Source organism: Poecilia mexicana, unplaced genomic scaffold (assembly GCF_051168715.1).
Source record: "Poecilia mexicana isolate PSO_F unplaced genomic scaffold, ASM5116871v1 scaffold_15, whole genome shotgun sequence".
Lineage (NCBI taxonomy): Eukaryota > Metazoa > Chordata > Actinopteri > Cyprinodontiformes > Poeciliidae > Poecilia > Poecilia mexicana.
In genome coordinates, this window is record NW_028263384.1 from 12,249,928 (window position 1) to 12,466,677 (window position 216,750).

General features: G+C 38.2%; 5 protein-coding genes across 10 annotated transcripts; 3 read left to right on the forward strand and 2 right to left on the reverse strand.

Moving 5' to 3' along the window:
* The first annotated feature begins 6,952 nt into the window (after nt 1–6,952).
* Nucleotides 6,953–92,374, forward strand: chrm3a (cholinergic receptor, muscarinic 3a). Of its 3 annotated transcripts, none has more exons than XM_014980611.2 (3): nt 6,953–7,455; nt 37,783–37,897; nt 88,829–92,374. In XM_014980611.2, the coding sequence occupies exon 3, from the start codon at nt 88,848–88,850 to the stop codon at nt 90,702–90,704; it is 1,857 nt and encodes a 618-aa protein (XP_014836097.2). In that variant the 5' UTR covers nt 6,953–7,455; nt 37,783–37,897; nt 88,829–88,847; the 3' UTR covers nt 90,705–92,374. The 3 variants fall into 3 exon arrangements, with proteins under 3 accessions (XP_014836097.2, XP_014836098.2, XP_014836100.2); XM_014980612.2 differs by lacking the exon at nt 6,953–7,455 and adding an exon at nt 10,374–11,653; XM_014980614.2 differs by lacking the exons at nt 6,953–7,455; nt 37,783–37,897 and adding an exon at nt 81,476–82,000.
* A 165-nt stretch (nt 92,375–92,539) lies between these two features.
* Nucleotides 92,540–136,526, forward strand: fmn2a (formin 2a). Of its 3 annotated transcripts, XM_088012866.1 has the most exons (18): nt 92,540–93,453; nt 97,249–99,457; nt 101,703–101,860; nt 103,827–103,958; nt 105,983–106,815; nt 107,270–107,411; nt 110,678–110,765; nt 115,127–115,188; nt 119,795–119,886; nt 119,965–120,094; nt 121,702–121,848; nt 122,404–122,463; nt 123,143–123,263; nt 127,099–127,191; nt 133,818–133,869; nt 134,753–134,902; nt 136,154–136,235; nt 136,386–136,526. In XM_088012866.1, exons 1-18 carry the CDS (start codon nt 93,310–93,312, stop codon nt 136,410–136,412), a joined length of 4,722 nt encoding a protein of 1,573 aa, XP_087868992.1. In that variant the 5' UTR covers nt 92,540–93,309; the 3' UTR covers nt 136,413–136,526. The 3 variants fall into 3 exon arrangements, with proteins under 3 accessions (XP_087868992.1, XP_014836092.2, XP_087868991.1); XM_014980606.2 differs by lacking the exon at nt 92,540–93,453 and having other exon boundaries at nt 97,205–99,457; XM_088012865.1 differs by lacking the exon at nt 92,540–93,453 and having other exon boundaries at nt 97,221–99,457; nt 121,702–121,854.
* grem2a (gremlin 2, DAN family BMP antagonist a) lies at nt 136,008–149,115 on the reverse strand. Of its 2 annotated transcripts, XM_088012868.1 has the most exons (3): nt 148,338–149,115; nt 144,104–144,108; nt 136,008–138,537 (listed from the first exon to the last, which is right to left on the reverse strand). In XM_088012868.1, the coding sequence occupies exons 1-3, from the start codon at nt 148,371–148,373 to the stop codon at nt 137,958–137,960; spliced, it is 621 nt and encodes a 206-aa protein (XP_087868994.1). In that variant the 5' UTR covers nt 148,374–149,115; the 3' UTR covers nt 136,008–137,957. The 2 variants fall into 2 exon arrangements, with proteins under 2 accessions (XP_087868994.1, XP_014836096.1); XM_014980610.2 differs by lacking the exon at nt 144,104–144,108 and having other exon boundaries at nt 148,331–149,106.
* A 4,014-nt stretch (nt 149,116–153,129) lies between these two features.
* On the reverse strand, nt 153,130–203,617 carry rgs7a (regulator of G protein signaling 7a). Its single transcript, XM_014980608.2, has 16 exons — nt 202,395–203,617; nt 171,536–171,632; nt 168,425–168,475; nt 162,355–162,461; nt 161,229–161,280; nt 159,941–160,005; nt 159,590–159,666; nt 159,356–159,437; nt 156,899–156,973; nt 156,697–156,795; nt 156,390–156,451; nt 155,865–155,975; nt 155,577–155,702; nt 153,947–154,133; nt 153,611–153,700; nt 153,130–153,150 (listed from the first exon to the last, which is right to left on the reverse strand). Exons 1-16 carry the CDS (start codon nt 202,470–202,472, stop codon nt 153,130–153,132), a joined length of 1,380 nt encoding a protein of 459 aa, XP_014836094.1. The 5' UTR covers nt 202,473–203,617.
* Nucleotides 203,618–209,658: 6,041 nt separating this feature from the next.
* Nucleotides 209,659–213,617, forward strand: LOC106914054 (ubiquitin-conjugating enzyme E2 D2). The gene is made up of 7 exons (XM_014980605.2): nt 209,659–209,833; nt 210,370–210,433; nt 210,602–210,633; nt 210,862–210,939; nt 211,090–211,195; nt 213,125–213,218; nt 213,291–213,617. Exons 1-7 carry the CDS (start codon nt 209,810–209,812, stop codon nt 213,334–213,336), a joined length of 444 nt encoding a protein of 147 aa, XP_014836091.1. The 5' UTR covers nt 209,659–209,809; the 3' UTR covers nt 213,337–213,617.
* Nucleotides 213,618–216,750: the final 3,133 nt, after the last annotated feature.

Sequence of the window (216,750 nt, forward strand, 5' to 3'; positions counted from 1 at the left end):
AAGCCCAGCTGGGATAGCTATGATTAGCACCACACGAGGAGATAAAATGAGTCCAACAATTCAGACCAGATGTGGGCTTTATTCAGATGGCCGAGGAGCAGGAGGAGGAAGAGGAGGAGGGTACATTTACCAGCACTTAATATGATGAAGTGCAGCCAGATAAGCAGAGGAAAAGCAGGTGCACAGAGGTGGACATGCATACGTGCTCGTTCTGTGCGCTGAAGCCAAGAATCTGTTCTGGAGGCAAAAGGGATAAATATCTTTATTTTGATCTTTAAAGTTCAGCTTTTATCCAGCACATATAAGGTTTGAAGATGCAGAATGTGGGCTCCGTTTCACTCCATCCATTCACTTCTTGTTCTGACGTCGCTTCTTTTTCTTTTTCTCCTTTTCACCGTCGCACACTTATTCTTTATCACGCGCACTTCAAAAGTTAGCATTTTTGAGTTGCGCTCTTTAAAAATATCATCAGGCCGGTTTCGTTTTGAGAGCGTTTCGCGGGGAGAGTTTTTGAGTAGCCAGGTGTACAACTGGGAAATCATTTGGTGAAGAATAGAGCAGGGGGGACTTGGGGAAGAGAGACAAAGCAACATATGGTGAGCAAGTGGTCGCTCTATGACACGCCGATATAAATAGGTGATTTATACAGTTTGGCTTTGTGTTGCTGGTTGTTGTGGCTCGTGGCAGACATGGTTCATCCGAGTCTGTCAACGCTCTGAGCCGTGCTTCCAAGTTATCCGAAGTATGAAAAAGCCTCGGTCCGTCCCCATGTGAGCTTGTAAGGTGGAGAAATGCCAGTGGATGTGATTTGGTGAAGAATCCTGGCAGCAAAAATTTTCGGATTAATTATTGACTTTCGAGCTCATGCATGATGTGCGTTGATAGCAGACTTGTTGAGGAGCTTACTGACGGAAGAGAGAGAGGTCAAAAGATAATTAGATGCATGTTCTCTATCTGAAGGGGATGTTCCATACCATTGATAGTGATAATTAGCTTATTCCTCTGGCTTTAATTAAAACCCACGATAATCTGACTTTTGTTCTATAGGAATGACACACAGAAGAACTGACCCGATTTAAATGATTCAGAGCGATACGCTGCTTACACAATCAGCTGCTACATTGGTGCATTTAGAACAAGAGTTCATATTAACAGTCATTTAGTTTTATCTGACCGTATTCACAGTAGCTTGGGGTTTTCTGGAGGACACATTATGCAACATGCCTTAAAGTGTGAGGTAACTCTGAATCATGTTCTATTTAACAAATACAACCCTACGGTGGCTTTTACTTTAACCCTTTAACTGTCAAAGTGACACCAGTGTCCTCATCTTCCTTCTGTGTCGCAGCTTTGATTTCTCACATTGAGTCTGATTTCTCCAGTTGAGTGTCAACTGGGCCAGACAGCAAACAGGACGAGGAGTTGTGAACAACAATGTTTTCTGTGCTGTTTTTAAATGCACTAAAGCTAAATCAGCTTTAGTGCATTCACTAAAGCTGATTTAGTGAATGGGCGAAATGTAAAACTTCAGCGGAGTCTACAGGATGGGGAGACAGAGGTAAACACAGCGCAGTATGATGGAAGACATGTTAACTGAAATAAAATTGAAGGTTTCGCTTTTGTGCAACACAAAGACACTAAACATAGCCACGGTTATAATAGTTTGAATCAAAGTATAAGTTAGTGTGGCTTAGACCTAAATCTAAAGGGAAATACTGGTAAGACTTAAAATCTATTGTTCAGACATTCTCATCCCAATCTGCGATGTTTACACAGAAGATGACATTTTAATTTCTGCATGTGCAAAGCTCGTATAAATATGCATCAAAAGACGGCAGATGTTACTGGAATGAAAGGATTTTATGTAAAGCTCTAAGAGGAGTTCTGAATACAAATGAGTATAACATCCTTTCGATTTTTATTTGTCAAAAATGTGGAAAAAGAACATTGTTTGTCCATCACACGAACATTTTAATGAAATGCATTCAACTTAGTTGCATTACTCATCATTTATATCAAACAAATATGCAGCAAACAGCCACTGCTTACACCAGTAAACTTTGGGACAAAGATAATGCTCCAAATCAACAAGGCTCCTTCACTTTTTAAGATATACTGTGTGGCATTAGGCATAAGGATGTTGGCAGCAGTCGGATGTATTGCTGTAACTGCTATTTGATCACGTTGTGCAACGTTGCCTTTATACGTTCGACTTGTACATCTTTATGCATAAATGACAACTGAGCCTCGCCACTTCCATCCATCTTTGCCGCACAGGCATCGATGAAGACAAACTGTAAATTTTGTCTCTCGCTCTGCTTTTCCGCTTGAAACAAACACAACACTGAATGGAGGCCGAGCTGAAAGCTTATTGAATTCAACCATTACGCTGCGCCTCTCGAGACGACGGAGCGCTTTCTCTGTGTTCAGCTCCGTTTGATTGTGATTAATCTTTGTCACGATGAGGCGCAACGTCTGAAAGCGGGCTGTTGACCTCTCAGGTGTGACAGACTGATTGTCCTCCTCATGGTTTCCTTATAAAATGAGCTGCTGTGACTCAGGCGAGCAACAGCATTCGGATGCAGTGCAATCCCGTGGTTCGGTTTGGCCAAGATTTCCACATCATGTGAGCAATTCTCTGTCATACGTTGTACATTTCTGAGAAAAATGTTGCCAAATGTTTCATGCAACAAGATTCACTTTGAAGAGCTTTTATGGTGATAAGCCCAGAGTCTGACTGACAGACTGTGTGGCAAATAAGCTCTACAAGGCAATCGAGGGAGACTGGGCTCACTTGTATATTCTTTTAACAACTTCGAAAAGGAATGGGATGACAGTGGCAATGATAAATCAGGCTATGATCAATGTCAGTGAAGAAATGTCAAAAAAAAATAATTATATATATATATATATATATATATATATATATGAAGCTCTTTGGGAATAGACACAGGATTTACTTATTTATGGTATGAGAAAGCTGAAAGGTTGCTTGTAAAAGAAGAGAAGAAAAACATTGGACATGATATAAGCAGCGTGGGTCTAAAAACCAAACAAAATTAGAGAATAATAGAGGAGCAGCAAAACAGAGTGGGGATTGCCTCAGAATTTTCCCCATTATTGGTATTCATATGCAAATATTGCTTCTGTCAAAAAGAGTCGCATGCAGACAAAAACAACACACACAGACGCGGTGAAATTGCTCCTGGGATGACGACTTCTAATTTTTCCAGCACAAACATTCACAAATGCGGTTCTATGAAAACGTGCATTTGATACTTATTTGTCTTCCTCTCTAGACATTCAAAGAGAGATTGTTTTTTATTGTGCCGTCACCGCTGGAGGTCAAAACCAAGACATGTATGGCAGCGTTTACTTTTCATTTTGTGAATGCCGCTTCTGTTAATACTAAAGGTCTAGTAAAAATGTGATTCTTTACTTTTAGTGGTTTCAATTTGCCACTCCGTGCAAAGGTTTGAGCAGAATGATTGGATATTACTCACACTGTGAAATCACATCTACCACTCTGTATTTGAGGCTATAATTTCTAAGCAAAAAGAAAATCCTTTAAGGTTAAAGCAGTGACGCAAGAAGTTTTCATGTTGATTTTATTATTCCAAAATTGCAAATAAAATTGTTTTTTTTTTCTATTTGATGTTTCATTGTCGTCAAATATTCACTCTTACTTCAGTCAACCAATGTATAAACTCTGCATTAATGCAGCACAGTAGACGCCGTCTTACCACTACACTTGTGTCTCACAAAATGAGACAAATGGAACAGGGAAAATAAGATAACGACAAATAAGTAAATGAAATATTACGTAAGCCGCCACAGGAAAACCCTTCACGTTTTAACTTACAGCCACTGCACCCCTCTGTTTATTAGTTCTTATGGTCTACTGAAAATAAACTGATGCAACACAGTGGTAAATGTGCCGTATCCTACATTTTAGAAAACCACAATAAAAATAAAATGAGTCTGTCTTTGTTTCCTAATATTGTCCTCTGAAAGCCCTGGAAGCCCTTAAAATATCCACATGTGGCACTGAGGAAATTATAAGTGCAAAAAGTTATGAAATAATTATTTGTCTTCTTAATAAACTAATCTTAAAAGTTTCTATTCATGGGGGTTCTAATTCAATTGTGTGTTTTTTTTAAATATATTTTCAGTTATCATTCATGGTGTGTCCTTAGTATTGACAAAGGAAACTTCCCTGTGAAGGAAAATGCTTCTCAGGAGAGTGTCCCTTTTTTTTATAAGAAAGAGGAAAAAAAATCTCACAAATAATTTCTCTGTAGTGAAAATGTGTATATATATATATATATATATATATATATATATATATATATATATATATATATATATATATATATATATATTTTATCACCTGTGTGTAAAATGCATGTTTTTGGTTCTAATGTGAGTTGAACTGCCTCTGAAATGCGGTGACCTTTTTAGGCATTTCTCATATTCCTTATGGCTTTATTGTGCAGTTAGTATAACAAACATTTGTGGTGATTTCTTTTTTCCCAGATCATATCTTTACCTTGCAGTCTTGAGCTCTTTACTCTTTTTCACTGACTGTGATTCCCTGTGGGCTATAATAGAATTGGACAAGCATGTATCTGAGAAAGGATTTATCTTTTTTAGCTTAACTGTCTGGAGCTCCGACTGCCTGCAGAATCTCAAAAGCTTCAGCCGACTTGATCAGATGCCGAGCAAGTAAACATTTATTCAAATGTTTAAAATTCCTTGTTTTCGGCTTTTGCTTACACCTTTCAGGAGGCGATTGAACGGATCATATTAGAATTAAAGCGATATCTCAGTGCAGTGGTTGACAGTTACTCTGTTATCAGGCTGTTCATGCAGTTCTTCAGGAGTCGGACGGTGTGAAATTGCAGGAGGCACCTATGGAAAGTTGTTGCCTTGAGTTTTCTTTTTTTTTTTTTTTTACTATTTATGACTTAAGGTTTATTTTACCTTGACTGGCAAGGTAAAATATAGCAAATTAAAAAAGCTGAACTTCATGAACAGCAGCTTTTCCTCCATAATTTTAGATGTGTCTTCTTGCAGAGTTTTCTGTCTGGCTGCTGCTACACAACAAGGGGATAAATTGCCTTTCATGTCAATATTGCAACAAAAATATATTTTCACACCTGCAGTCACAGAAACATTTACGTTGGTTTACATCAAACCCAAGTTGAACTGTATAAAACCAACTTTCTATCCTCCCCATTTATTTACAGCAGACAGTTTTATGCACAGACCATCCAGATGGAAAGAAGCGGCTCTTTTCTTACAGGATGCAAAACAACTGCCGATGGGGGAAAACGCGCTTGTAGAGTGTCAACCAGTCTACACGGCGTTAGGATGACGGGAGTATTGCATATTTTAGTGGAAGTTGGCTCGGTACCTCTCACCATTCTGCATTTTCATGCAGTGGGACAGGAAATGTAGTCCAGTGGGCTGCCGTGACGACGCTGAGCAGGAAGCTTTTGTTTGAAGGGTTCATTTCCCACATCCCTGCAGCCACCAGATGTACAGTGCCTTGAACAAAAACAATATTCATACATTTAGAACTTTTGCCATCTTGAAAATGCTTTCATGGGATTTTTTTTTTTTTTTCTGATAGGCAAATCGTGAAGTGGTGCTTAATTGGAAAGGGGGAGAAACATAATAGTTATAGAAAACATAGCTGGGACCGCTATTAGTTATGTATTCCAGAAATCTGGCCATTTGCCTGGGTGGGGGGGGAGGGGGTGCAAAAAGAAGATGCTCTGTTTTGACCAGTGCAAAACATTGCACTTTGTCCATTCCCAGCATGAAACTAGCACTATATTATTCTTAGACTTTCCTTTAGCAGGCACAGGGAAGCTGCTCACAGATTATGGAAAGCATTGGATGGATGGATTGGGTAAAATACAAAACATTCTTTGAAGAAAACTTGTTAGAGGATGAGAAAGGACTTGACAGAAGGGTAGAGGTTCACCTTCCAGCAAGAAAATGACCATCTAGAATATAAATCATTTGCAATAATGCTAGACATGGGACGTTGTTCTCATGCAACAGTGTAATGGGTAAAATGTAATGTGTAAATGGAAAACGGCCTGCTTTTATCAAGTCCAACAACTCCAAAACACTTTACAATAATTCATCCACCAAGTTATCCACATAAATGAGCCACTTCTGCCGACAACCCTCGACTTTTTCTTTAAGGAAGAGAGAACTCCTGGAACAGTGCTTCCATGTTGCTCGAGTGTCTGCTCTGTCTTTCTGTTGGAGCAGATGGCCGCTCACGCTGAGCCAAGTTATGCTGGAGGTCCTTTGCGTGAAAAGGGAATTCTCTTTTCCGACGTTCCCACAAAAGTGCTCGGTAAGAAGGATTGCTGAAAAATTTAAAGACGTTATGTAAAAACTTTTTCACTGTCTTGAGAGGAACAACTGCTGTACAATCTCGATTCCATGCATCTGGTTGGGCTTCTTTGCACAAGTAAGTAACTGAGTTTGACTGCTTTGTATCATGAAATCTAATATTTATTAATTTCTATTGATCGATATGACTGGATTGAACTGACTAAATCAGATCCGTTTATTTTAAAGCCCTTAAAATGAGACCTATTATGAACAGCCACTAATATAGATAAACTGAAAAATCAGCTCAGTTGAATTGGAACAATTTGAGTACAACAATCATATAAATAGCTTGTTAAACTAATTTGGTGAATGAATGTGTTGAACAAAATGACTAATTTGAACAAATTACATTTTTAACTGTTCAACATACTTTATTTCATTTTATAAATATTTACTAAAATCTAAAATGGAATGTAGTTAAATTGCTATGCCATTTTAATAGCTAAATATATATATATTTTTTGCTTTGTTTTATAATTATTACATACTCTCCGTGTTGTCTTGTGCGTGATCAATCGTTTGAAATGACGCCATTTGTTTTATTTTCTCCAAACCGCAGTCAAGATATATGACCTCAATTAAAAACTCTCTTCATTGTAGTTTTCGTTTCCTTTTTTTTTTTTAAGCGCTAAAACAAGGAAGACGGTGCTTGTCTGGCTGAATGTGTTTTTCGGTTCGCCTCCCCAGAGCCATTGCGCATGAATGAAGCCGAACTGTTTTTATCCGACTGGTGTGCCACCTGTCGGTGCGTCACAGCTCCCCCTGGCCAATCCTGACGCAGTGACTCTCCCGTGCGCCCTTGGAGATCCCACTGTGCTCCTCTCCTCTCATCCCCGCCTAAGCCACGGGCTCGGCAAGCGTGGAAGGTGGAGAACCTGGCCAGCGAGATGCCGCTAGCGCTTCGTGTGTGACCGGACGGTACTGGAATTCCGGCGAAGCCACCGGAGCCAAAAACACGGACTGAGGAGTTTGAATGGATTGTCATTTTATCTTCTGCTTCTGCTGAATGCGACCGCTGACTTTAATGACTGATGTGAGGTAAGTAACGAAAGTTTATAATTACTGAGCGAAAACGATTCGTTTGTACAACAGAATCGATTCCAGAAGCTGCGTAAATGTGCCAAATTTTCCTCGACGCACTTAAAACTTGCTGAGAGGTGTCATACTCTCTGATTTTTTTTTGTTTTGTTTTGTTTGTGGATGAGTCTAAAGTGATAGAGCTTCGCGCAGGTTATTTACACCAAACTCGATGTAATCCGTTTTTATTCGACTGCAAGTTTGACAAACAAGTGCCGCCGCCGCTGCTGCTGATGATCCCCCCCGGTGCATCCATCCCTGCCCATCCCTCAGCGCTCTGTTGCTTCTCCCAAAATACGACGCAGAGAGTAGTATTTTGTGAAGTTAATTGGAAACACTCAAAAAAAGAAGATGAATGCGTTAGTCTTTTGAATAAATAAAAGTGAAAGTTATAATTAGTAGGGGGGGGGTATTAAAAGTTGCGTATTCTCTCTCTCTCTCTCTCTCTCTCTCTCTCTCTCTCTCTCTGCTTAGCTTCGGACCGTGCAGAAAATTAATGGTCTCCTTACATGGCAAGTGTATGGCTTTCATGTATTAGTCTTATTGCTTATTTATGAAGGCCGTAGATGGCAATGTGAAGGAATGTGACGGGGGGTTCTTTGACATTGTGCTGCATAACGAGCGAGAGCAGAGCGAATGGCATCTGTGCCATGGTACAAATATTTTCCTTCTGGCCAGCAGTTATTCTTCACAACAGAAGCCAGGGTGCTAGTTTGACATTTCCAGTAGTTGTGCATAAATCACAAAGCATTACACCGTGACTGTGAACCTCTGTGGCTCTGAGTTGAATTGTGTTGCATAAACACACACAATCAAGGTGTATTCCTTTCCAGAAGTCAACAAATCCTTGCTTGCAGAGCTGTGAAATGAAGTTTGTGCCTTAGTGAAGGTAAGGTAAGGCCCGTTAAGGTGTAAACTGGGGGGGAGGGATATTACGACTTTGCCTGCATTTTCTGGTGAGAAACATAGCAGAGGAGAGTCCTCCACCTCCAAAAAAACGAAAAAAAAAGACATGTGAAGGAGAAAACACAATAGAGCTTTCAAGGAGTGATGTATTGTTTGAGCTGTGGTCAATAATATATATATTTTTAGGCTTTCTTCTTTTGATAGATAGTTTTGTTGTGCTTGAAGGGGAGCCGAAGTTATTGTATTGATCACGGTGATGACTTTCGCAAATGGGCTGTGGGTGGAGGGCAGGACAGTGAGAGCGCCGACCCTTGTGACAGAGGTCTGGATGGCTCAGTGCAGGCTCTTTGGATGCTGTCTATTTTGTGGGACAAACAAATGGGATTCAGATGGATTTGTAGAATGAATTTTAGGTTGGCTTGTGCTTGTTGTCTGCAGCTGTGGCTCTTCAGTAGACAAAATGTGTTAACGTGTCTCACTGTTCCAGCAAGATCGTCATCTTTTTGATATTTGAAAAGCAAAACCAAAAGTCTGAGGCAATATTTTTTTTTAAAACGCCAAGCTTCACTTCAGATAGTAAACTTAATTTTAAAAAAATATGCAAAGAAGATAGTATTCAGTCCTTTTAGACTTTATCAGCTTTTGTCATGTTACAACCATAAAATTCAACATCCCACAAATTAAGCACAACACATTTAAGAGCTTCCTTCGAGGAAACGTGCCTTACTGAAAAATGAAGTAACAAACAGTATACCAAGCTCAAATCAGAATGGATTTCAGCTGCTTTATTAACACATCTGCAGAATCAAAGCAGTGTCTTGGAGGCAAACTTTTCTGCAGCCTTGGAGCCTCAAGCTGAAATATTCTGCCCACCTTAAGATTTTAGTCTGGAATCAAAGGCTGCCTTAGATAACCAGATGCTGGCTACTTAATGCTCAGTAGCAGTGTGTAGTGTGAATACTGTAGTATTCAGTATTGCGCAGTAGTCGTATGAATACTTCAAAATGTGTTCTAAAAACTACCAGGAGCCAGTGTCAAGAGTATCTGTATATGTCTGCTGGTATTTAAGGAAAGCGAAACATTTCTTTTTTCCAAATCTGTATAAAAACAACCATCTGGTATGAATCGTGTTCATTTGTTCAGCTCCCTTTACTTTGATACCTCTTAATAAAATCCAGGATATCCTACCACAATCAGAAGGTGCCTAATTAGAAACAGAGCCCAACCATGTGCGATTGAATCTCAGTATAAATGCAGCTGTTCTGCGAGAGAAAGTAAGTGAACGAGTCTGTGCAGAAGTTTAAAGCAGTGTGTTGAGGCCAATACATATTGAGAAAAAAACTTTTATCTTTTATTTAAGGTGACAAGAACAAGAACAAGGTTCAAACAGGCCATGCTTCACAAGAACTCAAGCTAGGTACTCTTGAGTAGTCCTCACAGGTCACTCCTACGGCAAATGGTGTATATAATATTTGTTCTGTTTGACGGAGAGTCCAGGAGAAGCTGCAAGAACTTCAAAAGCAGTGCTGCAAGAACAGAGTGATATTATTTTGGCAGAGAAGAGAGACTTCTCTGTTCTTGCAGAGTGTGTCCAGGTATTAAGGTTATAAAAATAATATTCAAAGCTTTGAACATCTCACAAAACACTGTCCAGTCAGTCATGAGGGAAAGAAAGTATTGTACTACAATCCATGGTCGTCCACCTGCACTCACAGGTGTAGCTTAGTATTAAGAGAGCCAACCTGCAGATATAGCAGACCATAGAATCTCTTAATAGAGCAACGGTGAGTCTAAAAATCTGGCCTTTATCGAAGAACGGCAAGAAGAAAAAAAGTTGTTGGGAAAAAAACCCAACAGTCTCAAAGTTTGCCATTAGCCAATTAGAGGCCATGGCAAATGTGGCTACAGCAGTTCGAATGTATCATCTCCACGGTAAAACATGGTGGCAGCAAGTTCAATCTCAGGGCATTTTTTAATTTAGTGGCAGGTCAACTAGTCAGCATTGATGGGTGGACAGGAGGAAAATCGCCTTGAGGTTCAAAAGACCTTAAGAAGGTTAAAAGTTCCCCCTACAGCAAGGCAGTGACCGTAAACATGCAGTCAAAAGTACAGTGTTTTATTAAAACCAGGGACTCCAAAGGGATTTAAACTACACATTCACACACTGATGGCTGTAAGCTACGTTGTAGCCACAGACGGCCTTGGGCAGACTGACAGAAGCGAGACTGCCATTTAATCGGCGCAACCGGACCCTCTGTCCACCGCCAGCAGGGCAAAGCGGGTGAAGTGTCCTGCTCAAGGAGACAATAAAACCGACTGAGATGAGCATTTTGAACTGGCAACCCACCGGTTACATGAGGGACCCCTGCCTCTCTTGAGCCACTGGAAGTCTGAGGCAAGACTTGGAAATTAATGCTCACAGATACTCAGAATGCAATTTGACTTAGCTTTAGCTGTTTTGAAAAGAAGGATGGGCATAAAAAAAAAAGCACAAAACAAAAAAATAAATAAATCAGTCTATAGGTTCAAAGCTGTAGAGACATGTTTGCAACATGTTAATTTGCAAAGTACTTCCAGTAGGCATGCTACACATTTACCTAGAATCCCACTAAAACCAATGGAAACATTAGAAATCAGGAGGTTTGATTACTTTTACAAATCTGTGCAGCACGGTCATTAGGCTGGATGCTCTCTGGCACCAGCAGCCTGCTTCAAGAGCATGCAGCAGGAGACAGTGATGGGTATTTTACAGGAGTCAGCTGGCCAAACAGAAAGGCTAACTCCCCCATTGGGTTTCATTAGAGCTCGTCTTGATGTTAAAGCCCGTTTAATCCACTTTCACAGCCATGCAGAAGACAACAAAGCAAAGCGCAGTGTCTATCTTTAGACGGCACACGGGCTCAGACTTTTCCATCTTCAGCTCAATTATTAAAACAACTGCATAAAAAGTATCCCAGCAGCTGGCCTTTAAATGTCTCAGCTGGGGAGGATTTTTTTATTATTATTATTATTATTATTATTATTATTAATTTATTCATTTTTTTCTTTTGTTATCTCCAACAGAGCTGACAGAATAAGGTGTGTTTTGTTGTTGTTTTTTTTAGCTTTGGATAGAAGGCTGTCAATCACCGTCCGCTCAATTAAGTTTCCCATAAACAGCTGTGTTTATGCAGCCTCCCTCTCCCGTCTCCTGTTGTTCCTGTGCTGAGCAGACGTGCTGCCGGAGGGTGTGATTACAGTAAAGCCTTATGAGGTGAGTGCTTTGCCTCCATGTCTTTGTCTCCACTTTCTGGGCAGCTACTGTTGTCCCACATTCATGGCGCCTGCTTTGCCTCAGAGACGCAGTGCTGGGAAGACAGAAGCAGACTTGAGCTTGACGTTTTAGATGTCTTAGACAGAAGAAAGGCTGCATATTTAATGTGGCTGTTGATGAAGAGGTTTGGGCATGGTTTTACAGGCTCCAACTGCAAATAATATCTTGACAAGAAGATGATGTTTTTCTTTGATTTTTTTTTTCTTCCCGTGCTTTTATTGTTTTATTACTGGCGAATATTGTGCCTTGAGGATGCAATTCAGTCTTTCATCGCTAACACGAGATGCATTCTAAAGTGACATTTATCACTCCCTGACCTCTGCAGATTGTCTTAACTTCTGCCACTTATTGGGAGCAATAAGGTAGCAACTTTGCAGCTGCTAATAGCGCAGGTGGTTTGTGTTGACCTCCGGAAATTGTGCACGTCGAGCAAACAACAATTTACACACAGATTAAGACAATGCGAGTCGGTTACAGTTCAAGTGTTGTGCACTGAGCAGGAAATGAAGAAATGAAGAAGCAGAAAACGAAGCTTTGTGTACAGTACATCTCACAGCATGCATGTTTGAATTTGTCCACTGTGGCCATAAATGTTGCCTTAACAAACAGACCACATTTCAGAAGCAGGTACCGCTATTTGCATTTAGTTTGATTATGTATACAAAGTCTTTGTTCACTCCACTGCAATCCTTTCTTGGATTGATGTTTCCCCTTTTTTTTTAGGCTCCTCCAGGGTTGTCAGTCTTGGCCCGTGTTTATTCCCTTTCTTCCCTCTGAGTCTGTAGTTAGTCTTTTTTTTTTTTTTTTTTTTGCTTTTGCTAACCCCCCTCCGTTATGTGCCACTGGTTTTCTCACACTGCCTCACTCTCTGCTGCTCCTTCGATGAAAGCAAACTCGTTTATGCCCCATGAATGACTGCTAACGGTGTGTTACTCTTCATCTGTTCTCAGAAAATAAATTGATAACAAGTTGCCTGTCATTGTTTCCAGTGGAGGCCCATTGAGACAAAGAGACACTGATTTAAAAAAAAAAAAAAAGTTAGCAGGCGTGCACTAACATACTGAGCTTGGTATACTAAAGTTCAAATTGTGCATGCTGAAGTTTGGGCCGACCCATCACTGCTATTTCATGAGGAATGTTTTGTTATGAAATGTAAATTCTGGTATGCTTGTCTCGCCGCAGCTCTGAAGAGTATTAAGGTTCTGTGCAAACAGAGTTTTTTTTTTTTTGTCTGATGTGGGAAATATTTAGTAAAGTCTGCGATGGAACTATCACTTTTGTCTTTTATAAAAGAGAAGGCGGATGCAGTTTTACATATTGCGATTGAATGTGTTATTGGTTTGACTTTCAAATTTCTCTGCAAACCTTGAAAACTTGCAAATGACACAATTAAAGAGCAGGGACTCAGAGTGTGGGTGGGGGGCTGCTGGGGACGACGGTAAACTCTAAAGAACAGAAAATAGAACAATAAGTGTGAAGTAAATCCTAACTGAATGTTATGCATTTGGTATCTACTCTTCCATCATATATTTCCCTGATCATGAACCCTAAATAACCTCTATGACACGGATGAGAGGATTACAGATACTTTAGAGACAGCAGGTCGAGGGGTGGGTTGTGAACGGGCTGAAAAGGTGTAGACATCACAAGGAGAAGTAGTAGCCTGTGACCAAGATGTTTGTATCTTAAATAGACCTCCTGTCCACATTGACAGAAGATGTTTGCATTGTGTGGAGCGTGAGGCAGATCATGTATGAAGGAGCAGCAGCACATTTCCAGCTGAGTGTCTGACCAAGGAAGTCGTCGCTTCCAAATGCCTGATTGTAGGATTTTATTTACCCAAATGTTTAAAACTCCTTTCTTTCATTCTGTTCTATTAAAAGGTATTGCTCAGTGAGCGCCATGGTACGTTTTTGACACATACTTGACATCTAAAGTAAGAAAAAGAATAACGCATTAGCCATCCGTGACTTCTCTGTGTGGCTTGTATTAAACTTTTGGCTGGCTTAGGTGAATGTGTTTTTGTCGGTACGGAAAACGGAAGACATGTAAACAACGTAAAAACAATAAGTCAAAAAGACTTGACTTTTGTCAGTTAACATGGGAAGACAAAGTTTGACCCATGAGATACTTTTAATCCATTGACAGCATAAATAAATGACAATGATTAGCAAGATGCTGTTACTACATCTTAGTGACACGAATATGCATTGATTTTGAGAAGAAAAAAAAAAGAGAAGTATTCACATGAGTCATTGTTCCCGAAGCCTCAAGTAAAGGGACTTGAGGAATCTGTGACTCTGTGGGGTGTCTCGTCTCTTGGCTATTTGGACTTTATTGTGTTTACAGTAGGAAAGGTCAGTGCAAATCAATGGAGTGGCACTGAGTGATCATTGTTACCCAAAATGATCTGCCTCAAGACTTTTACCCGTATGCTGTGAATCACAAAATATCATCAATAAATTCATATATCACTCAAATACAGACACTGAATCAATTTTAATCCTTCTGTAATATTTAAAAACAAAAAAACTCCAATCACTATGATCAAAAGTGTTGATTTGACATTCATTGGAACTGTAAGGCTATCTTTCCATTGTCAGGATGAGATGATTGCAGATGAACCCAACTAATGTCAAAACAAGAGTCTGATCTAAAACAAAATTGAAAGTGTTTGAAGTCAAATTTCTCCTGCATAAAACAAGATTACATCCTGCTATATCATTAGGTTCCTGTCAACACAAATTGTTCTGCAGTTATCATCGCGTACGGGTTTTTAGGGTTCTGCCATGAAACGTTTTCCACGTTAGATGGGAAAAATATCTGCTGCACCCCTTTTTACCTCCATTTGTTTGTTTCTGTCAAACTCCCACTCGCTTTTGTAATACAGCTCATCAAGCGCGTTTCAACCAAGGCGAATTGCACAGCGGGCGCTGGGCATGAAAGCATAGCCTCACGAAATCACATTTTAAGTTGTTGCAGAGACAGAGGTGTTGTGGAAATCTAACAAATGATTTTATCATTTCATCTGTCTTTGTTTCATACGCCTTTTATGCTTGTGATGCAGTGGAGAAAAGCAAGACGATGGCGTGGGTAATAACCGAAGCACCTCGGCACGTCAGAAAATGCTACATTTCATTAGGCAGTAGCATTAAAAAAATCATTTTCAGAAGCAAAAGTATATTTATTGTAAGCCAAAACTAATTCATAGAATTATAGAAGTAAACCTAAAATGGATTTGAAAGAAGCAACATCCACATTGAAAACAATGTCTTGAGGTGCTTTGTAAATGGTCTTAATCAGACCAAGCATATCTTTAGACAGCTCTTTGTTGGTGTTGCTGCACCCCCCGACAAGAGATGTTTAAAAGTATTTTTATTTCCAAGTCCATGTCAGGTCTTTGAAGGGCAAATCCAAGTCGAGCCTCAAGTTTCTAATGACTCCAATCACCTGTAACCTTGTATTTGCTTTGGGTTAGTTATTAAGACCTACTGTTTGTCTTTAGATCTAAAATATTACCTGGCGATTGTATAACTGTCTCTCAAGATAGTCATATTTGTCAAGTTATTTTTTAATATTTAACTCACCACTCTACAAAAGCTGCTTAAAGGCTGTTTTATGCTGATTTTAAAAATGTTTCGCCACAAAGCATTTGTGTTTTGGTCACCCAAATGGCCAACAATGTCAAAGGTTTGTGGAGGTACAGGGGAGAAAGAAAGGTGGATTGAACCACAACATTATGCCAGCACACACATTTTTCGACAGCCGAAAGGTACGCAGCTCGCTCTGCACTTTACTGACGTACTCACCTGAAACAAGGTCAAGCTGAATTGTCACCGGCACGAGAGAAAACTCAGCAAAATGTCCAAATCCAGCTGGCTGCCGCATTCAACCACTTCAAAACTATGCACATCATTTGAGACGTGACAATACACTCATATTGTTTTGACAGGTCTCTCTGACCAGAACAAATAGATGTGTTTTTATGGTCTATTCAAGTACATCTCATACCCTGGATTGTCTAACTCAAAAGTGATACCAACCTTTTTCTTTTTTTTTTATCCATTAGTGTCTGCGCAGTCCTATTTAAATCTTTGGCAGTAAAACTGTCGAGGAAGAACATCAGAGCTCCTAAAACAAACACGGCTCTAAAAATTAAACTCACTCATCATTGCATAATCTCCTCTGTAAACTAGTTAGTTCAGTAGAAGATTTATGCTTCTAATCAGGACGCAGTGTCGTCACTTAATGGTACTTAAATGATTTTATATTTATTTGTGCTCTCTTTGTCAGACAGTGAGAACTTAACAGCAAAAGTAATTCAGTCTTGCTGTCAGTTTTTATAGATTATAAAAGTGGTCAATCTGAGTTTATTGTTATGATAAATCACAAATTATATCCTGATATTTTTTTCCCTCTTAAATATAAAGGCTATGCAAATGCAAATCCCTTTCTTGACGTCTTGTTTTTTTTTTCTTTGTGTATGTCTAACATAAGTACTGATCCAGACATCCCCAATTGAAAAAACCTCTAACTTGTCAAAAAAACAAAAACAAAACGAAGCCAATAACGCATCTGACTATTACAAAACGGAAGAACAAAACAGTGACAGGAAACAACATCTCAAAATAGTGGGATGTGTCTGTTCTGCATTCTTGTGTATTATTAAACGTTTCATTTTCTCTAAATATAACTTTGTTTCCAGCTGAATGTGTCTTTTCCGAAGTCACATTTTTGTTACTGTGTCTCAATCCCAAACATAACCCAATATTTCCTAATGCTGCCTGTACAAAGGCCAACTTGTTGACAAGTCGAATACATCCGTCTAATCTCGTGGTCACGCTTGCTTTACACAGTGAAAGACAATTTGTTTTTATCCGACACCTGTTATGCCATTAAACAAAGTGAGCGATCCGATTCTGAAGAACTAATTAAAAACTCCTTGAGGAGCAGTATGTAGCACAACAGAGACTGAATGCTCTAATGACGTGATCGTAATTGTGGATCGAGAGCAAGGACGCTCGCAGAGCTCCCTCACAATGCCATGCAGTTTTCGAAGGATGAGCAGGAACATTTTTAGAGGGATTTGAACTTGCTGATAGGAGCCTCTGCCAACTCGTTTCAGCTATGTGGAGCAGTTGCCAGCTGCACTTAATAAGGTCTTAGAAGATTTGGCTGTGATTCGTTTTGCAGAAATTCAGCGTAGTACGTGGACAAAACTGTGTTCTGCGGTTTAAAGTCTTACTCTGCAGCATTTCATTCAAGGTTGGTTTGTTATGATTTTCTTTTTATGACTTAATTTGTGTCTCTAACACGAATGTAGGGTATTTACCTCTTAGCTGTCATGATGACACTGCCCCATTGTCTTGCGTGTAAGCTTTTTGAGGGTGGCAGGTAAGGGGTTAATAGCAACTTTTACTGCCTTGTGACGTAAATATTTAGCTGAAATCACACACATTAGTGCTTATGTGCCTTTTAGGAAAAGCATCTGCTCTTCCTTGTCCCCGAGCGGCAAAATTAACCACTGCACCAGATGTTTCACTCATGCTTTGGGGATCGATTATTGGTCTTTAATGCTACAGTTAACATGTAAACTTCATATAAACTGTTTTTTTTTTTTTATTGTAGCCATTCGGCTGATTAATTCATCTCAGGTTGGGCTGTTCTGCTCCCATGCTTGATGAGGCTTTAAGGTTGCCTTTTGTGTAGCTTGGTGCTTGTCGCAGCAATATCAGCTTCCCACCAGGCAACAAAGTTGGAGCGGCGCAAACTGAAAAAAAGCCACTTTGCTGCTTAATGTTTCTCACTGAAGCAGGCGGGAGCAAGGCAATTTGTGGCGTTCTTAAAGAGCAACTGGTTCAGCATCTGCCTTTAAGTATTCGTCTTTCCTTTGTTTGACTGACATTTTAGAAAAGGAACAGGGAGTTTGGTAACTTATGCCAGACTTGGGCAAGATTTTAGAGCCAACCCCTCTGGCTGAACTATGGGGAGTAAAAATTAATCTAAGCCAGCTAGAGCCTCAGCCTTCAGGCAACATGACACTTACATGAGTCTGAAGCAACCCAAGGGAGTGGAAATAATTTTTTTCCACTTTTTTTTTTTTGTCAGGCTGTGCCTAAAGAGGTGTTTGGGTCAATATTTTGTTATCTTGAGCGGCACGGTTGGTTACTCGTATTGGATGAGTTGAAAACGGAGAGCAAAATTATACAAAAGGGACACAGATGTGGACGATGCTCCTTCGGGGGTTTTAAAGTGTCTTTTTCGGAAGTGCAACAAGAAAAACATCTGATCGCAATCTGGAGGAGGAAGAGATGCTGTCTTGGTTTGTTAACCTAAATGGAAAAAAAAAAAAAAAATAGTATTGTTTGTTGCCTTAATCGTTTGAAAGTTATATTGGTGTTTCTTCTGTACATTCTGTATGTTTAGCTATTCCTTCCAGCACTTAACTAAGGACTGGATCAGATATTGATAATAATCAGCTATATTATTATAACCTCAGTATATTCTAATGGGTATGCATTTGAACTTAGACTTCAATGTGTGTGTTTTTTTTGTGTTTTTTTTTTATGGGGGCGCGGGGGGTTAAGAAATATACCAAAACAAAGTAGCACAATTGTGAAGAGAAATGAAAATAATGGATGTTTTTCAAAAATGTACTCAAAAAGAAATTGTATGTAGCAACAGTACTTCCCTTGACTTTCTATCAAGCTCTCACATAAAGGCCATCTTTATATATTGCATAGTTAATATTTGCCATGCCAACTGGTTTTGCCACCTCAGCTGTGAATCGCTGCAGCTCCTTCAGAGTTAGCATAACCCTCCTGGCTTCTTCTCTCATTAATGTCGTCCTTGCCAGACCTGTCGATTTAGGAGTCCAGGTTGGCTTGCAGTTGTATCATGCTGTTTTTATTTACAGATCCTGGTTTGAAAGGTGTCCGATCAGTTGTCAACAGCTACTGCTTTAGATTGAACTTCTTCACAAAATTACCTCTGATCTTGCTGGTGCGTTTAGTTTGTCTTTTTTTTTTTATTGCTCTATGACATTAAATCTGAATGATAAACGTGAAAGTTTGTGGTTGTAATTTGAGAAAATTTGACAAAGCTTAGAAGACTTGAATGCTTTCACAAGGCCCTGTAGCTTTCAAAAATATTCTCTTATTTTTAGATGATTTAACTAGACCGATGACAGAATAATGGGAGAAATGTCAATGAAGGAAATTAACACCATGTTCAATGGTGTCAGAAAAAGTGACAGCCAAATGAAAGTTTATTCACTTTCACTTCAGGCTCATGACTTGTGAATGAAAAGGTCAGTTTTAGAAGGTTTTTTTTATGTTTTTTTCTCTGCATAACATAAATAAATCTATTCAGGTTGGTCTCAGAGTTATGAAGCTGTTACTGGCTGAACCTGAGGATGTTTTTCAGGAGGAGTACTCTCGGGGAGAGATGGGCTAACCAACAACACAGCTACATTGTGGCTAATTTGCCTTGCACTCTACATGCCAGCTTGACAACAAGCTGCCACGGAGAAAACGAGTCTTCTTAACCACAGCGACAAAAAGGCAGTCACAGTGCAGCGTAATTAGCGACTCTTAAACCTTTAATTAGGAAAAGAGGAATTAAATAATTGCATTCAGACCCACTGTTTTGATTCAGTCTCTGGAGTCACATTCCCTTCGCTTACTAAGTGACTGCCAGATTGATGCACCTGCTATCTTCGAACCTCTCAAGTTTTTTTTTTGTGCAAACCTTTAACACATCTCCGAGGATTACCTCCTCTTAACCGAGAGATAAGACTGAAGATCGTTGCAGGAATTTGAGTAACTTGGCACAATATGAAAGCTTTTGTTGGAGAATTACAATGATGTGAGTCGGTGAGCTACTTTTTAGAACCGGTCCTCATTTGTCTGTTTGTCCAAACTTAATTAAAAACTATCCCCAAGAATGTTACTGAAAGGTCTTCCATGAATACATGAGCTACAGTGGTGTCTTTGGGATAAGCTGCAGTCCAGAAGCGAGAGAGAGAGAGAGAGAGAGAGAGAGAATGGATAGAAATGCCTGGCATTTTTCCACACACAGGTTTTTGGCATGGCTAATGTTAGAGAGACTGTTTATTGGCTTGATACCCTCTGTGTTTCAATGAAATGTAATCATAAGCCGAGCGAGGCTTATTAATTGCACATACAGGCACCACAAAGAGGTCACTGGGCCTTATTATTTATTAATATTTAACCAACTAAAACTGTGATGTAAACATAAAAATACAATGGTAAAATCTGCTTGGTTTATTTCTTTAGATTCCTGGCATGAAAGTGTAGATCTGTCCAAGTGAAAACGGCAAAAATGAGAGATGTGGGACTTGATGGGCTTCTGCTGTTCTGTTGTGGCAGAACTGGCAGGAGACTAAAGAAAGCAAGGTGCCATCTTAGTTGGTAGTTTGGGGATTCTGCGGCTTCAAATAAACCTGCTCACTGTGAAGGAGTGTATTTGGATTTGGATCTGTGTTTGTGTCAATGGGGAGGCACAGAGCAGATTTGTTAACATTTCTTGCCATTAACTTGTGTCAGCACCACTGCTCCATTAAACTTTCAGACCTTTTTATGATCTTTGAATTACTTTATCATTATTCCGGTGATTGCTTTCATATATTTCTGGAGTGGGCACAAATTTTCATATGAAATTTGTTTTGCATTTCATTTCAAAGCTGGTTTAAAGATGAATTCAATGGGTGAGGGGGGGATGTCACAAACAAAACTGAGGAAGCTACAAACAGATATGTTCTGGGAATCTTAAGTTGCTTTTTGAGGATTTTACGTTTGCATTTATATCTCTCCTTGTTATTGCTGTTTATCTCTCTGTAGTCGCTGTGAGGCTCTTTCTCAGCATCTACGAAGCATTTAAATCAATTTTAAAGCTGTCCTGTTGTGTAATATTCTCCTTTTGCACGTTTTTGTACTTCTTGTACTTCCATTTGGGCCTTTACTACCTCTAGAAACAGTCCAAGCACTTTTTTGGCAACAACTAAATGTTTTGTTGGTGTATGGAAAATTAACAGTTTCAAAAATCTCCTGATTATTAATTCAGTCTACAAACCCTCACCAGCCCGCGCTGTCAGTGGAAACAAGGCGCATGTCTAAGGTAGTGAGTTTGAGTCTTGGGTTGGGGTCTTCTGGACGGGGTTTGCCTTCTCTTCCTGTTTGTATTTGAGTTATTCACGGTGCTCTGGCTTTGACCCCGAGTGTGAAAACAAGTATTGTTGTCTAAGTTGCATTAGGCTTTAGCAGTGGCGCAACTACACATTATTCAGGTGGATGCGAAAACATAAATGCGGGGGGGGGGTATGCGCTGCATTTTGTGCCACTGGGCTTTAGGGCAACCTTGCAAGGAACAGTGAGTACAATCAGTGGATGGTGCAATGTCCAAACTTGTTTTAAACACTTTTGTTTAATCATTTTGTAGACAAACAAATGACATCAGAACATTTTATCAAACACAACAGATCAGTTTTCTTGTTTAGGCCTTCACACCCACTGACTTTTTTTAATTATTTTTTTTTTATTGTAAACGATGGGTAACACTTTATTTGAAGGGGTGTGCATAAAAGTCCATTAAAAGTCCATTAAAAATGCCAGCTTTGCAATAAATGATCATAATTTACAAAATCATGCAAAGTTGGCATTTTTAATGCAACTTTTAGAGAAACTTTGCATTGAAAGTGTCATTATTCACCGAATGACACTTCATGACAACTGTCATAAACTTCTTTGTGTTCATGACAGGAGTTATGTCATGTTTATGACAGTGTCATGTCAGTCTTTTGCACACCCCTTCAAATAAAGTGTTACCAAATGTTGTTCTTTTGTCGACATGTATTTTGGTTGGATAAAACTACTTACAGTTCACAATAAAACTGCTCAATTTTCTTGGTAAACCCTTTTTAATCCTCTGAAAGTTCTCCTCGCCACCTTTTTGTGTTCTGTCCTTGTTGTCCCGGCCTTTCTCACTGCTCCGTTTCAGCCAGATTAGCCCAGTAAAGCTCTTTAATGTAATCTTGTTACATTTCATTTTTTTACCAGAGTTTATAATTGACCGCCTAATATTTCTGATGCCTCCTTTATTACAGCAGTCAGATCCCATTTAATCCTCAGCTTGGTGAGAACCACCAGGGGTGAGCAGTGACCTTGTGACCTACCTCTGTTTGTTATTTGAACACCGAGAACCAGGATTCAATGTGATATAACAAGTTGACAACAACCAACTACTCTTTTGAGAACAACAGTGTGTGAGTCATTTCCCTGGTTCAGTAATTACCTCTTTTATTGTGTCTTGGGTTTGGCAGCAGGTTTAAGCAAAACACTTTACTCTCCATATATCATAATCAGGATGTGGCAGAGGTTATTTATACTGTTCTCAATCCACTGTTTGGACTTCTTAATTCGGTGGTTAGTTCCCAAAGACTATCTTACGCTAATGCCGAGAAACGTAATCACATTAGTGCCAGGTCCGTGTGTTTTAATTGCCAGTGGCTCGGCGGAGTTAGGGTTCAGACCATTTGGCTGTTGCTACGAAATACTTCAGCAGTGACCAGAAACATTAACAAGGCAAGCAGACGAAGGAGAGGAGGAGACTGCAGACGGTTTAAATTCTTCAGCTTGTAATCGTCTGATTCAGTCTTTGGTGTTTAGGCCAGTGTTTAATTTTCCCTCTGCTGAATGTGTCTGAAAGCAGCTGTGGGGGGAAATGAGACATCTGTCAAAAGGCTTAAGGGTGGTTAATTCCAAATACAGGTACAGCTCCATAAATTAGAAGTATTAAGCAATAACTTTATTTAGGAAATTTCATTCTGAAAGTAAAACTCATTTGTCATGATATTTATTGGGCACTGACTGAAGTGATTTATTTTTCATTTGTCAGCTGTTTTCATCTTGATTGAGTGGGCTTTGAAATGAAATTTCAGTTTTATTTTTACTGGTCTTATTAAACATATTTTATTTTTCTAAAAAAAAAAAAAACAAAACAGAAAAACATCACTTAAGGTTTTCATTAGATATAAGCCTGGAAATATGTGAAATGTGCCACATCACCTTGTGGGCCATAACACTGAGAGTGTGGCATTTTAAACTGGATTAGTGAAATAAATTAACTTTTCACCTGTTTTAATTTACCTTCTTTGCGGAGTGTCAAAAATTTATGGGCCATAAAATGGGAAATCTTTCTTATCGGTCTTATTAACACGATATTTCGATAATATTCCACGTCAATGAGAAGGTTTTAAGTCAAGAAAGATGATTCTTACCGATGTTTCAAATGAATTGGGTTTCAATGCGTTACAATTTAATTACAGCTTTATGTGCTTCAGTGTTCTGAGAACATCATGCATTTTAACTTCCCTGTGAAACAGGACCAGCCTGTGGGAGTGCTGGAGCAGCACAGAGTCATCCTATTTTTTTTTTCAACTGTATGTTTGCTGAACGTAATAAAACTACAATAGCTTTATAAAAGAACCTAAGCAAACAAAGCTGCTGACCGTGTGTTTTGCAGACTGGGAGCTTTCCAGAATCACTTTTCCTTCTTTGTGAAATGCTTTGAACAGCCAAGGACAAAATAAAATGAAAGAATGTTGTTCAGTTTTTGTCCAGGGGAGGCATTATTTCTCTGGAGCATTCGTCCCTCTTATGTTTAAAACTTAACTGCTGCCAAAAAGAGCACATTGTTTACAATATTTTTTTTTGCACCATTCCAGTTGCAATAACTCCTCGCCTTGAAGAAAAAAGCTACTTTTTATGTCGCTGCAGATATTCTGTTTTAAATAGTTTCCTCAGCACAATACAGTGGACTTGGTATCTGGCTAGAATGAAAACAAAAAAGTTAATTATTTCCCATTTTTCCTGAGTGTCAATATATGGGCATGCATTAAATAGATAGGTAACATGGTTATTTTATTTACATTTATTCTTTTTACACTCTTATTCTTATTACATTTTATCCTTCAGAGGCTCACATGTCTGAGGTAAAACTATTCTAATCCATGATTTTAACCCTTTCAGACAAATAAAGAAATCACTTATATATTAAGATTTACTAGATTTCTTCATCCTCAAAAGAAAACTCAGTTTTGTTTTGTTTTTTTTTTAATTCAGCAGCACACACGCTCAGATTTCTTTTCACTTCTAATTTGTCTTTCTGGCAGGCCGCGCATTGATTAGCTCCCTGCTCAACCCCTCTTAGGCCCTCATTGCCATTAACAGGGCCTCGTCGTGATTATCTGGGCCATTTTCACATTCGCTGCAATCACTCAGTGGAAGTGACGGGACGTGGCTCAACCTTACACAGCACTTGTCTAAACACTGAGGTCATTCAATCTTTGCTTATGTTTCATCCATCAGTAAGACGCATGCTGCTTGCTGTGCATTCAGACGGCCTCAAGACTGGCTGTAAAAAACAATATCGTGCAATTGCAAGGTTACTGTAAGGTTGAAAAGAAAAAAATGCAATTATGAATTCTTTTTAAAATTATAATGTGTAGCAATACATTAGCTCCACCAGCGGGTGCATGATGTTCAAAAGATGAGATGCAATGAAACGAAACTTTAGCTATTTCTTTTTGAATACCTTAAATCATTTTATTGTTATTTTTAACAGAGTAATTTTTTTGCAAATCACAAACTCAAATGTGACTAAGAATATGTGATCAGTGCAGAACCATCCGGCTTTGATGCTTGTCTATTTCTATGCATTTAAAATACTCTCGTTATGGGTTTACATGAAAGAAAAAATTGCTGAATATGTTTTTTTTTTCTTTTAGAAAGTGCTTGCATGAGCATAATAGGGACTAACTGCCAGTTTCAAATAATTTGCATTTTGCAGTCGGAAACTGTAGTTCAGTGACCCAAGCAGTCTAAACCCGTCTTCTTATATGTGATTCCAATAATTCATAAGGGGGGACGGGGGGGATGACTACTTCAATTGGCTGAGAAAATGATAAATATTCACAGCTGGGAGTAACTCATCTCGTCAAGGCATTACACTCAGGAAAGAGATCAAAATAAATAAAATAAGGAAACGCATAAAACGAAGTTTACAGAAATTATATAAACTTACGAGGAAGCTCACACTGTGAGAAAATTGCTCAGCGGTTAAAACAACAGTCTAGCAAACCCAAACCACAGTTGTTTATGAAATACACTCAGGTTATGCCATTAAAGTGCAGGACATCGATTAAACATCTATCTACTGGAGACTGTTTGTTGTCAGAGGATGTGAACTTTCAGAAGCAAATGGTACAATTAGCTCCAGGAGATGTGGGCAGTAGTGGTGTAAAAGCAAAACAGTCACCAACTTACTATTTGATATCAGATGAAACTCATAACATAAAGTTGAAAAAAAAAAAAAGACTTTTCACTGTGAACTGTGCTTCTACTCAACTCTGCTGAAAATAAATGCAGGAGCGGGACTTTATGTTAATCGGCATGCCTTTGAGTTGTTTAATTTTTTTCTCTCTCTCTTTTGGTGTTGAATTTGAAGTCACTACAAATCAAACCTTTAAATAGTTAATTCAAAGGTTTGATTAAATGTCAATCAAATTGTAAAGAAAAACTTGCAGAAAAGTGAAATAATAATAATAAATAAAAAAACCCCCAACAGAATAGGAATTGCTTACCAAAACACAAGACATTCATAAATCTTAAACATGGCTAAAATCGAAGCCAAGTTTAAGGAGTTAAAGAAAAGCTATTACTATTACGATTATTATTTTGTGGACTGTAACTCTACAGTGAAAAGCATATAGCATCACCTGTGGTTGGCGGTACCCACAATAAACTTTTTTGTAAACCTTGTGATTACAAAACATACCCACTGATGCAGTTTGTGATAGATCGCTGTTGTGATGGTCTTCAGAGGGACCTGATAGAATCTCTTTGTCTACCTAGCAACAGAGCTGGATGAATTCTGATTGGTGGCCTGGCTTCCACCCAGTAAAAGATAAATCCCAACACTTAGAAAATAATGTCAGAAATATGGTTTTGATACAAATGCAACACTTACATTTGCATTAGCATCAGTTTGGTAGAAAAACATTTTTCCTTTTTCCTACCCAAAATGTAGCCACACGACTGATGATGTCTTCACTAATGCTTTTACAACTGAGTAGTGTTAGCCAGCCTGAAAGCACTCTATCCACACAATAAGGCAACCTAAGAACTCATTTTTATTCTTACTTGAAAGTAAGTCTTTACAAAACACATACATTTTCAAATCTGAGGGCTAATTGTAATAGAATGGCAATAAATTGCTTTTATTTCATTGCATCTGAGGCTGGCAACAGGTGGAGGACTTTTGAGTCACTTTAATAAAAAACACCATCCTATTTTTAATGCTGGGGGGATGTTGTTGGATTCCAATTCACTAGTGACACCAAGCTTTTTTTAAGTAAATATTTATATTAAGAAAAGATCCCATCATCTTTAATAACTTCTATATATAAGGACTGTCACATGCCTTTTGATTTGTGACTTAAAGGGGTTTGAAACATGAGAGGAGCAGATGATTTGTGAACTTCAGCAGCAGTGTCCTATGAATAAACCACAAAAAAAAATAAAAATACAAGACTTTCATCTGTGAATCTGTTATGCTCGGCTGGATTTCGTGTTTTAGGGAATCCGTTGACACAGGAGAATAACGAGTTTGTTGTCTTGTACAGGTGGAAAAGCTGTTGTATTTTTTGTTTGCATGGAGTTCTGAACTACAGAGGATTTCCTCTATCAGACATAAGCACTTCCTAAGCCACATTTCGAGTAAAACCTCCCCGTCTCTTAATGGAATATGCATGTACACCACGCTCTGCAATTGTGAAATTTTCTCCATATTAGCTGGAGAATTATTTTTGACATGCTCACTCAAAATTTTATGAAGCTCTTTTCAGCATCAAACATCCCAAGGACTGCTGAGGCTTTTTTTAAATTTTTTTTATTTTTTACAGCTTTACTTGATCTTGTACCTACAAACACATGGCAAGGTTGAACTGCAGCAGTGGCTCAAGTGACCCGTCTTAATGAGAGGAAAATGGAAAATTCTTTTGGCCTCAAGCTTAGGGTTCCATATATCTCATTTATAATGAATAATTAGGAGGAGTTTTCTGGTTTTCAGGCTTGTCAGAGGATGAATCTAACCAGAACATTTTTTAGAAATCCTGCGGTTTTTGCTTCTTTTACTTTTTTTTTTTTTCCACCTGGGTGTTTGAATATTCTTTAATGGACAAAGAAATGCCACGGTTTGGCGCTGGATATGTGTATAAATCCATTTTGCTCCATCGCCGACTCGCTGTTTGCTTACACTAGGCGTAATGAATCATTAATTCGCCGCTGTCACTTTGCAGCCCACAGTCGCTATGAGCAGAATTACCTCTCGATTCAGCAGAGAGGGGAGGCATCGCAGATATGGAGGATCTCAAACCTTTTTTGCATTTTGTTTCGGTCCGCACTGGAAACCAGGGATCTGTTTATGAGCTGAATTGATGAAGCTGTTACACCAGCAGCTCTGGCTGCTGCGAGTTGTTTGGATCGTGCTTCACACTTTCGTAATCCTATTGTCTTTTATTATTCTGCAACCTTCGGCTCATTTTGTTTACTTTTTTGTCCTATAGGCGCTTTTTAGATCAAGTATTCATTTAAACTGAATTTCAGTACTTTAAGAAAATACTTTTTTAGCCGAAGAGGAAATTCTGATTAAATTAATTTATATTTGCATAGAAAATAAAATAACATGACGATGGTACGGTTGAAGTACTGTTGCTAAATGCTGAGTGTTTTGAAGTTATATTTGTAATTCAGTTACATATTCAAAAGCAGCCAGTTGGTAATTTACATGAATTACTTTCGAACCGAAGAAACAACTCGAAGTCTCAAGTAATTCTATTAACTTCTTATTTAAACCCAGTTAAAAACCACGATGCAGACATTTACGTGTAGCTTTCTGTATTTTCATGAAGAAAGTATCCAGCACAAACTTGCAGTGAAATACATTTCTGCTTGAAAGACACTCCTTGTAATCCTGTTAAACACCAAAGGAATGCTTCCAGCTCGCTGCTAATGGTTTAAAAAAATATTGTGTTTTGAAGACCCTCGTGCCATCCTCTCCTTAGTTTAGGGTTATGCATTTAATATTGCTTTCATTGTCTGACATGTTTTTAAAACTGAGAAAGTTTCTGTAGATGATTTTAAAAGAAAGCAGTCTGCAGACTGTGTGAATGAAATGAACACATTTGTTCTTAAAGCTGCAATATGTAACTTTTATAAAAAAGTAACTTATAAAAAGTTACATATGACAGACATGAGACAGATAATCTCCCTGTGTTCCTGTTGCCATCTGCAGAAATGCATCATGCATGGTCAGAAACAACCAATCAGAGCCTGGAGGATGGTCTTAGAGCTGTCAAACAGGCTTGTGTATGTGCTGCTCACAGCCTCTACCGCACTGCATGCATAAGCTCAAGATTGCTGGTAAGCTGCATCTGTGCTAATTGCAGAGATACAATCCAAGGCTATAGAGAAACTGTTTATCCTCCGTTATCAGTGGCTATGCTTACCACCACTGTGACGCAGCAGAGGACAGTGTGAGCATGATTGACAGTGCCAAGAGCTCCTCCTGGCTCTGATTGGCTCAGTGACAGTAGTTGTGAAAGAGTCTTTCAAGGGAATAAATACAGCTTCACCAATTCCTGTTAGAGATGCACCATGTAGGCTTTTACAGTGGTACTTGTTTTTATATATATATATATATATATATATATATATATATATATATATATATATATATATATATATATATAATTTTTTTTTATTATTTAACACATAAAATAACTATAACACATAAAAATAAATAAGAATAATGTTGGTTTGATAGCGCAAACAGGAAGTTTACAACAGAATATCGAGTTGTAAGTTTATTCCCATTTGTGCACATTTACTCCAAACCTCTAATTGTTTTGTGTTGTAGTTAAAAAAAATTGCATTAGGTTCTGCTGTTTAATGTGTTCATGCACCTCTTGGTTTCTCTGCTCTCTTTGAAAAAAAATAATAATAAAAATATTTAATTTATTTTCATGTTCTGTCTGCCACCCGCCAGTCACAGCAGATCAAGGGGGGGATTTGTTTGCTTACAATCTTTGAGCCACCTAATAGTTTTGTCTCCTGAAATATTCACTGTGAACGTGCAATGAATAATATTTTTTGTACTTGCATGCTTATTAGCAACTCCTTTGAGCCAGTATATCACTTCTATTTTATTTATTTATTTATTTTTTGATTGTATCTGTGTCTCTCCTGAAGCTCTGGCATTATTGAAGTTGTGTTCAAAGTGTTTCTGATCAAATTTTTTTATCTGATCAAGTTGTTTTTCTCTTCTCACTTTGACTCCTCTGTCTGTTGTGGCTTACTTCTCAATATACTCCCCCGGTGGGGAGTCCTTGATTTGCCTTTAAGTGTTTAGATCCTACTGTTTGCGACGTATCAAAAGGTCAAACTACACAAATAACTTGGCAAAAACCAAACAAATCGCCCAGAATGTTGTTCCCATGGTTATACTAGCAAACGTATTATTCTTTTCTAAGCAGATTCTTAAAAATGACAAACATTTTAGGATCATTTATATGTTTAATACTCTTCCCTTATAAAAGTTCCCCACACGTCTTGTCAATGTATGTTTTTGTTGCGACATCCAATAGTATTCTCTGATTATGTATAACCATGGGATACGTTTAAAAATTGCAATGTTTTGGGGAAAATTTTGTCAATGTCACAAAATCTTTTAGGGGCCGGAAAATAAAGGCTAGAAATTGCTTTTTCCTGATGGATGACCTTCTTTATGTGAAGACAGAATATTTCCGAGTTGGCACGGGAACTCTGACAGTGCAGCTGGATTCCTCTGCGTATGGATAACTCTTTTTGCGCCTGTCGGGACACAGCAATAAAGCCCTGTTTCTCCTAGCTAAATGGAAATGGAATGAGGTGCTGTGTTTGGGAGTCAGTGTTCTCCCATTTCTGATGACCGATGGTAGGAGAGAGATGAAAGACCCCAATGTAAAAAGCCTTACCTCTCCTTCTTTCCTCCCTTCTTCTCCTCCTCTCCTCCTTTCTGCCTCCTCACCTAGCCGCCGTTCATCTTTTGAGTGTCAGCAAAGAACGCAGGGGAGGAAGAGATGGGGTCTCCCAGTGCAGTTTATGTCACAGCAAATAAATGCAGCCTCGTCTACCTTCCTTTTCTCCAGTCTATGTACATTTCTCTAATTCACCTTTTCTTTCCACTGGGATACTTTACCAAGGGAACCAGCAGAACAACAACAAAGACAGGCTTCGCTGAGGGGAGCATATAAAAAAGGGGGCTTTATTGTTGCTGAACTATTTTAGGTTTTATTATGACGATGAAACCTTGAGTTACAGCTGGACTAAATAAGCTTAGGGATATTTCTTAGCTATCCTCAAATATCAGTGTGGTTTAATAAGAAGAAAATGAATACTTATTTTTACACCAGTACTGCGTTGCACTTCAGAATCCCATATAAAAACATGAATGACATATCTGTAAAACTATTAAAATTATGGAAAATTATGGAATTACAAATTAGTGTCAATTACAGCAAGTCATCCGGATTTTGAGGCAGGAAACAGACGCAGACAATTACACTACAAGCACTATATTTGACTGTCACTGTGATGTTCTTTTTCTGAATTTCCTAGTCAGATGTCAGTGGACATATCCCTTGAAAAAGGTTACACATTAGTTCTATTCTACTAAACGTATTGGTGATCATCAAGATGTTTTCTGGCTAATGTGGGATGGTCAGCAGTGCAGAAACTCAAAATGTTACCAAGTATTTTTGGTCTAGTTTCTAGTGCAGGTACACTTGAGATAAGACAAAAATAACTTAGAAGTAAACTTCTAGCAAGATATAGGAGCTTGTTTTAAGTGAAAAAGTACTAGTTCAATTGGCATTTTTCCCATGTCAAACTGCCAATGGAGCTAGTACTTTTTCCATCAATTTTAATGACTTATTCACTTAAAACAAGCTCCTACATCTTGTTGAAAAGTTACTTGTAAGTTGGTTTTGTCTTATTTCAAGAGCACCAAGATATTTTCTCGAGAAACTAGACCAAAAGTACTTTGTAAGATTTTGTGTTTTTTTGCAGTTGTTATTGTTACATCATGAACACTGAACTTCTTTGGTCCCACTGAGGCCTACAGTGTTGTGGGTTTTGTTTTGGGCTCTTGTCTGGATGAGTCTGCATTGCTTTTGTAGATACTTGGGTGGACTGTTCAAAATAATTTACATTTTCACATTGTTGTTAATCACATCTCATTGTCCATCCATCCATCCATCCATCCATCCATCCATCCATCCATCCATCCATCCATCCATCCATCCATCCATCCATCCATCCATCCATCCATCCATCCATCCATCCATCCATCCATCCATCCATCCATCCATCCATCCATCCATCCATCCAGTTCACACCTCAGTGCCTCACACCTCTTCTTCTGCAGTTGATTCACACTCAGACCGTCTCTAATTGAGTTTTGGTCAGCCAGCCAAGCCTCAAACGCTCCGTGAGAGATAAAAGAAATTTTGCATTACAACATCAAAGTGGTGCCCTTCCCCCTCGCACACATCCTCACACTATTTCTCTTCCACACTCACCAAAACATGATGAGATCAAATGAGCATCTGAGGTCAGTGGAGCTCTGAAGGGTTAATGATCTGGAGACCATGCTCTGATTTATTTATTTATTTTTTATATGTTTATTCACCCCCTGGGCTCACAACTACCCTCGACGTGTGACTTCTGCCCCTCTGAGTGTAACTCATGCAATTTACCCAACAACCTGTGTATTTGAAACACTTGCATGAGGGTGTTTGGCATGGATTTGACTTGTCTTAACGCAGAAGAGCCAATATTTCACACAGCTTGTTCAATAACATTAGGCTTCAGCAGCAGGCTTCACTTTTAAGATGTGTTGCATCCTGTCAGGTTTTGTGCAATTAAGTCTCCCCTCAAACATCAAAAACTCAATTTCATTTTAAAAAGTTGTGTGTTTCTCTCAGTGCAACACATGGATTTATTTCAGAATATCCAGTCAAGTGTGTATTTGTGGCGCCGCTGTTAGGGTAGGGTTAGAGTAAAGCTACTCTGCTGCAGCTTTACGAGGAACTTCAGATCAGTCATAACCCGGCGATCTATTGACGCAGCTAAATTAAGTTGGGGATTTATACGCTAGGAGGAGCATTTTATTTATTTTATTTAAATGGTCATGAGTCATTTACATCTCAAAAGCCTCTCGTCTCCCATTCCATTCAGTTTAAAAGTTTCATGAACTCAGCAAGTCTTCCGAGCCGTTCGGGAGCTTTTTATTGCATTCTTAGCCATTACTCGTCTCGCTGCCACCGGGGCTGACCCCGATGCAGTAAAAACTCAAACTAATTTGTGGAACTGTGCTGTTTCTCATCGAAGGTGAAATCAGGGAGAGTGTGCAGATCGTAAATCATTTTTTTTGCGCACCTAATTGAATATTTTAGGTCCCCGTGTTTCTTCCATTTGGTTTCATCCTTAATTTATTTTTTATTTCCTTTGCTTGGCATTACAGTAATTCAGTGTTCAATAGTGTGAAATATTTTTGTATTACAAATCAAATAGACTGCTGTAAGCTGGTTGAGATATCCATGTTTCTTTTTTAATTTGTATAAAAGAAAATCCATATAAAGTCTACATAAAAATCACGTTTGTTAAATTTAGACATTAGTCTTTCTTCCTCATAAGACAATCTAATAAATATGTTCTTCTTTGGAAGAGCTCATTTATTTTTCATGCCCTTTCAGGGTCATGAAAGGGAGTTTTAGGGAGTGAGGTCTGTCTGAGCTATCATCAGGTAAGACGTAAGGTTTAACTGGAACAGATACCCAGTCCAGACGCCCGCACTCCCTTTTATATTTGTCATAATCATCAGTCAATCTGAAGTTTATGCTTTTCAAATATCAAGTTTTTGTCAAGTCTTAATCCCCATGGAAATGTTGGATAAGATTTAAACATAATTGCTGATGTATTTAACAACATAGGCAGGCTGGCTGTTGTCATCTTTTAAAATTGACAGAGATATTGTCTCCATGTGGAATTAGATGTCTTTCAATAATTGCTAAGCTGAAAGTGGTTTGCTTTTAGCAAAGGTTCAAGGCCTGGCTGTTGTGTTGCCTTGTCTTTTTCCCTGGAAATATTACACAAGAAAACTCAGCAACTGACAGTGGGAGATTATTTTCACCCTTTTTGAGTTTTGTGAATATTTTCTGTGGCAGTCAAACACTGTTCAAAGTTTTTTTTTCTTCTCTCCTCTTGCTCTTAAAGTAATTCCAACACAAGAACAGACTCAGTTTTAACCATTCTGATTTTGAAAGATCCTTTATCTCCCTTTAAGCCTTGGAAAATTAAGCCCCATAGTTCATCCAATCTGTCCTTGATTTCATGCTGTCTGCTCTCCGACTCTGTCTTGTTTTCATCTCCATCCTTAAAGCCTCATGAGCTTTATCGGGGCTGCTTCGCTTCCATCTGTTTCCCAATCAATTTGATCTCATTTCCTGCCAATTGGTCCACCTCCATGGGTTAAGGCTCATTTAATAGGAAGCGTTGCATGTTGAGATCATCAGCTGTAGTTATGGTGATGAGATCACCAACCTCTTTAGCGTTTGAGAAGCTTGTCTGGGTTTCAGTGTTGGAGGTAATTTGGATGGAGATATTTTTCAAATGTGTGCTTGCATTAAAGAAACGGTGGGCTTTAGCAGATGGCTCATCTAACTGATCAATTTAACAAAGAAGGAAGTTAATGAGGAAAAACAGGGAGTCTGCAGGTCAGTCCTTTGTTAAAAGTTTCTGTAGTTTCTTTTTTTTTATCCATGTTTTTTCATTCACATAAATTCTGGAGAAACCATCGAGAGACACTGCACCAAATTAAATGTACAGTGACTCGTCTTAAATCTTTATGCAGCTCTGTTAAAAGATCAAATACTTGACACCACGGTAAATCTTGTTTACCATACAGCATATTGTTACGTTTATTATTGGAGAAAAGTAATCCATAATGGGATGCTGCCAGTTGTTTTGACAAAATGTCACAAGATTAAACAAATTCATATGGAAATGTCAAAATTTGCATGGAAACATAAAGATAAAACCCCAGATAATCTATTTATACATTTGGACAGCAAAAAAACTTGTTGGCTTCTCAGCAACCTCCCTGATCAGTGTAGACTCAAAGTTGAATCTAAATCAAAAACTATTTACAAAAAAATGGTAGATTAACGTCCTTTATTAATGCAAGGTTGTTGGACATTTCTTTAGCACATGAATTGTACAAGATTCGTCACATCATACATGTAAAGACTTGTGAAATGATTTATGAAGTTTCTTTTTTTTTTTCAGTCACACAAACCCGGCCTCCCTGCAGGGGCGTGTGCACTTTGACTGCCATCGTAAAGCAGGCGAACCTTCCAGTCTTCCGAACATTCCTCCTTATTGTTTTATTGCCACTCTCTTAAACGCTGTAAAATTTTATCATCATCTCACATTTATTTAAAACTACCCCAAGCACGGCGCCTTCCTGTTTTCTTTAAAGAGCAATCCGATACACACGGAGTATTTGTCGTCCACATTCCCCATGCTGTCAGAGCTTCTGTGCTTATTCAAGTCCGACTCTGAAGAGCAGCAAGGCAGAGGGGTTTACGGAACAATCCTCGCAGGAGTGACAGCCAACCGTATTCTTTGCTCTCATGAATTTTAACGTGTGCTTTGATTCACAAAGTGGAGTACTGAACAGGAGGAGTCGGAGCAGGTCTGCTGGTCGGCCAGCTGCACACATTATTAACCTCTCCCAATTTATATAAGCTGGAAGAGACGCTGTGGAAAATCTTCTGGACTCCCAACAATCCACGCTGCCTAGTTGAGTTCCTGTAGTTTAAGCTAAGCTGTTCTGGCCCCCCGACTGCAGGCAATTGAGTTTTCTGGTTGATATGCATAAACCAATTAGAAAGAACGTTAAGAAACTTTTTTTTTTAACGCACGATCATCTAGATCTAAACCATTCCAGAAAGTCTGCCTTCTATTTAGCAAGGGGGAGAAAAAAAAGGATATTGATTTTGCGTAATTGCTGTATGTTATTCACAATGCAGAGCTGTGGTGTCTGCATGCTGTTTGTGGAGTAGCCGGTCTTATCAGCGGGAGCAGATGGAGAGCGTCCAAGTGAGAGGCTCAGTCTGGCTCCATGTATGTCATAAGTAAGAGGATGACCTTGGCTGAGTCTCAGCCACAGTTCAGCTGTAAGAAACACTCTGTTTCTGTCCTTTTCCTTCTGTCTTTCTGTTTGTGTCAGTGTTTTTGCTTTACTCACACACACACATGCACATGCAAACTGCTTTGCTCCTAAACGTTCCTACATGAACTGCTACTGCTAGAGACAAAAGAGGTGCAAAGACTCTCCCTGTACATGGAGTTGATTATAAAAAATAGTTGCAATTTTTTTTTTTTTGTTCCAACTATGGAACTATTTTTATTGGTTATAAAAAAATTACTTTTGTGCCTGAAATTGTTGTTCTATTCTTTTACACCACAAGCACACATGAATCAAAAGCAGTTTTTCGAGAATCAGTTCTTCTTAGTAAGTCAAACGGTGAGCAAACGAGGATGTCAAGAGCTTTCCTGGTAGATTTATATTGTACTTAAGCTGGGCGAGATAAGAGTCTCCATTTCGGAAGTAGAGAGATTCGAAGTTGTCGTGACTTTTGTGCTGTTTATGTTTAATATGAGCAGCCCAGCCTGTCATATATGAGTTGTTGCTGCAATATATTCTACCATGTTTTCTTTTAATGTTACAATGTGCCATAATTGCCAGTCTTCTCCAATAACTTAGGAAAAAGAAGAAGAAGAGAAGATTCATTTTTTCGCATTTCAGACATGAGCTTTAGCTCTGTGTAATAGAACATGGTGGGCTACATCAGTCCAGGTGATACTTAAATGTAGCAGAGCAAAGAATTTTGGTTGGACACTTTGGCACGAAATAGATTGAATGGAGGAAAAATCAAAAACCATTTAACCCTCAATTTAAAATCTGCACCTGGATATTTTTTGCTTATTTTAACTGTACGCACTTCTCTAAATGTCCTGTGAGTAAATACATTTGCCCATTTATCCATAACAACTGGAACTTTCAATATCTAGCTTCTATTAAAAGAATACCCCTCAGATTCATTTCCCTCGCTGCTATTATGGTGAAATTACCGTAATAACTTGATATTGGCTGAAAAGCGCAACGTCTCCCTTTTCAGAAACTTTTGGGATTTGAGGGGGCAAAGTGTGGCTGAATTACGGTTCTGCAAATTTGACTGAATCGCCGGCCCTCCGATTAAAACTTAGAGGGTAAATCTGGGCAATAAAATTGACAGAAATATATCCTTATGTTTGATACATTAACTAAACTTTTAGATGCTTTTTTCACAGACATGCTTCAACCCTAGTTTTTAGGATAGAGCGGGCGCCCAAAATACAGAGGCCGTAGTCGTCGACATGGCCGTTGTGAGCCTCTAGTGCCAAAAATATCTTTGAAAAAAACGAATAAAATTGAGAGGTTCGGGGTTTTCTTCCTTAGAATGATTCATTATGAGAATGGGAACTAAAACTTTTTGACATCTTATCTCTCTGCTTTACACAAGACTTCTTCATATAGACTGTATGACAACAATACTGCCGTGTTTAACCTGGTGATAACCGTCTCATAACGTTGTGGGAACGTCTTCGTCATTATGTGGATATGCCGTGTCATTTGAGGCTCAGATCAAGTCTCAGCGCAGATTTAAAGTGGAAACTTGAAAACGGTAATTGTATCGCTCAGTCCTCCTCACGGCTCACTCGAAAACGCCCCTGCAGACCCAGCTTAGCTTTAGAGCAGATAGGCCAAGCGAGGTTGTTAGCATTAAGATGAAGCACTCCATCCTGTTAGGATGCCTTAAAATAGGATGCAGCTGAGGAAATATTTAAATTCTACATGGTCTCTTATTTGTCCGCGTGCAGCTAGTGTAAATGTCAGTAGTGGAGAGAAAAAAAAAAGAAAAGATGCAAAAAGAATTGTAATAAATGCCATGTGGATGTCTTTTAGAACAAATATTTTACACATTGACCTTTAGGATATAATTTGTATTTGCAACACAGAACATCCAGTGTTCATTTGCTTAATGTTTCCAAAGATGTTTACATTATTTGTAAATTAGTATCAAGCCCCAACCCTCTTCCTCTTCCACTTCATAGCCTTTTTTTTTCTTCTCAATTTAAACCAGCTTCCACTTTTTTTTAAATTTTTTTATTAAATGTGCTTTCAGTCTGGGAACAGCTCCATTACTTCTGATTATTTTTAATGGCAGGCTCATTCTTTTGTAGTGCATTCATATTTGTCTCTCAAGACTTGAAGACTGTTTTAATGAGCTCTCAAAAGGTCTCCTTCCTTAGCCCTTGGCTACATCCAGCTATGTGCAGCAGGCAACTCTAGTAGACCCAGACTATATAAGGCATGAACACTTCCCTAGACATGAAGACATGCCATTCTTCCCTTTGACAGATATTATCCAGTGGGGAATGGTAGACACATACCTCAAGCAGATCTTTGATTAAAACGCATTAGACAAACAAAGAATAAAAATTTCAGCAATGCTGCAATGTAAAGGTATATTGCAGGGACCACATGCAAGATCATCATAGATACTAAAAAAATGATGTTTGAATGGCAAATAGAAGGTTTTTTTGGGTTTTTTGCTTTGCTTTATGATGAAAAATGTATAACTCCTTGCTAGAGAGAGCAGCCATTTTGGCTCAAGGCAAACGTTCTGAGTGTCACAGTTCTTCCCTCCTGTTCATGTTTGCCTCCGTTTTCAAACGCAGCAAAGCTATAGGTATTCCACTTCCTAATTTGGACATATTCTTTTTAACACATTCGTTGTTTTTTTTTTTGTCTCTTTTCTTTCTCCCTCCATGTCTGCCTCCAAGACACTATGATCCGACCGAAAGAAGATGATCGTGCACCTCCAGTTGATGGCATAGACACCGAAAAGCACTCTGCTGAAAGGTGACCTCCAGACTCTTCACCTCCCGGCAGCGTTTGGTGAGTTACCCATGAAAAAAGAAAAGAGAAAGAAACCTCTTGTATTCACAAATGACACTGTCGTCTCTCCCCCTGCCAGCTGTCTGTACCTTCAGGGCATTTTCCTAATGTTCACGTTCACAATGTTTTAAATTGCGCTGTCAAAAACAGAGCCCATGTCGGTTTGATAACATTTCCCATTAATTAAGAAAATCTTCAGATTAAATGAGCTTTTTCTATCGACTCAAATGATCTTTTATGCTTAAATTTCTTTGATGATTTGAAACATGAAGGTGTGCCAAAAATTATAAAATGAAAAATAAAGCAGTGAACCTATTACGTTTTTTTCAACACTTTATCTGATGCATCTTGTTATTTGCAACTATGCAACGATGTTTTCGGTTGTAACCCTAATCGTCTCACCTAAAATAAACCCAAATATAACTTGGTTGACATCAAGATTTATGACAGAAACAGATATTTTTTTTTTTATTAAACTTCTCCCTTTTCTATAATATACATCTATTGTTAATCTTTTTTTTTTATTTTAACAATTGCAATTGTTCTTTGCTAAACATACCCCTAAGTTACCTTCCTTTTAAATAAACAAAATGAGTCTAGGCATAAAAATCAGCTCCTTTGAAATAAATGGAAGAATGTTCTGCTTGCAGTTTACATGTAAATTATGCTCAGTTATTAAAATAACTAACAATATCAAATAAAACACCAGCGTCTTGAGTTGTGCTTGGAGTGTATTTTTGTTGTAAGTCTCATTAACTGGGCTAGAACTTCGACAGAGGGATCTTGTTGTTGTCTCTTTGTATCTAGAAGATCAGCGGTTTGAGTTGGTATTCTCACTGCGTGTCAAAAGTCTTTATATGTTGCTTCATTGTCCTTCCAAAGTCCAAAAATGATACATGTTAGATTTGCTTGTGAGTCTAAATTGACTGAAGGCAAAAGCAAATGCGTGCATGCTTTTGCTGCCTGGTCTTTCTTTGTAATGTGCTTTGGAGGTACCGTTTTCTTGCCTGATGATAATTGTAAGAAGCTTCAGTGCTAAAGCAACTCTAAACAATACAATACTCAGCGAACAATACAACTTCTATTTTGCTACGGCGGACGAAGGAAAATGGTCTGGACTTTAACCTTACATTGCTTTAATTCCATCGCTGGGATTTGCACATTCGTATAAAAAGCACCCACAAAATTTGTCTGTGCCTAAAAAAAGGAAACGAGCATGGGAAGCAATCAGTTGTTAAAGACTTCACTTGTCTCTGAGCTTGTTTGGACTTAGTGACATGTCCAACTTACTCCTGCTGTTACTTCCTTATCAAAAAGAAGTACACAGAAACTCACCCTCACCCTGAAGCTATTTTGGGATGATTTAAAACAATCACAAAAGTAGCTGAAGAAGTTTTCCTTTTTTTTGTACCGATGTGATATACTAACTGTGATGAGGCCACTAGGGGAACGTACAGACCCAGAAAGTATGCGGGGTTTGATTAAACAAAATGAATTGATTTGAAAAGAGAACACCAGAAATGATGTTAAAGCCAAAGTATAATTATTACATCAGAAGTATCGGGCAGTTCCTTAGCAACTGAATTACTACATGAGCTGCAAACAAAACTGGAGACGCCAGGGTTTTGGATGCAAGACTTAAAATTATACTTGTGAACGTGGAGAAATACATTCAATGATTGCTGTGACTGACTTGTGGGTGAAACGACGTTTATAACGACAGCCATCAAGGTCTAATTGGAGCTGGTGTGGACCGGAAAGTAGGAAAATGTACTTTTATGGAGTATTTCCTCTGCTTTATTTTTGCTCTGACCCAACATTTCTCTCATCTGTACAACTGTTCACATTCATCAGCACCTCTGAAAAATGTGAATTGGAAACCTTAAATAATCTTTCAATGCAGTATGACACTGAAAAAAACCCAGCTCTCTAACAGTAGGCTTTGGAGATTTCTGTTTGTTTTTTTTTTTGCTTGTGGTTCTCACTGTATGCAGCAATAAGCTAAACTTCCAGTTTCAGTTCCAGTTGGCTTAAACTATGATTATTACTCTAGATATGAGCAAGTTTAAGTCTGGTTTAATTTTCTTCTAGCGATTTCCTAGAAGATCAGCACACACCTGCCATACATGAAAGTCATGTTTTTTGTTGTTTTTTTTTTTGTTTTTTTTTGCATTTTGAGGAGTAATAATGAGAAATGGTCTACTCTTCCACGTTATATTTATTCCCTAGGAAAACAACAACAAAAAAATATTTGTAATACGTAATTCCTGAAGCAGTAACCTTTAACACAGTCTAAATCTGATAATCTTATCCTGAAATAATATTTCTATCATTCTGATGAGAGGGCATGTCTTTTTTGAACGCTATATGTCCGGTATTGAATTGATGATTGATATTAAGCATTAATTTGAAAGTGAGGAACGCCGAGCGATAATTGTTGCAGTCAAAGGTATGCAGAAATGTTAACTCAGGCAAGTTAGCCAAAGGAGAAAGAACATCTATTATTGAAGTAATGGGTACACAGTAAATGCTGCCACTTTGTAGATGTCAGTGGGTTTACGGTTTGTCACCCAGCATTTCCCTGAGTGAGGGTATACCGTATACCAGCAAGAGTGGTTAAAAGCACTCAAGCATCAGACAGACTTCCCTCAATGCACATGTAATTTGGGTTTGTGGTAGCACGAGGCCCAGACGCGGTTATACAAGAGATAATAACAAATACAGTTTTGTGCAAGTGTGACAGGACACATTAACAATCTGTCTGGTTGTCCACTGTTTTTTCTTCCTGTTGTTGGTTTTTTTCATAATTTTGGGTTTTTAAGGACTTTTAAAATGTTTGTTAAAGATAAATCAGAAGTGTTTCACATTTAAGTTTCACTTTTTTATGCTATACATAAAAAAAAAGAAAATCTGCCATTTTTAGATATTATAATGGTTTGTCAGAAACAACCAATCAGAGCCAGGAGGAAGGTCTTAGTGCTGTCAATCATGCTTGTGTATGCTACACAACAGAGTGTGTTTCCTTTAAGTTGGTGATATTGGTGTTTTGTTTTCCACACCATGATGGTCCTGTGTTTTTCTTGACAAATTATTGCGTTTGTCTTTTTGATTTATTTACTTTTTAACAAAGGTAAGACAACAAATACAAATATCTCTCTGTCACCTCAATAAAATGTCACCAAAGTCTCATTAATGCTTTTTAAACCACAGAAATGGTACGATTGAATTATATTTTTTAAATTTTTAATCTGTACTTTTTAGAACATTTTTCCAATAAAAAAAATAGCAATAAGTGCCATTCAACCCAACCACTCTCCTGCATATTTTTTTTTTCTTTTGTACATTGTGCTGCACTTCAGTGACACTTTAAGGAAAATCTCATTGAAAGGAAATTGTTGAAGTCTGTAGGCTAAATCATGGGGTTAAAATTCAGTTAAACCGCAATCAATCTGCTTGAGCCAATAGGAAGTTTTTCCATCAACTTTTTTTAAAGGACCTCGCTAAGTCTCTATTATTATTCCTCTCAATTTTAAGCTGGAAATCCGTCAAAGTGGAACTGATGAAGGGATTGTGAGAATAAAAGGTGAATTATAGCGAGGGATCCAGTCCACAGGGACTTCATTAGCTAGTCAGGGCTCCGTATTATAATACTTCAAACATTCTGAAGCCCTATTTGGTATTCAGCTCCAGTTCTCAGGGACTCAAATTCACAATTAATGACTAATCTTAGTCCTTTAATAAACACATAAATAAACACGGGTATTTACACTGAGGTCTCTCTGCTGGAGAAAAAAGCATAACAAGCAGAGTGTTTTCTTTTGTTTTTTTTTTCTTTTCTGTCCTACCAAAAGAAACTCTTCAACAAATGGCTATCTCTGTTTAAATTCCTCTGAAACCATGTTGGTGTTTAGAGGCATATCAATCATAATTTATGGCGTAAAACATGATTTAAGTCGTTTGAAATGTACAACTTGACATTTCTTTGCACGTGAGCACAGCAGCACAGGGCAGGATTGCTCAGGTTCACTGGTGTTAATGGTCGTTTTCCTGTATTTCTCCCATTTTCATAATGGCCCTTCAATACTGTGGGATCTGCAACGACAGAAATATTTCATGAGGAATCTTTGCATCAAAGATTAAGCACAACTTTCTCCCCTGCAAAGTGTGGCACCTTCGCGCAAACTTGTACCATCACTGTTTTTGAGCTCAGTTTTCTTTAAAGACACTTTTGTGAATATCTAACTAAAATAGCTGACTCCTCTTCATTTTATTTCTAGAATCCTTTCATCTTCTGCTCGGTTGGTGAAACTATGTTTTGTTTTTATAGCGGCTAAAACGTGGGCCAAATTATCTTATGCAGATAAGGGATCTTGTTAAAACAATCATACCACTTGAACTTAACTTCTGTCACATTACAACCACAAAATATGTATTTTTTCTGATTTTACTTGACTGACTAAAGCAAATTTATGGGATCTCCGATGAGGTCAGATATGAAACAGTTCAAGGATTATGAACACATTTCCAAAGTGCCTTATATTGCTCAGTTATGTCTGGAAACAGCATATTATACATGCTGCTAAGTGGAGCTGCACCACCAGCATGCACATTCTGTTCATTGTGAATTAGTTTGTATGTGTGTTTTGTTGTTTGCAGTAAAATTCATATTGCTTCATAGAAAAGCGGCGCTTATGAAGGATGATCTATTTATTTGAGTATCAACAACATTATGGAGAGTAGGATTTAGTTCGTGCTGGTTTTTATTAACACTCCTGTTAGAACAAAAAAAGCATTAGGAACAAGTCAAGACAGAAACAAATCAGAGACAGATACGGACAATGTTTGTTTCAAGGATTTTTACTTTATCAAGGAGTGGGATGAGTTTACAAATTCAGGTCAACTCACTCTGTCTGCAACAGAAATTAACTCACCAGTTTGTCTTAGCAGCGCTGAATGTGGGCACCCTGCAAACCTGTAAGAGCATCTCATGCGATGGCTTTTTGCTATACAGCACAGAGAACGACACATGTCTGCAACGTTGAAGAGTCTGAGCAAAGCCACAGACAGTAAAAGTCATCAGAAGGTCACATTGACCTTTCCATAGACGGATGTGTCAGAGCTTAAAAGGTAAATGAGCGTAAAGTAACATTAATGAGTAAATGATGCGCCAAAAACAATTCAATTATTAAATATGAAAAGAATATTATGAGTAAAAGATGGAAAGTGGATATAAGAGTAGATAAATATCGAAACTGAATATAGTAAAATGAGTAAAACACAGGCAACATAAATATTATAAAAATGATAACCTACATAATGCTTTTCCATAGCCTCACATTATGTTTTCTAAAACTTCAACTCACTTCAATTACACAAGCGTTCAGTCAATGAGAGAACCTGCTGTTTCATTTACCTGAGCTTACCTCGCTACTAAATGTTACAAGAGCTAATAAAAATAATTAAAAAACCATCATATTTTACACCCAATTTACTCTCAGCATACACAAGTTCTCAGAAAAGGCTCAAATATTAAAGCAACATATTACTAAATATTTTATGTTCTTATACTCGGTGTCTTTTACTTTGTAATTGTATTTGTGCCCATGTGTGTCAGCTGCGTTTGGGGGACACCATTGAGCTTGAAAACCACACAGAAAGGTTGCAGAGATGGAGCTGCCCTGCGGGTAAGCAGTGAAGCCTATGTGTACAGATTGAAGAAGTCATGGGTATTAAAGAAAGGAGAAGTATCACAGCTGGGATGGTGCAGAACCACAGGCGTGACATTGTGTCTGATGACTTTTCATGCTGGAGTCAGAACTTATAGCTACTGTCATGTAAAAATGAAAGCCGTCTCACTCCCACCACCAAAAGCCACGGTGAAAAAAAAAAAGAAAGTACACCCTCTCTCGGTTGGTGGTTTGTGATAGTCACATTACTGATGAACTTGGCCAGGTTTGATAAAACTATGCAACTATTTTTAAAGGGCTTTTAAGAAACAATAATACTTTTGTTAAAAGTATACCACAAAAACCAGACATGAACCAACTAGAAGTTAAAATGAGGGTATTTTACTCTGTCATGACTTATGCTACTGAAACTTAAACATGTTGGCTTGTCCTCTTAACAGTAGCAGTTATTAGTTATCTGTAAGTTTTGAATGTTTATAAATAGGTTGTTTTGCAGTTCTACCTCAATGCGTAGCGTAATGAGTTTCTGTTCTAACTCAGTATTTTCTGAGATCTTGGCACCTGGTAAATGTGCTGTATATTGTTCTGTCCCAAAATAAATGATGTTTTCCTTACTTTATTTTCTACATACAACTTAGACTCTTCCTTACATCAGATTTCATATATGATATGTAAATAACCCTCAAACTCTCACTTGTTTGAAATAGAAATTTAAAGTAGTCTTTTGATAGGTGTTGCACTTTTAATTCTGTTGTTTTAATATGTCCATTGAGTTCCATTTGAATTTAAACTTGTATTTGGAGGCATAAAGAAAACTTTGTTTTTGTTTGAGTGAAATTTCCTTCTCCTTCTTTCTTTCTCTCCCTCCTACCCACGAAATCCCCTGCTTTTATTATTCCTTCCATTTTAGCTGCCAGAAAACACAGTACCTTCGACAGACAATGTGCAGATGGACCTTTCCAGCTTCTCTCCTGTGGCATAAATATATTTCTATGAGTGGTTTCGATTTTTTGCAGTTCTTCAGTCAGCTTGTAGGCATGTTTTTTTTTTTCTTTCCCTGTGAGGCACAGAATGGTTTAGCTGGAACCCCCCCCCCAAAAAAAATAGCAACAACAACAACGAATCCCAACCTGTTCTCAGTTCTGAAAACATCTCACAGACCTTCAACTCTGTCTTGGCACAACACGACTCTTACCTATACGCTGACCTTCAATTATGGCCTCACCTGCAACTTTAAAAAGTTTTTCTTATAGGTAAAACACACATAATGAAGTATTTTCTTTTCTGTAAGGTCATGGAAACGGAAACTACGCAACGGCATACTTTAATCCAACACTAAACCGCTAATTTCAGGGATAATTTATAGTGATGTTCCTCATTCTAATGTGGACACTTACATTTTATTAGCTGTTGGTGACTCAGTCACACTAGAAGTGTTATTTTAGCACTAAAAGTTATAAGGCGACACAAGTTGTCACTGTACACTGCCAGCCAGAGAGAAAAGTTGATTCCGTAATTTTAGTGCTCACTTTTAGTTTGAGGCAGGATATTTATATAGCCTCATGTGGGATGGTTGTTACCTTCTAATTCATGCACAGTCTACAGCAGACAGGTTGTTGAGAATTGCATTGATTCCAAATACATGAAACTGTGAAGAAAATGTACGTGTAATAAACAGCAAAAGCATGTGGTTTGGGCTCAGGTCTAAGCAATCAGATGAAACGTGATGTCACACAGAGATTATTGGGGGGTAAAAAATAAAAACCCTGCTTCACATTGCATAAGTAGTAATTTAGATGGAAAGAACTGGGTTTGGTGTAGCTGGACGGTACGGCTGTTGTGCAGGGCTGCAGAGAGCAGCTGCTGGTTTGAGTGGGTGAATGCCATAGAGCTGAAAGTGTGACAGCCTTGGTGGAGTCGCTTGGCAAACTGAGGAGTTATGCTGTGGAGACACTGTGATAAGCAGCAAGGATGAAGGTCTGGATCTGATGCTCAGGAAAGGAGAAAGAAAAGAATGCACACAAAATATATACCTGTAGAAGAAATCCATGCTACAGCGCCACATTTTTGAGCTTACAGATTTAACAGACAAGTGCAGCTATGTACTGTTGTAACATAAGTTGTCAGGCTTCAATATTTGAGCAAAAATGATCTAAGAGAAAAGTGCTTGGCCTGTCTGTTTTAAAGGAGATAACATCTCCTTTGTGGGAGATGTTAGCTAAGACCTTCACTGAAAATGGTTTTAAATCCCACTGCATTGCAAATTGTTGTTTTTCATGGGCAAAGATGGTAGAAACCTAAAGACCCACGACGTCATTTACAGTAAAATGTTATTCTACATTTTTGATTATGAGTGGATGAATACAAAGTCGCGTGCGTGCGTGCGTGCGTGCGTGGGTGTGTGTGCGTGTGTGTGTGTGTGCGTGCGTGCGTGCGTGGGTGCGTGCGTGGGTGTGTGTGTTGGTCAATCATATAAATTCTCATTAAGATGCATTAGCGCTTGTGCTTGTATCATGGCAGAACCATTTTGAGAGATATGAATAATTATGCAAACACTGTACAAGACATTTCTACAAAATTATTTTTATTTTATAATATTTCATCCTAGTTTTTTCACTAATATTTGATTTCATAAAGGAATCTTCACTGAGATTTCATAATAATGGTAAAGATTTCCACTCTTGAACCAAAATCGAGAAGAAGAGAAAAGATGGGCCTGTGTGATTGAGTTAAACCGATACAGTTTGCCTTGGTTTGCCAGTGGACTTCAACAAAGTGAGCAATGAAAATTGCTGTTTGCTCGTCAAGCCATCAAATGTTCTGAGATATACGGGTCATTTCTTAACATTTTACCGTGGACTTAGCTGTGAGAGCAGCCAAGAAAGCAAAGCTTACCTTGGCCTGCGCCAATCACTTTGAGTACAGTATGTTCTGTTTTTTTAGTCGAGGGTACATTAGAGAGACAGATAGGCACATGCAAGCAACAACCGAATGTAAAAGCTGACCTGATGGTTAATGAGTGAAGTACCCTATCTGGTTTTTGAAAATTATGCCAAAAACATTTCAGCTATTTGTGTTCCCTCAGGAGTAGTCAGGATAAGGTCAGCGAAGCACCATAGTCATGATGACTTTTGCAGGAAACTCGACATTTTTTACTCTGTGCGCAGTCCGGCAGGGTCATACTGACCCTTTGTGCGCTTTTATGAGGTGTTTTTTTTTTGTTTGTTTGTGTCTGTGTGTTTTTGGAAATTGGCGGTCTGACGTGCTGCACCTTCTCCCAAAGTAGTCAGAAAAGATAAATGAAACAGAAGCTTGAAAATTAATGTTCATATCTTCTTCATTTTATCTTTTGAACTTCTGTCTAAGCAGTTTAATTATTTGGATTACGCAGCTGCACAAGAATCTTCCCTTTTTTAAGTCTACGATAAATAGCAAGCCATGCGTCACAGTGGGCTGGTGAAGAACTGCTGAACTGTATCTCCTGGATGTTGTTTCTGGGATGCTCATCACTGCAATGATAGATTATTACAGTTTCCACATTTGCTAACCTCTGAAAGGCAGTAAAGCTTCCAGCTTTGACCGAGAGGCAAAATCTCAGGTGTTTTATTCAATAAACAAGCCAAGCCAAACAAAGGGAACGTCATCCTTTTGACATTTAAGTCTCAGACTCAAAGTCAGAGAAGTAACTTAATTATAATGCTTTTTGGCTTGACCGTACTACTAGTCCTCTCTTAGGTCACCTATACAGGACATTCTGCTGTTTTTTTTTTTGTTTTTTTTTTGTTATCCAACAATTGTATTGTTATTGAGCTGGCGGTCTAAATTAAAATGTATTTTATTTTTTCCTCAAAACAAACACATTTATTTTTTTGTCAAACTGGACATTTCTAACTTTCATCTTGGATGTTCATTTCTGCCCTATCCCACTCGTCTCCTACGCCTTTTTCTCTGTTCTGCTCCCTCCATTTTTCTCTTACCAGGCCATTCATTGTGTGTTGGGCGTCATTCTGGTGTGATGCATTAGCAAATCGTAATCCCCAGACTTGGCTCCTGTCTGATAGAAATCTACTTATTCCGGGGTGGAAGTGGGGTTTTCTATGAGCTAAAAATGAACCATGCGTTTAATTTCAGAGAGGGATTCTCAAACACAAATTATTGTTTAATTTAAAACAATATAAAATGCATTTTTTCCCCCTTTGCAGTACAGAAAATGAGTTAACTCTATGTTGTTGTTGTTTTTTGTCAACCACCTTGTTTCTGATGCTAATGTTGATTTGTGTCTAATTTTAACCTCACTTGCAGCGAAACCCTTCTGTTTTAGGAATCCAGCTGTCTGAAGATCAAAATTGATGATTCTGGCTTTAATTAGTATAGCCTGTTTTAGTGATATCAGCAATTCTTTACAGGCTATGCTAATCTGTGCCAGAATCAGCAATGCAATTGGGATGGATGCATGTTTCTGGCACTGATGACACCCATAACCCAGAAAACCCCACGCATTTTACTATTTAGTGCTTTGTCAAAGCTTTGATACATAACTGACACAAAAAGATGAATGGCCACTGGTAACGAATGACCTCTCGTCCTGGTGTCAGACTCCAGTTGAAACAATAATTTGTAATAATGAGAATTGAAAAATACCAGGTGGCCCATATGTCTTATGTGATGCAATCAAGTGGCCTTTACAGGGATTGCTGGGCAAAGCCTTTATTAGTGTAAATGTCAAAGATGATGTCAGTATCTCAAGCTCACCGCTGGGAAAAGTGGATCCTCATTTTGAAAAAAGTACACACAGTACTGAATCCATAGCAGTTATCATGTTTGTATGGAACTTTTTTTTTCCCCCGATTAACCTGGTTTGTAAAAGGTCATTATTTTACAGTGTGACAGTCTGTAAGCGAAAAGGTCAGCCCTGCAGGAGCTCATTTGACCTCTGTAATAATAAATGTTAAACCTGGTGCCAAACATAAAAAAAGTCCTATATACAAAATATTTCTTTTTGGAGAAAAGCAACTTTTTTTTTTTTTTTTTTTTTGTGTGTCTGTATTTTTAAAGCAATAAAAATTTTGGCATATCAATATTACAGTGACCCTTTTTTGAATGTGTGTGTGTGTGTATATATATATATATATATATATATATATATAGAGAGAGAGAGAGAGAGAGAGAGAGAGAGAGAGAGAGAGAGAGAGAGAGAGAGATTGGAAGTTCAGTAAATGCTTAAAATAAAATACAACAAGCCACACATACAAGATAAATAAGAAAGTTAACTCACTTGTGCACTCAAATTCCTAAACTGTCTGTTTCTTCTAATTTCTCTCACACATTCCTTCTTTTAATTTCAGGGCAAATTGTACTCGTTCTATGACAGAAATGCTGGACACAACCAAAATTTAATCATTAAAACATCTGCTTAATGGGTTTTCTATTAAATGCCTTTTCTAGAAGCAGCTAAATGGTTAAAATTCCAACTTTTATAGCCGCGGTTTTCCCATTAGGTGAAGCTCTTTTCCAATTAAATTGAACATGATGCTAAATTCTTGTCATGTCTGTGCAAGATGAGAGTATATAAAAAATAATTTGCTCCTGGAAAACGGCAATTTGTGCTGTTGCCAGGAAAACCTGTATGTATGTAGTTTGAACATTTGAAATATGATTTGATTTGTAATCTTGATGTTCTCACTCTGGCCAAACATATGATCTTATGCGGATAATTACAATATTTTCAGCTGTGGACAATATTTTGTCCACGGTTCTTTTGACGTGAGGCTTTCTCCCCTGATTTTTTTACTTAACCTTAAGGTTCATAAACAACAGGATAATTCTATACAGTTAAAATTTCTCAATTCACAACAATTGTCTTAAAAATACAACCAAAATCTACGAGGCCGGATTGGTGGTTTCTCAGCTGCTTTCATTTTTGCCCATAAATGATTTTTGCGAAAGCAGAAGATCGCAACTTGCACCTGGACTATTTTTAGTGCTGATCTTATCCTCTATGTTGAAAAGAATAAGGCTAAATTCGGATTAAGACATAAAACTTAATAGACGATAATCAAACGCGTAGCATGGACGTCGTCTTCTAACGCAATTCCTCCCGATTCTCATCTCGCTTCAGTTCTTCGCCTGCAGTTTCTCCTATTGAGCTTGATTTATCCTGTTGAATTTCAACAGGGCCAATCTGCAGACAGACGGAGGAGCTGTGAACGATATCATTGATTTTCTGCTCTGTTTTAGAATTGCAGTCTGTCTATGGTGGTAATTTGCTAATTGCAGATGAGGAAGTGAACAAAACCATTCAGCCTGTTCAGATGTTATTGTCTGATGCCAACATATTATTTGAATACAGTCTTTGCTTGTACCATATTGTACATACACTTATTTAAATTCAAAATTGCCTACTGAGTAATCTTAATAATAAAGAACAATGCAGTCGGTCAATGTCATTTTTATACAATCAATAATCTGTGATCGAAGTGCAAGAGGATACACAGAATCTGCCTCTAGCACTGCTCAACTATCTGTAAAGTACAGTTTTCTCGAAGCGTCTTATTTAAAGTTATTCATTCATTTTTATGGCTAACATGCTTCATCTTGCCATAAGAGCAGAGGATTCGAGTATTGCTGACTAAAGGGTAGAGTGGCGGTAAACTGGGACTCTGAGGAATTGCCATTCTGCTGTGGCCTTTGATTGGCAGGGGAGTAAATGGCAGCAGCATCTGGAAGCACTCTGATCAGAGCCTGCAAAAGTACACACACCCACACGCACACGAACATCTAATAACATCTAATACATTTACACACACATCCACATGTACACGCAGATACACATCCACTGGCCTTGCACTAAACCCTCAAGCCCCCTTTGCTTTGTGAGACTTAGAGCAGGAGTATCAACCCACCTGTGTGGGCTTCACTTTGAAGCAGCTGGGAGAGTAAATGCACTCTCATTAACATGATCCCCCTCAGAATTTCTCTAATGTACAAACTATAAAGCTTAATGTTTTAAGTAATTTGCCATTAGTTTGCACGGAAAATGGAGTTTAGCAAGGAAAATGACTGGGTTGCGCAGTCTCTCTATCTCTCTGAAATTTGCAGTGCGCTGAGGAATCTGGAAGATTAAATTTAATAAATTAGTTAGCCTACTGTGCCATTGTATCTACTTTTATGTTGATGAATAATCGGTTTTGGTGGCTAACAGCCATTAACGTAGCTGTTTAACAGTCCATCCGTCATGTCTGTGTTTAAAAAGCTGATGTAGCTGTTTGTGTCTTTCCACCGTACGGAAAATCAAGGATTACATTTCCACCCTTTGCATCAGCTTGTAGCTTGTAAAGCTAATGCTGCCAATTATCTGTTCCCCAGTCAGGCTTTTATCCCCGACAATCTTTTGTCTCCTCAATTGTCTCATCAGAGGAAATGATGTTCTATTTTCCTGGATAATTGTGAGTTCTGTAAGAGGAATTCACATTCTTTGCTAAAGCAAAGAATGTGAATTCCTATTACTAAGCCACACTGTTCTTAAAATATACATTTAAAATCGTTTTCAGCAAATAATAGCTAAATGTAAAAAATATATACTTGTTTTGTTTAAATGACATCTTTTAGATAATCAATTTTGTTCTGTAAATATGTATTATCTACTAATTATTGCGTTGTATTGTCTTGCTCTTTATGTCTTAAGTGTTGTTCCCAGCGCTTTTCACCAATTTGTGTTCAAGCACAGAACCAAATTAAATGTGATTAAAACCACTTTACTGCCACATTCTATCAATGACATCCTCTCTAAGCATTTTGTCAGATAATTTTGATTCTATACAGTGAGGAATTAAGTGTAATTTACGGATCGTTTTTCTATTACGTAGCAGAAGTAAGGCTCCCTATTATAACAAATGTATCCACCTCATCTACATAATGCATTCGTCTGCTGTTTGTGATTTCGCAGCTCTGCCTGCTGAGTGTGGCTGCTTGACTGATGCTACATGCTGAGAATCTCTCGCACTTTCTACCATCACTGATAAATCACGTAGAGGGGAATTTTCTTGTTTTTTGTTGTTGTTGTTGTTTTTCTGTGTTGTACTAGCTTCTCATTTTGCTGTTTTATCACACATAAATGTTTTACATTTCTGAGGATTTTTTAAAATTATTTTTCTTTTTAGGTCAAACATATAATTTGATAAAAATAAGGGGAAAGGGAATCCAAATGAAAATGTAATTTGTTAAGCGGAAAATAAAGGCTTTCCAAATCAATTTTATTCTATGTGAAAGCAAAATATTTGCCTTTGTAAAGTCATCAATTAACTGTGATTTTCGGGAATGATAATTGTACCTAAATGTTAGATGTTGTGGACCAAACCTTTAGGTTGTGAACTCCTGGTGAAATCCTGGTTGTGGTTCTTTTTTAATAACTTTTAACAAAATCATGAGCAATAATTTTCCCAACAGAATCACAGTGTTTGTATTTTGCTAAGTGTATAAATTATCAGATTATTGAATATGCTACCTGTCCATCCTTCCTACCCTACAATGACTCTTTGTAGAAATGTCATACATTTATTTTTCCACTGGTACTAATAAAGTATTTTTGAATAGAAATATGACAGCATAGCTCACATGTGTGATTATTAGCTGCAACAAATGCTTTTTTATTGTTTTTCAAAGACATTGTTGAAAATATGAGAATTTGGTCCTTGATCTGGTTGCACCAAAAATGTTTCTTTCAATAATCTGTTACGTAATTAAAGCAGATTCAAAGAGGAATGTTTCATATCAGCTTTGTTTATCTTTGTCCAGAATTTTTTATTTTTTTTCCAAAATATTCCATGTTCTCAAATATTTAGTTTACACCATGTCTTTTTTTTTTGTTTGTTTGTTTTTGCTGTTTTGTTTAACGAGCTTAATAATGTAATTTTTAATGGAACTTATCTTGTTCTGTAATTATAATTAATTGTTTATGTCATGGAGACTTTGAAGTGCTGCAGCCGCTTGTCTGTGGCACAGTGATTTGTGGAGTGCAATAATGCTCACGGTCATTTCCTGAGTGAAATATCAGTGCCGAAAATACCAACCCTCCGCGCAATTAATGACTCTTTGTCGATTCAACGTGTTCCCCTCTAACCTCTCTGCAGGGTTGTGCTTCCCTCAGGATCTACTGTTTGTCACAGTGTTTTATTTTTTATTTTTTTGTTGCTAATGCTTTTAGTAAAAAAAATAAAAAAATAAAAATCCTCAAGGGTCCTAACCATTAGAGCTTCACCCATATATTAAGCTAAATAGACTGCAAACTAACTCCACCTGATAATTAGTGTGCAAGCAACATACTGTCTGCCTTACATGTGGAGTGTTATGCCTAGTCAAACATGTCTGCTTTTTAGCTTTTACTTCCCCCAGAGAAACCGAGGTCACTTCAAGTTCACTGAGGCCTGAATATTCATGATCAGTTCAGGGTGCTTTTGGGATTTTAAAAAAGATCCTCTTAAAACAGGGAATTCAACTAGCATGATTATGGTTTGAATTGAAATTTAAGATTGCCACAATTCTTTGGATTATTCCTTATCCCAGCAGATTGCTGAAGAAAGACCGAGACCAGTCGCTGACATTTCCATGATATTTCTCCCCCGTCTGTTGTTCTGAGAAATGGCAGCAGGTAGAGCGATTGTCATCCTGTACCCGTACTCGGTCTCTCAGTTATTGTTCCTCCCGTTGTCTTCGTCTTCCCTTTCTTTACATATTTGCGCACCCAGATCAGGCAGGAGTAGATGTACAGATAAGCTCCGAGATTCTCATCTGGCAGATGGCAGAGAAAACCTTCCATCAGCATTATAGGACCAGGGAGTGTATTACTGCTCCCAATCCAATACTAAGGGACACACATTCCAGCCATATGAGGCAGAGGAGAATGCCACTGATACGACATAAACCATCTGGATAGACGGCAGGTGACATAGCAGCAGGAAAATTGAAGTTGTGAGTGGATTGTAGTTCATTTAAAAAACTGCTAACTTCCCCATGCTGTGGCCTGAGGCATAAAAGATTTACCCTGAATAAACCTCCAATAGATTTTCCTCACTTGAGCTGTGTATACTCTGCGAAGATATGATTCTATAAATCTCATGCAGCTATAAACAAGTAGGGAGTAAACGATAACAGTGTGACTGTACAACGTAATTTTTTGACCCCGGGTTGCCTTCCATAAAATTTTTTATACAATTCCTCAGCCAATCAAAGTGGTTCTGCTTCATACAGAGTTCACTGTATAACATTTGCACAGATTTACTTATTTAACACGACTTAAGGCCAGTTTACAAGATGGCACATTGTTAAGCAACTGTCACACTGTTTCTTATCTCACCGGGTTCGCTGGCGTGTCGAAAAAAAAACAAAAAAAAAAACGTGTCGAACCAGACTAAGCACGAAAAAACGAAACGTTTTGTAGAACATCAAGTTCTTTCTCACCTATAAAGCAAGTGTTTCACTTTTATGCAACTGCCTTTTGTATCTGAATGAAGGGTGAAGAATTTAGTGTTGTACAATAAGAGGTCTTTGTTTCTTTCTTTTTATAATTATGTGTCCATATACATTCATAAGGAAAGTAAATCAAATTTTGGGTTGTGCTGTTATTAGTTGAGCAGTTCAGTTCTGCACTAAAACCTGTTTTAGTGCAGAAACAGCATCTGCATACTGCAGATTTTCTATTAAGTTGTTATTATTGGTACAGGATTAGTGAGCTCCTTATATTCATTATATAATAGTATAGCAGTTCAGGACTATATGATGCAAGTTCTGATGCATATCCAAAAATAATACATGGCTCAGCTGATTATTGTAAATGTCACATGGTCAAATGCCTAAAAAAATTAAAGATGGTGTAATTTACTTGAAATTATGCATCTTTATAAGGCAGTGAAAGACAGAGCATACAAGCAATAGTTTGCGTCTATCCTTAGATTTTAATGTTTTTGCCGTGATCACTTTGCTACTAGTTGATTGAATCTGAATATGTTTTATTAAATGTAAGCATGCCTAGAACCTCTGGCAAAATGACGCATGTAATTTGTTCTCAACTGACCACATAACCAGTGGGACTGTCAGGTTAAGTACTATCAGCAACGCAAGCCTAAATACAAATGAATGTATATTTTTTTCTCTTTTTTTTGTACATTCATCAAAAGTTTCACAAAAGGTTTTAAAGAATCGGCTTCTGAATGAATCCGTGCAGGTTTGACCAGTAAAATATGTTTTTTTTTCTGCCTGTTTCAATCTGTAGTGGTATTAATGCCAAAAAAAAAAAAAAGTTAATTATGCATTTTCACAAATTGATCAAAGGTTTTATTATCATAAAGCTGTGTTTTAAAGGAACTGTTCAGGATATACTAATCCAGTTCACATGTGATGAAGGTGCAGATAATTTGTGAATAACTAGAAACATGTTGACATTCTAATGTCTTGAAACCTCATCCCCTGTGATATTTCTAAACTCTGTAGATTGTGTGTTACTTTGCGTTCCAGTATTTAGATGTGATTCAAATAATCAGAGCAGCAAAACAAGCCAAATAATAAAAAAACAAAAACTAATAATTATTTTACTTTGACAGCTATGCTGGATTTTGAGCTTGCGGTGGGCTGGGGAACTCACAGCTTTATGAAGTTTATTTCATTGTGGGTGATTTTTTATTTATTTTTTTTTAAGTTGAAATCCAGTAATTCCTACTTCCAATTACAAATTAAACACACCATTAGAGAAGCTCCGTAGGATGCAGAAACTTAGACAGAAACAAGTTTCCACTGCTATTTAGAGGAGTAACGATTCACATTTCAGCAACATGTGCAAGACATCGTCGGTTTCTTCAGACTAGAAAATAAATGGGTGTTTACTCTTCTAGCTTCCTCCTTTACAGGGACGGAGTTTGACCTCAGTAATGACGTTTTCCGACCTTTCGCAAATCTCCTTCTAATGACCCAGCCTGTGATAGTCGCTGCAGATCTAGATAAATATAATCAGGTTACATAGATTGGTTCCAAGACAGATGAATTTTCCATCCAAACATGGGTTACTCCTCATAAAGCCTGCTTTAGCAAGCTTCATTCCATTCACTTCAGGTTACTGTCAATGAAACAAACCATTCCTTTTTCTTTTTTCTTTTTTTTTTTGTGTCTCCAGATACACCCTGCTCGTGCTGTAAACGTCTGTTTTTGCACTCTGGTCTTCTCTGCTTTAGGGTCCCCTCCACGAAAATAGAAAATCACTTTTCCGACGTGACCTGCTGCAGTGAATGGTGTCTGGTCGATTTCGCAGCCGCACCTGCTACCAGTGGAGAGAAAAGCCGAGACAATGAGCTTTGATCTGATGCGGGTTCTGACAGCCACCTCTGTGCGGCCGCTGACCGAGAAACATTTGCAGTGGCATGGTGTTAATTATTTTTACTGAAGCAACATAGTTCAAAAACCAGTAACGCTAAGTGAACCGTGCTTATGAATGTGTCCTTGTGAAGAAACGGGAGGGGTGAGCATAAAAACATTTCTGTGTACTTTCCACTCTGATCGAGTGGGATAATGAAGAGTTTATTAATTGCTGATGCTGATATATATTTCATTATAACTGCAGCCAAAACTTGGTCTGTAAAGTCGGATGTTTTGGTTTCTTTCTCAGCATTCAACTTTTTTTTTTTTTTTTTTTTTTTTTTTGAGAGGAACACATCCAATCAAAACTTTGGGAAATGTTTAGGACAGCTGATGGTAGAAAGAAGCATTAAAAGGAAACGGCAAAAGAGAAAAGAGCAAAGAAGAAGTGTGTGAAATCAGAGTCGTGCTGCAGGAAACGTCTGCTCTACCAAATTCTGTTGCAGACTAAATTAAAAGGCAGGCGTGTTAAAACTGACAGCTCTTTGTCAGCCGGTTCTAGTCTTGCTAGACGACACCAGCAGCAGAATCTTTTTTTAACGAATCCATATCTGCTGGAATTAATTTGAGCTGCGGCACGACATAACTGTGCCATGACATGCCTGACAGGTTTGTTTTCTCCCGACTGCTCTGAGGTCCTTTCCTTGACATTTTACATAATGCTGCGAGAGTTTAAATGGGATTCAAGCAGGCAGAAGTAAAACTAAGGCTGTGTTGTTTTGCTTTGTGTTTATGATTGTTCAAAACCAGCGAGCTGCGGTTACCGAGTTACTGCGCCTTTTATTCACATTCAAAATTATTCACGCCTTTTGAACTTTTCCATGTTTTGTCGTGTTACAGTCACAGACTTAAGCGCTTTTTATTTGAATTTCATGTGACAGACCAACTAAAAGTACATGAAATGCTATCTGGGCCTGCCCTCTGTGTCCTTCATGCACAGCCATCACTCATGTACCCTACAACTATAAACTTCAGTAGATTTTGGGGTGATTTTATGTGGTAGAGCGGCACAGTACAATCGTATAATTGCAAAGTGAAAGAAAACGACAGATAGCTTCAAAAATATTTCTACAAGCAAAAATGTGGAAATTGGTTTATTTACTGGGATACATAAAAATGAAATCCACTGCATAGATTTCCACTTGGATGTAATTTAATCAAAACATAACTCAATCTGTCTTATGAATGCTTCGGAGATGTGAAAAGGAATAAAAGACCAAAAAAAAAAAAAAAACACACACCAGACGCATTTAAGAGAAAAGGCTTTAGATAAGTTTAAGTCAGGGTAAGGTTATAAAAGCATATTTTAAGCTTTGAACACATCAGAATACTCGGTTCTGATGTGTTCACACAACACGTGACAAGTTGGGCTACAAGACCATTAATAGGAGAAGTAGCCAAGAGATAAGTGGTAAATCTGCTAAGAGGCTAAGAGACACATCTCAGGTGGAAAAATCTGTTTACGCATTAATTATGGATTCTACAAATATGGCCTTTAACTAGAACAATGCCATCTTTTGAAAGGAAGTAGAGGAAGTCAGTTTTTCAGAAGCTAGAAAAGAGTCACAAAAAGCAAGTGCAAAGGCCTATGTGTAATATAATCGCATTGACCTGGATACACAATCTGTAGGCTGTAGTGGCACATGGTGGTGGCAGCATCATGCTTTGGGTGGATACTTCTCCATCGGAGGCATAAGAGAAAAAGCTGCTAAACCTCCAATACACAGAAGAGAAGGGAGACGTCCACCTTCCAGCTTGGCATCAACTCCAAAAAGAAAACGGAGCCTGCCATGAACACTCAGGCTTTTTAGCATAGCTACTGATGACGGCTGATAAACAGTTTTCCCTGGCTGCTCAATGTGTCTTTTGCACATTGAGCAGCGTGTATATGAGGATGATTGACAATGCTAAGGCCTTTCTCCTGGCTCTGATTGGTTGTTTCTGTATTTCTGTAGATGGAAATAGGAACACCAGGAGGAGGTGGAGGGTTAGGGTCTTTTCACACATTATTTATCTCATACAGTCACAACACAGTGACAGTTTTAAAAAATATGCGAAAAACATATTTTTGCAAAATTCACGTGCAGCTGCTTTAAGACACAAAAATACTTTTGCAATGCAGTGTAACGCAACTGTCACTGTCGTAACAAAACGATCTACATTAGTCGTGCTTGTCAGCACCAACTGTTGCACTATTAAGAGCGGTGCTTCTAAACACAATGTTTATAGACCGTTTTCTTTTTTGCAGCTTTACCCAGAATGACTGCTCTGTCATCACTGTAGCTTCCTTAATGGATTTCCTCCTCTTAAAGTAGCTTTCAATCCTTTCTCCTTTGGAACGGTCTTAGCTTGTTTTTGAAGTGACACCATGCTGCGTAGAGGTGCTCGTTTTTTTTTTTTTCTTTTTCGTGGGTGAAACTACTCTTTTGTGCTCCGTGAGCGAAGCCTGGCTCAGTGGGTTGTGATGTTCGCTGCTTAGCAGGTACTTATTGTGGGAAACCCTGGATGAACAATTGTTAAAGCAGCCTGAAAAAGTTTCCCGTCGCAAAGGTTTCTCCAGGTGGATGTGTGTGTAACTCTGCATAGTCGGGAAGCCTGTCTGCTTACTGATCAGCCTGCTGTTCCTTGAAGAGGGTGATAGATTTCTTTCCCCTCTCTTGGTTTTAGATACCAAGACAGATTCCTTCAGTTTCTGCCTCTGCTTCATTCATCTCAACATAATTTCCCAGGATGGTCCTACTTGTGTTAAGCTCATAGCTGAAAAGGCTCTTTGACCAAATGAAGTTTACAGCACTTGTTCTTCTTATTTTATTAAATTGTTGCTGTTAGCTAATTTTGCAAGGCAGTTTTTGGTGTTATAATAAAGGCTCTCAGTCAAAGCTGTCAGGTTTTGTAATTGGATGATTATTTTGAAGTGGGACTGCCAAAGCCTCTAATGTCAAACAAAGGCTCGCCGTGCATTTTGATGTGGACCACTTGTCATTCATCTGAAGTGTATGGGGCTTGGTGGACTGCTAACATGATCACCTTCTCTTAGTAATGAGCCCACTAAGGACACCGTTACTCTCAGTATGATCCCCTATTGTGCAATTAGACTTCAGGTTTAAAAAGCTATTGTAATTACCTCTTGTTTACAGTCTTATGTGAAAGTAGGTGTCGCTATTACTGGCTTGGTCTGTTGGAGACTCTGTCCCACCTTCCTGCATATGTTACCACGGGGGTCATAAACACCAAAAAGCAGCATTGGTAATGATCTTTTTTGTTCTCATGGTCGGCCTCAGCGCTTCAAAGACTTCACAAGTCAAAGCCACTGTATTCGTCTGTATTTCTTCCATAATTCATTTTGAATAATCCTGACAGATAGCATTAAGATCGGCTGCGGGGTTGAAGCAAGAGATGAAATGTGTTGCCTGATGAAGAGAGACTCGCATTTCTATTATTCAGGTTTCTGCAGCAGGAGAGAGGAGAGTCACTTTTATTAGATGCTAAGATAAGGGCTTTTCACTGTGTCATGTCTTAGGAGCAGTTCTGTAAGTTCACAATACTTTTTTTTTTCTGAATCTTTCAAAAGGGATGTGCAGAGGGGAGGCCTTTCTTACAGCCAAGCTGACAATATACATTATTTTAAAAAAGAAGAAATTGCCAAAAGAAACAGGTGGTGAGACATTGTTGAGCTGACAGTTTTCTTTGGTGTCTTGTTAATCCTTCAATACGAACGTTCAGTTTTTAGTTAATTATTACATTATTGACATGTCAGCTATTAGAATTAGGACTTGTTTTACACTTGCTGATGAAAAACTCAATAAGTATTTGCAGGATGCAATGGATTTCTGGTATTATTCTTCTGGGCAAATAACTTGTTTCATATGACAATATTTTTTTCTTTTTAGAATTAAAGTTGCATGACCTATGAAAAAACAAAACTTAGTTAAAAACTGCTGTGGAAATCATTTTGATTGCTTAAAGCGTGCCATTTGTTCTTGTGAATGTAGAAAAAAACTTTGCTAAATATCCAAACCTGTCCATACATATTCATATTCATTGTACACACAATATTTTTAATGTTGTAGCATAACATTAAGCAATATTAAGACCAAGCCTGTACTTCAGCAGCTTTAACACCCTCAAGGTAAAATGCTCATGGAAGTTATCAACACGTTCAAATATAAAAATCAGTGGTTAAATTAAATAATGTACGCTACATATCTGCAGAGCTGAAACATTACTTACTTCAAGCAGTATATCTTAAACAATTAGGAAGATGCAAAGTAAGACTAAGATTATTACCGTCAATCCCATTTAAATGCTTTTATTGACTATTGGGGTTGCAGTGTTGCTTCAAAACTTGTGAATATCTGGTGGATCTGGCAGCAACTAAATATCTGAACTTATTTTTCTGCTCCTTGGCATGAAAAATTAGTCAAAGAAGAAAATACTAACTTTTCCTCTCTGGATCTCGTTGTGGTCGTGTGTCACTGCTGCTGCGCACTGAGGAGGAGGAGGGAGCGGCGTAGCCAGGTGGAACCAGCAGTAATTAGACCGCGGAGGGAGATGATGGACACGCAAACCGGTCACAGACAATTTACCTCACAAGAGAAGATGCTTTCTCTGCCTTTCTGCTCCAACAACGCCCCCCTCTTCTCTCCCTCCCACCCTGCAATGCAGATCCCAATACTTGTCTGTCCCACTCAGATGTTACAACGACATAATCACCTCACTTTGTAACAGGTCATAACCGCTGTCAGGATGCTTATATTTTATCTCTCTTCTTGACATATCTTTTTTTTTCCTCGCTAATGTCATGCATTGCTGCTTTTGTTTTTCTGGACTCTTCTGCTTCCTCATAGTTTTGTCCTCTGCAGTTGCAACCTGTGTACTCTGTCCCTTTTTTTTTCTTATCTGTCTACATTTTGTAAAGCCAGTGTGTTTTTTTGTGATCTCTTCAGTCCATCATTGTTTTTACCTGGAGCAACAAAGTTTTTCATTACCTATTACCCTAAAGTTTATTTTTCATGATGGCTCATACTTTCATTTTGGCGAAAGGCCTCCTGGCACTGCGACTCTGAATGCTCTCCATTCTTACTCTGCCTTTTCACATTTTAACAGCCCGGCTATCCATCATGAATGCATGTTTGAATGTCTCTGGGGTGTCGGTGATTTATTATCCAACTGGAAATTGCCCTATGGATGTTGTTGTTTGGTAAGAAGTAAAACAGCCTAACTTGGAAATTCTGGGGAGAGAAATGGAAACCAGCAACGGATTTTGCTGCTCTACCGAAAATAAGACTATTGTACTTTCACTTGTCTCTCTCTTGGGTAATTTCTTGATTGCATGTTCCTTTTTTTCACCCCATCAGTATAATTTGAAGAGATCTTTTATGGATTGCATTGAAGTTGCATCATCTCGCAGGTGTCATTATATTATATCTCCTTTTTTTTCTGATCACGTTCTGGAAGCTCGCTGCAGGAGAGTTGCTCGTTTTTTTTGTGGGGGAAACTCCTCTTATGTGCTCAGTGAGTCGTGATGTTCGCTGCCTGGCAGACGCTTCCTTTGAGTGACCGCGGACGAACAGGAAAAGTTTCCTGTCACGTTTGGATGTGTGTAACTCTGCACTGTTGGGATCCTGCCTGCTTATTGATCTCCCTGCTGTTACTTGAAGAGGATTGCTTCCCCTGATGGACACCAAGACAGACTCTTTCAGTTTCTACATCTTGTTTAATAATCCTAACGTAGTTTCAAGAATCATCCTATTTTTATTATGCCGATAACTGCGAAGCATTTTCAACAAATCAACACAGTGACGGCGTTTGTGTTTAATAATAGCACTCAGTCAAAACTGTCCGACTTTGTAATTATGATTGTTTTGAAAGTTTGCTATCATTATGCTGTCATTCCATTTGTTGTTCTTATTACATTCTGGAAACTTACTTCAGCTACTTCATGTGAATAATCTGCATTAGTTAGTGAATGATTTTGGTGTTGGTTTTTAATACTTTGACTTTTATTTCTGTGTTTTACATAACAAATTGGCAGAATTATTGTGAGACGTAGTTGAATAAGATTTCTGGTCAAAGCCATTGGATAATTTTTTTATGTTGTCTTGGTGTATCAAAAATACATTTTTATTCATGTGAAACATAGTTTAAAAAGCAAGACTTGTTTGAACAGGATTGTTGTTACAAATAGTTATTCTCTGAATAGGCCTTTCTTGGGGGTGGACATCTCTGAGATTTAACAAAAATGCTGTGGCCACTGGTGTCTGAAGCTGGATTGTAGTACTTTGGAAATCATCGTTTTAAGATTAGCCTCATGAAAGCTGTATGTTTTTTAAAGTTATGTTGTTTAAATTAAGACATTCGTATCAAAACAAAAAGAAAAAAAAAAGTTTGCATGCAGAAAGTCAATATTCCTGCTTTTAAAAATCTTGAGTAAAAGGGATACTTGTTGCAAACCAATGTCAGAAATGTGACTCATTCAAATAGTTTTAAGTTGGCAGTTTGTTGTACTTTTGGGTTTAGTATTTTTGATCCCAAATGGATTTCTACAAATGTTTGTGTCTGTATAAAGCATGACAAATGCGCAGGGGAGAGAAACACACTGGCACATTTATGCTGTCTTTTTAAGTGAAAATGTTACTTTAGCACAAAGTGCGCCATCAGTCAGAGTTACTGCAGACGCCGTAAAATGCTTTGGCTTAATGCCTGATTGCTAATGGAAAGCGTCATAAAAGCACATAGTGCAGTTATGACATACTGTAGGGAATTAGACAAAAACAAATTACTTCAATTTGTGCAAGAAATCCATCACGATATTTTCATTGTCTTGATGAAATCAATAATGTACATATCTCCAACATTATTCTTTCTTTTTATTAGAAATGCATAAAACAGCTGAGAAAATTGCCTTTTAGCTTTTTTTTCCTTCTTCAAACAAGATGGGCAGAAAGTGTGCAAAGTATCTTTCTTTCAGCATGTGACAAGAGTGAACGGAGCACATAGGGTCAGATTTTGAGCTGCAATTATCTGGTTTCCAACAGAGCATACCGACTCAGTAGTTTACGACGGGGAGAAAAGGAGGGCGAACTCCATTTGTGGTAAAACCTTTCACTAAAAACCTACCAACATGTACAGACTGGTGAGATAAACAAGACAATGAGTCGTGTGACTGAGCACACAGCAAACGTGGGAAGTGTGGTTTCCAGTCGCAAAGCTCTGGGTTTATCAGTGAAAGTTAATTAATTTCCCTTCGTGTGATGTTATCTCTGCTGGTCAGACACATTGAGGTGGATTATACAGAAAATACGTTTTCAGCTTCCCGTGGCATCCAGTGTCATTTATCGACACATTAGTGTCATAACAGACACTGACGCAAGGTCAGAGCTCAACGTTTGTTAATTAAATCCCTCATAAAGGCTCTTTAACTCAGACTTCTATTGACTTTGACTCGCTAGAAAACAATACTCCATTAACCAAAAGTAACAAGAGTAGGGCCTTGTGAAATTATTTTTTATGGGATAGTGTTCATACATATTCAGCTCACTGAGCTGGTGGAAGGTGTTTTTTTTTTTTTGCAGGCTCATCATTAAACTGTGTTTTGTTGATCAATTAACCAAAAGTGTAAACTTCCATTTGTCACAAGCAAACATTTGGGCAGCTCATGTAAAAGAAACAAAAAGAGCTTCAAATTATCTTCAAAAAGAGAAGGTTAGAAGGATAATGCATTCCTGTCCTTTTGCTAAGTTTCACAAAAACCTTTCTCTTGACTTTAAGCTCAACAATTTTAACCGATCGCTCATTCCCCAATCACCAGAAGTCACAGATTATTTAGCACACCTCTGTTTTGCTGCACAATGCAGATGCTGTCTGTGAGTGAAGGGCTACAGGCAAGGAGACCTTTCAATCTCATAGACTATCACTAAACATAGACTTGTCCTTCTCCCTTTCAGAAACAAGCTTTAAAATTATTTTAAACCAGGGGGTATGAATAAAGTTGGGCTTAACTATGCGTATGTATCACTGATCAAATTATCAGGTATTTTCGCTTTGTGCCGGTGGATCATGCTGGTTGTAAGTTGAGAGTCTAATACAAAAGAAAAAAGAAAAAAAAAAACAGGAAACGGCACCAAGAGATAAAACACAAAAGCTGATTAACAGCTGAATTGAGCTTTACAGCAAATGTTAATCATTTCCCTGGTCTATTTTTACTTTGACATTGTAACATTGATCTTATTTGCATGGAAATAAGAGGAAAGCAGAGTTTAGTCTGTACTGACATACTTCCGTAAGGTTAATAAAATGTAATACAAGACTGTTAAACAAGAATATCATCTAACTGTTAAGTTAATTAAAGAATCATGATCATCATCACTGTTACCAAATAGGAACAAACGTCTGACAAATTACGAATGATTAATTTCTCTCAAGATATTAATCAAAATAATAATTCATAATGATAATAATAGGTTTTCAAGCCACTTTGAAACTTTGAGCTATTGTTTATTGTGCTGCGATACTTTGCATTTCTCCCATAAAGTCAAGGAAAAGAGTAACAACAGCAGGAGAGGGGAAGAAGTAACACAACTTCAAACCAGATGGAAAAAGCCCATTCTTGTTCTGTTCCCTGGGAAACAATATTGTTGTTACACAATGCACATTATGATCTAACCGGCAGCAAGCTGGCTCACGTAAATTAAATGCTGTAGCTCTGAGTGAGCTTCACTGGTTTCATATCCCAATGAGCTCATGAAGGCTTTAAGCGTGACTGGCTGACATAATAGATGGCTGCCTAGAAGCCACAGAGGTTGCATGGGTTCACTTGGTCTCTAATCACAACATGATGTGATCTTATTGCAGCACGCAGTGACCCGAAGTTCATTTTTATTAATATGCTAACTTTCTAATCAGCTTGAATGTGCAGTGTCCATTGCCTGGCGCAGTTGTTGGTTTGATGTAATAGACTTTTTATAGACGTTTAGTGCCAAATATAAAAACAGTGCCGTGAAAAAGAGTTTGCCCCCATCCTGGTTTTCTATTTTTTGCCTGTTAAACCTATTTAAACAGGTGGCATTGTGTGTTTTCCAGGTTTTCTCCAGTTCCCACTTTGTATTGACTTAACATGCAGATAAAAAAACTGAAAACTTTTACTGAATTAGCAGATTTCTTTCCCCTTTTTGCTTACGTGTCTCCTAATGGAATTGCTTCCTGGGTGGTTCCATTTAAAACAAGTCTCTACATTGTCACAACTGTGTCTTTAGTGACTTATATTTCCATGACACCAAGAGAAAAAAAGAATCAATACCCATAGAGTAAGTGGTTTCCTACCGGAGGGTTTATTTAAATGTTTGTTTATGCTTTTTAAAGCACAGCAGATTTCCATTACTCCCCTTGTGATTCTTATTTACTCACTTTTTTTAGAGTCCAGACATCACAAAATCCACAAAATGTCAGATTGCCTTTTTTTGTGCCTTTTTAAAATTACAGAATTTAGATAATTGTCAAATCTTAACACAAATGGGTTTAACAAAGCACCCTTGCTAACTCTAATAATAACAATATGTATGTCCGTGTTAAGAAGAGAAGTGAGAAAGTGCAAATAACAACATTACTGTCATTTCACACCAGCCTACGTTTCTTTTGTTGTCCACCGAGGCAGCCTGTCATCGTTCCCCTTTTTATTCCACACAGTCAACAGAGCTCATTCGTCAGCGTTAACGTCCACAACTAGATTAAGTTAATGGTTCTGACATTTAAAAAAATTCAAAGGCTCTGCCAATTTTCCAACTTGCAGCACTGACACTCGGGCTTATTTAGAAACATCTCTAAACTGACAGAGCTTGATTTGTGAAATGAAAAGTGGCAGACATGCCATAAATGTTCAAATCTTTAATCTGATTCCTTTTATTGATTCACCTCTGTTGAGTAGCACATCATAGTACTGGATATTATCTAGAAGCATTAATGTGTAATGAGCCTGTTTCTGTTTAAGCTGATAATGGTTGAGGTTTTGTGACGATGGTAGGCAGATAATTATTGAAGATCCTGAGACGATAATTTGAGGATGACGCAAGAAAGAAAGAAAAAAATATTTGTTTGTTTTCTTTTATTATAATCTTGGACATGTGAGATATGAGATTTGGACAAGTAGGTTTAGTCTAATTTCACTTAAGCAAAGTGTGTTAACTAAATGCACTATGCATTTAGTTTATGGGGATTTCTAATGTATTGTTTGACATTTTGTTAGTTTATAAGATCAGATATTTTGCATACTTTAAAATGCACTCAATCATGCACTCAAAATTTTTAAATTTTAAAACATAAGATAAATAAAATGAAATAATAAAATAGAATTGGCTAAAATAAGTACATGATGCACAAATTTTACAAGTACAAATTTAGTACTTTAGCCACAGATAATGCCTGTAAACATTTTAGCAACATTTCAGATTCTTCACATATTCATAGATGGCATTTAAAAAATAATACTGTTTTGCACAAGTTGATCGGCAATAATTATGCCAATATAAAAGTAAGCTATATAACTGGTTGTATTTAACATTCCATACGGTCTATGAACTTTAATGAAGATGGGGGGGGATCATATTTTTCAGTGTTTGACTGTCATTGCAGGTCAGAGCCAACAGAGAAAAACTGACTCCTGTTTCTGGATGATTAGTATGTTCATCCCCACCAAAAAGATCCCAAACCTTTAAGTTCCTTGTAAACAATTACAATAACCAGTATATAAAATATTTATTTTCCCCGCAGTACAAGTAATCTACATAACATCCTCTCTCTGACCTCTCCCTGGGAACATAGTCCTACCAGGAAAGTATTAATTTAGCTTCCAGTGCGGACGCGCATGGAGACCACTGGACAAACCCTCAGCTGAGTTTTGACTGGTTTAAAGATTAAGACTCAATATGTGTCCCCAGGACTTCTGTTTGCATGAAATTATTTTGCAGGGAACTTTTTTTGGTCTCTTTTAGTTTAAATAATTACTATACAAGTAAGTGAGTGGGAGGTCACAGAGTCAATGATGTAACTGGAGCTCAGGCCTCATTTAGCTCTATAAAACTCTTAGATCTTATATTGAGTTCCAAATTTAAGGTGAAGCTGCTGCAGGGAAACTAGTCTTTTTTATATTTTTTTTTCTTGCCCTGCCTCTGGACTTACAGATTCCTAGCAGGAGAAAAAAAAAAAACAGAGTGCAATAGCCCAGAGCTGATGAAATAAAGGGATGCTTGCTTCTATTTTCCAGACCGGCGAGCTGCGTTTTCTCGCTGAAGAATGGGCGTCATTTGTATTGTGGTAATCCATGAGATTTTGAAATATGATCCATAAATTTGAGCTGTGTTTACAGAAGAGCCTGCCCTCACGGCATGAGCAGCATCGTGGCTGAAAGACAAACAACTTCGGAGGCGGCAATGAATCCATTAACATGACAGGTCCCGGATGTGGATTATTCCCAGGCTTCCTGGTTCAAACTTTTTATGTGCCCTAAAAACCTCAGTAGTGACAGGCACTGTTAGTCAGCACCTAATCTCTTGATTGATCTTAGAGATTTGTGCACTCACTAGTGAAGTGAAGCAGACCATGTCATCCAGTTTTGTTTTTTGTTTTTTTTAAAGAGGAGTATCAAGTTTCATGAAAGGTGTCCAGTTTCACTTTTTTTTTGCACAGATGGTGTAAAAAGAAAAAAAAAAAAAAACAGCAATTCCTTCCTTGTTCTGAGGATTTATTCACCAAAAATGGCAGGCACCTCACCCTCAGGCTTTGTGTGAATCAGATGAAGGTATTTCACATATTAATGTTTTTTCTGGGATTTAGCACATGAGAAGATATCGCTTCCTTAATATGACTTTGAGTTGCTAAATGTTTTACTCTTTTTTTTCTTGCCATTTTGGGACTTGAAAGAAGAATAGATAAAACAAGCTAATGAAGCATTGTGTTTGTTCAGGCAGGATATGTACCAAGTCATGTGCACCTGGCAGCTGGTTGTCAGATGATTCATGAATCACATTATGGAATTCAAAGAAGGAAGCTGTCTGCTCAAGCTGATAATAAAGTAGCTGTAGATCTTTTAGAAACAACGCAGCAGTAGCATCAAAAGACAGAGGTGTGTAAAAAAACAAAACAACTAAAGTCGGAAGTTTGAACGGTTGATATTTTCATGATGCTGACTAATACAGCTTGTAATTTTTGACCTAATTAATTTGCTCAAAAATCATAATAACCCCTGAAAGACTAATGATCACTCAAACAAAACCTTTGTTCAGGTCTTAACCGACTGTAGATTTATAAAGGTAAATTTATAAAGGCTTTTGATTAATTCAATATAAATCATTCAAAGAGCAATTAATTACAATGCATGTGTCAAATAGATCCCATTCTCATGAAGGCACATGAAATTCAGTTCTGTCCAAATTCAAACGAGTTTAATTTACATTGCATTTGATCCAAATATGGTAGAGTGAAGCTTAGTTTATCATTTTGCACCAATTAGTAAAAATGTGGTCTACGTTAGCCAGCCACTTGAATCAGGTTGTTGGCTTTGCAGCAATTTGTCCTTATGCAAGTGGCGACATTGGAAAGGAAAGATTTGCTTCTAACAGGAAGAAACCAGCTTGAGTTTCAGCCCCCATCTGCCACCATCGACCAGGGGTTACGAGGAAGCAGAAATGCTGAAAAACGCAGATGTACTACTTTTAATTTTTTAAAGTGCACAGATGGCCCTGTCACACTACTCCACATCTGCTTTTTCTTTCAAGAGCTTTATAAAACTTTACTACGCATAGGACACTGAAGCATACAGTTTGATCCCCACATAAACCACAGATTTTTATAGACATGTCATAAAATGTGCAGCAGCTTTCACAAAATATTTATGCTGCAGATGTGCGTCACTGCTGGACAATTTCCATCATTATAACTAAAATATTACAGCAAATAAATACATTATTCAATCAAGCCACGGTTGCAGATGCTTTACTCACCAGACATGGCTTTTGCTTGAAAGTGAAAGTGGCTGGATGCTTTGTGATTAATTTGGATAATAATAAGCAGACTTCTTTAGGGGACTAATCAACATTGAATTTCATTCTTAGACAATCAGTCAACCACTTAATATGAAAAAAAGGAGACGAGAGAGGAAACGTCATGTACCCCTTCCAGGAGCATTATGAAGTCTACGTTCTTTATCTCGTTACTTAAACACTGTTCAGGCCGAGTGTGTATCAGAAGTAACACATAAACCTCAAAGATCTGAAGTACATTTAAAACGTTATTCCTTAACATTTTTCTGAGCTTACTTGCATGGGAGTTATTTTTTTACAGAAGTTGAAGAGTGAAACTGCTGAGAAAATGTTTTTTTTTATCTAATTTTCTCAATGAAAATCAAATAGATTTTTTTATCATTAGGAAAATTAAGGGTTCAGTTTCAGTTCAGGAGAATAAAGGTTTACGACAACATTATAGAAACCCATCTTTCGCTTAAGGAGGATTGACACTGGTAAGTTTTTCCTTAAAAGTTACTGTCATACCATCTGTCATGAGAAACGTGAGGTATATCAACATTTAATAAGCTAACTTTACAACAGTGCTACTATAAATAGAGTTGCAGTCCGTGCTCAGTCTTTGTCTTAGCTCGATGTCTTGCAACAACTTGTGTTTTGACTTTAGAGGACGACAGGTAATATAATCCACGACATTTATTAGAGGAATCCGGGACACTCTGGGATTTTGTTGCTGCCATTCATTGCTTATGCTTCACTTTCCACTGCCTAACTGCTACTTGCTTTAGTCTCAAGCACATCCATTTCTCATGCTGTAAATTGAGTCATTGAAATGCATGAAATAAAGCCGTTAGCCCATAGGGCTAGAAAATCTGCACATAGAAAGATATAAAGTCAGAAGCTTTCCTGACTGGTATGTTTGATGTTGAATATGTTTAGTTTTTTTTTTTTTTTTTTTTTTTTTTTTAAGCCGATTGTTGGAATCTTTCTGTCATATCGACTTAAAAAATTACTGTGACACTTGAGCGGTTATGTGGTCTGTCTTCAGCCACTAACCTCAGCAATGAGTAATATGCTCACTCTTGCCTCTGTTTAAATAAGTCTAAGAGACTCGGAACCTCCTTCCTTGATTCTGACATCTGAAGAGGGAGCCTCTCTACTGCCTGAAGGGAAAAAAATGTTCCAGTTTATTAAAAAAAAGAGGTAGTTCAAAGTATCAAACCCCCAGAAAAACTAATTTCTTCTGCTACAAGTGATAGGAACGCAATGGATATTATTTCTAGCAGTATGTAGTAGGATGTGAACAGGAAACAAGAGCTTTACATCTTAGAAGTAAACCCATTGCAATTTCATAAATTCAAATGATTACAGTTCCTGCTGCCCTCAACAGAGTTAAGTGCTGCTTCGCTTATTTTGTTTTTCACTTTCATTTTCTGGTGTTGGAAATCATTTTTTTTTTCTATTACTAAAGATCAACTGCAACAACTTCTAAAATTATTCATGCTGATACTTTTCACAGGTCATGCAACAACCACAAAATTCATTCTGTATTTTATTAGAATGTTAATTCTAAAGTGGAAATAAAATGATGCATTGTCTAAAAAAATTACAAAAAGAAATGTGATTTGCATCCGTTTTCAGCAATCTTTACTCTGAGTCCTTTAAATAAAGTCCAGAACAATCAATTGTCTGAAGGAGCCATTTAATTCACAAAATGAATTAAATTTTCAGTAAAAATGGAGCAAAAGTCTGTTGGACAACATTAGAGAACAAGCAGCATCACAACAAGCAGACAAGTCATGCAGTAGGTTGCAGAGGTGTTTGAACAGGGTAGGTAAAAAAAAAAATCCAAAACTTCAACATTTTCACTCTTTAGTACAGTATTTGAAAAAGAAACTGGAAAATTACCAGGGCATGGCTGTCTGTCCTAACTGAGAAACTGGGTGAGGAGGGCAATAATCAAAAACGCAAACAAGAAGCCCATGGTTATCCTGGAGGATCTTTAAGAGCCACAGCTCCAGATAACAGATCCAGTAGACAAACCCAAACATCCCTGTGACAGGTGTCACTTGTAAATAAGACAATGAGTCTCAAGAGATTTGTCCTGTATAAATAAAAGATTATATAGCCATCTTACGGGCAACGCCTGCTGATCAGTCCAAGGCATACTTGGAAGAAAACATTGTTTTAGAGGCAGCAAATGACTGAGAAGTTGGGTAAATAAATGTCACTGAACATACAAACAGAACTGCAATGTCCAAACAGAAAATCTGTTACAAAACAGAAATTTGTTCTTTGGCGCCGTCCATCCGATCTGACTAGAGTTGGTATACTCCACAAAAAATTTCACGGGGAACTAATAATTTTCAAAGACGTAGACTCCGAGTCCTGCAGGGAGAAGAATGTCAAAGAAAAAATGTAAGTGAAACATAGACAAGTAAATCTAGAGCAATGCAGCGTTTTGTTTCAAAAATACTTGAGTTGTGTTTCTCTTTCATATATATATGTCGCAAAAGCACTCACATAATATTGTGTTGTGATCTGCAACGTGCCTTTCATCGGGGGCTTTCTTTGATGTCAGCGGTGTTGCAAGAGCAACGGGAGCCAAAGAGAGCGTGTTTCCCCACAGCATGGATCCATGCAGTATTAGAGGCTTATGAGGTTCTCATCACTCTCCATCCTGGTAATGTTTCTGTCAGTGTGCCGGATGGGAACCATTACATCCCACTGATCATCATTCACAAGATGCCGTCTTACGTAGATGCTGTTGGTTTTATTGCACACCATATTAGTCTGTTTGTGTGATGTAGCACAGGAGTTTGCCTCGTTGACCTAATTTCAGATTTTTAAAAAAAAAATTTCAGGTAAGGATGGCAAAAAATAAAACTAAAAATAGAGTTAAATGTTAATAGGCTGTTGATTTTGTATCATTGTCTTCGTTTCAGAACAGCTTCCCCATCTATGATACGGTTCATTCATCTTGTTTCGCTCAGTCAATCTCTGTGGCAAAAGGCCAGTGTGTCTTATCCATCACTAATCTGCAGCCATTAGCATTCATGGTCCATTAGCCATCAAGTAGCTAATATAAAATTTTAATTGTAGGCCATAAAGTTTGTTGTAGCACTCTAACACAAGCTCCCATTGAGAATGTTTTATTACTCGGGCTTTCAGTGGAACTGTTCACATTATGAGGGCTGATGAGTTTTCATATTGTATGTCTGAAGTGGTTAAGTCACATTTAGTGTTATGTTTGTGCACATAAAACATTTGCTGCGTAAGATTGACTACTAACTTTGTATTTGCATCAACATTAGTAAATAATGTCTATTTCAGATGTGTTTACAGTACGTTTGAAAATTGATCTTTACAATTTTGGTCAGTGTATTTTCTGCACACGTGGATATTTAAAAAATCCAGTTTCCTGGTACATCGATTGGCATCACTTGGTGTTAAATTCCCAATTTATGTTACACTGAATAAAGATATCACCCATTGCTTTATAGCATCACCGTATTTTTGTCAAGGTGTAAGTAAATACTATATAGATTTGAACAGTTTGATGCTGTGATCCATAAGATTTACTTATTGAAATTCATTATCTAAAAAGAAGCAAATATACATAATCAACTTCCATAAAATCGAGAAGTAGTATTTATGTGCTTCTTGCAGAGAACACTATATAGTTTTGATATCTGTACCTTCATAGACTGACACGAGTGTAGAAAAAGGCAAATAATGGCAGGTTAATTAGTCGGGGTAGTTGCAGCCAAATTTGTTTTGGTTGAATAACCAAAAGTATATCAGTCTTTTTCTCTTTAGTGTCCCGCAGCAGGTGGGGAAGTGGGACTGGTACCAGAGAAAATTTCAACCAATTACCAATTTTTCTGACAGTAAAATGAATTTAAACCTTAGTAAAAGTATGACAGATAATTTCAGAAGTTTTATAAAAACATAATTCAAACCTTGATCTATATTTAACGGACTCATTCCTACTCCTATAGTGTAGTGATGTCTACTTTTTAAACCGTCTTATCCAAGACAATCTTTGCTCACAGAGAACATTAGAAATCACGCTTGCATGCCGCAGTGTCCCGGTCGCTTAATCTCCTGGTAGCATATCTGTGTGTTTCCAAACACGATAAAACCTTGAGAAAGGGACGTTTACATCCGTACACACGGAGATACCTAAAAAATTTAAGATATTCAAGGGCACGTAAAATCAGATATTAACGTTTTTTGAATACTTTCCCTGATATAAGATGTTTTCCTTCAAAGTGCATTTGCACTGATGCATTTTTATTCCATTTATTATTTCAGACTTTACTTATTTTTACAACTTAAGTGCAACTACTTCTTTTTTATGTCACTCCTTCTTTTGTGTTACTTTGCATGCTGGTAAACCAATGCCTTCAGGCATCTGGACCAGTGCAAACATCCTGCTCTAATTAAAACAGACTGATCTACTCCTATTGTCTGAAGACAATTATTATTTGAGTCACATTTTGAAGTTAAACTTGCAAGGAATTTCATAATGTACAAATCTTGTATAACTTTCTAAGTCTTAATCTTGTCTTGCAGCTTGTACCAGCTCTGAATGAATGTTTAAAAAAGCCTTACCCCTGGAGAAGAAATGCTATTCTTCCCCGTAATCAAAAAACACAATTTTATTTGGGATTTCAGTGAGTGCGATTTTGCCTAAAGGTCCACAACCTAATTAGTTTAAGATTAGGAGTAAAGGGACAGAGAAAACAAAACTTTTTACCAGATCGAATCCATAGTTTTTGTATTTTTGTACAAATGCAAGAGTTAAGACTCTGGAATTTTAAACATTTACTTAATATTTTCGCTACCGTGCCTTACAAAATTATTCATACTCTTTGAACTTCTCCAGATTTTGTCACATTTCAATGAACCCAATGTAATAGGTCAATGTGTGTGAAATAAAAGCTAAAGAATACATAGCTGTCAATAGTTTTTTTTAATAAATAAATCTGAAAAACGTGGTGCATTTTTGTAGAACCACTTTTTGCAACAGTAATCCTGATTTCGTAAAACTTGTTGGAAACCAATTTACTTTTCTTCTCACCTTACTGTTGTCCTTCGCATTATGTTGATCTATTACACAACCACAATAAAAATACATTAAGGTTTGTGGTTGTAATGTGACAAGATGTAAAAGCGTTGAGGCGATGTTGATGTGAGAACATGAACAATTTGCCTAAAGCAGCAGGTTTTTCCTTCATATGCATGCAGTTTATCCCAAAATTATTCATACACCTGGCAAAAATAGGTGTAAAGTAAACTTCAAATTTAACAAACATATTTTCTCTTACTATATGTCAGAGGTGTTTAGAATCACTCGTCAAAGCCCCAGTATCCGGCATGTTTTAGTTGTTTTCCTGGTTCATCACACCTGAATTAAATATTAGCTCATTAGCAGGTCTCTCCAGTAGTTTGAAATGCTGTCGACGTAGTTGGACGATTTGAATCAGCTGCGTTGGAACAAAGATTCATCTAAAACCAACAGGACAGCGGCCCTGGAGGACCGGAGCTGCTAAAAGTAATGTAAAATGGTAAATAATTCTAACTATTTTGTCGTATTCAAAATCTAAATATGGCAGGCAGCGCTGCCTTTATTCCGACTTGCTTTGTTAGGATCCTGTCACTGTGTTTGGGTTACTATGCAGCTGCTAAATAGAGAGCAGGCTTGTGGTATTGAGACAGACAGATGAGACCACCATGACTTCCCCAGAGAATTTAAGGAATCAAATTTAAAAGCTATTTTCAGCTCCAATGCGAGGTAGAGTCACGTCACCTGGTTTGATATTATTGGATGAAATAGGATACTCTCATTGCCAAGTTTGTTTTAGGCTGTGCGTGTGTGTGTGTGTACCGGCATCGAAAGAGCTGAAGAGGCTGGGTCAGCATTGTTTGAGTGAATGAGGCAGAAGGGCAGACGCATACGCAAGACTGTGTGTGTGTGTGTGCGTGTGCGTGTGCGTGTGTGTGTGTGTGTGTGTGTGTTTCCACATCCCTGCCGAGCGTCCATGTTTGTAATACGTTTAGTGCTTTGTTAGCCGTCTGCGCAGGCCTGTCTATATCCGCCAGAACAAGTGTTTGGACTGCATTATTGCCGGTCCTGTCAGCGGCACCTTTCTTTGCGGCGACGCAGAAACTTGGACCGTTTTCAAGACTCCGATGTTATCGCCCTGTTGACTCACGGCTCCTTCAAGTGTTTGAGCTTTGGCAGTGGACGATGTGTGTTAAAGAGAGACAGTATTTGAGTCAACATTACTGAGGGGTGTTATTTTATTTTTATTTTTTTTTATTTTTGTTCACGTCAGCCTTATGTAAGCATGCGTGTGAGATGTGTACTGTTGGCAGACATGGTCTCCATCACCTGACATCCTTTTGTCCTAAAATCAGACATCTGTTTTATTCCACCTTTTTCTTGTTCATTTAAACAAATAATAACCCAGCAAGTTAAACTCACCAAGCAGGAGGTGTGACCACTTCCATCTTCTTGCACATTCCAAGCCCTGAATCCTTTGTCCTCTTCACTTTTTTTTTTTTTCATTTCGAAACCCCTTTTCTTCTGCTCAAGCATGTTTACATAGAAGAGAGTGTGTGCTTTTTCTCTTTCTGCTTCTCTTTTGAGCGGCTGTTCAATAGGCAGATGGCTGCGCTTCCTTTTAAGGATTGGTCGCAATAACCTATCGCGCCAGTTACATGTGTATAGCATCTGTGCAGGACTCTATTCCAGCTCAGGCACGGAGACGAACACAGAGGGTCGGGGCTGGATTTAGATTTGCACAAAACAACATTGTTTTTCAGAGTGTGGTATTTCATAGTTTGGATTGTGGGAATTGTTAGGAACTAGCTGTCACTGCGGCTAATTTACTGCTCAAAGTACTTCTGCTGCTCTGTGCTCCTAGGCAACACTCGCCATAAAACCTGGGATAATTTCAATGACAGCACCTTTTTGCTTTTGTTTTAAAACCACACAGAAAGGTATGTACTGGACCTTATCCAGATACAGATTTACTGCGGGAGTGAAGGAAACGTTAACGTTCAGTGTTCCTCTCTGGAGTCGCCTCGAAGTGGCCGCAGCCTTTCCCCTTGACATGTTCCTGAGCCTCCTCTCACCGTCTCTATTTTTCCTCTCTGTTTTTCCTCCTGTCTCTTGCTTTCATGTGCACATATACAACACAGTAATGTCTAAGTGTCTTAGAGTGCCATGTCTAAAGAGTTCCAGCAGCTTGTTACCGAGGTTGTCAGAAAGTGCGGAGACCCACCGCAGAAGTGAGGATGTGTGTGAAATCCCGTGAGCCTGCAGCACAAAAAGCCTATTGCTGTTTTCATGTGGACAGTTTATTTTTCTTCACATTACAGCTGTAACACAACAATTGATTTCCGTACGCTGTCTAAAATTACTTTCAGTGCAGAAACAACCCTAATAATTTTTCTTAAAGCACGTGTAAAACTATGCAATTTTATTTGAAGAAATCTCAAAAGGAATGCACGCAATGTCAACATTTTCTAGGCGTTCAGTCAAGCAGTTAAAGGCTAAATAACATATTTTAGAGCCAAAAACCTAAAATATTTAAAGTATGAAGCTGATACATTAGATTCTGCCTTTCAAGTGAATTTTATTTTAAATTATAATCACTTTTTTTTTTGACACAAAATGCCTTTTGAGTCATGTCCTTGTTTATTATTAATGATGCGCTACTTATTAGCAACAAACAAAACGTAGAAGTGCATCTTTTTTGCTGCAGGAAATGTGAGAAACAAGAAAAGTTTGGAAACGACTTCCAAACTGTGGAAGTTGTTTCCATTTGGAAACAAGGAAAGTTCCCACATTGTGTGGCATTTTCAGATATGTTGAGAGAAAACGTACTAAAAATAGACAAAGAGTCGCTTGCTAGTCGCTGTCCTCAGAATAATGCACTTACAGCTACATCTCCTTTACTTTACTTTCATGACTAAAGTACAAATTGATTGTGTGATTACGTCTGTTTTATACATTCAGGGCTCATTTACTAAAATTGAACATCTCTCGACCCATCCTGCGACTCCAAACTCCTCACCGCAAGCATTTTCGGTGAGGAGAGACCACCGTCACCATAGCAACTGTGACAGCCTATCAGGTTCTTATAGCATGACAGCCTTGAGTTATCATCAACAAACCAATAATATGAGATGGTTGCTTTTATTTAAAAGCCTAGAATTAATTCTGCTGCTGCTGAAATTATACTTGTTGAAGTCATAATGTTTTTTTTTGTTGTTGTTGTTTTTTTTTAAACATGTATTATATGTTATTTTGATACCAAAATATATAATAACCAACTGGTGCATTTTGTGTAAGAGTTTAGCCAGAATCAGTTGGAACAGCTCACCGGGAAAGCCAGCTCTGTCCTATGATACCCCCACTGATCCGCATTGATCCATTGATCTCCCAGTCACAGGTGGGAGACAGAAGACATTTTCACAAAAGTAACCATGTCTCCCACCCTATTCATGACATTGTTGCAGAACTAGTCTTTTAGTGACCAGCTGCTGCAAGTAGCATTATCATAGGTCCTTCCAAACAGCTGCTATAGGACTGTAACCCCAAAAAACCCAAGTTGTTTACGTCCCTTTTTTTGCGAGACTCTACACAGTCTCACACAATTCTACATTTTTTTCTCTCTTGCATTAACATGCAAAGCTATATTTATAGATAGATAAATATATCAAGATTGTGAAGCAAAGTTGGATGTTTCAGTATGCTGAATTTTCTGTATTAATTTGTCTTGTGTTATTCTATTGCAATTAACAGAAAAAACAACAAACATTTCACTTTTTGCATCAGGTTTATATTATGAATTTGTTTCAGTATTTGAATTGCAAAAAATAAAGGAACATTTTAAAGGCAGTACTAATGTACTGAGATGCACCTGCATCGTGGAAAATCCCAGATATAACATCTTACTGCAACTGTGTCGGAATATCTTCATAAAATTAAGACCTGAGTCAAACATAAGACCCTGCCCTTATTATTATTTTTATTATTATTATTTGCTCCGCTTTTCTTCTTCAAAATATTGGAAAACTTTCTCATCTCTATAACTTGTCAAAATCACAGATATACAAACCTATTCTATCAACATTTTAACATAAGTGATTATGTTTAGTTTTTTTCTTTCAAGACAATTTTAAACTCTTTTTTTCTTTACTGTGAAAATTCAAAATAGTCGTAAAATACAGTCCCAGTCTCAAACTGGTAAATCAAAATTGGCTGTTCCTAAAATGTAAATAATGGGACACTGAACAGGAGCATGCCACTAAATCTAATACTGCAGTTCGTAGCTCATGTTCTCTGCCGCTGTGGTTTAATTCAACAGAGATCTATCCGACTGTCGGGTTTTGGCTGGAGTTCAAGTACGGCCTCCTTGGCACTGTGCATAACCTCTCACTCCGATTATTATTTTACTTCCTCACATTGTTATTTTATCAGACAAAGCTCCTGTCAGGCTACAGTCTGTTTATGGCTTGTGGTGCCAGCGTAAGCAGGAATGAAGACTCTGTGGCTCAGTACTCTGGATCGTCACAAAAAAAAAAAAGAAAAAGAAAGGACACCTCAATAAAAGCAGATCTCCTGGCTGCCCACAGTCATAAAGGAAAATAAACAAGGTTAGGGCAGAATAATTATGCTGAGCTGCTTCCTGGTATTAAGCGAATGGCGGAACTTCTTGTATTGTGCAGGCACTTCTATTTTTTTTTTTTTTTTTTTTCTGAATCACCAGCAGGAAGAGTTTACAGTGATCACATTTAGAGTTTAGCACACTTATTACATAAAACGATGCTATTTTTGCTTCACTACTCACACGCCCTACATGTACAGTAGAATCTGCAATCCAACCCTGTTTGGATTTATAAAGACTAGATATGAGTTGATTCTGGCTCCTTGCTCTTATTGTGCTAGAGCAACAATGTGTGGAAGAGGATATTTGATTTGCTTCTGGTGTCTACTCACACATATCACTCATTAATATCTTAATAACCTCTTTAAGAGTTTTGTGGCATTAATGGTCTTTATTTGTAATAATCAGATAGGAAATGGGCAAAGATAAGAGGGTCTTGAATCAGATAGCACAGCTGCGTTGAAAGCTAGTACACTCTCCGAAATCCGCTGCTCTGCTGTTGCTAAAGAAGTGGTAGTATGTATTTTCCAGGCACAATTAAGTGTTACCATCAGTTATGTCAACAAAAAAATTGACTTGGCATCATAAACGTATCTGATCCCTTCAAAGTGGGCTCTGTCCTTTCTACCCTTTGCAGCTCGTCCATTCAGCATGTCATTACAACAAGGCTTCTCCATGCCAGCCATTGATCCCATTTAGTAACCCATGCACAATTCCATAACGGACTATTATTTGTAATTTTCACAACCAAAGCTAGACTGTTTTTACGGCACAACACGGTTTTATTTAGATTAGGAGCTCCAGAGGCTTTCCATCAAAATTTCTCACTTAAAAGTGGCTAAACTGAGAAGCTGTGAACTTTAAAAGTTGACTTGACACATCCCTCATGTACTCGGGCAATTCTGTTGCCAAGAAAAGCACTAAATGGTTGTTCTTGTCAGCACGAGCACCTGACAGATGGCCTTGGGCTGCTCCACAAGCCTTTCTACCATCCTCTGGCAGCAACACCATCAACAGCTTGTGATGGATTAAACTCCTCCTGACCAACTATAAAGAAAGTCTTTCCCCTGTTCTTCCTCGGCACATTTACTTATTATTTAAAAAAAATAAACAGCACAGTGAATCATTTATATACTCGATTACGTACAAGAGAATGGATGCAGCCGATCTTAATTAAGTTCATCTGTATTTATATTCTCTGTATCAAAAGGAGATTGTCAGATCAACACTTTCTGACGATGATGGAGTTTAGTAAGAAGCTTGAAGGTCTAACTTCTCTAAAAGCTAAAGTTTAAAGATGGGCTTAGTTGACGACTTTCTTCAGACTTTTGAAAGTGAACGTTCACTCAGTGATCTACCACTGTACTCGTAAGGTGTGATAAGGCTCGGTGTGTTTTGTAAAAGAAACTTAGGTAACACTTCATTTGAAGGGGGGTGAATAAGACTACAGTCTTCAAATAAAGCGTTACTGAAAATTAATGTGTTATTAACAACAGTGAAGGATCTCTAATATTCTGCTTTCAATTTAGTTTTTTGTAAATCATCTTTTACTGTTTTATTCCAGCTGCGGCAACATCTGTACATCTAATTGCTTTGCTTTTCGCAAATTGTCTGTGTGTATGTGCATGTGGTTCATACTTGTATCTCTATGGTAAACACATTTAATGTAATTATGAATCTTTTGCGGCTCTTAATAGCCCTTATATGCTTTGGCAGTGTTTCTGCTAATAATCACAACATCAGCTCACTTTTAATGGCTTCAACGTTTATAGAGACTCTCATAATGTGTTTATGTGGCTGAGGTAATACTAGACTGAATCGTTTGGAGAGTTTTTTTATATATATAAATGCAATTTAGCTGCTTTCTGGTTTGTTTCAAAGTGGTGGGGGCTACTGATTGCATTCTAATTACTAAATTATACATTTGTTAGACCTTTTCCAAAAATCTACACAAATGAAAAAGAGGATTTTCTGTAAGGCTCGTTTTATCCATTGCAATTTTCTACTGTTTTTTCAGACACATCAGTTTTAATTGTCACCTTGGCCTTTAGCTGAGCTTCATCAGCTCCTTTTAAGTTGTAAGACTTAAACTATTACTTATGGTGACCCTGCAGTGCAAACCACACTAAACACAACTACAAATTAGAAAATACAAGATTAACTAAGCACAAGTAATCTTAATATTGTTGTGTTTTCTTAATTTGCTTAGTTAATGTTGTGGTTCTTTTAGATGTGTAGTTATGTTGAGTAATTTCTGGATGTGGTTTTCACTTCAGTGTCACCCTAATTACCAGTTATAATGACTACCAAATTTATATTTAGTATTAATATTTAGTTTACATATTTGACATTAATATTTAACTAGTGCTATATATCATAAAACATCATTCTTAGTATACACACAGCAAAAAAGAGTTTTCTACATCAATTCATTGTGTAAAATTATGGAAGAAGTTAAATGAGGAACTTAAACAAAGTCAAAATTTAATACAATTAAAAGGAAATGTAAGGATGTAAATTTCACAATACCGTATTTTCCAGACTATAAGGCGCACCTAAAAGCCTTACATTTTCTCAAAAATTAGCACTGCGCCTTATAATCCGGTGCACCTTATATGTGCACTGCATTCCAAAATCTGTCCCTGACACAGAGACGTAAAGTGTACAGTACGCACGCTGGCAGCGATAAACCAATCAGAGGACATTGTGTAATACGTAAAGTACGTACGCCAGCAGCAATGAACCAATCAGAAAATTGTTGTCAGAGTTCTGCAGCATACGCCTCCGGTAAAAACCAGACAGGTTTTGACACGGTGATGCGTGTAAAAACCAGACAGGTTTTTCCACTCCTCACCGTGCCTGTTCATCTGCGACTCCATGTGCGCCCATCTCACTGCTACTGTGAAAAAGGAAGTGAAACTAATTCGGAGTTTGCCGTCATTCCGGGAGGATTAACTAAAGAACTTCAACCGCTGGACATTGGTGTAAACAGGGTGTTCAAAAGGAAGTTGCGAGCGGCGTGGGAGCGATGGATGACAGACTGCAAAGACACGTTTACTGAGACGGGGAGGCAGCACCGGGCGAGTTACGCCACCATGTGTGAATGGATTGTGGATGCCTGGGCTAATGCATCTGCCTTAACTGTTGTCCGAGATTTCGCAAAGCCAGCGTCATTGCTGAACAGCCACCTGGCAACGAAACTGACTCCGACAATGATGAGAGGGAACCTGGCTTGTTTGATGGCGAAATTTCCCAGCTGTTCAGTTCAGATACAGAAGAGGAGGACTTTGATGGATTTGTGGAAGAAGAATAAAAAACAACGTGAGTGTATTGCTACATAGTCGAATAAAGTTCAACTAAACTTACTGTTTTGTTTCCGTTACCTTTTTTGTTGTTGTTGACCGTATGTTTTAGCATGTGTTTTATAATCCGGTGCGCCTTATGTATGGGTTAAATACAGAAATGGACGCCATAATTGAGAGTGCGCCTTATAGTCTGAGAAATACGGCTTATAGAAATATGGCTGAAAGATAGCAGTAATGTGTAAATTGAGGCTAACGCATATGAGTGGGTAAGGATGTATGGATATTTAGACATATGTAAACCCAGATGGAAAATTAACCTATGTTCATTTTTATTTTTATTTGATTTAATAATGAGGGTCCATCTGAAAACATGGTATGCATTTATGGAGTAGGAGTTCATAAGTTTCTTACTTCTTTCTACCCCTTTTTGAGCATCTTAAGAGTATTGTGGTGCAAAAAAATATGTGTCTTTTGCATTTCTTTTTCATGTATGTCAGTTTATACTGCTATCATGTTCAAAATAAAATTAGTAGAAAAAAAAGCAGAAGGATAGCAGCAGATTTCAGCTACCAAAATACAATTAATTGGCAGGGAAAAGTCTTCTAGATGTTTTTGTTGTCACTCAGTGAAAAAGGAAACAACACAAACAGTCTTGTCTCTCCAGCAGCCACTTCATACTGTGGTCTTCAGAGAGATGCTGAAGCTATAATTATAATAAATTTGCACTCATTAATCACAGTACAAATATTCTCATACCTCTGGCATCTCTGCATCTCTCACTATATGTAGCAAGGTGTAATTTACCACAGTGGTTTTGTCACAAATGGCCTTTTAAATCAAAAATTATTTTCAATAAGGCAACAATGCTAGGGGAAAAGGCAAGCAGTTTCTAAGCATTTAATGGTAACTGCATTGGGAAAACATTGTCAAAATTGTAGAAGCTAATTAAAATGTGCTCATTTTCTGTAGCTTCGTAATAATAAATATATACTAAAAGAGCAGGGCGTAGCACAGTGTTTGCATAATTACATTTTCTTTAATGTGTTCAACTGTTCATAAGAAACTGACTTGTTGGAGCGCCTCACAGAAAACTATAAAGTGCAAGTGAATACAGTGTCGTGCTGTGCAAATAAAACGGTAATGAAAAGTCAAGTACTGAATTACTAACTAGCAACATAACAGTACACATCTAAACTGGGATTAAGGAAATTTATTTGAGTTATTGCACATTTCCTTCTCCCTCAAAAAAGTACAGCTAAGCTGTTGAAGTGTACAATCTTACATCAGCGGGGGAAAAAACTGCAGTGAAGTTCAGCATCAGTTGATCTATGAGTCTGCTGCTGCAGTACAAGTTTTTGCTATCTGTGTTTATTTTGTTTAGAGAAATAAATGTATTGTACAGATTACATTGTCCTGATTTGTTCACTATCTGTGTTATGGAAAGGAATAGAAGTCAGAATTTAGCATACACCCAGCAGCTGCTTCATTCCTACGGGTATAATTTTAGGGCAATCTAAATCCTAATGTCCGATTTATCATCTGCAGTTGTACATCATGTCTTTAATTGATCTACTGTAAGATAACATGGCAGACTCAGAGTACTATAGTTTGTGCTTTCCAGCAAGCCTTTATTTTCATACAGTGTAGACAAAATCAATATCTCTGCAGCTGTGTGGCACTTGTTGCCTGATCATGTTTCATTCACCGTTTGCCCAGTGTGAACTGTGAAGGGCCTGTCTGTTAATGAGCAACACCACAGCATCGAATTCTGAAAGACAGCCAGAGGCTTTACTTTAAAAAAACATTAATAGGCAATTAAGGAATTAATCAGTACTGGCATCGACAGTGTCACTGCTTTTACTCTCCCTAAATCTCTGGGCCTCATGTATTAAAGGCTCGCATAGACTTTGTTGCATAAATCACAAGTTCAACTTGAACTTGTGATTTATGCAACTGTGTGCTTTTGGATCTGGCAACAGAAAATAGTTATCATTTACAAACCAGTCCTCCTTGTTTGCCTTTAGTGGTCTTGCTTCTAGGATTTCCAAAATGTGTGCAGCGCACAAAATTAAAACTGACTGTGTAGTCTAATTCTGTGCTGAAATGCAACGTACAAAATGATGTTGCACATTTTCTCAGTCATGTACAGTAAGCTCAAAAAAGTTATTCAGCTCTTCGAGAGAGAGAACCTGCACGCTTAAAGGTTTACAGTCATGTTTCCCTCACGGTCTGAAATTTTGGCAAAACTTCATTATTTCCCATTGAAGATGAAATTATCACAATAGCCTTAACAGCTTGTCACTTTCCATATAAATATTGCTTAGATCCAGAGAAATCTAGCTGATCATGACATTCTAGTACTTAATTTTTTCAATAAACCAGGGGGCTAAATGAGCTAAATTTGACATTGTGTTATAATAAGGTGCAAACTGAATTGTATGCAAATGAATTTCAATCTGTATATAAGAATCAAGACCAAATGAAGCTATTTCTTTTCATTCTTAAGTTATCGTTCATTAAAAAAAAATCCACATAAGACTTTCGTGGGTATATTTTTCTTTGCAGAGTGACTGTCCAAACCTCATGGTAGAAAATGCCTGAAATTTTGCAAAAAATCATGTTGATCACTAACCCTTCATCACTTTCACAATCATCAGCAGAATCAGATCTGTTGTCGTTGTTGTTGTTGTTTCAACCTTGCAGACCACTCAGATCTACTCTGCATCCACAGAATCAGAACCAAACGTGAAGAACCAGCATTCATAGTTTATGCACCACAAATCTGGAACAAACTTCCAGGAAACTGCAGAAACACTGAGTTCATTTAAATCAAGGCTTTTTACTAATTTGCTTACAGTTGCCTTTGATTAAAAATAGCTGAAAAACAGATTAATTTTGCTGATGGTATTTGACGAAATGAAATGTTTATTTCCTGTTCCCGTTGTATTTGGTTACTGTTATGTTTTTAAAGCACTTTGAACTGCCTTGTTGCTGAAATATGTTATACAAATAAACCAAACTTGACTTTTGTATACAGCTCTACCCGAAACGACACATCACAGAAATGAGAAAATGGTGACCAGCGTGTTCATATGGCGTCTCAAATGTCTATATCACTACACTGCTAAATTCGATTGCTCAAAAAAGAAACTTGATAGAATGCAAATCCCCTGAGTTGCCACCACCTGCCCCAGTCACCCGATTTAGACAGAGTTTTGGAGTCGACTTGGACTGTTCAGACCACCATGGTGGAACACCGTGCCTTTACAAGAGAGAATGCTTTTGGGTTGCAGCAGAGTAGATAAGTATCGATCTCCTTGTAACTGAGCCAGCTACACCTATATGTGCCTGAGAGTTAAACTTTCTTTACAATGCTTGACTTAAGGCACAGGAGTAAAAGGCTTCACAGTGATGTTACAGCAGCTGCAGCTGGTCGCCCACATGATGGGAATGTTGATCAACCGGCACGTTTTTCCTGTTTTCCTGAAAATGCATCCCTATTTTTCATGTCTTTAGAGCAGTCTGCTTTGTTTTGTTTCCTGAGCTGTGGAGATGTGACATTTTGTTATTCACTATTTTACCACTTTTATTTCATTTTGTGTTACAACATAAAAAGTAATGCAAAGAAAGTAAATATGAGCAAAAGCAATATTTCCTTCTTTCTGTGTCAGTATAGTCAAGTTATTTGACCTTTGTTGGATCTGAATATTTCTGGATTCAGTACACAGTCTTACAGTTATATAAATGACAAAATAAAGAGCTCGCCCCCTGCTGTATATGGATATTTTTACATCAAATGGGCAGATGAAAATAATAAATATGTCACAGACGATGTTCAATAAAAAAAATTGTATGCTGTTAAAGTATTTTTTCTTGTATTTGTATTTTCTCTACTCTCTTTTTAACATGCCAAGTTGAAAACAGAAAATGTGTTTCAGTACCTTCTAAGCTCTTATCTTCACCCAAACACATTTTGCCCCTCTAAACCAATTGGGAGATGCTCAGAATTCATTAAAAGCATGTTGCTTTATCATATCCTCCATAAAATGTACTTTGTAGAAGTTTAAAGTAGGCTTTGTTCTCTTAAGAGGCTTATAAGCTCATCTATCATAAATGTTCCACTCTTTCATCTACATTGTTTTCTTTTTTGCGGTTCTGTATATTTTTTTTTTCTCTCTTTTGGTTACAACACTTCTATTTAGCCTTGCGCTTTCAGTGCATGCATGCAGTGTGTGTTTCTGTGTAGATATCCTGCACACAATGTACAGTATGCCTCTGAGCATGCTTGTGCACAGCAAAGCAAATGGTATATGTGAAATGATGGAGCATTCTGTCTGCATTTGAGCATGAATCATGATGCGTCTCCAACATGGACAGCAGGGGTGTCCCTTGATAATTGTAGCAGTTTGTGTTCAGTGTCCCAAACGGTTCTAAGACGCTGCTGGCTGCTGGGGTTATTTAACAGCTCTGCGGGAGGTCCGAGGGTCTAGGCGCAGGTGTTGCTCTTACCTTCAAATGCTTGTCTGTGAGATACTATACTCTGCGAGAGCCATTTTCATTTTAATCAGCATGGGGCTGCTGGAGTCGGAAATCAATGTATGATGGTGTTGATGGCACTGTGGATGGGCCACGGGAAGATTCAGGGGGTTTTGCTTCTTCTCAGTGTGAGACCGTGTTCTTAGTTGATAATTGGTATTTTAAAAGCATACTTGTAATACACGATTATATACGTATTTCAAATTTAGTACAACCTATGGGGATTGTAGTAATTTCTTTTTTAAAATATGTATAAGATATGACTTTTGAAACCTTCACTGCAATGCTGAGCACACCACCATATGCATTTAATTTCTTAAATTTAGATGTAGGCTGGGTGCCAGACTCCCTGTCATTCTGTGTTTCTATGCCCTGGACAAATCCATCAGAGAAGCTTATAGTGCAACTGTGTATGAAGCTAACGGGGCCACTAACTCAGTTGTACTTGACACAGAAAGTACTCCCTGTCTGCTGGTTTTGTTCTTTTGCTTGATGCAATCATCTTCTCTTCCCAACTGGTATGATAAACTGAATACATTGTGTTTTTATTGGAATGTTTAAAATCCAAATCAGATCTGTTTTGTGATTCTATTGTCCTAATTTTATGAAGAAAAGCATACGGATAGTATCAGTGACTATTTAGTGATGTTGGACCTTCTATCTTCTTGCAGATAGAGAAGGTCCTCGGTTCTAATACTGGCCTCTTTCTGCTTAAAGTTTCCATGTTCTCTAAACGTGACGGTTGGTAAACCTCTCTATGTTGACCTGTAATGGGTTGGCAATCTGTCGAATATTCCTTTCTCTAGCCCAACTAACAATTATGCATGGATAAGCTGACGATGGATGGATTCAATCTGGATCTGTTACCTTTAGATGACATTATATCTTGCCCTATATGAAGAAACTAAAATAAACTGAGTTGCCATGAAGGTTCTTGTGAAGTTTTTTTTTTTTTTTTCCTTTTCATTGAATACATTTATTCAGATGAAAGGTCGGATGAACAAATAAAAGTTCACAGAGACTCGATGATAACAAGGAGTGATTAATTTATTATGAATTGCTTCTAATCAAAAACTCTTTAACCATCTTTACAAGCTGTGCCATTAAATGGGCACTACATGCTTTCACATTCATTTTAACGTAACTGTCTTTCCCTTTCAAATTAATCTGTGGTCAAGTTGCGTAAACCACGGAGATCATATCTAACAAATAAGAGGGTTAAATCAACTTGTGTTGCTGGTAACAAACAGCCGCTGACATCAACAAGCCTTTTTATGAGGCCTCTGTGCTGTTTCTGTGGTGAAGGAGGAACCACTCAGTAAAGGGCAGGGAGCCATTACGGTGTGTTTAATCAGTGCACGCCAATAATTAGAGTACTTCAAGCCTTTTCAGACTCCTCTGTTCAACCTCTGCATCTGGTTGGTCTTACAGCAGTGGTATTAAATTATTTGAGTGCGGAGTTCAAAGTAAGCGATACATTCAGGTCAAACAAGTCGTTTCCCATCATATTTTCCATTTGTCAAGACCTGGTTTGACAAATAACATCTATGTCTTCTGCTTATTTTGTCATTCGTGCAATGAAATTGTATTTAATAATTAAAAAAAAACATTTATCCTTAACATGTATGAAGTGGGGTTTTTTTCAGGTTTATCTGCATCTCTCACTTAGCCAGGTTTTGAAATTTTGCCTAGTATAGTGCACCAACATTACAATTGGGTTTTGCCTTGAAGTATTTTTAAAGTTATAACTAGTCCCATTTTGTTAGTGTTAAAAAATGCTTCATATCATCTGATGGTATAGTTTTCTTGGAAAATTGTTGCCGTGGTATTTTAACGAGAAAACAGTTTTTGCTCTGTAGAAAAACGTCGGAGTGATTCATCTGTCAGTGAGTTAAAAAGATGTCTATGGCGTCCATACACCCAGTGTTAAATAAGTTACAGTATCAATGCTGAGATTTTTGCAGAGTGTAGGCAAATGTGTAAAAACATAAAACCTATGTATAGGGGAAGTTACTGTGCAATGTACTACATATCATGAAAAACAAGCAATGAATGTACTTCCTGTTCAATTTACTCGCGTAAAATCTTGATTGAGTTAGACAAACATCTTTGGCCAACATGCAATTTGTAATGTAGTCCTACAGCCTCACCTGCTGGACATTAATAGCAATGTCAGCTATACTCATGTATTTTTCTCCTTTTTATCTTTCTTTTTCCCTCCATCCTTTTCTCCTTTAATTCCTATATCCCACATCTTATTCCCTTCCACTCCTTCCCCTTATGTCCTTGTTTCTCTCTCTTTCTTCAGAATATGCAAGAACATAACAATGAGCTCCAACATCACGGACCCTGGTCTCCTCTTGACTGCCAACACATCGCCGCGAACAGCCGGAGCCTACTCTCAATCCAGTGCGCATCACAAGAACCTTAATTTCACTCCTCAACCTGAGAATGAAACACCCCGTGATCCTCTTGGTGGTCATCCTGTGTGGCAAGTTGTCCTCATTGTTTTACTGACAGGCTCGCTGTCACTGGTCACCATTGTTGGCAACATTCTGGTAGTGGTCTCCTTCAAGGTCAATCGCCAGCTGAAGACAGTCAACAACTATTTTCTACTGAGTTTGGCTGTAGCTGACCTCATAATAGGAGTAATCTCCATGAATCTCTACACAGCTTACCTTATAATGGACTACTGGGCCCTAGGCACATGGGCCTGTGACCTTTGGCTGACTATTGACTATGTTGCAAGCAACGCATCAGTTATGAACCTTCTGGTCATTAGCTTTGATCGCTACTTTTCTATAACCAGACCTTTGACCTACCGGGCCAAACGGACCACAAAGAGAGCTGGCATCATGATTGGCCTAGCATGGCTTGTTTCTCTTGTCCTGTGGGCCCCAGCCATACTGCTGTGGCAGTATTTTGTAGGTCAAAGGACTGTACCCCAAAACCAATGCTATATCCAGTTCCTCACAGAGCCAATTACAACCTTCTGCACAGCAATGGCAGCTTTCTATCTCCCTGTGACAATAATGAGCATTTTATATTGGCGCATCTATAAGGAAACCCAAAACCGTTCAAAAGAGTTGGCTGGACTGCAAGGTTCAGAAGGTCGTGGAGGGCCAGGGGGAAGAGCAGGAAATAATAAACGAGGTGAGAGAGCTCGCTTTGTACATCAAACTGGAAGTTCTAGGAGCTGTGGTAGCTATGAGTTGAACAGGATGCCTAAGAAAAAGAGCACATGTCAGGAGCTGGTGGGGCGATTCCACTGCTGGCCAGGTGTTCGTTCTTGGAGACCTGGAAGTATCAGGCATGGGGATGGTGATCCGGACCAGAGCAGCAGTGACAGCTGGAACAATAATGATGCAGCGGCCTCTTTGGACCATTCCGGGTCCTCGGAGGATGAGGACTGTGGGGGAAGAGAGATGATTTCTCAAAGTCATGCTATTTTTTCGATTGTCCTCAGCCTACCTGGCATTAAGGCTGCAGTCAACTCTCAGCTTACCTCTTGCGAGGATCTGGATGTGGCCTCAGAAGAGGATCCACTGAGGGGAGACAGTTTATCAACAGTCACCACTACCACAACTGCTCCCATTACACCTGAGGGAACAAACAATACAGAAAATAGCTACCACCAACGCTTCAGCTCACGCAAGACACGGTCAATGTCCACCATTCAGGCCAAGTCTCACCAAGGGTTTCTGGATGATACCCCATCAACGACTGCCACTGATGGCTCTACCACCTGCACGGCCACCAAGTCCTCCTCTGTCCCCCTTTCTTTTAAAGAAGCTGCTATGGCAAAGCGCTTTGCCACACGAACCCGGACTCAGATCACAAAGAGGAAACGGATGTCTTTAGTGAAGGAGAAGAAAGCAGCTCAAACACTCAGCGCTATCCTCTTAGCTTTCATCATCACCTGGACACCGTACAACATCATGGTGTTAATCACAACCTTTTGTAAAGTTTGCATCCCACAGACCCTGTGGGCAGTGGGCTACTGGCTGTGCTATGTAAACAGCACAGTCAACCCCATGTGCTATGCACTTTGCAATAAGACTTTCCGGACAACCTTTAAGATGATACTGCTGTGCCGCTGGGATCAGAAGAAAAGACGGAAGCTGCAGTTTCAACAGAGGCAATCGGTGGTCTTCCACAGGGGCATTCCCAGGGAGTCTACGTAAAATAACTGAGTAATGAGTCGGTTGTTGACAGTTTCAACATTCAACACAGGACAATGGAAAAACAGGTTTCTTGGCCTAAAAATCCGCACTGTCCTTGTCTGCTGTTATGTAAAATACAGCAACACTACATGGTGGTCTTGTGATGTGTGTTTATGTTGGAGCATCAATGTACTTTGGCAAACGGGTACCAGTGGGAAGTTTTGCCTGAGGCGAGGTCCACAGATGAAAGTTTTGTCTTTCTTATGAAAGAATTCTTTACCATTTCACTCTAGTGCTTCTGGCAGAAGATGATGAGGAAATGATCACAAAGGGCTTTTAAAAGGCATTGCAGGACAAATATGGAAGTGCAATTGACAAAACGTAGGCATGTCCATGTAAGGGATTTACATTTCTTACAACTTCCCTCTGTGGGTAGCTAGAACTGTAATGTGTAGACTGGTTTTACATTTCAAACAAAACTGTATGTCTATAATACGTTCCTGAAAGCCACGGTAAAAAGGAGACTTGTGTTCACTGGCTTCTACATTTTACTAGTTTGCAGTGACTTCTTCTTAAATGGCATGTGTTTTTTAGCAGAACTTCTGTGGATTATATTTCTACATCGATATAGCTTTCTTGTGTATTATGAAATATAAAAGTTCTTAAAATGTGTCCTTACTCTCACTCGTCAGAGAACTGCTTTTTTTCTTTTCTTTTTTCCTTTTGTGATTTTCATCTTTGGTTTTCTAGGTATTCCAGAGATTTTGAGCCAGTTTAAAAATGATACATTTGATGAAGTGAGTTGTGAATATATTGTGGCACCACAGTGAAATGCTGTTGTGTTCAATGTGATTGTTGTGTTTTTCTATGGTGAACACAATGGGTACTTTGGTTGTGTTTTCTGTGCTTGCAGTTTCCTGTCAAAAGCAATGACTGTATAACGATGAAAAGGTTCTGTGTACATTTCTGACCTAGTATACTGAGACTAAATGCACACAAAGATGTACTTTTTTATTTGCTCTGGCTTGGTTTCTCACTTTGAAACATCTAGTCATGAAAGCTGCAATTGCGCCCTCTGGAGGGATATCTGATTGCTACAGTGTAATTTTAACATTTACATAATAGGCTCTAAATTGTGACTTAAGACGAATATATTTCCAAATGTTGAGTAACTCCAAATAGATTATCCATACACATTCATGGTATAACTATGATTTTACTTTCATGTGTTTAGTTCCTTCAAAGTATTATAAAGCCATGTCACATAATTTGTACATAAAGTTGAAACCTTTTTGTAGTATACAGAGAAATATCAAACACAAAAACTAAAATGAAAAATTAATTTGGTGTTTTTTGCAATGCACATTAGTTTTTGGGTTTTTTTTAAACTGCAGAAACATTTCTAATGATGTGCAAAATATACTGAAGGTAAAAGATAATCTGTAATATAACAGGTGTCATGAAGAAAAATAAATTATTATGGTGAATGTGGTGTTCATCTTTATGTTTTTGAATTATGTGCAAATTGGATGTCCAAATAAGACACCATCTGCCAACAGTAGGTATTTTAGCTTGCTTTGAACTTAATGTGCTTCAATGTCATCATCAAAATATATTTTTTTCTCTCTCTTAAATTTATTTATGTTCAAGTATGCCTATCATTATATTTTAAATAAAAATTTTAAAAAATGTTTTTGTGTTCACATTTGTGTGGTTTTACTTAATATTGTTGATTTTACTTTCCCTTCAAACACACAGAGGTTTAAATTATTGAATATACAGTGTCCTCTGAGAGCATGACCTCATAATTGTTATGACTTCATGGGGGAAACGTAGACCATTGTTTTGATAACGGAGTTCAATCTTATAGTTCATTAAAAATAAAAGTAATTCTTACAGCATTTTTTTCAAAGTGCTAATTGGAATACAGTCAATTAATTAGTGCATTCAGATTTATGAGATTATCAGCACCTTATTTAATAAGTGTGACTGATGGTGGCTCATTATAGGGGATTGACTACAGATATAAATCTAGAAAAAAATCTAAAGACTGTCGAAAAAACGGCTAATCCCAGTAGTTTAAGTACTTGTTAAAATACCTGCAAATTCTGTAAAATTGCACAATAATAAAAAGTTCAAAGTTTTCTAATTGCATCACAGATACACGTAATATAATAATTTATTTTATGATGATAATTTTAGTTCTGCATCGACTTTGGTATTTTAATGTTTTCTCCAGGCCACAGTTAACATGTTTGTGTTTTTTTTTTTGTTTGTTTTTTTGAGACTTGACTCTATAGCTATATTCATATGAGGATCTGTATACTTACTAGCATGAGTTAAGAGGCCACAGCTGAAGCTTGTTAAATGATTGAAAAAAATGGCCTTAAAAGTGGCAACAGGCCAAAAGTGGAAAGAAAAAAAAACTGAGTTGTGATAGTTTTGGACAGTGCAATCACTTTTCTTCTGCACAATTCCTATGTCAACTTTTAGCTTTCCAGCTCCTCTACAAATATTAACTGAATAAACACTGTTGTTCTCTTATACATTTACATAGTTTTATTTGGCTCCATAATGAGGCCTGATTGAGTTAGTGAAGGGAGTCAGAAGCAGTACTAAATGGTAAATGGCCATGAAGTTTAAACATGTGACGAGCAAAATAACAACTTCATGTGACCCACTGATAAGGAGCGGCCCAGAGACGGAGACAGACCACCATCTGTGTTTTCAGCAGTCAGCACTAAACCAGCAACGAGAATCCAGCAGCCAGGCAAGTATAGCACAACTTTCCATACTGGAAAATATGAAACACACTCATCATACCTTACTGTTGAATTTAAAAGTAGATTTTGTAACGTTATACCTTGACTGCTATAGTTTTCTTCACTTGCCTGAAAAGGAAACTAATAGTGTGTTTGTATTAGCTGAGGACTCATCCTTATAATGTAAGAAATGATTAGTTCAGAGTCAACAAGACATTGTATATGGTACAAATGTTGCTGCTTTCCTAGCAGTAATTATGATTAAAACAGTCTTTGGAAAGTTTTTATTTAATTGTATTTGTTTGTTGGGCATGTGTTTGTTTTCATACACACGCTGGGGACAGTGTGTTTTTGCATTTTTATGAAGTCTTGAACTAATTTGTTGTGATTTTTTTAACTATTTGCTAAGCACTTGTAAATATCTAAGAAACCAAATGCCCCAACTATTTGATCATAAGCAGAGATTGTTAATTTTTTGATTGTTGAACACTTAAAGAGTTTATTTTTTAAATAGAGTTGATTAGTGTTAGAGAGTTAAGAGGAGTCAGTGGGTGTACTTCTTTGTAATTCTATTTCACATCACCCAGTTATAAATTGCGGTCAAGAGGAGAGTTTCTCAAATCTGTGACAATTTGGCTTTCAAAAAGTCTCCTCAATGGTTACAGCCTAAAATCAGAACATTGCCTGCTGGTTTGTTTATTACAATGTTTAGAATGATTTAAATATATATATTTTGGGGGATGCTGGCTTTTCTTTTTCAGTCATCTGGGGTGGGGGATAGGCAGTATAAAGTCAATTAAACCGCTGATGTAAATGGGCGAACATGCCATGAGAAGCTTGGGGAAAGGTGGACAGCTATAAGTGCTAAATTTGTTCAGCACATTCAGCAGATGCACAGGCTTATAGGGTTTCTGAAACCGTTTTAAGACTTTGTCTTTATGTACTGGCAAGGAAATGGAGATTACCCTCTGTCAGAAACGGTCTGTGTTTATGGGTTTGGAGACTAAGACATTAAAAAGACAACACAAACTCATTTTGCATATTATTCAGTTGCTCAAGGAGTTGGTTCTGTTTCTTTTGTCAGTGGTTTTTGTCTGTATAAACTTTTTGTAAATGTATATCATCAGTGATTAATAAAATATTAAAACCTAGTGCTTGCTCTCAGCTGAAGAGAAACTCATCGCATCTACCAGGGTAATCTAATGAGGAATGACTAACAAGGAATTTACAAGGTTGTTGTTTTGACATCCTTGCTGCGAGAACGACAAGTCACACCCTCATAGCACATGTTCAACAACATGAACCTCATTAGATTGAGTAAATAATGGCAATTATATCCTGGCTCATGAGTTATCACCGAAAAATTGGGACTAAAGCAAAAGAGTGGTCTACAGATATGTAAAGAAAACAGTCAAACGGAAAAGAAATGGCTGTATAAAGTCAGTAAAACCACTGATGTAAATGAGGAAACATACCAAAGAAACGGAAATAATCAATTGAATTTGTGATGTTTAGAAATAACTAATAATGCTTTCGGTCAAAATTGACTGGCAACGTCTTGAAGGCAGCTGCTCATTTTTTTGGGCCGGTGTCTTGCGAGATTTAGTCTCTCCAACAGATTCAAAAGGTTGATCATCTCCTCTCAGCCTGTTTCCAAGTGTTAGTGGAGCTCCCTGATGACACAATCATTTAATCAGCTGTATTCAAGCAGAGAATTGATGTGCATCAGCTAGCAGCTGGTGAGCAGAGTGAAACACCAGGTAGATGGAGTTTGGACTCTACATGGGCTTGGCAATCAACCCAGTTAGCCCTTTTAGATTCACCAGCAAGAGTGATGGAAACACAGTTAGAATATAGTACATTTAAAAAAATGTGTTATTTTTGAGGGTTCAAGAGGAAAATGTTACATTCAGTACCACATAGCACCAGACAAAGTCTGCAGAATGTGATCAGCTTGTGATCTCTTTTAGCTGGAATTTTAACAGGACTAATTTTACATTGTCTGTGCTTTATAACAAACTCACACCCATTCACAGTTGGCATTAGTATGTATAGTAAGTCAAACCATGTTAAGCCCTAACTACAGGTGCAAAAGCATTTGGGATGGAAAGAGGGCAATAATTTTCCTCTCACCGCCTTCAGATTCGGCTTGGGACACATTTGGATTATTGTGGCTGTTTGCATGAAATTTATCCTGAAACAAACTGAGTGACTAATATGACATGATTTCCCTCAACCAGCAAGTTATCTTTGCTGTACTCTGAAAGAGATTCAAATTGTTTCTATCGCCTAACCTAAAGTAGAAATTATTGTTCAGATAAAAGTTTTCCTAGTCGGAAGAATTCTCAGTAAAAAAAAAAAAAGTAGTTTACAGTTATTTTATTAATTTACTGGTATTGGGATTCTGTAAAGATGAATGGGATCTGTTTATGCAGTATTTGTAAGTTGCTGATTATTCTCAAATAGTTGCTACAGAATCCCAAATCTTCAATGCCTACTTCCAAGTAAAATAATAAATAAATTGTGTAAAGTGAATTTTCAGCTGTTTAACTGCAGAGCTGTTTTATAAACAATCTGTAAACTAATAATAAGCTTTAAAGATTTCCATATTTTTCATCCATTTCCTCTTGTATGTCACATCTTTTAAAATCAGACGATAAAACATCTTGCAGTTGAACTCTGATGCTTTTCAGCTGCGTTGACGTCTCAAAGGTTGTTCAGCTGATAGCCAACTTTGACATGGCGACACATTTACTTTCAAGAAAATCCGTAAGAGCCACCAAATTGCTCAAAATGGGATTTAATGCCAGGTGTGAATTTTTATTTCGTTGGTCTGGTCTACTGACACTCCATTCAGCCAGGATGCATGTTGACACCAGATCTGAAAAGGTTGTTATAGAGATATGACTCTGTGTCCTTTCTCTATTTCTTTTATCTGTTTACACACACACACTGCTGCATGCTTACATAACCATAACATATAAGTCTGGAGACAAACTGAAACTGGTAAATGGACCTGTGTGCTGCACAGAAGGAAAAAAAATGCAGCACAGCAGGACTATCGTGCTTAATTGGCTTCACTCCCCTTTGTTTGTGTTTTACTTTAATTCTCCAAACTGATATTGTTCTGACAGCTTCCTCCTGTCAATGCTGCTCCTCATTACCTCCTATTTGTTCCTAATAGGGAGATTAACTTGGAGCCTAAGAAAGTAGCCCTTCTGTGTTCATGCTAACGTATTTCAGTATTCATTTTTTTTTTTTACATTTAAATAAGTTCAGGGGGTAACGAGCTAAAAAACAACAACCCCAAAACAAATCAGTTAAGCCCACAAACCATTTCTCAAGGTTTGTGATAAAGCCATCACAAGGCTTAGTCACTGGTCTTTATCCTATATTTACCAAAATGTTATTCAGATTTCACAAATTTTCCAGCATAAAAGTGGCCACTTGGTTGGTTTTGTCACCAGCAATTTCATCTGCACATCTACTTTAATGTTGCTTTTGGTTTGAAAATAAAGACTTCTTATTACAGACAGAAAATAAACATATTAGTATGTAATGTTTCAGTTAAAAATCAATAAAAAGTTAGATACCACTACCATTTAGGGAACTATGTAGTTATCCCAAGGAACTTGTAACATTGACATGCATTAGTGTACTCTTAGATTGCAGAAGTTAAACCTTTGGACAAAATTAATCGGTATGTCCAAGTCTTTCATCTGCCCCTCCTGTTAAACAGTTTGAACTTAAACTACTTTAAGTTAATTCAGTGTTGTTGTTTTTTATTACTTCTTTGTTTACAGCAGCCTGTACAGATCTCCTTCTTTCTGAATGAAGCCAAAGTGACCACAATGCACACTATCAAGACAGTGGAGACCCAGGTTCCCTTCCTCAAGGAGAGTTTCTTTACTTCCACATTCAAAGGCAGGAGGAAGAGTAGCGTGACCCACATCCTCCATAAACAGCAATCGATCTTGGATCAACAGCAGTGCATTTTAGAGCACCAGCCGCTAACTCCGAAGCAGATTCTCCCCAGCTCGGCTGAAAATGGAGGAGGGCAGCAGACCCCCAAGCAGCGGCTTGCTCGCTCGATCAGCAACCCGTTATGCAAGACGCTCGAGCCTGCACAGGCAGATGGGGACAGAAAGGAGGGGCTAAAGGAGAGAAGGGATCAGAGAACGAGTGAGGCTTTGCAGGAGAGGAGGAGGGGGGAGCCTGTGGCTGACAGTGCCAGTCTCCTCCTCCTCTCATCATCGTCATCATCAGGGGCAGCAGCGCTGGGGGAGCCAGCATCATCCTCACATCTGCTGTCTGCTGTGGTGGGAAGACGGCAAGGATTAACTGGCTCTGGGAGAACTTGGACCAAACAAGGAGCAGCATCAGTGGTAGGCCATGGGGAAGCCCAGAATCCCTCACCTCAGGCCCAGCAGCATGGCCTGTTAGCCAAGGGTGTTCGCCTGATAAGGAATATGGGGAACCAGGAGACAAAGCAGAAGAAAGGAGGAGGAAGTGGTGGAACTGCAGGAGATGTCAACTGTGATGGTGAAGCTGATGAAAGGGAGGTGGACAAACAATCTAAAAAGTCCAACAATAAGGCAAGTAAAGGAGGAGAACACAGTGCTAAGAAGAAAATAAAGCCCGAGTCAAGAGGTTCTGTGTTTTCTGGCATGAAGATTAGGAAAAGTCTATCCAAAGTGAAAGGTCTGTCTAAGGATGACACATTGGAAACTGGGAAATCAGTGCATGTTGGCAAGGATGAGCTTAAGACTGGCACAGAAGCAAGTTCCTCACCCGATGAGGTGGGCACGGCGTCGGATGTCGAGGGAGATCTGACCCATTTGCCTGCAGACAGTTGGCAGTCTGTGGAGGACTTTGGCCGCAAGACAAGCTCGGGGTCGGACACTGACCTGTACAGCTTTCACTCGGCTGCAGCTGAAACTGAGGATCTCCTTTCTGATATCCAGCAGGCGATTCAAGAAAAATGTATAGCCAGCACCAGGGTTGTAGAAGCATTACCTAGGCCTGCATCTGAAGGGCTGACCAGTAAGGTGAGCGAAGTCTTGGAGACAAATGTATCTCCGCAGCTATTTACTTTGGGAAAAGAAAAATTTCCTCCGTGTGAAAGTGTAGCTCAAGCACTTAAAAAAATAGAGAATAAAAGTACAGACATACCTATATCCAGAAACTCATCGAGTGAAAGCGCAGCACCGTCCTCTGCTCTGGACACAGAAATAAGCGGCAGCAGTGTTCTTCCAAAAACTAACAGCGACTACAGCTTCCAGGACACAACAGCAACTACTTCATACGAGAGTGCTGAAGAGCCCCAGGACGACCTAGAGAGCCCTGATGTACCGCCACAGCACAGTCAAGTTCATGGTAGACAGGGTAGAAACGCATGTGTGCCGTGTGTCCGTCTGGATCCAGTGTCACCTGGAACAAGCCCAGCTGGAACCCACAAGAGTGCGAGCAGTCTGGATCTCTCGCTTGCGAGGGATGACGAGGAAAGTGTTAGACCGGACTTTCTGCCACTCACACTCACACGGAGGAAGAGCAGCATGTCTGTAAGTCACCTGACGGTTGACTGCGTCCCTGGATCTCTGACTAGACGAACATCTGCCACCTCCCCTTCTACTGTCAAGCTTTACCCTCCAGTCCACCCTTCATATGTCAAGACCACCACCAGGCAGCTCACCTCTCCCGTTGGATCCCCGCTTACTAGCCCCAGTGTGCCCAGGAAAAGGGAGGCCACCACTCCTTCTTTGGAATCCAACAAGCCTGACGGCTTTGAAAAGTGCAAGCACAGGTCAAGCTCCATTACCGGACCTCATAGAGTCTCCGGAGACTGGTCGGCAGAGTTGGACTTGGGAGAGAGTCGAAGTGGGTTAGCAAAGTCTCCAGAGCAGGAGACCCCAGAGAAAAGTCACACAGTGGGGACTTATTGGACTCTTGGGTCAAAGAGGGCACATTATGGCAAGAGATCCTCCACAACGCCCTACCTTGATGTCTTCTCTGGTGAGTCACATACTCTAGTTAACTGTAAACTATATAAAAGAACTAAGTCCATATCTGTCCTGTTTTGGCAAGGAAACTACAGTATTTTACCCCTCTGTCCCAGCAAGCCTCCATATTGGTATTCTAACGCATTTTCCCATATTAGAGGAGTTACAATTACTCTAATATTACTCTAAATCATTACTGTAAGTAAAACATTTGATGTATTTTTCTATTTGTTTCCCTATTTTCAGGTTACAGTTAAAGGAACCTGCCAATTAAAATGTATTTAAAATGTTTACTCAGTTATTACTACATTTTTACATTTGTTGTTTTCGAAATATGAATTTTAAGCAGAGCAGACTTTTATTTTTAAGTTTATTAAACCAGTTAGATTTCTTCACTGAAATATACTTGCAGAGTAGATGCTTCAGTGTACCTACATGGTGCCGTGTCCTTTTCTAGGCTGTGGGGTCTTTCAGAGCCTCAGCTGTTTATATGTTTGTGTCCTGATGCATTAGGCACACAGATCTGCACCCCACCCACCCTTCCCACCCGTGGCAATGACATCTTCCGATTCCACTAGCTTCGACATAAAAACACACATGGCCTCTCGTGAACTCATCAACGTGCACTAGTGTTAAACACATGTGACAGTTTGCCTGCAGGAGGGAAACAAGGTCTGGTGGGAGCCTATTTATTTTCTCAATGAAACTTACAATTGGACATGGTTTCTAGAGATCTTGGCATCTAGATTTTTAGTCCAAGCATCTGAATTTAAATAAATGCAGAATTCAATATTTCATACACATTTTGAAACAATCAGTGTTATTTATGGTCATGGTGGTGAGTGAGTTAATATTAATACACCATACAGGGATTACCAGGAAAACTGCTGTAATCATTGCACCCATTCTGAGTTATATTGATATTCTCAAATGCACCAATACGCATCAGAGTGATCAGCCATGTATGTATTTGCTTGGCAGCTGTAGGGATGCCAAATTGAACAAAATATATACACATGCATGATCAACTTTTTTTTTTTTTTTTTTGACTCAAATTACAGAAGAAAATTGCCAACTTTTTACTTTGCCGTTAAGGGCAAAGTATATAAAATGACAGAGAAAAATACATATGCACTTCACATGTTGGAACATCTGCAAAATATGCAAGTTATCAATGAAGACTGGATCAGTTTCTCTAGGAAATATTTATTTCAAATCCAACACAGATCTGATTTGACCAGTGTGTAATAATAGGTGCCTTGCCGTTAAAGAAATTCAGCACTAAAATCAGATTTACCTCTTCGTTGAGAACACTCTGTCATGACTTTATAAGTTCATGTGATATTGATCATAATGCAATGTTTGCAGGTTGTAACGAAGGAAAGGCAGAGGAAAACTCATTTAGCTATTTCACACATTTGCTGCGACTGCTAGATATTCAGAGCAGAGCAGCTCAAACCTGTGTTTTTTATAGCGATTCTCACAGCATCTTGTGTCACGAGGCCTTTATTACACTTTCATTGATTCACACTCAGAGATTGATGAGGGGAAAAAAGTAGAACTTGCATTGTTGGCATAACTGAAGGAAGGCACAATAAGATTTGAGTGTCAAAAATACAGTTTTATTTTAGCGTGTAACAAAATGTGCTGAAATGAAACTATATGATTTACAGTCAAAATGTCACAATGAATATTTGTTCCAGTCCTTGAAAACGTCTGCTGACTTGCAACACAAAAAAGATGAGTTTTTGCTGGAGATTACCAATTATCTCACAAAGACATATATATATATATATATATATATATATATATATATATATATATATATATATATATGTGTGTGTGTTTTTTTTTTTTTTTTTATTAAATCTTTGACTTTGTAGTAAACTACATTATGTTTACCAACAATGTTTTACTCGTTTTGATGTGTACAATACTTAGATGCGGGATAAAAGCAGTTAGCTGTGGTATGCAGCAACTTGAATGCCTTACACCCTTTAATCGGTACTTGTTTGCAACAGTTCACACATTTAGCAACAATTAACATCTCTGGTGTCTTGTTTCAGCATGTGTTAGCAGAGTCTGCCCAGGAAGGTGTTTCATTATCGCATCTAAATTTGAAACTTTCCAAACTGGCTGGATTAACAAAGTGTCTGTTCAGTTCCTTGCTAATCCTGCACTAAAACAGACAAACTGCAGGGTTCAGAACAACTGTTCAGCTTGTTTTTCACTTCCATCCTCCTCTGTTCTGCTGGCAGGTCAGACTCTGTTGGAAAAGCTTTGCACCCACCATGGGGACGCAGATGACGAGGCAAAAGAACTGTGTCACCGAATGCTTGCCCATGGTCTGCTGCACCCCTTCAGTGACAGCAACACAGAGCACCGCAGTGATGGGACCGTCTCCACAATCTTCAGTGTAAGCCCACCCTCCATGTTCTGCCATCACACACTTTTTCAGAAATGAAGTTAATTCTATTAGCTTGGCTCCAGCCTTTCCACTGATGTTGTAAAACTAGGCAGGGAGGTAACATTTTTAGTGCACGTATACAAACATTTAAGCCTTTTGTCTGTCCCCTTTTAGACAAGAAGATAGAATTTCACTGCTTTACATTTTCTGCAATCAAGTATGACGTTCCTTGCCAGAAGGAAAATATTCCCTGTACTTCCTTTTAACAGAATTTCTGCTTGGAAAACTAAATTAGTGTGAGGTGATGTGGCTGAAAGAGCACATGATCATGACATGTTCTCACTAATATAACTTTTTTTTTATTCAGTTTCTTTTTTACGTGCAACGTGTAATGCACATATGAAGCAGTTTGCATAGCCGTCTCCTGTCAGACAAATTTAAATTTTATTAGCGAAAGACCAGGGATGCATGCAGACCGACCCAATCATGTGAGCTGACTTCATGAATGTTATTTTCCATTCCTCTTCCAGCAGAGATGGAATCACTGAAGCATCTAATTTACTTACCGACTTTCTCGGGGTATTTTTGTCAAGGTACTTCATTCAGGCAGCTGATTCCTCTAACTGAACAGTATTGTTGTGTGCTCTTGGAGTATATCTTTACCCATTCTTTTTTTTCAGTGCAGGTTTACTTACGAGGATCCGAGATGGAGACAAAAGTGGAGAAACCACGTTGTTGTTGTTGTTGTTGTTGTTGTTATATCTAGGAACGTCATTGTCAAACTCTCTTCATTGTAAATTCTGCCATGGGGTACGTGCAGGAGTGTATTAGAGATATTCTGATACAAAAGGCCAGCCGGAAACGTTGATACTGGCGGCGTTTGGCAGCGTCGGATTAACCGGACTCCCTCTAATGCTCATGAAGTCTCGCCTGCTCACACACAAGCATGCATCTGTGCTTGCATAGCCCATCTGCTGACTGCGTTATGCAACGACTCCACGTGCCTTGGGCTCAGGCTGTTCTTCCCCACAAAAAGCTCATCATGACACGACTGGACAGAGTTGTCACCGCTCTGGCTGTGCCCTGGAGTTCTGCATTGTTCAGCTCAACCATGAATAACCTTTACTGTTGCCGTCGAAAGTGCAGACCTTGAAGTGGGGCACAGCGACTTACATATTGAAAGTACAACCCTTGTGAGCTTTTGATGAAAAGTTGGTCTGATTGTGTTTAGAGGTGCAACATTCTGACCGCTTGTGTTAGTTGAGGCATTTGACAAAAAAAAAAAGAACTGCTTGTTTTTGCCGTCCTTGTTTTACCCAAAATCTAATCCTTCTAATTTAAATCAGCTTTTCAGTGGGAACATTCATATTCGATTTTTCAGCACGAAATCCTGCATGAAAGTCAGTTCAATTTAAGATTTTTCAACGTCTTTGAATAATGCGTCACACATGAGTGTGTCATCTGAGCCTAAATGCAATAAGCATTAAAGAAAGTGTGCCCATTTGCATCACACACAACCTCACACCGGTCGTTTCCCAATATTCTGAGAAGGAGGTGGATATCTTTCGAAGATGGACTGTGCGTTTTTCAGTCTGTGAAAACACTTCTAATGGGTTTCAAGATTTTGTTGCTAATGACAGGAAAATTATAATTTACAGCGTTTATTTTTTCCAAATCTGCACAACATTTACAAAAAAACGTTCTCAATTGTTATCTAATGGCTTTTCAAAGAAATTGTTTTTGATGGCAAAATATTTTATGCTGGTAAACGTATGCTATATGAGTCCATATAATTGCAATTGCTAAGGGAGTTTTCACCTTAGAAAAAAATAGATGGCAAGATTAATATACAGACAGGGAAGTGACCTTCGGGCTAAGATATGGAGCACATATAATTGCTTAAACATTTGATTATTCTAATAATGAGGTGTAGAAGTGTCATAAATGTTGCTTTCCTTTTGTAAACTGTGCACAGGAGGAGCAGTTGTACACCTGGGCATCTGTGGGGCTCCCAGTGTCTTCCCACTTGTGGGAGCTGTATGGGAGAGGCTTGAGATCCCCTTTGCACCGCTCATCGTCCAAGCCATCCGGTGCACTGCACTTTCAGGTCAGTTACATTGCCCCCGTTCCTTGGACAATGTTAAGTCTCTGACTGTCAAAACGTAGATGAGGACAAACTGAGAGGTTTTCTTCTGTATCTTTTTTTTCTTTTTACACAATTTTACAACATTAGTAAAAGAAGCATCACCTCCTTTGCCAAGCTGAGGTGACTTCTTTTCAGTTGGCATTTATAGTCTTGCAAAAGTACGCCTCAAACTTGTTCGCCGTTTGAAAAAGTTGACATGGTAAAAAGTAATTGTACACTATATTGCCAAAAGTATTTACTCACCCATCCACGTAATTAAATGCAGAGTCCAATCACTTCAGTGGCCACAAAGTGTTTAAAATCCAGCACCTCATCACCTACACTGATTCTGCAAGCAACTGTACACGATGGGTCACTTTCAGAACTTGAATGTCACTGGTTCAAAACTTCCTCCAAACTTCATGTGGCCTTCAGATAAGCTCCAGAGCATGGTGTGAAAAGTTTCATATAATGGTTTATGGCGGAGCATAAACTCCAGAGTGGAGATGTCTTCTCTAGAGGGCAAATTCTGCCTCTCTGGCTGCCAATCCAGTTGAGGAGTTTGGCGATGGCTTCTCGCCTGGCTGCATGTTGTTGGGCGTAAAAAGTTTGGTGAAGCACAGGTTATGATGTGAAGCTGATTTTCAGGAATACTTTTAATGCTTCAGCAAACCGAGACACTTTAGACAATTTTATGTTGCTAACTTTGAGGTAGTTCAGGGACAGACTGAACATCAACCAGTGTACATGACAAGAGCCATTAATACCTTATGAGTGACCTTTGTATGGCAGACCTTTACTGGCCTGACCCTGAGTCCTGAGCTCGTAAAGAGCATATTTGAGATTAAATAGAACGGACAACGCAAGCCAGGTATTCTCATCCAAAGTTACTGTCTGACCTCAGTAAATCTGTTTCTGAAAGACATGAACACTCTTAATTTTTTTAGAAAGCTTCTAGAAGAGCAGGAGCTATTAGAGCTGCAAAGGATGGAGAAACATAGTAATCCCTTCAGATTAATATGATGGGTAATCCCTATGGATTAATTCATATGAAGGCTGACAAGCCGATGCTTTTGCAATATAGCGTATTTTATCGGGGTTTTGTGTGATGGATCAAAGCAAAGTAGTGAATAATTGGAAATTTTATTTAAGGGTGCAAGAATTAATCTGGTGAGCACAAATGCACGTCATGCCAGACAGGACAGGAAATTACTATGAGACTTGAGTAGTATAGGACTTGTTCTTGGTCAGTTAAAAACAACCATGCGATTATGGACTATACAGTGAAAATGTTCACGTTTTATGATGGCTTCACATGCAACATTAAATGATCTGTTTGATGTTGTTCCCAATATTCAGGAATGCACTCGACTTGATGTTCTTTTTTTTGACCTACTCAGATTTCTGGTTCGTCTGCAACATCTTGATGGCTTACCCTGTAAAAATGGTTTTGTCCACCAGAGGTCAGGCTTGTTTAGAGAAATGATCCAAGACGACGTCCACGATTTCAAGAACAGTAAAATAAAAGTCGAGGCAACTAATTGAGCCACGACTCCCGGTCTCTCGGGTCACATCGGTATAGTTTTTAAAATTTAATGCCGTGTTTTTCAGAATAAAAACCACAACTGTGGGTCTACCAAGTGAAGGCTCTTCAGATGTTCAGGAATATCCGTAAATAGATGCTCAATTGTGTTAGATTGGAGCATTTTTCACAATTATTTCTATGCTATACAAAATGTGTAACTAACAAGAAGTAATGGTTAAATTCATGACTATGAAAGGATTCGGAAGCGAACGCAACAGTAATGTGCAAAAAATGGGGATCCAAAGTGGCAAATAGACCTTAAGCCAGAAAAAATAACACGGAAATCTCACAGACTAACACAGACTAACACTTTATTTGTTTTTATTATTATTTGGGATCTTTGTACCAACTTAAAATTTGTATTTGTTTCAATTTCTCCCCTGCCCCTCCTTTTTTTTTCTTTTTTGCTGTTCATTGACAGACAGAATCCAGCAGGTTGAAGTCAGGCCAGTCATCTTCAGAGGATGAAAACTGCCTCATCCCTCAGCTGGAGAAGAAAATTGAGGAGCTGCAGAGTAAGATCGCTGTCCTGCATCGGGCCTCCTTGGCGAAGAGCGGCGAGGACAGTGTGGAAGTTCTGGGAAACGAACAACCCAAGGCTTCGCAGAAAAGTGCAGAAAGACTGGAGGCATCTGTTCAAACTTCACCTGTGGATGAGGGGTTTAAATTTGATGCATCTCTAAATGGAGGAATTGGCCCCAAGTCCTTTTCAGTCAAATCTTCCAGCCTCAAGTCTACAGAAAGCTTTGTGTGCACCTGCAAAGAGAGGCAGCAAAACGGCAACGCCCAAAGTCCTCCATCTCCCCCTCTTTCTGCTGCCCCTCCAACCTCAAGAGACTTGCCCCCTCCTCCTCCTCCACCTCCACCTCCTCTAGCTCCCATACCTGGTTTTGGACCTTGTCCACCACCCCCTCCTCCACCCCCACCTCCTCCACCAGGCTTTGGCCCTCCACCACCACCTCCTCTGCCTGGAATAGGACCACCACCTCCTCCACCGGGAATGGGACCTCCACCTCCACCGGGAATGGGACCCCTTCCTCCACCACCACCTCCTCCACCGGGAATGGGACCCCTTCCTCCACCACCACCTCCTCCACTGGGAATGGGAACCCCTCCTCCAGGCTGCATCCCTCCACCTCCAGGTCCCATTTCTTCCCTGGCGGTTCAGGAAGCGAACCCTGCCAAAGCCGTGATAGAGCCCCCCAAGCCAATGAAGCCGCTCTACTGGACCCGCATCCAGCTGCACGCTAAAAAGTACGGGGCAGATATGGATCATTTGCACACAGACATTTTAACAGTAGAGATTTTTGAGAGGAAACATGTCCACTTAAGATAAAGATCAGCCACATGTTGTGATGGTAATGGAGATGCTAACCTTGTGGAAAATGAAAGCAATGCAATCCAGGCGTTGTGGTTAGGGCAGGATTGAGTCTAACCAGGTTTTCTTCCCTTATTAGGGCTTGAAAAAATGTAGCTGAATGAACGGCTGCTAAAAATAAATCTCTCAATTTCTGCTGCAAGTGAGAAACTCGATTCTAAGTTTGTTGACTGATGGGCTACACGAGTGTATTACGAGGATTTGTAGTTTCCAAAAGATGACAAATAAGTACTTAGAAAACAGCTTCGGTATACTTTTTCAACCACGGAATGACATATTAAACTTCTCTTGTTTTAAAAGTAAATAGTTAATCTGTCATCCTGCCTCCAGAATCCCCGGACCGCTGGTGTGGGAAAAAATCGAGGAGCCAACAATTGACTTCGGAGAATTTGTGGATCTGTTCTCCAAAAGTGCTGTTAAGGAGAAGAAGAAACCAATTTCAGACACAATCAGCAAATCAAAGACCAAACAGGTACATGTCCTCCTGACTGTTGGGCATAGTCCTCTCTCTCTCTCTATTCTGATTTTGTTACTTTTTTTTTTTTTCCCCTCTGGCCTTCTTTGGAGCTTTCCCAATCTTCACTTTCCATCCATGCCTCGTTTCTTTCCATTTCTCCTCACTGTCGCTCCCAGAGTCACTTTGAGTGGCAGGAGGAACTGCTGCAGCCAGACAGTTATTATGTGGTGTGAGCTCTGGCTCCCAACCGACTCCCTTGTGACCATCCAGTGGCACCGAGCCAAAGACTCGCGTGCGGTGAGGAAACCTCACAGCCACGATGACTGCTGAGAGAGAGCGGGAAGGGAAATTAGTGAGGGAGAGCAAGAGAAGCTTGGGAGTTGTATTTCATGGTGTGGTTCCTCCCATTGTGCTTTCTGTATGAATTGGTTTAATAGTCGAGACTGTTTCTCTCCCCAATACACTTTACGCCACTCCATCAATTTCCAAGTCAAACATTTGATCTACAGTTTAAAAGCTGCGCTTGTCGTCATCCTTAAATTGATGTGCTGTTGGTCAAATTTATGCGTCTAAATCACAAATGATGTTGCACAGGGGAACTACGTTTTACCCATCTAATTGACACTCTAGGGGATACTTTATGCTTATGGCAGAGATGAAATGTTAGTCTTAAGGCATAAACATTTTTGGGAAATCTTTTAGTTTATGAGACGTTGAACCGAACCATAAAATTAACATAAAACTTTCCAGAGACGCGCCAAGTTTAAAGTTTATGAAAGTTTTGCTCAAACACACGGAGCTTACCTTTAAGTAAACTGCCCTGGGTAACACTTTATTTGAAGGGGGTTGAATAAGATTGTCATGACACTGTCATAAACATGTCATAACACATGTCATGAACATGAATAAGCCTTCATGAATATTTATGACTGTTGTCATGAATGTCATTCGGTAAATTATGACACTTTTAATACAAAGTTGACATTATTCAAAATGTCTTTGTTATGACAACTTGACATTAACCAAGAAATCATTACTGTTTAAACTTTACCTTTAATAACATAAAGTTACCTAATTTTTAAAGTGAAATCAGTAATTATTTTATAACAAATTTATATCAGTAATGATTTCTTGGTTCATGTCAAGTTGTCATAACAAAGACATTTTGAATAATGTCACCTTTGTATTGTGTCATAATTTACCGAATGACACTTTATGACAACAGTCATAAATATTCATGTTCATGACATGTGTTATGACATGTTTATGAAAGTGTCATGACAGTCTTATTCAACCCCCTTCAAATAAAGTGTTACCCTGCCCTGTAGTTCAATAAAAACGAAGTGTTCTGCACATTTCTATGAGTGAAAAATAATGCCTGTTTAAAACAATCATTTTAGTAGAAGACTTAATAAATTAAAGCAAAAATAACTCAACTTTCAACTGCGCAACTAAGCTAGGTTCAATTGTTGCTGACGTAAACTGGTGTGTTTGTATTCTTCACCTACACCATATATTAAGTTTCAGAATGGTGACGATGGGTTTTAGCAAACTGTTTTCAAGTTTTTTTATTATTCTTATTAATTTAGGGTTTAACTAAATATCATTTAAGAACTGTTTATAATAAATTTTACTGAATTAGAAACATTTCAAGGCCTAAAAGTGAGATATTTAGGTTCAAGATGTTCGTTCTGAACTTGGATGGATGGATGGATAAAAACTTTATTAATCCCTTTAAGATTTTCCCTCAGGGAAATTATAAAATATAGATATACAATGCATTGTAGAGTGTGTGTGTCATTCAGATAATCTAGTTTCTTCCATTTTTCTAAAAGTTGTGTAATTTTTTTTCTAAACTTATTGTACTTGTACATGTTCAACTTTTCAGTTTGCTTTTTTCCGACGTGTTTTTTTAGAGCTGTACAGGATTTATGACAACCCATACTGGCAGACGTTACAATAATTGAATAAACGATTTCTTTCAGAGGAAAACTAAAAGGACAAACAAGCAACTCCGTGGAGAATATTAAACCATTGCATCTGATGAATCTTTCAGGCACCGCTTAAGAAAGGCATAAAACCATCTTCTGCCTTGTATCAAGCTGAATGTTATGAAGAATAAATCATTGCTGGGAGCGTTGATGGAATTTTTGATTTTTAAGAGGAATGATAGTCAATAAAAGTGTTTTGTTATGAGTTAAAGTTGTTTATGCGTTTGCAGCAGTGCCTGACAAAACCCTGTGTGCTGGAAAACGAACACATTAGAAACTGTTTGGAGTTGATGAAGAGGTGAACTGAGGTGAATGCAAGATGATCCCAAAAGAACTCATGTTGGAGCCTGCACTCATGAGATTTTGTTGGAAAAACATAAACCATTGTATCTCTTTTCCTTTTAAAACAAAAACAAGCAAACAAAATTTGAATAATTAAAAATCCAACACAGTAAAGTTATTGGTTGTAGCTTTACAATTTGTGAAAAAGTGGAAATGGTGTGAATACTTCTGTTGGATTACATAGAATAAATTGGCCTATTAAAAAGAGATGCCCAGTCAGTATCGCATCAGTCCATGCCCATCAAAGCTGTGGTTATTTCCAGGGAAACAGACATTTGGGGCCTGGTGATACAACTTCCTGTATGTTTACGAGGTCTGTGGTCTGTGTGATCTGGTTTCAGTGAAAGGGTTCTGTCTGGATCGCAGTAAGCTTCGGGTTTTCCGTCTTGTTCATTCTCTTCAATCCCGTTCACGCTTTTGCTTACTAAGGAACACTGTGGCTTAGGATTTGTCCAGTGTGTGTTATTAATTCACATTCATTACATATTCATAGCTACAAACAATAATGATGTTAGTGTTGGGTGACGCCCAAGTGAACGGTTAACTTTAGGCTGTGTTTAAGATGCCCGGTCCTTGTCTCTCTGGGGTTTTGACTCATTTAATGTAATTTTGATTGACTTTATTTCTGTTTAGAAAATTGTTTACTTGTTGTAGACTCGCATGATTCCTGAGCCAAAATTTCACAAGACTTTTTTTTTTATTTTTATTTTTTTAGGTGTAATCACTTCTGGAAGCTTAATTCATAAAATCCTGCTAATTTTTTTTTCCTCTTGGCAACAAATCTGTTGTAATGTGTTTTTATCAATATTTGCAGTGTACATTCTTGCTCCCACAAAGAAACACACTGTAATGGTCTTGAGTCCTAAAACTAATGCTTTGCTTTTTGTTTACATGTTTTTTCTGACCTATCCTGACCTTTCCGCTGCTGTGCCTGTGTTCATTTCGTAGGTGGTGAAATTGTTAAGCAACAAGCGTTCACAAGCTGTCGGGATTCTGATGTCCAGTATTCACCTGGATATGAAGGACATCCAGAATGGTAAGTCTTTTTTTTTTTTTTTTTTTTCCTGAATCTGGATTTTGAGTTTCTGCCAAATAACTGCAGTACTTTATGAGAAACAAAGTGACACTGTGATACTTTTATTTGGCTCAAATGCGGTTTAAAAAAAAAAAAAAAATATATATATATATATATATATATATATATATATATATATTAAACCTCATAATGTACTGACTGTAGGATTTATTTAGTACAAGACAGAAATGTGGTGCATTTATTTGGGAAAGATGGAAGTCGTGTGATATTTTCTGAAAATTCACAAAAATTGTGATTTTCATTCATTCCTCTGCATTTCCAATGTTGGTCTTTCTGTATATAGTTATTCCTGGTTTCTATACTGCTTTCTAAGTGTGATCTATTTTTTTTATAACCATACCAATGCTAAACACTTCAGCTCCATAAATTCAATCCTACTGTATAAATAAAAGCTGTGAATAAGTGAGCACAGATTTTGAGTTGAAATCCTAAGATTATCATGATTAATCATCATGACAGCAGGTACAATCAACCTAAAGAAACAAGATGGCTACTTAGGCTTTACAATCTCATTATAATCCACTGATACTTCCCCAACAAAAGCAGTCTTATTATCCTGACAAGACTTTAGAGAGTCTAACTCAGTAAAACCTTCAGCTGTCAAATGAAAAAAATGATTGCTCTGTTGGTTTCTATTTTTGTTACAACATATTCCTACAGATTGTTTCATCATTTCAAGAAAGCTGTAATCTGTGGCTAATCCATAGTACTTAAAGTTTTCAGTAATTGCTGTCTCTGGACGGAAAAATCCAACCGTGACATTTAGGTTGTATATTAATGTGACTTTTTTTCTTTTTTTTTTCTTTTCCCAATGGAAACATGGGGTTGTAGCTGGCTCCAGTAAGTACCATAATCTCAGTTACTAATATCAAGGCATTCCAAAGATTTAAAAGGTTACAGTTTCAGAACCGGTCCACTGGTTCAGAGTGACTGGAGGCTTCTCTAGTACAACGCCTGGCTCAACTCCCCTGCGCGTTGTATGCGATAAATGTGAGCTGGCTAAAAGGAGGTTTCGACACTTATTTCCTTTTTTGCACTACAGATAAATTTGAGTCATCAGAAATGTGTCTGGTTGCATAAAAACAGTCAAGCTTGGTAAAACCCAGCCCCTTATTCTAAACTTTGCTTCTTACAGAGGGTCTGGACCAATTATTTGCTGGAAACATGGACTTTGATGAAGTTTAAAATTGTACCCAATCACTAATATTTGCCCCTGACGTATGTAATGCACTAGCTTGACGCTAAGAAGCTTACAGAAACTTGCCGCTGTACACATCCATCCTCCATTCCTACGAGAGAAGTGCTGAGTCAGACTGGGCGGCCGTTGATGTTCAATATAGGGATTTGTGGCATCACAAATCACACTCATGTTTGATAGAAAATTAATAATGCAATACAAGAAATACTTTATCATGAAAAGCATTGAAGACAAGCTAACAATAATTCTGGAAAAAATCTTTTTAGATTTTTTATTTTTTTTTGCACGCTCAAGTATAAAACAAATGTATCTTGGAATTTGTTGAGAGAGTACTCGGATTGTGTAAAGTCTCCCCTCTCGCTTTGGAACGTCATCAAACTAAAAGTCACTTGAGTTATTCAGCCTTTTGTTCGCCTCCTCCTCTCTGGTTTTGCTTGCTCTCATTTTTTTGTAATCTCATCGCATTTAACACCCACATCATGTTTTTCTGCGGCTCTCCGGCTCTCTGAGGTTGTCACCATCTTGTCTAGGCGGCTTTGTAGAGGTGAAGTCATCCTGGAGACGTTGATGGGAACCGACAGTCTTCCTGTTTTAGTTACCCTCTGATTGCGCTCCAGTCTTCGCTCATCCGTGTGTCTAAACACTCTTCGTTCTCCCTTTTTTTTTTTTTTTTCTTACCCTAACATTTATTACGGTTTAAAACCTGCAGCATCTTTAGCTATTACACACGTAAATGTTAAGATTCCAGCTTTAATGTATTTGACGCATCCATTTTGGGTCAGAGGAGGAGGGCAGGAGAGGGCCACTGTCATTAACGCTGCCATTTATCTCCTATGTTAGGACAGTTTTGAAATGCTCTATAATTAGCACTAATTGGAAACTTCAGTTTATCACAGACTGAGAACATAGTGTGTGTCTTTGGCGGTTTTGGTGGAGTAATTCTCAGTATCTTTTGCTTCATTCCCAGAATGTTTGGATTCTAACATTTATTCAAATTAGAAAAGTATTCTGACATATTACAGACATTAGAGATCCTATTTATCTGAAATTATTTTATGTCCCTATGCGTCAGATTGTTTAGAGAGGCAAAAGAGTCACTCATGAAAGCATTGTAATGCTCCAAATCGGGGTTGTGAATCAGTTTAATTTCCTTTTGAATTCCACAACAGTGACAGTGACTACCAAAGCTGTCATTTGGATGGTTTAACTTGAAGAAAAACAAGTTATGAATCATTAAACTTTTGTTGTTGGTTTAGAGCAGCCCAGCCGCTCAGTGGGGAATCAACACTTTTCCCCTTACTTTCCTCACAGCTGTTGTTGGTTGTTCTCAGACTTGGCTGACACACTATATGTTTCATAGGACACTTCCGTGCAGTCTCTGCTTCCTGTGAGGCTTTAGAGCAGCAGTTTTTTTTTTTTTTTTCTTTTTCTTCTCCCGACAACACTGTGGTTGACGGCGCCGCCGTGCTGGGGTCACACGCGGCAGTCGAGGATACGTGTGGACAGATAGGCCCAAGTTTTTTTTTTTTACATGATTGGATTTTCCACGTCACAGCGATGACACAACTTTCACCTGCTTCTTTTAAAATAACTACCGTAGTTCCAAATCAAAGTACCCACACAGACACTGGCAAGGATGGTAATGAGAACCAAATGGTAAACGTAACAGAATAGGATGTTTTGTAGTCACTTCTGAGGAATGAAACGTGTCCAAAAGAACGCAGGGAAGGAGCTGATCAGAAATATGCAGATTTTTGTCCAGAGGGAAGGCCGGACTTCAACAGAGGCAAAGCAGGCCCTCAAGTAGTCAGTGGTGATTGAATTAATTTAGATTTTTCAAACACTTTGAGTTTCAAAAACGACGTATGAGCTCACATCCATTTAAGTGGATTTTTATTTTATTTTTTTTTAGCTTTATATCATGTTAGAATTATTCCCTCATCAAAACGCATACACAGGGTGTTGCATTGATTCTTTCATGTGTTTGAGAAATAGTTGATCTCCGATTAAGGAGGTGTTTAAACTCTTACTCATACAATGCAACGCCTGTTTACCCAAAGCTACTCCTTGGAGCGAAGGATCCTGCCGAGCTCTCACCCCACAGAGCACCCATTCCTCCTGCCTTCCTCCAAAACTCCTCCAAACTAGTGGCAGCAGCAGTTAGCGTCTGCTGAGCTTATCATATGAACTACTTCCCCATCCAACACTTCTAAGAACGGAGTGTTGGACTGTGAATGGAAACAGCATCACGGAGGCGGATTGTTGTGATGATGTGATGGAAAGAGACTGAGGTCAATTTCAAGGTGTCAAATTTACCTTTAAGCTTTATGTCCCCTCCTCCCCCATGTCTTAGTTTTTCTAATTAATCTTTTTTTTTTTTCCTTCATCTATTTTGAAACTGCTCTCAAAGCCTCATAACATTTCCCTCCATCATGTTCACTCTTTCCTCCGAGAGCCTGACACTCGAATCTCCATCAGATTTCCAACAGGTCAAAACAATGTGAATAACTTCAACACCTTCTGTATGATGAACTTGCACATCTAGGTGTTGACTGCTTCACTTGGCGATTGTGTGTACGGCAACACCTCAGCCTCGACACCACAGATCTCCCGGCTCTGTTTGTCTTTAAACATTTACTTTCAAAGGATTAATGCTTGCGGGCGCCAGGTCCTCGCGCCGAGACAAAAAGGCGACACGAGGAATTCAAACACAGAACTTCAAAGACAGATCTTTGTGTCTTTGACAGATTTCTAAGTCCTACGTATGTACAGCATGTGGCTTTTCACATGCTATCCCGATGAGAACCGATAACTTTACTTACTCCCAGCGCATGGCATGTGATATGGGGTAATTTTACCCTTGTTCTCTGCTACCTTTAGGCCTTGGGAAGCAGGAATTTTAGATCTGAGAAGGCGTTCAGTCTTGTTTTGTGGTTTATGTCAAACAAACGGTTTTAATCTGTTGCTTATGAAAGAGGGGCTCTGTTTGTGCTGCTGTGATTTCTGACTTGCTAATTGTGTTCTTTAAAGGTAAAGAAATGTCAAGACATGCCTCGGTGTTAGTATTAACACTAACCATGTCACCCTTGTGTTCTGTCCACAGCTGTCCTAAATATGGACAACACCGTTGTTGATCTGGAGACTCTGCAAGCACTTTATGAAAACGTGAGTGAGCTTCATTATCACCCGCCGTCCAGGTATAGCAAATATAAATTCTTCAAATTAGCTTATTTAAAGGGATATCTGAAGTCTTAGTAAGAATTAGGAGTAGACATAAATTGCTTTCAGAAAGAACAACACGGCACTAAGTGCCAGCATGTTAAAGTCTAGATTAATTTTAGATTACCTTACAATGAAAGGAAGAAAGAAATGGATAAATTGTTCCAATGTTTTCTCTGGTAACACAATAACCCTAAGAAAAGATGGGCAAAGTAGATAAGTCTGTTTTGTTCCCTAGTCTTGATGTGACCTAGCCAGATGACTGAAAATACTCACTGAAACATGAAGCCGTTATTTTGAAACTGATCCGTTTTCGAAAATAATTGTTTCTGACCTCCCAAAATGCCGGATCGGTGTGGACTTGCAACCTAAAGAACAAAATATCTTGCCGGACACATTTCGTCCTGTCTCCATGGGGACGGGGCCAAAGTCAAAATGCCCAGGTCCAAGTAAAGTCACAAGCCAATGTTGGTAATGTCGGAGTCCATTCTGAAGTCATTGTATTTTATTTTTTGCCTCACTACATTTGACTCCAGTCACTGCCGTGGCTTTGAAGATCTTGACAATTTTGACGCTTTGAATGCCAAAGTGGTTTCTCTTAGAAAAAACTGGAAATTTTCATCGATGAGATGAATTTCTAGGGTTTTCTGCCCTACCTACACTTTTAAAAGAAGAGGACAGGATAGATGATGACAACTAGAATGTGGGAAATAAAACGCACTTTAACATATTTGCTATCTACTGTATAATAAAATGAGATTTCCATTGTCAGAGATGCCCCATCACTGAACAAATGTCCCTTACTGGAGCTCTTACTCAACTTGAAAGGGGCGAACAAAGGAAGTGTGTATTAGACAGAAAAACAAACAGGCAAACCACAAGTCGTACTGGTATGTGAGCTGTTTGGCTAGACTGCCACTCATGTGTTGGTCTGTCTTGGAAGAAAATCAGTGCTTTTACGTAGCAAACATGTTTTTTTTTTGTTTTGTTTTTTTGTAGACGTTGAATGAAAATGACTCGGCTTTTGTAATAATAAAAGAGAAGGTTTTGTGTCACAGCAAAGAGTAAGTAAGATTTAAAAACCTGGAAATCTTTGCCAAGCATGATGGGCGCTCTGGATTGTATGACATTAGCAGTGAATCTCTGAGCTGTCATCAGTACATCTTAATATATCTTCATATTGGGAATGAAGGCTCTCTTTTATATAGAGTAAATCCATATTCATCAATCTCCTCTGCCCAGATGAAACGGTTCAGGACCCCTTTAAAGTCAGGTCAGTAAATTATGGAACATGAAAATGAGCATATTTTCCACATGTCAATGGAAAGCATGTTTAAGATGCTGTGAAATTCCTGCGAAAGGATTTTTTGGCACCACTACACAGAAGAGGCCTGGACCTTTGGCCGCCAGAGGCATATTAATAATGCTGATCATGGGAATGAGACTGTGGCTTGAGACGAGCTGTAGTCATGAACCAATGTGTCATAACTTAGGATCAAAAGTCTTCCAACCTCTCCGTTCACCCTGAGACTTCAAGCCCCCTTCTCTCTCTCCTTTCCCCCTGTATGGCCTGAGGCTGTGTTATTGAGTCGAGGAGCCAAATTGTTTCTCTTTTGTATTGCAAGACTCCATCCTGTCTGTGGGTCTCCAGCCCCCTAAACCACAGTTGGCAGCACAGTCAGCCTGTCTTGAGGAATGCGAGGGGCTCCTAATGGTTACACCCTCACTCGCTGGGCTAGGAGCTAGATCACAAGCTACTCTCCCTCACTCCTTTTCCTTTCCTCTCATTCTCACAAACATGCTCACAAACAAACAAGTCGAACCGCACAGTTGTGTATACACTGCACTCGCAGATAGAGACGCACGGAGGCAGGGCAGAGTCTGCCAACCACAGATTATAGACGGCGGGGTTGTCTGAACAAGGCCACCGCCGTTCAGAAAAGGTCAATGACGGCGGAACGCTAATCTCGCTCCTCTTATATCAGTGCGGGTTAGGAGGACTTTTTTTAAGCTTAAGCCAGCGAAATGTCATCGAGGTCATGACGAGGCCTCAATGTCCCAGAATCCGATTAAGAAATGCTACAAATGATCATGTTTATAAACATGGCACGCAGAGATGCTTGAATACAGCATCAGAAATTCGGATATATTTAAATATGTGAGGTCTACATATATGTAGATCTCACATATTTCATATATATATATATATATATATATATATATATATATATATATATATATATATATGTCCATATTGTTTTCAAATTATACATCTATTCTTTTTTTGACCTTTTGTATCTGTTGATTAGAACAAGAGTGGCTAATTTTTACATCTTAAATGTCATATCGGTTCATCTCTCGGATGGTTTAAAAATTTACTTTAATTACATATTCCTGCATAATTATCTGCCTTAGCTAATGAAAAAATATTTTAATCTATAAAAGAATTGATCTGGTGTTTTCTAGGATTTGACCTTATTTATTTGGATGTTAAGGTGGTGATGCTGTTCCCTAGTGAATTATTTGCCGCTTTGAAAAAGCATTTAACAAGTTTAGACATTGTTTCTGACATCTAAAGTCAAACCTGATCTGTTCTCAGCTGTGCTGTTAATCCTTTTTGAGAAGCAAAAACACCTCTTGGGTGTTCGGTCGTAACCCTAGCAAGTACTTTCTTTTTTATTTTGATTCTTCGGTCCTTTGTATCTTTATTCTGCATTTGTTGATACCCAACTCATGGAAATTGTCTGACGGCCGGAAGAATCCATAATCCTGTAGTGTTCGAGTTAAACATTCAGGAGCTGGAGCCACGGGTAAAGCTTTGTCTGAATGAAGTTACAGCCAGAAATCACTCAACATAGGCTTTTTTTGGAAAAGCTTGAGCTTTAAAATGACATAAATGTTCATAAGTGTGTGATTATCATAAAATATATAAAGAAGATATTAGTTAAACTGCAAACCAGGTACTTCAAAAATGGGACCTGCAACATACAAACACAAACTGTTACAGATCTCGTCATACCAGAAGTTACTAATATAATCAACCTACCAGGCACATCGCCAAGAATAATGAGCAAAAAATAAATACTTTAGAAATTAAGCTTCAGAATAAAGTCTATATTCACATTTTTGTTGAGTGCAGAGCTGCTAAATCTGAACTGCAGACTGTTGAGAGGGAGGTAAAAACAAAAAGAAACTTCAGAACGTGGATATATTTTAAATAAAGCAAGGTTGTAATAAACAGCAGAATAAAATGGATCTTTTGAAGAGTTAATTTTTCCGAGCACCTGGTGCCATTATTGAATTCAAATGATGCAATTTCTGACCAGGGGGTTACTCATAAATTTCATAAACCTCAATGTTGAAAGTTGAGTGACTTAAACAGTGATTCTACTCTGACTGGATCTGTTTAGCCTCGCACCAGAAACCTAGTTAATGAATACCACTTGGCTACCACTAGGATTCTAGCATTAAAATATCATCCTACTTGAGTTTGCATTGGATATTCCACATGGGACTGTATTTCTCATGCTAACAACCGCTCCAACATGCCCTAGCAATTCAAGGATCACACGCTAATGCCTACTTGTCCCCAATTACACCAAACACTGCCGGGCTCCGCCGCTGCCCTTTGAAAAGGATCTGCTTTGCGTTAAATATATTTACACTTGAAAACATCTCGAAGAGCCTGCCCTTACCGACACAAGGCAGCGGTGTGTAGAATACTAATCGGGCTTTCAGTTCGTTTGATGCTGGTGTTTGATGTTTTCCAAGGATCCATGCCGGGGCCAAACTCCAGAGAAGGGGGTGGGGGGGGGGGTAAATGGAGAAAGACAGGAGGGACGATTGGAAAAACCAAAGTGCTGAGACTCGGACCGGTTGGTCGATCAACGTCAGGAGACAGTGTTTACATTTTCTTCCTGATGATGGTTTTAGTGTTTTACCTATCTCCTTCAAAAACATTAACATCCATTGTCTTTCCTCCTTGTGAAATGACGGTGCATTTCTGGCTGCTTTTATAAAACCACCTTGAATAAAACTGCGGTCCGGTGCCTGGCAGCAGGATAATGGTCAGGAATGTAATCAAGCAGAAGGCAACTATGGCATTTGTGAAACTTGTAAAGTAAATCTAAAAAAAAAAAAAAATTATAGTTGAGATTTAGTTTGTTCATATCAAAAGAAAGAAACTAGAAGGTGAGCCTGTAGGGGAATAAAACTGAATGGATTTGATGGATTTTGAGCAGATTTGTGATAGGCTTGTAATAAAATCCTTAAATCTTTAAAGAAAATTGAATTTTCTTCAGATCATCATCTAGAGAACATTTAAAATCCCTTCAGCTTTCTAAAGGTCTCTGGACATTTGCAACTTATTAATTTACCTTCAGTTTTGCTTTTCAAAAGCTGCGTCTGAATTCTGCTGTCATGGTTTAATTTCTTTTCTGATTATAACTTAATTTTGTTGAACGTCATTTAGGATTATGGTAAAGAAAGCATCACATTTCGCTCATTTTCATGGTGTACATTTTTCATTTCACCTTGCACTTTTCCTTGACAGAGGGCTCAGAATGATGAGATTGAGTCGATTAAGAAACACATGAAATCCAGCCAAGACAAGGATGATGCAAAGCCACTGGACAAGCCAGAACAGTAGGAATAAAAATATCAGGAATCAAATTCAACACATAAATTGTAATGTCAATTTAACTAATTTTGTCCCGTCTCCAGATTTCTGTTCCAGTTATCACAAATTCCCAATTTCTCCCAGCGGGTGTTCTGCATCCTGTTCCAATCAACCTTTCACGAGTGCATCACGTCAATTCTGCGTAAAATCGAAATCCTGCAAAGAGTGTGTAAGGTGAATTGTTGGCCTTTTTCTTTATTTATTTTAATACATTGAGCATTAAACATTTTTCACATCTGTTGAATTTTTTCCAATTTTGTCTTGTTACAACCACAAACTTTGATTTATTTGTTTTTAGCATGGTGACAAACCAATCCAAAGAAGTGCACAATTGTGAAGTCAAAGGGAAATATTGCATGGTTCATGGTAAACAAAAATCGACAGGCATACATTTTCACTCTGACCCCATAATTCTGGGACCCTTAAATAAAATCTGAAATAGTTAGGTAATCTTAAATAAAATAAAATCTTATCTAGGTAAATGTCCTCAGTAGTCACCCCTTATAAGAAATAGTTTGCCTGCATGTAATAACTACAACTGCTTGGTGAAGGCATCAGAGGTTTTTTTTTTTTTTTTTTTTTGCAGATATGTCAGGAATTAAGCTTTATTATGAAACAATATCCCAAACTTATGATGGCCAGAAATGAGAGTCTAACTCTAACCCAAGACTTGGAGGTTCACAGGATGACAGACTGGGAAAAGGGAACATTAATTTTACTGACTCAGGATCAGCAGGGATCCACAATTCAGGGGAGGTAGATAAAATTTTACTTGCATGGAAACAATGTGTCAGTGGAAAACCTAACTCTGCACATGACCCTGAACACACCATGGTGCAGAGTTGGGGCACACTGACCTGCATGTTTATGATGTTTCCCTGCTGCAACACACCCCATTCAGATGATCACAAGTCGGCAAAAGCCTGTTAATCAGCCATCAATTGAAATCATGTGTGCTGAAGCAGGGAAATGCCTAAAACATGCCTTGAGGAACCAGGGTTGAATAACACTGACCTACATCATGCTGTAGGGGGCAGTAAAGCTGGTGAAAAGAGATAGATGAAAGCTAAATACGGGTAAATCCAGGAAGAAAGTCTGTTGTACCTCATTCCCAAAGGTCACCAGTGGTCAGTCAGTGCATTTGGGTGCGCTATTTTATATTCTGGCATAAGGAGAGCGTTTGCACTGTAAATTGGACTCTCACAGGGCAGGCGGAGTTAAACCCAAACACCGAACAGGGTCTCAAGCAGTTTTCTGTCCTCCAATCATTGGACTGTGTTATGGGATGCCAGTAGCTCTGCCTTAACCATGCCATTGTCCTGTGGACCTACAACTGAAGGAGCCCCAGGAATGGTGTGGTGTGGGTCGGTTCCACGGCCTACAGCAGACAAAATGGCATCCTGCATCACACTGACCAGTTTCATATCACTCAGTGGAAATGAGGCATTAATGACTTTAAAGACGTGGGCATGAAGCAGCGTTCATGTCGATCACTGTCAGAAGGACAATGATCAAAGCATAGTAATACTGCTCTAAGGTAGAGACAGACAACAAAAATGGCTAAAATTGCAGCACATAAACATAAGCACTGACTCAGGAGAGGATATACGAATGCATGTCACAGTTTTCAAATTATTTCTGGAAAAACAATTGAACATCAGTCATCAAGTTTCTTCACAGAAGAACAACACTCTACTTTGTATCTGAAAAAGTTCATATTTTGTAATTTATGTGTAAAGCACATAAATTATAAAAGCTTCGTGTCTTCTGCTTTACTGCAGACTCTCCAAAGCAGTGAGGCTGTGCTGCAGGTGCTTGGCCTTGTGTTAGCGTTTGGCAACTTCATGAACGGAGGGAATCGGTCTCGGGGACAGGCTGATGGCTTCACCTTGGACATCCTGCCAAAACTGAAGGATGTCAAAAGCTGTGTGAGTGTGTGTTGGTGTGTTATTGGTCTAAAGGTACATTTAGATGCATACATTTGAATGACCAAATCTTAAATTTTCCACCTCCATCCCCCTGTGTCCCGAGTTTAACATTAGAAACTATTGTCTTATTTTATTTCAAAATCATTATCACATTTTCAGTTGTAATTTTTTGGATATGAAAGAATCTCGCAGGCCCCATATTCAATAGCCATTAAGAATTTAGACTCCAAGTCTGTCTGTTTACAACTCGAAGTCAGTATCACAACATACTCAGTGTGTCCTTAAAAATCCCATAAAAGGAAAGGGTGCCGTGCGTGTATGTAGCAGTGGAACGAGCAAGTACTTAAACTTTCCACTAACTCTGAGTTATGATGACTAGTCAGGCACAATTGTGTTTTGTTGCATTGCTCTTCCATTGTCTTGATTTATTACCAGCTTCTCAGATCGCTCTTCGTTTTTCTGTCAGCACAAATTAAAACATGCTGCTTCAAATTAATAAATAAAAGATGTTGGTTTATTTATTTTAATGTTTTTCTTTCTTGTCCTTTTCTTTAGGATAACTCCACAAGTCTTTTGTCTTACATTGTTGCTTACTATTTGAAGCACTTTGATGAGGTATGTTTTGGTTCCTGTTTATTTGAATCACTCCCGTGTTTTAGTCTGATTTGCTTAGAAATCCTTCCAGAGCTCTTTTCATTTCCTCTCTTGCCAGAGGATACCATGGCTTATCCTTTATCAAATTATTTATTTTCCCTTTTCTCATTTGCAGCAGAGACAAATCTCTCTTTTTGTTATTCTCATACGACTTTTTTTTTTTTTTTTTCCTGCCTTCCCCTCTTCATCTCTGGCTTATGTTCTGCTTTCTTCTGGCTTCATTCAAATCTTCAGTTGGCTCTCTGGCACCGCTTCCAAAGAAGTGTTAGCATAAATAATTTGCTGCTCCAGATGAAATGAACTCAGTAACTCAGCCTGCCAAAAACAACCTGCGTGACATGGATGTAGCTCTTGTAATGGCCTTTTAGAAACTCGGATGGTGTGAAATGACACGTAGTTTCTGCATTAAGGATGATGTTCAATATTTATAACACTTTCTGTCTATTTTTTTTTTCTAAAACATTTAAACTGTTGACAAGTCTGTGTCTGTCTCTGACGGCATTTATTTAAATCTTGCCTTTGCGTGTTTGGGATGGAGAGGCCCTCCCCTCCTTGAGGAAGATTGACTGTGACACAGTGGTGTGTTTTGCATCATATCTATTTTTTTTTTCAGGCCTGTATGTGTGTTGTCATTTATCAGGATGCTGGCAGAGAGACGTGCCTCTACCCTCTGCCTGAGCCCCAGGACCTTTTTCAAGCCTCCCAAATGAAGTTTGAGGATTTTGAAAGAGATCTGCGCAAGCTGAAGAAAGATTTAAATGGTACTGCCGCTAACCTACATTACACTTTTTTTCTTTTTTTTTTTTTGACGTATCCATCAATTTTAAAGTGTAAATTTGGTGAAAGTTTACAAAGTTGCAAACTTTGGGTGTTGCTAAGCAATCAAATTATGTTGCTATTGCATTGGCAATTTGATTTATCGCCTCGTAAATCTTATTTTTTTTTTTTTTAAATCATCTGAGACGCGTTTTAAAATTGGTTTTTGCAAAATGTATCGTAATTTTCCAAACGTAACCAGCTATGGTTACGCACGGACTGAGGAGGCAGATCAACAGAGAGATAGCATCTGTTTGTCGTACAGACGAGGTAACCAGAACCACATGCGACTCTTCAGATAAACCTCTGTCAGACCTGGCATGCCATTACCGTCTCACTGAAGTCCAAGTTAAGAATATATGAAGTTTGCAATTGTGGCCAGGGAATTGCTCTACCTGTCCACCCTCTTTCATCAACTGCACTAGCAAAGCTGAATGTGGCTGTGAAAGAGAAAAGGACTGTTCATCACTCTTTCAAAGACTGACTCATATTTTCTTTTATTAGATGATCTTTAGCCATTTGTTTGCCAACCACCCACCGTTTTGGCAATAGAGGCATGTAAATCAGTTTGTTTAAAATCTGAAAGGCGTAATACAAGAGGAGTGGAAGTGTAGGTCATTCAAAATAGTTATCCAACAAATTCTCCACAGTGAAACCAAAAAAAAACAAAAAAACAAAGACGTACCAACCCTGCAGACCTAAAGTAGCTACCAAACAAATGCTGATAATCTACTAATATGTTGAAACTGTCCAAGATCATTTTTTGGAAACTATTATTATTGCTACTACGTACCAATAGGAATATTTATCATGAGGAAGATAAAACCTGATCGGAGGAATGATCCGATCAGGTTTTTTGCTGCCGATTCTGATACCGATCGTCCATGAGGCCGAAAGCAAAGATCATAAATCTGTAACAGGGCTTAGCTTAGGACCTTTGCAAGGTTTCAGAAACCCAATGACGGCTCGCTCTGTCTTTTGTCTATATGTTGTTGGTTTAAAACCCAACGTCGTTCTTCTGAACATCCAACTTCACTATGAATGCTGACGCTGGTGTTTCAGCAGTTTGCCAAAGGAAATTGAGAAACAAAACAATCAATATAGTTGATGTTTCAAAGTTAGGTGCAGTGTTTTTTTTTTCATATTAAAAATGCATTACAGTTCCATCAAGATGTTTTGCATTTAACAGGTTAATGCATTTTTTTTTTTTTTTTTTTTCAGAATGAGAGATATATTGAACATGTTTTAATTATAATCATATGTTTACCCTGGAACATAACATTTTCTTGTCATTTTCTTACAATAAGCTGACAAAAGAACCAAAAAAATTACATTTAAATAGTAATCTTACTGTATTTCACTTACAAATGTCTACATATCTCCTAAATCAAAGCTATGACGTCGGAGGTTTAAGAGAAACTTTAGATATACATAAATACCAATGCTATTTATGGTGTTTAGGTAAAAGAAAATGAATGGCTTATGCTTTATGTTCTTCACTTTATTTTAAAACAAATTCCAAATGCAAAACACTTTCCAAGACCTTAACAGTTTGCAGGTGACGGAAATTAGCTGCCTTTATGTCTACATGGATGAGTTTGTGCAGCCTGATCAACAATTCCCCAAACAGTCCTTTTTCATCATTACTCTTTATGCAACGTTGCTGTTAAATCAATTATTTTTCAGAGCAGTTTCTCCAAATATGGATTTTCCTCTGCCATAATGCTCCACTGACGCGTTAAACTAGCAGCAGTGATCACTGTTAAACATCCCGGTGAAGTGTCTGATGTTGAAAAGTGTAAAGGAATTGCAGAAAAAACAAAAATGCTTTTAAGTATTTTTCATTAATTACATTTATGAATGTATCAGGAAAGAAACGGTACACAGTACAGTATTGATTTCTGTTTCAGACAACAGTAATACATGTGTCAGGAAAACATTACACAGTGAAGTGAACATGACTTCACAGACAATACACGACAATGTAGCAAAAACCTTTTTGAGCATCAAATTCCTTTTTTTCCAATTAAATATTTGAATTTGTACTTGGCCAACATTCCTTGTCTAAACATTCATGCAAGGTAAGATGGCTGAAATGATATGAACAATTCCTGCATGGATTCATAGGTAGGAGAAGAGCACAATTGTTTTCCAGTTTGTCTCATCCATTGACGACAATGTGACAGATTCTAAAAATATGTAAAAAAATATATTTTCTGTAATAGTCAAATACTGCAGCTTTCAAGATATAAACCATTTATGTTGCAATAAGAAAATGTCTTGTTTAGAAAGATAAGTTTGTTTTTTTTTTTTTTTGGCATCTCTCTTTATGCTACCATCGCCAACCTTCAGAACAGCAGCATTGCCTTCAGCCCTGACTGTTTCTCTGGATGTGCTTGGGCCGCAGGATAGCTCCCGGGACAATAACTGAGCAGAGGCCCCAGCTGCTGCCTCCGCTTGGGGCGACAGACTCTGTCAAATAGTGACTTTATTCACAAGAAACTCAACTGTAAGAACATATAATAACTTGAACCATAGACATGATTGTGGCTTGAACGTCTTAGCATGCAGACGCTAGCTTAGCGTTGCTCCCTCGCATAGTTCACTTGCTTGTATCGATAGCTCCACAAATAAACCGATTAAGGTTAATAGCTAATCAATTTCTCATTACATTACATGTATCACTTACTGCTCCGATGTTACTAGAAGCCATGGTAAGGTCCAAATGCCTGATATTCACAAATAGCACGATTTCATTACTTTTTCTCTTCTTCAGTTTTTAACTGCAGCCAGTCGCGAGTTTTTTGACTAGCTTACTGTGATTGGCTTATACGTAAGTCTCGTCCCACGTGGGGGAGCGTCCTTATGATTGGCTGAAACAGGGAAGCTGTCTGATTGGTTGCTGATAATTACCTGTTTGAAGAAAAAAAAAAAAACAATTTGTGGATTAAGACGTCAGAGGAGTCTCAAAATTTTAGCTGTTTTAGCTCCATAGCAGTGTCTGTAGATGGAGCTCCGCTAAGGGCGGGGTGCTCAAATCCAATCCTTGAGAACTACCACCCTGCAACTTTTAGGTACATCTCTTATCCAGCACACCTGAATCAAATGAACAACTCGATACCAGGTCTCCAATGAGCTGAATTACTTCTGGTGTGGGAATTTGACTCAGAGCAGGAATATGCATCCAAAGTTGCAGGACGGACTTGGGCCCCCATGCTCTAAGGACGAATGCTGATCATGCAAAAGCACATCAATTCATGCTATACCTGCATACTTCTGTATTAGCTAGCAAAATCAGCTGAGTGCTGTAACAGACATTGACATTAAATGTAGTTTTCATTGGGGGTGGGGGGTTGATCATTATAAATAGCTCTGGAAGGACTTTAGGACATTCACAAATAATCCAGTATAGAGAGAGCACTGTTCCTTTTTGGCTGATTTACCACATGGACTATAAATTTCCCAATCCCAGCTTCCCCGTTCACTTAACTCATGGCCTCTTGAGTGCAGAGCTGAGTTTGAGTACCTGTTATGGTTGCAGATGGAGCGTGACAACGTCTTTCTCCGTGGGTTCAGGCCTACCTAGTTTCTAAAGGTTTCCTAGTAGTCATTATGATTTTACAGCCACTTATTTACTTATTCAGCAGAGGTGTATTGAAGAAAACTCGGCTTGGCTCAGGTATGACAAGAATTTGCAGTTGCCTTACAAGTGTTGGATGGGATGTTGTTTCTCTAGAATAACTCTTTCCTTCTCATTGCAACCACGTCTTGTTGTTTCAGCATGCTTGGGTGAAACTGAAAAAGTTTGCAAGGTTTCCTCTGAAGAGAACCTGCAACCCTTCAAGGAAAAAATGGAGGACTTTCTAACACAAGGTGAGTCTATTTTGACATCACTTGACAATTGCTAAAGAAAATCTTAAAAAAAACAACAAAAACACCTTAATTCAAAGTTCGATTTGCACCATGTTTTATCCATTATTGACCAAAAACAATAGGGCGTAGACATTGCACTGAAATGGTTGCACTGCAGGGATTTTTTTTTCTATTGTAAGCAGAAAGGACTATGTGACAAGGACAAACAAACAAGAACTCAATCAGCCTTCAAAAAAGGGCTGCACGGACAGAGAAGAATGCTTTTTAGTAAACAGTTCTCTGGCCAGATGAGTTGTTTGAACTGAAAGATGTGGCATTCATTTGGCAAAGGGACGATGTATTCGACCTCAAAAACAATTCATTTTGATGCAAATGTCGTGTTTTTAAGGGTGTAAAGAAAACATGGAGACCTTTCCAGATAAAACCTGGGTATGGGTCACGTTAAACCTTCAGAAAAAGTTTGGTTTTCATAGCAGCATACTGGCAAAAGAAAGAATACTTTCAACCTTAAACAGTTTGTTTTTTTCCTAAAAAATAAAAAAATCCTGAAACCATTTGGTTCCTTTGGGGGTAAATCAGAGTTTGGGTACAGATTGTTACAATGTATCAGTAATTGTAAACTGTGTTATTTTACACGTTTTGATCAAACATACATTATGACCAAATAATGAGGTCTTAAGCTTGTCAATCTTTCACTGCCAAGTAAAACAAGGGATATATTGGGAAATAAGTGAAAATCTTGACTTCAAGGTTGATCCATTAGAAACAGGAATAACTGGGAAGCATAAGCAAAGAAGAGACTGTGTGTGATATGTATTTTATTCTCCATGTCCACTAGTTGGGATCAAAATTCATCCAAGGAATGGAGTTGATGCTGGTTTGAATAAACACATGTCAGAATATGCAGTGTGTCCCAGTTTGCTGTGTGTAGGACAGATTGGGATGCCCAAACAGAGATGATCTAACATTGAGACAGCTCACATTGTATAGGACATCAAGCTTCTGCCTCCAACATCTTAGGTCAGGACTGCGTTTGCAGAAAAAATGGCGGTGGCAATGCACCATAGCTTGGCTGAAGAAAACAGTTTGAAATAAAAATTGCTTCAAATCAATTTCAAATTTCATTTAGTTTTCTGGTTGGTAAAAATGCTCAGTCTGTTTTTGAATATTTTTGTTGCTGACGTAGATCTCCAGGGTTCTTCATTGTTGTCAAATATTTGCCTATTTTAGGAATGTTTCAATATAATTTTTCTAAAGATTTTGATTGTTCTGTTTTGACTAAAAACACTGAGCTGAGTATTAATAAACTTATAACAGGGCTCGGGTCTAATCTTTACAGTGAAACACTTTTTTGTAACAGTTTTTTTTTCTTTTTTTAGTTCTATATTGGAGAAGACTATTCTTTGCTGTCAGTGTTATTTCAAACATGTCTTTGTTTTTATTTGTAACAATATTCAACTTTGCTATCATCAATACATTAAAAAAAGCCTGAGTGCAAAATGGGGTTAAAACATACGGAGCCCCCCAGGGGACATGGGGAATTTTTTTTCTTTTGCGTTCCCTCGCAAAACTTTTGCGTTCCCTCGCAATAATCTACTGATCAGTTCATGCGGCATAATTGATACTGTAAGCCTTTTTTACGGCGGCTGCCGTACTTTCTGCTTTAATACAAGCTTATAAGGTTTTTCCATGGACTATTGAGTTATTACTGCGGGTAATCAGTCATCTGATTGCGTCTCCATTGTGTTCGTGTCTGAATGGTTTAAAGGGCTGCTTTCTGTGCCGTTCCATCTGAGCCTTAACAGACATAAACATGCAGTAAATAAATCGATTTTTCAATCAGTTTTTTGCACCAAAGCGTTAATAATAATAAACACGTTTTATATTATAAAACACAGCAAACTAATGGTGGTAGACGGCCGCACTGGGTTAACTCGGGGAATCTCATCTGTCCGTGTATCAATCAACTCCTATCCTCTTCTTTGTTCTGTCACAATTATCGATTTTTTTAATTTTTATTATGCTCCAAACTCTGCGAGGACTGACCCCCCAGCTCACCCGCTGCCTCACACACAGAGCCAGCAGCGTCACCTTCCCATTCATACTTCATGACAGTCACTCCCACATCGACACGCCCACCACCAGGTGTCAAAGCCGCTGCTCCTGTCATATCAATAGTTACTTATTTCATTCATATTGCTCTTATAGAGCCTCAGTGAAAACGTGTTAATTATTATTAACGCTTTGGTGCAGAAAACTGATTGAAAATCGATTTATTTACTGCATGTTTATGTCTGTTAAGGCTCAGATGGAACGGCACAGAAAGCAGCCCTTTAAACCATTCAGACACGAACACAATGGAGACGCAATCAGATGACTGATTACCCCGCGATAATAACTCAATAGTCCATGGAAAAACCTTATAAGCTTGTATTAAAGCAGAAAGTACGGCGGCCACTGTAAAAAAGGCCAGTATCAATTATGCCGCATGAACTGATCAGTAGATTATTGCGAGGGAACGCAAAACCTTTTGCGAGGGAACGCAAAAGTTTTGCGAGGGAACGCAAAAGAAAAAAAATTCCCCATGTCCCCTGGGGGGCTCCGTAAAAACATGAACAGCTCCCTGAGTTTTTTTTTGTTTTTCATCCCCCCCCCCGCAATGGCACTGCGTCCCCTTAGGGGGCGCAGCCCACACTTTGGGAACCACTGCCTTGCGTTGTCAAAATCGCAACACATTTCTTGAGTTATTGTACTGTATTGCAGATTTTGTAAGACAGTTTATAATCTAATAGTTCAAACATAAATTTGGGTTATTAGTTTTACCAAATTATTATTATTTTTTTAAAATCCCATTTCTCTCATAAACCCAAAATCTTGTTTCATCTCGCGCATGGATGAACTGCTACACGTCTCTAATCTGTACCACAGTGCTGACATTCCACCCAAAGGTCAACTAGTTACATGACTTTGGCATAGGATAAAAAGCTTTGTGCTAATTTAAAAAGCAGAAACGAACGACTGACGGTTAATGACACTACAAGTACATTATGTGTCTAGACATACTTTGAAGAAGTTCACACTTAGTTTTTGCAAGTCACGTCTACAAGATGCCAGGCAGGCAGAATTGAGGCTTTTATCCCAAAAATTGAACACGTTAAACAATGTCAGGGTATTTTAATCTACATCAAATGGGTAAGACCTAACATTTAATGCTTGATTTAACATAACAGGCCAATTGACATTCTTTATGTAGCCCTCTCGTTGACCCTGCATATATTCAGCTTGCTGTGGCTAGCCTTCCTGAAGGCCTCGGCTCACAATCTTCCACTTCTTTTATATTTAAATGAGAGAATAATATATAGCACATGTTATTCAGCGGTAATGTTCAATGTTCATTTTTAAAGGAAGTCTCCAAATGAAAGCAGCCCACTTTTTTTTTTCCAACCTCCGTCCCGTCTCTTTTCGTGTTTCTCCACTGTGTGTTTGAGACAAATATGGGAGCTCTCTCTTTGATGCAAATGATGAGGTTTTTCCCCTGAGAGCAGAATGTAAGCACTACAGCATGGATGTGTGTATCAGAGCCCTCCAGACGGGATTCTTTGAGTTCCTCTATTGCAGTGGTGGAGGGGCGTTGGGAGGGGGGGAGTAAAAGCAACGGCTAAATGTCTTATTTTTGTTATTTCTGTAATTTCTAAAGAGCCTGAGGTTAAACTGTTTCTGGCTCCACAGTTTAAACCACTTTTGTTTATTTTCTGACCATGAAACTAACCGCAGAATAACAGTGGGAGCGGACTTGTTGGAGCTTGGCTGTTTGGTCTAGCTTGATTTTCTCCGCTCACTTCACAAATTCTCATGCATGCTGGTCTTTGATGGAGTCAATATGACCAGCACAAGAGCGCCAGCCATGTGATAATCTGTTTCTGATGGATGTAAAGACTAGTAGTAGTAAGATTGACGTGAAGCTTTCACTCCATTTCAACTAGCTAAAACCTACGTCAGCATGCTTACATCCACACCTAAACATGAAAAACTCTAAGGTTTCATACCTCGTCACGCTGGTAGTTGTCGGGTCAAAATGGTTTGTGGATGAAGACATTACTCAAACTGAATCATATCACAAGAGGACAGTAAAGATGATCAGTTTCTACAAAAGAGATCTACTGTATGTGCAGGCTTGCAGAAGTATTCACACCGTTTCCACATTTTTTCATGCTGGAGGAACCAACTTCAGCATCCAATCCCCTTCCCACAGTTTATTGCTGCCACCACTGTGCTTCACTGGGGGAAATGGTGTGTTCAGGAGAACATGCACTGCTATGGTATTCATGATGTTTTAGTAAACTAACGTTTTCTAACAAACCTCTGAGGCCTCCAGTCAACTCCATACAGTAATTAAGTGACTTCAAAAGACAAAACTACATTTTATTGAGGCTATCAGAGAAAACGGGTTGCAACACTTGGATTTGTTTTTGAGAACTATATATCATTTATCTTCTTTTTCGCAATTCTGCACCATTTGGTGATCAAACAAAACCCCAACAAGAGGTGCAAGTAGAAGCGTTTCTCAATGGATTGTTAGTAAAATCTTATGAAATGTTTGTTCCAGGGACACAAATTCCTACTAATTTTACAAGAAGTCACGTTTGTTATGTTCTGTGTGTCTGAATAAAGTGGCACCAGGGACAGAACTGTAAGCTGTACAGTGATTAAGAACCAGTGTGTATTTAGCCCTTATCCAGGCTTCAGAGGCAGTTCTCTTGGCAATAATACCCAAATCTTGCTCTATCTGGCTTCTGAAAGAAATATTATCTGCAGCAAGTCCTGAGTCTGCTCTGAGGCCTCTTCTTAACCTTCCACTCCTTGCTCTTGCCTTAAATTTATGTTCGGAAAATTATGAACAGAACTGGCAACAAAGGGCTGCCCTGGTGTAGACCCAGTACTTATTGGAGACAAATCTGCCTTGTCACAGATGCAAATCACGCTCCGGCTCTGCAGCAAATATTCCATAGCCGTGTGGCCCGAAAACCTCTCAAAACACCCACCCACTAACAGTTATAATTGTAAGCCTTTTAGAAGGCCACAAAACACAAACAATGGCATAATCTCGTGCTTACATTTCAGTGTCTGTGCAAAGGTTAACGGCTGATCATGTGTTCCACATTCCAATAAAATAGAAACCACATTGCTCATCCTAAATCAGCTATCACTTCTGTCCCTTATGGCCCAGAGTAGTCTTTCTCAGGGATGTTGCAAAGCGCAGTTTGATTTCATTGGTGTTTATTGCGTTTCTACTCCACAAGGTAGAGTTTTTTTGTTTTTTGTTTTTTTTTACTCTCATCAACTATGACAGAACTCTACACCCAACCGTCCTACCACCGGTTTCAAATGTTATGCTTACAACTGCCACCAACCACTGTACGGCCACAGCAATAAACATGACCCACTTGGAGCCATTGTCTCAGTCTCCTTTGGTAAACCAGAGAAAGACTGCCAGAGGTAGGCGTTCAAGTAGAGCCTCTGTCAGGCATTTGAAGCATACTACCACTGGACACTTGGATGCGCTGTATGTATTTAGAAAGGAACCCCACCATCTGGTCTGACATTCCATCAGTACTGGTGGTTCAGCTGAACTCCTGTGCATTGTAGTCTCCTCGGAGCAATGGAGACGCTTGGCTACAAGACCACTGGAAGACACAAAGGACACCTCTGCCAACTTAAACATGAAAGGCCATCATCTATGAAAATATGGGAATCTCAAAGCTTGAGTGTTTCAAGCAAGCCAACTTGGTGCAGACAGATTCTAGCCCCCCTTGGTGAATCCACAAAGCCACAAATCCTTGCAACACCTCCTTCAGAAGTTGTGTCTACGGGAGGGTGGTCCCATGCAGTTTGTTTGGTTTATGAACTGTCTGACCACATGCTTTCCAGCGAGTCTCTTTCCCAGGCCTGGCCCCAGGATGATTGTTGAGATGGGCCCTTAGATCAGGACCAAAAACTTCTCTTTTTTTTTTTTTTTAATACATCACAAATAACTAGCTGCCAGGATTATAAAAATCCGGACCCTTAGATTTCCATTAATGAGATATTTAACTATTAGTCAAACACATGGCTATAAATTTTCTTCAACATTGAATTTTCAAATGTGTCCTCCATAATGGCGAACCCTATATCGCATAACATGGTAAAAACACTGCGGCCCACATGGATGCCATTTAAGCATCTCACAGTTTAAGGAGCACTTCTTTTAAACATATGAATGTAAAATTTTCTGTTTACTGACCTGGGCTTGTAATGTGGTATTTTTTTGCACGTAGCTGCTGCTGTTTTATCATTATGTGCAACATTCTCTGGTATGTACATGCAGTCACCTGTCTCCATTTGAAGCAACACTCGACAAAGAGCCTCTTGTTCTCCCATCTGCCATTCATCAGTTGTGCAACAGTCATGACATTCTTGCACTTAATCTGGTGGCACACCACTTGAACCTGAAAGTGACAGCTAAACTGAATCCTGACATCTTGATTTTTTATTTTTATTTTTTTTATGTGCACATTGAATCGTAAACGGAAGATTTGTGTTAATGTTTAGACCCGAGTGATTTAACTTACTTGTTTTATACTCTACAGCCAAGACTGAACTGGAAACACAAGAAAAGCAGCTATCAGACACTCAGAAGATGTAAGATTCATTTTCTTCAACATTTTCCCATGGCAATTATAAAGAAGGGTAGTTTTTTGTTAATTATTATTATTATTTAACCGGTTTACATTTGGTGCTTTGTCAACTGTTAAACATTTTGTCATTCCTGCAATTAACTGAACTAAGTGGTAATGCAATTCAACCCAACTGTAAATGCAATTTTAAAAAAATCTTTAGAGATCTATAAGCTTTCTGCTTTGTCGATGTTTATGCTTCCTGCTTGGACGGCGCAGGCCATCCTGCCAGGCCTTCAGCAGACTCGAGGCCCCCTATGCGTTGTCTGCGTTGTTTATCTAAGTGGAGCAGGAGTAGACAGCCGTGGCTCCAGGCTTCTGTTTCTGCTGGCTAGGAATGCGTTCCTATAGCACACTCCAAACAAAGCCAGGCCAACCTGTCTGTTATATTGATCCACTGCAAATGGCTGCCACATTTAACACTTGAACATGTGTCATCCACTTGTATATACATGTTTTCATTTGGTGGATGCGTCTTTTCCTCCTAGTCATACACTTTCACTCTTCCAGTTAGAGCATTAGCAGGGTGTGGATGTAGAAAGCTAATGGGGCAGAAGGCAAGTACATTCTGTAACGAGTTCTGTTTCGGTCATGGTTGGACACTGTTTCTGACATGACAGCGTTGGCATAAATTGGCTTTCCAAGTCCGAAATCCACAGTCAGTCTTCGCCTTCTCCTCATTCCACTATCAAATGTCTGCTAAACCGCATTATTCCAAGATCAACTTTTATGCCTTGCATGTTTCTGCTGTTCTGCCAGATTTCACGAGACTAAGTACAAGTTTCTGTAATCTGCTGTTGTAATAGTTTGGCCTTGAAGTGATTTTTTTTTTGTTCTTTTGTCCTCAGTTTTTTGGAGTTGAGTGTGTCGTTCTCGGTAAAGCCCAAGGCGGGAGAGAAAGAAGTATCGCCCAACACATTCTTCTCCGTTTGGCACGAGTTTTCTTCAGATTTTAAGGAACATTGGAAGAAGCAGAATAAGCTGTTATTACAGGAACGGTGAGAACATTTTACAACGGGACATTTTTAACTAAAACAAGTGTCTTGCAAAAGTATTCCTACTCATTAAACATTTTCATATTTTGTTGACATTGGACTTTTTTTATGTATTTGTATTTTGTGTGATAGACACAAAGTAGGACATGCTTTAGAGGCAGATGTTTAAAAAATTTTTTTACAAATAGAAGTGTGGTGAAGTTTTGTTTTAAGCACCCTTTGCTCTGAAACCCCTACTAAGTTCTCATACAAACAATCCATGCAAGGTACACCACAAATGTTTGGTCAGAAGAGGCCATAAAATATGCTTCACATTTTTTTTTACATAATTTATCATCACAATCACTGGATATGCATGTTAAGTGATATAACTTATTTTCCGTGACACTTCAGAGATGTCTATTTTTTTTTTCCATTCAAGCAAATACAAACCACGTGACAATGATTAATTCTTGTTGACCTTGGACCATCATTAGAGATTCAAAAATTGTTGCACTTTGGTTACTCTCCCCGACTTCAGTTATGGCATTAATAACTTGCAGTCCATCTCGTGCTGACTGGAGATCGTATCGGATTCATTCAAATTCATGAGGAGAAAAGAGCGTAAATGATCCACATCGTTGTCGTCGCTCCAAAACCAAATGCACTCACGCACCTTCCAGTAAGCCTCCAGTGGTTTGATGGTTATAAAGATGTCGTTGCTTATGCTAACAAACAGTAAATTGGTCCATTATTTTCAATAAAGATTGAATTGTGATAGCATATTTGAAAAAGGAGTTGGATAACACTGGTAGGGGGGGGGCTGCTTGTTCAGAAGGAAAGGATAAAAAAACGAATTTGAAAGCATTAACTTTTTGCTCTTTGCTACAGGCAATCATCCCAGTTCTTATTCTTTTCCTTTTCACATCCCCAAAGAATAACCAACACTTACCTGTGCCTGTGCTGCGTTGTTTTGTAGTCCTGGTACATACTGAAGTAAAGACTAGGCATCTGATGGTAAAACTGTGTTGCCTGTAACTTGCTGTACTTTCTCGACGTCAACATGGGCGAGTGATATTCTCACTCCAGGCTGCAGTAAACAGTAAATCAAAACAGACGAGGGCTGACGTCTTGACAAACCACATTTATTCCTCAAAATCCCACACGACTACAGGCTGAATTGTCTAAAAATAATCAGTTTTGTGAAGCTGTGTCCTCATAATTATTTGCCCTTGACGTTTCCTTGAATCAGTCACCACTGCTGGTCTCTTTCAGGGTGAAAAAGGCTGAGGAGAGCTTCAAACAAGCCAGGCAGAAGGCCACCTATAACGTGACGACCAAAAACGCAACTGGAATAGTACGCCATATTCTTTTTTTTTTTTTTTTTCCCACCTTTTTGCTCTTTCTCACTCGAGAAGACGATGCTGTTTAAAAATGCCTGTCTGCATATGAAATGTGAAGGTTATTGGGTGTAAATAACTCCCATCTATTTTTTTGTATTTCACAGAAAGCAAAGCTGGGTAAGAAGATATGAGGCAGAAAATGGATGAGCGCCGCTGAGCACAATCTACCATGGAGGATGTTAAAAATGATTTGTTTTAATTACTTGGTCGGTTCTTGAATTTAAGTGGACTTAATACGAAAGGTTAATCTGCAACCAATCAAGAAATCTTAAGTCATTTTAGCAGGAATATGTTATTTGTCTCTAAAATGCATCTATTTTTTAAAAATGTTGATATAATTGTGTTTCAACTTTTTGTGTGCAAGGTGCCCATCGTATATTTGTTCCGAAAACATTTCCTTTTTCGTTCTGGTGAAAAGCACATCTTAGATTTTTTTTTATATGGGAACATGGTGCCTTATGGAAGGGTAGAGGTAGCAAATGAACAATGCCAAACAGGTCTTATTTTACCAAACCTCTCATGTAAATAACATGCATGATAAAGAGAATAATCAATTTTACATGGGTTAAAATGGTTTGGATTTAATCAATTTCACACGAGTGTCAGAAATGTCTGATGGCTTAAATGTTTTCGAAGCAGCACCTCCTCTACTACCATTTGTTACTTAAACCCACATATCCACATGGTGTGATTTGATGATTTCTATGTTTTTCTTTTCCACTTAAACAGCATTTCTTTATTAATATACTTTATTTTAAACACAATCCTATGCATGTAATTCATCTTTCTAGCTGTGTGACAGTGTGAATCCCTTTACATTTAGACATGCAATTGAATCCTGATCAGATTTCATTTTTACATGAACAATACCAATACTGTTTTTAAATAACATTGAACATAAAAAGTGATATTTATTGAATAAAACCAAATATATAAATTTGCATTGAAACCGCTGGCTATTTAACATTGTCCTCTTTTGATACACAAGTGCATGCACTCTAAAGGGAGTTGTTTTATATGAAATAGATTTAATATATTTTAAAGAAATATACTTACACACATACATGTATCATACCGTATACATTTCATTGCACAGCCATTACACAAGCTGCAGGATCTTTTGCTCAACCTGCAGCCAAATTTCGAGTCCGAACGAGTTGAAGCCACCGTCGTGGCGCTCGAAGTTTCTCTGTATCAACTCATTGCAGCTTCAGTTCAATCAAGATGACGAAACGTAATGGTATGACTGCACACAAGGCAAAAACTGGCAAGGTAAGTGTCAGTTCATTTGCAATGAAACAGTTCATATCAAAGAAACAAGCTAGTTGCACTGCTCAGAAAATACAATTATTAAAATGCAACCATCAGCATGATCACCCTGTGTCCATTAGACGTGTATCCCTTCAAAGTATAAAATTTGTTACACCTGGGAGAGAAAACATCCCCACTGTTCCACCCAGACGGCTGTATACCAACTTTGACTTGGACAAAAATGATTTCTAAAGTGATGAGTCATCTTGGCCGCAAATCTCTGTTTAGTTCGATGTTGCCTTTATCACACATGTTTTCTACGTTCAGTTTTTGCTGGACAAGCCTTTTTTAGTATGACTTCACAATGTTCCTCACCCCTGACTCTGGCAAGTAATGTGACAACAAAAATCTCTTAAGGTAGTCCTTCACAGTTTTCCATGACCGGTCACATCCACAGACATGCATCGACACTGTTTGACTCTCTGCACCTTGCGGTGTCTGAAGGGGGGCTGCAGATCTGGGCAGTCTAACTGCACTGTGAGCTGTGTGATGCGGTGCGGCCTGCAGAAGGAGCAGGACTGAAAGGGCTCCTGGGCTTTATTGTGGCCCTTCCTTCCCGACCCTGAAGCTTGACCTCGACTGTGTCCATGACTCGAGCTGGGACCCAGATGCCGCGGGATGTAGAAGGAGTTGCACTGGCCGTAGCAGAAGCGGTTGACCACGGTGCGGCTGCGGCAACCCTCTTCACTGATTGTTTGGCGAAGGGGTTGGGTCTTGCACCAGTCTCTTCGGAGGTAACGCCGCTCAGTCACAACTAGGGCCTCTCGGCTTGAGGACAGGACTTCGGGTTTCTGCTGCAAAAGTCTGTGGGGGTGATCTGCAGACAGGTTTCCTTTGGCCTTGTGTGGGGATGGTATTGAGCCTTGGGGCCGGAGCTTTTTGGCCTCTGCAATGACGCAGAAGAACCCAGCAAGAAGGATGGGGATGGTGATTCTCCACAGCATTCTGCAAAAAAAAAAAAAAAATGTACAATGAAATGTAAGGCAAGAGTTTCTCTTTTAGGATTAGTCGGTTCTGGATGTGGAATACAACCCCTGGCAAAAAGTATGGAATCACCAGTCTTGGATGAGCACTCATTCAGACATTTCATGCTGTAAAACAAACTCAGATCAAAAACATGATACAATATTAAGGTTGTTCCAAAGTGCAACTTGTTGGCTTTCAGGAACACTCAAAGAAATGAAGAGAAAACATTGTGGAAGTTGGTGAATGATACTTTTATTGACCAAACACAGGGAAATAAATATGGAATCACTCAATTCTGAGGAAAAAAGTATGGAATCACTCAAATTGGAGGTAGAAAAAAAAGGACACACCCATTCTATTTCCTTTCCCTAAATGGACACCTGCCCCAGATTAGATGTGCCCGTTAGTGTGCAGTTAAAAACACCTGCAGTCATGACACCTTGGAGGGCTGCTGGACGAAGTGGAGTGGCGAGAACCATGGCTCCAACAAGAGAAATGTCCCTTGAAACAAAAGAGAGGATTGTGAAACTTCTTGAAGAAGGTAACCCTTCACGCATGGTTGCTAAAGATGTGGGCTGTTCACAGTCAGCTGTATCCAAGATATGGACCAAATACAAACAGCATGGAATGGTTGTTAAAGCCAAGCGTACTGGTAGACCAAGAAAGACATCAAAGCGTCAAGACAAACAACTTAAGGCCATTTGTCTTGAAAACCGAAAAAGTACAACTAAACAGATGAAGCATAAATGGGAGGAAGCTGGAGTCAATGTATGTGACCGAACCGTAAGAAATCACCTAAAGGAGATGGGATTTCAATACAGGAAAGCTAAATGAAAACCAGCATTGACACCTAAACATAAAAGAACGAGACTCCAATGGGCTAAGGAGAGGCAATCATGGACTGTGGATGACTGGATGAAAGTTGTCTTCAGTGATGAGTCAAGAATCTGCATTGGACAAGGTGATGATGCTGGAACTTTTGTTTGGTGCCGTTCCAGTGAGATTTATGAAGAGGCCTGCCTGAAGAAAACAACCAAATTTCCACAGTCCTTGATGATATGGGGCTGCATGTCAGGCAAAGGCACTGGGGAGATGACTGTGGTTAATTCTTCTATCAATGCACAAGTTTACATTGACATTTTGGACAGTTTCCTCATCCCTTCAATTGAACAGATGTTTGGTGATGATGAAATAATTTTCTAAGATGACAATGCATCATGCCATAGGGCAAAAACAGTGAAGGCATTCCTTGAAGAAAGACACATTCAGTCGATGTCATGGCCTGCAAATAGTCCAGATCTCAACCCAATTGAAAACCTGTGGTGGAGATTGAAAAAAATGGTCCACAAGAAGGCTCCAACCTGCAAAGCTGATCTGGCAACTGCTATCAAAGAGAGTTGGCACCAAATTGATGCAGAATACTGTTTGTCACTCATGAAGTCCATGCCTCAAAGACTGAAAGCTGTTATAAAAGCCAAAGGTGGTGTAACTAAATACTAGTGATGTATTTTGAATGGTCTTTTGTTTATGCGTTTTTCATGATTCCATACTTTTTTCCTCAGAATTGAGTGATTCCATATTTATTTCCCTGTGTTTGGTCAATAAAAGTATCATTCACTGACTTCCACAATGTTTTCTCTTCATTTCTTTGAGTGTTCCTGAAAGCCAACAAGTTGCACTTTGGAACAACCTTAATATTGTATCATGTTTTTGATCTGAGTTTGTTTTACAGCATGAAATGTCTGAATGAGTGCTCATCCAAGACTGGTGATTCCATACTTTTTGCCAGGGGTTGTATAACGAGTCCAAGATCAATGCTATTTGGTTCCTGAGTCATCCAGGTTAATATTTCACATTTCCTGCTGAATCACTTTTCACAATTGAGTCTAAAGGCTTTCATTAATCTGAATCGTCATGTGAGGTTGCGGTCAAGTATACGAGGCAAATTTATGTGCGGTGCAAATGGTACCGCACATAAAACCTCGAGACCAAGAAGGAGCAGAAGATGAAATAAGATGAACTGTTTTTTTAGGGGTCAAACAACTCTGATCTAATTGAATGAAAGTACATCAGTTCAATGCAGTGAACGGCTCAGAGTAACCAGGATTCACAAAGGAATCTGGATATCACCTGAATGCAAGAGCGGAATAAGACCCAAATGGACTTCTGCCGGCCTAAAACGACTCCAAATCTCAACAATCTCATAGGAGTTTGTATATTTTATCAACTTTAAATCGTTATGTTAGCATTAGGCAGTTTTTTTGTTTGTTTTTGTTTGTTTTGTTTTTTTAATTCAGTTTAATTCAGTCCTAAGCTCAGTTTCCAGTTTTATTTTAAACTGGAAACTGAGCTTAGGACATAATGATCTTCCAGTGTGAAATTTAACCTTTCTTTTCAAAGAAACAATCACAAAATACTATTTTAAGTTTAAAGCTTTTTTTTTAATGGACTTTTAAATGTTTGTACTTTTCTTTTAGGCACATAAGCTCTTTTGGTACAAGCTTCACTTGAGATCATCGGTGGAGCCTCATCTCCAACATTCACTTCCTGTGTAAGTAATTGGCCAATGAAAAGAGATGACAGATACTGGTTCACGAAGCGGTGACAGCGCATTAACAGCTGATGTTTTTAGATTGGGCTTGTGTTACGATGTTGTCCACAATCAGTGGGTTTATTCCCACACTGATCCCCCTCAACATGATGTGCCCATGTACAAGACTCTGACCCCAGTGTTCCCCGCTGCACTGAGCATTTGGGTGTGAATGCGTACACACGTTTAAATGTGGCTGCGTAAACGCGGCTCTTTTGTTAATCACTCCGAGTGATCCATGTGACCATAAAAGTGTTATAAAGGTTTAGTCCATTTACCATTATCTTCTAATGGACTAATCATTTTTGGTTGTATATTAAATGAAGATAGACTTCATTTAATATAAGCTGGGGGGTTACAGTTTTTTTCAGCAGGATGAGGTAAAGCAGTCGCGCAATTCCAAACATGTCTGCAAGTGTGCCAGGCCTATTAAAGGTGAACCACCTTTTTGCAGTCCGACCCTGCAGGCATCATTCAGAAAATGAATCCATCACCAGGGCCCCCATTTGTCAGCATCTCTGTGTCATTACTTCTATTTGCTTTCCTCTCGGCTCTGCAACTCTTACAAAAATAAACAAAACCCGACCATCAAAGGATACACTTAAACACCCATAACGAGAAGGGGAAGTTGATTTTATTGGTCCCGTTGCTGAGTAAAATAATTAGGTCTTTGCTTACTTTACTCATGAACTATGCCGCAGATATGTAAACAAGCATTAGAGAAGCCCATCTGCATGTTATTAGGGGAAGAGTTGAGGAATTGTACAGTTCCCCTTTGGGAGTGGACTTTTTTTTCTTCTTCTTCTTCTTCTTACTCTGTGGTGATATACTGTGGAGAAACCTGAACTGAGAGTGACCCACGGTGTCCATAAATGCCATAATGTATGATACTAGGGCCAGATCTGGAGAAATGATCTCTCTGCCATTCAGGATGGAGTATCCGCCTGAGTGCGCGCACTGTCAGTATTTGTGCCAGCACATTTTTGACCATCACTCAAGCATCTTTTCAGCAGATGTTGCTCTTGACAAGCATTGCATGACATCAAGTCAGAATTTCTGATGTGAAACCAAACTGCCTCAAGGACATTGGCGGCCGCTGCTACTCGCAGACTCTTCTTTGCTGTGTAAATTCGTACGCTCGCCTTTCTTCCTTTCTTGGACCTGCACCTCAGTCTGACATGGAACAAATTACTTTATCACAATCCACTTTGTTTTTAAGGCTTTTGTGTTTATATTTTTTCCCGTGCTCTTTGAGTAATTGCAGCAGTGTTTCCATAAGCTAGACAGCAGCTGTTTGCTCATCTTGTAGAGATGTTGCACGCAGTCTGATCTTTTTTTTCTTTTTTCTTAGGATGCCACACCATCATACACACACACACACACACGCACACACACACACACACACACGAGTCAAGAGGTTCAAATAATTGGAGAGGAAGACTCCCGTTGGCTACTTTCATCGCCTACCGCATCCAGGAGTCTGACCTCCGTTTTTCCCGCAGTGATCTATCTTCCCATGTAGAAGTCTCATTTAGCAAAAGCTCCATCAGCCTCTTCACTGATGACAGCCATTTTAAATGCAGGAACCCCTTGCCTGGGAATCAGCATCTGCATTCACTCAGTTTTCTCTCTTTCCTGTACTCTTAGAGATGCCCTGCAACTTGGAGATTATCCAAAGTCTGTGTCAGCAAAGACTGAAGACTGACGGGATTCTCAACGAGTGCATCTCAAAGAATTTAAATATTGCATTAAAGTACAATATTTCTTACCAGTCATCTGAGAAAGTGAAAGTCATTTTAAAGGGAGTTATTACACACAGTGTAAAACAGTTCAATGTTTGAATTTATTCAATTTTAAATATTATTACGGCTTTCGGGTAAAGAAGTTCCTGTCTCACAGAGTTAGATCGCATTAGACCAATCGGAAATTGTGTGTTTTAAGCACAAATGTCAGGCTTCTAATATGTAAATTTATATGCAGTAAAAACTTGGTTGGGCCTCCTCTTGCATAAATTACTGCATCAATGCATCATGGCAAGGAGGCGATCGTGATCATGATGGCTGCCTTCAGGTCATCTGCCTTGTTGGGTCACAGTCATTGAACCAGCTTTTGGTACCTTGGGCAGTTGGCAGGTTCTGATTGAAAATAAAATCAGCATCTCCATGCGACTTGTCTGACTGTAGAAACTTCACACTGGACTTCAAGCAACATGGCATCTGTGCCTTTCCACTTCCCCTCCAGACTCTGAGATCTTGACTTCAAAATTGAATGTGGAATTTACTTTCACTTGGAAAAAGGATTCTGGACCATTGGGAAACAATGTTGCTTTTCTCCTAAGCCCAGGAAAGACGCCTCTTACGTTCTCTGGTTTAGGAAGAGCTTGACGCAGAGAATGCGACAGCTGTTGCCCATGACAATCCTCTCAAGGCTGTGCTTGTTGTTGGTGGACCCTTTCCTGCCACACTTTCTCCCTTCCACTCAATTTTCTGATACAGAACTTTGTGAACAACTTGCTTCTTCGGTAATGACCTTCCATGGCTTTGCCTTCTTGTGAACGGTGTTTATGTCTGTCTTCTAGATATCTGTCAAATCAGCTGTATTCCCCATGTTTGTGTAGCCTACTGACCCAGGATGAGAGATGAAAAAGTGAAAAATAATGGTTTGACACAATAAGTCTCAAGTAATGATCGTTTTCATAGCATTCTAATTTTCTGAAACACTGAATTTTGGGTTTTCATTATCTGTAAGAGAAAAGGCTTAGAATAGTAATGATTCTACACAACATGTGAGTTTCACTTTGTGAGATGACCGTTGAGAAATATTGGACTTTTATGCAATGCCCCAATGTTTTGAGATGTACCTCTGTATAAGGAGCATGACTGATGAACCGTACAGCTGGCAGCTCAGGTTCCTTTCCACCCCAAACTCATCCTGAACACAACAGTCCCTGGCAACCTTTCCTCATCAGTTTCTGTGGAAAAACAAATTGAGGTTTTTTTGGGTTGGGATTCAGAGGCTTTGGGGGAGCCCTGAGGTAGAGGAGGGATGCTTAGTGGTTTGGGGGGGTAGAGCGCAGAGGGATGAGATGATGAGGCGGGCTTGAGATAGACAATCCTCTGGGAAATAAAACCAACATCTCTTGGGCTCTGTGGACATTCAAAAGACCCACATTTAAATAACCGGTCTGCCTTTTTCGTTTCACCTTGACACTAATCGCGGCGCAGCCATCGAGACAGAAGGAGACTGTGGTTTCCAGTGTTAATCTTCAGACAAAACTGAGCTGGACCTTTTCCGTACACTAAATACTAATATTGTGCACAAACACAGCTTTATGTTTTACCAGAACCACAAATTCTTTGGATTTGCTTCACTGAACTGTGGAAGACCCTGGTTCCAAAATTCAAGCCTCTAATGAAATTACAAATACCAGAGAGGCTGCTGAGCCCCACACAAACCTTCTTTGAAAACATCCATTATCGTGAGTGGGAACGCGCTGTGTTTTATTTTTTAGAATGGCATGATAATGCCATAGTGGAGGTTTATGTCTGGAAAACAATGGGTTCTCTTTTCTAATCATCGACTGCAGTTTCCAGCTCGGCCCTTGGATGTATGACTATTCTAAATATTGGAGTACTGCATCACAGAATAAAGAGACGCTTTTCAAAGTCTTTCAAATTTGTACACACAGATGTATTTCCTTTAAACCATGTGCAACGTCTTCCCAGCATTTCTTCAAAGGCAGGTTAAAACAAACAAAACATGATGCCTCAATTACTGGTGCGTCAGAAAGTCTCACACAGAGACTGGTAAGTGCAGTTAATTACAGTAGAACTGCATTTAATTCACCGTGCAGCACAAGCCTCAATCACTCACGGCTAGCCACACATGCACATGCACGAAGGTCCACACACAGCAGTGCCTAAACCACATGCTTGCTGTCTCACACAGACTAAAACAGATACACAGGATGTACAATATAGAATGGGGGGGTGGGATGGGATGTAGGGGAACGGTATAGAGAGGTAAGTGAAATGTTTTCACCCTGAACCAATTACACAAGAAGGAACCATGTCATTATCTGTGTTTGCAGATTGTATTTTCCCAAACTACACTTGGCTGTTGGCTCCTTGACAGCTGGTGGTTGGAGGCTCTTTAGGGGGGCTTTGCAATGTAAATGTGTCTAATTCCAACATTGCCAGAAGGCCGCTTTAGGCACTCAGGGATGCCATTTGTCATCACAATCCATCTTGATAATGACTCTCAACCCTGATCTAATGCTTACGAAATTAAGTAGTGGCAAGTATAAGAGCTGGCTGCTCTCTCTCAGCGATATTAAATATTTTTACTGGCGAGTGAAGGCAATTGGAGATAACGTGGTAGTACAGGTATTCCCATAGTTGAAGATGTTTGCTCTTCAACTATAAACGGCAGTTTATTGTTTAAGAGTCAGTAAAAAAAAAAAAAGTAATTGATCAAATGAAATGGGTGTTAGTCGCAATTGTTCTTTGGTTTTCAAAATTGATAATGAAATTTAAAAAGCACTTTTCTGAAACTGAGCTTGAGTCGCGTCCACTAAAAGAGGAAGCCACTAATATTTCTGGGTGGCATTTGTAGCTGCACTGTCTAAAACGTCTCTCACTGTAGCAATAGAATGGATTATTATCCTGATTTAAAAAAAAAAAAAAAAACTTTTTCACCGAGAAAACATTGAATATGCTGTAACGAAGTTAAACCCCCACAAGTACGTAAATCACAACTGATTATGTGGAGAAAAGTGAGACTTGCATTAACATTGTGTTGCTCTATTACATAGATCATTCTGATAAAAGTAGCATAGGAAAATGATGATCTTGACACCCATAAACAGAGTAATAGTAGTGGTCAAACTAAAGAAATTTTGTATATTGAATTTATTTTTTCATAAGCATTCACTTTCCTTTTGGGTGAACTACAAGTAGATTGAACTTGCCATAGAGAACGTTTAAATCCCCCAGTAAGTTGTGGGTTTATTAGTCTTACAAAATCCTACACTCACATCAAAGTCTTGTTCCAACTTCTTCCCCCTCATTGGATAACTCGTGTCATAAATTTTTAATTTCTGAGCTCAAATTGGTCCTGTACGCTTTGCCTTCACAACTTTTGTCTTGAGTGGGCGTCGTTACACTGATTCCTAAAAAGTAATGTTATCACTGCCGATTATTTGCTTTAAGTGCCCTGTTTGTCTTCCATATTGTTTTTTTTTTTTTTGTTTTTTTGTAACTGAGACAGAAATAAATAAAACTGTACATTATGTACTAGAAAGCCAAATCTTCTGACTTCCCAATTGGGAAAGCAACGACAATACTCAGTGAAGTCAAATTTTCTCCTTTTTTCGAAAGTGAGAAGAGCTCGCAGACCTGATGAGAGTTCAGTGACCATCATCGCTCCTATGCATAAACAATGTATTGAAAGTTTCCATTACTAACTACTCGATGAGAGCACCCAGTGGCTCTCATCTTCATTGCCATTGCGATGACAATAAAGACTGATCTGCTCTGTTTGCAAGAAAGACGCTCTCACATTGGGTCCGATGTTGTTCCAAAGTTGGAGCTCCGACTTCTGAGACGGGAACAAAAGCGGAAGACGAAAATTAGCCGCAAGCTAGAACACAGTTGTAAAATTATGTCCTTTAATGTTTAATTATTTTTCATTGTTTCCCGTTTTGTGATTCTAACGTAAAAAAAATGTTTAAGAGTCCTCAAGAACACTCCGCATATAAAATAAGTCATGCCAGAGAACACAATTTATTCATCCATAAGTTGTGCTCTCTCTATTTTTAAATCCCAAAGAGAATTTGAAATAAATTTCTTATGCTTGCCCTTAAGGCATGACTTAGCAGAGCGTAGTCAGCCGACAAGCCTCTGCATGCCAGTGTTTATACTAGCTCTTCAGAACCATATTTGCTTCACGCTGTAAATGTTACCACAAGTAGATTACATTAGATTTACTCTATAATCTATAATCTAAATCATTTGCCTTAGCTTTTCTTTTGAAGGAGCCTCTTGACATTCAAAGCACACGTTTCATATCTTCCCCAGGTATCTCTGGCAAACGTCCATTTAAAACTGACTTCAGGAGGGAGCGGGGGGAGAAGAAGCTTTCTGTCACTAAAGAAACAGCAGCATGTCCGAACGCTAAATCCTCTTTGACATCAGAGCAAGTTGTACGAGGTGGTGCAGTCGCCGGAGCTGTAAGCAGGATCAGAAAGCAAACTCCCCACCATTCACCACACGCATACCGGAGGAACACACGCGTTCGCCCACAAATATGCTCACACACTCGCTTGGATGCGTGTTAGCACACACACACACACACACACGCACGATTCAACATGGACCCAGACAAACTGTAAATATACACCTGTTCGAACGAGCAAAGAGATAAAGACCAGAGGCGGGGGGGTTATGAAGCAAAACACAAGTGTGCTATGTTCATCATTACGTCTCTTTCTCTTCTTTTCTGCTCATTGGAAAATACTTTTAATCTCTTCAAGAGACATGGTACAACTTACTGTCATCACTCTCTAATTCTCTTACTCATAACACTAATTATCTGCAACCTCCAGCCACTAATTACAGTTATTTAGTTGACACTTTTATCCAACGGACACCTTAGAGGTGTGCCTTTTTTCTCTCTCTCTCTCTTTTCTTTACACTGAGTGGCCCTGGTGGGAGTCGAGCCTGAAATATGGAATAACTGCAGAATGTGTGCTGTTCCATTTACATGGTTCTGTGCTTAGTCACCAGGAGGCTCAGTGAGTCACTCGGTCTCATATTCACGTGGGAATTGTCAAAGCAGAGTTCAGAGAAGAGCCCTTTTTTTGTTTTCTCCCCCCCAATTAAACTGTAAAGTATGATGTAGCTATATCCTCTTACGCTCTGCAAAGTAGCTTATAATTAAAATGTTGCCACCTCATACGAATGTTAAATCGGAGTGCCATAATCAATCAAAAAGCCCTATCGATTTTGCGTTTTACAAATTCGCATCGATTTGAAGTCGGAGATGTTTACCGCCACGGACTATGCAAATGATTTTTGGCAGGGCAGGGAGAATTTCAGCTTGCTCGGTTGCATACATCCTCCCCTAACCTCAACATTTACAGACGTGTTCTCCATATTCAAGCACGACACATGATCCATTTACCTCTCACCACAGTGTGCAGCAGGACAACGACGTGAAGATGCATTCAAGGGAGCTCATCCACCTTCAGTGGTCCTCGTGTCCGCTTCCAGCTTTTGGTTTCCATGGCAATATAATCTCTAGTATCCTCCAGTTTGTCCTTGCTCCTCTTTCCTTCACAATAAATACAGTAGAAAGTGCTGAGCCTGCTCAGTTTCCCATTGTCCTGGGTGTGCAGCACCTTATCTGCCTGTCTTCAGGAAGTCTAAAGGTTTTCTCCTGTTTTTCCTTTTAGGCTGACAAGAAAATCTGCAGTTCAGTCACAGTAAGCCAACTTCTTAGTGCTGTGGAGACTGTCTGCACTCAGTCTTTGGGAGGGTTTGAGTCACTTTAAAGCCTGCCTTAGTTTGAATCCCTTGCACCCCACCTCCTTTCTTAAAACTGGGAGGGTTATTTCCTATTGGCCGTGTTCATTGTGGGAATTGAACCAAAATTCATTGCTTTCGCGAATATCTGTCTCAGTCAGTGTGCCTTAGTCTGTCTTTTCTCCAGTCCAGTCGGTTTTCAGAGGAAAAGGCTGATTGTTTGCTAAACCACTTCAGGCTGACTAATTAATCCATCAAGCACTTGAATGAGAGATCAAGCTTGTCAATGCAGAATAGAGACCTTGGCTAAGAATAACAGTCTTTCCCAAAGAGAAATGTCAACGGATTAGGCTATGTGGAAGTGTTTATTTCCCGTGAGCTTTGATAAGCTTTACTGTGTTACGACTTAAAACGTCAGTGTATTTTATTAGGATTTTATGAAAAAAAAAAAAAAACTTAAAAATCAGTGAATAATTGTGCAGTAGAAAGAAAAGGACGCATGGTTTTCACATTTAAAAAATATGAAAAATGTGCAAATTTTATATTCTTTTTTCTGATAACTTAAAATAAAGTAGAAAAAAATAGAATTCAAAAGTCACCTTTTTAAAAAAGAAAATTAACCATCTGTTGTAAATTATCTCAACTACGAACACATCTGTGTTATTGAGACTATGAAGGTTTGTTATAGATCCTTAGCATCATAAGCACCAAGAAGCACAGCTGCTAGGGACGATATAAAGTTTGAGGAAGAGTTGGGTTACAAAATAATTTATCCAGTCTTTATATCTATCATGGCACAATGTTCAAACCAAAATGTATGGCAAATAATCAATGCATTGTCAACTTAAACGTTGGACCAGAAGAGGGTGTGTCAGTTGTTATATATATATATATATATATATATATATATATATATATATATATATATATATATATATATATATATATATATATATATATATATATATATATATATGTGTGTGTGTGTGTGTCTGGTGTCTATATATCTAAGTAAGTTCCAAAGACAGCCATTACATCTTTGCCACCAAAGACAATAAAAGCAGGGACACTGTAAAAACAAAGGTCTTCTGCAAACCTTCCATTGGCAGCAAAACCACATCACATTAAGTCTCATAACCTCCAGTCCATAAATCACTGGATGCACATCTACAAATCTATAAAGAGCGTGCTTTGAGAAACGCCACAGTTCGCATTCCTTGATGCAGTTGAGACAAAGATGTTTGTCTGTTTTGTGGTTCTTGCTAAACTGACTGCCGGGCACAGACAGTGGAAACACAGACGGTCACTTCTGGCATCAAAGAGCTGAAACATCAACAGACCCTGCAAAACATCAGAAGGCCAACGTATGAACAATAACCCTTTTCAGCAGGCCGGAGGATGATGGCACTTTTGCATGACAAATTCACATTTATCTGTATATTTACTGATCTGTGAAGACGGTCAGATTCTTCCAAGTCATGGAGAAATAACTTATCGCCCTCTTGTGTTTGACTGTAAAAGTGCACAGCATAAGCAAAGCTCCTGGTGTCTGTTTCTTGCATTGCACGTTACGGAGGACAGGAGGCGCATTGATCCCCGGAAGATACACACAAACTCCATGGATGAAAGCACAAGACCAACACCGTAACAGATAGAGGATCAACTTTATTAATACAAGTAAGTAAAAGTGTCTTTAAATATGGTATAAAAATAAATGCAGGAGAGAATAACAAAGAATGATGTTCTACATAAGACAGGAGACAGAGTCTTTGTAAATCTGGATGAGACCTTACAGGTGCCTTGAGAATCATATGTGGTAAATATTGTAGTGCAACCAAATTATGAAAAGCAAACTAAATGCACAATAAATAATCAGAATCATAATATATATGTATATATATTTTGTATATTCATTCTGCACAACACTTCCCATAGCGTGACAAAGCATCTGTAACCTCATGTAAAGCAATGACATTGTTTTAAAGTTATCAGTGTAAGCTGTTGCTCTCTTGGGGGGGACAAGGGGGGTTCTCAGTGTCTTTTTCTTTTTTTTTCTCTCTGACATCATTTGTTTCTGCTGGAAGTGAGAGAAAGTGCCCCGACTGAGTAGCTGTCATGGAAAGAACTGGGACACTGGACTGAACTTTCTCCAATTTTGTTTCTTAGTCTCTCACTCCCCTCGAGTCCAACAGCGCCTTCTTTCTGGGAACACTGGAAATATCAGTACTGAAAGAGGACAGAGAAACTGAAACGTCCTCTCCATGGACATGCAACATCTTGTGGACAACAGACGAACAGGAAGCTTGGCTCATTGTCTGGCTGAGCCAATAGTGGATGACGGACGAGGAGGTTGATGAGATGCGATGGCTCCCCTTCTTTGTACCCCGGGGAGAGGGAAGCCATTGATTTTTAGCATGGCACACAACTTTGCAGTCCCTCGCCTGCCAGTGGTTCCACCTGTGCTCGAGAGGAAAGAAGAAAGAGTCGAGTTTCAATAGAGAGTTGTGAAAAGTGGAAAAAGACGTCTTTCCCACTTTTGACATTTGGAGTCAACACTTCTCAAAGTTTTCTGCTGACCAATGGAACAAAAGTACCAAAATGCATTTTATATCGACTTTTGTCATGTTTGTCATCAGAAGTAATCTACATTCATTCTTTATGCTTCGATAAACAGATAATCTGCAAATTAAATATGACCTACATTTTTTAGGATTTTATTAGTTTCGATATGACAAATTGACGATTCTTAAATACAATGCAGCATATAAAAGTGACATTTTAAAGAATTTACCTTTAACATGCATAGAATGCATTTACCTGTGACTAAATAATGACCAAAGTCACTCAGAATAGGGAGATCCAAAATTATACCAACAAAGAATATATATTTATAACAAATGGAGTAAGAAATTATTTTGAAACTGGAACTGGTCGAGATGGTTGAAAATTCAAAATTAAATATTTTTCCATTTAGTAAACGTAGCATGCTGTCATGCTAGCCAGTTAATCAATTTTGTCACTTTATTTATTGACTTGAAATTCCTTAGGATTCCAATCAGAATCATTCACATGCTGCCCAGTCCTCGTGTTACAGTGCCTCTCAGCTAGAGGCAGCGCTGCTACCTCTTTATCCAGACTGATAATAGTTACATATGTGCCAAACCTACCACCAACAGACTCTACTAGTAATTAGGGCAATATATAAACATTTATTCTCACTTTTAAAATACCATCTCTCCAACAACCATCCATTACAGTTACATGAATACCGTTTATTATGCAAATTGGGCTAGGGTGTCATTTAAGTATATGTTTAGCATAACCAATAGCTCAAAAACTACAACAAAAAAAAAACTCCAGAACAGACAAAGATGTCTTCAAGTTGTTCAAAACTGAAGTTAGAGGAGGCTCAAAAGGTGTATGAAACTAATCAAAAGCTAATTATTTTCCACCGAGGCTTGTCAGCTGTTTATTCAGGCTGCTTTTGTTAAACAGGAAGTGAGACTTCAGCAGATGCCAGAACATATTTCAGCACAGATGCTCTCTTTGATCTTTTTCAGTATCTGTTTGTCATGGAACATGCTGGATCTGGAAATGCTGGAAATCTTTTGATTTTCTCAGGATTTAGCTTAAGCATATTTAGTTAACAAGAATTATTGAAAAGTTTATTTATTTCAGTTACTCAATTCACAAAGTGAAACATGTAAGCCTATATTTTTGTTAGCTATGATGATTTTCTGCTTTTAGCTAATAAAATCTGACATTTAAGTTTAGAACACTAAACAATAATAAAAAATAAAACTGATGTAGAAATGTTTCAGAGTTGGTCTTTTAAAAAAATTATCTAAGTCTGTAATATGAGCTTCATCATAATTAATTTTCTAACTTGATTTAATTGTATGTTATTAATGCCAACTGTGCTTATTGCTAATTTGAGATGCTAAAGACAATAATATTTTTGTCTTTGGTTCACTTTTTATTAATGTCTTAAATTACAAACATAGCAAGTGCAATTTCATCAGAAATCATTGTCGGTGGGAATTCATCCACAAAACTCTGATCTGTAAATCTCTAATATTAAAAAAAAACAAACTGCATTTTAAATATCCCCTCAGTGGTAAATATTTGACTTCAATAAGCCTAGCTTAATTCAACATTTAAAATAAATGGCTTTAATTTTTCTCGGATTTGTATTTTGAAACAACACAGCTAGTGTTTGACATGCATCCAATCTTTAGATTTATAACCTTCAAGTACCAGAAACTTGTACACATTTGAGTATGTATTTATATCAATAATTAAATATATGTTAACATCCTGAAATACTCGGTGTAACTATACCATAAGCACCGTTTAAATGTAGCATCACTTGAAAGACAAACAGACAATACTTTGTCGATGCCACACAATAATCAGTTTAAGTATTTTATCATAGACATTACCTGGAAGTAAGAGACTTCAGAACAAATTTTTACTTTTCTGTGGAGACACAAAAGACAAAGTATTTACATTTAATTTGATCATAAAAAGAAAGTCGCACCTTAATGCAGGTGGTAATACAATGTCTTCTTTTTAAATATAAACCTGAAACCTTTGCCAAAATGACAGGCAGAGAAAATGTAGGAGGTTTGAAGAACATAAACACACTACAGCTATTCTAAATTATCATGTTTTCATGTTTACCCACTGTTTTTCCCCCAGCTTGACATCAGAGCTGCAACAATCACACCTGAACAATACTAACAATTTCTGCTCTCTTTGCATCCCACTTTTTACTGAATGAATATTTGTTTTATATCACCCTTTGTCTGAACTCCATTAAACAACAATAGATATTAGTAATAAGTTAGATATTGGCAATGCTGTATAGTTACTAACATTCATATGTAATTTGAGGTATTATTCAATGTCTGAAATTAAGACTTGTGTTTTCTTGTACCTTCTTCTTTGCCTGTAACAACTCCTGGTAGGCACTGGAACGAATGAAACGGCTATAAGAATCACTCTTCATCAGTTTGTAGATGTGTTCCTGTTGAGGAAACCGAATGAAAGCATTAAGGACGAAAGCAGCACATACAGTGAAAACGGTGTTTTAGATAAGGAGATGCCAGACGCATCTGAGCTACCAAACAGCAGGGAGCTACATACTGCAACCTGCAGTTTTAAAATAGTTTTCACTTAATTTAATATTCAGAGACAAACTTTTTCTACCCAACTATTTGAAATACGCAGTGCAGATTTGCTTATCACTACAAATGGCTAAATTATAACTCACCTGTGCATCCTCAAAGGCATAGCGTCCAGGGTCTTTGACATTCTGAGTGGTTTTGTCATAGCTCTTGGAGTCCACATTGATGGCACTGGGCGCTCCGGGGGCCAGAAACTCCTGCCAGATTTCCTGAACACGAGTTGGGACCTCTCTGATGGGTCGCTTCTTTAGTTCCTGGACTGCAAGCCAGAACCTGAATCCCAACAGTAGAGAGGAAAACGGTACTTGTTAAAAATGTACTTGGATTGCTTTGTTTACAACTTAAAATAATCTAGTACAACCTGTTTCCAACTCAAATTGGTGGTTTTTCCGCTTGAGTTTTACATATAGATGATCTAACTTTGATTTCCACAATAGACTGTGGTTAGGTTCGAATGCGCTACTGACAGAGGATTTTACCCATATACACATCTGTGATTTTAAGCTATGTCTTTTGAAATATACACTTCCTTGTGATGAAAGAACTGGCAGTGAATGGCAAAATCGAAATGGTGATTTGAATTTCCTAACTATAGAGGACACCAGCTTGTGTGGAAATAACTTGCTTATTGCTTCCCTGAATCACGGGGCTTGTAGTTTTGTCACAGCACAGCCACACCTGACTTGTCATCCAAACTACAAATGAGACTGCTCTAGGGAACTTTCTAAAAACATGTTGTTGTTTTTTTACATATACACTAGGAATTAAAACAAGAGTGATGAACAGTTATTTTACTTTAGTTAAACTGAGACATGCGTGGTGTTTGAAGAATTACAGTTCAGGCACATACCATCAGAGGGCGCTGATGAGCCATTTGCTGTCTGTAAGAATCCTATGGACCTTTGGTGCTCTACACTTTCTTTGGTGTGTGAACAGTAAAAATATTCATATCTAAATATAACTACACCATCATATTTTTATTTTGTTTTTTTTTGTTTTTTTGCAAAGTTAGTTTCAACAGATTTACCAAATTATATCAATTTTATAACAGAATATTTTTAAAATGGCTTAAAAAAATTATTGGTCTCTACTAATTATTATTAGAAACTCTTTCTCTTTTTCTTTCTTTTTTTCCTAAATATTGCCATTTGCTTTAGTGGAAATAATCCTTGTAGCTCGTATACACTGAAACAAATAAATCTGCTTTCTAAAAAAAAAAAAAAACCTTGCACTATTATTCATTATCAACTCTGAGCACTTCCAGCTGTGTGTAGAGTGGCTATAATAAACATACACAGCTCGAGGGATGTCTGACAATCTTTGAAGTTTCCCAGATGATAACAGTCAAATCTAAAGTTCAGCCCTGAATCCACAAAAGCTTTCTGCGTAGCAAATAATTTAACCCCTGCACCAGAGACGTTAAGTGACAAAACCACACAGCGCCTGTGATGTCCTATGTTTAATCTCTGATGAGTCGAAGCTGCTTTGGTGATAGAAAGAACGCAACCCAGTTGAGATCTGGTGGTTTCACTCCACTGCAATAAAAAAGCAATATTTAATCGCGCTCTCTGTTGCGTTATCTTGCAACATAAATAACGCAACGCAGGTAGCCGCTTTAATCCGTGTAGCTACCTGGCTTCAAGTAATCACATAAAATAAAAATAAAACATTTCAAAAAGTATGTTGTGTGGAAGTTTTCTGTATTTTCTGAAGCACCTGAGATTCTCTGAGCTGAATTCCGACTCGAGGAACTTCAGGAACTGCTCTCTTCCAACAGGATCTTTCAGGACCTCGTCGATACCGAACGCCCACCTCTTTACCCTCTGCTGGCCTGGTTCCTTGCTAGAGAAGGAAACCGAAAGCAGGAATATATATATATATATATATATATATATATATATATATATATATATATATATATATATATATAAGATACAAATCTGCAGTATCTTGCGAAATAGGTGAAGTTATTGGACTGAATACTTGATGAGGTCATGCAGCTACCTGACTTCAAGCTCCCAGAGTGTGGTGTCATCTGAGATCCAGGGGTTAGATGGGTCTTGAGGCATGAGGCATGGGTCATATTCCACATACTGCTCTGTGTAACCCAGCAAACTATTGCAAACAACAGAACACGAGACAGAAACTTCACTGTGGCCAAACAGAAATATAAATCATGAAATTATTGTGAGGGAAAACATGCACTCCTCTTAGAAATAAAAGGCGAATTTACAATGTCAAGACTTTTCAAAATCTGAAATAAAATGTGTTTATCACCTCGTTTGGATGCAAGGATAGAGAAGGACTTTTTCTGAATATTGTACAGCAGTCTATTTTTTACTGAATAAATGACAAACGTGCACATGAAGTATCAAGTATCATGAGATCAGAAGAAAAGATTTTATCTGAACCCAAAACTCTTGTCAAGGTCACTAAAGTCCTCGGTTCCTCCGCATTTTACGACCGTTTAACGCCTCAATAAACAGATCGATGCCTAAACTCAATGAAGACACAAGGAACATTGCTCACCTCTCTGCCACTTTGGACATTTTCAGTCGATGCCGGTCTAATTGTAATTGCCAAAAGGTGATCTGAAACAACAGCATGGGACAGCAAGCATGCAGTAAACTCTCAGAAGAAAATACATCCATCAAATGAGATTATTTTACTCCATGCACTAAATTTACCACATTCAACCCAATTTTTACTCCATTTTATGAAAATAGAAGTGATGCACAAATTACACTGAAATGAACAAAGCCTCCTACAAAGAATTTACAGAATTGTCTCGTTGACATCCTGTCAGTAAAGCGTGATAACCGTTTTCAGGTCTAACCTGTTCTTGCAGCTCTTCTTTTGTGGGCTGTTTGGCCTCTGGAGTGGGGGTGTGGGTAGGACTGTGGGTACGGATATCATTCTGTAGCCCATACACCGACTGACATGACAAACCAGTCACAAGCATGCATCAGAATCATTAGCTCTGGAATACGCAGAATAACATGAGCAAGAACAAGAGCGGTGTGTACGAACTAGGATACCTTTCTGGTTTTGTGTGGATTTTTCATTCTGGAGGACTTCTTTATGTCGACTTCTGTTGTATTCACACAACCAGGCTGCGATAAGAGAGAAATGTAAATAATAAGGGTTTAATTTAGCTTCACCATTTCAATTGTAGATAGTTATTTTCCTTCTACTGGAAATGTTTCTGATGGAATGGATACATTGTATGTGTGGCACTTTAAAAGAGATACAGTACATGAAAATAGTAGACTTTCGTAGCCTCCCCCACCCTAAATATTAAATGATTGAGTTTGAGTAGACTTTTTACCAAATCTATATATTTTTTACTCTTAGAGTAATTTCTTGGATGGCAGGTTTTTACTTTTACTGGAGTGAAAATATGTTGAAGTAGTGCTGCCATGCCTTGAACAGAGTAAATGTGTCGTGTCATGAGACGCTTATGTACAACTGAATTACTGAGCGAACCTCCACTCAAATCTTCTCCAGGTTCCGATGGGTTTGTTGTGCTCTCCACATAAATTTTGGAAAACAATGGCTTTCTTCTTCCTGCTTTTCCACAAAGTCCAGATTTGCAATGAGTACCACTAATATTTGACAGATTCTTCTACTTGATCATTTTTATCAGATGTACTCGTCATGTTAGGTAGTTTTAGTTTCTTGGTCTTGCTCTCCAAAGTTCTCTGGCATTCCCCTAAGGCCTTCACAAGGTACTGTATTTTCTATTTTATATATATATATATATATATATATATATATATATATATATATATATATATATATATATATATATATATATATATATATATATATATATATATATATATATATATATATATATATATATATATATATATATATATATATATATATATATATATATATATATATATATATATATATATATATATATATATATATATATATATAAAGAAGATTAACAGCCCATTTGATCTCCCTGAAGCTTCCCAGATCCTCTACAGTCTACACCACCTCAGGGTTCAAAGTGGAATTTGTCCTACACTAAAAGAGTATCAGCTAATCAAATCTAATATGCCTAACCATGCAGTGAAATATCTAAGGTAATGTGTCAAATGGTGTTTAATTAAACAAGAAATGTGCCAGCTGATGCGGGAAAAAAAAGAAAAGAAAATGTCAAGGAGCAGGAACTCAGACTTTCAGAGTACAGCTTCTGGCTGATTGAACAAGTGGTCATAATCTAGCCCTCTTGCAGAAAAACGGAGCTAAGAAGCTCGACGGCATCACTGTGAAATTTGAATTAATATTGATTATGTTGCTCCAAGGACACATAAATTGAACTTATTTTCCAATTAACCGCCAAACTGTCTTTAGAAGAAACGCAGCAGAGGAGACCCTTTAAACTCAGGAGGGAGAAAACTAAATGCTAATGCAAAGCAAGTGTGCAGAGAACAAGGTAAAAAGCGCTACTGAAGCTGATGTGTTGTGACAGTTATTGATGTGGCATTTCATGTGTATGACAAAGGCAAACACACGTCAGTGGCTCTGCAGTGGCTTCGCTTCTTTACAACATTTAAATGTTGCAGGAAGCACGTAACATTGTATAATCCATAGAGTGCTTGTAAGTCCATGACATTTTCAAAACATTATTTCTTTATTAAACACCTTGATACATCCCTACTGGGATTGAAAGGTGTGAAATAGTAACCCGTTGAGTTTTATGCTTCATCGCATGTTCAGTGCCTAATCCGTTTAACCTTTGAGTTTTGTCATGTTATAAGGAAAAACTTGAAAGTCTAGATGTGGCGTGTAAGTTAAAGGATGCATTACAAAAAACTTTAAGGTTAGCATCCATTTGTATTCAGACTACCTGAGTTGATGCTTTGATAAAACCACTTTTTATTTAAGTACCAGCTTTAAATAAACTATCTATCATCTTTGCACATCAAGAAACTGAAAAAAATTGTCCACAGAGTGGGTAGATTTTCATTTTCCAAATCTAGCTTAATTTCTGACTTTTCTACCGTTTTCCCTGTCTTTCATGCTTTTTGTTCTCTGATGTTATTGAAGAAACCTCCCCAATTTTCACAGAAAAGTTATTTTTTTCACTGAGATTGGATTAATGATGTGAGTTGACCTTTGACAGCAGTTGGTTGCACTGGGATCTATTTGGGTTTTTTGAATAAGGGGACTTTAATACAGATGAGTGACATATCTTTTCAGAGTTTTGTTTGTAATAATGTTGAAAAAATGCATGATTTTGTTTCTTAAAGTTTATCATCTATCACATACAATTTTAGCGAAATTGACTGATGACAAAAAAGCTCAAGAGGTGCGAGGTATGTTTTTCTTCACGGTACTAATTTCCAATTGAGAATGCTGGAACAGGGTGTGCAGGTTGATTAGTTTTTTCAAAGGGATCATAGTGTTGATCATCAGAAATATTATGAATTCCAGCATTATTAAGCCGCAACAATACAGCCTGTGGATTTACTCACCACTGGTCGGTGCACGTCCCAGAATGCTCTTTCCTGACTGTCGAGAATTTTCCTCTCAATTTTGTCCCTTTTTTTGTCAACCCTAGAGACAGAAAAATTAATCAAAACCCCCATATTCCCTCTGATGTGCACATCTGTTAATAAGCATGATGGTATCATCCTAACATGATTCATAACAAGAAGAGGACTCGCTTATCATGGCTCAATGCGTATGTGGTTCTTTTAGTAACTTACTTTGCTTGTGCTTCTGCTTGCATAAAGATGAACTCCCATTTTCTGGCGAAAGCTCTCTGTAGCCTTGCTAAGCTCTCCTGTGGGTGAAACAAAAAACAAATGAGAAAAGACAGGCTTTTGAGGAAACTTAGCTTTTTTATATCTGCTTGACAGGCGGATACGTTCCTATCTTTAAAATCAAAAAAGGACCCTAGAAAATGTCTAAGTCACTGATTAAGCATGAAGTAAAAGCAGTTGTGTTCATTGTTATCTTGAAAGAAAGTAAACAGAGAGAGACTCGGTGAGATGTGCCAACACATGAATAGCGGCCATACTTGAAGAGGTGACACTAACAACAGACTTTTTACTTACTGCTTCATAGTCAGCGAGCTCCAGACGTGCTTTGTTTTGCATTGTTCTTTTGCAGAGGTAAACGGCTGGAAAAAACAGAGGGAAAGATTGGTAATAAAAAGAGAACAGAATCTCAGCTTTGCTTTAAGTGGCTCGGCGCTTATGCGTTTAATCCTCTCAACTGCACATTTAAACTGGCCTGCAAAATCGCAAAGGTCATTTAGCTGTGCACGCTGCGAGCGCGTCTGTTACTGCGAGCGCTTGTGTGTGCATCCCTGACTTTTTGATCTCTTCCTGTGCTATAATCGTCCCTTCATCTCTTTGTTAACGGACCGTAATGCGGGAGCTTCATTATGCCATTAGACTGTTTTCATTATGGGGCATCATTCACGTGAATCAGCCTCGGCATCTGCTGCTCTCGAAGTTCCCCTGGCGCTCCCGGGATTATTCCCACAGTGAGCTTTAGCCCTTTCCCTCTTCTGCTGCAAATGACAGACCTACCAGGGTGCGGGTATTCATCAAAAAAACATTTTTGGCATTATGAAAGCTTTATCTCCACTCTGCTTGTCTGTAAAAATGAAAAGCTCCTCCCTGTACCAACATTAAAATGCTCAGCCAACTGTGAACAACAGGTGCGTGCACGCAGACACGTCTCCACTTTTCTGTCCAGATGCATCACATTGCTGCTGTCGAGGACGCTGCTACATGGAATCGAGGAGCATGGCTACAGCTTCAGTTTCAGGAATATCTATAAAACCACAATGTAGGCGCAAATTAATTCAAATAACGTTGTCTAAACACAATGATTTACTAAAGCATTCAAGGCCATTCATTTATTCTTATTTTGTGACATGAGAAGTGCAAACATGACCACAGAAGATCAAGGACAATTGTGAAGTGGAAAGACATCAATTTCTTTTTACAAATAACACTGAAAAGCGGTGACATGCATTTGTATTTAGCCCTGTTGAGTGAATATTTTGTGGAATCATGTAATTGCGCAGTATAAACATACTCACAATAGTCATAAACTCACAAATGATAAAAAAAAAAAGTACCAATACATTTTTTTAAAAATTATGGAAAATTGACCAGTGAAAGTCAGACATTGCTTTTGAATTATGGTTCAACGGAATCGGTTTCAGAGCAGTACCAACAATTTTGTCAATGCGTGAATCTGTTGTCTTGTGTCTATCTATAAATACTTTAAAGTCGTGGTTGTTATTTGGCAAAATAAGAAAATGTTCAAGGGGGCTGAATTCTTCTGCAAGGCACTTTAATGAACAGATCATTGCAACATTTCTCTCACCATAGTCTGTGTTTTCGGGTTCCCAGCAATTAGACGGCCAAAAGTATGGAGTCTGAAAGAAAGATAAGAAAATTAGGAAACAAGACACAAAGAAACCGGTACATAACCAAGAATACAGTTCTTCAAATAAATTTTTTTAAATCTTTTTTTTTACCGCCATGATAAAGGGGCTTAGAACTACAGCGTGACATCAGTCACACAAAATACTTTACTGTATAATGGGTTTGGTGTTGGGTCTAAAGAACATCCGCTCTCTTCAGAAAGAGAGCTCAGAGCAGACACAAACATGAATCTTGACTCTCCTCAGGGCAGCATTGTATAGACCGGCCTCAGATGAGAACCGATTACACATAAAAAGCAAAGTGACGCCAACCACCAACAAAAACAGTCTTAGGTATTGATTTACTCAGGTCAGCTCTTTGTAGCACACTTGGGGAACCAAAAAAATAAAAATAAAAAAATCACTATAACTGTCTGTCTTTGCAGGCATTCAGAATAATGTCCTTTTTCTTCTATATTTGTGAACCATTAACAACAATGAAGTACTGCAACTCCTGATTTACTCCTGTTTTCAGCCACAGCCTGTATATTGGTTGGAGTGGAGACTAGAGAACACCTTCAACTGTGTTAAGGTTTCTATAAATTCTTGGCTGAGATTGACACACCAGATTAAAACCTTCTGGTCAGTGGCTCTGCATATTTATTTGCATTTTTACAATTCAGTGTCCTCTGTGGTTACCTGGTTTATTTGGAAATTATTTTAAAATGCATTTAGCTTGAAATGATCTGCTGCTGTTTCTATGTATTTAAATCCGTTTTATGCATTCGCAAAACACTTTATTGCACAATGTTGCATGCAAGTTGCTATAAATACACTTTGAGCAATGAATGACTCATCAGTGGATCAAACATGAGCAAAAGCATTTAAAAGAATAACCTGCACGCACAAAAATGTGGAAAAATAACAGGGAGAATTTTGAAAAGACAAAAAAACAACAACCCAACACTTAACTGTCAGTTTTATAACTTCAGACTTTATTGCTGCCCCGGGCAGCAATGAATTAGGTTCCAGATCCCACTTATGTAGATGTTAAAGTAAAATCCTTCTGTGCACGAATGTTGTTACCTGAAACCTGTAGAAAGTGCCGTCATCTTTGAGAGTAAGGACATGGTCTGAAATAGGGAAGAAGTAACCATGTGCAGCCATCAGTGTCCCTAAGTGAAGAGCCTCCACTAGGAGAAAACAGATAAGAGTGAAGAGTCAGATTACATTTTGGTCTTCCAGTGTTGGTTCTGTTGATCCAAGTGCTGGTACAAATAACTATATGCAGTCTAAAAAAAAACTAATAATCCACAAGCTATTGTTTTGGTCTCCACTTTTTCTGCTTTAAAGCACATTAATAATGCATAAAGCCCAGTCATAGAGATGTTGGCTATTTAATAATTCTCCTTTGGTAGGAATTATGCAATAAATTGGACTATGTGTTCAGATGTTTCTCAGACAAAAGGCATCTTTTGAAAATAGCCTTTAATCAAGTATTAAACATACTTTTTATTAAGCTCCTATTTCTGTATAAAAGTGAATTTTTTATTGGTCTATGGTGACAAACTACTCATCATGTGTCTTTAGCTGTAAGCTGAAAATCATCACAATTAACTCAAAACACCTTTCAAAATCAACAATCTGCATGTAAATAATCCATGTCACATTTAATTGGGACCTTATGTGATAGAACCAAGATAAATTGGCCCATAAGTAAGCTAGACGGATAAAGTAGTATTGAACTACTTTATTTAGTCACGTGCGAATTAAATCAACTATCATGAATTGCTTTCAGAGGGTAAAGTTGGTTAATGCAGCCCACCATCTTTCCGAGCTGCACATCCATCCTGGACTAAATAATGACTCTGAGCACCAGTCCTTGAATCAGGAAGCGCTGCTTTGACAGATGGATAGGCAGGCCTCCATTCCAACAACACACAGCGCAGCCGGGGGTCTGGCTGATTAGCCCACCTTCAGCGGGAGAGGCGGAACTCATCAGTCACATCACCTGGTGTTGTGCCTGGTTGGAGTGAAAACCCGCTTCCCCCCCCCCGGGCGCTGCGCAGCACATGGTTTACTGTTCCTGATTTAAAACCATCAGATAATGAAAACATCTCATCATCCTCCACCGGGTGTCTCAATATCTGCCACCAGGTATTTCCTGCCGTTGTGGCTCTACAAGACCTTCATGTTTCTTTTAATGTGTTGACACATTTTGTTCGTTAGCAGCCGGCACAGGAAATACGTCATTTGCATGAGGTTCCATAAAGCAGAGCTTCGGTCTGTTTCTAACAAAACTGGAAGATGGAGTTGAAATGTCTCTTATAGTCTAAATGCACTAACAGAGACTTGCTGCAGAAAACAAGTACATTGCAGCCCTCTCAATCCCTGACACTTACACATCTAAACACACCGGTTCCATGTGTGAAGGATAAATATAGACCAGCTTTTCCCTTAGCATTGAGGAGACTGTTGCAGCTTTAAGAGGTCAGGATGTCTGTGTGTGTGTGTGTGTGGGTGTGTTTGTGTGTGTGTGTTTGTGCGCAAGCACATTTGTGACAAGGTTCAATTTATTAATAAATAATGACTCATACTTTATTTAAATCTGTTTACTCATAACACAACTCCTTCCTCTTCAGCTTCAGTGTTATGTCTAAGAGCAATTCCTTATATGATCCATCAGCTCTGATTTCTTCATATGATTTAGATTTATAAAACCTGAAGAAGGAGCTAAGGATCTGAAGAAGCTCGTCAGGTCTTCTGAAAATACTAGATAAAAATATATATTTTTTTATCCATACAGCTATCTAGCATCTACACTGACATTCACAATATTGCCAGCTTTTTGTATCTTACTTTAAAGAACAGCCATTTTTTTAAAGACTTATTTTTCATGTAATATAGCATCAACAATTTTCCATATATATAGTTTTGTCATTATAGTTACCATTATTAGACATTAAAATAGTAGAAGAACAAAAAAAGTATTGTATTAATGAAGACCTTAACAACAGTGTTATGTATTTTTACCTGATTTATACTAAGGGAAAATGACTTGGCCATTACCTGTCATTATCTTAAAAGCTGAATTCAGTTGTGCTTGGAATATTTACGTGAGCACAAAATATTGAAAACTGTTCTGATCATCTCAGATTGAATTTACACATCTCATCCAGTGATGACAAAGAAACAGTCAAAAGGAAAACACCTACATTTATATTTTATTTACATTCACAGAGAAATGTTTAGCTGTGAGTCTGGCCTTACTTTTCTATCCACCTGTTGTCTATATCCTCTCAGGATTACAGGCAGGCTGGTGGCCTTCTCCAGCAGTTACTGGGTGAGAGGAGGGCTGGACTCTAGATAGGTCACTAGTTCATAACAGGGCAACACAGAGACACACAGGACAAACAACCATGCATGCACACTCTCTAACATGGTAACCAATTAACCGTACAGTCACATGTTTTTGGACTTAGAGGCATGGCAACAATGCTACAAACAGTGTCACCAACCAGCCTTTTCCTTCGTCCTTACATCTACTGCATGCTGGATGTCAGCTTGTACACATGACCCTCCTAATCAGCCATTTAGCTTTTTGTAGCAGTTAGGAGATCTTTTATATAAACATGATTTAAAAATGTGATTATTGACAATGAACCTTTTAAACATGCAGCCTGTCAGCTTCAATGTGTGAAGGGGGCAATCTCAGCAGAGAGGGAAATGTTATCTACAGCAGAGAGTTTTGACTCAGATGGGGAAAAGATTTAAGAAAAAAAAAAAAAAAGCTTGACACAGAAGATAAAGATCATGATGGAGAAATAAATGTATCCTCTCCAGGCTAAGCCCTGTGTCCTCCCCCTGAGATCATTTCCCTGCTACATCTACCGGTGTGGATTAAATGCTCTTTCATATGCAAAAATCAGACCCTACCTGGTGCACACAATGACAGTTTAGCACACTGCTGGATTATTATTAGCTTCCTTTTATTTGTTGGTGTCTGCTGAGTTCCCCTCAGGTGTTTATTGAGATTTGCTTATTCATGTAAGGTCTAGAACTGCTTCTATTTGAGAAATATTTTTTCTACCAAGCATTTAAATAACAATAAAACCACTATGTAGACTGTTGGATTATTATATCCTACAAAGCAAATGTCAGTGACGTATTAAACTATTTTAACCATAAATTTAATCCATGTACTCCACTGCAAAGTTTTATCACATTTTTTAAGTTATTATGTAAAAGAGTTGCTTCATCATATCAGTACTTGTACTTTTAGCTGCAGCTAACTGGTCTATTATGACAATAATAGACCAGTTATTATGTAGGAAAAAGGCTTGAAAATAAGTTAATTTTCTACATTCTCACATCTGTGTTGTTTTTCTTTCCTGTGGGATGAACATAATTTGAGCTGTCCCAGCAGGGTTCATCATTAGGCATGCAGTGGAATATAAACAGAGCCATACTTTCAGTGCGTTATTAACCTGTAAGCTGCACCTGAACTCTATTTACATACATTATATTGCCATTTTGGTGCGTTTGCGTAATGGAGAGCCACCTGTCGTCTTTTAAGGATCTATCCTATAATTTTCACACAGATGATAAGCAGCTGTATATTTCTTCTAAATGAATTTCAGAACTGCATGTAAATTAAATCAAAAGCTGAATGTCTGGATGTCTGACAGATTTATTTGACTAAATTAAGAAAACTGAAATAATTATCTTCTCATTTAAGAAAAAAAATTAAATGTTTGCTTGGAAAATACAGAAATAGACATTTATTTATCAAGAGATTTTTTTTCTCACTCAGCATAATAAGGTCAAATTGACATCAATGTTTTCAAAGTGTCAACCTACAGCAGGGTAAAATAGGTATTGAACGTCTCCACATTTTCCTCAGTTAAGGTGGTAGGGCCACTGACTTGATATTCACACCAGATGTCACCATCAATCCACACATACAGAGAAATCAAAGGGAATTTAAAATTTTATCGGCAAAACATTTTTAATTTGAACACAGAAATTTATAAAATAGTGACCCATCTCTCACAACGCCATACACTTCAACAAGGTCTGAGACATGCCAAAAGCATCATAGATCCTAAAGCTTTAATCCCCTCTGACTGAAGCACACAGTTCCACTAAAAGCCTTAGAAGAGTTTAGAAAACTCGACTGTAGAGCAAAAAAATAGTTGTTTTATCTGGCGTCACTCTCAAACATCCAGTTGGGCTGGAGAAAGTGTCTAATGGTTGTGAATGAGATCTGTTGGCCTTGAAATATTGCCCTTTGCAGTTATTCAAACGTGAAGTTTTTAGCTTTTTTTTTTTTTTTTTTTTGCCATTAAGCTCACTGTGTGGTTGCAACATAACTCAGGTCCTTCTCCGTCATGATATAAGCTTCTATAGGTAAAATATAGTTAGAATTAGATAGTCCACTGTGTAACGGAACATATTAGATTGAAATAAATAAAATAAGCCACATTAAAATGGGTCTGAATAAACTGAGATTTCCAAATGAGAGGATAAACGGGGTGGTGTGAGTGTATTATCTGAGGGATTCATTTAGCAAAAAAAAAAAAAACTCATGATCTCCACTCAGCTCAAATATAAGCTCATTTGCCTTCACTTAATAAACTTCGTGTGGCTGCTGCTGTTGTGCTGTGCTGAGCCCAATTAATTGCACCTCAGTTAGTCGTTTGTCATCTCCTGCAGGAGTTGGCCTCAGCGAAAGTCACAGAGATTTAAAACGAACATAGCGTTTGCCACTGTGGGGTTACTGACAGCATGTTTTGTGTCCGTTCTGCGGAAAGCGCTCAGATCTGAAAGAAACAGTCTGTGGGGACAAGAAGTGTTGCTCGCTGACATGTTCTCAGACAGGTCACTGTCACAGGATGTTTTAGTCTGCACTGATAAACAGCAAATCTTTTGGAAGACATTTTCATGTGTATAGCCAAACATAAAATTTACAATAAATGTAAATTTGCTCAGTGCAATTACTGGCGATGGAAGACAGAATGATACAGCAAAGCTTGGAATCTACAATACAACATCACCAAGTTTTGACAACTGACATACTTGCACATACTGTGTATAAAATGGAGATTAATTCACATAAAGTCTTCAGTGCTGCTTTTCCAGTTTGCCTTTCTTTCCATCTCCAGTTCAAGTGAGTGCTTTGTTTTATGTTCGTTATTTTACTGCATGTACCATAAAATGTTGAAATAGTGATCTGAGTCTTACAGATTGTCACACAAACAAAACAAGACAAATAAGAATATTAAAAAGAAAAACAAGAGTAGGAATTGTGAGTGTTCAAAAGTTTACGGTCAGAAAGACAGCTGAAAGAAAAATGTAACACTAGACTGGTACATTTGCGTTAGTGTGTTCTTTTCATGTAGTGCACACAAAAATTAAAAGCTAATCAGCTGATTTTCACTATTTAAAACAACATTCATGGTGTATGACGTAATATTAGCCACCATTAAATATTTACATGGCTTCATTTACACTAGAAACTTATTTTTGAACACTAATTGGGGAAAAGCTCCATGTTTAGCCACCTAGACACCTTGAATGCCAAACTACTGCATGGCATTGGCTGACAGCTGGCTGAAAGAACATTACTACACTTTCAAGTGACTTGCATGGTGACTTGCATGAAGTACAAGTGTAGCAGTTTCTGGTCATAAATGGTATGAATAGTTATAATTGGAATCTAAAATCACACCACTTTTCACTCTGTTTAAGACTAGCGGCAGCAAAATACGAGTAGCATGCTGGTTAATCAACCAACTGCAGGCTGGTGACCCAAACATCCCAGCAGCCTGATTTTTACCAGGGTTACTCCATGGAGAACAGAAGGGCGAACAGTAGCAGGTTTATTACTAGAGCTACATTTAGTTTGTAGGCACTAGAAGTAGTTTGTCAGATTTGAAATCTTAGTACTTTAATTAGATTTTTAGTATCAATTTAAGTGAGCACCAAGTTGTCAGTTTTAGCAACATTTGTGCTCTTGATCTTCTAGCTGTCCCTGTTTTCTGATAACTATATCAGCGTTTACACTGATTTAGTTACCAAATCAGATTTTGTTGGTTTTTTCTGTTTTGTTCTTCGACCAATAAATAAAACTGAATGCATCTTATCAAAAACGTACCTTGATCTTCAATGTCCAGGTTCTTCATGAGCCATTGTACAATATCAGAACCTGTAATAAGAGAGCGTACATAAGTATGAATCATCGACATAGCTAAGAATTTACCAATGCGCTCAAATGCCTTCTGCATATAAATGCGAGTGAAACAGAAAACAATGTCACCCTTAACCTTGTCCACCTCCCTTCATTACCACAGCGCATACAAATGTCTCTCGCCTTGCACCATGTAGGTGGGTAATAGGCCATCCATTATCCAATATTCTTTTCTGACACCCTCTTCAGGCTTGCTCTCTTTGGCTCCAAACCATTAATATAAATGACACCGGGTACAAAGGCAGGTTGAAGCACGTATTATGTGCCGCATAACAACAGAATTTGTGACTCAAAGCATTTAATAAGTCAGTGATTGCATGCTATGTTGCACACCAGCATAAACAAAGCAGAGGTGAGAAAAGGGGATTGTCCACGTGACTCATGCGCCACTTTTACATGCAGGAACGTGGAACGTCTTTTATATGACGGCTGCCATTTTTGCAACTTTACCGCTGAGAATGTGACTGAATCATTTTCACATCCCAGGCAAACATAACAGCATCCTCTGCTCTCCCTCAAGCATTTTCACACTCCGACACAACATGCGACTTTGGCACTTTGACTATATATTTTCCGAGCAATCATTACTGTCTGTCATAGTGACAGGTGAAGGTGTGCTGAGCAGACCAAAGGCACAGAAGGCAGGAAAAAGGTGTGAAATGGAGACATGGGGGAATTCATGCAACGAGACAGAGTAGCCCTGTGGCTGATGTTATGTCCATCAAGCTGCCACTCTGTGCGACTGAATTTTTTTATTTCACCTCTATTGCATCCCCCTTTGCATTTGCTCATACACTAACTAGATGTGAGTTTTGATGGGCGAACGTAATTAGCAGCATCCCATTTTCATCCCATTAAGATTGACCTACTTTCTTAGATCCAGCTTGAATACAGTGTGTGTTTAATTCTCCATTAAGGCTTGATTCTAAATTGAGAAGTGTCACAACCATACACTGGTATATTCAGGTGTCAGTTTCAGTGAGCAGTTATTTATTTTTTTGCATCAAAATGATCGAAAACTTAACAATGGCTCAGAAAAAAACATTACATATCCAAAAAAAAAGAAACTAATTCAGAACACAGAGCAATCCAAGAGAGAGAGAAAACTAATGAGTGCAACATTTTACTGTTGCAAAGAAAAGAGAAGATGATCCTTTACTGACCTTCACATGTGTTTGAGCAAACAGACGACAGCAGCTGAAATGTTTTTAGCTTTAGATCAGTTGTACCGCAGCTGACAATATATCACATGGTAAACAGATATCTATTTATTTAACCACTGTTGTGCTTCAAAACATAAAAATGGTGATTAATTTGTAAAAAAAAAAAATAAAAGAATCCCAAAAGTATTTATTTATTGATTTATTTCATTTTGTAAGTTTATTAGATGTTATAAAAGGCAAATAAAATGACTAATACAATAAATGTTAAACATTCAAAGGAGTAGATAGAAGTATAAACTTATAAAAATCCAGCCTGTTTGAGGCAACCTCACACATATTTCTTCTTATTCATAACTTGTGTAGCAATATACCTTTATTCTACTCTGATTAATGATTAATGTCGTACATTAAATGATGCGCTTACAATATTCAATAGGTATTACTAATAGTAGCTCTAGTAGTATTAACAATAATATTGATATCAATGCTAAAAACACTGTAATAATAACATATCAAGATAGTTTCTCGTATTTAGTGTGTAGACCATTTATTTATACTGAAATTTGAATTATTTAATAACCACAGAAGGGGATCAGAAAGAAAGTCAAATTAAAAAACTAATTTATCTTACAATAACAATTTATCAGCCAATACAATTCAATTTCAATGCAATAAATTCAGTTTCATTTCAGGTATACTGAATTCACGCCTTCAATTGATGTGTCAATATATCTCTCACCACAAGCCTGCAGCACATTATGGAAACCGTTGTAGGGAACAGAGAAAGTGAGTGTGTAAGGAAGTTAAAGCTGGTGACTGAGTAATCGATGACTGTCACTAGAACGTGGCATGTAATCGCATCCCCACCTTTAAAATATAAAGTTGAAGCAAGATGTTTAGATAAATATGCAGTATTAAGACACAACCATTTTCTCATCACTGTCTGATATATCAGATTTGAATATTTACTGTTTGCCTTGCAGTCTTTCCCCTTTGTCCTTCAACAGTTTAGCACACGACATGTCTTCAACAATTAAGGTAATTATCCCTGAATGCATTTGCAAATTTGGTAATTGTAACTGATCTGGAACAAGAAAACTTTTCTGATTTACTGTCGAGAAGAAAAAAAAGTTGTTTGAATCAGATGCAGTTACAAATATATTAAACTTTGTTGAACATTAGAGGAAACATTTAAAAAAGACAGTCACACCGACATCTTTTTTAAATGTGATGCATCTAAAATGTTGGGGAGAAGTGGACATCCAAAGGTTCTTTGAAAGTATGAAACTGACAATTTAAATGAGATAAACATTAAAACTGCCAAGGACTGCACAACATGCCAGGTTATTATATTTCGAGCATAATGCTTTCCCACTCTCCATGCCAAGAACACACTTTACCAGCTGGATGAAATCTCTTTGCAATTGTTAGACACACATCCCCAGCTTAAACGGCAGGAGCTCTAAAAGGCTAATATTGGAGTTCAGTGATGAAGAAAAATATGTTTGATTCGGTCCAACCGCGTTCTCGGAATATTGCTGTTATCAGTTAAAAGACTGATAATATATATAATATAATATATATAAATATATATATAAATATATATTTATTTATTTTTATTATTTTTTTTTTACTTTCTTTGTATTTGTGTTCTAAGAAATTTATACTTTTTAACCCCCTTTTTTAATTTAAATGTTCTCTTAAACAGTTCTCTTTTTAAGTAGCAAGTGTGGAGTATTGTCACCAGCACAGCTAATGAAACGAAAATTGGGCAACTAGCACAGCAATTTCAGTGGTCATGCATAAAGAGGTGGGAAGAGTGGTGATTTCAGACAGGTGGGAGTTGGGGGCTTACCTGAAAAAACACTGGGGATCTTGGTGAGGAAACTTTTCACCGTTCGTATGGGGATGCCGTTTTTCTCATCCTGCATGCGTGCTATTAACTCCTCCATCTGGACAGCACAGTGACAGACGAGAGGGAGAAAGTGAGGAAAGTGAGTGGATTCCATAACCCTTTTTTCCAAAAAGTGTGAGTTTAAATAGCAAAGACAGAAAGAGGCAAACAAATACAAAGAGGTTCTTCTGTAGTTCAGCTGTGTCTTCAGGCAAGAGAGAGTGAAGCAATGAAGTTGGTGACTAACAAGCACAGCTGTCAGATTTCTGCCTGTGCTATGACAAATCTTACTGATGCTTGTCATTTGTCACATAAACCAAGCTGTAAGCTGCGCTTATTGAGTACTGAACTTTAGAAACCTTGCTGTAAAGTTTCTTGGTATTATCTACCACAATATTATTCTGTCTTCCACAAGCCACAGATCTAAACTACGTGGCACAGAGTCAAAAGATATCAGGCAGAACTGTTTTAAGTTAAGCTGTAATACAAAATTGAACCAAAAGCTGCCTCAAGGAATGACATGAGTGGGTAAAAAGCAGCACACCGACAAAAACGCAAACATACACATAGATTTGCACACACGACTGTGGCAGAAATCTTCTGGGATGTAGCTCAAGGAGCTGGCAGGACGGCACACAGCAACCACTTTGACAACAGCATGCCAAAGGCGGCAGGGTAAAGAGAGGAGCAGACCTTCTGATGGACAATGAGCAGATCACACACCACATCATTTCCCCATAGTCTTCCTTCGATATCAACACATGACTCAGAAAATATGTGCATAACAAAGTTGAAGGAAAATCAATTTTGAGAATAGGAAGGAGTTTTTTTAAAAGTGCCTTTTCCACCATTTCCCATAAAAGTCCTCTAAAGATGGAAGGCAGAACCATATCTCTCACTGACAATAAATTTTGACTATTTTGATGGATTACATGCCACTTAAAAAAAAGGATGTGCCACAAGCATCCTCTATGCATTAATGTAGGTGAGAGGAGGTTTGGATTTCTTCTCACTCTCCAAAAACCGCCAATGCATTTAAAACATTTTGGATTAAACAAAACATTTAGAACCTGGGATTTAAGGGAAGGAAGACAGGAACCTTTCGCAAAGGATAGTGAATACTTCTACTTTATTTTATTTACTTATACACATATATGTAATTACATCTAAAGACTATCAGAAACATTTATCATTTTGTCTTATCTGGATGGTGTGACTATTACTGTTGACTGTGTCATGCAAGAAACAAGTACGTTATGTGTCAAACTGCAGGGTCATCCTCCTCAGTTTTGTTTACTCTCTCTCTCTTGATTACTGTATGACGCAGACAAACCTTATCAGAGCAACTCATCTTCAACTAGGCCAATTTCTTCTTATGTTATTGAGGGTTTTGTGTGGAAGAAAATTAATTTCTTGACCACACTTGATTAAGAAAAGGCTGGGATTGATATGTAAATGTTGAACCACTCAGATTTGGGCTGTTCATGTGACAGTACTGGATGAAGAAAGCTGCTAGCTACTCAAATACCCTGTAGCTAAAAACCATGCCAGTTAGTGACTGGAGCCTAATTGACAATGACAGAAAACAGGGAAATACTGAAACTACACAAGCTGATAGCTTGTAAGAAGGACCAAGAAAGTCAAGGATGAAAGGAAAAAGATCCAGAATTACTCTTTAAAATATTTCTTGATCATTTTCATATTTTTAGTTCTTTAAAAAAAAACGGTGTGCTTAATTTTGCTGATGAAATTGTCCCTCAGAAACCCTGGAAAGACTTCTAGTGCATGTAACCCAGGAATTTCTAGTCACAATGAGAATCTTTTCCTAACTTTCATGAAGTCATTGTGTTGACAAAACCTTTACCAAACTGAAAATGGAAAAAGAAAATTTTTAGACCACAAACAATATTCTCTAACACTGTTAAAGATTCCAGATAATCGGATCTTCACATCTGACAAAAGACTTAGATCATGATTTTGAGTGGCTGGATTGCCTCAGGGTCTTCAAGAACCCCTAAAGGTATGATCCCATTTGACAGGTTCTTCAATTCAGAACTTTCAACAATCCTAAGGAAACAAAAGGAACGAGTCTTAAAGCGATGAAAGTAAACGTTGCTGCTCGCTCTCAGGGCCGTTGCTCTATGCCGTCATATCAAGTAGTAGAAGAGGATGACCGGAGGGAGGGAGAGAGAGACTGTGAGAGAGTATCATCCTGCTGTCTTTTCTCTCCAAATTTGAAATTGAAACGCGATAGATCACTGTGAGGAGGTTGGATTTGGTGTGTGTGTGTACTGGAATTCCACTGGGACACTGGAAGTGATTCATCTTTTTATGGAGCAAATGTGTTGCTTTTGTATTGCTTACAACTATTACCATGCTTCACACATTTTCATTTAAATATGTTATTATGACCTATTATAATAATTTTTCTCAAGCCCATTTTATTGGTGCCTCTCCAGGCCACTATGCCTGGTCTAGTGTGTTCGGCTCTGGCGACTTCTTCCTGGTTTTGTGATGACACGTCACCTTTGTACAACTCGCCTTTTCTCCAGCAAGAAATTTTAGTCTTCTCCTATAATTTTTTATTTTTTTTTATGTTTATTTTTTCCTCACTACTAGCATAATTGCACTACTTTCTGTAAATGGTGTACTGAAGCAGCCTATTTTTTTTATTTTTTTTTTGGTTTAATTGTTTTTAACTTTATAGCACTGTCTGAATTTGTGAGGCAAAAAGATGGTGGCAGATTTTATGCTTTTTTATTTGGTAAATTTCAGTGTAATGTACCACCATACTCTGACACGTTTTTTGAGTATATCACATTTTACTATACATTTCAGTCAAATTTACTACTAACATTTAGCGTAAACTGTATAATTAATTTCATCATTAGTAATTCAGTATTCATGTAACTGCTGTAACCTGCTCTTGTGCGATGGGTGGCACTTTTTGTTCAGCATTTAAACAAACCGCTAATGCCCTTATTACACCAACTGTCTTTCTTTGTCTGTCTTCGTCTCGCTGTTGCTCAGAGAGTCAGCTGGCACACAGAGACAGAGCAAACAAGGACAACAGCAACAGTGATCAATACTTCACACGCTCTCTCCAATCCCTGCAAAGCCTCACCGCCCACAGATGGTAAAATGCCACCAGCGTGAATATTCAAGATCTAAAGCTCTTGACGTTGGGATGCTCTTTGGCTTCATGTAGAGAAAAGGAAGAGAGGAAAGTCATTTCCCTCAAGAGAGAGACCAAGACTCTCTTCCTGTCTTTCTTTCTCCATCCCCCACCCATCCACCCACCCAGCGCTGTCTGACTGCGTCTCTGCAGCCTCTTACCAGATAAGAGTGAATGTTTTGGCTGCACAGTGTGAATCACTGAATAATGATGGCACTGGACTCAGTACATATGAAGTGACTAACAAAAGCTGCGGATATAAGCACACACTGAGCTTCAGTACAGAGCTTGAAGCACTTCAAAGACTATCAGTGAGGGCACTTGCGGTGCAATCAGAATGTTCTGAAGTACCATTTGGAGCAAGAAAAAAAAAGAAACATCTCAAATGTGGTTTGTAAATCAGGGCTGTCCTCTTGGATTTCTTTTAAGCCACTGTTAAGCAAAATCTGCCCACTCATCAAAGGGGCCAGGTTTAAGTAGCATAAGATGGCAAAATATAATGTTAAATGTGCAGTAGTAAGTAAATCTGCAAGGCGCTGTATTTTTAGAATTTGATCTCAAGAGAATCCGTGTGGAGGTGACAATTGTTAGTTTCTGCAACAAGAGAAAAATAGCTGGCACAGAGAAGATGGTGGAAGTCAAACATGTCTTCGCTTGACGTTAGAGCAAACCATTATAGCTTCATGCGTTTAGAAATACGAATGTGGGTGAAGTGATGATGGACATCTCTCTGGGCTTAATCAGCTGCTTACAAGATGCCTCAAGAGACACGGCTCGAAATTGCAGGGAACTGCTATGACCTTGACATTTAAGTGAGCTCCTCAAGCCAAGAGAGATCATTTGTTGTTAGGGCTGCAATACCTGCAGATTTCTAAGTATGGCTTGAGTACACAATGTAGGTCATGTAGGCTGGGCAATGAAACACCTGAGCCAGGTTGTTTTCCTTGCTCAGTTTTGTGCAAAATATAGTTATCCAGCTCTAGTTAAGTTAACACAACAAGGTTGGGTTAAGACTTTGGCCACATAATGAGACGCCAAAGAGTTTGAAGAGAGGCTGCACAAAGTTTACCTCCAGATTCTAACTAACAATAATGTCCAGATTTTTTTTTCTTTATCACAACGTCCAGTAGGCAGTCTTTGTAAGTTTTTTCATCTTGTAGACTACAATAATGCAATAAGTGTGGGAAAAGAGAAAAATCATAGTGTCCACAATTGGTATGAAGAATATGAATGCACAGCACTCAGAATATAATATCCCACAAAATATTGTAAGCACAGATTGAAATGATATATGCAATTGTGATAATGCACACAATGATACTGCAATGGCCTTTGAGATTAATATATTGGAAGATGTGAGGTACACCCTGGACAAGTCACACAGACAAACAAGACATATTGCCGTACACATTCTCATATCTAAGGATGATTTATAGTGCGAACACACGCATACTTTTGGAAAGTGGGAAAAAGTCAGAGTATCTGTAGAGAATCCAGGTATGTCCAGTGAAGAACATGCAACCAAACAGGCCTGAAACCCAGAAGTCTTTTTTTATGAGACAACATTGCACCACTGTGCATGTAAGTGTGTGCAAAATGATCAGGGGGGAATTTAAGACTATCTGATAATATCTGAAAAGATCTTTCAACAGTCAAGCTCATTGTTTAGCTATAAATAACTACCTGATTATTTTGACTTTTTCACATTTTCTTTGGTGAAATTGTGACTGTTAAACACATAAAACCTGCTTACTCTATTTAGAATTGTTGTTCTAAAGTTGTTCTGTAATAACAACTAATATTTTTATTAGGTGTGTTCTAAAAAAATAGATTCACATAAGAATGACAATTATTATTTACTCAGACTCAGTATAAAATGTCCCAACATCGATTTTAAAAGATAAGGTTATTTTGCACAACTATAGATTGAAGCAGAAATTGTAAATAATTGTTTTGAATCAAACATCAATTTTGAACATCGTAAATGAATCACGATAGATTTCCATCCCCAATATTTATATAGAATATTACCGTAACATATATAATTTAATGCAGGGGAAGAGGTTCAGTAAAGCCTAATCAAGTTGTTTAAAACTTGAAAATGGTGATCTGGGCATCCTTTCACTCTTTTCTTTAAACCACAGTTTTTGACACTATTTAGTCAAGCCTAATTCTGTCTCAACAGCTTGAAGCCAGAATTTAGGTTTAAAATATAAACAATCATTTTTTTGCATGTATTTATACATGATTAATCAAGGTTTAAATAATAAAAAAGCTCCAATGCTTTATAAACCAACAACATTTTTAAAGCAGGCCTAATTAGCACACTATTAAATACCAATGTAGAGCAGTGCCTACAGCTAGCTCTGATATCGATTCAGAAAATGTACTTTCAAAGTATCTAGCTCTCTTGATAAAGTGTAGAGTTCACAGTGCAACTCCTTTTAAAAATCCGAATATGTTGATTCATATCTCCCTTTTATCTAATGATTATAGTCGTGTCAGTCAGCTGAAAACTAATTTAGAGTTCATGCTAGCTTTTGTTGGTCAGTTCGACGCTGATAGAGAGGAAATTAAAAGAACTTGAGCAACGTTTTTGTATCTCGCTCCCCTCCCGTCTTCTCGCTAGCACTGCTGTGATTTCTAAATGTCGCTGCCTTGAATGCTGTGGTAGTACCTCGGTATTACCTTGACAGTGGACAAATGTGTCTACAAAGAGAGAATAAAAAATAGTCCTAACTCCCTATTATATAATTATGCAAATATACATCATGTTTTCAGACGTATTAAGACAGAAGGTGCAAACTGTCTTTAAAAAAAGAAACAAAAACATGCAGCACCAAATAGGTGAGCAACCCAGTTAAAAACCGGCTGCGTGAGGTGGAGTGAGAGCCGCCTGAGCAGAACCTGTGGCTATAAACCATGACAGCACCAGCAGATAAAACAGTCTTTGATGCTGGTTGATCCTATTTTTCTCTGAACTCCTGTTAGACTCAGTGAACCTATGTGGAGGCTGAGGGATAATATTTATCTTCTGCTGCCCCCAAAAAGCCAGTTGTGATTTTCAGGAAATGACAAAATGTCCAGCGTGCAACATGAATTACGGGATCAATGAAAAGCGATTGTACTGCTTTAAAAGTTAATTCAGTTAAAGCTGATCAGCATTTGCAAAAAAAAAAAAAAAAAAATTACAACTTTGTTAAATAACACTGAAAAGCTGTGTCGCCACACATGAATCACCCACTGCTTCTGAACAGGCTTGTGCATTTGCATATCGAGCAAAAGCAGAAACAAAATGTTCTTCGTGCAACTCTAAGGGGAACAGGGCAAGCCGTATAACGCAGGAAAAAGCATAAAAACAAAATTTGCACAGTACAACCGACTGCAGATATTTTGTTCAAGGCCAGTAAATGACAACAAATGTTTCAGTTTGACTAACCGGATACAGTACTTTAAGATTTTGAGGGGAAAAAAAACAAAGCAAAATAACACAGCCTTATTTTTTAACTAAGGCCGTTCAATACTTGTTAAATGCTTGTTAATCTGCCCTACACATAAGGGGAAGAAATATCAGGTTCATGCAGATAAGGTGAATAGATTCCATGTTAAGTTACACTGACGCTGCCATATTAGTTACCACAGCAACACATTCTAAAACCACTATTGTAAGGATGTCTTTGGCAGCTTGCCACCATTCATTCATTCATATGAGAGAAAGAAAGAAAAAGAAAGGAAAGTCTTGAGGAAAGCGAGGGGAAGAGGTCATGCAGCGCATATGACAGTACATCTAATGGAATACCCTCCGGTCATACTTTTTATTTCTTTACAGTCATTATTTTATTCAAGACTGCAGCTGAAGCAAAAACACATAAATATATTAATATTACGTCATTTAATTAATACTTTTTTTAACCACACACACTAAAATATTCCTGAAATTACCCAGGAAAATAAAGGTATCTTTCTGCTCAATGTAGTTTTGTCTTAGACAAAACAGAAAGCAATAAATCTAAACTGAGGCCTCATATGCATTATGTACAGGTTATCACCCAGAGGCCCAAAGTACAGCATGTTAACCATCAAGCATTCAGAGTAATGAGAATACTTGAAAAGGACAATTATGTAAGAACAGAAAAACAAGGAGCCAAAAATATATTTATCTAAAAAAGAAAAGGGAAAAAAAAGCAGTGGAGCTGTGTTTGCTTTGATTATGTTAAATCTTCCGTGAAGACGTTAAGAGTATTATGGATCCACATAAACATAAATGACTCAAAACTCATGTTTAAATTCAATAAAATATCAGTTTTGAATATTTTAAGCAACAGCTCTGGTGATTCTGCTTCCTATTCGGGCCACTCAGCTCTTATGGAAAATGACAATCTATGAACACCAAAATAAGTATGAAGAATAACTAATTTTAGGCTGCAGGAGAGCGAGAGAAAGCGTGACTTTGAGTAGATAGCATTAGCTGACATTGTACTGGAAAGATGCCTTTTAATCCTTCAAGCTACAACGTCTCAGTTGTGAAACATGCAGGATTAGGATGTGTTGGCGGCCTTCTGGAGACTGAAAGTTGGGTAAGGCTCTACATTCTCCTGAACATACACAGAAACTACAGCTAGCTGCTCCTGCTAGCCTCAATAACTATGCTAATTGCTAATACGAGATTCTAAGAACAATTTAAAATGCTCAAATGTAATAATTTAGTCTTTGCTTTTACATAATAGTAATTCCCCTAATCACACTTACTGTTTTCCCACACAGCAGTGTGCGTCTAAAAGACTTTAAGGCAGGAAGTCGAGAAAAAAATATTTCCAAAATTGTTATTCGGTTTTTTTAATATTGTCCCACAATTCCTAAAAAGAATTAGAATAAGACAATGTCTTTATTTGCAGTTCAAAGCTTTATTCAGACACAAACACACACACCCACACACACACACACACACAAAGTCTTCTGGCTTCGTAAATACAAAGGCTACCCACTTAGCACAGCCCACTTGAAACATGATCGGTTGATTTGTTTCCTTGCCCAAGATTTTTTGTCCCTTTATTTTTCCACTCACAATTTTCCCTGTTCATGCAACCCTTCATTTATCATAGGTTTACTGACGGGGGTGCTCAGATGGAGAACGGACAACAGTCTGCTTCTCAGCAGGCCAGGGTCACATAACGAGAGGAGCAGATGCCCAGGTGAGAACGGCGCCCACAGAGAAGGCAATTACTCTGTCCAAGCAGAGGTTTGGGTTTTTTTCTGCTCTCTGTGAGGGAGATTGTGAAAAGGCACTGATGAGCCGTTTAACAACATCTGCAATTTGCTGCTTTGTAAGCCCCATTTTCAGTTGAATTCATCAATACAATTCTGCCTTTGCGTATAAACTCACGCTCCGGCAAGCAATCAATCAAAAGTGAATGTCTGTTTCTTAAAATTACACTTTACTGTTTCACATTTCAGGATGTTCTCGCTCCCTGCAGTTTCATTTCTCGTCTCTTTTTATATGCCGTCATGTGACATGAGCAATAACATCACAACCCAATCACACATTATAAAGAAACCCTGGAATTGTTTTGTTTCTAAAACCTCTTCTCACTACTGATTTCATTGACATGCTACACAATGTACCAGCTGGTACTGTACTTCTTTGTCCATAACACAAGAGAGAATTTAAGGGAAGACATCTTTCTCACAAAACTGAGAGCTTTGGTGGAACAGTGATGACAAACATTGATTTATCTGAAAGATTACGCCTGGATGTTGTCAACCACGATGCCTTCCCTGCTTTGAAATGTTGTTCGAGGTGTGACTGAGAGCCTGTTAATGGCTTGATCTGATTTGGGCTGAATTGCTAATGGATGAAAGCGAGTCTGATGTTTGCAGGCAAACAAGCAGATCTTTGATTCCCAATTTAATGATACTCTGAGTGCCTTGTGTTGTTTGTTCTGCATTTTGTTCCGTACGCAAGAGCTATTTGTGTGATACTGTATGTACTTTAAAGATTATGTGCAAATAACTGGACCTTTTTTTTTACCTAGTATTACATATAAAGAGGCCTGACTTAAAGTTATATTACCTTTGATGTTACCCAATACAATAAAGTGTATTTTTACCATTTGTGAGCACAAATTGGATTAGTAATAAGATGCAGCTTAGCTCCCACATACATTTCTAAGTGGGTGGAGCGTTGATGGTTCGGGGAAATGTACAAAGATTTTCTAGCTGAAAAAGTAAATGTTGATCATTTTGCCTCTGCAATTTCAAGCCTTTGCAGCTTTGGCCATTTTCTTTCTACCTAATTTGTTTTTTGTAAGAATTATTACTTCTACTGATGCATATTTCATACTAAACATGAGTCATTTTGAGAACTAACAATTTCTGGCAATTTTTCTGAATTCTACTTGTCGGCTGAAGAAAATGTGGTTTTATGACTTCAATAAAAAACATCTGTGAGCAGTATGTGGGCTGTAGTTATTTTTGGTTTGACCAGGGGTCAGAATCTCTCATCACTTCATAAATAGATGCATAGTGGGCCCATTTAGGCATACAATATCTTACAATGCATTTATTTTGTTTATTTAAATCAAAAGTACACAAATGAAATAAAGGACATATACCGTGTTTCCCCGAAAGTAAGACAGTGTCTTACTTTCTTTTTATCCCCAAAAACCCCACTATGTCTTACTTTCGGGGTATGTCTTATATTGGGAAAAAAAATTCGAATTTTTTGTTTTAACCATAAAACGCGGAAGTGGGCAGGAGGCGGCGCTCATTAAGATCAGAGGGAGGTGGCAGACGCGGCGACACATGGAGAGGGGGACGGTGCGGACGTGGGCAGGAGGCGGCGCGCAGCTAGATGAGAGGTGTTTCCCCGAAAAGTAAGACATATGTCTTACTTTCGGGGTACGGCTTATATTAGCCGACCCCCCTGAAACCCCTGATACGTCTTACAATCGGGGGTGTCTTACTATCGGGGAAAAACGGTATTTATGAATTTTCTGTAACAATTTATTCTCAAAACTCATGAAAACACTCGGTGTATCTTTTTATGAGCTCTAACATGAAGACATACAGACCAGCACTTTGTCTTCATGTTTTGAAGTACGCGATGGTTATGATGTGTCAGTGTTTTACAGCGTGTGTGTTTGAAGGCATAATAAGTTAAAAAAATTGTCCACTTTTTTTTCTCTTTCCATACTTAGAGATTGCTTGACCATCGAGAGACTTGAAGTGGTCAAGAAATCATAAGATGGTGTTTCCAGAGACATTTCCAAGGCCTTGGTGCTTTCACTGCAACCACTCGCCATGCCGAAGTGAGTAAAGTTTCAGTATGTCGAGATAGTATGGAGGTGCAATAAAAAAATACTTCTATTAACAACCATCAGTACGAGATTGGGCAACTATAGTATTAGGTCAGTGCTACAATTGAGTAGCATTCATTTAAATTTCATAGCATTTCATGTGTTTGCCACATACAAACACACAAAATGTAACTCTCATTTAAGCAATTTTTTAATGTAAAAAATCTTTGGGAGCTTAGCTTAGCTAAAAATAAAAAGAATATGTCACAACATCAAATGGATATAAACATGATCTTAGTCTCTTAAACCTGTGTATCTTCATTTGCCATAGAAAGACAAGACAGTTAATTAGCAGTCAAAGGTACACTATTGCCGAAAGTATCTGTTCATCCTGCCTCCCCAACCACAACCCATTTAGTCCATATATTACAATACCTTCCACAGCCACAGGTGTATAAAAGCATCACCAAGACATGAAGACCTCTTCGACAAACATTTGTGAAAAAACAGGTCACTCTCTGAAACTCGGTGAATGGCATCTGTGCAATAAAATCCAGTTGTGCAGTTGTTGAAAAACAGACAATAATGCCCATAAAAATGCTCTTAAAATTAGAGGAAAACCTCCTCTGGGGAGTTGAGATTGCTATAGCAACAGATGGTTTGCCAATGGGTTAAAAATTGGATGTCACTAAAGTTTGTGTTTGTGAAGACAGAAGAGCAAATATGTCTGTTATTATGAAAACACAATTATTTGTTGTTTATATTGTCCTTTTGCTTGATGGATAGATGGTATTGCCACTGTTTCTTCAAGAATGCTTTCCAGAAGAATATAAATCGTCACAGTACTCCCATCACGAACCGTGTTTTTAACAGTTTACTGCAAAACAGCTTTCTTCTACACATCCAGTGATGATCAGTGTCCCTGGTGTATGGCTTTAGAAGGATGTTTGATATTTTCCATTGTTCTTCAACAGCTCCTTCTAATCACCCGCAACAAGATAAAGAGAAGAGGATTGAATCATGGATGAGAGATAGTCATCCAGATATTTCTGCTACACGGATAAAAAAAAAAACTATCATTTGTCCCCATTTGACCGCGCTGCAGTTAATGAAGATTCTGCTCCAAATATACCAGCTCATACTTTATGCAATACATATAAAATGATTTTTGAAAGAATGATAGCACATCTCCACATCTTAGGGCAGCCTTTAGCCTTTTGTGATATCTGTTTTAGTTAAAGTGATTAACTTTTTATTTCACAACCATTCTAGTTGCCTTGCGGTGTATTAAAACCCTTTATATTTTTACCAAGCCGCTATTTCATTGACCATTTCAGGAGAAAATTGATGCTGTGACTTGTTTTCTTTCATACTTAGATTAAATTCAACTAAAATATGGTAAAACATGTTGCAACAATTTAACATATTTACAAATCTTATACAATGTTCAATGTTCAAAGAGGAGAAAATAAACCTTCATAAAAGCATATGAAAAAGCCGACTAAAAGTTAATAGCTCAGTGGTTCTTCAAGGGAACATACTTTTTTTTTCCAAGTAAGTGAGCTGCTGGAGAACAGCTTAATTTCTGCACCTCATTTTAAGGTTTAGGTCTTAAAATAATTTTTTTCAAGTCAATTTTATTAACTCAGCTCATAATGTTTAATCAAGACTGCAAATGATTTACTCTGATGTGCATTTATGTAAATGCAGTAACACTCAGAAGTCTTTTGAATCTAAACCTTGCTAACTTGTCAGCTTATTCCTTTGCTATTTTTTGTGAATCATTTACAACAATGTTGGTTCTACTTCATCAGAAGAGATGTAAAGTGCATAACATTTTGTCTTCACAAGGGTTATTATGCAGGTTTTGTCATGTCACAATGGTTTGCTTCAGGTGTCTACTGTCACTTGCTTTACTTGTTTCTGCACCTTTTTATCCCCACTGTAACAAATTTCTCCATCTCTCCTTCTTCATCACATCATAGATCTGCATGACTTTGCAGGCTACTTCTTCTACTGCTAATCAACTAATCAACAAGGCAGCTTGTTGATTAGCAAGAGTACTGCTGCCACCTAGTGACTGGAGGCTTATTTATCATTCAAGCACAAATAAAAGACTAAAACTACAAAATAATAATAATAATAAAAACTTCCTGTTTCTGGAGGAGTATTTGAGGAGTTGAATACCTGAAGTAGAGTTAATTCAACTCAGAAGTATTTTGCCTGTCTTCTTATTTAAGACAGTCAAATCCACAGCTTACATGTTGAGAGTCCACATTGTCATGAATAAGCATTATCTATGTGTGAATACAAGTTTAACTAAGACTTTGGATGAAAGAGTGTGTTAAATAAGTATAATAATCGTATCAATTAAATAATTAAGTAAGTTAAACACCAGCTTGCCCAAGGTCTCTTGAATTTACTAATAACTAACTACAACTTAAACAAAACTCAACAATCTTTGGTTGCACATGTTCTGAAGAATTTCTGTTTTCACTCCCATCTTGACGCTGCTATTTAGCTGACTTTGTTTTCTTACTGTCTTTTTCAAAATCCACTTTGATCTAATTGGTGTGATTGTTTAAAGGGCGAGGCCACTCTCATCGTCCTCATCTCACTCTCTTTTTCTCGGTGGGCGGGTAGTGGGCGCAGTGACTAAGCCAAGGTTAGCCATCCGCTCGATAATCCACTGAAAGCCCATATCCCTCCTGCCCACCCACCATGATTTTATCACTCAGTAGTATGCTATCATAAGTTAGCAGATAATAATATGAGAGGCCTGATACAGATGAATCCTGCAGAAATTTTTCTATCAATTTACCCAGTGGCTTAACCCGTCGTTTGTGGCTGCTCGGTTCCTCGTACACACACCTCATTTGCTCATATACAGATCTACAGCACTGTTAACATCGATTTTTGCACCTCTTAATGACATTGATTATTTACTTTACAGTGGTTTATTGTGGAAAACTGGCAAAGGCAATACAGTGTTGGCAAGCAAAAGCAACCATGTAGTTAATCCTATTTCAAGGAATGTGTGCAAGCTAGTTTTCAAACTGTCTGGCATTACGCTTGAGGAGTCTTATCTCAGGGCACCAGGAACTATATTCACGTAGACTAAACAGGGAGACAAGGAAATAGGGATGATAGGGAAGTAAAAAAAAACAGGGAAAGAAGCTGGGTATGGAAACCGAGATGCACGGGGAATGGAAAAGAAGACAGGATGCGGTCTATTTTTAGGTCTGCACAACATAAGAAAGAGTGGGACTCACTATCCCTTCATTTCCCACATTCCTCCTTGGCACGTGCAACAGACACTCGGGACGGCTCTGTGTGCCCAGAATATCAATAGGCGAGAAGCAGCTGGATACTGGCAGGCTGACATCCTTCTGCCTTCTCCTGTCTGCAGAATCGAGACAAGGACTGGGTGTCCGACAGGACTCGCACCCATGCACATCAGAGGACATATCACTCAGTATAGACAATAAACCAATAATGGCAGAGTGTTTGAAGCAAGTGACACTTTAACCGCCGAGTGAGGACATGATGGATGATAGATCATGGTTGAGAACTAAATATATGTGAAGTGATTCAGCCTGAAGAAATCATTAATACAGACTTAAATTGTCCTGTAGATGTTTTCAAAGATCACAGGATAGGAATGATTAAACATTTAGTGGTCCTTATAGTAAGCCAAAATAGAAAAAAAAAAACCTCACAAACAAGATTAAGATTTTTTGAACATGGACAACTTTAAAGATTAAGCTGCCATATCCAGGAAACCAAGGCAGAAAACAAATTGTCTCAATTCATATGCTCATACTGGAAGGCTTTATTAATAGCATATCTTGTCACCTTCACACTGTCGTGTTGTTCAATCTCCACTACTGATAACTTCATGTTCACAGGGGTCTGCTGACACAAGCGAGGAAAGCAATTGCTAACACATCCAGTCAGTTCTCTGCAAGGAACAGAAGGACACTTTTCAGCACATTTGCAAGTATTGTTTGTCTTTTTTGATCCTTTCAAGGGTAGACAGTAATGTTTTTTTTCTTGTTTTTGTACAGAATATTGGTGACATGAATGTTATTCTTCTGACTGGGTTTTACTGGGTGACAATAAGCACTGATATCAACGTGTGACTACTTATTGTTTTTTAGAGTGAACATAGAGTACAGCATGTTAAGTTTGTCTGTTGGAGAAAACAGAACCAGATTGTGTTAAATGGTGTAAAAGTTTTGTTGTTTTGGTTGAAGATTAGATTTGTCTATAGTTATATTGTAGGTGTAAATATCACAGACTGCAAAACAATGATTTAATTACGTATATTTTTGGATAGTATAGGCAGGTATTAAGACTAAAATGCGTAATGTATATACTGGATGAGGCAACTGGATGTAGGGTTTACTAATAACTGGCTTTTTCCTGCTCCTTTGGATGTGCCATTTAACATTAAAGTAGGGCTATAACAATTCCTCAAATGATTTGAGTACTTTGATTATTAAAATTTCTCAATGCAAATTATCTGTCTCGAAGCTTCATTAAATTATCTTTTACTATTTAGCATACTGTGTTCCACCCAGGTGATTATTATTATTGCGCAACCCTGTCACTTCTGCCTATGAGTTGTCGATGAATGCTAAATTTTCAAATTCGGTTTGTGGCATGTGGGGGGATTTCATTGATTGATAATAATATATTTTTGTCGTTTTTCAGGGGAGCTGCTGTTTTTTGGGAGAGAATTGCGGTGAAGTGCACGTCGGGTGTAGGTATACAGGTGGAGCGGAGACATGCAGACAGAACACAGCGGCTGCTGCAGCTGATGCTTAGCATAGCTTTACAGATGAACCGAAAAATACATTTCCCATCATCTCGGTCACAATAAATGGGTGGCAGATGTTTTTATGTTTGCGACGACGGAGTCAAATCCCATTGCGCCCATGGACACAAAAGCTGTAAATGGCTGGGAAAAGCGATTGTTCATGTATGTATTTGACTGAAGATGAATACATAAGTGTCTTTGTGAGCCTTTGGGCCAATGTTGATATCCGATATCAATGCTGCTATTATGGCAACATTAATAGTAAGTACTGATTTACCAATAAAGGATTTGTAAATCACTCGATTAATTGTCAGAATAATTGATAAATTACTCAATGACTAAAATAGTTGTTTACAACAGCCCTACATGAAAAGCATGGTTTGTAATTTTACTACCTTTTTCGTATGTCTTAGTTATTTGAAAGACTGGAGGCTGAACAAAGCAACATTTAATTATTTTTTTACCTTAGTAAGTGCTAAAATGCTGTATGCTGCAATTTCACTTCACAATTTAACGCCATAACTTTGGCCTCTTTTTTCTTTATGAAGTTCCTACTCTTTCCGACATGTTGCCTTTGCCACACCACCACAACAGTGTCTTTCATGATGCCTTTTACAACCATTCCTAGGAGTGTTGCACTGAGAAGCAGCTCTTATGATGAGCTAAGCAGACCTGAGCAATCCCCCTAAAAACAACTTATCAAACCTCCACCCTTAAATCTTAGATCATGTGACTTCATCTCAAAAAATGTAAATGTAACAATATCAAAGTTGTAGAAAAGTAGCAGATAAAATAACAGAAGCCATATAAAGTATAAACAACCCTACCTTGCATAATATGATCAAGTACAAAAAGAATAAGCCTTTACACTTTGTATCTGTGTACTCATAAGTAAAATATTCTGGAGAAAGATGCTTAAATATTGCTGTGCAGGCTTTCACAGACTGCACAGTCCTCTTTTTGAAATGGGCAGATGTTTCCTAACGCATGCGTATAAACAATCATGCTCTGCCATTTTGCAAGCTAAAGGGGTTCTGGACACATCGTGGACGTGTTATGAGATAATTGTGTTTGACAGACGGCTGGCATTGTGGTCTTGGGAATCTGATCAAAACAGCCACCAGCGAATACCACAGCAGAAACAAAACAGAGGGCAGGAGAAAGCACAACCATTGCACACAGCAGCAGTGTCCACAGGAATGCCATCTCTCAATTAGCAGTTGAGGCACTTTCAGCAGTCAGTGTCTGGGAGCCAAGAGGAATGAAATAATGACAAACAACTAATGAATGTTGTGGTAGAGTTGCTTTGTTTTGGCTGCCGGCTATATTACTCCACAAAGGAAGATAACATGAAATAATGTTTTCAAAGTGAAATTTAGCAACTCTCTAAAGTTGCTATGTTTAGTGATTTTTAAATTTTTTTACTAAATGTTATGAATATACAATAAGGTGTGTGTTAATTTATCGTTTTCATAGCTAATCATTAACTTTCAACACTATTGTTTATGCATTGGATGATTAAATTACAAACAATATATAAAAATATCCCTTTTACTACAGACTAGTGGAAATTTCCAGGATCACAATAAACCAGGTAAATGTTCTCAAGAACCAAGAAGGGAACTGTCTATTTTCATTCACTAAGTCATATTGGCTGCATAGTTCATTTAGTTTGGGATATTTACTCAAAACATAAAAATAATCACCTAAAATCTAGTTTTCTAAAGAAAAAAACTCACAAACACAAACATAAAAAGATTTGAGTGTTTAGGCCTTTAATCTTTGCTGTACAATATGTGTTATGTCTTCAATTTATTGAAGGAAACAAAGGTAATGTGCTCATCTATCTGTGATGTGGACAACATGAATAACTTTCCAGGGTGCCATCATCACTATTATGCCATTGTGGATGTCACAAGAAAAAGAAAACATAAATGTTTCAATGTCAATTGCACCCCAAGATTGCATAATATGCATAAGTTGATATGTATAAGGTTAAAATTTACTGAGTTAAATCAGTTTAAAACATGCAACATTAGGTTTTACTGATGTTGAGCTATTTAAGTGAGTCAGCAGCCCAGCTCCCACTGGAATTTAACTGAAAAAATGTATGGCAAGACATTTGTCTAGATGTGAAAAACAGTTTTTTTTCTAATACCCAGCTCAAAAACAGATTCAGTCAAAATGGCATTTAGGCTCATAGACTAGATTGCATTTTAATATTAACTAACAAACAGTGCAACTGTTAGAATCAGTGGGTTGCAGCTAAGGGTGCATGTAAATACAATTTTAGACCAAAAGTCTGTCTTTTTTTTGTAAGATGAAAATGCAGTATGTCTCTACCATTTTCAAATGTACCCTTTGGAGTGATTTGGCTTTTATTATTTCTGCTGTATTGGATATGTGAATTGGCACTCAGTCGTGGCAGGCTAATCGCTGAGACATGATTGCTTCTAGGAAAACAACACCTCATTGTGGAGAGGGTCACCAAGCTGCAGGGGCACAATCAGGCTCGCATTCTCAGTTACAGCCACAGTCCATTTGGACGGAAAACGCTATGTCCAATGGTTGTTTGTTTAGGGAAAGCTCCCAATAAAGCTGTGAGTCACAAGTGAATCACTTCACACAGGAGGACAGATTACTGTACTCCAGCAGAGTCTAAATGCATTCCTCTCTTTTTCTGTATGTGAGGATAAAAGCTGACTGGAGAGGCACGGGGCTCTGATGACTTCAAAGAGAGGCGAGGGATCTGAGAGGAGGGGGACACGGTGATGGAGGGGTAGATGGATGCTTCTGTGGGAGCGGAGGGCGAGAGTGCACACGTGTGTTGGGCACAGCGTGAGAGAAACAAAGAGAGAAAGTTAGTGTGATCTTTTCAGTATTTGAGAAACATCAAAGACCTGAAATGGAACAAAAGAGGGCATGAAGGTGGGAGGGGGGCAGAGTGTGACGGGGCGGAGGGGGATAAAAGAGACAGAAATGAGAGTGTGAATGCCAGTGACAAACAGACAGTGATGAAAACTGGGAAGGCAAATTTGTGAGTGAGAGAAGTGTCTTTACAAGCTCGGGAAGACAGACATATCTAAATACCAAGAACTTGCTTTGAGTGTGATATTGAGTGAAGATAAGATTTCTCTTTTTTCCGGTTTCATAAAGACTTGCTGCGCAATTGTCATTAAATGGCAAGCTCAGAATCTCTGGAATCCAGAAAAAAATAAAATAAAAATTGCCATACACTCATTTAAAGCTACGTCTATGCAGTTGCTTTCAGAACAGTTAAGATATATACCTGGAAACTATGAGGGAGGCAACACACCAAGCTTCTACAATAAACAGACACAACACCATAAACATCAAGGCATAGAGGCAAGCAGGCAAGTGGGAATTTATACACTGTTGACGGTGTGTGGGAAGGAGCAAAGCTTCACAAGAAGTGACTGGATGGTGTGTTAGAAGTGGAGACTGCATGGGCACGGTTTGGCTGCAGATGGTGTGTGCTGTAATGAAGGAGTAAGGCAAGTGGGGACAGAGTTATAAACAAGGAGAGAGCAAGAACTTATTATCAGTATCTTTATGTGAATATACAGACAGTGTGCACTTAATGTGAAGAGGTGAATTTAAAATACCGCTGTACATTGTATAAAGTTGTTTTTATTTCTTTTTTTTTTTCAGACCTACTGTGTCTGTGCTCGTTAAGACCATCATGACAGAGCTTGCAGTTAGCAGATCTGGTTCAGGGCACTTCTATAATCTTTTAGAAAATGTTCAACTTGAAATAATGATTAGACTAAGGCGATGTCTGAGTCAGCCTCTATCTGAATGCACAAGCATCCTTACACCGTTACGTAACCCTGACAGACACGCCTAAAGAGTCCAGCTGTGGGAGACGTATTTAGCTGGAATGGCTTAAAGCAAGTAGCAGCTCACTTTCGTTACAGAGCTGTTGTGCTCTTTCAAGTCTGGATGAAGCTTTAAAGACGTTTTCTCTGCAGACACACACTTTTGGGTAAATGGGAGCGAATATCTGGGTTCAGTACGTTGCCCAAGGACACTGACACGCCCGAGTGCCGAGGGTCGATCTGCTCAAGTGTTCATAAGCATGACTGGTAAGCCAACATTCAAAAAGTGTCATGTGAAAATATTAATACCTTTTGAAAGCTTTGAACATTTTTTTTCAAAATAAAACTATTAAAAGTGGGGTGTGCATTTGTATTCAGCTCATGTGACTGAACACTTTGTATACTTTTTTATGCAAGCCATTGTGCTATAGGTTTTCCATTTCCGGATGATAAATAGAATAGCTTGAAGCTTAAGATGTTGTTTTATAGTCTAGTCCTGATGTAACTTCTCCATAACTCTATCCCTGATCAGCTCGCTGTGTTTCTTGGTCTTTGTGATGCTAGATGTTCATTAATGTTCTTAAATTAATCTCTGAGGCCTTTACAGAAAACGTTTATACTGAAACAAATGAGGTAACTCCTGAACTCTCGGGTTATGCTGACTTTTATTTACAGTATTAGAGTAATACAATATACAAATCCACATACTGTTGTGATATTTTCTACTTGAAGTATCATCTTCCTGCCACACTTATTCTACTAATTTGTGTTAGTCTGTCAAATGAAATCCAGATAAAACACTTTAAGGTTTGGGGCTGTAATGTGACAAAATGTGAAAAATATTTAGGAGTTATAGAGCTGTGTGAATCCTCGGTTATCATGGCTCTCCTCAGCCAGATATGCTTAAAAACTTACAGGTTTGAACTACATGAAAGACTGGCATAATATGGAAAAGGTCATTTAAAAACGTTTTGGTTGAATTAAAAAAACGCTCTGAGAATTTCTCGATGTAATCTGTGTCAAAAAAAATACTTCTAAACGTAGTTAGCAACATATTTCATTGCTCGCATATCAGCATGTAATATAAAAATTGTCACGATCCGTGTTTTTCTGTAGTTATTTTGGGGTTTTCTGTGTTTAGTCCTGTTTCCCTGAGTCTCTGTGTTGTCCTCTCAGCCCTTGATTGTTCCCAGGTGTGTCTCGTTCCCTTGATTACCCCGTGTGTATTTAAGTCCACCTGTTGTCTCTGTCTCTTGTCTGGTCCTCTTCACACGTATGTCGTATGTCTTTTTTCTGCTTGCCACCACAGTCGTACTGTTAAGTCCTGTGTTGGTTCCGCTCTCGTTTTCAGTCCGTTCTTCTTTCAGTTGCTACTGGTAATTAGCTGTGTGCTAACTCTCTGCCGTGCCGCCTGTATTGGACTGTCTGAGCTCTCTTCATTAAATCCATCATTTCTCTCACAACCTGAGTCTCTGCGTCTCTCTCCTCACCACCTCTCAACCACCACACATGACAAAAATGTTTTTCCGTTTCCTAACTTTATAACTTGCTTTTATTTCATTACTAGGTAATGTTTGAAAGTCAATTGTTTAACTTTACATTGAAACAGGCTTCTTTAGAAACAGGCTTGTAATGGCATACAGTATTAAAATAATTCTCCGCAAATGGTTTCGGATTGTCACTTTAACAGCTCTGGCTCGCAGCCAGGGATCATTTATAACTTCAACCAAAACAAGCTGAAGCGTTTCAGGAGTTTTTGCTAAATGAGAAAAAGAAGTATTAAGATACAGAGTAACAGTTAAAATATGGAGCTGATAATGTCATTTTATCTATTATTCTTTCGCTGCCAAGCTTTATGTGTATTCATGGGATTTTAATATTGCCTTGAAGGAACAAATTAAAACAAGAAGGAAACAACCCAAATAAACCGTCATCTACTCTACAATCTGGTGGCATATTGAAACCCTCAAGTCAAATATGGTATTTAAATGTCACTGTTTAGAGTTTTTTTTTTTATTCCCCAAAGCACTCCGTCTTCTGCACCTGTCTCTCTGAAAAGGTTTGGCTTTGCATATTCAATTTCTTTCCACTGTAAAAAAATATCTGACAAAGTAGCCATGGGGTAAAATCTGAAATGATAGTCTGATTATTATTCTTCTAGAGGATTTGGTTTAAATCCTATCTTTTTAAACTGTTTATTTGTTAGTCCTCAAATCATGAAACTCACGCCGTTTCAGTTTCTCCCATCCTCATATCTACTGGCGTACCTCAAGGCTATGTGCTCGAGCCTCTCCGGATCTCGTTACTTAAATCGAATCACATCCTGGTTCTCTTGCAACATCCCAAAAGCTAATGGGGTCAAAAAAAAAATTGCTGTTTTTCTTGATATTTCATCTGTTGCTCTTACCAACCAGGTTAAAAGCCTGGGTTTATTCTTAACATCATTGTAATCCAACATACACAATTTCGTGCAGTCACTTTGCTTCCATTTACAGACTATTCTACATCTGCACCCTTTTCTCACATCCAAGAGAGCCACCATTCTGGTAACCTCTGGTTGCATTCTGTTATGGTTATTCTAACCATTCACAGATTCAAACCTCCCAAAGTTTCCCAGAATACCTTCAACCACATTGCCCAGTGTCTAACAGCAGCTTTACTCGCTCTCTGCATCAGTTATGGTCATTTATAAAATTTTACTTCTCACCTTCATGGCTGCCAGCAACTTTGCCCCCTCTGTGTCTTCCTAAGCACATTCATACTAAGATACACAGTGATACTAGCAGGTCTGCAATCAATCTCACCCCATCTGCCAGCTTAATTGTCCACTACACAAATGGCCGTAGCGGACAAGCTGCTCGGCTTCTCGCCACAGGAACGCTGAGCAATTCTGATTTGCTCAACTCCTTCAAACCCCTAAGGTTCCTGAACTAACCTTTTCAGGCCAGACATTAAAGCTGAAACAACCTCACTGTTTCTCATTTTTACCTGCACGTTATCAATTTGTTCCTCTCTCAGGCCTCTTGAATTAGAAAAAAAGTTGCAAACATGATGCTTCATTTTTTTTAAAACTCTGTGATCATAACTTTTTTCTCAAGTTTTTATTAAGATCCTTATCTTCTAAAATCCTTGACAGCCTCTTAATCAGTCCTTTGCTGATGTAACTTATCTCATAATAAGGTAAGTTATGTTTGTAAATATATGATTCTGTGTCAGACAAATCAGATTTTAGTGTAGGATTTGAGACTGGAAATCATGGATTTGAAAGATTAAAGAATCCCAGTTTGAGATTGACAGTTTTCATACCCATGCAAATGACAACAAGGTTTTCTAAGATATTCTAGCTAAATTGTAGTAAGAATATGGTGTCATCAGCCAAGTTATCATTTCTTCCAGAAAAAATAACATAACTCCTAGGGACTGTAGCTCAGGTTAGTGATGTCAACCATTAATCCACCTCTAATCATCTGTTTTCTCAAAAACATGGAGAACATGCATATCTACATACATTCAAAGCAAAAAATCACCTGGCTCACAATCTGACACACAAAGCGCTCCACTTGATACAAAAATCTCTCTCTGATCTGCCAATTATGGATCATTCCACCTCAAGCTCCCATTTTCTCTTGGTCTTTGTGATCTTCTGATTGCTCACCAAGGGAGAAAAGCTTTACAAGAACCCTCAAATCTGGCTCTTAACTGAGAAAACGCTGAAAATGTATTCAGTTCCCTCCGCTTTATGAGTCATAAACGCTGTGGGATGGTTTGGAAATTGTGTTGATAACATGGAAGGCTGATGAAGCAGGTGTTCAATGGATGCAGATTGAAAATACAAAGGAAGTGCCCTTCAACGAGATTTTTAACCGTCTTAATCAAGAGTCTAGGTCATGATACCTGAGCAACATTAAAAAAAAAATAAAAAATCCAACACAAGCTAATCTGAAATTGTAATAAAACGTAACAATGTGAACTCTTTTTTTTTTTCACAGAATCATGCATACGTATCAATTTATATAATCCTCGAAGATTTGCAGCTATTGTACATTTAATAAGTTTATTGGGCTGTGTTGTAGTGATACTGAGGAGATTGAGGGTTTTGTCTATGCAAAACAATCTCTTTTCCACATTAACCTAATCAATTGACAAATCAATTTATGACTCGATGACTCGGTTTGTCTTCTCTGTTTGTTCAGTGCCTCATTACTTACACTCACTGATGTGACAACAAATCTAATCATAAAAACATGAACACGTTTGTTACTTTAACTTTCTATGTCTATTGTAGCTAAATGTTGTAAATGGTTCCAATCGCTCAGCTTTGAACACACAAAGTGAAAAATAATGGTACCAGACTCACAACACACACATACACACACATGCAAAAATAAAAAATGATATGATATGAACATATTTTATAGGATTATGTTTGTGTTATTTTCTTTTTGGCCTCAAACACCAATGTTTAGCTTTAGTCTTTCATAACTAGTGGTTCTACCTATTACTAGTGATAATGTTGCTGGATAAATCGTTATGTCGTCTTCATAAAAGTTACCCCTTGCCTACCTAGATCTATCCCAAGGTAATTTATATAAATAGAAAAGAAAAACTGGTCTCTCATCTTAACGTCTCGACTATGTAGTTATGTATAGACATGCTCTTGATTGTCTCAGTTTGGTAGCTTAAAAACACAAGTCAGTACAATTTGACAAACTGGGCTACAAAAACCAGAGCACAGCAATCACATCACGTTTGTTTATATCTGTGAAAAACAGTTATCTAAATAACTATCTGCAGACAGAAATAAGCAGAACAATGATAATGTTTTTATTCATTTATTACTTTAAAGGCAGTTTTTTTGAACGGAGGACGGTCTGAAAGTGGAGGTACACAGCTGGATTTTTTCATAGCCTCTGCACAGAAAATTAAATATTGAAAATGATGCAACATTAGCAGTACAGCCATAACGTGTCACATTTTATTTGTTCATGTAAAGTGGAAGCAATGGCATGACTACACAACATGCTGATGATTTGAGGCATATTTCCCTTGGGGACTGTTTAATTTTCCACCAATTATTGCAAAGGAGTGAAACAAAAAGTCACAATAATGACATGAGTAAAGCTGTGTATTTTGATAACGTCAGGCCTAAAAAAAAAATAAAAAAATAAAAACATTTTTTACTTATTTCATTATTTAACAGGGTTAATTGGCCAGCACAAGTATTATCTACTCTTTCAGGCATAGTTGTTATTGGCTGAACAATACAACACAGACAGCAAGTTCTTTAAAAATGCTATCCATTAGCGTATTTTCTCATAAAACACAGAAGGGTATTGAAATAGGAGTTTCCAAATGCGGCATTTCACAAAATCCAAAACACAATGCATTTAAACAAAGGCTGCAGAGAAACACTCAATCATGCTTTGTGTGTATCTGGGTCACTGGCATCACAAGACGTACAAATCAACCTGAAAAACTCCCGTTTGTGAAACGCATGGAGGACGAGCAACTTTTGACAGATATCAACAGATTCTGAAACAAGAAAAATAGATATATTCAACGTAGAAGTTATTTACGCCACATATTTGGAATAAGTTTCAACATATAATTCTTGAGAGATATCTGTCTTCAAATTATTAATGGTATACTCTGAAGGCAATGTAATTGTTTTGTTTTGAATTTATATTGAACTATGTTTGCCTTTTGTTGGTATGGTTTTCAAAAAAGTTTTTTTTTAATTAAATTATGTAATAGATATTTTTGTTTGTTCTTCCATTTAACTTTTCTGCTTTTGTTTTTAACTCGAAAGAGTTATAAATGATCTTTATGGTACCATTTTTAGCTCCCTGGAACAACAGATTCCTTATCTCAGTGGGTCTTTGATTAAATAGATCTTAATTACATAATTATTTTAAGCTAACTAGCAAAAAAATATTAAAACTGATCAGAATATGTTGCTCTATAGGTTGCTTTCTAAAGCATGTTTATTGATTTTCCATAAACTCAAGGTAGAAGCTTTAAAAATGTACGATTATAACGTTAGTTTCCTAAGCAAAATGCAAGACACTACTCAACTGGGTCCACTAACTGCAACATTAAAAACTTTTAATACCCTGTGTTTTTACTGGGAGAAAACAAAGCAAGACTAATAAATACAGCGCGTGCAGGATTAATGGCTCTGGACAAATATAGAATCCAAACTGGCAGCTGGAGGACCAATTACTGGATACCCTACGGCAGCTCAGATGTAAGTAAGAATGGGCTGATGTCTCAGCTGTCAGTTAGCAAGCCACGGAGGATGATCAGATTCTAATTTACTGCAAAAAATATGCCAAGCCTAATAATCTATTCTGTTTTGTTTTGAGTCTTTGAATAATGCGTTTCCCAAGAGCTAAAATTAACTTTTTGTGTAAGCAACGTCGATTGACATTAACTTATATCTGAGTTGACTGAAACGTTGTTAAAAGTATTACATTTCTAGTAATAGTAACATTTGACAAACAACAAATAGCTGAATAAACAATTTTAGAAGATTTAACATCAAGAATCATCTCAGGTTTTTACCTTTGCAACCAAAACTGATGAGCCAAAAAAAAAAAAAAAAAAAAATCATCCAGACAGCTACTCTGCAAAGAGGATCTGATAATTAGAACGTTGGAAACTTCCTTTACTTGATTACGAATGCACATGTGTGCTCACACACAGACACGTACATGCAAAGACACAGATGTAATCACAGATGCACGCACAAAGTGAGAGAGGATGTTCCTGCTTCATGCTGAGTGGCTGTGAACCAAAGCTGTTTTAGGCTTGCATAAAAAATTCACAACTCTCTCTTAGCAACATTCGCCCTACATACAGCACTCACACACATCGCAGCGTTATTTATGGTGCTCGCATAAAACGACCCATAAAAAGGACAACTTGGCATGACTTAACATTAAAATAGGCTTTAAATGGTAAGTAATGGGGAACAGCATCATATATTCAGGTATTAAATCCAGTCGATGCCAACTATTTTGACATTTTTTCTTCTAAAAATTTAGGGGACTTCAAGTTTATTGTTTCACTTGACACTGTTGGGGGATTAATTTTTCAGAATTGCCAGTCCTTCAAAGAGAGATTCAGCTCAAAGCCGTATTTGTTTATTTATCTGTACTACTCTTTTTTTTTTCAGACTGCCTAAGTGCATTCAAGCAATTCTCATTTGTCCTCCATGCATACTGACATCTGTGCACTCATCTCCTCTGCAAGCAGGTCAACATCCAAGCACACACACGCATATCAATTTTCATTAGACATTAATGACAGGAGTAGAGGAATGGACGAAGCAGGGAGAGAAAGAAAGACTGAGAAAGTGAACGGATGTAGTTATGCTCCCTGTGGAAAGACTATCAAACCACTATCTGCTGTCCTCAACCATAAAGCTCCCTCTGCTCATATTACATAACACATCCGCTACTATGCTGTATTCACACATCACCAGATACGTAGTAGATGTGGCTCGTTGCTCTCTATCAATGTTTCTTGCAGTGTTTTCGGTGCGTACTTATGATATTGATGTGCCGGAGGTCTGAGCAGCAAAGCAGGGCCCTGAAAGTGTGTTTCCCACTTGAGAATTCACCTCGTCTCATTGTGGGTTGCATCACCTCTGCCAAGCTATCTCCATCTGAAAAGTCTTCGGAGCACCTGTTCGTCTTGGCAGCATCCGCGTGTCTGCAGAGAGTGTTTGTCCAATTGCAGTTTCAGTTAAGCCCACTCCAGTGTTATGATTTTGTGCTTAATGTCTTTCAGTCTGTTGTGTCGGAGGGAGAGGGGGGAAAACACCGAGCGGTGGCCATTTGAATGCATGTGTTAAGGAGGAAAACAGACAGTGAATGGATTGATTTAAAACAATTAGTGTTGTACAAAAACCTTGTACTTGTACAAAAAAAGATAAAAATGCAACAGTTGAATCCGTCACTATTATGTAGTTTTGCAATCAGTTGAGATAATTGTGACAATTTTATGTCAATATCAGCCTTCAGTCACTTGCAGCAAAAGAACATAGTGCAACTAAAGTTGACAGTGTGAACTTAGTGACTTGACAGATGGAGCTTAGTACCTTAACTGGTGTTATGTTGTTGCACCAGGCATAAGACAGAGACTTTCAAAAGAAATAATTTATTAATTTTCAATCTAGTTACAGCAACAAACTTAAATGCATTTTATTGGCATTTTATATCATAAAAATGTGTATGCGTGCTTATTTTTAGCCCTCTTTAATCTAAAATACCTAAATAAAATGTTGTGCACTTCACTGCCTTCAGATGTCATCGAATTATTACGTATATTACCTTTAAAAAGCGTGGAATGCACACACATTCAACCCTTTCTGAGTTTAAACTTTGTAGGACCAGCAAAGCTTTCGGGATATCGGGCATCACCATCCAGTGACTGAAACTTTTCCCCATTTTTCTCTGCAGTATGACTTAAGCTCAGTTAAGCTAGATGTAGAGCATCAAAGAAATGACCCTGTTCAAGTCTTGCTTAAAAGTCGCAGCCGGTTTTAGTGTAAGAACTTCAATTGGGGCCATTTTAGCACATGAATATACTTTGATATACACTACAACTAGGCCTGTCGCGATAAACGATAAATCAATTAATCGCACGATAAATTAAACCTATCTACCTCATTTTAATTATCGGCTTTATCGTCTCTTCCTGTCTTTTTTTCTTTCTGTTGATGGCACTGAATGAAAATAGGCTCAACTCCGGTGCTCTTCCTTAGTGTAATGTCCAGCGCACACTACACGAGTTGTTGGCGGATTGTCGGTAGTCTTACTGGGAGGTGAACCTCCAGCCTCTAAAGTCTCAAGTCTTTAGAGGCATCCGAAAGGTTTTCTTACTGCATTACCCTGTGTTTAGCTCCATTTATCTTCCCATCAACACTGATCAGCTTTCCTGTTGCTGCTGAGAAAAAAAAGTCTTCCCCATAGCAGGATTCTTGGAGCAGATGGTGTGCTCAGTGTGATCTGCAGTGTTATTTTTTCCGCCACGCAAAACATTCGGATTGGTTACATAGTTACATTTTAGTCATGTCTGACCAGAGCACCTTCTTCCACATGTTTATCATCATCTCCACATGTTACTTGAACAACACATGTTACTTGAACAACAGAATATTTTAAGGAGAAACAAAAAAGGCTTTCTTTTACCAAAAGCTTTGTCACTCTTCCTTAAAGGACAAATTTGTGCCGTGATTAATTACTGGTTGTCTTGTCAACAGATTCTTTCACCTTAGGTGCAGGTCCTCCAGAGATGCCGCGGACTTCTTGCCAGATTTCATCTCTCTGCTGTTGTTCATGATGCTGCTTCTTTACTTGTGTTCACAAAAAACCTCTGAGGTCTTAATTTGAAAAATATGGAGATTAAATTACACGCAGCAAAGCTGTTTTCTAAACAGGTGACTTCTGAAGTTAACTGGTCGTAATAGGTTTTATTTAGGGATATCAGATTAGACAGTGGCTGACTATATATATATATATATATATATATATATATATATATATATATATATATATATATATATATATATATATATATATATATATATATATATATATATATATATATATATATATATATATATATATATATATATATATATATATATATATACACACACACACACACACTATAGTTTCTGGTCTCTTACTCTATTTTGTCAGTCTGAAAAACTTAAATATTATCTGACATTGCAAAACTGTAATTAAAAAATAATATAAAATTAAATCGCAGTCTTATTATGCAGGGTTAGCCTCAATTTTGCTTCTTTGCACATCGACTCAACTGCACAATTAAAAAGTGCGAGGAGTGCAGATCAATAGAGAGACAAAATAAGAAACATAACATGAATCTATATATCTGGACCTCAAGTCAATATTCATTCAGGATGCAGTCAGAACCTCATGACTTTGTATATTTTAATAGTGTGTATTGTAGGCAAATTGTAACAACAGTCTTCCTATAGAGGCGTCGTATATCCCAAACTGACTAAACTAATTCCATCAAACCAGTCTCCTCAAATCCAGCCTCTGAAACTTTTGACCTCTAAAACAGCAAGCGCTTGCTATTGCGACAAACACAGCGACACTTCTTGTCCCACCCTGGCATAGAGATTGCTTAACACAGTGTGAGTGCCTTAAAAAAACAAAAAGCCTGTCAGTCTATATTATCATGCTAAGTGCATCCTCTTCCCATTGTGCGGGAGCATTTTTTGATGAGAAAATAGAAAGAAAGAAATCCAATCATTGCTTGAGTCACCCACAAGTAAAGGGAGCAAATGATCACCTCATTGGGCCATCTAAGAGTGAAGTAAAACAGGCAATTATATCCTCATACACAACCACTCCTGCTGGTATTCAATACATGTGCAGGTCGCCATCAGCTCTAATCCATTGGCACTTAAGTATGAGGCATTGGCTTTTATTTGCCAGAGACACACAGCATGCTTTACATTAGGAGATCAGGAAAAAAAAAAATTCCAACCATCACACAAAGGCAATGCCACTAGGGAACTAAAACCCCTCCCGGTTAAAGCAAAAGCAATTTTCTAAATGGCTTATTTGTAGGTTAATCTTAAATCTAGCTTTACAGCTTTTGTACAGCGGGGAGAAAAATTTGCAAACATGCAAACGCCTTCAAGAAGTACTGTAAGTAATCTCCTAAATATAGTATAAATAAATATATATATATATATATATAAATAAAGCAACTGCATTGGCTGTCATGGTTTGAGTAAACAAATGTTATCTTCCATGCAGATTAAAATCTCATTAATTTGTTCAGTGTTGGAGCAGTGCGGATTAAGGTGTCTCAGCAGTGAGGCCATTTCACTCTCTCTGCTACTTTTAATTACCTAATGTAGTAACATATTTAACAGTGAAGAAATACATGACTTTCAGTGTAATAAGAAATGTTTTAATTCCCTTTGACTTCCTTTCTGTTCTCTTAATGTCAGCATAACAGGGGAAAAAGACATTGTCCAATATTATCCAATGATTCAAGTGGAAAATATGGAAAATATGTGTATGTATTTAGGTAACTGCTGGCCATGTAATACATGCAGAGGCAGTTTTTCTTTTTTTCTTTTTTTTATTTTAGAAATATAGCAGACTGCTTAGGGCACCAGTCTGTCTAGGGGGGAGGCTCTGTGAGCTACAGAGTGAGCCCCTCCTTGTAAAGAGTGGCAGCGCTGTAATGCAATAGAGCATTTCACGGCTGGCAAATGATGCCCAATTCGATGTCTGACTTGAGATTCCACATTCATGCTTAATTAAAGGGTGAATCCACTGTTTTTAAGAAATCTGGACTGCATTTCATCAAAAACTAAAACTGGCCAAACTGAACAGGATTTTTCTACAGTGCACAGATACTCTTAAAACAAAATTTAAGACATATGAAACCTTTACGTCATTAGTTAACCCGCAAGAAAAAAATCACAATGTGACAACCCTACATTGAGACAACTATGTTATATATTTCTGGATTTCCATATCAACACAACTGTACGACAACATCTCCTGTGTCTTATGTTCCTATACAAGCATCTGCAGTTTCTATGCCACAGCTCATTATCAAGCAAAATTGATGCCAGAGAGTCATGCATGCTCACACAAGAGTGAGCTAAAAATAGCGCCAGTCTTACCTTTCTGTACACTATCATGTTGGGGGATTCATCCGCCACCCCGTTGGTCCCCTGCCCGCTGATGTTGGTCTGTGCCATGATCCTTTGAGTAAATCTGCCACGGGAAATGTCAGGAGCTCCTGTTGTAGACAGACAGGGATATTTTGGCCCATCAGAGAAACAATGCAGCAGCAGCCGACCAAAAGTGACTCGTGCCTACCTTTGGCAAGACGGGAATCATAAACAATGCTCGTGGGCTGGATCATGTTTCAACACATTTGACATTTTAACATGAATTGTGAAGGTGAAGACCCTCAGACATCGGCAACTCATATGTTCTAGGCACTGGCTGATATGAGGTGGGATAACCGGAGGTAAAAATGCCCCAATTTCACAGTGTTTGCACAAAATCGCATACCATGATAAGAACTTGTATTTAAAACAGAAAAGCATTACGTCTTTTTATAGTTGCTAAAATAAAAAAATAAAAAAGCACAGTTGTGCCAATCCACTTTTTTCACTTTTGATACTGATACATATATCTGAGGTTCAGCATCAGCAAAAACAGAACTTACAAAGAAAAAAAGAAAAATAAAACATAAATGTATTAAATGGCAAATTTATTTTATAACTACACTTTTAGATCACTCTTAAATATACCAATAGCTTCACACGCTAGGTCAAACGTTTAAAAACAACACAACTTTAATTTGTTTGGTCAGTGCAATTCGTATAGCAGCAAATGTCAAACCAATCATAAAGAAATTGACAAAAACAACAGGCTACCTTGGTCAAACATGCAAAAAATTAACAGCAACAATCCTTTTTTCAAATGGTTCAGAAAGTGCAATTAGTTATTCTAAACATGATGTAAAAGAAATAGCATGGCCTGTCTCAGAGCACAAAGAATAGAAATAGACGGAATAGATCTGTCCTCATTTATCAAGCGCATTGTCACGATAACTGATCTATTTTTTTTTTTTTCCGGGACTGATCCAGATATAAATATTGGATCGAATATGAATCGTTAATTAGTTGTGTTATCTGCTCAGGTAGCCAGTCTGCAGTTTTTAGCAAATGTTGCTCTTACTTAGCTAAATTATGTTTTAACCCCAACTCAGCAAACTGGTCCGTTTTGCTCCCTTAGTGTTAGGGAAATATGCAGAAGCCTTGCATTAGCGAGCTGAACGGTAGTGCAGAACAACAGGTGGGGAAGAGGCAGCAGTGCATTACTTCATAGTACATATGAGTACATTACTCTGGGACTTTTTCCAGCATCTCTTTCAAAGGACATGAAGTTACAGAGATATGGAAATGATGAATTCAAGACAATTAAATAAAACATAATATACCTTATAAATACTGGAAACTGACAATGCTTCAATGACACCGTTTCAGAAAATGTGTCAGAAAATGATTTTATACAAAGCCCTGCTTGGTAAATAGAGACAGTGGTTATAGTTCTCTGTGGGCAGGACAAAAGTTCACCCTAAAATAATTGTTGTATTGGCCACTGTTTCATATGGATTCGTTTTTTGCGTTAGTCTGAAACAGAAACATTTCATTTGTATTTAGAGATTACATTGACTGGATGTTTGCAATGGAAAGATGAGGAACGATAAGGTGAGAGACAAAGACCCTAACAACAGTAAAACACACCGTCCCTAGAGGAGGTATCATACTCTACAGCGCAGCTTGGAAACATCCATTTGAGTGGGGCAGCCATTGTCAAAATGAGTAAGACTTTGCAAAATCATCTGCAGCGTTGTTATTCTGCCCTCCCATTGACACACTCACGGTATCCTTGTGAGATGTAGTCTGCAGAAAGAGCCACCTTGTAACATTCAAAGAGCGAAGTCATGCGACCTGCTTTTTTACCGTGAGGCCATAGAGTGGTGCCGTATTGGGCTTTTACTACAAAGTGTCGATGCCCTTTCAGCACTACGGACAGCAACCGTAAAATAACACCCGCGTCCCGTCATTATCCGCTCCCCCTCGACCAACGCGTGAATACAGTTGGAACCACGATCACCGAAGGAGAAGAGACAGAAGGAGAGGACAAGAGGGGAGAGAAGAGGGAGAGGCTTACCTGAAAAACAAGCTGCCCGCTTTAGGACGCCTGAATCCCGGCAGGGTTGGAAGCCTGGTCCTTCAAGTTCAGTGTGTCAACTGGCGGACATAGGAATGTGAGGGGTGTGCATTGGCAGCGGGAAGAAGCAAACATTCGGCGGACGGTCGGTGTGTGGTTCAGTTCAGGCTCGGGCTCTGCTCTCGTCCCCTCGAAACGATGCTCAGAAGAGCGGGCGCGTCGCCGCGGAGCGCCGCGAGCGCGCATCGATCTGTGTGACCAATGGCGTGTGAGGAATAAATTACAACCTGTTTTGGAGGCGTGAGGCTATTTTTCTGGCACAAAATGTGACTGTTATTAACTGCAGTGATAGCGCTGACAGTCAAAGGTCCTTTAGCGATAGAAATAGACGACTTGTAACATGTTAAAGAAGGCTAAAAGGGTTCATGGAAACTATAGTGGAGCTGCAGCAATTTACGTCCCAGCCGGTAGTGATATTAGTCGGTTAGTCCACAAAGCCGGCCTTTATTTATGGTGGTAAGAAGAAGGGCATTAAAAAAATCAATTTAAGGTTTGCCTAAAGCCATGTAGAGGAAGAAGGTGCACAGGAATATGTGAAAGACTTAATTTTTGGTCTTTGCATTATCATTGAATCACCTTCATCCCACGGTGGTGGCACGGCCATGCTGTGGGAATGTCTTTTAACAGCATGGACAAAGAGGCTGGCCATATTTTATAGATAGCTCAAAGTAGGTAGATAGATACAGGGCAAGCCTAGACGAAATGAGACTGCAAAAGTCTTGAGATTTTTACCTTCCAGCAGGACAATAAATGTTAAAATGGAACGCTTCTGATCAAAACTTATGCATGTGCTAAAATGGTTCAGGTAAATCCAAACTGTATGTACAACTGACAAAAAGCATAATAAAAATTTGGAGATGTCTTAGGTTTGTACCCATTTTTTTTCCCAAAATAACCAAGTCTTCAAATATGGAAAGCTGATAGTTAGGTCTGTCATCTTGTGGGATTGTTAGTCTTCTTTTTATATCCAAGTGAATAAATTCCAGGCTGCTACCAACAGACTCTAAAGATCCAATTTAAAATTGATTCTTTGCTAAGCTGTCTGTTGTCTGTGTGTGGACAAAACACTGCTGCAAAATCAATGATTTGATGTTGGTTGGGTTTCCTTAGAGGGAAACGTTTGTTTCCCCTCAATTGGTTTTTTTAAAAAAAGAAAGAAAGAAAAAAGAACAGAACCTCACTGCACTTTGTCATAAGTAGGATCAAACTGAAAAGCGTGCAATTGAATTTTATTCTGTCTGTGTGCTTTTGCTGATTTGAATATTTAATATTAATTCAATGCATAATTTGGACTGTTTTGTTTGGCAAAGTGCCTTGAGATGACATTTATCATGAATTGGTGCTAAATAAAGAACTTGAATTTAACTGTCTTATAAAGGTAAGAGGGGGATGTTTTTCATTAAATGTTTGTACACAGGATTATTAAAATATTATGGAGCCAAAATAACTTTTCATCCTCTGATAATATTATCATGCTGAGTTGTTTTCAGGACCTAAAACCTAGGAAAGATAAATTGCTAATTTTAAATGTACAAGAATTAAAAACTCAGTTGAAACAAAATAAAAAGGATGCATGGTGGCTTCACAGACATAAAATAATACTAAGAAGAAGAAGACGAATACACAAGTTTCACTGACAAAGTACTTATGTGACTCTAGACTTCTATACTTTGCAGTCTTATGATGAGATCTAATCAGACACTGAATGGAGAGTAAGAAACTGTGATTAATTAGAAAGATTTTTGGTATCCACTGAGATAAATGGATATAAATACTTCTCGATTTTGTTGCTGTGTTTGGCTTTGAAGTATCCAACAGTCCAGGCATGAAAGGCGACAGATGTGCCCCTTCCCCCTATGTGTTGTATGTCCCTGTATTATCTAACACTGATGTCCTCTTTTGCCCTTTCAAGATTCATCCCCTTCACTCAGTTGACCAAACATGCCATTCACTCCCCCTGAAAGATGTCCAATTATACTGTTAGCCTCAACATCGTAAATATGCTGTCCTAAAATTGAAAACAGGTAAATACTGAACAACGCACGCTAAACAGTATGCTAAAGTTAAACTGCAAGGGTGAAAATCTCTCCTTATCTTTGCTTCAACTTGATTATTTCTACCAATGCATCGATCCGACTTCTACCTGTTTCATTCACATTAGTCACAGAAAGGCGAGTTGCACAGGTTCATGTTCTACAGGGGGATTTTGGTGTGTAGAACGTCGATAATGGCAGGAGGCAGGCAGGTTCATGGTGAAAGCGAAGAACTGTATGAGAGCAGAATCCAAACTGAACGTGAAGAAGAATGCATAAGAGGTTGTCCTATTCAAAAACGGCAAGGAAAAGTAAGCACTAAGCGAGAGGAACACAGGGGGATCTGATATGGGCTAAATAAACCTGGAGGAATTTTTCAGGAGAAGACTCTGATTAACTGATGAGGTAAAGGCTGTGGGGGAGCAAAAGATGAGGGAGTTGGGTGGAAAAATTGTTAATCACGAGAAATAGGCAATGATCAAAACAAAGCAGAAACAACAACTTGAACAAGAACCCAAACCTACGCATAAACTCCCGCCAAAAAATATAGAACAAAACCACAATTTAAGACACAGGCCCTCAACGCCAGCTTCATGCACCTATGCAGGCTCTCCGATGAGAGAATCAAAAAGCAACCAAGACCCAAACTGGTGGGGGAATGAAATTATGCAAAAGAGCCAAGGGAGGTGACCAGGATGCAGTTCATGCAGAAAACCTGGAAGCCAAACGAAGGAGGTACAGAGTTAACTCAGAGGCAGCTATGGTCACCGACAGGGCTAGAATAGAATAGAATAGAATAGAATAGAATAGAATAGAATAGAATAGAATAGAATAGAATAGAATAGAATAACTTTGGGGAAATTCAGGTGTAACAGCAACATCAGGGCTTGTAGGGTCACACAAAGATTAAAAAAAAAGATGGACAGACGGTCCAGTGACTATCAAAAATATTCTGAAGGACAGTGTTAAGGACACGTTAAGGCGGTGGTGGTGACTAGGTCCAGAGAAGAGGCTTTAAAGCAGGAGTTCCCAAATTCAGGCCTCGAGTGTCAGTGTCATGTAACTTTTGGGTGTGTCCCTGAAATCAAATGGTTGAATTACAGTCAAGTTCTCCAGAGTCCTGCTAATGGCCTCATTATTTGACTGAGGTGTCAAATAATGACACCTAATGCAGACACTTTTAGAAGCGAAGACGCATCTATAAGTTGCAGATCACTGGCCTTCCAGGCTTGGATTTGAAGATCCATATGCTCTACAGGGTGATCTAAAAGAAGTGCAAAATAATAAAGAAATCCAGGAACAGATGTTACTCGAATAACAATGAATTTATGGAAGACACTGCACAAGAATAGATACCAAATTGCCAAAATAAAATGCATAAAATAAAATGGGAACTACAACTCAAAAGAGAAATAATACAGAAAACAACCACAATGTTGACACAAAGTCCTTTAGCGCATATAACAGGGTTTCATTGTGTTTAATTTATTTTTAATGGATTTGCAGCAAACATCAACTAGGTTTTAGTTAGAAAGAAAACTTGAACTGTGTCTTGGTATTTTTATTTTTTAATTCAGGTATCACAGATTTTTTTTGTCTCTTTTCAACAATAAAACTGAATCTCTAGGATGTCCTTAAATTAATGCCAATATTAATCTATTGTGCTGAAATTATCATTCATTATCTGTAATTGGTAACAATTACTAATTGTTGTCTATCATATCAGATGTAGAGGTAAGCTACATCCTTCTTTAATTTTCCCTGCAGATCATTTGGTCATAACAAAGCCTTTTAAGATGTTTCCATACGGTCTTTGCTTACATCTTAATTCTTGCTTCCAGTTAGTTGAAGAGTGCTGGCATCAGTTTATATGCCATATCTCTCAGTGGCTTGCAGCCAAAATAAATATTTAATCTGCTTGATAAAGACATAAATGCACTGCATTCATTGGGTCTTCAGGAGGCAGTCAGCTGAAAAGGCCTGGAGTCAAAACACTGTTTGAGTTCAGTGTCAAGTTAAACACGTGATGAGCCAACTGCACTGCTGATGAGTGGGGAAAAAACAACCCAACTCTATTCTTTTCATTGAAACACACTCATTTTTGTCCATTTCTGCCCTGCCTTCATTTTTGTCTCTCTTTTAATTTGTTTATTTTACAAATGGCATGTTTATGTTGGTGTATAGTCTAATATATTTCTGTGCCATTTCATCGTACTTCACATTAATTTATAGCTATATTGTTTTCTGAAAACAACATAATGATGTGCACATCTGACATCTGACTGGATGCACAGCCATTTGTCATTTCATAGCAGTTTGTCATTTCATATGACAAATTGTGGCTTTGAATGACTTATAGAAACGTGACTTATGTAAAACTTTCTATTTATCCAAATGCTTAAGATCTATATTTCCGTTATTCATTTCCGCAACAATTGTTTGTAAGCAACACTAATTATATTTTATCATTAGGATAGATTAATTCTTAAAATAAATACAATAAATGTAAAGCTTTAAAACTACAACAACAACAACAAGAAAGTACAGGACTTTATTATGCCCAATTTCTCATGAAACAGTTTAAAAAGAAATATTTACCTCTTTGACTCTCACTGAGTTTTAATGTTTCAACAGAACCATATTTTAATTCTGTTAGTTATTTAATCCAGCCAACTACTCACACCAAGTTCATAGATTCAACCACTGGTGGTTCCTAAAATTACATGCATATCAGACAAACTAAAACAAATACTAACCCAAACAAAATTTTATTTAATGCATCCTTTAACAGCATGGACTTGCACTTGGTACCTTTAATTTTCTTTGGGAATAATGAACTGTTTTTGAATTGTAACTGAGCAAAATAGAATTTTTTGTTCTATTTTGAGGAACTGAAAAGCTGTATTTTTGCTTTAATAGGGTGGAAGCAATGCGCATTTTTCCAAATAAGGTTTTAATTAAATATTGTTGAGAGTATTATAGCAATACTGCGTTTGCCTAAGCTTTCAGTAGTTCATCTTAATTTTGACGAAGATTATTGAGGTGGGCTGTTGCGTTTTTAAAAACTGGGTCAAAGACTCCATTTCCCATAATCCAGCTGCCCATTCTTCGTCGTCGAACAAAAACGCGGAAACAAAAGAACTAATCAGTTTTTCAAAACAAGCAACGAGTCGGCATAAAGTGAGCCTTGTCGTGGGTGACAGCTGTCAGAGTTCAGACCGTAGCTTCTCATAACCCACTCACAAAGACTTAGCATGGCTTTGAAGAGAATACAGAAGGTGAGAACTGTCGTCCTTCCCTAATTTGTTTAATGTGCCCGACAGGATGAAGCTATGCGGCGGAAACGCCTATGTAATGTTAGCCATCTGTTTGTTAGCCGTTTCTGGTGGCTGTTTGTTGTAACTCTCATTTTCTCGACTTGGTACAGTTAGCAGGCTGCTTCAGCAATCAGCTTTTGAATCAGTCGAACTTTGGATTAATTTGTGTCTTTAAAAACAATCATATTTCCTGTTGATGTCGCTGACTTGCAGAGTGTGGTGAACCGACATGAGGACACAAGCCATTTATTGGACTTGTAAAAAGGCTCACATTTGTGCATGTGATCGCTGTATGCCGAAGCTGATTGTGCCATCAGCAAGCGGCGTTATGAAAGCATTAATGACAACACATTTTGAGTTGGTTTTTCACAGCGTAGTATAGTTTCCTCCCTTGTATGCTTGTTTGCTAACACTAGTTGACACTTCAGTAAAAGTAAATGCGTGTAAGCATTGATATTGTTAAGGTGGGTAAAATAAAGTTTTTGTTTTCTTTTCAGGAGTTAAATGACTTGCAGAGAGACCCTCCAGCTTCATGTTCTGCTGGACCTGTAGGGGAAGACAGTAAGTGTGAGGATCTGAATCTGTTGACATCTTTAGAAACCATCTGTTCTCCTTCCTCTATGTTTTTAATCCTTGAATTAGTGCTGTCTCTTTGAGACTGAGTTGTGACTCAGATGTTATGTGTGTTAATCGCATAACCTCATGTTTGTTTATCTTTGCTTCCTTAAGTGTTTCACTGGCAAGCCACCATTACAGGACCGGTAAGCTGTTTCTGCTGAATTCTGGATTTGCTTGCAGCATTTTTAAAAACCAAATTGCTTCTAGATCTTTAGACAATAGTGTTTTATGTTGACTTTACAGCTCTTTCTGTTGTGTGTGGAGAACACAGACTAGCATACTCTGCCGTAATGTTATTCACTGAAGCCCATGACGCTGTTGAGCCATAAATATTGGGCAGGCTTTGGCAATAATCTGCTCTTGTGTTTCAGAATGACAGCCCTTATCATGGAGGAGTTTTTTTCCTTTCTGTCCATTTTCCCACTGACTATCCCTTTAAACCACCAAAGGTAAATATAGAAATGTCTTTTAAGACATTATCTTTGTTGTCAGATAAGAACTTGCTACCTAAAAACATCAACTACAGCCTCGTATAGCTGTACTTCAACCACATTGTAAAAAAGAGCTTTTTCTTTTTTGGGCTTTATTTTCCTCCATAGGTCGCCTTTACTACAAAAATCTATCACCCAAACATAAACAGCAATGGCAGCATTTGCCTTGACATCTTGAGGTCTCAGTGGTCCCCTGCTCTTACGATTTCAAAAGGTAACACAACTTTGTACTTTGCTAATTCGTTACAGACTTCACTGCACCAGATGTGGGTCAAAATGATGCACAACAATAGAGTTTTAATTGTAAATTGGATGAAGGACAAAAATGAGCCATCAGTCACATGTTTCATACTGATCCTGCCTCAGTTTGTACAAGACATGAAGACATAGTGTACCTGCTTTGACAACTGATGATTTCTCTCATTTACCTGTTACCACATCTGTTGCACTGCAGTGTAATTCTTTTCTTTTTTTATTTATTATATGGTAAGGGTGGGCATTTACTGTATTATCTAGCGTTGCCTTGGGAATAATGGGATAAAAATTAGTAATTGTGTCATCATATTAAACTGTTGGTTTATCTCAAAACTGACTCTATAATTGAATTGCTGGAGAAACGGTCTGATTATTTTTTTCATTATTTCCATGAAGTTATCAATAAATGCAGCATTTACATTTAAAAATATGACTTAATATAGTCTTTAGTGGCATTTAATCATCAAAGTGAAGTGCCCTTTTTCAAATTGCAAAATGTTATTGTTAGAGCAGTATGAAGTGTTTGAGTCTTTTTATTGTCACTGTTATCATATTTGCAATAGATTGCACAAAACTTGTGAAAAAAGGGTACATATCCTCCTTATGTCCTTTCTGCTGAGTCATTTTGGTTTGTTCAAAGTCACAGCCCGGCCCAAAACGGGATCAGAATCACAATCAATGGAAATAGGCCGTCATATAAATTTTCGGATGTATATGAGATTTGAGCTTTTGTGGCAATTCATCACCACAACTCATTCCAAGATAATTTGTTACAGTGAGAAATAAATGGCTCCGGTTTCATTTGCACCTTCATTTTATCCCTTTTGCTTCGATTTTGGGGCCAGTAACTACCAGTTTTATGTCAGATGTAGTCTGACATGTCCTTGCGTCTCGCCTTGTATTTAACTATTTTCATAAATTATTGAAACGATTCACCATGAAAATGCTCAAGTCTCATCTTTCTCACATGCTAATTCCAGTTTATTTTGTTTCTTTTTGTTCTGGCACAAGTGTGGGCTCCTTGACACTTATGCCAGATTAAGATACTTATGATGAAACCAGATCATAACTTTTAAGTGACCTGCTGCTTTTTGTTAAATATAGTATAATAGTTAGCCATGTAGGCACATTTCATTGCAATATGAATTGGTTGCATGACTGACATAAAGTGAATCCAAAACGGTGGAATCCACAGTGGCAACAGCTTAAAAGATCCAAACGGATGAAATGAACAGCACCTAAATAAACTGATTCACTGTGGTTTAAACTGGTACAGCTTTCCATGTATGATGGTGTTTTACCAAAAATATGCCATTTTGGTCTAAATATGAGGAAATTAAAGGGTTTTTGTGGGATGTCAATGTAATGTCTTAAAGACATTTGTGTTGCTTTTAATGTCGTCTTATTCTGAATAGCGCACGTTCAGAGATGTTCAGGTGCATCAGGACCATTTTTCAGAGGTTCCAGAGTCTGGCTACCGTTATCCAAATCAATTAGAAATTAGGTGAAACTTTCCATTTCTTGTCTGGTTTGCGTCTCAGAAAGCTGGTCGCTTTAAAGTGCATTTCAACCTGAGAAGAATGTCATTAGGCTGTGATGTTTGAGTTGAGGTTGTGTGTGGTATACATGTGTGTGGTATACATGTGTGTGGTATACATCAGAAAGACAGAAAGGTGAGGATGTGCGTAGCGGATATCTGTGTGGAGTGCACAAGAGGCAGGAGAGAGATGGAGCATACATACAATAAGAAAATCTCCCTTTTTTTTTTGCTTATTTGTTTTCTTTTCCTCGATAGATAGCTCCTAGAAAGATCTAAGCAGAAAGTGTAAAGCAAATTCAAACAAAAAGGCATTTCTTTTACACAGATTTTTGTTCTTTTTTTTTTAAGTTTTGTTGTCCATCTGCTCCCTTCTTTGTGACCCAAATCCCGATGACCCGCTCGTCCCTGAGATTGCACAGATCTACAAGACGGATAGACAAAAGTAAGTAACTTTGTATTTATTATCTGACAAATCTTTTTTTTTTCTAATTATATCTTTATTTGTCTTCTTAAGGTATAACAAACTAGCTAGAGAATGGACCCAGAGGTATGCAATGTGACGGAAAAATATAAAGCAACAGCTTCTGCCAGAACGTCTCAACAGATGACAGTACTGTTCAAGTGCTTTCTCCACACTGGTTGTAACTGAGGTGTTTAATCTGCTTAATGCACTTTCTCTACTGAGGTTTTACTTGACTTACCCGTTTTACTATTTTGGCATTATTGGAATTATTATTCTGAATATTTTATTTGAAGTGTTGCAGTGGAGCGACTGTATGTTTCTTTGAACAGATTTGTATTTATATTTTTCATTATCTTGAAATAAAGATATTTAGCAGAATATGAATTCCATTTACTTTTTTTTTATAAAGCAACCCTCATTCAATGTGTTGTAGGAGGACTATTCAACCCCGTTATTGTCTGTTTTATAGTTTACATGTCCACTAGATGGCACACCTCACTTTATACTAACCAAGCCGTTTTTAATGAGGCGTTATCTGTTCCCCTCCACACGATTTGTTTTATTTAATTTCGGTCTATTTGCCAAATACCTAATTATGTGGACTGTGGTTATTACTGTGTTTTGCTGGAGTGATGAAATAAAAATAGAAAGGATGTTCTATAAATTAAAATTGAATTATCTTCTCCAACAGCTGTCCCAATGTTCTTGTACAATTAGCAAATACAGATTAATGAAGATGTTCCAGTTTTCTTTTAAAATGTCCATTAGTGGTTATTTATGTGAAGGGATGCAAACGTGCTTTCCCAGTTGATTGTTTTTTTATGTTTTACAGTTACATTTTTGCAGTTTGCAAAACATTTAATTTTTATCTTGCTATACTTAGCATAAAATACATTTCATTCCAAGGAATGACATATGTCACAACAAAATAGTTCTGAGTTCTAGTCATATAACATGCAGACATTATTTATGATGCCATTTTATGGTCTGTACTTATTCTATGCAGCTGTTCATATTGTGTAGTAAATCTGCAGTGTTTACATACGGTAAACTGGTATTAACAGTTTTTATTATTTAATTCCTGCAGGATATGAAGATAAATGAGGGTTTTATGATGCAGATAAAGTCTGCGTTGAGCTTAAAAGCCATTCTTTAACAGGCCAATTTAGTTCACGAGATCAGATTGTAGTTGGTTGCTAGGGGGAAACCATTTTAGGTGATTTATTATGGCAAAAGATTCTTTTGCTATATAATCGAGCATTCATTATTTCAGTTGTTCATTTTATTTTATATGGTGCAGCAAGGGCGTAGGTTCGGTCTAAGTTTTGGTGGGGACCTTGGTGGGGACCTTGACACCCCCACCCCCGGCAGCACAGTGAAATGCCCAAGAGCACCGAACATTTTTGAGAAGGGGGGGAAACCACATTGGCTTAATAACCCCCTCCCCCAACCATAACCATATCATACATCTTGTGTATACAACCAGATACAGTCATACTCAGCAGATCAGTTCAAGAACACTGGTTTGTATTCACACTAGCTTAACTTAATTTAAGACTAACACTTCAAATGCCATATTTACTGAGATAATTTCACAGTATATTTCATATCTGAGAACTAACACCTCACCTGGAGCCCTGAAGCTCCAGCCACCTCTCCATCGTTCTGCTCTGCCCCTTGCTCTGCTGTCTGAGCATCCTATGTGAAAAAATATTACATCATTAACAGACCTATTCTACCTCACATTCAGTGCTGACCTTACTAAACACCGGACTTTACAACAAATGCGTTGCGTGATAGATATCCAACTTATGGGTCCACTCACTGTACTTACAGCCGACGTAGCGAAATAACTTCTAATGTCTGTCCTTTTCTTTTTTGGTGGCGACATGGTCTCGGAGACTCAGAAGGAGACGCGTGTGCCCAGCTAGCCGCCGCCTTTTGCAGCTAATCAAAGAACGTCCGACGATTCAACTGACTCCCCCTCCCCCCATCCCCCCGACAGCACCGTTCCGACACGGTCTCGGAGGCTCATAATAAATGTCAAACTAAGAAGCTTCCGTTCCACGCACCGCCTGTTGCTGCTAATCAAAGATCGTAGATCCACGTTCTTTGAGCCAATATGGCAAAAATTGGTCGGGACTTTTTCATATCCCGTGAATATTGGTCGGGACATGTCCCTACCGTCCCTACCCAAACCTACGCCCATGTGGTGCAGTAATTACGATGCAATAGACATTGTTGCGACAGACAAGTTCAGTGGTTATATATTTGTATATTTCAAACAACTGGATGCACAAGCTTAAATTTGCAATTAATTTTCTCTAATCTACACAGGTCAAAGTCATGCATACAGCCCCATTATTATCCATTCATCTATTATCTTACATGCTTATCCCTACTGGGGTCATGATGGGTGCTGGTGCCCATCTACAGCAGTCAACGGGCATTGACTTAGGCGATCCTGCAATGGACAGATGGCCAGTCCATCGCAGGGCAACACAGAGACAGACGGGATAAACAATCTTTCAGGCACATATTCACACCTAAGGAGAGTTTAGACAGACCAATCAACCCAACAGTCCTGTTGGCAGTCAGAGTACCCGGATGCACAGGGAGAACATGCAAACTCCATGTAGAAAGACCCTGGGCCGGGATTCAGACCCAGGACCTTGTTGTTACAAGGCAACAGTGCTCCCAACTCCCTCACTGTCTGGCTCACCCCATTATTATTTAAGTAAATATCCCATAGCAAGTGGCAGAAACTATACACTTAAGGCAAAAAGATCTTGGCATGATTTGGACTGGATATTTGTCTATCAGGATTAGTCGAGTTTATCTAAACTGTAGTGAGTAAACTTTCAAAAGTTTCTGGGTCATACCAGAAACTCACCGTTCGCCTGTTTCATCCTCTAAAACCAGTTTTGATGTGTGTTTGAAATCTTTATCCTACTGGAACCCTCAATTGTGTCTAGGTTTCAACCTGCTGGCCCAAACTTTTACCTTGAGGTGAAAATTAATAATTTAGGATGTTTAGGAAACAACAAGCCTGACGCCTGACACTAGTGTAACTATTCAACATTGGACATTGAGAACATCGGTTTTCTCTCAGGCCATGGCAATCGAGAAGTCTCTACCTCAAAACGGATGTTGCCAATATGGCCAACTCAGATACCTTCTGGAAAAAAGTTTAATGCTGGAACAAAACAAAGATTAAACTATTTAGTTTGAACAACAAAAGGTACGTTTAGAAGGACCATGATGAGACTCAAACCTAAGAACATTGTAACAATGTTCGGTGCTGGGGGCACCATGGTAACAATGGTTACCATGGTACAGCACCCCTTTTTGCTGCAAGGGGTGCTGTACAATAAGGAAGTAGGACTACCTTCAAATTCTTAAAATCAAATCAACAAGTAAATTGTTGAAACTTTTATACAGGTTGGGTGGACAAGAAGGAAAACGATCCACAATATTAAAGTGCTTGTAGTTCAGGATAGCCTGACATCAA

Coding starts and splice junctions, on each gene's coding strand:
- grem2a (XM_088012868.1), bottom strand. CDS start 148,373: ATGCATCTTCACGTCGTTGTCCTGCTGCACACTGTG.
- rgs7a (XM_014980608.2), bottom strand. CDS start 202,472: ATGGCACAGACCAACATCAGCGGGCAGGGGACCAACGGGGTGGCGGAT. Junction 171,633..202,394: donor ACATGATAGTGTACAGAAAG/GTAAGACTGGCG, acceptor TGTGCTGTCCAG/ATGGAGGAGTTAATAGCACG. Junction 155,703..155,864: donor CTCTGGGAGCTTGAAGTCAG/GTAGCTGCATGA, acceptor TTCCTTCTCTAG/CAAGGAACCAGGCCAGCAGA.
- fmn2a (XM_088012866.1), top strand. CDS start 93,310: ATGGCCATGAAGTTTAAACATGTGACGAGCAAAATAACAACTTCATGT. Junction 103,959..105,982: donor CCGGTGCACTGCACTTTCAG/GTCAGTTACATT, acceptor GTTCATTGACAG/ACAGAATCCAGCAGGTTGAA. Junction 134,903..136,153: donor AAGCTGTTATTACAGGAACG/GTGAGAACATTT, acceptor GGTCTCTTTCAG/GGTGAAAAAGGCTGAGGAGA.
- LOC106914054 (XM_014980605.2), top strand. CDS start 209,810: ATGGCTTTGAAGAGAATACAGAAG. Junction 210,634..210,861: donor AAGCCACCATTACAGGACCG/GTAAGCTGTTTC, acceptor CTTGTGTTTCAG/AATGACAGCCCTTATCATGG. Junction 213,219..213,290: donor TACAAGACGGATAGACAAAA/GTAAGTAACTTT, acceptor TGTCTTCTTAAG/GTATAACAAACTAGCTAGAG.
- chrm3a (XM_014980611.2), top strand. CDS start 88,848: ATGAGCTCCAACATCACGGACCCTGGTCTCCTCTTGACTGCCAACACA.